Consider the following 288,358-nt stretch of genomic DNA (forward strand, 5'->3'; position numbering starts at 1 on the left):
CTCAAGTTTCTGTCATTTTTAATGCTACATTAGTACATAACATAACGATTGTTTACGCTTAACAGGAAGTTCCACCCACATCGCCCGCAAAGCATCACGGGACACAGGAATATTGTGGATAAACTAAACCCATTTATACACACCAATGTAATAATATCGACTGTCCCTTACGTTCATGTATATACACTTGTACATTGCAGGTCGCGATAGAAAGTTAAGGAAACAAACACAGCAACATGTCTGAAAATAAAGTGAAGCAACGGAGAAAAAATAGCGAAGTCTTCCTCTGGATACCGTGTTTGTTGTTTACACAAGCATCACAGGGAAATTATGTTGCTGTGGAGAAAGCTGCTTACTGACTGAGCCACATGTATACAGTTCGTAGTAAAGAGTACACTGCTTATACAGCGCATGTAAACCAGAACGCTGCTTTCTCGCAATAAACCACTTTCTGGTGTCCATGTAAACGTAGGCAGTGTCGGTATACTCAAACAAACATAGCAATGGTTTTATAGTGCTACAGAGGCACAATATTTACACTTTTCTGGGAACTCAACATACAGATGTCTTACTTGTACTTGTTGCATATTAAAGGAGAAAGTATTTTAACATTGAAAAAATGACACATCACCTTTAACTCTCAATCCATTTTGGTCAGGGTGAACCTTTTGTCTCAGTTTTGTGGTCACAGCACAGTTCTCTGTGTGTGTTCATATCTTTGAGCATTATGTAGACTCACAGTGGGGTTTTATGGGGTCTTAAAATGAGCAATATGGAAAGATTCCCTGTTATGGAAATGTTACACTAGAGAGAGATTAAAAGAAAGACATATCTGTCAGCATTATGAGGTTGTTGTGAGTTTGCCATGAAAGTATCTGCCTTATCAGAGCTTCACAATCCCGCAGATCTCATATAAAGCTGTCACTGTGTGCTCATGTTGGCTAAATCTTATAGTTTGAGCTCAGGTTATTTTTAGAGCTCTTATTATTTATTTACTCAGGGAACGGCAGCGAGCCAGAGTCACTTGACCCGAATTACTCTGTGCAATGACTTCCTTACGACACATCAAATTAAGCTGACATTAGCGTATCATATTTGTTAGGTTTTTTTTTAAACAGATGTTTAATGTAAGAGTGTAATGGATTTGTGCTGTGAAATAGTGGAGAGAGAATAAAAGGAGGATAGAGATAAAAGATGGAATGAGTGCTTTAATGCTGCCAGAGAGACGAAAATGGCTAATATTTAACACAGCGCAATCTGTTTGAAAAACAACCCTACATATAGAGTGTGTGTGTGTGTGTGTGTGTGTGTGTGTGAAGTGGTATCTCTGGTACCAGGGCTATCATTTAGCAGCACCCCTCTGTCCACAAAACCCCCTTCTTACACGCACACGCACACAAATACACACACACACGAACTTGTATATATGGTTTACAAGGACCCTCCATAGACATAATTATTTTTACCCTGTACAGATTTACTGTTCTATTCCCCAACTGTAACTTTACCCCTAAACCTAAGCATCACTGAAACCTTGTGGCATTTTTACATTTTCAAAAATATTGTTTAGTATGTTTTTGAGCCATTTGAATTACAGGGACACTAGGTAAGTCCTCATAAACCACCTTAATAGCATAACACCCTCGTAACTACTAGTTCATACACACACACACACACACACACATGCACAAACAGATATTTGCCAAATGGAGGTGAAAGGTTATGAGGCCCTCCCCGCTCTCAGTGTTTCATAATAGTGGACTCTTTTCAAGCAGTGTGTGTGTGTGTGTGTGTGTGTGTGTGTCACACGGTAGGATGTTATTTATTGGTCATGCTTTAAATCTCATGGAGCCTGCTTGCACTCTCAGTTACTCCCATTGATCTTATTTAGTTCCATACTGACCACGTCTCAGTGTTCGTGCATGTACATTATGAGTGTGTGTGAGAATTTGAGTGTTTGAAGAGAGCGAATCCCATTTTGCTAGGCCACAATTTCATTAACAGAGAGGCCTGGGGCAGGCACACTTATTCAGCATGATTTGACAGACAGTAGTTGGAAAAAAAAAAAAAAATCTGTTGTCAAGAGTTGTTTTAAAAGATTTTGTATTGTAGAGAAGAATCCTGGTGGTGCATGTGAATGGATATAGTGTTAAACTTTTTGTACTGAAATACTGCATCAGCTATATTAAAGGAATGTCTTGCTGTTCAATACAAGTTAAGCTCTATCAGCAGCATCTGTAATATACTGCTGAACAGAATTTGGCACCAATAGGCTGAAAGTTTTGCTGCTGAAATCGGTCTGTGCTTACTTAAATTCTAATTACTGCCCCCAGTGGCCGAAGGTGGAAGGGTGTTTGAACGTATGGGCACTAGTGAGCTCCATGCTTGACATATTGGTGCCAGAAGTGGGTTATATCTTCAGTTGCAAATGATGTAATAAAGTCAACAGGAATAAATATTTCTTACACCCTAACCCAAACCCCAACCCTAAACCTAACCTTCAATGGAGTAATTTTTATTTTATTTTAGAGTGAAAATGCAACCTCTTAATTGCGTTCACCATTGTATGTATGAATGCAGATACTTCCAAATCCATATTTCTGAGGTTGCTTGTGCAACATGCTATCAGTAGCGCTAGAGGGAGTGTGTCCAAAGACGAGAATCCATTGGTCATTGAATAATGTCTCTAATACCCTTTCTTTTCTTTATCAAAAACAACAAAAAATAAACTATAAAATTTAATTCTAATCACATATAGCACAGATGCGACAATAAAGCAGTGCGATTCCACTCTCGTGTATATGCACTCAACCAAAACACGTCGCTGAACTGCAGCTATTCTTAAAGAGACAGTACCATTTTAGCACTTGTTCTTCAAATCAGTGTAAATACTTGTAAATAGTAGGCTAAAAATTATGAATGTTAACAATAAACATGTTACAAAAAATACTATCACTGAGCACATTATTAGCAACGCCTGTACACCTACTTATTCATGCAATTATCTAGTCAGCCAGTCGTGTGGCAGCAGTGCAATGTGTAAATGCACGCAGATATGGGTCAGGAGCTTCAGCTAATGTTCACATCAACCATCAGAATGGGGAAAAATTTTTATCTCAGTGATTTAGACCGTGGCATGATTGTTGGTGCCAGACGGGCTGGTTTGAGTATTTCTGTAACTGCTGATCTCCTGGGATCTTCACACACAACAGTCTCTAGAGTTTACTCTGAATGGTGCCAAAAACATCCAGTGAGCGGCAGTTCTGTGGACGGAAACGCCTTGTTGATGAGAGAGGTCAACGGAGAATGGCCAGACTGGTTCGAGCTGACAGAAAGGCTACGGTAACTCAGATAACCACTCTGTACAATTGTAGTGAGCAGAATATCATCTCAGAATGCACAGCACGTCGAATCTTGAGGCGGATGGGCTACAAAAGCAGAAGACCACATCTGGCACTTTATTAGGACCATTGTGTTCCTAAAAATGCTGCTTTTTTACCCCTTGGCATTGCCTTGCCCCATAGACTTGCATTTTTGGTGCATTACTGTAAATTCTATTTTTGTTTTTACAAACTGAAGGATGAGTCAAAATTATTTTCTGTGGTAATCAACAGCATGTTACAGATGCTGTTGATAGAACTTAGAAACTCAACATCCTTTAGGCTCAGCATTATCAGATAGATAATCTAAACACAGCTTGCATTAATTGTATATGTTTCATGTACAATTCTCTCTATATATACATTAATTAACAGATCAGAGGATGAGAGTTTGTGCAAGTGTAGTAACGCTGGACATATACAAATAATAATGTGTCCCAAATCTTTAGGATAACTGTGGTTGAACATAAAAAGCTCACTTGCATGCATGTGCACACAAGCTGACACACTCACATGTAAATTTAAAAATCATGGTTGTCATTCCCCTCAAAGCCCTGTGTTGCAATAGTCTTCTCTAGTGTCTCTAACTATGTAATCAGGGAAAAGGTCATGTCTGCAGTATATCAGCAATATATGGAAAATGTCATGGGTCTTTCTAGTTTAACACTGTAATGTTAAGGAATATTGATCCAGAACTGCCTTGCTCTCATTTCCATTTCCTGATTTCTCTCTTTCCCCCCCTCTCTTTTATTTTCATATACAGATACTCTCGCTCACAAGCTGAGACAAACAGCAGGTAGGCATTTGCATGTGCGGGCTCTACGGCTAATTGAACACGTCTGTTGAACACAAATGGTTTATATACTGTCACAGTTAACCACTTGTATAGAACAAATACTGTATGCAAGCAAGGAGCGGAAAAACACATATGAATAGTTGACATTAAATACTATTGGAAAGTTCCCGCTGTGTGACAATATATACTCATCTAAAACAGAATTTTATAATTATTATGCATGCAGTTTTAATAGCCTGAAAGTCTATCAGTTATTATTAGAGTTTATCAGTTAAGAGCAGTTGTATATAATCCACTGATGCAAACTCTGCAACAGCAGCTGCTGTGTTCTGTTACATACATGTGCACCCTCTGAGAGGGAGAAAGAGAGAGAATTCTCTGCACACTTATCACAAAACACATACTGCCATGTTAAATTTTCTCATAGATTTGAGAGTAGCCTGGAGCTACATGAGACTCACATCTCTGTCCACAGAGAAACACTGATTACTGCTTCCTCTGTATGAACCGAGGAATTCATTAACAGCACCTCCTAATCTCTGTCATATAAATGGTAGGTGTGTGTGTTGAATTCATTTCCACTAGTTAATGGATTTTTCTGGTGTACATCTGAGTATGTTCTGCTATGTTGGTCCTGTAAGGACTGAAACCTTGAAGACAACATGTAATTAAAATAGACCCGTACTTTCTTAAGAAATATCCCTGGCCTTAATGTTTGCAGTTCATGAATGTCTGTTATTTTTCACATACATTTAAGTATGTTTAGACATTGAAACGTACAATATTTATGTACTGACAGCATCTAAAATGTAAATCTCTTTACATATTAACAAATGTAGTGATGTGCAAACATCCTCATATTAAATTAATGGATTTAATAGCTTGATTTTATTGTATTTACAATCAGTGTTGGGTAAGTTACTCAAAGTAATCCACCACAAATAACTAATTACTTCTATAAAAAAGCAATCCGATTACTTTACTGCTTACGTAATCAAAAAAGTATTCACATCACTAATTACTTTACTTTCGGAAACACTCCATTTCCTCGTTTCATACACTCAGCACCATGCGTTTCTCCCTTACAATGGCTCGTTAGGGGGTGCATGTCCATCATCTCTCACAGAAACACAGATGCACATATGAAAATAATTCGTGTTTTAAATGTTTTACATAACAGTATTTTGGAAATATGAATAACCTGCACTTACAAGTAATGGTAACACGTTACAATAAGTTTCCATTTGTTAACATAAGTTAATGCATTAGGTATCATGAACTAACAATGAACAATATATTTTTATAGCATTTATTAATCTTTGTTAATGTTAGTTTAGGAAAATAAACATTTTCATTGTTAGTTCATGTTAGTTCGTGCATTAACTAATGTTAACATATACAACTTTTGATTTTAAAAATGTATTACTATAAATTGAAATTAACATTAACCAAGATTAATAAATGCTGTTAAAGTATTGTTCATTGATAGTTTACAAATGCAACCTTACTGTAAAGTTTTTACCAAAGTAATTAACTTAATTGGGTCAGTAAATAAGATCTGATTACAAGAATTTAAAATGTAACGTTACACTACTTGTTGACTAAATTACTGTAATTACTTTGTAGTTACTGTATCAGATTACACCCAACACAGTTTATAATCAATAAGATTAACTAAATATGTTTGATGCCATCACATTTATCTGAGAATTTGATGCATTTACCTAATTTCACATTATAATGATTTAATTCTGTCCTTAGTGATTTTTGGTGCTGCAATCAACTCATTTCAAAGGATTCCATCACTTTAAACATAACGAAACGTAAACAATTTTAAATGAATGAAAATTCTGTCATTATTGAATAATTGCTAAATCATTCCTATTACATGCCTATTAAGTGGTTATGATTAGGGTGAGGTAAGTAGCTCAAAAATATCTCTATAATAGTAATAGTAAAAATATAAATATACAAATACATTTATAATATACATTATACACATGTAAAAACATTTACATTTTAGATGCTGTCATTACATTGTGCCTTTCAGCCTCTCTCCAAACGCACAAAAATATGTGTAAATGTTATGCACAAATACCTATGAACAATAATGAGATCAGGCTTATTTTAAATTAAAAAACAAATTGGATAATCTGTCCTGATCAAAATGTAATAACATTCTCTGCCTCTGAAATAACTTTCTGCCGACTTAACTATTGCCATGTGAGTGTAGAAAAATAGAATTAATCAATAATGTCATAGTCTCCTTTTTACAATCCAATCAAATCCCGATGAATAAAATCAAGTTCTACCCTACTTCATTTCTAATTATTCTATTTTACTCTGAAATTCTTGATAATAAAGAAGTTAAATGTGTTACAAATGCTTTTCGTTATAGACACCTTGTAGCAGCAGTACAAACAAATGGATTCATTTCAGATTTTTTTACTCTGAATAGGGTCACTCTGCAGGGTTGTCCTCTTTCCCATTATTGTTCTGTCTTGGCCTGGAACCATTAGCAGCCGCGATAAGAAAGGAGGATGATTTCCCAGGAGTGGTGGCGGGAGGTGTGGCGCGTAAGCTTTTGCTTTACGTAGATGATATTTTATTATTTGTCTCTGAACCTACTAGATCTATGCCTTGCCTCCACAGAATTATTAATTCCTTTTCCAAGTTCTCAGGATACAAAGTCAGTTGGTCTAAATCCGAAGCTTTGGCTCTGATAGCGTACTGCCCATTATCGGCTTTCCAGCCGGGCGCCTTCCAGTGACCCAAACAGGGTATTAAGTATTTGGGGATTTTATTCCCAGCAAATTTTGTCTGATTTAGTTAGTGTTAATTTTGACACTTTAATAAAAAGGTTTTCGAGTGATGTTGACAGTTGGGCTTCATTACATATATCGATGATTGGGAAGGTTAATGTTATTAAAATGAATTGTATTCCAAAATGTAACTACCTGCTACAATCTCTCCCTGTAGATGTCCCCCTCTCTTATTTCAAGCAATTTAATAGCATAGCGAAGTCCTTCATTTGGAATGGTAAGCGTCCCAGACTGCATTTCAATAAGTTACATAGGCCGAGAGACAAAGGTGGGCTAGGCCTACCCAAGATTTTGTTTTATTACTATGCGTTCAGTCTCAGACATTTGGCTCATTGGTCACTTCCACCTGAGAGAGCCCCTCCCTGGTTTGTTATTGAACAGGCAGTTCTTGCCCCTATTTCACCATTACAAATCATCTCTATCTCTACACCCCGTTATTTCGCATTTACACTCGGTATGGACTAAAGGGTCCAGATTGTTTAAATTGGACACTTATTTAAATGTACATAAGGCAGAACCCAAGACTACGTATTGGCAAGTCCCCTTTCTGTTGGCCAGAGTGGATTGTGAAGGGGGTTGCTACACTCGGTGACCTATATGAAAGTGGAGTGTTGAAATCGTTTGAAAACTTGGTCCAACATTTTGGGATCCCCAGACCTCAATTTTATAGGTATTTACAACTGCGCCACCTGCTTTGTACTATTTTTGGGAGTAGCACACACCCCCCTAAGGAGGCAGATACTCTGGGAGAGGTGATTACTGCTTTTGGAAAAGGTCATGAGGCATCAGTGTATTACTCCCTGTTAATTCAGAGTCTGAGGGATGGAGCCTTAACTTCTCTCAAGAGAGTTTGGGAGAAAGATTTCAACTTGGCATTAGAGGATGGAGTGTGGGCTAAGATTCTTAAAAACATCAAGTCTGCATCTAGAGATGTAAGGATGCGTTTTATACAGTTCAAAATTTTGCATAGATTTTATTGGACCCCCTCTAGACTGTATAGGCTTGGTCTTAAAGACACACCCACCTGCTGGAGATGCCAATTGGAGGATGGAGACATGGCCCATGTTTTTTGGTGGTGTGTCGAGATCCAGAAATTCTGGTCGAAGGTTCAGAATTTTGTGTGCAACATGGTTGGCACTCGGGTTTCGTTTTGCCCCAGACTTTGTGTTCTGGGCGATGGGGCGGTCATCGATGTGGGGGATGGCCATATAGAGAACTGGGTTCTGGCCTGTTTGATGATCGCCAGGCAGGTTATTTTGAGGGGTTTGAGGTCAGCTGGTGCGCCCCCATATCCAGAGTGGTGCACGGAGGTGGGGAAGGTGGCAGCTTATGAGGTGGTGTCATCGGGAAGACGGGGTGGCTTGGATATGTTTATACGGAAATGGGGCAGGTATTTGGAGTTTTTGGAGGGCTCTCGGGTGGGGTGTGGAGAGTAGTGTAATATAGTTAGTATGATTATTATGTGTGTATATGTATGTATGTATGTATGTTTGTATATGTATGTGTGTATATATATATATATATATATATATATATATATATATATATATATATATATAAATAAATAAATTTATTTATGTTTGACCACAGGGTTGTTTTTTGGGGGGGCAGGGTTGGGGAGGGGGAGGGGGGGGGTTGTGGGGTTTAAATGTTGATTTTATATATATATATATATGTATGTATATGTTTTGCATTTCATTGTTATTGTATGATTTAATAAAAAAAAATTAATTACAAAAAAACAAAAAACAAATGCTTTTCATTGTCTTAAACAAACAAGAGGAAACTAGGCTTGATTACCTAGATTACCTTTATCTCTCACTTTTTATGTAGTATAAGGGCAATCGAACAGACTAGTAACTAATTAACTGAATCAAATTAACAGAGCTCACAAAATTAAGGCCAATAACCCCAAAAAAACGTAGACAGGTCAGTGTTTACTACACTTGTTTTGGGGCCAATTCCCTGGTCAATTGAAGCAGGGCCCCGGGCCCACACTGGCCCTATACACAGGGTTACATAAAGAGACAGAGGCCACTGAACCCCAATGAACTTGATCTTATCTACCATTCTTGAGTTGAAAGTTTGTGCTCAAGCTGTCTGAATGTTCCCGGCTGTTTGATTAGGTTATTGGTTGTAATCTGGGATTACAGCATGAGGAAGTGTAATCGGCTTCAAATCATGATCATGCCTAGACTGCAGATGGTTAGATTTATAGTAAAAAAGAGTTATATTTTGGTCTGTTCTCACTCAAAACTGACTGCATCGCATCAGAAGACATAGAGTTTTATGGATTACTTTTACGATGCTTTTATATGCTTTTTGGAGCTTGGAAGTGTTAGTCCCTATTGATTTGCATTGTATGGATATATTTACATCATATCTCCATTAAAATATCTTCATTTGTGTTCCGCGAAAGCAAGAAAGTCATATGAGCTTGAGATGGCATAAGGGTGAGTAAATGATTGGAGAATTGTGATTTTTGGGTGAACTATTCCTTTAATGGCTTTCCCTCTGTTGCATGACATGAGAAAACTAGATTTTTACAACTTCCCACCACAATACTAGGGTGCGGTTTGTTCATATCCCTAACCCTAAGTATAAGCAATAGTAATAGTGATGCTTGCTTTAGTTTAGTTAATTTATGAACATTTTCAAATATAAACACATTCAGACGCTTTTAAATGCTGTTTATTGCCTCTCAGCACTAACCTCAATTTCCTCTTTCTCTCTTATACGCACATGTATGCTTGTCCTTCATGCTAAAGAATATATCTTTATTTCCTTCTAAAAGACACAAATCTCTGAGTGTGGTTTGGAGATTTTTTGGAAGGCACATGTTCACTTGAGAGAACTGCCAAGCCGAGTTATGTGAGGTTTCCCTTTCATTCGTCTGATCCTGATGCTTTGATCTGAGCTCGTCATCCTCACTGCTATTTTTTACTGTTCTGGAAAGCCCATTTCAAAGTGTGTGTGTGTGTGTGTTTATACATACTTAACTATAGTTTAGGGGAAAATTGTACAGAAAATTGAGCTAAATCTAACCAAAATTACTTTTGAGAGCATTCAGGGATGTCCTTAATTAAAAAAAAAAAAAAAAAGAAAGAATTATATATATATATATATATATATATATATATATATATATATATATATATATATATATATATATATATATATATATATATATATATATATATATATATATATATTCAGTACTTTGCAAAAGTTTTAGGCACATAAGATGTTTCACAAAAGCATTTGTCTTAAGATGGTTATTTATATCTTCAGCTTTAGTGTGTCAATAGGAAATATAAATGTTAGACTCCCAAACATTACTTTTGCAAATAGAAATGATTAGAATAGAAGAACAAGGAGCCCTGCAACAGATGTCATGACCCCCACAAAGCCCCCCACTGAACATCATGTCAGTCTGATATTACATAAAGAGACAGAAGCAATTGAGACAGCCTAAATAGATAGAAGAACTGTGGTGAATTCTCCAAGAAGCTTTGAACATCCTATCTGCCAACACCCAAGAAAAACTGTGTCCAGGTGTACCTAGGAGAATTGGTGCTGTTTTAAAGGCAAAGGTGGTCACACTGAATATGATTAAGCTTTTTATGTTTACTGGACTTTGTATGACATTAAGTGATAAATGAAAACTATTTATTTCATTATTTTTGAAGACATCCTTACTATGCAACATGTTTCACATACAGTATATATATATATATATATATATATATATATATATATATATATATATATACTCACTACCAGTCAAAAGTTTTGAAACACTTGACTGAAATGTTTCTCATGATCTTAAAAATCTTTTGATCTGAAGGCGTATGCTTAAATGTTTGAAATTAGTTTTGTAGACAAAAATATAATTATGCCACCGTATTAATTTATTTCATTATAAAATAACCTACCCTAACCCTAACCTAAAAATGTAATAAAAAAATAAAAAACATTTTGAAATTGATGACTTGGACCAAATAATAAAGAATAGCACCCAATAAGAGCCCAACATAGATGGGAACTCCTTCAATACTGTTTAAAAAGCATCCCAGATGAGAAAATGTCAAGAGTACATGTCTGCAAATTCTAGGCAAAGGGTGACTACTTTGAAGATGCTAAAATATAACACAGTTTTGATTTATTTTGGATTTTGTTTAGTCACAACATAATTCCCATAGTTCCATTTATGTTATTCCATAGTTTTGATGACTTAACTATTATTCTAAAATGTGAAGAAAATCAATTATAATAAAGAATGTGTAAGTGTTTCAAAACTTTTGACTGGTAGTGTATATAGATTAAATAAATAAAATACCTTTTTCTTTTTTACTTCTAAAAATCCAAACCCTGCTAAAAACTGGACAGCCAGAAAATGGCTTAAAGGGATAGTTCACCCAAAAATGAAAATTCTCTCATCATTTACTCACCTTCATGGCATCCCAGATATGTGACTTTCTTTTTTCTGCAGAACACAAAAAAGATTTTTAGAAGAATATTTCATCTTTGTAGGTCCATACAATGCAAAAGAATGGGTACCAAAAATTTAAAGCTACTAAAAAAGCACAAAGGCAGCATACATTTTTCAATTTTTATTTTTTATTTTTTGAGTATACATAACTTACAGTAATTTTACTTAAGCTGATTGAAAATGAAGTATTCAACTTCGCTATATTTATTTTTCCACCACAATTACAAAGTTAAAAAATGAAAAATAAAAATGACATAACATCCCTGATTTGTTCGGCAAGTTATAAGCGCTAAATATGCTTCCAAGCTTCCAAACTGAAACGTGCATCTTCGCAGCACGACGGAAGCCTGCAGGGCACAACACAGCGCAGGATAGCGCGAGTCATCCAGGATGCACTCCAAAGCAACCAGAGCATAAAATGTATACAATCCATTTGAATTCTACAGATAATGCTGTACTTTAAAGTCAATCTTACTTGAGTCATATTATTTCTCAGTACTTCTTTTTGTACTTGTAAGTGAATTATTTATTCAGTAGAAATACTTTTAATTAAGATTTTCAGTACTCTTTCCACCACTGTTCCAGTGTTTAAATCCATATCTTCAGAAGTGATATGATAGGTGTGAGTGAGAAAGGGATCAATATTTAAGTCCTTTTTTACTATAAATTTTCCTCCCTGCACAGTAGGTGGTGATATGCACGAAGAATGCAAATTGCCAAAAACAAAAGAAGAAGAATGTGAAAGTGGGGACTGATAGTAAAAAAAGGACTTAAATATTGATCTGTTTCTCACCCACACTTATGTCACTTCTGAAGATATAGATTTAAATACTGGAGTCTTATGGATTACTTTTTTGCTGCCTTTATGTGATTTTTGGACCTTCAAAATTTGGTACCCATTCACTTCACTATGGACCTTCAGAGCTGAGAAATTCTTTTAAAAATCTTTGTCTGTGTTCTGCAGAAGAAAGAAAGTCATACACATCTGGGATGGCATGATGTTGAGTAAATCAAAGAGAATTTAGATTTTTGGGTGAAATATCCTTTTAAACCAGCTGTTTGCTGGGTTCAGCTGGTCTCCTGGCTTCAAAAAGTGCCAATAACCCCTCTTAAGACAGCAAACAGACCAGCTAAGACCATCAACCAGCTGAGGCTGGTTAAAGCCATTTTTAAGCAGGGAAAAGTTTAGGGATAGGGTTAGGGTGTGGGTTAGGGTTAAACTGTCATAATTATTTTGGCTTGTCAAAGCCAACATACTGTTCTTCTATAGATATTTTTTTTAAATCCCTAAACCTAGACCAAAATTTCTGAACTGAAACTCGTCCTAGAGCTTTCAAGCTACATCCACCAAACTCAGCCTTCAGACCTTCAGACAGTTCTGACTCAGGTTGCTTTTTTATGACTTTTCTAACTGATCAGAACGATATGTGCAATTCTGAGAGTTTGTATGATTTTGTAGATGAGTTTCCGATAGAGAGAGAGAGAGGACACGTGGGTGATAAACTACTTGAGTAATGTCTGCTCCTGTCAGCCTGTGATGACTCTTATAGAGGACGGAGAGAGAAGAGACAGCGGAAATGGAGGAGGAGGTACGCTGATGGCTGGGGTCATCAGTCGCACATCTGTAGATCGTACAAATTGATCTTCAGTCATTTTCATTTCAACTATCTGAAACATAATATCCATTTTAAAACCTGACCTAAGTTTTATGGTGGTTGCACACATGAGCAGATCTGATTTACACAGACTTAAACAAGAAAACAGCCTCTTATGTCAAACATAAACCCAGTTCCTTCTGATTGTGTGTGTGTGTGTGTGTGTGTGTACGGGTTTGGGTGGTTTACGAGGAAATTTTTTTAGGTTACAAACTGGTAATTACAAGGGTATTATGCTATAAATGTGGTTTATGAGGACATTTCTAGTGTCCCCATAATTCAAATCTCTCAAAAAATGTAAAAATGCAGAAAGTTTTTTGTGAGGGTTAGGGGTAGGGTTAGGGTTAGGGGATAGAATCTATAATTCGTACAGTATAAAAATCATTATGTCTATGGAGAGTCCTCTTAAGGATAGCCGCACCAATGTGTGTGTGTGTGTGTGTGAGTGTGTGAGAGAGAGGTTGTGTGTGCTCTGAGAGAGACTCATTAATCTACACTGGCATTATTAGGGTTGAATGGGGTCTGACTATGATTGATACCGAGAGAGCTGTTTCTAGGGCAAAGGTTCCTTTCACCGTGTTAATCACTGCTGACCTCTAGCCCTCTTTGTGTGTGTCTGCCTACATCTGTGTGTGTGCGTGTCTGTGAGTTTTGCTGCTGACCTATAACCCCTGCAAGGAAACACAGGAGCATATTATGCACACTAGCCAACAAACATTAAAGGGCAAGAAATAGAATGAATGAAAGAGAAAACTGTGTGTGTGTGTGTGTGTGAGTGTGTTTGCTGAGACAAGTTATGCAGGAAAAGCAGGCGAGGACAGAGATGAGAGGAGTCTTTTCGTATTTCTATGTCCCTTTTTCAAGCGCTGAAGTCCTTTGGGGATGGAAATCTATTTACTGGAGGAGAACTTTCACAGTTTTATAAATGTCTCTGAAAGCCAACTGCAGTTACCCGCAACCACATATGTAGACAAGTCTATATAAACAGTACACGTTCATTCAATCACACAAACAAACAGTACATACAAACATTTTTGTTACTTTTTTTTCACATTTGAACACATATTGTGTTCCGGTCAAAAAAACATTTTATTATTTTTTTTTTCTGAAAACTGTAGTTTATTTAATCTAGTTGCAATAAAATTCCATGACTTTGTTCACACATGGCATCTGAACACACACCATTTTTTTTTTTAGATAATTTTCATTATCAATTTTGAAAATTATACAATTTTATTTGTATTATTTCACTTTGTTACACCTGCTGTGTTCATGGTCTAGTGATTGGAAATGAATGGATTAGATTCCAAAATACAGAAAGGAGCATCCCAATCCTTTAGATGAGCACATATGTAGATGTGTGTTTGCACACACAAAGTCCTCGGACATGTACACACACACACACACACACACAATGTGTGTTGAGCACCCTATTGTGGATCGTCTTTCCATGTACACTCTTTGAGGAATATTTCACTGCAGTTTGGCCTCTGAGTGAAACAGATTTGCTCATTGCATTTTAATCCAACAATATATAACACATATCTATCTCATCTTTATGTTTTACCAACTCTTAATATAATTGTTGTGATAACAAATTAGCAAATTATGAGAACAAAACAGTTCTAATTTGTCAGCCAATTAAAAAGCATTATTTAAGAATTTGTAGGATCAGCTATATGCATTGTAATGTCCAGATTCTAAGTTTTTAAATGACACCTTCGTTAGCACAAAGAAACACAACACTTGGGTTAAGGAAATGTAAGTGATGCTTACATTTTATATTTTCTACATTCTGTATGTATATGATCTGTTTATGCTGTAATGTGAAGCACTTTGGCCAAAATGTGTTGTTTTAAATGTGCTATAGAAATAAAACTGATTTATTGATTGATTGATTGCCTGTGCAAAGTTGCCACCACAATGCTAGGATGTTGTTGGTGTTTGCCAGGGCTTTGCTGTGTGGTTGCTAAGGTGTTATGGGTGGCTTTATGAAATTTATGCTGCGTTAATGTAGTGCCGGAATTACTGTAATTACGAGATGACAATTCAGAAGATCTGCTCACGTGATGTGCACGTCCTCGGACTGAGAAATGATTCATTTCTATGGCAATGCTCATAATGCCAAAACAGATCCATGTGCCCTTTTGTTGTTGGTGACAGTAATATTTAATCACTACATTAATTAATTCACCTGTTTTTGCTAAATTGATTAGATATAAAAAACCGCTCCAGTTAATTCTGAATTCTACGTACGAATACATGAACAGTTTTTACAGTCGGAATCTCGTTATTACAGTAATTCTGACATGATGTGAATGCACCATTACTATGCAGTTGCTAGGGTGCTCTGGGTTTCTAGGTGGTTGCTCACTGGGCCATGTTCCTATATAAAGTTCGAGTCCTTGCTTCAATGTAAGTATTTAGGATTTTTCATCTGTTTTATCGTCCAACAGGCAAAAAACCGCAAGCCTAATCGTTAGAAATGTAATAGCATACCATATGATTTAAGTTATCATAAATGTCTGTAGTACAAATGGTGCAGGATGAGTTATTTGTTAAGTTTAATACTTAGGGTTAGGGGTTTGTTTAAATCCCTTATTCTAAGTATAAGCATTTGTAATAGTTATGCTTGCCTTAGCAAGTTTGCCTTAATACATGTTTATGTAGTTCATATGGAATATAGGGAAAAGGTGTGGCCTTCATTCTGACCGGAATGGTATGAAAACCCCCATGGCTAAGAACTATCTTGGGGTAGAGGAGGGAATCGGCCAAAATTCATAGTGGTGAAATATACAATATACATTCATCAAGAGACAATTTTTTTTTTTTGCTGATCTTCATTTGCTTCTCTCTCCCTCTTCACTGCTGTGTTCAAGATGACTCAGTCTATCTGTAGAGGACAAAAGTGCATTCTATCCGCCTGAGACTGTACAATACTTGGCTGTGCTACGAGTGCTGGAATGCCTGAGATCACATTACAGCCTTTGAACACTGGCTGACCTATCAGTTCTTGTTTCTCTAAACTGTCCATCACTGTTTGATTTACCTTACAAAATAGTACTGTGATGGTACAGTGATAATACCATGGTATTTTGATATAAACATTCATAGTGAATGATTACAATATTCATGTAGTGGTAGTTTGCTGTTGTATCACATTGATGTATCCCTCCTGTTATATTCCGGTCATTTTTGACCAGTCAAAGAGTTAAAAACATTGAAAAACAAATCAGCCTTGTATTTGGTCAAAATGCCTTTTGAATTCTCAACAACAATGAAAAAACAAATTACATTACATTTTACGATACTTGCTTATATAATAAACTTGTTTTTATAATAAACTTGTTTATTGTGCAATGTCAAAGTGTTTTGGGTGGTTACACATGCATTGCTAGAGTGTTTCTAGGTGCTTGCTATGTTATACTAAATGGTTGCAAGATGGTTGCTCTATGATATCCTGATCCCTAGATGTGTGGGGGGACCTTTTCAATGGAAGTCTGTGGTATTTTTCACAAATTTTCATCCACCAGGCCATACGTTTCTTTTCTGAAGTTTTTTAATGAAAAAATATGATTCTGTTTTTTTTTTGTTTTTTTTACACATACAATTTGGAAAGTATTCGAATTATATTCAAATGAAGAGTTTACTTCATATCTACTGTAAAAGAGTAGTACCACCATTAATATATAGGTGGCGCTCTGTCTAGATAAAATGCTATTTTTAACTCCTGGGACCCCCATGTGACTGCTGTGTGCATTTTCCATTTCCCTTTTTGATTTGTAACTAGTTGCACCTAATAAACAAGCAAAAAAAAAAAGAAAATGTCCATATGTGGACATCAAAACGACATAGTGAAATTTTAAATAAAACCAAGCTATAGAAAGTCTTTTTTCATCAAATTGTTTATGTTTCCAGGAGTGTTGGTTTATTCATGTTTTTAAGACATTACAGACATTACAGCTGATTTTCTGTAAAGCTGAATAAATAATTCAGTAATGTCCAGCATACTCCAATCATTGCCAACCAAAATAAAATGTAGCATTATAAAACTCTGAATCTATGTACTGATTACCATTGTCCCATGTCTGCCAAACATGTAGAGTGGTCCAAACATCATCGGCAGTCTGAAACTGAACTTTTGGTTGGATTTTAGGATTTAATGCATTTGGCTGCATAGAAAGCTATAGGATTCTCCCTTGCTCCCTTGCTCCCTATTTAGTGAATGACTCCAGTGTGCTGTCTGTCTGCACTGGTCTCAGAACAGTTTGATATGCACCTTATTTTCATCTTAAATCCATATATAACCACCTAAAGCAAAATTTTTCAGCTTTTGGATGAATACATTTATTCTCAATGTGAAAATGCATAGTAAATATATAAAAATGCATTTACTAATGTTAATTATTAGAATCATATTGTAAAGTGATAACAAAATAAAATATAACAAAATGTATATTAAAATGAAGCGAAATGACCCACAGATGTGTTAATGTTGAACGTTATTCAAAATAACTAACATGTTTTTTCTACTTTTGAGAAAATGCGATGCCAATTTCCACATATACAACATCATGTTTATCAGCACGCTAATGCGCGAAAATGAACTGATTTTTTAAAGCGGCATGTAAAAGGAAACTAGAGACTCTACTCTTTACAACCAAACAGGTTTCAATGAAAAAAACGTAGACATTTCTTACCAGAGGCACTTTTGTTGGTGCTGCGTCCATAGGAGCGCTTCATGGAAATCAGCGGCATGCTGTTGTGTCACGTGACTCAGTTCGGCAGAAGTTTAACCCTTAAATGACAGTCTAGAGTCTTGTGAACAGTATTCAGTTGGTTTTTATTCATTTAAATTATGTGTTGCTTATAACGAAGCAAAAATACAACATCCACGCATGTGGACGCGGGTCGCACAAGGTTAAAAAAAACCTCATGTTTAGTGTGAAAAACATGTCTATGTCAATGTTCCTGTTCATAATCAAAAGGGAGGTGCTGTATATAATATTTGTCATCAGTTACTCACCCTCATTTCTTTCCAAACCAAAATATTTTCTTTCTTCTGTGGAACACAAAAAATGGAATTTTGTAGAATCTTCAGAGTGCACTTTCCCCCTACAAGTGTACAGTTACTAGGAGCTGTTACACTACAAACAATTACAAAAAAGCACCATAAAAGTAGTCCAAACGACTTACATTCCAAGTCTTCTGAAGCCATATGTGGAAGTGGGGGCGTGTTTGTGTGTCGGCTTGTGAATTGAGAGTGAGATCGGGAGATGAGAACAGTAAGGATCATCACCTGTCAATGATTGTCTCTAACAGCTGTCTGTCATTGCAGTGAGAGTTTGAGACGGATTAAAAGGCGAGCCAGACGGCAGAGAGGGAAGAGAGAGTTTCACACACCCCGAGACTGTGCCGTTGACAAGGAACATTATATAGTTTTTTTATTTATAGTTATCCTGTAGTGACCCTGACTATTCAATTCCGGGGACAAAGGCATAGTGTCGAGGTGGCGGTTAGTCCTCGCCTCACCCATCCGCTAATCTTGGGAACTAATTGTCCAGCGTTTACCACTTTATTGAGGGAAATTTGTGTGGATAGGTCCTGTAACAAAGCGCTTTGTTGTGTGGTTTGTGATGCGCTGGCTAGGGAGGCAGGGCCATGGCCGTCTATGTCAGCTCCATGCAAGATGACGTAAGGGAGGGGAAGTCTCGGCTTCCCCAGCCCTTAGAGGATTCCCTGCAGGAGATTTCCCTTTGGAGCAGATGCGAGACGAAACCCTTAGGCACGTCTTTGACCAAGCGAAACTAATTGATGGTGAACATTTTCAGCGAGACATTGCTCTCTCATATCCATACTTTTCTATTATAAATGACCGGTTGTATCGAGTGACGCAGGATGCTAAGACAAAAGAATATACAACCCAGATGTTGATACTGAAGAGCCATCGGGAAATGTTATTCCAGACGGCTCATCGCAATCCGATGGCGGGTCACTTAGGGCAGGAAAAGACACTGAACCATCTAATGGCCCGTTCTATATGTTCACAGATGGTGTTCGGCATGCTGTGAATGTGTTGGTTCTGGTGGACTACGCAACGTGATATCCGGAAGCGGTGCCTCTACGCAACATTTCAGCTTGTAGTGTTGCGGAAGCACTCTTCAGAATCATCTCCCGAATGGGGATTCCGAAAGAAATCCTTACTGATCAAGGCACTACTTTCATGTCACATACACTACGCAAGCTGTATGAATTATTGGGTATTAAATTGATAGGAACAAGTGTGTACCACCCGCAAATGGACGGCTTGGTCGAACGGTTTAATCAAATCCTCAAAAACATGACTCGTAAATTCGTAAAACCTTCACAAACTGTTACACCATATGATAGATTTGAGTGAGGAACAAACCAAAAAAAGTAATTATGCGTAAATTCATAGTTGACGCATTGTGCCAGTTTTGATGCCAAATGCCACAGGTTCTCCTGTGTCTCATGAGCAAACATGACTTGTCAACTTCAAAACATGCAAAAATGTAATTGAGATTAAAGCTACGGCAGAGGAGAAGATTATCAGTGAGTAAAGACTTCATTATTTCAGTCTATTTCTTGTCTGCACAAAGTTATCATGTAGCTTCAGATGGAATATATTGGAATATAGCACACAAGCTATATAGACTACTTTAATTATCCTTTTATTTATTAAAAAACAAATATTTGGTCATATTTGAAACCCGACAGCCCCAGTTCCCATTATGGAAAAGTGCACTCTGGACATTTTGTAATATCTCTTTATTTAGCTCCTCAAAAGAAATTCATCCGTGTTTGATGAGGGTGAGTAAATAATGAAGAATTTTACTTTCTGGGTGAGCTATTCCTTACAATATGTATCTTTACTGCAATAAACTGCAATGAAAAGTTTTAGAATGTGTCAAAGATTACACTACTACTTTGCCTGCTTCATCGACTACGTCTCTGCCTTGTGTTTTGGATTTTTCTGCTGAGTTTATTAAACTTCTTGCATTTGGATTCTACCTTCACCTCCATGTCGAGTCCATTGACAGAATACTTCACCACCAATGAATCCAGCGGACGTTCTCAGCTCCAGGCTGCCTTCGCTTATCAGAGCGAACTTCTCAAAGGTTACCAAGAGCAACTGAACAACCTAAGAGCTGCAAATGAGAGCCTCACCCTCTACATCTGCTCTCTTCCATCCACTCAAGCTACACCGGTAAGATTAGCTCTTCCTGATAAGTTTGAGAAGTTCTGGATCCACCAGAGAAATGTAAGGGATTTCTACATCAATGTAGAATATTTTTCTCCAATCAACCAGAGCCATTCATCCAGGATTGAAAGAAATGCGCATTTATGATGACATTGCTTACCGGAAAAGCTTTAGACTGGGTCTCTGCTCTTTAGGAGAACTTCATCGAGAACTTCATTCGATTACTTCGTTTCACAGATCCATGAAGTGTTTGAATACCCAGAGGGAGGTAAAGATGTTTCTGTTCAGCTGCTTCATTTACGACAGGGTTCATGTTCTGCAGCTGACTTCACTATACACTTCAGGACATTAGCGGCTCAAAGTGGATGGAACGATATCGCTCTCAAGACTGTTTTCAGAGAGAGACTGAACCACAATCTGCAGGCTGAACTCTCATGCAAGGGTGAGGATTCAACTCTCACAGAATTTATTTTGTTGGCTGTAAAGATTGATAATTTACTGCGTAATTCACCACGTTCAAAGATTAGCCCCAAGTCACAACCATCAGTGCATAGTCAAGTCTATGCATGCCCCGAAGCACCTGAACCTATGCAGATCACCTGTGCTAGAGTTTCTACTGAAGAACGCGATCGTCATCATAATGAGGGACTATGTTACTACTGTGGTGAAAGGAGTCATCAAAATTCTGCATGCCCTAACAAAGGCAAGAAATATCGCAGTTCAAGAGCAAAAGGGAGTACCAAGAATATTTAATCTCCCATACACCACAGTTTTTCTCTTCCCATTGAACTCTCATTTGATGATAAACTTAAAAGTGTTTCTGCATTAGTCAACTCAGGGGCTGCTGTCAATTTGATTCATCAAGATCTTGTGCATGAGCTCCATTTCCCAATAGTACCTTGCATACCCGCCATTAACATTACTGCTGTGGATAATGCACCCATTGGCACAGGCATCACTCACCAAACCATTCCAGTGACACTACGAATTGGATTTTCACACAGAAACAATATCTCTTTATGTTATCAACTCACCCAAGCATATTCTCATCCTGGGTCATCCATGGCTGGCTGTCCACGATCCCATCATCTCCTGGAACCAGGGTGAGCTAAAACAATGTTGAAATTCAAATTGTCTTCATGTCACAGTAACCATGCCATTTTTTACCACCAGCATCAAAAGTCCAGAGATTCAAGCTCAAATCAAAATTCCAAAATACTCAGTGTTTTCTGAAGTTTTTTGTAAAATCAAGGCAACTCGACTACCTCCTCATCGTCCATGGGACTGAGTTACTGCCCAACATGGCACCTCCCAGGAGCAAAGCCTATCCGTTATCAAGACCTGAAACCATGGCCATGGAAACATATGTCGAGGAGGCTCTAGCTTCAGGTTTCATTCATCCTTCCACCTCACCAGCTGCAGCAGGCTTTTTCTTCATTGAGAAAAAAGATGGAGGGCTCTGTCCATGTATTAATTACCGAGGTTTGAACACAGTAACAATCAAATACAGGTACCCACTCCCTCTTGTTCCATCTGCGCTAGAAAAACTACGTGAATCACGCATCTACACTAAGCTTGATTTGAGAAGTGCTTACAATCTCATTCGTATTAGAGAAGGAGACGAGTGGAAAACCACATTCATCACCACTAGGGGGCACTATGAGTACCAGGTGATGCCTTATGGCCTGGCCAATGCACCAGCTGTGTTCCAATCATTCATCAACGAAATCTTCAGAGACCTCCTCAACAAGTGTGTCATAGCCTACATCGACGACATACTCATTTACTCCCAAGATAAAGCACAATATATCAAAGATGTCAAGATGGTCCTCTCATGCCTTCAGAAGCACCAACTCTATGTGAAAGCAGAGAAATGTGAGTTCCACACTACCCATATGACATTCTTGGGGTATATCATCAGTCATAAAGGTGTTGACCTTGGATAATTCCAAGATCCAGGCAGTTACAGAATGGCCAAGACCCAATACTGTTAAGGAGTTACAATGTTTTCTTGGTTTTGCTAACTTCTACAGAAGGTTTATCCGCAACTACAGTCTCATCTCTGTCCCTTTAATGTCACTGCTGAAAGGCAAACCATCCAAATTAACATGGAGTGATTGTGCTCAAAAGGCTTTTGAAGCCCTCAAGACAAGTTTCACGACCACCCCCATTCTCAAGCACCCCGAACCTAACCAGCTGTTTATAGTGGAAGTTGATGCATCAGACTGTGACATCGGGGCAGTTCTCTCTCAACGCCACAGTAACCTTGGAAAACATTATTCTTGTGTCTTCTCACATAAACTGAACTCAGCTGAAAGGAACCATGATGTTGGAAACAAGGTGTTACTCTCCTTGAAGGCTGCATTAGAAGAGTGGCGCCACAGGCTTGAAGGTTCTGTCCATCCATTTCAAGTAATCACCGAACATAAAAACCTCGAATACATCAAGGGAGCAAAATGACTCAACCCACGACAAGCCCGATGTTCACTCTTCTTTACAAGGTTCCAATTCACAGTCACCCACCGCCCTGGCAGTAAGAACAGCAAAACTGATGCTCTTTTCCGTCGTCAAAATCCTCCTCACAACATTCCTCAAAATGAACAAACAGAACCTGCACCACCAGAATGCCCCCCAACAAAACAGTATGTACCACGCACTCTACACCAAAGAACGATCCAATGGATCCATACCTCCCTCAGCACTGGACACCCTGGCATCCAAAGGACTATAAGCTTGGTACATAAATCATTCTGGTGGCCTTCACTCATTAATGATTTCACTGCATATGTTAAGGCATGTCAAGTTTGTGCACAGTCGAAAACCCCCAGAGAATTGCCAGCCGGCCTTCTACAACCACTGCCTATCCCTCAGAGACCCTGGTCCCACCTGTCCGTCGACTTCATCACTGATCTGCCAAACTCCAATGGGTATACCACCACATTTGTTATCATAGATCGTTTCTCAAAGTCATGTAGATTAATCCCCATGAAAGATCTACCCACTGCCATGGAGACCGCTAACACTCTTCTCCACCAAGTTTTCAGGATCTATGGCCTGCCAGAACACATTGTGTCTGATAGGGGACCCCAGTTCACCTCCAGAGTCTGACAGGCCTTCTGCAAGCAGCTAGACATCAATGTCAGCTTCACGTCTGGATATCATCCTCAAACAAAAGGGCATGTGGAGAGGCTGAACCAAGAGATAGGCAGATATATCAGATTGTACTGCAGTCGTGAGCAGAAGTGGAGCGACTTCCTCCCATGGGCGGAATATGCTCAGAACTCCCTCACTCACTCCTCTACTGGACCCACTCCCCTCCAATGTGTGCTGGGCTACCAACCTCCAATGTTCCCTTGGTCAGCTGAACCCTCTATGGTGCCAGCGGTGAATGATTGGATCAGGCGGAGCGAGCAAGTGTGGGACAGCGCGCACGTCAGACTGCAGCGGGCCATCCGGGCCCAACGGATCCAAGCTGATCGACGGAGGCCCCCACACCAACTACCAGCCCGGTCAGAGGGTCTGGTTGTCCACACGGGACCTCAAGTTGTGGCTACCCTGCAGGAAGCTCAGCCCCAGGTATGTTGGTCCGTTCAGAATTATTAGACAGATCAATCCTGTAACATACCGATTGGAGCTTCCTGCTAACTACTGCATCTCTCCCTCCTTTCATGTGTCGTTGCTGAAACCGGTCCACCCAGCATCTGGCCCTGGAACCGCGGATCCTGTGCCTCCTCCTCCATTGGAGATCAATGGATCACCTGCGTACATGGTCAAGGAAATCATGGACTCTCGTCGTCAAGGGGGCCAGATGCAGTACCTAGTAGACTGGGAAGGCTACGGTCTGGAGGAGAGATCATGGGTAGCCGCCAAAAACATACTGGATCCATCCTTGATCCATGACTTCCACCAAGGGCACCCAGAAGGAGAACACCAGGAGTTGTTCATGGGGGGGGGTTCTGTAACGAATGAGACTGGTATCCATTCAGCTGACCGCCAGAGGGAGCCCTCTCCCGAATACTAGCCATGAACTGTTTCTTCTATGTTTACTTCCTGTTTGCACTGTATAAATAGCCATGCCTTTCCATAGATACTTTGCGAAATATTGCCAGTTATTTCACTGCCTTACCGAGCATTTTTCCATTGTCTGTTTCATTGCCTTCTTGTTATGACCATTGTGCCTGTTTTATTGGATTAACGATTGTTGGATTACTGCTTTGTTTGCCTGGTTGGACTGATTACTTGTCACTACTACTTTGCCTGCTTCATCGACTATGTCTCTGCCTTGTGTTTTGGATTTGTCTGCTGAGTTTATCAAACTTCCTGCATTTGGATTCTACCTTTGCCTCCATGTCAAGTCCCTCACATCATCAGGATGGCTCAGAATAGACGCTGCCTCTCCCACACATAAGAGTGCACATGCACACATTCATCCTTATTTATGGATCACTCACTCTGTCACATTATCACATAAACCAATGAGTTAATTAAGCCTCACTCACAGTTTCTCTTTCTCCCTTTTTTCTCCCTCTCTTTACTCTCTTTCTTTTGTTCTCTCTTTTGCTCCTGGGGCTCAGTGAAGGCGACTTTATCTCTGTATTCAGCACTTTTCTGAGTAGCTCTGCTTACATGTGCAATTAATGCTGTGCCTTTCGGAGGGAAGGGGAAGATTTCTGCTGAAACACACCAGCCACTCTATCGGCCTGTATCATTTATCACCACAGATACCAGCATACACTGAGAGCACTGACAGAAAGAAAAATACACAATTAACACCTGATAACCTTGAAGTTCTATATCTAGAGCGGATGTTTTCACATACTCACTGAGACTCTTTCAATGTAAGAAAAATAAATGCTAATAAAAGACATTTTGTCCAGCCTGATCATGACTGAGGTTAGATGATTTTCATATATATAAAACTCAGCAAAAATAAGAAACGTCCCTTTTTCAGGACACTGTATTTTAAAGATAATTTTGTAAAAATCCAAATAACTTTACAGATCTTTATTTTAAAGGGTTTAAACAATGTTTTCCATGCTTGTTCAATGAACCATAAACAATTAATGAACATGCACCTGTGGAACGGTCTTTAAGACACTAACAGCTTACAGATGGTAGGCAATTAAGGTCACAGTTATAAAAACTTAGGACACTAAAGAGACCTTTCTACTGACTCTGAAAAACACCAAAAGAAAGATGCCCACGGTCCCTGCTCATCTGTGTGAACGTGCCTCAGGCACACTGCATGGAGGCATGAGGACTACAGATGTGGCCAGGGCAATAAATTGCAATGTCCGTACTGTGAGACGCCTAAGACAGCACTACAGGGAGACAGGAAGGACAGCTGATCATCCTCACAGTGGCAGACCACGTGTAATAACAACTGCACAGGATCGGTACATCCGAATATCACATCGGGATAGGTACAGGATGGCAACAACAACTGCCCAAGTTACACCAGGAATGCACAATCCCTCCATCAGTGCTCAGACTGTCCGCAATAGGCTGAGAGAGGCTGGACTGAGGGCTTGTAGGCCTGTTGTAAGGCAGGTCCTTACCAGACATCACCGGCAACAACGTCACCTATGGGCACAAACCCACCTTCGCTGGACCAGACAGGACTGGCAAAAAGTGCTCTTCACTGAGGAGTTGGGGTTTTGTCTCACCAGGGGTGATGGTCGGACTCGTGTTTATCATCGAAGGAATGAGCATTACACTGAGGCCTGTACTCTGGAGTGGGATCGATTTGGAGGTGGACCATCATGGTCTGGGGTGGTGTGTCACAGCATCATCGGACTGAGTTTGTCATTGCAGGCAATATCATTGCAGGAAGACATCCTCCTCCCTCATGTGGTACCCTTCCTGCAGGCTCACCCTAACTTGACCCTCCAGCATGACAATGCCACCAGCCATACTGCTCGTTCTGTGCATGATTTCCTGCAAGACAGGAATGTCAGTGTTCTGCCGTGGCCAGTGAAGAGCCCGTATCTCAATCCCATTGAGCACGTCTGGGGACCTGTTGGATCAGAGGGTGAGGGCTAGGGCCGTTCCTCCCAGAAATGTCTGGGAACTTGCAAGTGCCTTGGTGGAAGAGTGGGGTAAAATCTCACAGCAAGAATGGTCAAATCTGGTGCAGTCCATGAGGAGGAGATGCACTGCAGTACTTAATACAGCTGGTGGCCACACAAGATACTGACTGTTACTTTTGATTCTAACTAAAGTTTTGTTGAGACAACAAAAAACTATTGAAAAAACGTTTGATTTAAGGAATGTAGACTTGACCTGTTTTGTTAAATTAACATAAATATAATTAAACGTCATTTTTAAACACTCTTGCTCCATATCTGCATTCTTTACGCGAAGTACACAGTACAATGTTTGCCTTTTAAAGCATCAGCTAATTACAAAGCAATCACAGTATGTGAAAATCTAGGAGGAAGGCACATGCTGAAGACCTCAATACTTGACAAACACAACTCAGTAATGGTGACAATCAACAAACATCATGAATTAAAAAGATGAGCTCTGAACATCATCACACAGCTATTAACTAACAGTGATGACAACAACAGCACAGATTCAAAGAGTAGTTTGTGTTTGTATTTAGATTCAAAGTAATTTACATTTCTCAGTATCAAGGCTTTTGCGATAATGATGCAGAGTTAACTGACACCCATTTTAGTTGATTGAATGAATGTTTATGAGTTGATTTGGCAAATACGCCCCTCCCTAATTTATCTTTAATCTGTTTGAGAGATTTGAATTGTAGATGCTTACATGTCAATGTAATGACTCCCCTGCCCTTACTTGAGCCAGCACTAAAGAAAATATGTCCACCCCATATCTTCCCAAATTTTTCAGCTTCCTGCGAGGAAAGATGTGTTCCTCGAAGTAACACTATATCACATTTCTTACGCTTAAGAAAATAAATAACCTTCCTTCTTTTTATGGGGTGCCCCAACCCATTCACATTCCATGTGGAGAAAGATAACCCACTCATATTAACATTTGACATTTTGATATAATACACAAAATAAATTGTGTCAAAAACAAGATTATACAGACCACATTCCAACATTAGTGCAACAATCAAACCCTGAACTCCCTCCCGAACCAAACAAACAGAAAAAAGAAAAACATGCGCATTAACCCCACACGTGACAGTGCCAACCGGTGTCAGTCCCTCTAAACTCAAAAGGTCCATGTACGCCTACGAGAGCCCCAGCAACAACTATGCCATCGGATTGCTAAAAAAAAAAAAATTGTTAGGCAAAATTACATAACAGAACATCCTTTGTAAAACAAACCCTAGCCACTAGGCAGAATAAACACAAAGAATGTGTAGATTCATTCACAGAACTGTCTTGAAGATGTGTTCCGCCACAAAACAAATTCCAACCGATAAAGAGCCGATCAGTTTCCTCGGACGGACAAACAAGTGTTCAGTGAGCCGGCTGTTTATGAGTGCAGCAGATGACATAATCATTCCAATGTCCTGCAAAAATACTCCAGAAAACAAACTCCAGCCAACAGGAGGCATAAGCACAAGGGACGAACAGATTCATCCTCAACTGTCCCGAAGCAGTGTTATTCAAAACAAACTCCAGCTGCTAGGCGGAACCAGCACAAAAAGAAACAAAACAGGCGTCCCGGTTCCTCGGATAGTCAAGAGTCAAATTCACTCGGAGGCCGCATAAAACAATACAACATGACTTACTCAGTCCATCAACTTTATAAAAGACATCCTTTGTGTAGGCATGTAGATATTTTGCAGCCATCCCCAGCATCCACTCTCAATCTGGCCGGGAACCCCAGTGCAAAAGCGATCCTCCATCAATGCAAAAGTTTCTTGAAGGAGAAGTGTTATTCCACAAAACAAACTCCAGCCGCTAGGCAGAACCAACAGAAACAGAAACAAAAATGGCACCCAGCTTCATCAGACAGTCGAGTGTATGTTCAGCGAGTCAATCCACTCACATGAGAAACACCAAATGGCTTACTCACTCCAATGTATTTATGAATGACAGTGCTTGCTTGGGACACGTAAATACTTTTCGGCCATCCTTCGTATCTATTCTCAGTTTGGCCGGAAACACCAGTGCAAAAGTGATCCTCTGCAATTGCGAGAGCCTCCACACTCCCCGAATCTATTGCGCCCCCCCCTCCAAACTCGCAAAGTCCAGGAATAAGAAAACACCGTTATTCCTCCAAGAAAGCCCCCCCCCCCTGCTCCCCGCCCCGCACAATGCAAGACCCCCACCGGACGACCCCAGAAACCCGGCCAGAACCGATCAGGACCCATCCCCCCCAGCAGATCCGCGAGCCAGGAGCCCGCCCGCCCACCCAACCCCCAGCCCACGGCCCGCCACGCTGAGCAGGGAAGAGCCCGCCCAGGAACCCCACCACATCTCTGCCCCACCACATCTCTGACAATCAGTTTCTTTGCCAAGCTGTGATCCAGGCGTGAGTGAACTCCCCCTTGCCGATTTATATAGGTTATCACCGTTGTGTTGTCTGTCCTGATCAACACATGGTGATTTCTGAGAAAAAATACAAAATGTCTGAGAGCTAGAAACACTGCCAGCAACTCCAGAAAATGTATGTGCTTTTCTCTCAGTCCGGGAGTCCAAACACCTCTCACTGTTCTGCCCTCGAACACAGCGCTTCAGCTTGTGAGAGAAGCATCCGTCGCCACTAATTTTCTAATTAAATTTGGACCCAATGGACACCCTGTCCTAAGAAAAGACGTGGCTCTCCAATGACGGAGAGCGTTCATGCATTCTGACGTGATGATCACTCTGCGACTGAGACGGCGCTGACGGCCCGAGCGCAGTGGCGCTGTCCAGTTCTGAAATTTCCTCATTTGCAACAAGCCCAGAGGAATCACCGCCACTGTTATTTGGTAAATACCAGAGGTGCTAGAGAAAGACCGAAAGGAATTTTCACATCTTTGTAGGCTCTGTCTTGATAAGCGAACCTGAGATAATCAGTCTGCGTGACGAATAGAATGAGACAAAGTTCTGAGCGTGAGCATTTTGAACTTGTACTTTCTGAGAGGTTTACTGAGGATCTGTAAATCTAGAATTGGATGGATACCTCTTCTTCTTTGGAATGACAAAATACTGTGAATAAAAACCTGATGGCGTTCTTCCAACGGTATCGTTTTTATCACTCCCTTGCTCAGTAAAGAGGATATTTCTTCCTCTAAAATCAGAGCCGACTCCCCATGTGCTGCTGACATTAACATTCCATTGAAAAGAGGTGGTTTTATGGCAAATTGAAGCCTGTAACCCCTTTCTACTGTATTCAGAACCCAAGGATGAACTGTGCATGCGAGCCAGCACTCCATCTGAACAGCAAGAGGACCCTGACCCCCTTCGCTCACTAGTGATGCGACAATGCCCACTAGTGGCGAAGAGAGGGAATGTGGCTCTGAACTGGGAGTCATATTCATGTTTTTTGGTTTTATTTTTGTCTGTTTTTCTTTTCACACAACTCTGTGCCCTCAGCATTCTGCAGAACATTTGCAGGGGGCAACTGGGGAATGTGTGTTATCGCCCCACACACACTTGGGAATGAAACTGAACTATCTGTTTTGAACACAGGAAAATGTCCAACTTCCAGCATCTGTCTCCGTTTCCCCGTGGAAGGGAAATAGTCGCTGATCACATGAGGGGCCTGGACAGAGAAACCCATGGTGCTGTCTCCATGCCCCTCCTCGAGGCAAACAAATTCCTCAGGTCGGCCATCTCTTCTTATGCCCCTGGGGGTTAGAAGGGCGGTGTCTCGCAGTGGCTGCTGCAAAAGACGGTTTTGGCTTTGAATGGCCCAGCTTGGGTTGCTGTGCTGCGATTCCCGATTGCTGGAGTGGTGTAGGGTGGGGAGGATGTAAATCAGGCTGTCCTCCCTTTCCAGAGGGCCTGAAACTGGTCCTACTTGGCTGATAAGGATGAGCCAGCGGCTTTCGTGTGAGACATTCCTCAAACGCCTCTCCCTCCTTTCTCCTCAGGTTGCACTGCTGGCGCATAGCTGTAACGGTGGTGGACATCCCCATGTCCCCCATCCCCTGGAAGTCGAGCCTCAAGAACCCTTTGACTGGCACTCTGTGAGAAAAAGGCTTATCCCAATATTGCCTCATTTCCGCCACACAGGCCAGGATGGCTGGGAGGAACTGCTTCACTGGAGGGAGGCGAGACATGAGCCTCTTGCCATTGTACAAGTCCCTTTCAGCTCCCATACCCACTGGCTGTGACGGGCAGATGATCGAGAGCTTAGCTGTGGCCCTGCAACAAACCTCAAACAAATCCAACTCGGACTGAACTGGAGATGGAGAACGCTCCTACTGCATGCTTGGCGGCCGGGACTGATCCATGGACAAAATGGCATCTTCTTCGTCATCCTTTTCCTTTTCGAGGATATCAGACAAAACTTCATCCTCATCGTCATCTTCCTCTCATGCCAATATGTCCTCGAACAGCAGAGGAAGGACTGGCGACACATTGCCCATCATTTCGCCCCATGACGGCCACGGCCTGCAGATGCTCAGCTGACTCTTCTCTGACCTGAGAAGTGAGACAATGGTCCTTTTTGTCCGCTACTGCAACCCTCAACCTTCTCTCCCGAACCTTGGTCAAGAAGGATGAACAATGGGGGCAACCCTCTGGGCTGGACAACGTGGCCCGAGCATGTTTAGCCCCCAGGCACGAGATGCAATGTGGATGAGAATCTTTGCAGAGATCCACGCACCGCATGCACATAAGCGGGGAGGCAGCCATTCCCACCTGAACTCTCCAACTCTTTGGTTTCCATACTTCTGAGGTAAGTCCACCACCACGTGAAAACTTACACAGAAAATACAAGGAGCCATGAATAACTCTCTTATTTTCCTTCTATTTGAAGCATGGTGAGCGCCGCAAAAAGTCGGAAAAACACTGAAAGTGCCGAGAGTACAATAGCAGAGATAAACTCGCCACGATGCGTTAGTTCACTCTGCTATATACAAATAATTGCCACTCCAGAAGTTCGCAAAAAAATATTTATTGCTTTGGACGTTACCAGTGGCTTTGTTATCAAACCGTTTAAAAAAAAATCCTAGACTTCCATGGGGACGAGGGATGTGGAACTCCTTAAAAGCTGAAGTTATTGGTCTGTCAATCTTGACAGACGTTGTGTCATTGGTGCTTCCACAATTGGTCATGCCTGGGGTGTTCCCTTAGTGAGATACTGAACGAGTGTTAGAAAGAGAATCTATAAAAATAACAGAGATCTGTAAGAAAATATAAACAAACCATGTATTTTCTTAATCATCTATTTATTCATGACATCTCTCCTCAGTCTAACCATTATTATTATGCTTTACCTGGAGTATATAAGGATAAAATCCTTGAAGCCGTTAAGTGACGCAAAGCAGAGCTCATGTAGTTAGAACGATCCAGGTACAAATTGTGTCGTCTTCTGCATTTGGACATCACCATAAGCACAATGGATAATGAATATCTGATCTGCACCATAATCAACGCTTAAAGAATGTATGAAATGCACAAAGCTGTAAAGTTTTCCATGTTGTTGTGCCTGTTGTGTAGCCGGGGTTGGGAGGGTTACTTTTGAAATGTATTCCACTACAGATTACAGAATACATGCTGTAAAATGTAATTTGTAACGTATCCCGTTAGATTACTCAGGGTCAGTAACGTATTCGAAATACTTTGGATTACTTCTTCAGCACTGGTAAATTTTTTCACTTGTTTTGACAGTAGGCTACAGTAAGACAAAATACACATGTTAAAAATACATTCTCTGAAAAACCTAAATATCTTATGCAGTGTAGTTTCTAAAACAAGATAAATCAAATTGATCTTGTTTTAAGGATTTTTTTTTATATTTTTACATGAAAACAATAAAAAAAAAATAATATTAAGAATACGATTTTTGCCCTAATATCAAAGGTCTTACTAGAAAAAGAAATTATGATCCAACATGAATTTTCTTGATAAAAAAATATGATCTTGCCTGGTAACGTGCATGTAAAATGGCTAGAAATAGCATTTTGGCCTAGCATAAAGCTGACAATTTACACAAGGTATATTTCTATTTCTTCTGCTCCAAACTTACTTCAAACTTACTTCTGTCACGGATCCTTCTGACCCACCTACCAATTTCACTGAACACTCTCACTTTCCTGAGTACTGATCACCCACACCTGCCTCCAATCACTGCATCAATCAACCCCTCTATATAAACCTCACTCTCCTTCCATTCTGTGTCTGGTCTCAACTTCGTGTACAGACTCACTTATCTGTATCTCCAGCGTTAAATGCCATCATGATACCTCTCCTCTCCAGCGACTCTTCTACTCCAAACGTTTCCTCTCCAGCGACTCCAGTGTCCATCTCCTCAACGCAAGCTTCGTTGTTGCAAACCCTCCACCTCAAGGAAAGTCGCCATCTCTACCAGCATTAGTCTTCATTGCGTAAATGAACACAACTGCAACCCAGTTCAGCATTAGTCTTCATCACGTAAACTATCACCACTGCAACCCAGTACAGTCACATCAACACTTACCTGCTGTCTTTGTGTGTGTGTCAATAAATACCTGCTTGGGTTCAAACATCATCCTCGAGAAGACCAGACCGACAAGAATCATGAACCCAGCAGGTCCGGATCCCATCCAGGAGCTGGTTGACACACTACGGCGTGCACTCACTCAACCCGCTAATCCCTCTGCTTCACCCACTCCCAGCACTTCCGCAATTTCTTCACCGGTCTACTCCGCCAGTCCCGTGGTCAATCCAGCGCCCTTCTCAGGATCGGAGGAGGACTGCGGTGGTTTCCTACTCCAATGTTCGCTCACACTTGAGATGCAGCCGCATCGATTCCCCACTGAGCTGGTCGAAGTTGGCCTACATCACCTCCTTGCTGTCTGGAAGAGCACTTCAATGAGCCAATTCACTCTGGAAACAGAAAAGTCCAGTAATACAGTCTCTTGATAGCTTCATTCAGCACTTTAAGGAGGTGTTTGGAAGTTCTGAGGGTGACACATCAGCTGCTGAACAGCTTCTCAAACTTTGTCAAGGTCAGTCCTCTATTAATGACTATGCTCTAAAGTTCCATACACTGGCAGCATCTAGTGGCTGGAATAAGTCCACTCTACTGACCACTTATCACCATGGACTCGATCCCAAGCTGCGGCTGCATCTCACATCATACGACAACACCATGGGGCTGGAGCGCTTCATTCAATTCTCCATCAGAGTAGCCAACTGGATGAAGAGCTGCCTCAGTGAATTACCCACCTTGCAGTCTCTGCCTTTCCCTTCACTGAGGTCCCCTCTCCAGAACCTAGCAGCGAGCCCATGCAGATGGATGCTTTTCGTCTTTCCACTGTAGAGCGCTAACGCCGGCTGAGCCAGGGTCTGTGCCTGTACTGTGGTGGTATGGGACACGTAATCTCTGCGTGTCCCACTCGAACTCCCCATCCTCAGGTGAGCCACCTGACCACAACTATGGTCAGTAACTTCTCCTTTAGTAACCTGTGTAACGCTTGCAACTCCTGATATCTCTCTTTCAGTGTCCTCAAGACTCGACTGAGGCTCAGCCAGCAGTTTCATCTCGGATGCGCTCTGTCACCAACTCCAGCTTCAAAAACAGCCCTGCGAACACAAGCTTCAAATCCACTCCATAATTGCCAAACCTTTAGGAAGAGGATTTATTCGTCACTGCGTGGGTCCTGTAAAACTCCAAGTGGGATGGCTGCATAATGAAGACATCACTCTACTGGTTCTGGAGAATTCCACCTCAGACATCGTATTAGGGTGTGCCTGGCTTATACAACATTCTCCAGTCATCTCCTGGGTTTCCAGCGATGTCCTGAAATGGGGGCCTCGGTGTTTTCCCTGCCTGCTTCCCAAACCGACTCACTCAGACCCTGCATGCCCATCAGAAACTCTTCCCCTCTCAAAGTCAACACTACCACCATTGAGAGCCCTGCCAGTACAACCCCTCTGTAGATCCCTTCCTGTTATTCACACTTCCAGGATGTCTTCTGCCCTTTACGTGCCTCATAACTACCACCTCATCGACCATGGGACTGTGCGATAGACCTCCTCCCTGGTGAGCCAGTGCCCCGTGGCAAAGTCTACCCACTTTCCATTCCTGAGCAGAAGGCCATGGAGGATTATATCAAGGAGGCTCTCATCCAAGGTTACATCTGACCTTCCACTTCCCCTGCTGCTTCGAGTTTCTTCTTCATGGCTAAGAATTACGGAGGCCTATGCCCTTGTATTGATTACCGCTCCCTCAACAGGATTACGGTTAAATTCCGGTATCCATTTCCCCTCATTCCAGCTGCCTTGGAACTGTTGAGAGGAGCCACTGTTTTCACCAAGCTGGACCTTTGCAGTGCTTACAACCTCATTCGAATACGGAGGGGAGACGAGTGTAAGACAGCCTTCGTGACTCCTACAGGCCACTACGAGTACCAGGTGATGCCGTATGGCCTGGTCAACGCCCCCTCCGTGTTCCAAGGCTTCATGAATGAGGTGTTCTGTGAGTATCTCCAATGATTCGTCCTCGTCTACATTGTGACATACTGGTGTACTCTCGGAACATGACCAACCATCGTCATCATGTAGCGCTCGTGTTGGAAAAGCTGAGGGAATACCACCTGTACCTCAAGGCTGAGAAGTGTTCTTTCCACCAGACACCCTAGGATTTGCCAACTTCTACCGCCGCTTCATCATGTACTACAGTACCCTCACATCCCTGCTGACCTCTCTTCTCCGATCCAAACCCAAATCTCTCTCCTGGACCTCCGAAGCTTCACACGCCTTCCAACTCCTGAAGGATGCCTTCACCTCCGCTCCACTCCTTGTACACCCTGATCTGAATAAACTATTCATCGTTGAGGTAGACACCTCCACCAGTGGCGTAGGAGCAGTCTTGTCTCAGCAGCAGGGGAAACCACAGCTACTTCATCCATGTGCCTTCTTCTCCAAGAAACACTCCCTGACAGAGCAGAACTATGACATCAGGAACTGAGAGCTGTTGGCAATTAAACTGGCCTTGGAGGAGTGGCGGCATTGGCTGGAGGGAGTGCAACATCCATTCCTGGTGCTCACAGACCACAAGAACCTCGAGTATCTCAGAGAGGCCCATCGCTTAAACCCCCGCCAGGCGAGATGGGCCCTCTTCTTCACTCGCTTTAACTTTACCATCTCCTATCGTCCAGGTGACCAGAATGTGCTATATCCAGAACACCACGACAACTATCGGCTAACTCCTTCCGTTGCCCATTCCTCGCCAACCCTGGTCACATCTAGGGGTCGACTATATCACTGACCTTCCTCCCTCTGAGGGTTATACCTGCGTGCTGGTAGCTATAGACCGTTTCTCCGAAGCCTGCAAACTGATCCCCCTCAAGGGTCTGCCCACCGCTCTGGAGACCGCAGAGTACCTCTTCAACCACGTGTTTCGGAACTATGAGATCCCTGAAGACATAGTTTCTGACCGTGGTCCCCAATTCATCTCCAGAGTCTGGAGAGCCTTTTTCTCTCTCTTGGGAGTGTCCATCCGCCTCTCATCTGGTTACCACCCACAGAGTAATGGTCAGACAGAGAGGAAGATTCAGGAGGTAAGCTGTTTCCTTAGAACCTTCTGTCATCGCCGCCAGAACCGCTGGAGTCGCTTCCTGTCCTGGGCCGAGTATGCACAGAACTCCCTTTGTCAACACTTCACCAACCTCACACCCTTCCAGTGCATACTCGGTTACCAACCACCTCTCTTCCCCTGGTCCGGCGAACCACCTGACATCCCAGCAGTTGACCATTGGTTCAGAGAAAGCGAGAGGGTCTGGGACTTAGCTCACCACCACCTACAACGGGCGGTGTGCGCCAGAGATTCCACTCCGATGCCCAAAGATCTTCTCCTACTAACCTGGGCAGAAGGTGTGGCTCTCCACAAGGGACATCAGGCTGCATCTCCCCTGCAAAAAGCTAAGTCCCCGTTACATTGGTCCCTTCACAATCACCAGACAGATCAACCCAGTCACTTACCAGCTCCAACTTCCTCCTCAATAATCGCATACATCGCACCTTCCACGTCTCACTGTTAAAACCTTACCACCCCCTCTCTCAACTCACTCCTCAGAACCTGAACCTGTTGACGACCCCCCCCCCCCAGACGCTTGTCTTGGAGGACGGACCAGTCTACGCAGTCCAAGACATTCTAGACTCCCGATGCCACAGGGGTCGTCTCGAATACTTCATAGATCGGAAGGTTATGGTCCAGAAGAGAGGATATCATCTTGGATTCCTCAAGATGATATCCTGGACCCGACCCTACTCTAACTTCCACGACGCACATCCTGATCGTCCAGCTCTGCATGGACAGGGTCAGCCACGGCGTCGGGAAGCACGTCCCTCTGGAGCGGTCCGTGGGGGGGTAATGTCACGGATCCTTCTGACCCACCTACCAATTTCACTCAACCCTCTCACTCTCCTGAGTATTGATCACCCACACCTGCCTCCAATCATTGCATCAATCAACCCCTCTATATAAATCTCACTCCCCTTCCATTCTGTGTCTGGTCTCAACTTCGTGTACAGACTCACTTACCTGTATCTCCAACGTTAAATGCCATCATGATTCCTCTCCAGCGACTCTTCTACTCCAAACGTTTCCTCTCCAGTGTCCATCTCCTCAGCGCAAGCAAAATGCACTTTGGATCGCATCATTTATATGTTATAAATGTTTTCCATCTGAAAGGACTAAATATTAAATGAAACAAATGACAATAAAATGCAAAGTAATCTCTTCAGTAATCAAAATACTTTTGGAATGTAACTGTATTTTAAATACCAATGATTTAAATTGTAACTGTAGTGGAATAGTTACTTATATTTTGTATTTTAAAAATGTATTCCCTTTACATGTATTTCGTTACTCCCCAAACCTGTGTGTAGCTTCATCCATTCGCAACTATGAAGCAAAAGGTCAACCGGAAAACATCTACGTCACATTCTTCATCTATTCGATTACACCTAGTGTCACGTATACTTGGACAGAGAGATGAAGACTGTAGCTCGACAATGCAAAAACCCATGGTAGCTCGATTATAACACTGTAAACGTACTCATTGTGAGAACTTTTAGCGAATACAATTAAAAGTATGTTCCATTAACATTATTTTAACAATGTTTGTCCTTAAATCTTACATAACATTAGCCAAAGTGTTTGGAATGTTCCTTGTTAGGTGGGAAGATATACCTCAGTTTGGCTAAATTTAAGGCAGCATGTATCCTTATCCAGATTTCACACAAAATTCCACACAAATTTTAAACTTATCAAAGCATAACACCATTAGCTTAGAAACATGCTAACAACAAACTCCTTGTTCATTGGAGTCAACAGTGAGCTAATAAAGTCTCGTGCTGTTCTTGAGTGGTTGGACAATAAATAGTCGATCATTATTTGTGTGGTACACTTGACTGACTGTTAAAGGAGCTGCCATGAAGAGCTCATGAGGGTCCATTTAATTTAGTATGATGTAGAAGGTAGACATTGAGGTTGCTTACTAGGTTTTGGTCTACACAGTGAGATATGAAATGCGAAACTCGTTCCAATTAATATCAATGAAGCTGGCAATAACAAAAACAAATAGTGCCAAATTAAAGTCAAAAATATTATTTAACATCATACATTAGGTTGCACAAACAAAACTAATCTTAGTGTTTATATAAAGTAGAAATAGTTCCTTACTTGCAGGTTACAGTGTACAATGGTTTTGCCATCTGATACCATCACTGTACCATGGTGTCATGTGTATTTTGTTGATTCATGTCTTTTATTTTGAAATGTTTAGTTCCTGTTTCCCTTGTCATGTGATTTCTGTTTTCCCTCCATGTTCATGTGTCATGTTTTCATTGGTTTATTGTTTAATTAGCTTGTTATGAGTTCTGTTTGTTCATTGGTTTATGTTCTCCCATGTCTTGTATTTAAGCCCTCATGTTTGCTTTGTCTAGTGGTCAAGTATTGAATGTGATTGTAGACGTTTATGTTAAGCCACGTTTATGTTAAGCCACGTTTATGTTAAGCCACGTTTATGTTAAGCCACGTTTATGTTAAGCCATGTTTAAACCAAATCAAGTCAGTTCATGTTTATGTTTAGTTTAGTTCATGTGTAGTTAGGGTTTTGGATTTCACGATTATTTAATAAATTGCACTTGGGTTCTCACTTCATCGTCATCATCATTGCCAGCAGCCAGCACATGTTACACATGGTTCTGCCACAATACTATTTTGTAAGGGGTGGGAGTGTAGAGGGATTTAATGTCACTGGCATTGGTTTGAGTTTGTTCGAGGTATATCTGTCTAGCAACATCAGAGCATATAAACAGCTTGAGCTTTCTCTCCTCTCTCTATTCCTCTCTTTTGTCCTGCATGGGGATAATGTGTGGGCCCTCTGCACTGACTCATACAACATTCACATCCAGAAAACAACAGCCCACCGTCATAGAAAGAAGGATGATGGTTGTGAAGACAAGAAAAAAAAAAAAAGGCATGAAAATGAATGTTGTGTGGAACAGTAAATGATCCAAAAGATATCTCTCTCTTTTCTCTCTCTCTCTCTCTCTTTCTCTCTGTCCCATTCTTTCCTCCAGACCTCCCACACATGAGTCCCTGCCGTTCGCTTCTTTTGCAGATGCAGATTCTTTGAAAGCATTTTGAGGTGTTTTATTTTTCCTCTCATCGTCCTGTATCTCTTTTCATCTCTCTGCCAGCTCACAGCTCTTTGTATAACCTGAACAGCACTACATACACTTCATTTTATGCCACATAATTACCCACAGCATGAGCAAAGTCAAGGGAAGTTGGCTCAAGCATTTGAAATAATGGTCAATACTGGCTGAAGACTCATTTGATTAAAGAGACTGACAAGTACCGAAGTGAGAAGCCAAGTAAAGCAATTAGCAAATTGGAATTTCTGGAAATATGGTGGTTTGATTTGATAATCACTATAAAAGTGAATTGATGTTAAAGTTTTCTTTCTTGGATGACCTTGAATCTTTCCACGGATGTTTGAAATTGGTTTCTGTATGGTGTGGGGTTTCAGAAGAGTCAGACAGGAACACTGTACACTCATTTAAGCCAAAGTGCAGTGGTTAGAATAGAAAATATTTTTCTTGCGTACCTGCTGTTTACAACATATAGTGGTTTCAAAAAGTATTTGGACATCTAAGACACTTACAAATGTGCCAATGCCATTGGATTACATAACAAAATATTAAAGATAGCACAGTCACGCTTTTCAATCAAAATATTTCACAATATAAACATTACTAGGTTTTTTAAATTATAAAACAATACATTTACTGTTCAGAATTTGGACAATTTGGACACCTGGATGTCAAAAGCATGAATTAAAAATGAACCTTGGGAAATGTTGGTCAAAAGTAACTGCAGAAATAGTTAAGAAAAGTTATGGTAATTCTAAATAATAATAATTAAAAAAAAGGTCTAGCATCATATGTTTGTATCTAATACAATGAGATTCATACATTTTGAGGTGTGGCTTAAAGGGATCCTGAGGAATCAGATTTTTCTTGATCTTTTGACATATAAGAGATCATTGTACCATACAAACATACTGAAGTTTCAGAACTTAAAACTTTCTCCTCACTGCAAAAAGAGCATTAGCTGAAACCAGGCTGCAAAACAACTCGTTCTCTACTTCCTCCACATTGTGATGTCACACTGTGATAGACATTTGCATCTGACCGCTGCCATAACAACACATCAACGCCTAATTTACCTCATCACTTCTGTAGCCCGCCCCGTGGTGGTGAGCCGTGAGATGGCAAGAAGAAACAGCAGGTCAGTCAAGAGTAGAGAACAAATCATAACAGTGGGCATTTACTTTCAAGTCTTAAAGGAGAAGCAGTAACAAAACCGAGCGTTTCTCTCTGAGCATCAGAATGAGGGTGGAAAATAATAATGTTTTACAAATATATGACTGTTTTCTGTTCAAAAAGCTTTACTAATATTATTAGTGAACCTCAAGGAACATATTAAAATAATTTAAAAAAGCATATCATGACCCCTTTAATACTTTTTGCGGCCAGTGTATTACATGTTTCAAATATAATTTAGCCAGAATTTTTATTTATTTATTTTTAATTTGCCCGTGTGTAGCAGGCCTCTATCTAATTTATAAAGGCGATTTCTTGCAACATTTGAGTGTGCTATGTATTTTTAGTGCTTATCAGAGTATCTTGCTTTTAGCTTAGCAACACAGGCTAACGACAAACTCTTTTGGAATTAATGCTGCATTCCGATTCACAGGGTCCCTACGCAGTGTTCACTGCTCCTACTCACTGAGCATTGGATATCTGTTGACGTTTACTTCACTTTACAAAATTCGTTCATTTGGAATACCCTGCAACGCCATCATACACTGCTAATGGGTTGCAAGTAAGATGACATAATAGGCCTATACTTGTGTAAATGCATATAAATGTACTATAAATAACCTTACATCCACACACACACACACATATATATATATATATATATATATATATATATATATATATATATATATATATATATATATATATAAACGTATATGTTATATCCACATGTATTCATATACAAATTAATTGTTATATATTTAAATTAATATTTTGTTTTCCAGAATTATAAACCATAAGTTAAATTACTGTTTCTGTTTAATATATACATAAATAGCTATTTTATAATATCTGTGTCTTCTTAACTGTTATATAACCAATTGTTATGATAATGGATGTAACGGTCGCATCTTGTGCGCTTTGTTTTTAGCTTGTGCTGAATTTAAACGCCAGCGTCTCAAACTTATTTTGTTTATTTTATTTTAGCCAAATTACATCAGTACTCTTATGGTTTGCAATGACTGGTAGCTAAATGTCCCTCTACACTTTTGACTAAGTGATGTATTGATGTACACTTATTCCTTATGCCATTAGAAGTGCCCTTCCAACTGAACAAGAACACTCTCTTCGGAATGGAATCTCACTTAAGATGGCTGAATACTGTGTGAAGTCCATTTAGGAGGCCAATATCAGTCGTTTGGGATGCACCTCAACTGTGCAGTTTCATGAGAGGTTGGCCCATGGTGATCATGCAAGTAAAGCAGGTTCAAGTTTGACCTATCTCTGATGTATCCTGATCTAATTCCCCCCTTTCTCCCCAATAATTTCCTGTCACTTTCCATTGTTTCTGTCTAATAAAGAGAAGCCAAAAAAGGTTAATCTTTAGTCAAAGATCTAATGTGCAAAAAATTAATCAACCTACTGAGCTGAGAAATGTGGATTTGTAGCTGTTTAATAAAGGTGAATGGAGAGAGAATAGAGAGGAGCAACTGGTGTGAGTTTGAACTGATTCTCCTATTACAACCCTCCATAAGCATGGTAATTATAACTGATATAGGTCTTTGTCTAGCAGCCTGAGGCTCTGTTATTAATATCTCCTGACAACATACACATGCTGGAGAAGAGCCAAGCAAATAGAGGTAGAGGCAACAAGAGAAATAGAAGCTCTATGTTAAGTCATCCGCCTTTGCTCTGGATATGTGTTTATGAGAAAAAGAGAGAGAACAAGAGAGATTATAACAAATGAGAGAAACCCAAGACCACTGGAGTACAGTGCTAGGTTGTGATGAATAATGTCACTGCTGAGACGTGTAGGTCTGGAGCACACACACCCACACACACTCATTCATTCCAAATGGTTCTAAATGTGCCATATTGTGCTTGAGTCTGTGTGTCTGGTGCTTCAGAGAAATCCTCCTGCTTTCTCTACAGTCAGACTGAGATTTGAGGCTGGAAAGTATTAGAGAAAGATGAAATACCTTCCCATGAGTGGGAGACACAGGAAGTCATTAACCCTCAATGCGCTGGCCTGGGAAAGCTTTTACAGCCACTTTGCTGGGTTGTGGGTGCTGTCATAAATATCTGTGAGCAACATGATATTAGTACCATGGAAAAAGATGTCTGGGCATGTATGTTTGAAATTGGGTGGGTCGGGGCTGTTGAAACGATCTGAAAAGTGATGGGGATGCATTATAAACCTACAGCTTGGCTCATGAATATATAAATTAGGTAAAGTAACATTCTCCCAGTAGTCCAGACTGATTTGGCATGTTAGTGGGCATGGATTAAAGTGCGGCTACACTACACTTTTTTGCATTATGCTGTGTTTGGTTAACTTTCAGCAGGCGAATTAGAATGACGAGAAGATGTGTGACCAACAGAAGATCAAAATGTCACACAGTGACCTCTTGGCTCAGTGCAAAGAATACAAACTGTATTACAATGTTTTGTGTCTTTATTGTTGCAGGAAAGTGTGTAGATAGTGTATTTATACATTTTGAATTTAATATTATTTGTTTTTTGTGATTCATTTGCCGCATTTCCTTTATCGTGCTAAATGAGGGCGTGCTAGAGCGTGCCAAGGCCAGTTGCGTTCCCACTGTCATTTCCGGAGCTACCTCATGCCTCCTCGGGGCTTCCTCAGCCCTCCGATTACCCTTGGACCAAAGAAGGCCAATTGGGGATTGAGGTGGGATCAGTATCAAAGGCGGAGTTTTGCTGGGTCAGGTCTCGCTCTGGGTCGGTGTGAGATGTTGGCACCAGGCTGGCATATTAAGGGCGGGTTTTAGGGCAATGCTGCCGGGCTATTGGCCCGATGGTGGGAATGCAGATCGAACTTGGTCTTCATGGCTTGAGGTCGGAGGCAAACTAGGCTTTGTGTATGCAGTTATTTTGGACACCACAACGTCATTTTTAGGGCTTCTGGTTTTAATAAACAATAGTCGCATTTCCACTATCAGGCTGATCAGTTGATAGTCCTGGCTTGCACTGGCCCAACAGTGGAAATGCGGCTATTGTTTATTAAAACCAGAAGCCCTAAAAAATGACATCATATCCTGTTCGTTGTGGTGTCCAAAATAATTGTGCATACACAAAGCCTAGTTTCACTTTGCTTACAGCTTATGCGTTCATTTAGTCCATTGCTAATGCAACCATTTTGCAAAGTCTTCTGGGCGTCGTTTCCAAAGAATCCATCTTATGATTCATCTTCATTTTCTGGCCTGTTTCCCAAAGCCATAGAAACTTAAGTAGAACTTGAAAATGCTCATAGATTTACGAGTACTCTGGATTAATTGTAAAGTGCTAAGAGCATCGAAAGGCGACAGAATTATGTAGTCTCCTGCAGGACAATCGCAAAATTACATGCAATACAATTTAAATACCTATAGTACTTTATGCTGAGACTTTAATATCAGGATAACTGTTTATTTATTTTTATTTTCCCCGACAAGGCTAATAATAATTATAAATAAATGCATAAAATAGATAATAGTAATAGATAAATTAGTAAACAAATAAAGTTATAAAGTGGTAAAAAGGTAGTGGAATGATTGTTGCAGACAACTTTATGAATTAAAATCAGAGAGAGAAGTTAAAAAAAAAGTAAAAACATGCCAGCTGACGTTTGACTGCACCATGTTAGCATTGCTGTCACCATTCACTTTTGGCAGTAAAGAGCAGACCTTTGCTTGTTTAGTGAATGTCTCTAAAGCGCAGCTTCCACACGTCTCCTTATTTTGCACTCCACCATACAGGAAACAGGATGAACCTTGTTATTTTTAATTAATGCTTGTCATAGGCAGGATCATACTCAGACTCACAAGGGAACTGTTGAAAATTAAATATTACAAATGCACACCTGATGAACGAAGCAACGATTATGTAAATGAAATAGATCGTTCTGCACAAAATGATTGCCAAACTTTATAATTATGTAGGCAATTAGGTTGAATATTTAAGAAAATATCTTTAAATATTTCCAATGAGGTCAATTACAAATGTCTATAAAGTTACGCACAAATTTAATGAAGTTACAATGACGAGCAGCACTACACGGTCACATTTCAGCTCTTCACACATGGACAGTGACTCTCTTAAGTAGCACTTAAACGCGCCTTTGCGCATTCTTGAAAAGTGCAATTTTGAAACATTCATAAAATCTCTCGTAGAAAACATTTTTAACCACTAAGATCAATCGTTATTGGGAAACGAGACCTTGCTTAATCTTAAAGGAATAGTTCACCCAAAAATTACAATTTGACAATATACTCACCATCATGTCATTCCAAACCCATATGTCATTAGTTTTTCCTTGTAACACAAAAGGAGAATATCGAAGAATCTTCACACAGCTGTTTTTTAAACAGTTTCTTTTCAAAGTGACCACTTCTATTGAGTGTCATTACTGTGTGATTACTATGAACTGCCTTTGTATAGAAAACTGTGTGAAGTCCTCCTTGTGTGGTCCACAGAAAAAATAGCAGCATACAGGTTTGGAATGACATGAGGGTGAGTAAATAATGATATCATTTTTATTTTTGGGTGAATGCTGTAATCTTGATATTTTTCACAGTGACCACATTGCTTTTCCTTCACACCACGGCCAAGCCAAATGAAACTTTTATATATAATGATAATTTCTCCAAAGAGTAATGGGGATAAATATAGACATTTCTTTAATGTCGGTGGGACATTTTCCCCCCAGTTATAATGGTTGCTACGCCCCTGGTGATAGAAAGAGACGAGGAAGAAAGAGAGAGAGAGAGAGAGAGAGAGAGAGGTGGATAGATAAGTCTGCTGTGTGCTGGGACACAATCAGAATAAATCAAGCTAAAGGCCTGGGCCTCAGCCATCTAAAGCACGGTCATTTCATTAGCCTTATTTATGGCCCACCAGCCCCCCAGATGACCCTCTTTCTCTCCCTCCACCCTTTAATACTCACCATCCCTCTCTCTCCTGCTTTCATCCTCCCACAAAATCTTGGCAATCTCTTCTATCTCTTCTCCTCCATCCTTGAACTTGGATCTTTATGTTGTTCCCTTGCATATCCACCCACTGTGGAACTCCACATTCATTGCAAGTAAACTGACAGAGCGGTGTAAATAATTGCGCTGGATTCTTGCGGCTGATGACACCCTGAGATATTTTATCCAGCTCTGGGAGAATGTATGCAGCTTATGTATGAGATCCATGAATGATGCACTCTGGTAGCCACATAAATATTTATGATACATTCTGCGAATCGTGCCTTGATATTCTGGGGAGATTTACCTCCCTGCCTGCTGCATTTTTAAACTCGCAAGATCTTCTGTGATCCCAAATGTTAAAGCAGTGTCCTTATTTTCCCCTTCTGTACTCCACGATATCTGCTGATCCCTCCAGAGAAAAAGGGAGCAGGAGAGCATTTTAATGTGCTCTCTTTGATGAATATGGGTTTTCCAATCTAAAGGCTGTCTGTCTTCGCTTCTGCGTGTTTGATGCCAGGTTCCTGCTAGGAAGACAAACTGGCACAAACCTATTTTCTCTTTGACTGTGAACTCAGAGATAGCTTGTGGAAATATCAGCTCTTACATGGCAGAGTGGTTTGAAAATGTTCTAAAGAAAATGTGAGTATGTGCTTTCCTGTGAAAAACTCACCACCACGATGATAGGGTGTTTTAGGTCATCGTTAGGCACTTGGGAGTTCTGGGTGATTGCTTACTGGCCCAAGTCAAAATGGCTCATCCTATAGTCTCTATATTCTGGTCCCGACTTATGGTTTATTTTTCTTCCTCTTTTTATCATCTTCCAGGCCAAAACTGCTGCTTGGCCTAAGTCAAAAGACGTGCTGAAGTTTAATGCTCAGGTTTAGGGGTTTGTTCAAATCCCTAACCTTAACTTTTTTTTAGGTTATAAACTGGTAATTAAAAGGGTATTATGCTATAAATGTGGTTTATGAGGACGTTTCTAATGTCCCCGTAATACAAATCACTTAAAAAACACACTAAATGATGTTTTATTGAAAATGTAAAAATGCAGAAGGTTTTTTGTGAGGGTTAGGTTTAGGGGTAGGGTTAGGGGATAGAATCTATAGTTTGTACAGTATAAAACTCATTATGTCTATGGAGAGTCCTCATAATGATAGCTGCACCAACATGTGTGTGTGTGTGTGTGTATGTGTGTGTGTGTGTGTGTGTGTGTGAGAGAGAGAGAGAGAGAGAGAGGATTTCAGCAGCACTGCAGACTGCTGTAAAGAGAGTGTGCTGTGTCTACCAGGTGGTGCTCAGTACCAAAAGACTCTTTTCTGAGATTGCTGAACATAATAGTTTCATACAGAGAAAAAAGGATTGGCCGTAGTCCAGAGGAAGGCAGGCACTGAAATATAGGCTGGAATGTCAAGTATGCATGCGGTCAATAGGGCCATCTGTGTATGCCTACCAAAGTACCAAAGAAAGAGGGGGAAAGAGAAAAAGAAGTATGAACCACACTGAAGGCCCTGGACACTAAAGTGGTTTGAGTTTATTCTATTATATGTAAAGCTATGTTGTATATTTTGTGCAATGAGTAATATGTGAAAATTATGTGACTGTGGCAACATTTTTGCAAAGTAACATTATACGGTTCATTACATGTATCGTAGCAGTTCCGAGGTGAAATGTCCTGAAATGTCTTTCGAGTTTAAAATCAACAAAACCTTTCTCCCTACACTAAACCTTATACCTAAACCAAACCAATGGTGTCATGAAAAGCAAATGTGAGATTAAAAATACAATTATTGAAGCAACCATATCAATTTTGACTCACATGCTTTACAGGAAATGTGCAACGCAATATCAGTTGAGCTACTGCGCAACTTGATCACACTCAAACTTAAATGTATCACCAGTGTTTTGATGTCATAAGATAGCATTGTGTGAAGAACAGGACAAAAAGTGTTTATGAAAATCTGCAGTTTTACTCATTTGTGTGAAAGTGTATAAAATTAATTGTTGTTGTAGTGCCTCTAGCATTTATTTCACCAGGAAAATGCTGTGAAACGTGCAATGAGCCACGTAAAAATCATTTTGAAAAATTTTTAGAATAGTAACATGATTCCATAACATGACAACATAACAAGGTTTAAGGTCTTAGCTATACTTTCTGGACAAAATTGTCTCCAGAAGTAACATAAATTGGACAAAACCTCGCTTTGGGGACATTTGGGGATGTGGAAAAATTATTAATACATTTTAGAGGTAGACGGATATATCGGTTTTACCGATTAATCGGTGCCAATATCAGAGTTCCTCTGATAATTACGTTTTTTAAATTTAAGCGAAGGCATGCAAAGAACAGTGCAACAATATGGAAACGTTTCTCATCAGCAAATACATTGCGTCTCCAACTTCATATATTGTAAATAATAATAATAATAATAATATAGGCTATAAAAAGCTTAATTTGGTAAATAGTAGAGCTGTCAGAATAAATTGTTGTTAATCTCGATTAACTCATTTACCGTTAATACAGCATAAACCAGCATAAACACTGGTTGGAATGGCGGAATCTTTGTATTGTGTCTGCCCGGATTCATTAAACTAAATCACACTTCACAACACACACACAATAGAGCTTCTGTGATAAAATGATGGAGAAAGGACCTCTCTGATGTTCAAAACAAGTCCAGATGGGACTATTTTTAGCCTATGTAAGGCGCAATTTAATTATCACAGAAGCATGTCCAGTCTTCATTATCACAGAAACGCAGAATGAAATTTGTGATTAATTGCAAATAACTATGAAGAATTATGTGATTAATCGCAATTAAAAAATTGTATCGACTAACAGCACTAGTAAATATTAAATATAGAGCATTGTAACAGATCCACGTCTCTAACGTTTCAAAATAAGAGTCCCTGGTGTGTTTCAGGCTTGTTAAGTTTTAAGAGTCCCACGTTACGCACGATAGTCTTTTTTTCTGATTTTTAACTACATTTGGGATTTTAGACATTTTGGACTCTGGCCTCTATGTCTGTGCCGACTAAGAAAATGTTGTAACATTCTATTAATCGATTTTTAAAAACTATCAGCCGATTAATCGGTTATCGGCCTTTCCCACCATCTTAGTTATCAGTATCTGCAAAATCCAGTATTGGTCGACCTCTAATACATTTAAATGTTATTCTAATAAAAAATTTTAAATAAAAAAATCTCTTAGTGGTAAGTTTAGGGTTTGGGTTGTCCTCAGTTAGATATAGCTAAGTAAACGTGTGTGTGTGGGTCAGGAATTGCCTACAATGTGGGGACCAAATATCCACACAAAAATAGTAAAATCTGAAATCACCTACATTGACCAGCCAACGATTCCCACAACCATTCTAAATACTGTTTTAATTAAAACCTAATCTTAGGTTTAGGGGTAGGGGTATGAGGGGATAGAAAATATCTTTGATCTGTATATAAACAATATGAGTCAATGGAAAGTCCCGACCATGATAGAAAAACAAATGTGTGTGTGTGTGTGTGTGTGTGTGTGTGTGTGTGTGTGTGTCTGAACAGTATATGGACACTGCAGACCCTGAAGCCAGACCCTATAGAGGGAGAAACATTGAAGAGCTGATGATGTATCTCTACCATTACTCAACAACCCCCCAAAGACATTCTGCTGTAGATATCCTGTGTGTGTGTGTGTGTGTGTGTGTGTGGTGGGCTGGAGGATATGAGATTAACATAAAAAGGCCACTGCACATCCTCACTTTTATTGATGTGCTCTTGTTGTCTTTCACACAAATACATTTTCCATTCGTTCCTGCCTACTTAGAGCAAATGTCACCTGCTCCTCATATCCTCTATTCTTTCATTCTTTCTCTCTCTTTCCCTCTCAGCTGGGGAGAGATCATTCTCTGGAATGTTCCCCCCTGTTTTCTGGTTGCGGTAATGAATGCCAGCCTTGGTACGGTGAAATATGTCTAGACCTAAAAAAGTATACACCTCTCTCTCTCTATCTCTGAAAGAAAATTTGCGATACAATTATAATGATGCTATATATATAAACTACACGCTGTACCAAGTATGTCTCCTCGTTTTTATTATCAGCTCTCAGATCTCTTCCTATTACTTTTTTTGTTGGCTAATTATGTAATGACTCAAATGGGCTAATTTTTCACCCTTTTGGCTGGTGGCTTCATTTCCGCAGATAAGAAGTTACAAAATGCAAGTGTGTGTGTGCTGGAAGACTTTGAGAAATCTGTGTGGTGAGTGTCTGGAATGTAGATGATGTCCGAGGAATCCAGCATGTGGAATTGTTATCACAGATGTGGCTCTGTGAAGTAACCATCAGTCTTAGCGTATCTAAATACAAGCGCCGTTTTCTTTCTTTCTTTCTTGTCAGCTAAATTCATTTGTCACTTTTTGTGCCACGGTAATGTCTTCAGCTGTATCAACAGGGAGAGCTGCTTTGGGCCCCCTCCATCACTGCCTTTCCCCCTTTTTTCTACTCGCTGCCTCTGTTGATGTTGCTCATCATTAATTTGTGCTCGCCTAATGGGTCTCTTCTAGATAACCACCAATTTAAAAGCTTTGAAATCAATAGCTTGTAGCTGAATCTCCTTAGATAATACTTTGATGCTGGCTAACATATGAATGTGTGTGTGCAGCTGAACAGATTTCCTCCCAAAAGCCTGAAAGAACAAAAGACCAGTAAGGCACTGTGGTGAGAAGGCACTTCAATTGCTTTGCTTCCACCGAATCTTTCCACCACAATCTAGCTCAAGGTGATTTTTTTAATGTTAAAATGCTCCAATCCCAGTGTAGTATGCAGAGACAACTGTTAGTAAGCCATTTGTACTGTAGGTTGATTTCTCTGAAAAGTGTAAACCGTCAGTCCATTTAAATGCACTTTAAAAGTTCAATTTCAGTTGGACTACAACAATAATTTGTATTTTTAAAATGTCATATAAACGCTTTAGTCTGATTGAAATCATACACAATCAGACTAACAGGCCTAGTTAATGCAAGATGTAGCATATACGTTAATCGGACCACAATTGACCTTGCCGTTGAGTGCATGCTCCAAAATACAGGTGACGCACGATGTGTATTTAACCCGGTATTTTTCTCATTCAAATGTTCGATTATGCATTGTGTCATGTACACTTGGACAGAGAGATGAAGACTGTAGCTCGACTATGCTAGATTAACTGCACATGTAAATGTACTAACTGTGGCTCTGTGGAAATATCAAATAATAATAATTAATAATAATATTTATTATTTTAATTTATTAAGAATATATAATTTACGTTTTATACTTCCCAATGTGTAAATGTATTTATTTATAATTTGTATTTCCTTGTTTATTTTATTTCCATATTTATTTTTGCAGGTTTTGTCGTCCTCATTGATTTACCCAGTTGCTTGTCAAAACTCAACTAAAAAAAAAAACACACACACACACTCTCTTTCACACACACTTGCACATGGGCAACTGTAACTGCTTTAACTTTATCACAGTGCTGAGTAATTGGCCATTGTGGAGATTAAGGGAGAGATAATGGCGTGACATTTCAGGCTCTGGGCAACTTTGATAAAATAAACAACCTTCTTTCCTCTTTAGTGGCGGGTGACCCAGGAGAGAAAGAGAGAGAGAGAGAGAGAGGAAGGGATGTGGTAAAGCAATATGGATGGGTGGAATACCGGAGGGATAGAGAGATTGAAAAGGCCGCAGAACAGAAAGAAAAACAGAGCAAAAGAAAAACAAACCCTTCTGACATCATGGAGTAATTTGGAAACTGAATGTAGGTCAAGCCCAACCTGATGTTAATGTTACTGTATTACCCATAGGACACTTTTCCAGTCAGGTAAACAATATTTTAAGAGATGATAGCTGGCGGTTGCCAAGTCATAAAATAGTAATAAATACAGATGTCATAGAAATTTCCTCAAAACATCAAACAGCATGCTATCAACATCATTCTAGAGTTAATCACCACCAGTTTCTTCATTTGAATCTATCACTCTCTCTTTCACTCCCTCTTTCTCATTGTGAAAGAGCATGAGAACATCAAATCTTCGAGGCAATGTGAAAAATGACTGACTCACGATTATGAATGTCAATTCAGAAATTGTTTTTTTAATGCCAGCTCTCTGAAGGTTACCCTGACACACATCTATTGTAAATGTCAACATGTGTATATCTGTAGACTTAGACACACATGCACACGAGATTATCACAACAGAGCAAAGATATGATGTTGCTCTGTGTCAGAGAATCATCCTGTGAGATCACCGCTGAGGCTTGTGTTGTTTTACTTTAAAGCAGTAACACATGTAATGTGTATAGGCAAAGCTATGTATGCTTACAATAAAAACCACTGAGTACACAATGGATTGCATTTTTCAAGAAGCTGACCACACAAACAACATGCCTTTTGCAGGTCACGTCATTTACACAGAGGTATAGAACCGATACTCTGTTGACATATAAGTCTTCTCTAGAAGACTGTGTGTATAAGAGGTTGATTAATTCTGGAACGTCACAGATGCGTGGCTGTCAGTGCCTGGCTGTGGGTGACTGAGCCACAGAGAAAATTATTCAGATCATTAGAGAAGCTACAGGTGAGGCCACAGTGTGATCACCCTGACACTATTTTTCAGTGTTAAAAAACTGTATCCACAGCTTGTGTCTCCACAGGCTTCAAATAGCCCAGATGTGGAGTGCCTGAAGAGACACAGCACAGGGGGTTCACCACATAAGTGTTTGTAAGAGCCATTTGTGAATAATGTGTGTGTGTGTGTGTGTGTGTGTGTGTATGTGTGTGTGTGATCTAGTAACATCACTGTAATGAAATTTCAGTTGGATAAGAGAAATGGTGAACATTTGTGAGGCCATGTTAAACTATTTTTGGTCATTATATAAACTCATGTTTGTGGTCTAAATAAATAAAAGTCTCAAATACATAGTTTTGGTCATTCAGAATCCCTGTGTTTACAATCTTTATTGCACCATATCTGCAAAAGTTCAACATACAGAAAGCCTATCTATCTATCTATCTGTCTATCTATTCATCTGTCTGCCCATCTATCTAGCAGATGAAAATAATGAAAATAGGTTGTTTAGCTACAGCTGAAGTCAGAAGTTTACATACACTTAGGTTGAAGTCATTAAAAATAATTTTTTTAACCTCTCCACAGATTTCATTTTAGCAAACTATAGTTTTGGCAAGTCATTTAGGACATCTACTTTATGCATGACATGAATAATTTTTCCAACAATTGTTTCAGACAGACTGTTTCACTTTTAATTGACTATATCACAATTCCAGTGGGTCAGAAGTTTACATACACTAAGTTAACTGTGCCTTTAAGCAATAGGCAATTAGCTTCTGATAGGCCAATTTCCAAATGCTTGAAGGTATCACATTCATCTGTACAAACAATAGTATGCAAGAATAAACACAATGGGACCACGCAGCCATCATACCGCTCAGGAAGGAGACACATTCTGTCTCCTAGAGATGAACGTTGTTTGGTGCGAAAAGTGCAAATCAATCCCAGAACAACAGCAAAGGACCTTGTGAAGATGCTGGAAGAAACAGGTAGACAAGTATCTATATCCACAGTAAAAATGAGTCCTATATCGACATAACCTGAAAGGCTGCTCAGCAAGGAAGAAGCCATTTCTCCAAAACCACCATATAAAAGCCAAATTACAGTTTGCAAGTGCACATGGGGACAAAGATCTAACTTTATGGAGAAATGTCCTCTGGTCTGATGAAACACAAATTTAACAGTTTGGCCATAATGACCATCATTATGTTTGGAGGAAAAAGGGTGAGGCTTGGAAGCAGAAGAACACCATCCCAACCGTGAAGCATGGGGGTGGCAGCATCATGTTGTGGGGGTGCTTTGCTGCAGGAGGGACTGGTGCACTTCACAAAATAGATGGCATCATGAGGAAGGAAAATTATGTGGATATATTGAAGCAACATCTCAAAACATCAGCCATTAAGTAAAAGCTCGGTCACAAATGGTTCTTCCAAATGGACAATGACCCCAAGCATCCCTCCAAAGTTGTGGCAAAATGGCTTAAGGACAACAAAGTCGAGGTACTGGAGGGACCATCACAAAGCCCTGACCTCAATCCGATAGAAAATTTGTGAGCAGAACTGAAAAAGCATTTGCAAGCAAGGAGGCCTACAAACCTGACTCAGTTACACCAGTTCTGTCTGGAGGAATGAGCCAAAATTCCAGCTACTGATTGTAAGAAGCTTGTGGAAGGCTACCCAAAACATTTGACCCAAGTTAAACAATTTAAAGGCAATGCTACCAAATACTAACAAAGTGTATGTAAACTTCTGACCCACTGGGAATGTGATGAATTAAATAAAAAGTTGAAAGAAATCATTCTCTCTACTATTATTCTGGAATTTTACATTCTTAAAATAAAGTAGTGATCCTAAATGACCTAAGACAGGGAATGTTTTCTACGATTAAATGTCAGGAATTGAGAAAAACTGAGTTTAAATGTATTTAGCTAAGGCGTATGTAAACTCCTGACTTCAGCTGTACATAGTTCCTACTTGCTGCTTCTAACACTTCTACTTTTACTCCATTTTGCTCTCTATATAACATTTTATGACATTTGTCCACGTCTGTTGGTGCCATCTAAAATTTCTGTCTGCTAGAAAATAATATTCATATGAAAAACATGCAATAAATCACTATATTGTTTTGATCATTTGATTGAGTATATCATTATATTTTCTTGACATCTTGTAATCAGATATGTGATTTGTAGTGATTTATATACAGTAGCATCGGGACCTATTTACAAATAGTGCACTGGCCCTTTAAGAGCTGAGAAATTGCATTTGACGTCCAGCGGTCTCTTACTTAGCCTGCAGCAGCAGCAGTCAGTTAGTCAGTCACACACACGAGCTGAAGTTGTCTCGACAGTCTTACAGTCGCTTGGTGTATTTACATCCACCGTTGCGAGAGAAAAAAATATAGAGAGAATGGGCACGAATTGCTCTTCTCGAATCACAGCCGGTTGGAGATAAGAGGTAGAAAACGCGAATAAAACAGACGAGGAGCGCGAGAAGGCCGAACCTCACGCGACAGGCGCGCGGCGCTGAAGTGGAATCCGGACTGAATACACCGCCATAGCTAACCGTACATGAGGATTAGTAATTTCTTCATTTCTCACTCCTCAGAAACTACAAAGACGTCCGGTAGCGACAGACCTTCACCTTCCGTGGAAAGGTGAGTTAAAACATGACCGTTTGCTTGATTTGTTTCCTGGAGCGGTTGTCGAGGTAACGGGGTCTGTCGTTAGTTAACGGCCGTCGAGTCTCTGCTGGCCACAGATTCAATGAGTGTTGCTCGCACAAGGCGGAAATCAATCTCTCCGTGAAGAGACTGGCCAGCTAGTTAGCATAGCTAGCAACATTTGTGAGGTAACATTACATGAAATTGGGTTGCGTTTTGAGTTTACGCATTTAGCTTTGTGTTGAAGGGGCATATTTAGCGTCTTATATGTTGGTGTGCACAGCACGTTTTCGCCCCTTGAGAGGGTTTCTCTGGTCGGCCGTGGAGCTAGCTGAGTTAGCGCAGATTTATGTGGTTGTTATTCATCTGTGTAACAATGCAGCAGTTATAGTTTCTCATTTCCATATGGTTTCTCTTTGAAGAAGACGACAAAGAATGTAAAATTAAGGTGAAATTACAGTCGACCCAAGACGGATATAATAAACCAAAACAAATAACTAAACAAAAGCATTATGATTTAATGAAGTGTAATTTTTTCTATGTTAACCAAACTCTTTAAAGAGATCAGCCGATTTGTAAAGGTTCTTATAATGATTTTTAAAGGACTTATTTGGTTGTTATTGTATTGAATGGTTTGTTATCGCTAGAAGCTGAGAATGAAGTGTTTTTGTCGTGTTAGTCATCATCAGTAGTATTAAAGGTGTTTGACAAATTCTTGGTCAACGCCTCAGAGGGAATTATTACTCGTACTGCAAACCGGTCTTACTTTAGAAATAGCCCGCTTAATATCATGCTTGTACTAATGGTGTTTCAGACATCATTGTATTGGTAGTCAATTGTTGTTCTAGTGAAACATCAATAGGTAGATTTGACAGAGAAGTGTGTTTTGACAAGACATTGTGAGCCCATATTTGGAGAATGAGCGCTTGATGTGACGTACTGAAATGAGAGCACTTCACATCTGTTTATACAGCGGTTTTGTTCCACCCTCCGCTACTCAAGGTTGCATTGTGTTCATATATGTGCAGCAGAGACTCTGGTTTCCTTCATTACACTGTAAATATCACTTGCTGTGTTTCGGAAAGTGTTGACAAGTCTTATGTAAACGCTATGGGCAAACTCCATAATTTGTGGACCTTCCCTCCCCCATCACAAACACCTTCAAAGCCTACTGGTGAGGTTGGGACTACACTCACTCTCTTGCCATGTCTCGGATGTTGTTATTAAGGGTCAATAAATCATAGTGGATACCAAATGCTTGTCAACAGCTGTTGATTTGCACATGAAAGGCAGTGGAAATGTAAAAATGGAGGCCACGCAGCTTAAGTCTATTAGTGTAATTGGACATGGACCAGGGAAGGACTTCATTCTCTTGGGCAGAATTCTTTCCCATTGTACATTTCGAAAAGAACAAAGCCCAGTGTCATGAGTGGACCAGCGAGATGCCTGAACCCAAAACAGAACTGGCCTCAGACAACCTCTTTGCTCTGCAGGGCTGCCAGGACTCATGGCCAAGAAAACAACAGATCTGAACTACAGTTCCACCCCTCTGCGTTGTGTATTGAGGAAAGATATTCTACCTTGCTCCATGCATATTAACTAAGAAATGAGCTTGTCTTTTAAGTATTGTCACATGAAATGTGGAAGCAGATCCCACCACTTTATCTCTGTCTGTTTTCAAAATGCAGTGCACAAACTTCAGTACATGGTCCACAGCAGTTGTGCAGCTGCAAGCTTTATTACAACACTCAGGTCAGATGCTTTGTTTCTCCTCATATGAACTGCAGAACACGCTCTAATTGAATTCGGGGACCAGATAAGAGGTGTTCTTAGTTTTCAAGGTGCTCTGTCGTGACTTCTTCATTTTGATGAATGAGCAGCTGGAGTAGAACATCTGAAGAAATTAACCTTATGCAAAGTAATGCTGTTTGAACAACCGTGGCTTTCTTGGCTCCTCTCATAGCACTGGGACGCACTGTATTGTCTGTGGGGGCCAGTAAGCTGGGTCGGCCATATGTTAATGGTGAGATTTGCAGCAGGACAGACAGTAGAATGTGAAGACCATTGTATTTGCAATCAGTTTATATGGATTCTGTCATAGAGGTCGACTGCTATGTGCTATTATTCCTTAAAGGTCTTCATTGTCATCGTTAGCCGTGTCCGTGTAAACAGTATTTGTATATTAGGTAATTGTTTGTGTTGATAATTGTATTGAGTTTAGTCTTAATAATCTTACTAAACTTAGTATAATGGCATTTCTGACCTGTTTTAAATGCACTAATTATGCCATAGCTACAGTTACATTGCATTTAACAACGTTGACATTTATTTTGCTCAAACTTTTCCATGGACTGTTTTAACACATGGCTACAGAGCAGTGTGTCCCGCCTGTTGGACGTCTGTTAGAAGGTGAAAGTGTTGCGAAATTGAGGACTTCTACAATAAATATTTGTACACGTCAATACACATTAAGCGAGTAAAAGTTTCCTTTTGGTTCGTTCCAAGTATTTTGTGTCCAAAGATGAGATGCACACACTTCATTTTAATTTAATTTTTTTAATGTATTTTCTGTTATTTACAGTCAGTTGGTGATGAAGTAAAAAATAAACATGAATTCTAATCATACATTGCATGGATGAGGGAAAAACCACCATGCAACTGTTTCGTTAATGTGCGCTGCGCTCATTCAACCGTAAACATTTGCTGCCGGAGCTGCCGGATCTCTTAAAGAGACAGTACCATTGTAGCGCTTGTTATACATATCAGTTTAAACTCTATGTAAATTGTACAAGTGCATATAAACAAACATGTAACAAAATGTAGTAATGTAGAAAGTGTAATAAATGTGTAAATATAAATATTTAAAGGGGCAATCATACATTATGAATTATTTTAACTTCAACAAACACTAAATATTGAAGAATTTGACAAATAGGCTCTTGCAGCATGCATGCAGGGGTTTTTACATGGTACTTTTGATATAGTAGCATTTTTATAATACAGTTATTAAATATGTGGAATTCTATTCATTATTGGGTTCAAACCTTGTGTATTTTTTGCTAAAAATGTGTATGACATTTTTAAACAGTGACAACAGCTTGTATCATTACTATAAATGCAATTTCATATAACATATACATTTATAGAATGGGAAATTTGTAAAAAAAAAAAAAAAAAAGGCTAAATTGTTATTGAAATGATACAAAGTTAAATATTAAATAAAATGTACAATCTTGCATACTATATTGCGTGGAGTCATATATATGAATACTTTATGTGAAGATGCCCCCTTCTTGGTTTGCTTAATGTCTTTTTCAGTTGCATTACGCTTACATGTCATCAAAAGTCTTGTGAGGAAAAACTAAAATTTACTAGCCAATTGTGATTCTTTCTCCAACTTGTCTGTGGAGGGTTGAAATATTAAAATAATTACACATTTATTACACTTACAACATTACACATTTATTTTATGCATAATTTGTACAATTTACAAATATAATTATGTTGAGTTTACATTGATTATGTAGAACAAGCGTTAAATAGAACTGTCTCTTTAAGAGTACCGACAGTTCAACAAGTGATTGTTTATGGTTGAATGAGCACATTGTAAATTAACGAGAGAAGTTGCACAGTTGTTTTTACTTCATCCGTGCAATGTGTTATTAGAATTAATGTTTCTTTTTACTTTTTGATCAACAACTGACTGTAAATAACAGATATGATATTAAAAGAGACATTATGAAAAAGAATGGAGTGCGTGAATCTCATCTTTGGACACACATCGCACGGAACGAGTCAAAGCAAACTTTACTCGCGTAATGTTTATTAATTTGCTTGTACAAATATTTCTTATACAAGTTCTCAAATTCAAATCTACAAGCTCTCTAGTTTGCAACACTTTTTACTTTCTAACTGATGCTGTAAATAAGGTAAATTTCCTTCAGAGTGCGCGCTCATCATGAGACACTACATGCAGTGAAAGAATCTCCATGCTAAAGGTCTTCTACGCCACTACACAACGTTCTCACTGGCGTGTGAAATCGGAATATTTACTAGCCAGTGGCTAATAACAGGCATTTTTAGACGCATAGCGTAAAATTTAGTCACATATATGAGTGATTTACTCGCAGTGTAGTGGGTTTTTAACTATTTTTAATATTCCTTCACTGTTTTCATGGACCATTTTGCAGGTCTTTTGGGTTGGTGAATAGCACTGTTGGAAGCCGTGAAACAAGTGTTGTCCTTTCACCCATATTTGTGTTCAGTTCTGCTGCCAAAAGGTCACTGCCATCAGCAGCAGTTGTATCACATAAGGCACAGTTAGATAAGGCAGAATTACTGGAGATTCCCCAGTGGTGGCGTGGTCCGCATGACGTCACTGGCAGTGCTGCGTGTTTAATGTTGACTCTAGTGTGTTTGTTTGTCTCAGTGAGGCAATAATACTCCATATCTGTTGTAGATAGCTCCATATCTGGAGGGTAGTTTATGCAGAATGTCAGTCATGTATATAGTCCTAAAGCATTTTTACTTTTAATCCTTTGGCAGAGTATTGGAAAGCTCTGAAAGTTAAGTTCAACTTTTTGGACATGAAAATGTGCAATATTGTGTTTACATTTTTTTTTTTTTTTTTTTTTTTTTTTTTTTAGTTTGTTAGAGGCTGAAAAACAAGCTTGTTTTTTGGCCATGTAAGGTATGTTTTTAAACCATTAAACTAAATGGCACATTGATAGCTAGTAGGGCTGATAAGTGAAATTTGTTGTGTTACTAAATGTTACTGAAATGATCTTAAAATATGACTTCATTCTATCAAAATTGAGCCTGACTGATCCCATTAGCCTAAGGCAGAGTTTTGGACTTACTCCCGTGGCTTATGTCCTTCACTAGTGTTGTTAACATGTTCCCTTGGCCAAGTGTTTGATTGCTAAAAAAGGCCAGGGTAAATGCGCTGCAAATGTCATTTGAACTATTTGACTAATGGCCACATGCCGAAGGTTGTGGGGCCCTTGTTTTTGTCTTCGAGGTATATGTGTGTGTGTGTTAGTAGGTGGTGTTCTGAATCATTTAAATACATTTTAAGAAGGTCAATTGAATTTAAATGTTTGATGGATTGTTATCAACTAACTGCAGAGGCAGATTGGGTCTTTTACAAGAGATCATTAATCTTTGTATGGCCCTGTTTCTGAGGGGTAGAAGCAAGAGTAACACTTCTGAGTGCCCCATTAAATTCAGTAACTACAGTGTCTAGAGGTCCTGACAAGCTGTCAACCACTCCCCGCAGCCCCTCACAGGGATTGGGTTAACAGCCACGACTCAACTCACCTCTCCTCTACTATCTACAATCAGTTCCTCTTTTCTTTGTTACACAATGGTGACTTGCAACACATAACATCAGCTAAAAATAACACCAAAGTCTTTCAGAGTTTTACTCGTGATTATGACCCACTTATGCTAAGATAACGTATGCATGCCAGTTAAGAGAAGAAAATGAAATGAAATAAGATCATTCTGCCTTTATGGCAGAACTCCAACCAAGCCCTGCTGTCAGGTTTACTCTAGTTGACTGGATTGTAGTTTATTTTTATCACATGAATTCATCAAATTCACATCAGCAGAATTTTGTATTTCCTGATAAGTAAAATAGAACTGTCACAACATCCTTTTACTAACAGCTTTATTTGCTTCTGATGTGTTATGCATACTGGTGTCACCAGTAAAGAAAATGCTCTTGCATGCTACAACAAATGTGCCTCCAAGCAATGTGTAGTTTTCAGAGTTCTGGTAAATTACCTCATACAGTCCAGTCTAAATTGGGCCAGTTTTAGCTCTTTGTTTCATGATACAAGTTCTGCTTGTGATCTCTACCTCAGGTTGTTATCTTCATCTCTGATGTTAAAGATAAATAAGCTCTCTAAGGAGGTGAAGTATGTAAAGCAGCTGTAATCAGGGGTGGGTAAAAATATAAATTTTCCAATGCATCGCAGTCTAAATTTGAACAATCTTGATATCGAATCTTAATGTGCAGCCCTCTACAATGAGAGGACATCACTTGAATTTGCAATCAAATTTCACGCTATGCGGCTAAAATGTATATATTTGGCAACTGGCTGGTAAATCTTTACATTTCAGTTACCAGTGATTGTATAGTATATTGGTGAAGTATTTAGCAGCACGATCCTTTCACTAAAAAGAGTAAAAGTAGTTCTGTGTGTGTCCAAAGACAAGATCCACGCAACCCATTTGTCATTGAATAATGTCTCTTTCTGTTCTCTACAGTCATTATCGATCAAATACAAAAAAAAAATAAAAATAAACCTTTAATTCTAATCACTCTTAGGACAGATGAGATAAAGCCTCTCGTTAACATGCGCTCATCTACAGACACTATTTACAGAAATGTTTTCTTAAAGAGACAGTGCCAGTTTTTTAGCAGGTGTTCAACAATTCAATGTAAATACTTGCAAATATGACAAATTATGCAATTAAACAAACATGAAACAAAATAATTTAAATGCAATATAATATCGTGTTTATTGATTGAACACATGGATTTATTCATTTTAAAGCTGCACTACGTAACTTTGTGCTGTCTAGCGAAATCTGAGGTTGAAACGTAAAATTGCAAGCAATTTGTGCAAGAAAACATTGCTTGAGTCGTGTTTCGGCACTGCCCTTCTGGCGGATGGATCTCATGATTTGAGCTTACCTGGACATCGCTTGTGTGTGATCATGACTGGGAGATATTCAGAGCCAGAGTCATAACGTGCTATTTTCATGTTTAAATGATGTTATACAATTAAACATTTATAATTTAAGTATTACTTGCTTTGATGAAGAAAAAAAAAACACTCTTATTTACATATTTTAAATTAATTAATTAATTAATTAATTTCTGGCACTACACTCAAAGCGCTTTTACATAGAGAATGGGGATTCTCCTCAACCACCAGTTATCAGTATATTTTAATATGATTATTCAAGTGTTTTATCTACTATTAATATTTGTATTGTACTACACCTAAAAATCGAAGAGGTAAAACTTGTGATATGGCTGAAACGAGTTCAATGTAAGACTTTATTATTTTAATACATTGTATAGCCTCAGTTGATAATGCAAGTGAAATGTAATACTTTATTAAACAAAAATAATATGCTTGAATATGCAATATAACTTTTACAAGAAGTCAATTTCAGATGTCATACATAAACATGTCACAGTAACTTCCCCCAACAACTTGGATACATCGCAGTCGGTTAACACACGAGTAATGTTCGATTTATACAAGCATGACAAGCAATATTACCTTCAACAACCCTACCAGAAAACATATCCATTATAAGCATTATAGCAGGTTAACAACTTTGCCAAACGGATAACAGATAAACATCAATCCAGATTACTGTGATGCTGTCCTGAACTTTGTGAGTGTGACTGACTGCAATTAACATAGTTTCTCCAGTCGAAACATGAGACAGCCGGTATTTCTTTCCTGTGTTTACGGACATGATATAATGATGCAAGGATAAATGACATTTTGTGTCAAATCTGACCCGACAGCTCAAAACATATCATTTTTATAGGCTTACCGTAGTGAATCGGGGTAAGGCAAGGACATTGTTTTGAACACTGATTGTTTATGTACTCAGTCAATAATGGCGATTAGTTCATTTTTAACCAAAAAAATACATAGTGCAGCTTTAAAAAGCTACAATGTGACCAAAATGAAGGAAAACTGATAAAATATAATTAGTAAAATTAATATTTTCTTAATGAACGCAGTTAGAAGGTCCCCTGTATAATTAACATTATTAGCTGGGAGATTATAACTGAAGTATACCCATATGAATCGTTATCGAATTGGAATCTGAATCGAATTGAAAGCATGTCAATCAGAATCAGATTGAATCAGAAAATCTGTATCAATACCCAGCCCTAGCTGTAATGTACTGTAACTATACTTTATAGGTGCCATGTACTTCTGTTTGGCTACATACTCAGCAGCTCTGCACTTCTATTGCCATCAGCAGTGGTGTCAAGTGCTGGCAATTGTGGCAGTCTGTGCAACATGATCACACGGGAAGTCAGCATGCTGTTTCCGGAAGTTCAGTACCCTAGGACCGGCAACAGTATGCCGACTCACTGACATGCCATGTCTCCCATCGGACATTTTTGGAACGGCTCAACAACAATTACTTTCCCTCGTGGCACGACTGTTAGTGCGTTGCGTCAGTTGCATGGGAGACCACAGTTCAGTCCCCATTCAAACAAGGTAATCACGTTTGTATAAATATTCATGAGGTTGCATTTTTATCACTAACATTGCATTTTGTCTCTAATGGTTATGGTTAGATTTGGGTTTTGTTTGGGGGGGTAGATTAAATAAAATACACATTTCTCTTCACTGTTTTACACCCTGTTCAGCTGAAAACAATTCTTTTTACAACTGGCTTCTGGCGACCTCTCCTGGATATAAGTGAATGTCACACTTGTTTGTATGCTCTGAAACACTTACCGCTTTAGCCTCTGGAGGCAGTGTTTTAAAATTCGGTCAGCGTATACTGATGTCGGCTAAAGAAAAATAAGCACACACTTGCCAAATTTTATGTGAGATCAGGTTGGTCTACCTGCTACCTCTGACATTTTTAGGAATCTGGAGAGCTGCCAGAGAGACAGACTAAAAGTGTAGGTGTGTGAGTCTGTATATGTTCATTTTAGTGCATGTGACAGTGAATGTCAAGTTCAGTATGTGTTTAGAAGGTGATTGTGGTGTTGAAAGGGGGATATGACTGTATTGAGCCTCTATGTATTTATGTATTCTTCTGAGCAAACTTCAGAGTGGCGTAAAAAAAAAAAAAAAGAAATTGACAGAAGATGTAGTAGATAAGGCTGTGAGTATTGAAGAACAACAGAAACAGAACAGGTCAACAGTCACGACTGTCTTTCAACACTGATAGTTAAATTGAATGAGCAGTTTGGCTCTGCGGAAAATATCGATTTTGTAATGCATCTTATCAGAGGTCTCTGCAGTGCCTGTGTTTTGCGTCTTCTGTTAGGTCTCAATTCAGCAGTTCAGTAGTTATGAATCATTGTGTCAGATTAGTCCCTCTATGCAAGGCCTTTATCTCATACTTAATGGCAGCAATTCTCTAAAAGGGATTTTAGGTAATTTCTGGAATGTTGAATAGCTAGAATTACTCATCAAAACTGACCATGCCAAACAAAGCCCCAGAATATATTGAATGCATTTGCAAACATGTTTACACGTTTAGAAGGAATAAATCAGTAAATGCACTTTTCACTTTTGTCCTAATAATAGGGTTTTCATTGTCAGTGATTTTTCAAAAATCTGTTTACTTCTATCTTTATCAGCTATTTCAAACAGAGAAGGGTGATGAAACTGACAGTTCAACCACTGTTAGTGGGGATTTGTTGCTTTTAGTGGTCGACCGATATATCTACACAGTTGATATACTTAATTTTTTTGTGTGTGTGTGGATTTTCTCCCCTTTTCTCCCTAATTTGGCATGCCCAATTTCCAATGTGCTCTGATTCGTTTTGAGTCAGTCAGCCCACGCAACTTATCACGTGGCTTGCTGAGCGCGTTACTGCGGAAACATAGCGCATGTGGAGGCTCATGCTATTCACTGTGGCATCCATGCACAACTTACCACGCGCCCCAACCGAGAGCGAGAACCACCTTATAGCGACCACGAGGACCGATCCTAGCAACCGGGCCAATTGGTTGCTTAAGAAGCCTGGCTGGAGACACTCAGCACACACTGGATTCTAACTCGCGATTCCAGGGGTGGTAGTCAGCGTCTTTGCTTGCTGAGCTACCCAGGCACCTCTATATTTGGTATTTTCAGCTGAGAAACTTTTCCAGTTTGGCCAAATAGTTTAGCAAGCTGCGATGGTACCACGAATCACTCATTTGAATGTGAAGGAGTCGTGTGAGGCATGTAAATGACCGATCACATTTCATTTTGTTGTGCCGTGCCATCGTGTTACAACAATAATATACCGGCGTGCAACGCGGCCTCATTTAAACAATACCACTGGCTAAGGAGATGCGTTCAAGCTTGTGATGTTTTGTTCCTGCTTTCATTCTCCTGTCTCCCCAACAGTTCCCTATAACTTTTTAACTGTCTTGTCTAATGACAAAAAGGCAAATAGTACTAAAATTTAAATCATTTTCCCTCCAGAAGTATGTGGATTGGATTTCTTTCAAAGGTTTAATTTACAAACCTTGCGTAAAACCAGCGATTTCTTCATGTGAACGTAAATCTTCCTCTGAAACATGTATTATATCAGTTTGGATCACAACGGTGTCCTTCTGACTCACGAATTCCGTGTTACAGTCAGTCTGTGATGAAAGCAGGTGGTGATCCGGTCCGTGTAAACTGGAAGCGGTCAGTTGTTGCTGCTGGATCCGCACAAGAGCAACTTTAAAGTCAAAGTGCTTCAAATGTGCTATATGTAGGCTAAATGGCAGCTATTAATGTCATAAATTGAAATTTCGATATGACTTGTGATTATAAAACTGCTAGGGCTGCTATTTAATTCAATGAATAAATATCTTGTATGTGCTACTTGCTGCGCTTGCTGTATGTGTGCAGATCTGTTCTCTGTAGTGTGTTACACACACTCTGAGCATGCATGAAGCTCATGATAGTGTTTTAAAAGCGGTTCTATACTAAAAAACACACAAATTCCCTCTCATGCTCAAGAGTTAACAGACTTGCTTGAGTTTAGGTCAGTGTGCCAAAATGCATTGAGCGTGTTATAAATACAGTGCTCTAGATTCACTAATTGCGCATTTGTGTAATTCCAAATATGCTTTGCCGCAAGAAGTTACTATCCAAATCGAATATAACACCAGGTTTTTGTGGATCAAAGAATGAATGAGAGCATTTCACTGCTTCAGTGGCCATTGTCTACTCAGTTAGGGATGTTAATGATTGTCATTAATAATTTGATCGATTAAGCTTATTGACCGTCGATTAATTAATTTCAGGACAAATGTGTTCAGTAATCATGACAGCAGACATTGATAAGGCTGTCTATACAGTCCCCAGCCGCTAGAGGGCATTTGGCGGTGCATGTCATGTCTTCAACCGTTCTTCCGTGAACCGGAGATCTCCTTGTTTCATCCCAACCTACTATTACGTCAGTGATTGCCAGGAAACATATTCAGCTGACATCTCACAATCACCGGAGAAGCGGTATGTTATGTACTGTGTTTACACAGCATGTTATTATTTCAGTTAAAGAGGCCCTATTATGCTTTTTGGGATTTTACCTTTCCTTTAGTGTGTAACATAGCTGTTTGTGCATGTAAAAGGTCTGCAAAGTTACAACGCACAAAGTCCACACAAAAAGGAGTTATTCTCTCCCACAGACAACACTGCTCAAGAACTACACGAAACGGCTGGTTTGTAGTCCAGCCATTTCTTCCGCAAAGTATCTACGTCACTATGTAACACATTTGCATAAAGCCCACCTAATGGCTACTTTGGCCCGCCCTCAAACAAAGGTAGTTATAGCCGAGGCCTGGATGAGTTGGGTTAGTGTTGTTGCCTTGTCGAGAAGACGCTGTTTTCTTCACTGCAAAAGCAAAACCTCTTTGTTTGGACTTCCAAAGGCAGACGAATTGAAGAATCAGTGGTTAAAATTTATTTTTACCAATATTCCTCAGCAGTACAACCACAACCAATGCCGGATTTTCAAGACGTTACTCCTGAAAGATGGTGCAGTTCCCACTTTGTTGGGACATCTGGCACTTCAGGATCACAACCTGTAAGTATGCTTGATGATTGTAGATTTATCTGCTACCCAGGGTTCAAATGCGGAGTTTTGTGTTGTAGCTACGGTGTACACCCAGTGCACAGTTGTAGACCTCTACTAACCTGCTAGCTAATGTTATTGTGTTGAAATAGTTTTGCTAATCAGCTGTGGGCCCACTTTTACCAACAATTGTGTAGAATTATGCAGATTGTTTGTCGTTCTTACTATCATGAATAGTGATCAAGTGTAGAGATGGATTTATTTTTACAAACGGTAATTTTACATCCGCAATCCACGGTAGTGCTTGGCTAACTTGCTATGTAATGTTTTTGTCTTGGTAAGGGTTTACTATTCTGCTGTGGGCTGGCTTTTACCTAAAACTGTGTAACAAAAGAGTCTTATATAATTATATAATTACAAGCTGTAATGTTACGGCCACTTTCCACGGTAGTCCACGGCTAACTTGCTCACTAACTGGGAGTAAGCCTCTGTTCTCCGTTCTTATCTTGGGCTAAAAAAGTTCGGCTACACCCATTCCAGCAAAAGACACTAGCTTTGTTAGGTTCACAGTAATCAACAGTGTACTTGTAAGAAAGCTACAAATTTAAAACTTAACACTGTGAAACGTCCTGCTCAAGTCGTGCTTGCGAAGGTGGTTCGGGTCGATCAGCTTGTTCTTCCAAACTTTCATTATCGGACTCGGACTGTTACGGCAAAAACCGACAGCACTGTTACAGTAGTGTTTACATCTGCTCAGGAAGCCTGAAACTCGGTTATGGTAAGGGGCGTTACATTTCCGACACACACTCTATGTGGTTGACCAATCACAACAGACTAGGCCAGCTGACCAATCAGAGCAGACTGGGCTTTTCGGAAAGGGGGGTTTTAAAGAGAAAGGAGGTAAATCAGAAGAAGCCTTTATTTTTGTCACACATTATACATTTGCACATATACAGTGAAATTCTTTTTTTCGCACAATTTATTTTTAACATTAAAGCATGTAAACCTATTCCAGTAGACCCCCAGAATAAAATCATGAACCTGTAAATTAGCATAATATGTGCTCTTTAATTTCCATTAAAAAAATTAATCCAAAGGTCCGAAATATTGCACGATCTACAATGTGATGTTTTAATAAACTCAAACATGTATACAAGTTACATATCTTCAGTTATTTTTAACAGTAATTCATTAACAGTAATTAAACAATTCACAAATCTGTACTAAACAGCCTAAATGTATTAAAATACATTGAACTATGAATATTTTAAGAGGAAAACGCCAATACTTGCATTTCTTAAGTTTATTAATTTATATTATATATAAACAGTAGGCTATAAGCACATTATTTGGAGTCCTCCATGTGCATTTTGCGATATTAACATTAACGATTAATCGATTAATTGATTGTTAATTTCCACGATGATTGATTATGAAAATATCTGAAAATTGACATCCCTAGTAGCAGTTTAATCTGGTTTCTTCATTTCCTTACATTTATTCACCTGCTTTCTCTGCAGCATAATCACTTTGAAGCAGTTGTCTGAATAGTGTATTGGTGATGACTTTCTCTCTTTCTCTTCCTCAGTGTTTTGTACTCACTGGCTCATTATGAAATGGGCAACTGCTTATGAAAAAGGATGTGAGGGGCAGACAGATTTCGAGTGACAGAGCATTACAGCAGTTACAGCATCTGTGTGTGTGTGTGTGTCTGTAGGGATTAGTGAAATTGGCATTTGTGTGTCAAGATGGAATGAATACAGGTTGCACATTCCTACTATCAGACACTTCACAAGGAAGATTTTTTTTATTTTATTTTTTTTATCCACTATGGTGCGTCTTAATACCATGTGTAAACAGGGTCTCTGTCACTTTCTATACCTATACTGATGCATTGTTTTCTTTACAGGCCTGTAGGATGTCCATAGTGGCCCATCAAAACTATAAGCTGGCTGCTGCATTTCTCTTGGGTTTTATATAGAGTGTGTCTTTACTGTCTTCCCTTACAATCACCATATGCTTGTTCTTAAGGTCAAATACACTTCTCAATCCTAATGTCATTCAGCAAGCATTGTTTCTATGACTTGGCATTGTCTGCTGATGATTTGTACGAGGACACTAGAAGACCATTTGAAATGCTAAATTAGCTGTTTCTGATGCATTTGTAACCATTGCAACACTGTTAATTTGGCGTGTTTCATATAGTAGTTGGTCCAATGATGAGATAGCAGTGTGTAGAATGGACTGAATGAGTATCTGTGTGTGGGTATTTAAGTTTTTGGCTGCATGATAAAGTAGTGACTCATGTGGACAAGTCTCCAAGACTTGATTGGAAGAGGAGCTGTGCTTTCTATCACTATCTGTTTATCTAAAATCAGCAGAAGCAATCAATAGCAATTCCTCTGCACAGCAGTCTACAAAGAGAGATGGGATACTGGGGAAATACGTAAGTGTTTTTGGTTGGAAGAGCTTTGTGGAATGTCATACGGCCCAGAAGTGTCTGTGTTAGATTGTAAATGGATGTCAGCACTCTTCAGAGCATTGTTGTTGATGTCAAGCATTGATGATGTCATAGAAACAGTATGCTGGAGGCCTGTTTGGGTGCACCTATATAAACAGCACAAGAGGAAAAGACACTACCACTGAGCTCTTTCTCTCTCACCATGAGTTAATGATCTCACATCTTTATCTTTTGATCTCTTCTCAAGTCTTTCCATTACATTCATCTACTTTAACCCTTTAAGTTCTGAGGGTGTTTTTAAAGATTTTCTGTTTCAGTGGCATACCCAAATGAAAGGCTTATAACTAAAAAACAAAACAAACAAAAAACAAAAAAAACAAGGAGGGTCAAGGGTTTGGTGTCATTGTAAAGAAAACTTTTTACATTTTTTAAAGATATAGATTATGATACATTTTGGGACTCTCAAAATAACTTCACAAAAAAACTTGAACCAGAAATGTACTTTTTTTTTCCTGATTTTACATTATATAAAGTATCTCTGGGTGTAAATAAGGTGCCTCTGAAAAACTGCTTTTGGTTGGTTCCCAGTCATGTCAACTGTAACCGAGTGTACAAAATTGTCTCCAAGTGACCAAAAGCCTCTCCAAACAAAGAAAACATTATTGTAAATAAGAACTAATTACACATGCAAACTAGGGATGTGCAAGACTAGTCGACTAAACGGTTCTGATGCTGCTAGTCGACACTGGAATTACTAGTCGGTTAATATTTCCCCCCATTAAACTGATCATCATTTTTACACATTTACGTTTAGCTTTATATTTTTACAGAGGCTGCACTTAAATTACTGTCATATCTTACATATTTGAAATAGAATTAATAATACAATATTATTTTAAAAAGAGGATATCTGGAGCAGATACAGAGTTTAATTTCACCTCAGGCTGCGCGTGCGTCTTCCCTCTCTCACTCGCGGCGCGCGCAGGAAAATATCCTCTCTCTAGACAAGGAAACTCAGCAAAGTAGTTATGAAATCACTTCGGTGGTGCGGGAATCGGCTTTCCAAATGTTTGAAAGTCCCTAAGGATGTTTTCACATTTGAGTCTTCTTTACATCTGCGCATGCTTGTACGTTATTTTTATGCTGAGCGGGCTTTTTCAAGCGCAGGATAATCGCCGCAGGTGAGTCAAGTCCCGTCTTTCACTGGACCATGTCGACGGGTTAATTGTACTCATCAAAAATTTATGCTTTTGAGTAAGTAGCCTAGAAAATGACTGTTTTAGACTAGATATGCCATCTTTGATTCTGTGTGCACATCATGTTTAGAGTACATTAGGTTTATTGTAGGCTACATCACAGGCCTAATTTTTCTATCCTATAGCTACTTTTTTTATAATTTTATTTTTTTTAACACGTAACTGTTTTTGGTTAACGTTCTTTACCGAACAGCTGTCATATTAGATCGATGGTTAATGCACGACTGCACGTCGTGAAATACGCTTGACCTTTCAGCGCATTTTTTTTCTCTCTCATAGATTTGTTTTAGACTACCTGTTAATTATTTTCAACAATGTCCTGACTGTTTTAAGTAAGTAACATTTACTTGGTGATTTCCATTTAGAACAGGCTTTTAATGGTTGCTTTATTGATCCTGCACTATTCATTCAATTGTTTTCAATAAATATGTCTATTAAATATTCGCATATGTTGATTCAGTGAATGCGTGCCATGTTCTATATTTAATGTACAATGATCATAATGCAAGGCGAGCACGTCGCAGATAAATGCCCCTTTTCAGTGGAATTTAGCATCGGATTTGGAATAGATTAAGTATTTTAAATGGGTCGCATAAATTTTTTTTTAAAACTGTTTTCTGAAGGTTGGTTTCCGTTTAGACTAGTCGGTTACAAAACTTCCATTTAAACGACAGTCAAAATAGTCGTAGCGCACATCCCTAATGCAAACACAAAAATGACTAAAGGTTTGCATAGCATGCAGACATGATTTTAGTAATAAGATTTCAAAGAATGAGTTTCATTCTGTGCCATTTAATTCATTGAGTCTGTATCATGTAGTTGGCGCCATCTCCTGGTGGCCATATGTAACAGTTGCCAATCTCATGTCTCTCTGCCCAAATATGGATGACTTTTCGCACCGTTCTGAACCCAGTCCGACTGTTTTAGTGTTCTATGACGCTACATCATTTCCAATGATGTCATCTGATCCAGGAAAGCTAACGTGTTTTTAGCCAGATTGCAAGATGCCAGATAGCCAGCTGCTGTGTGCACATTGTGATTTGTGTCAATTATCTAATGATCTATGCATCCAACTACCTTGTGTGTGTGGGCTCGTTTGAAATATAATCACCTCCTCTAAGTAATGGTATGTGATATTTTATGTTCTGTTTATTTTTTGTAAAGTTATAACTCCAAGACCTGGAATATGAGCAACACCTGTTCACTTGAATGTTAAAGACAAATACTTTGCTATTACTAGCTATATTTTTGTCTGTGAGTAAAACAAATGGCTGGTTGAAATCTACTCTTTGAAAGTTTTCCAACAACATATGACACATGGCTATTTGATGAGTTTGATATTTTTACTGATTACAGTAGAGGGCAAAAGTTTTCATAAATGATCAAAATGGAACACTTTTGATTTGGCTGCAAATTTTAATGCACTTGTTTTGGTCATAATGCCTACATGTATTGTAAAGTATTGCTTCTAGTGTTTTCCCTAGGATTTTTTTCAGCTGTTGTGAAATGTGCTGTTGTGCACGCATCCACAAGCCCACAACGCCAGACCCATATTTACGCATGTTGGTCGAAGAATAGATTAAAACAGGGTGTCAAACACAGTTTCAGCCTGGGCCACATCAGGGTTTATTTGTGCCCTCAAAGGGCCTGTTGAAAATGTGGCACCAGCACCTACTTTGGTAGCACCCATGTAAATAATATTACATGTTATGTGCATTGAAATGCACATTTGACAGTGCAGCATTGATTTTGAGGTTGGGATGAAAATTCTGGTATTAACAACAGTAGTATTTGTGGAAAAAATGAACACCTAATTTCATATGGCTAAATTGAAATATTCTGACAGTGTGACTAAGTTGGGTCTTCTTTACAGATTCTTTTCATCAGGCTCCTACTAATTAAACTACAGCCATGTCTTGGAGTTTCTGAAGGCAAACAAAACAATTTAGATTTTTCAACAATCAGAGAGCATTACAAGAGTACAGATTTTACACAGATGGAAAACTGATAGTTTGGTCCAAAATTATGAAAATGCACCATAGTTCTTCCATAGTATCCATAGTTTTAATAATTATATTTGTAATAGTTCATGGTAACCATGTAAAACCATGCATGGCTCCACATTACCATGGTTCGTAACTATGGGTTCTATATAAAGAACTATGGCATTTTTGTAATGAAAAAACAGCAGTCTAAATACATTTAGAAAGTTTTTCTACCACAACTACCATAGTTAGTACAGTACAGTTAGTGTTGCTACAGTAAATCCATGGTACATTTTTGTAAGCCTTGTGATCTGTGAATTGAAAAACCTTCTAATTTATGTTTTCTTTGTCAGTGCCATTTAGAATGTGGGGGCTGTTTGTTTTAAACTATAGTTTCATCAACGAGACACAAGAGTTTTGCAACAGACAATTCTGTACCGTATTCAGACTAGGGATGGGCATTTTGGTCATTTTGTCTACTCGAGTACTCGGACTAATTACTTTGTCTACTCGTCGTACTTGAGGGGCAATGACATGTACATAACTGTATATATAATAACATGTTTGACAAACGTCTTTGGCTTCTGCATTGCATCTTGTGTTCCAGTGTATCGTCTATTCATTATTATAGGCTGTTATAAAATAATCTGTTACAAAACGTACAAAAGATTGCATAACCAAAATATAGTGCATCATAGTTTGTCATTATGTGAAGATTCGGCCAAACTCGATGAAAGAATGTGCACAACACGCGTCTCTGTCTGTTCTTCCTTCAGGTTACCGTAGTAATCTTAGTAAGCATGCACCAGTTTTTTTAGTGACTGTCTGAACCGTCTATTTTCAAATCGCTGTTGGCTTAACAGGAGACGCCATAACCATCACGTTTTTAAGATGCGTGTTAAGTTAAGCATTCTGTTCCATTTAGCTGCGCCCTGTCTAGCTTTTTGAAACACTCACAGTGCGTTGAGTCCACTGCCACACGCCTGGTGTGTGTGTGTGTCTCCCCAAGTGTTCGCTCCTGTGGGGAAGCCGCAATGCTCCGTATTGTTGTTCCTGTGATGATTCAAGAAGCATTCCATTCAACTCAGAGAGTCGGAATTTCCACCTTTCAACTGGGGAAAGTGCAACGGAATGACGCATTATGTCGGACTTATAACTTGGAAAATCCTGCAGAAATCTTTAACTCCCATTTCGTCAAGATGCACGTGTGTGTTACGTCACGCAAATGGCACCCAGGCAGGGAGGTTTACAGTCAGTGACAAACATTCACTTTTATTGAATAATATCCATTGAGTCAAAGTTCTTACATTAAATGATAATAAAACGTGTTTAGCAAATGTTTTGTAGAGACAGGTGTTCAAAACACGGTTAATTACCCTCTCTTTTGATTATCGTAACGATAGCATTGCAGCATCATATATCAGTTTGGTTGCTATGAGACATCTCTGACAATCAATGTACCCCTGAAAATCACAACATAATCTCAAAATAAAAAATAAGCTTCCTCTTTGACTCGTGTGTTTAGTTATCAGGTAATTGTCACTGAATGTTCAATTAAGTGAGAAGTCACATCATGCTTGATCACCGTTAACACGTCTGAGTACCCGAGTACTCGTGCCCATCCATAATTCAGATGGCTTTCGCAATCCCCGCCGTGCATCTCACTGGTTCACAAGAGCATTTAAAATAGTGTTGATAATTGACCCATGTAGCACTGTTTCATTCCGCTTTTGAAGTGAGCAAAACTATCTAAAACATACATATGACAGGGGAAGTCTAATTTATATTCATGAGGAAAGCACTAACTGATTGTTCAGTGAAACGTTGCGATCCCCTGCCATCCTACGTTTCTGAAATGAGCTTGCGGGCCACTTAATGAAGCAAGTATGATACGTGTTGTTATGCTGTGATGTCACTAAGTGCGTATATTTGTGTGTGTATGTGGTGTGGTCTCTTTCGCAGTGTACAAAGCGCACAGCTGACTGGGGCTGGCAAGCATTATGTCATGTTAAGAATATTAAATTAACCTTCGAGTCCCAGGGCGTGCTGAGTGACTCCAGTCAGGCTTCATAAGCAACCAATTGGCCCAGTTGCTAGGGTGGGTAGAGTCAAGTTGGGTAAACCTCCTTGTGGTCGCTATAATGTGGTTCTCGCTCTCGGTGGAACACGCGATGAGTTGTGCGTGGATGCAGCGGAGAATAGCGTGAGCCTCCACACGCGCTAGGTCTCCACGTTAACGTGCTCAACAAGCCACGTGATAAGATGCATGGATTGACTGTCTCAGATGCAGAGGCAACTGAGATTCGTCCTCTGCCACCTGGATTGAGGAGTCATTACGCCACCACGAGGACTTAGAGTGCATTGGGAATTGGGCATGTCAGATTCGGGAGTCACTCAGCACACCCTGGGATTCGAACTAGCAAACCCCAGGGGTGGTATTGTATTGTTATAATGTATTGTTAATCACCGTAGTAATTACAGAAGGGCACATGATGACAAAGTTCATCAATAGCGGTCCAGGAGCAATGACCAGTAAACATGTAGAGACAGTGCTCAGTAGGGCTGCTCGATTATGGCTAGATTATTTTGGTCAATATTGAGATCATGATTATTTAACATGATTACTCATTGACTTTGAAAACATCATGCATTTATTGAACTTAAAATATATATTTAACAGTGGATTTCCTTGAACTTGAAATGTAAACTGCACTGGGTAGGGTAGGATGCTATTGTCATATGATAATTGTTTGATGTTATGTATGGTAGTCAAATAGAGAAAAGCCTCCTTCGCCACCATTTACAGCACGGGTGCTCAAACTTCTATGGAATGGGATCTACATTTTCATCATGTTATTGCAGCAAGATCTACCATGTACAATAAAGGCTATACATTATCACAATACCAAAATGTCAGTAGTCGGCAGTGAAATTTGATGATTCTCAATACCAGCTTCAATACCACAACAAATAATAACACTAATTAATATGTTAATTATGGAAGTATGGTTTCAAGTTGTTAAGTAATTATTCAAGACTAGTAAACAGTCAGTAATAAAATAACAATAAAAAATGCATTGCTTTTTAAACAGCTTTAAAAGTTTTTAACAGCAGTAGGCTATCAAGTATTCACGTAAACATTCAGCATGAAATGCAACATAAAACTACTTCTAGTCTTCACTGTATGATTATAATACATTAATACTTTTTAAAGCTACTAAAGTTACCCAGTCAAGAGCAGTGAGTGTTTTCTCATTTTCCTGTTATGGTTGTTTGATTACTATAATACACACTAGACAGCAGCAGGTCTATTAGCTTACATTTATTTATTTTAATACAAATCTGCTTTTTATCCGCTGTTTACGTTCACTTTAGACATCACTCTCTGTGTTTACATGAATACCTCACCAAGATTTTTGAAATGTATTTGACCATTCAGGCATGCATTAGCGTGAGCATTTTCTGAACATGTGTGCAGGGCCCCAGCTGTTACTAGATCGCTAGCGAATTATAAAATTACATGCTCTGGATTACTTTCAACAGCAGAATAAGAATATGAACTTTCTAATAAGTGACACAGGCCTAGGCTATCACAAATATAGCCGATTATGTTTTTTGTTATTGACATTTTAATCAGTCTGCTTGTCCGGTCGGGTAAGTAAAATTCTCTTTCACTTGCCCCTTCAAAAATCCACTTGTCCCGGACAAACGTTAATGTCGAGCCCTTATTAAATATTGAGAATTCAACATTCTCAGATACAAAATTTTTTAATAACTAAAGTAAAAAAAATGTACATTGTTTTTAAGGAGTTTTAGATATTATTTAGGAAAACAAGCCAAAAAAGACTAATCAACAACGTATTTTGTTCCAGTGTATAATGGACTAAGACTACACTCTCTCACCTTTGTTCACTTAGATCGATCTTTAACTCACAAAAAACAAACGTTCTCTTAATAGAGCTGCGTATCGCAAATTTTCTTCATGATAAGATCCACACAGTGAACGTGACGCATATATTATGATTCACTACATCGCGAGTCATCACGTTATAATCTAGCTGAAGCAAACGCGCATGAGTGACAAGTGTGCGTCAGCCGAGAGAAGATTTAATCTCTTCCCCGGTCACTTCACGCAACTCGGACGCGGCGCTGACCGCACAGAGAAATGCCAGTTTCGGCGTTTATTTTCATAACCCACATCCTTATTATTTGAACTTTAATAAAGGATGCTTTAAAGATATAACGCTGGGTGTTTCATTGCGAAACGGAATGCGGCACAATAATCGTTTTATCTCGATTATCTTGTTTTCATAATTGTTGGAAGCCAAAATCGTAATTGAAAATACAATTTTATTAATTGCCCAGCCCTAATGCTCGGTGTCACTTACACAAACACTTAACACCATCAGGGTAACACATGTGAAATTAAAATTATGCAATAAACATTAACTAAACTACATCAAATATAACACAGAACACCCCAAAGTACATACAGTCAGAAGTTTACATACACTTTAAACAAATACATTTAAACTCAATTCCTGACATTTAATCGTAGAAAGCATTCCCTGTCTTAGGTCAGTTAGGATCACTACTTTATTTTAAGAATGTGAAATGTCAGAATAATAGTAGAGAGAATTATTTATTTCAGCTTTTATTTCTTTCATCACATTCCCAGAGGGTCAGAAGTTTACATACACTTTAAATTGTTTAACTTGGGTCAAATGTTTTGGGTAGCCTTCCACAAGCTTCTCACAATAAGTTGCTGGAATTTTGGCCCATTCCTCCAGACAGAAATGGTGTAACTGAGTCAGGTTTGTAGACCTCCTTGCTCGCACACGCTTTTTCAGTTCAGCCCACAATTTTTCTATCGGATTGAGGTCAGGGCTTTGTGATGGCCACTACAATACCTTGACTTTGTTGTCCTTAAGCCATTTTGCCACAACTTTGGAGGGATGCTTGGGGTCATTGTCCATTTGGAAGACTCATTTGCGACCAAGCTTTAACTTCCTGGCTGACGTTTTGAGATGTTGCTTCAATATATCCACATCATTTTCCTTCCTCATGATGCCATCTATTTTGTGAAGTGCACCAGTCTCTCCTGCAGCAAAGCACCCCCACAACATGATGCTGCCACCCCCATGCTTCACGGTTGGGATGGTGCTCTTCGGCTTGCAAGCCTCACCCTTTTTCCTCCAAACATAACAATGGTCATTATGGCCAAATAGTTGAATTTTTGTTTTATCAGACCAGAGGACATTTCTCCAAAAAGTTAGATCTTTGTCCCTATGTGCACTTGCAAACTATAGTCTGGCTTTTTAATGGCAGTTTTGGAGAAGTGGCTTTTTCCTTGCTGAGCAGCCTTTCAGGTTATGTCGACATAGGACTCGTTTTACTGTGGATATAGATACTTGTCTACCTGTTTCCTCCAACATCTTCACCTTTGCTGTTGTTCTGGGATTGATTTGCACTTTTCGCCCCAAACTACGTTCATATCTAGGAGACAGAATGTGTCTCCTTCCTGAGCGGTATGATGGCTGCGTGGTCCCATGGTGTTTATACTTGCATACTATTGTTTGTACGGTTGAACGTGGTACCTTCAGATGTTTGGAAATTGCTCCTGAGGTCTTGGCTGATTTCTTGTGATTTTCCCATGATGTCAAGCAAAGAGGCACTGAGTTTGAAGGTAGGCCTTAAAATACATCCATTGATACACCTCCAGTTGACTCCAATTAGCATATAAGAAGCTAATTGCCTAAAGACTGGACATAATTTTCTGGAATTTTTCAAGCTGCTTAAAGGCACAGTTAACTTAGTGTATGTAAACTTCTGACCCACTGGAATTGTGATATAGTCAATTAAAAGTGAAACAATCTGTCTGTAAACAATTGTTGGAAAAATTACTCATGTCATGCACAAAGTAGATGTCCTAAAATACTTGCCAAAATTATAGTTTGCTTATATGAAATCTGTGGAATGGTTAAAATGAGTTTTAATGACTTCAACTGTAACTGACATAAAAAATAAGAAGAAACATAACTATTCCCATAAATGATAATTAAATGTAATGGGTCACGCAGGGAATTATGGGTACGCCCATTTACTTTAACTGTTAATTATACGTTTAAATCATACTTTTACATCTAAAAATTTAATTTTTACAACATTTTACTGTAAAAACTATTGTCTTTTTAAATATAAGACTATTTTTTTAATGTATATTTTACATTTATTACTTGTTAACCAATTTAAGTTTTTTTTACTGTAGCATTTTTACAGTCTTTTACCGTTAAAATTACGGACATTTTTTTTTACAGTGTACCTATTCTGTGTTGGTCAAGACTGTAGTTATTAATATTTTGACAATTATTTTTTTGCTGCCATCTGTGCTTAAAAAGGTTAACTGCATCTTTTTCACTCTCTCTCTTCTTTCCCTATCATTTGTCTTTGATCTGAACACAGTCTGATGGCTTTGAAATCAAGCACTGAAGTTAAGCTCTGTCTTTCTCACTGTGCTCTACCTTTATCCATCAGCTCTAACTGAGCTCTCCAGCGGGAAGGAACACACTATTCCCTCCCCTGTTGCCTTTAGACAACAACACTTCACTACATTTCTCTCATGGATCTGTGCTACCTCCACCTTAGCTCCAGACATCACACTGAGAGGCTGACTGATGTGGAGACCGTGAAGCAGTGTTGTCCTTTCCAATTTAACATGCTTTGGGGGAAAATCAATGGTGACCAGTGGAGTCTGGTCGAGCTGATTTTGCACAAGGCCCCTGTTTGATGTAGTCTAAGATACAATGAATGGCAAATAGAGGAAGAGAAAATGGAGTCAGAGTTCACAGACATACACACATACTCCGCAAGCATCAAGCAGAAGCTGAGAGAGAATAAAAGGAAGAGATTGTGAGCTCTTGAGAGTTACCCTCGGCAACCATGACCCTTGGTTTCATTTCTGGACAAAAAAAAAAAAAAAATTGTCTGCCTTGGAGACCAGAGCACTTAAAGTGAATAACTCATTTAAGTCCTACTGATCTTGCCAATTCCAAAGCCTTCTCTCCCCAGCCTCTCCCTAATATCATATCATATCATATCATATCATATATCACTACTGGAACGTCAGTATCCTCGCCTGTGTAGTCTCTTGCTTCAGACTGCGGAGGATGTGAGTGCTTGTCTCTGGAGGAAATTCCAGACTGCTAAGAAGAGGCGTGCAGGTTATTGATGGTGGAATCTCATTTTCTGCTCGGCCGCTGCTGAAAAATGGCTGTCTGAAGCAGCTTTGGCAGACAAAGGGTAGCTCTGCCGGCAGCCAGTGGGATTGTGTTTGTGGTTTGTAGTGGCTTTGAGTGCTAGACTGCTGGTGTTCCCCTGCTTACAGTGTGTGTGTGTGTGTGTGTCTGTTTTTGTGCGAGGAAATAGGTGATGTTTATCTAGGGCTGAACGATTAATCAAAATAAAATCAAAATCACAATAGGATTTAGTGTGATTATCAAACCACAAAGGCTGCAATTTAATTAAATAAATAGTCTGCACACGCTGCTCGCTAAGCTTTCTGTATGTGCGCAGCTCTGTTCTCTGTAGTGTTATACATAATCAAAGCATGCGTGACGCTAATGAGCTCAGTTCATTAAATTTAAGGCCACAGCATAAACACGTCATATGAGCAACACCTGTTCACATGAAACATAAATGTCAAAGACATATACTTGTCTATTACTCGCTCTATTTGTGTCTGTGAGTAAAACAATTAGGTTGGTTGTATTCTACTCTTTGAGAGCTTTCCAACAACAAATGACACATGGCTATTTGATGAGTTTGATATTTTTACTGATTACAATATTATGTACGGTGCAAAATTTTTCATAAATTATCAAAACGGAACACTTCTGATTTGTCTGCAAATTAGACTTGCCACGATGTCATAATTTTTATACTGGTGCGGTACCGCATTCAAAACCGGTAATACCGTTGGTTGGACACTCAGTGGTGCTATTGTGTAATTTTCGTTGCTCAACTGCCTACACAACAAAACAAGGCAGCTTGATTTCAAACTTGGAATTTTATTTATTATTTATTTTTATTAAATTAAATTGAAACTGAACAAATAAAGTGTAATCAGATTAAACTGTGTGTTGTTCAACATACCTCAACCAACACGCCACACAGCAAACATAGGCTATGTACAAAACGAACATGCCAAACAATAAATATGTACAGTAGTCATGTAATTTTTTTTGTCAAGAATGAGCATGTCCACGTTTTCAGGCTTGAGCAGTGATCTCTTGGGGGGGAGGGGGTCACTTCATTCTGCACCATTTCAGACTTGGAGCTTGTTGTGCAAACGCGCAAATATTTTTTGCCACGTTTGCCAGCAGTGGGTAACACGGCTCGTTGGCTTTCCACGTTCATTCTGTTTATGGTCTAGACGCCAAACGCGCCCCTGAGCTAAAACAACGCAAGACACAGTAAGCAGAATAAAGGTGTATTGAATTGCATTTTGAAGTACTTTTTTTAATTGACAAGATGTCAGCTGTCAAAGAGGTCCAACTAGAACAATATTACAATGGAAAACAATTGAAAAACAGCACTGACGGATGCAAGTATGTCAATTAAAGTAACGCCTTCTGTAAGTGGGTGTACACAGTAATTTTGATATGTCAATGAAGAACATCTTGCTTTTTTTTTTCATTTAGGTTTATTTATGAGTCACAAACCTGTTAGGCGACTTTATGTATGCAATTCTATTTGTTTGGCTATTGATATAGGAACTGTTGTCATTAAGTAAGTTTCTTTCACAATTTTTACCCATTTTACCAGTATAAAATTTCACACCCGTATCATCCTATGTTCCGAGTATAACTGGTAACATCATATACCATGGCAAGCCTACTGCAAATTTCAAAGCACATGTTCAGTTTTGGTCATAATGCCTGCATGCATTGTAAAGTAGAGCTTCTCTCAAACAATAACGATTTTGTGTCGGTCAAGACTGTAGTTATTAATACTTGGACAAAAATTTTTTTCTTGCTGGCCCGCTGGCATGCATCCCAGCTTAAAGGGTTCATTTTTGGTAAAAAGGAAACAAACTTTTTTTTTAATTTTTTTTTTTATGTTAATAATCGTATCGCAGTTCAAATCGCAATATTTTTCAAAATTATCGCAATTCGATTTTTTTGTCCAAATCGTTCAGCTCTGTTTATCACCCACACTCATTCACATGATGCTTCCCTCTCTATCGTTACTGATTTAGATGTGTGTATGACTGTTTGCTGTGTTTGGGTTGAGCAGCTTTTGATCCACATATAAGATTGTTCGTGTATGTGTTGTATTTATGATGTGTTTGTGGGCTGTGTGACCACTCACTCCACACATTCTTCTCACACATTTTGTTTGTGTTTATTGCTCTTGTTTGATTGTGATTGGTTCTCTCAAAAAAGTAAAAATGGAGTGTTTCAGTAATCTGCAGGTGTTGTCACACACTTCTGTTTTTACAGCGCTCCCAATGCTGAGGGGTGTGTGTGCGCGCGCGTGTATACTCAAGAATCTAACACCACTCTTCTAGGTTGTCTAATCTGCATCCTGTGTCACTGCTACCACGAAATGTGTACACCCTGCCCTACTAGCACCGATGCATGGAAGCAGCTTGAGGTTCATTATGTGACCTTGATCAAAACAGTTGTGGTATCGCTCTCTCTCACACACTCATACAAACACACACACACACAGACACACACAGAAAGACGCTGAGTGTGAGTGATAGAGACTCGTTTAGATTAGGATTAATTTAGATTACCCAACACTTTATTGGCAAGTCACTCACTATGCCATTACGCAACACAAATGCTTTTCTGTGTGTTGTGCTGAAAATGGAATAGGTGTTGACATACAGGTGGGTGGGGGTTGGATCAGTGTTCTTATTTGTTTGGGAGGTGTGGGATGGGTATAATGTATTTAAAAGAGAAGTGGAAATACTGTATAAGGATGTTGGTTTTAAAGGCACTAGTGTGCTTGTAACAGCAGGTGATGGTGGGGTTTGCTGTGGTTTGGACTGTGTAGTTTTAAAAATCAGGACAGCATGTGTGAATGCCACAGTTTTTCAGGGTATACGTGTGTTGGCTGTGGTCTTTTTTATAAACCTTGAGAACCACTACTTAGTTTTTTGGCTTTTCTCCATTTGGCATCCATTCAAAAACTCCTTTGATATAAATTATCATGTTGTTTATCAGCAGTGTCGCAAGGCAGACGGATGATGATTAAGAAAATTACAATAACTACAAAATCCACCCTGTTGTTGGTGTAGTAACTGTGTAGTTACAGCCTTTGTATGGCAGTAATGTCATCATAAAATATGATAAACACTGACTTTATTAACAAAGTAGCCCTTTACAGTGCATCCGGAAAGTATTCACAGTGCTTTACTTTTTCCACATTTTGTTATGTTACAGCCTTATTCCAAAATGGATTAAATTCATTATTTTCCTCAAAATTCTACAAACAATACCCCATAATGACAACGTGAAAGAAGTTTGTTTGAAATCTTTGCAAATTTATTAAAAATAAAAAACGAAAAAAATCACACGTACATAAGTATTCACAGCCTTTGACATGACACTCAAAATTGAGCTCAGGTGCATCCTGTTTCCACTGATCATCCTTGAGATGTTTCTACAACTTGATTGGAGTCCACCTGTGGTAAATTCAGTTGATTGGACATGATTTGGAAAGGCACACACCTGTCTATACAAGGTCCCACAGTTAACAGTGCATGTCAGAGCACAAACCAAGCCATGAAGTCCAAGTAATTGTCTGTAGACCTCCGAGACAGGATTGAATCAAGGCACAGATCTGGGGAAGGGTACAGAAACATTTCTGCAGCATTGAAGGTCCCAATGAGCACAGTGGTCTCCATCATCCGTAAATGGAAGAAGTTTGGAACCACCAGGACTCTTCCTAGAGCTGGCCGCCTGGCCAAACTGAGCGATCGGGGGAGAAGGGCCTTAGTCAGGGAGGTGACCAAGAACCTGATGGTCACTCTGACAGAGCTCCAGCATTTCTCTGTGGAGAGAGGAGAACCTTCCAGAAGAACAACCATCTCTGCAGCACTCCACCAATCAGGCCTGTATGGTAGAGTGGCCAGACGGAAGCCACTCCTCAGTAAAAGGCACACGACAGCCCACCTGGAGTTTGCCAAAAGGCACCTGAAGGACTCTCAGACCATGAAAAACAAAGATTGATCTCTTTGGCCTGAATGGCAAGCGTCAAGTCTGGAGGAAACCAGGCACCGCTCATCACCTGGCCAATACCATCCCTACAGTGAAGCATGGTGGTGGCAGCATCATGCTGTGGGGATGTTTTTCAGCGGCAGGAACTGGGAGACTAGTCAGGATCGAGGGGAAGATGAATGCAGCAATGTACAGAGACATCCTTGATGAAAACCTGCTCCAGAGCGCTCTGGACCTCAGACTGGGGCGAAGGTTCATCTTCCAACAGGACAACGACCCCAAGCACACAGCCAAGATAACAAAGGAGTGGCTATGGGACAACTCTGTGAATGTCCTTGAGTGGCCCAGCCAGAGCCCAGACTTTAACCCAATTGAGCATCTCTGGAGAGATCTGAAAATGGCTGTGCACCGACGCTCCCCATCCAACCTGATGGAGCTTGAGAGGTCCTGCAAAGAAGAATGGGAGAAACTGTCCAAAAATAGGTGTGCCAAGCTTGAAGCATCATACTCAAAGACTTGAGGCTGTAATTGGTGCCAAAGGTGCTTCAACAAAGTATTGAGCAAAGGCTGTGAATACTTATGTACATGTGATTTTTTTATTTATTTATTTATTTATTTATTTATTATTTTTTGTAGTTTTTTTTTTTGTTTTTTTTGATAAATTTGCAAAGATTTCAAACAAACTTCTTTCATGTTGTCATTATGGGGTATTGTTTGTAGAATTTTGAGGAAAATAATGAATTTAATCCATTTTGGAATAAGGCTGTAACATAACAAAATGTGGAAAAAGTGAAGCGCTGTGAATAATTTCCGGATGCACTGTATATGAACAAGCTGTGAGCAATACATGGAATATTCATAACATTAATAAAACACTCAATACTATTAAATTAAATACGTTAAATTAAAATAATCAACTGATTATATTCAAATAATTATGTTTAAAGCATTGTTAATTATTTTTATTTAATGGTATTAAATTATTAATTATAATTACCTGCATCGATGCATTGATTTTTTTTTTCTCTCTCCCACACCTAATGATGTTTTGCTTTAAAGGTGGTTATGATAAGCATTTATCACTGTAAATATAATTTTGTCCAGATGCAGATCTGTAAATATGAATTAAAGTGCAATAATAAAACACTAGCTGGAATGTGTACAGTAAACATAGCTTTGACTGTGTGTGAAGAGGGGGAAGGTATTTTTATTCATAGCCCGTTGCAGAGGTCAGACAGCTGCCCTGCACCATGACCCCAAATAACCTACAGGGGCCACTGGCTGAAAGAACAATGGGGAGATCAGATTAGAGAGGAAAGAGGGGTGGCGGGCGATCTGGGGGTGGTACAGATGAGAACTGAAAGAGACTCTGAAAAGGAGAAACACGCACGCACACGGGCAGGTCTTTGCTGGTTTGCCCACAGTAGGCGAAAGAGCCTTGTGTATTTGCAGTCACTTGAGTTCATGTAAGCAGTCAAGATATTAAAAGCTTTGTTTGTGAACACAGATGAAGGTGAAGGTGCATCCAAACAGATGTCATGTGCCATTCCTTCTGCTCAACATGTGACTGTGTGCAAACACATACACAGGATTCTTGTCTAAAGGCCTATTTACACTAACAGCAACACATACACTACCCGGTCAAAGGTTTTGAAACACTTACTCATTCTTTATTATAATTTTAGAATAATAAAGTCATCAAAACTATGGAATAACATAAACGGAACTATGGGAATTATGTTGTGACTAAACAAAATCCTAAATAAATCAAAACTGTGTTATATTTTAGCATCTTCAAAGTAGTCACCCTTTGCCTAGAATTTGCAGACATGTACTCTTGACATTTTCTCATCTGGGATGCTTTTTAAACAGTATTGAAGGAGTTCCCATCTATGTTGGGCACTTATTGGGTGCTATTCTTTATTATTTGGTCCAAGTCATCAATTTCAAAAACATTTGTTTTTTTTTTACTATTAAATTTCAGTTTTATAATGAAATAAATTAATATGGTGGCACAATTATTTTTTTGTCTACAAAACTCATTTCAAACATTTAAGCATACGCCTCCAAAGATTTTTAAGATCATGAGAAACATTTCAGTCAAGTGTTTCAAAACTTTTGACTGGTAGTGTATATTGATACTAAAAATGCTGATTCCAGATACATGACCAAAAAGATTATATGTTATTAGTAGGCAAGTGTTTCATAGCACTTGAACCCTTGTGTAGTTCATTTGTGCTAACACCTTTTATGTTCACTAAGATTGTTAATGCAACTCTCATATTGCATATATTATCCCAAGATATTGCATTCAATCTTTTTGTCAACTTATTTTTTAGTAATTATGATAGGTTTTGTGAACATATATATAATTATGTAATACATTATTAACCACTGGACTTTACTAGGGATGGCACCGATCCGAAACCTGGATCGGTATCGGCTCCGATACTGACGTTTTTAGACGGATCGGGTATCGGTCTGATGAGCCCAATGCAAATCCGATACTGTGTGTTAGTCATGTTCGATGCTGTCAAGCTCCAAAAATGACATAAAAGAACCATTAAAAACACCATTAAAGTTCATATGACTCATGCATTTTATTCAAAGCCACTTGAAGATGTGCGATAGCTCTGAATCACACATAATAAGTAAATATATAATATGCACGTGCAACACCAGCGCGTTATTAAATGGCGCTGCTCTGACACACTCGTGGCTATTTTTAGCCTTCACATGGTGCGCAATATTTGAGCGCTGCTCAGAACATCTCAGATGTAGATGCTCAATTGTTTGGTTCACTGATATGCATTTTTGAACAGCACCGGAGGTGCATTTTACCAGAATTTGAATAAGAAGCGAATTAAACTACTTTGAACTTGCCTACAAACAGACACTTACAGGACTTCCTGGAGAGTTTAGAATGTCAAAATAAAAGTGTGAGGTTTTAAAAAGTGCACGATTTAAATATATTACTGTTGTATTTAACATTCTAAAAGTCAATAATAATAATAATAATAATAATAATAATAATAATATATTATTATTATTATTATTATTATTATTATTATTTGTTTACAAATTATAACAATATTTAAGTTGAATGGGTTCCAAAAAATAACTGTGTGAATGAAAAGTGAACTGATATCTTACAACTAAATAGAACAAAAAGTAGATCCGAATCCTTTAAAATCCAGACCCAAAATTTAAAAATAAATAGCAAAAAAAACAAAAACTACCTTCTTTTCTACTGAACACTTAGACTGGAATTACTGTTAATTTTGGTGCTACATTATCCAGTAGACTAGTTAAGAGTAAAGTTTTTTTTATTTTTTGAATAAGCTATACATTTATATTGAAATGATGTGTAGTTAGAGGTTTGTGTTTCTTTACATATTACAGAGTACCCCCAATTAGTTCCACACAATAATGTAAAGATATTCTAAACTGATTATGCCAAAAAAAAACAACAACACTGGAATCGGATCGGGATCATCCGATACTGAGATTTCAGATATCGGAATCGGGTCGGAAGAGAAAAAAATTGGTATCGGTGCATCCCTAGACTTTACAATGCATATAGCTGATCATACCAATTCTTAAATAATGCTTTTAAATTTGCTGACAAGTTAGAACTGTTTTGCTCTCCATAATTTGCAAATTTGTTATCTCGACAATTAAATTCAGAGTTGGTTCAAATATTTAAAAACATGACATAGCAATGTGTTGTATATCGTTGGAAAGTTCTCAATTAGTAAAATGCAATGAGCAAATCTGTTTCACTCAGAGGCCAAACTGCAGTTAGTATTGCTGTATGAAATGCCCACCGACACACACAAATATAATAAACAGGAGTGATTTTATGTCACAATTTTCCTTATTGCTTCCTGAAACATACACTGTATGGCCAAAAGTTTGTGGACACCCCCTTCTAATTAACGAATTTGGTTACTCCATTAAATCCAGTAAAGAAAAATCTTAATGTTTCTTTATGTAATGCTTGGGCTTTGTGTGCTTCCAAATTTGTGGCCACTGTATGGGGATAGCCCTTTTCTGTTCCAGCATGACAGTGCTCCTGTGAACAAAGTGAGGTCCATAAAGAAATGGTTTACTGTGTCTGGCGTGGGAGATATTGACTGGCCTGCACAAAGCCCAGACCTGAACCCCACTGATCACTTTTGGGGTGAACTGGAACAGCAACTGTAAGTCAGGCCCCATCGACAAACATCAGTTCCTGACCTCACTGATAGCCTTTTGTCTGAATGAGAGCAAATCCCTGCAGCCATGTTACAACATACAGTATAGTGGAAAGCCTTCCCAAAAGAGTTGAAGCTGTTATTACAGCAAAGGGGGAAATTGATGCCTAAGGTTTTGAAATCAAATGTTCGTCAAGCACATATGGTGTCCACAAACTTTTGGCCATATAGTGTACATATAACTTAGACAATGACATATCGTAACTTACAGCAGACTTTCCCGATTCAACTGAGCCCAAACACAACATATGAGTAAATCTTGAAAAATTCTTCAAGAGTGTATATGGAAAGACGATGCACAAAAGGCCGCTCAACACATATTGTGTGTTTGTGTGTGTGTGTGTGTGTGTGTGCGCATGTCTGAGGACTTTGTGTTTGCAAACACACATCCACATGTGTGCTCCTCTAAAGGATTGGGATGCTCCTGAACACTTAATATTTCTGTATTTTGTAGTCTAATCCATTCATTTGCAATGGCTGGTCATTTTTGACCAGCAGCACAACAGGTGTTAGAAAGTAATCTATAACCAATCAATTTTTACGATTACAATTTTTTTTTTTTTTTTTCAAGATACCATATGTGAACAAAGTCAATGAATTTTATTCCAATTGGATTAAGTAAAAAAAAACTTTGTTATAAAATTTTTTGTCTCGGTCAGATGACCGGAACACAATATAAGGGTTACAATTTCCATATTTTCTGATTGAAATCGTACAAATTACTTTTTTTGCGAAGTTGTACTAACAGACCTAAATAACTTAGCTCCACTTTGTGTGACATAACACGTTAATCGAACCACACACATTGTGTGCAAGCTCCGAAAGATAGGTGATGCTTGACATAATATTCTTAAATAAATGGACGAACAAAAACACATGTAACCAGTCCTGCTTTACCCCCTCTGAGCGGGATTCGATCCGGGGTCTCCGGCATGGGAGGTGGACGCGCTAACAAGGAGGCTAAAGGCTACAGCTTCTAGTGTCAGTCGCTAGTGTGCCTCTTGAGGCCAGGGGAGTGAGATTTACACACTGCACCTTCCAGCTGGCTACCGTTACACAAGCAAGGAATGGCAAACTTTTTAAAAAAGTTGCCAAAAAGCTAGAGAAGGAATGCATTGCTTTGAGTTAAAAATAGAATAGCCCATAATGGTACTAAATAGTGCCCGACTGATTTATCGGCCGATATTAGCCTTTCACCGATATAACGGTATCAGCGTTTATGTTTACCGATATGTGCAGATATGAAAACTTTTTTCAGAACATATAATGCAGAACACAATGCTTGAATTGGTGTCATAACGTAGTTTGTCCAGCAGAGCATGCTCCGAATCCATTGTTTACAGAGCTGAGCTGACGGTGGCTCTGCAGATAGGGCGGAGTTAAGCGGTGTCTTCTCGGTAAGTTGCTAACTAGTTTGAAATACATACTGAAAAGTTAATAAACAACGATTCCATCGTTTTCCCTTTTCAATATAACTAATATAACGTTAACCCTGTCCCTGACAACCATGTCACTCATGTTTATCACATCTGTTTGCTGTTAGCCAACTATAGTTTGTCTGTGCAGTCAGTAACATAGCAGATTAAAAGGTAAGCATGAGAGCATCTTTTTGCAGCTCAGCAGACAACAGTGCGGTGGTGGATTGTGCCTGTTGAGTGTTGATTTCACGCTACGTTGTTACCTAGTTGGTGAGACACAATGCTGGTCCATATTTTGCTCTCTGTGACAATGAGCTTATAGCTAACTAGCTAATCACGTAGCTACTTTCATTGCTTGTCAGCTGATTGGAAGATAATGTGTAAACATGTATTCACCAAACTGTTTTGTTCAGGATTCACAGTTTGGTACCCCCTTCAACTGAACTATTCCAGTTGTTGCATTTACAAAATGTAATATTTAAAAGTTTCCCCTGAACTTGTAAAGCAGAATACGGTGTAACACCGCTGCCGCTGTTATCTCTTGATTCGACAGGTGTAAATGCTTCTTGTTTTACAACCTGCCCCTAATTGACTGGCAGTAATAAAATAGTCAGCATTTGACTGATACTAAACATATAGTACTGATGTTTATTTAGCTATTTATTTTATTTGTATTTATTCTTTATTTTAATGGTCAGCATTTGACATATTTAACAGTACTGATTTTTATTTAGCTATTTATTTTATTTTTTATTTATTCTTTATTTTAATGGCCAGCCATTGACTGATACTAATCATACAGTACTGATTTTTATTTAGCTATTTATTTTATTTTTATTTATTCTTTATTTTAATGGTCAGCCATTGACATACTAAACACACAGTATTGATTTTTATTTAGCTATTTTTTATTTTATTTATTCTTTATTTTAATGGTCAGCAATTGACTGATACTATACAGTATTGATGTTTATTAAGCTATTTATTGTATTTTTATTTATTCTTTATTTTCTCAGTGTTCATTTCTAGAATTTGTTGAAAATGAATAATAATAATGTCAAATATTCTTTGATAAAAATATTTGTTTAAGAAAGCAGCCTTCTGAGTACCTTTGCATAGTCATATCGGTGCAAAATTGGCGCACAATCCACATAGAAAAGGTCTGTTTTCATTCCAGCTCAGAAATTAACTATATCGGTGTAAGGGGGTTTAGAGGAAAGGAGGCGGCGAGAACCGGCTTGACAACTTAAATAATAATTTATTAACCAAAAACCCAACCAAAAACACAACTGAAAACACAGCACAGCTGTCTGTAATTCTCTCTCTCTCGAACTGTCGTCCCCGGCCGCCTTTATCCCTCGCGCTCCCCATCAGGCTGATTGGGGACCGGGTGTGTCTCATTCCAGCCCGGCCCCGCCCTCCTCAGCTCTACACTCCTCCCGGCGTTGCCTCAGGCCGGGGAGCCCCCGGCATGACGTACATCCCCCCCCATCCTTCCTCTCCGGGAGGGGGGCGTGCCTTATGCCCCGACTGCCGGCGGGTCCTCCCCGCCTTCCTCGACCTGGGAGGAGAAAAAACAACACAAAATGGCGAGGGAAAGGCCAACACGGAGCGGCGGAGAGAGAGAGAGGAGAGAGAGAAAAAGAAACTCACCGGTTCTCTGATGCGCCGTCGCGTGGTCCTCGATCACTACTCCACCCTCTCAGGCGGACTGCAGCCGCTCCTCCCCGGGCGGACCGGAGTCAGACCTCCGACCCCCAGCGGACAGAACGCCCCTCCGCGTTCCCGGCGTCCCGTGGAGACTCTCCTCCGCCCCTGGCAGCGGCCCTACCACTCCAGGCGGTCGGGGAGCCACTTCCCTCCTCCCCCCGCGGACGGCGGTCTTTTCTCGACCCCTCCGCGTTCCCGGGGGACGGCAGGGCACTCCTCCGCCCCCGGCAGCGGCTCCCTCGCTCCAGGCGGTCGTGGAGTCCCGTCCCCACTCGCCTCGCGGACGGCGGCCGTTCCCCGCGTCCGGGTAGTCGGGCTACTCCGTCCCCCGTTGGACGGCAGCGGCGCTCCCCTGGGTGGACGGCAGTGTCGAGGACTCTGCGACGGGAATCCCTCCTCCTTCCCGGGTCTCGGCACCAGTGTAAGGGGGTTTAGAGGAAAGGAGGAGGCGAGAACCGGCTTGACAACTTAAATAATAATTTATTAACCAAAAATCCAACCAAAAACACACAACTAAAAACACAGCACAGCTGTCTGTAATTCTCTCTCTCTCGAACTGTCGTCCCCGGCCGCCTTTATCCCTCGCGCTCCCCATCAGGCTGATTGGGGACCGGGTGTGTCTCATTCCAGCCCGGCCCCGCCCTCCTCAGCTCTACAATCGGCCACCATATCGGTAACTGGTGAATTTTCCCCCTCTAAAATCGGTATCGGTCTCAAAAATCCCATAGCGGACTGGCTCTAGTACTGAACAATTAGGACTGATCATTAAAATTCAGTGTGCCGTGTTACTGGAGTCTTGTGTGCATGTGATGCAGCTGGCTAGAACCTTGCTGATCCAGTTGACTGAACGGATGAATAAGAAGAATCCAAATTAGCCCTGAAGGGTTGCTTTATTTGGAAATAGATTATTTGCTGCTCACTGAACGATCATTGCAGAGAGAGGGGAAGAAGTGCTGTGTATGTACCTGAAATTAGATTGTAGCCATTAGAATGTTGTCAGTCTACATGTGGTGGCGCTAATAACAAAAAAAACATGCTTCAACATGAGTGTCAGATAGGGCTGCAACTAACGATTATTTTGATAATCGATTAATCTATCGATTATTAGAATGATTATTCGGCGATTATTGCAACAATTAATCATTAGCTCTTAACCGATTATTCAGCTTGTGCCCCGACTTAAAAGGTTGTAGTAAATGTGCTTGCTTACAATAAAGAGGACAAAAACATCTTTTAAAAATTCCTTTAAATGACATTCACTGAATTAAAGGGGAAAAAATACTTTTTATTAAGTTTATTCAGTAAAGAAATTCACTGCAAAAAATCCTATTGTTATCAAGTGTTTTTGTCTTAAAATAAGATACATTTACTTGAGAAGCAACATATAAGATATTTAGACTTGCTTTAAGAGAATGTATCTTAAATATAAGTGTATTTTTTCACTTGGTTATACTTCTGCGAGTGCAGTAAAGACAAAATATACTTATATTCAAGATCTATTCTCTAAAAGCAAGTCTAAATATCTTATATGCTGCTTCTCATGTGAATGCATCTTTTTTAAAGGATTTTTAGATATTTTAAAATATTAGTCTTTTTAATATTATATTCAACATTCTCGGACAACAATTTTTTTTTCTTCAGTATAGCTGCTAAAGAAAATGTACAGTGTTTTAAAGGGATTTTTAGATACTTGTATAGCTAAAACAAAAACAAATCAAAAACGTATTTTGTTGCAGTGTATAATGGGGGAAGACTACCTCTCTCACCTTTCTGTTCACTTCAATCCATCTTTAACTCACAAAAAAAAAAAAACCTCTCTCGTATTAAAGCTGCGTATTGCCAATTTCCTTCACGATAAGAAATACACAGTGACATATATATTATGATTCAATAAGTTTTGGAGTTTGTAGTTATTTATATGATCTGCTTCCATATTATTTGAACTTTAATAAAGCTATAATGCATTAAATATAACCGCATTTAAGATGTAACGCCGGGGTGTTTCCTTTAAAGACACTCGACACACAAGTTTTGCTTCAGCTCCACTTATTCTACAACAAGAGTGCTTCTGTATTGACTCATTTTGTATTTTTGCATTACAGTTTCCTAATACTTTGCTATCTACATCACCTGAAGCTGTTTGGAAAGTTTAGAGTGCGTCTGAACTGTGAGCTGTGTTTTCTTCCTCTCTTCAGTCAGTCGTGAGCTGAAGTGCTGCTCTCGCACGTCATCATTAGAGTTTAATGTGATCTCATGTTACATTAAATGAGATCAAATGGCTATTCGGCAATGAATTTTTGTTGACAATTTTTTTTAGCCCTAGTGTCAGATTCAAAATAAAACCATACTGAACAGTCAAGCTTAAACTCTGAAGAAGGGAAATTATGGGTGATAATGACAGTGCCGATTGAAGTGGCATTTGGTGCAGTAGGATTATGGGAGATGTTGCGTAACCATTGGTGATGCAGATGGATGGGAACACACACACAGCCACCACACCTCATGCTGTCTCTGACATTACAGGGCCAGCAGGAGGGACCTGATCATGGCTCATCAGCTAATGCTTTTCTTTCCACAGATAATGTCAGGCCTCAAATATTACATCCATCATGTATGAGTCATTCTCACACAGCCAGAAGAACTGGGCTCTGCATTTGTGAGTTTGTGAGAATGACAAGATGTCAAACCTAAAATGTGTGTGGTATAGAAATACACATCGTTGTTAATGGTAAAGCAATTAGACACTGGTTCTTTCCAGTTCTTTCAAGCCGTGTGTGTGTTTATCACCAGAATGAGAGGCAGAAAAATGTAAGAGAGATGTAGCATGAAGGAGGTAAAGTGAAATCGCACAAAAGCCAGCCACTCCTAGAAGAAAGAGTTGGGAGTGAGCATGACAGAGTGCTGTGATTGAAAGAGGGAGGGAGGGAGGGAGAGAGAGAGAGAGAGAGAGAGAGAGAGAGAGAGGGGGGTAAGTGAGTTCATTCTTGCTGTTGGCATGCAGCCAAGAGCTTGCCTGTGGGTGTCTGTATCAGTGCCAGGGCATGTGTTTCCCCTTCTGTCTGAAGCCCCCCCCCCCCCCCCTCTCTCTCTCTCTCTGACACACTCTTACATGGAGACATCTCCTCTTTTCTCTCTCATTCCAATTGCTTCCCAAGTCTTTGCAACTAATATTTGTCTCTTCCTCTGTTCCTTTTTTTTTTATACACTCTTCTGCTGTCTCTGTCTCCTGTTTCACACTCAATACAGCAGTTGTAGTTTTTCATATAACTAGATGATGCCAAAGAAGGGTGGTACGTTAGTTTCAACGGTCGGTTTGTACTGTGCCACTAGATTATTCAAACAGGATGTGTGGATACGAACCAAACAATGTCTGTGTTGGTAAATGAGTCCTATCTCTTCCAATCCTTGGGAGCCCCTTGTCTAAAGCCTTTTAAAGGGCCCATAATTACACACATAATGAAAAGATGATCAGCTCATTATGTGGTTTTATCGAAAGTTCAGTCTGATGAATGTTTCAGTATGATGTTTAGCAAGGCTTAGTCAGCACATCCTCTCAGAGTTCACTGTATGTGCCTTGTCTTGATTAACCTTTTTTGGTAGTGGCATTGGGTCAGTGATTTGGTGTTTCTCAATTCTAGGAACACTGAGAATGGACTTGCATTCTCGTAGAGACCTGTCTTGCCAGGCTACCTTTAAAGAACGAACTCAGAAGGACAGGAGGGCGTAAAACGCATCTTTGCAAGAATTGAGGTGTTCTGCGATCTTCCTGTTGTGCAGTTAACCGTCGCAGTACATTTGAAGCCAGTGAGAGATTTACTGGCATCACACACCAGTTACATTATTATTATCATCACATCAGTGAGGTTTTGCTGGAGTATTGACGTTAAAAGTATAAAGTCTGTTAACAATCGTTTCCTTCATGTGTTTATTACTTTATTAAAATGAAACCAACAAAACGACAAATGATGACAGTGTATAATGACTCTCAGGAGCCGTCAGACTTTGGCGAGCTTACAGCGGGAAACTCATGAATTAAAATCCAACAATAAATGTCCTTTGTGTGCCACTGTAGTACTGGGTTCTTGCCCACAAGTCACCATTCGATGCATCCTCGATAATCTGCCTGATCAAGAACACATGTGGGTATTTTTATGCATTCTCAGTACTTGCGTTTTTGAGTATTGGAATTGAACTTCGGCAGTGGATGATGAAGTTGAACGAGTCTATGAGAACGTAAGAACACAAAAGAACGAAACATTGATAAACAGCCAATAACAGACCGGGTTCTCTGCAAGCCCCTCATGGCCTGTTCACACCAATTACATTTTTACAGTGCAGTTGTTTGTTTTGAACAAGCTTTTTAACGGGAACCATGGATTCAACATTCTGAAGGTTTTTTTACGGAGATTGGTCAGATTTGTTTTCTTCGTACTGCAATAATGACTGACCAATGAATTCAGAGCTTTTTGTCATTTGAGTCGCTGCAGCTGCTCAATTGAGCATGTTGGTAGCGCTAATCAACTGGCAAACACTGCTATTGGATGTGCAGCTGATGCACACCCTCGAAAATTATATAAATAGTTGCAGTTTATGAACTGCAAACTTTAACCCGGTCTGTTTTAAAAGTCTTCTTAAAATTTTTTTTTTTTTTTTTTTTTTTTTTGTCTCAATATACATCATTTAATATGTATGTCACTGTGTCTTTTATATTCTCATGGCATTAAAATTAACAGCAAGGTTCGGCAATTGGTTTGCACTAAGCTCGTAGTAAAATATCCCATAAAAAGACTCTTTATATGCAATATTTTACTGTAGACATACAAATTGCAGAACCACACTGCTATTTTTATTGCAAGAGCAATATAACAAAGTATTGCAATAATTTAAATAAAGACCATGAGCCAGTATATTATTTTTAATATTATGCATCCATTTTTTTTTTTATAGTGTAGCCTACTGTGATTGCCTTTTAGGCTTTCATAATGAACATATTACTGTAAACATTTGTCCTGTTTGTGGCTGGACACATACAAATTATTGTCAGTGGTGATCAACATTGTGCCCACACATGCGGTACATAAATGTTAGGTTAAAAAAACTTGGAATATTCTTTTAAGAAGTTGCCTCTTTACAGGAGTACGGGAAGACTTGTATACGTTTTCTATGCGAGATGTGTGACTGATTTGTCAATGCATGTGTGTTCATGTGTATGTGTGAGTCTACACTGGGCCTGTCAAAAGCCTTCAGAATGACAAAGACTTTTTGTTTCTTCTCAGAGCTCCAAACATTCCAGCATGATTGAATCTCCTCCCCCACCACACACACACACAGCACAGTAAAACACAGCCGAGTGATCTACTCTTTCTGTGTAAATCACTCTGTGACAGACAGGAAGGAAGGAGGAAGATAGCATGCCTCTCTTTTTGTAGTAAAATGGTTGTGGTGAATGCACTTTAGGTTCCTCGTTTTTATGTTTTTAATGCTGCTTGTAATATTTGTAATGTATCTGAGAACACTTGATGAACTTGTTTTAAATGTATGCATACAGAATGGACACACCTAATCAACTACTGTGACAGACTCTTCTCTCATCATGATGAGGTGGCCTATGTTTGTGTATGAGAGAGAGAGGCCGTGGGGGGACTTGAGAAAGGCAGTGGTTTTTAAGTCCGCATTGAGCAGTAGGGTCAGTCTCGTGACACACATAAACCACACGGGGAAAGCACCATTCAGAGAAGCGTTTGTTTATATTTTTGTTTGTTAGTGTGATTGTGGTTACAGATAAACTAAAAGTAGCAGCATTCAGTGTAAAAGCATGTTCTTTTAATTAAGATTTAGCCTAGTCAAAGCAAACTAATAGAATTACCTTTATAATGTTTGGTATTCAATAACGTTTTATAATCCGATTCCATTGGAAGCACATTGGTTAATGATTAGCCAGCTCTAAGGTTGCAGATACAGTGAGATGTTTGGGTGACCAGACCTATTTTATTACCACCGGTTTACTTTTATCACCACGTTGCTTAAGAAATTTTACTTCAGAGGGGCTGTCCCTGTAATTGGTATTTATATTCTAAATAGTGATGATCTTTACATGTTAGAAGAGGTCCAGATTAGGGCTGCAACTAATGATTATTTTGATAATCGATTAATCGAACGATTATTAGAACAATTATTGCAACGATAAATCGTTAGCTCTCAACCGATTATTCAGCTTGTGCCCCGACTTAAAAGGTTGTATTAAACATGCTTACTAAAAATAAAGAGGAAAGAAATCTTCTTTTAAAAATACCTCTAAATGACATTCACTGAATTAAAGGGGAAAAAATACTTTTTAAGTTTATTCAGTAAAGAAATTCACTGCAAAAAATCCTATTGTTATCAAGTGTTTTTATCTTGTTTTCCATTTAAAATTGTCCAAAAATCCTTAAAACAAGATTCATTTACTCAAGAAGCAACATATAAGATATTTAGACTTGCTTTAAGAGAATGTATCTTAAATATAAGTGTATTTTTTTCACTTGGTTATACTTCTGCGAGTGCAGTAAAGACAAAATATACTTATATTCAAGATCTATTCTCTACAAGCAAGTCTAAATATCTTATATGCTGCTTCTCATGTGAATGCATCTTTTTTAAAGGATTTTTAGATATTTTAAAATATTAGTCTTTTTAATATTATATTCAACATTCTCGGACAACAATTTTTTCTTCAGCAGTATAGCTGCTAAAGAAAATGTTCATTGTTTTGAAGGAGTTTTAGATATTTATATTGGAAAACATGTTGAAACAAAAACAAAGCAAAAACATATTTTGTTGCAGTGTATAATGGGGTGAAGACTACCTCTCTCACCTTTCTGTTCACTTCAATCCATCTTTAACTCACAAAAAAAGAGAGAAAAACTCTCTCATATTAATAAAGCTGCTTATTGGCAATTTTCTTCACTATAAGAAATGCACAGTGACACATATATTATGATTCAATAAGCTGCGAGCCATCACATTATAATCGTGCTGTAAGTATGTGCTTGAGGGATGAGCGTCCCCGCGACAGTGTGCCTCAGTCGGGTGCAGTTTCAATCTCTCCCCCTTAGATCGGGACATTCATGCAACTCATAGAAAAGGCACTGACCGCACAGAGAAATGCCAGTTTCGGAGTTTGTAGTTATTTACATGATCTGCTTCCGTATTATTTGAACATTAATAAAGCTGTAATGCATTAAATATAACTGCATTTTAGATGTAACGGCAGGGTGTTTCCTTTAAAGAGCTCCGGCCCTGCTTTTTTCACAACGAGATTGCTTCTGTATTTACTTGTTTTGTATTTTTGAATTATAATTCCCTCATACTTTGCGATCTACACCTGAAGTTGTTTGAAAATTTACAGTGCATCTGGACTATGAGCTGTGTAATTCTTTCTCTCCTCAGTCAGGCGTGAACTGCAGTGCTGCTCTCGCACGTCATCTTTAGAGTTTATTGTGATCTCGTTACGTTAAATGACATCAAATGACTATTCGACAATGTAAATTTTTGTCGACAGTCTTTTATTGTCGAAGTTGTCGATAACGTCAATTAAACGTTTCAACCCTAGGTCCCATTCAGTTGGTATTCTTGCACTTCTCGTGACTGTGATATATTACACTTTCTCGCACTTGGAACATCCACATGCTCTGCGTGTAAGACAAGCTCGAGGAAGTGTAATTGAGCTTCAGATCATGATTGAGCCAAGGACACTTCTGAGAATTTACAGTGAAAAAGGAGTTGCATTTTGGTCTGTTCTCACCCAAAACCAATTGTATAGCCTTAGAAGAAAGTCAAACGAGTTTGAGATGGCTTAAGGGTAAGTAAATGATGAGAAAATTATTATTTTTGCTTGAACTTTCCTTTAAGCTCCTTACTGTGCTGCAATAGCACCATCATGCCACAAGTAACTATGCAAGCTCGATTTTGTGCATTGTTGTGTTCCAAAATCTTCTGGCCGAAAATTTGTAACATAACGCAGGAACGTTGGTGCAAGGGGCGCTAGAGCAGAAACGACTGTCGTTGTGGAGCAACATTTTTAAGAGTAAGTTAAAATCAATATATATAGAGAAGCCTGGCAAAATAACTACTCCATTTTTCAAACTTTTGGAGGTAACTTTTATCACCCCCTTGAATTCTTGGGTACATTACTGCCACAGTAACACAAGAACACACGTTAAGTATGTTCAGCCGGACTGTGCCTTGTCAATGTGTTGGCCAAGCATTTACTTACTTGCCTAAAGTATGTACAGTTCAAGTCAGAAGTTTACATATACTTAGGTTGAAGTCATTAAAACTCATTTTTTAACCACTCCACAGATTTAATATTAGCAAACTATAGTTTTAGCAAGTATTTTAGGACATCTGCTTTGTGCATGACACAAGTAATTTTTCCAACAATTGTTTACAGACAGATAGTTTCACTTTTAATTGACTATATCACAATTCCAGTGGGTCAGAAGTTACACTAAGTTAACTGTGCCTTTAAGCAGCTTGGAAAATTCAAGAAAATGATGTCAAGCCTTTAGACAACTAGCCAGTTAGCTCCTGATAGGAGGTACAGGTGCATCTCAATAAATTAGAATGTCGTGGAAAAGTTCATTTATTTCAGTAATTCAACTCAAATTGTGAAACTCGTGTATTAAATAAATTCAGTGCACACAGACTGAAGTAGTTTAAGTCTTTGGTTCTTTTAATTGTGATGATTTTGGCTCACATTTAACAAAAACCCACCAATTCACTATCTCAAAAAATTTGAATACATCATAAGACCAATAAAAAAAAAACATTTTTAGTGAATTGTTGGCCTTCAGGAAAGTATGTTCATTTACTGTATATGTACTCAGTACTTGGTAGGGGCTCCTTTTGCTTTAATTACTGCCTCAATTCGGCGTGGCGTGGAGGTGATCAGTTTGTGGCACTGCTGAGGTGGTATGGAAGCCCAGGTTTCTTTGAGAGTGGCCTTCAGCTCATCTGCATTTTTTGGTCTCTTGTTTCTCATTTTCCTCTTGACAATACCCCATAGATTCTCTATGGGGTTCAGGTCTGGTGAGTTTGCTGGCCAGTCAAGCACACCAACACCATGGTCATTTAACCAACTTTTGGTGCTTTGGCAGTGTGGGCAAGTGCCAAATCCTGCTGGAAAATGAAATCAGCATCTTTAAAAAGCTGGTCAGCAGAAGGAAGCATGAAGTGCTCCAAAATTTCTTGGTAAACGGGTGCAGTGACTTTAGTTTTCAAAAAACACAATGGACCAACACCAGCAGATGACATTGCACCCCAAATCATCACAGACTGTGGAAACTTAACACTGGACTTCAAGCAACTTGGGCTATGAACTTCTCCACCCTTCCTCCAGACTCTAGGACCTTGGTTTCCAAATGAAATACAAAACTTGCTCTCATCTGAAAAGAGGACTTTGGACCACTGGGCAACAGTCCAGTTCTTCTTCTCCTTAGCCCAGGTAAGATGCCTCTGACGTTGTCTGTGGTTCAGGAGTGGCTTAACAAGAGGAATACAACAACTGTAGCCAAATTCCTTGACACGTCAGTGTGTGGTGGCTCTTGATGCCTTGACCCCAGCCTCAGTCCATTCCTTGTGAAGTTCACCCAAATTCTTGAATCGATTTTGCTTGACAGTCATAAGGCTGCGGTTCTCTCGGTTGGTTGTGCATCTTTTTCTTCCACACTTTTTCCTTCCACTCAACTTTCTGTTAACATGCTTGGATACAGCACTCTGTGAACAGCCAGCTTCTTTGGCAATGAATGTTTGTGGCTTACCCTCCTTGTGAAGGGTGTCAATGATTGTCTTCTGGACAACTGTCAGATCAGCAGTCTTCCCCATGAATGTGTAGCCTAGTGAACCAAACTGAAAGACCTTTTTGAAGGCTCAGGAAACCTTTGCAGGTGTTTTGAGCTGATTAGCTGATTGGCATGTCACCATATTCTAATTTTTGAGATAGTGAATTGGTGGGTTTTTGTTAAATGTGAGCCAGAATCATCACAATTAAAAGAACCAAAGACTTAAACTACTTCAGTCTATGTGCATTGAATTTATTTAATACACGAGTTTCACAATTTGAGTTGAATTACTGAAATAAATGAACTTTTCCACGACATTCTAATTTATTGAGATGCACCTGTATACTGAATTGGAGGTGTACCTGTGGATGTATTTTAAGGCCTACCTTCAAACTTCATGCCTCTTTGCTTGACATCATGGGAAACTCAAAAGAAATCAGACAAAAAAATTTGTGGACCTTCACAAGGAGCAATTTCGAAATGCCTGAAGGTACCACATTCATCTGTATAAACAATAGTATGCAAGTATAAACGCCATGGGACCACGCAGCCATCATACTGCTCAGGAAGGAGATGCATTCTGTCTCCTAGAGATGAACTAATTTGGTGCTAAAAGTGCAAATCAATCCCAGAACAACAGCAAAGGACCTTGTGAAGATGCTGGAGTAAACAGGTGGACAAGTATCTATATCCACAGTAAAACGAGTCCTATATCGACATAACCTGAAAGGCTGCTCAGCAAGGAAGAAGCCACTGCTCCAAAACCGCCATAAAAATCCAGACTACAGTTTACAAGTGCACATAGGGACAAAGATCTTACTTTTTGTGGAAATGTCCTCTGGTCTGATGAAACAAAAATTGAACTGTTTGGCCATAATGACCCATCGTTATGTTTGGAGATAAAGAGTGAGGCTTGCAAGCAGAAGAACACCATTCCAACCATGAAACATGGGGGTGGCAGCATCATGTTGTGGGGGTGCTTTGCTGCAGGAGGGACTGGTGCACTTCACAAAATAGATGGCATTATGAGGAAGGAAATAAATTCTGAAATAAATAATTCTCTCTGCTATTATTCTGACATTTCCAACTGACCCAAGACAGGTAATGTTTTCTACGATTAAATGTCAGAAATGGTGAAAAACTGAGTTTAAATATATTTGGCTAAAGTGTATGTAAACTTCTGACTTCAACTGTATCTGGCTTATATCTGAACAAAACAAATCACACTACTTTGCTTCAATTCTCAAAGTAACCCTACTGGAAACATCTGTTTTTGCTAAGGCTGTCAAATTTAAATTCGAAATTCAAATATTTGAAAAATGTAACTGTGTATTTTAATTTTGGATGTGTGCCAAGCACTGACTTAGACTTCAGAAAGATCACGTTCTTTCTTGTGCCAAAAAAGTGAGTCGCAGTGGAATGAATATTACAGAACACAGGTTTCTCAAGACACGTTTGACAAGGCAAATAAAAAATGTTGTGCTCCTGCGCGAGACGCTAAAAGAAAAATAGCCAGACGTGTCCCAGTAGTCAAAGATGTCCATCTAGCACATGGTTACATTTGAAAATCCATTGATATACAGTGGGGATGGTGGAAAACACTTTTTGATATGAATGGCCACTTCGGTTAAGGTCTTTGGCCAGTATACACAATGTGTTTTAAAATGTTGTCAAGTTGAAAGGTGTTCAGTTTTTAAAAGCGCATTTCGGGATCCCTGCTCAGATAGATGCTGTTACCGCTGCGAGGTACAGTATGAGCCGCAAATGCAGTATTAATATTGTACATATGGCACCGGTATACCATGCACGAGTGGTCGACCAATATATTGCACAGGCCGATAAATCTGCTGATATTCTGACTTTTTTTTATTATCGCATCGGCTGATACATTTTCCTGATTGGCCTATTTGTTTCTTGAGGGAGCCGAAAATTGCCTGTTTGCATGTGAAGTGACTGAGACATGTCACGATTCGTTTTGTTGTTATATGCCATCATGTTTATCGGTGTGCAACGCAGTCTCATTTAAATGGTCCGCATATCAGAGCAGCGGCAGACGTGTTTGAGCTCATAAAGTTAAAGTGCTCGCCTGTTTCATTCTCCCTCTCTCTCCTCAACAGTTCCTTGTAACTTTTAACTGTCGTGTCTAATGATAAAAAGGCAAATATCAATAAAACATCTATTATATACAGTTTGCAAATATGCAGATATCTCGTTTAAACGGATGTAATTCACGAACCTCACGAAAATCCAGTATTTTCTAACCGTCAAGTGCTTATTTAATATCTTCTTCTGAAGCCTGAATTCTATTAGCCAGAATCAAAACTTCAGGAATCGTTACGGTCATTCCGTGACAATCCAAGTAGGCGATCCAGGCCATTTAAACTGTCAGGAGATTGCTGCTTGTGCTGGATCCGCACGAGCGTATGAGTGCAACTTCAAAGTAAAAGCGCTTCACGTATGCTATAAGTAAATGTCTTATTCACTATGTACGATATTTACAATTGGTTTGATTCTGTCTTTTTTTTTTTTTTTTTTTTTTTTAGAAAATGTGATTGCTAATGTGGACATGCCATCCATGGTTGCTGGACTACTGTGTGTACAGTTATTTCCTTCTTTCTATTATATTAACAATTTCATGTGCAAATAAATTAATAAAATTTGATGATTAAACAGAAATCAGAAGAAACTGCCATTTAAAATAGTATTATTTTTTTGATTATTTTTTACAAAGTTTTGTGTGAAATTGAGTAAAAATAGTGCTAAATAAGAGTTTAAGATTTTTTTTAATTTTTTTTAGCAATTTTATGTTTATGTTATTTACTATATTCAATTGTGTGATATATCATCATTGAATTGGCCTATCGGCCACCCTGCTCTCTGGATATCGGCATCTGCCATTAAAAAAACCCCATATTGGTCGACCACTATGTGCAGCACTAAGTAATCTATCGATAATTGTCTATTGTTCTTTTTTTCCTTTAACTTTTTTACTTAAGATTTGAGAATATGAACTGTACAGTGGTGGTTTGTGTGATTGTGTTTATGTATGTGTGCTTATGCGCGTCTCATTCAAAGACGCTTGTTACAGTGCTCTTATGCGTCAGTTCCACTTAATAGCTTATGAACACAACAAGTTGGGAATAGGTAACATCATACAGATCGAATAGTCATAACATTAGAAAATTCTTGTAAAATACAACAAGCCATCTCGAGTCACTCTGAAAATTGTGTTAAGATCAAGATCAATGAACCGTGTTTGGTTGTTTTGGACTTATTTTAATTGCGGGACTTCTTGTTGCTACGAGTATGGAGTAGTCACATGCCTCCCGCACTCCCACAATTTTTGGGCCAAGTTTGTATTTTTAACCCAATAATACACTTGCACGCTAGTTTGTTGAATGGCTATTTATTTTATAGCTAGTCTTAAATGAGAATATGACTTCTAAATCTTAACATTCCAAGAACGACGACTTGCACGCTAGTGATAGCAAAGCAGGTGCTCTGACAGTATTGCTTGAAGAGCACAGAGAAGCCCTATCATACTATTGAAGCAAGATTGGATACGTTACACACAACGGTGATGGACCATGAACAACGGCTCCTTTCAATCGAGTCAAATACAGAAACAGCTAGCCATAATTTAGAAGCCCTAGAAATGAACAATGCTAGGCTAAAGGCCAAAGTCTGAGGTCTTCGGCAAGAGGCTGCTGGCTTCACCACCCGAACTGGACCGAGTGCACCGAGCCCTCACAGCAAAGCCGAAGTCGTGTGAGAAGCCCAGATCTGTAGTGGTCCGTTTTCATAAGTTCCAGGTTAAAGAATTGGTGACCTGTGAGTCCTGCAAACTAAGAGGGAAGCTCCAATACCAAGGCAATCCCATTTACATCCACAAAGACTAAATGCGTGCCGAATACCAAGAAGTAATGAAAGAGCTCTACCAGTTTGGTTTGCGACGACACATTATTTGGCTAAATGAAAATAGTGGATGTTACTGGTATGTTATAACTCGAGCCAGTGATCTGCGTTATATGCATTATGTTTCTGTTCGTGAATAAATGTTTAGATTAAACTTTTTCTTTTATTTATGATGTTTACTGGGTTTTTGCTTTAATCAGCAGACATTTTACTTTGTTCCTCGTTTTATAGTTGGACTGGACCGCACTTATTTTAATAGCAATGCTGTGCTGCAAGTATCGATGTGCAATTCCCCACATTCTGTTTGTTTCATTAAGTAATAAGCACAAATGATCGCCCCCAAGTAACATACATATATGTTTTTGTCGCGTTTTCACTTAATGCCTCATGAAACATAAACAGAATATGGGAAATGGCATTTTGTTAACAGCGCATGATTCTGAATTAAAACCAGCCCCAAAACAACGTAACACAGTGCAGAGATGTTGAAATAATCCACACAGAGCGACATCAGCTTGGCTTTCACCTGATCTCACTCACACAGGCACGCTGTGTGTGTGCACGTGCACTGTCGATTGGGGCTGCCCGAGTATCTGCTTGAATGAAAGACTTCGCAGGCAGTAAGAGATTCTCTGCCACAAGCAAATAAATCGTAACAAATTATTGCAGAAAATATATGCGATAATTCCATTATCGGCACAATGATTATATTAAGATTTTCCTGGTTATCGGCCAATACTATATCGGTTGCCGATATATCGTGCATCCCTAGTTATGTTGTATAGCTGGGTTGGCTGGAACAACAAGAAGTTCGGTCTTTGCTAGATTGAGTTGGAGCTAGTGTTTTTGCATCCAGCACGAGATATCTACCAAGCAGGCTGAGATCCGTGCAGCTACCATAGGATGGTCAGCCTGGAATGAGAGGTAGAGTTGTGTGTCATCGGCATAGCAATGATGGGAAAAGCCATGTGCCTGATCCGAATGATGTCATGTATATGGAGAAGAGGAGGGGCCCAAGCACTGAACACTGAGGTACCCCGGTAGCTAGTCTGTGTAACTTGGACACTGCTCTCCTCCAAGGCACCTTGAATGACCTACCTGTGAGGTAAGACAGTGGAGTGCTGTTCATGTGATGCCCATTGTCGAGAGGCTCATTAATCGTGTTAAAAGCAGCAGAGGATTTAGATGCCGCTCTTGCCAGCCACAGAGCTTCGGTGACAGACTGAAAGGCAGTCTCAGTTGAGTGTCTGCTTTCAAAGCCAGGCTTGTTGCTGTCTAGCAGGTAGTTCTGTTGGAGAAAAGAGGAGATCTGGTCGAACCTCAAGTGTTTTTGCGATGGGGAGGAGAGAGACCGGTCTGTAATTTTCTAAGAGTGCAGAGATAATGTGGGGATTTCTTAAGCAGTGGAGTTATTGCAGCCTGCTTAAATGTAGTGGGAAAGATACTAGAGAGGAGAGAAGTATTAATAATGTGTGCGAGTGCAGGTAGGATAGAATAAGAAATGGCCTGGAGGAGCTTTTTAGAGCTTGGAAATTTGGTCACCATTCACTTGCATTTTATGAACAATCAAACATCATGACCCCGTTTCCACCTAGTATTATGATGCATCTTGTGTGAAACGATCACATGTGGTCAGGTGAAACGCATCACCTGGTCACTTAAAAGGTCAGGACACCCACCTAGTTGAGCCCAATTTTCACACCTCAGACTGAGAAATGACTTGAGAATTGGGCGGGAAAATATGTAAATATGTGGGCTGGCATTCTGCGTGGAAAGAGGGAAAACGGGAGGGGTTTAAGACCTACTTCCAAAAACACACACAACAGAGTTGGCTGCTGAACAAAGACATTATGAGTGGAGATGAAAACAAAAGGTTTTGGGCTGTATATTAATCATGGGACAAAAGTGTGAAGAGTTAAGGCGATAGAACAGTTTGCAAATCTGTAAAAAGATTTGAATATTTTGTTCAAACTTTTAAGAATGAAGGGAGAACAGCACTCAGAGCAGACACTACCATCAAAACCAGCACTGATTTAAGACTTAAAATTCATATTTATTCTTACAAGGAGTGTTTCAGTTTAATACAAGTTAAACTCTATTGACAGTATTTGTGGCATAATGTAGGATATCTGGTAGTATATATGTACACGGTCTGGGTTAAAGTGGCAGCAAACCTCCATCATTATGTAGGGAAATTTATAATGGAATTAGTCACGTTCAACAACCATTATAAGATAAATGACAAATAGTTTGATTATTTGTCTGAATAAAATTCTCCACCATTAAAATCGTAATACAATGTCTCGTTATATCCGCTCACAATTTCTATAGCTTCAATAAGGAAATTATGATGAATTCACTTTTTTGGAGTAATATTATTCTCAAAAAAATTTCACAAATATTTTAGGTAGAGCTTTAGGGCCCGATCTTTGAAAAATCAAGTGACAAGATTATCAAAATATATCACAGTCAAAATATTTTAGAATACAAACAAGACTTTATTGCTAATCTAAACATAAAAACTAATCTAACACATACAAACATGAAACAGGTTGTGAGTAAAGTGAACAGAGTAACTTGAATGGAAATGATCTATACAGAGAAAAACTTTATGGACAATGCCTTAAGAACCATTGATACTTCTACCACCTCTGGAGTTCACCCCAGGGCATGCTGAGTGACTCCAGCCAGGTCTCCTAAGCAACCAAATTGGCCCTAGGGAGGGTAGAGTCACATGGGGTAACCTCCTCGTGGTCGCTATAATGTGGTTCGTTCTCAGTGGGGCGCGTGATGAGTTGAGCGTGGATGGCGTGAAGCCTCCACACAAGCTATGTCTCTGTGGCAACGCGCTCAACAAGCCACATGATAAGATGCGCAGTTTGACGGTCTCAGACGCGGAGGCAACTGGGATTCGTCCTCCGCCACCCAAATTGAGACGAATCACAACGCGACCACAAGGACTTAAAAGCGCATTGGGAATTGGGCATTCCAAATTGGGTGAAAAAAGGGGAAAATCCCCCCCCCCCCCCAAAAAAAAAGAACCATTGATACTTAATTCGATCTAACTAGATTTGCAGTCGGGTAGCTCGAATAAAGAGACCACCAGTATTTTCAGCAAAGTCTGGAGATGTACTTGCGTTTTCTTACATTGCTTGGTTCTTTGGGTCTTTGTTGAAAGTCCTGTTGTTCCATTGATGTTTTGGACCTCTGTTAAGATCGTGAATGTCTGTTGCTGGGATGATGAGGCAGGGCTTTGAAGCGAGGCCTTCTGCATGGAGGACTCGCGAGTCCCCGGCTTCCTCTGAAATTAGCGTCCGAGCCTTCTTGGACTTCTACATGGTATGGAACTTGAGGGGTGCAAGCCACGAGGGCCGGAACGCGGAGGATGAGGAGCTGAAGAGGAAGTGTAGCGTGGAGCAAGAGAAGAACTGAACTCAAGGGGGTTGCCCAGGCTGGTCTTTTAACCCATTTGGTTTGTTCACACCCCAAAGAGGTTCTAAGCCAATCAGAGGCGGCTTTTCAGAGGGACATGGTCAACAGTGTCCTCCCCTAATATATGGCCTTTTTTTCAAGGTTTGTCAGTTTCCTGCTCAAAAACTGAACTGTGAGAACTGTGAAAACTGAGAGTTCTAGGCACTTTAGCAGATTATGTGTAGGATAAAATTACAGTAATTTAAGTTTTGCGATTTGCGAAAGTTCCTAAATTAAGATGAGATGTCCTGAGATACACTTGTTTACACTTGAAAAGTTCATTTTATATCAAAGGACAAATGGAGTGTGTCTTAACTTTTCCTGGGGTTTCCAGGGAGTGTGCTCTCTGGACAAGTCTCTTTTGTTCGTTTTATATGCCAGATGTGGTTCATCTCATTTAGCTGGGCCATGTCAGACTTTAGGGTGCTATTTTGTCAGTTTCTTAGTTTTATGGATTTGAGGAATTCCAGGGTTAAAAGGTTGGGTTTTCCTGGATTCAAGTAATTTTGCATAGCAATTGTTCGTTCTTCTGCACCTAATATACTACAATGTTGATTTGCCACAGAAAATTATTTTCACTCATCCCTCTTTTTCTAAAAAAAATAAATAACAAAATTGCATGCAGTAATATGGCACATAAACAGGTCCAATACACAAAACATATACACACAGATTTTTTTAAAAGTATAGACACAGTACTTAAGCATAATACGTTTCAACATTATTCCTGGTCTGTGTAAAGTTATCCAGTCATGATGACACAACACCGGTAAACAATAGGGATAAATCCTGGAAACTTGATGTAAAGTAGATCAAAGATAGGGTTGACATGACTCAGTTCTTGGTTTTCATCATTGTCTTCTGTTTTTTACAAGCCAATGTGTTGTCCTGTTTATGATCAGACGCACGGCGAGAAGACTCGATCAGCACCATCTAAACAGAGCAGCCTCCCCAAATACACCTGGAATATATTGCTGCCTCGCACGATAGCGGTCAACAAACAAACAAACAAACAAACAAACATGCTCGCTTCAGTGCAGTTATGGAGTGTCCTGTGTTCCATTCTGACTTGTGATTTCAGTCTTATGTCCATTATCCGACACACGGAGAATAAGCAATGGAATCAGCGCTCGTAGCTCTTCCCCATAAATGCCATGTTTGCAGACAGACTATCACAACTGCAGCCAAGAAATGCTTACGGTGGTCCGATTATGGACTGCGGTGTGTTTTGTGGAGTGATTTCAATCTTATGGTGTTTAGTGTAAAAGTCTGCTCTCATTTATGTTCCCTGAGTGCTGTTGAAGTCTCGCGCATGCAGAACAGTAGCGTCGATGTCATGAGTTTGAATTCTCCTCATGAGCGCTCCTCATGAATACTGTGGAGAAATGCTCAGAATATACTGATGCAAATGCGTGAGTTTACGCATATACCTCATTTTTGTGATGCTGCTTCAATGTTTCTTTTGAAACCAGAAGGATGAAATGGCTCAATAAAACAAAACAAAAAACAAAACAAAAAATAAATAACCACTTTACCCTTTACAGTAAACATGAGTGCTATCATTGTTTTCAGTGATGTGCGTACTGTACATATCTGTTCACATCACAAAAAATGCGTCTCCTGTCACCACTTGTGTTTGGATTTGTAGGGGAGGGTCTCTGTTTTATGGAGACATACATCAATCACTATGTCAGTATGTTACTGCATAATAATAAAGCACAACAAAGTCAGAAAAGTGCAAAACCAGTGCTCTGTTTCTCCCAGATGTGGTTGAAATGTAATCTAAGCACAAATGCAACAAGTCAAGCAGAATTATCCATTATTCTACTGTATTACCTGTATTTAAGGAGCTTCAGGTGTTCGTGCTTGTAATCTGTGTTGATATCAGACACACTAAAGTAGATCTGTGAAGCTCTCATATTTGTCTATGCATCCGCTTTTTTAAAATTTGCCAATCGGACGGTTATTTCCTTTTAAAACCGCTCGTAAACGGCCAAGCGGCAGGTTTTGGCAATGATTTCTCTCTCTCATTATCTCTTACTCTTTCTAGTTCTCATTGTCTCTGACTTTCTCTGAAAAGATCAAACTCTCAGTTGCCCTTCTTGCCGTTCCCTAGAGCTCTTCAGTGATTTATTTATTTTTTTATTTTTATTTTTTTTCATATCCCTATGGTTTTCCTAACTACAGCTGCCTGTAATAATAAAATGGCAATGTTTAACAAAAGAAATGGTTCTCAAAGAATGTTGTGGTTTTATGTTCCCTTTTGCAATTATTTACAGTTTTTTTTTTTCTCTCTCATTCCTTCCAGGTCGTTGACTACCAGGACTCAACACACCATGATGCTCAGCATCTGTGCCAGGACCACACCCACTTCTTGTGTGTAGAGGAAGTTGCATTGTCAGCATGTCCACACATCCTCAGCCAGTGCCTCAGGGTCGGAGGGCTGTGGACCCCCGTCACCTTTCCAGTCCTGCCACCCTTTCTCTGCAGCTGAGAACCCACACGGTACTGCTTCAATTTGGTCCATCAAAGCACTTTATTTATGGCAGTGTTTCTTACAGAATTCAGCTTTTATTATTTATATAGTTTATAATTTAATATATTTATATATTATATATTAGTAGCATTTTAATTTATTTAATTTAACATATAACAAAACATTTATTGCAAAAGTTTATCTGTAGCTAGCTATACATGTCACATTGAACAACACTGATTCAGTGAGTTCTTTCAGTCAAGGATTCATCAGACTGTGCACTTTGTGATAGGGCCCACTTTTCCCTCATTATTTTTTGGAACTCAGTCAACTTGAATATTATATACTGTATATATCATATTAATATAATACTGAATAATAATAACATCAATAATTATTAATAATACAAATAATTAATATTATTATTGTACAAGTAATATTTCTCTAATAACTTGACTTGTACACGGCATTGCTATGGGATCTGGTTAAATCTGGATAGACAGATGCTCTCATCTCCTCCTGTCCACAAAAACCTGGTGTCATAAGGTTGTTATAAATTTGCATAATAACTTGTAGTGGCCAATGAAAGTGAATTTTGAGCGCTGTAAATATAACACACTCGACGCACGTTACCGAATCGAACACAACACTGTTATTCTGTGCACAAGATGAAATTTGTGAAGCGAGCACAGAACCGTGTGCTCAAAACAGATTTGCGTACGAGCAGCGCGTGCTGACTGTTTGATTAAATGACAGCCATTTGCAGTTTAATTTTCACATCATATCTTGATTTAGATTTTATTTAGATCAGTCATCGCTACACAATGAGGCCCTCACATTCATTTCAGACTGCAAGCTCACAAATTGGGTATCATTCTTTTGCCATAGTGCTGGAGATTCAGTATAATTCAGCTCCAGAACTAAAAAGCTGTGCAGGATACACTGATTTATGGACTGTGTAACCTGTGAGCTAACAAACCAACCATCTACAAATGCTTTGTGTTATACTAGTACTACTATTATACACACCACATCCATACCAACATCTGTTAATTATGCACTTACTCGAGATATACATAAAGATGTGATCGTTGACGGTCAGGTCAGAATTTGACAACAAGGGATTATCTTGCTTTACTGGAGGTCATGACCCGTTAATCACATGAGATTTCACCCTCAACCATCTTCATCCACCAGAGATTACTGTCTGCAATTATTAACCACATTAAAGATGTAGAGCAGTGGTACTCAGGAGCCAAGTAGACAAATTTGTTAATGCTGAAATATTTTTTTAAAAACCTAGTTACATTTTTCTCACAAAATCTAGCCTAAACTAGTCACTACTTACAACTTAAAGAGTTCAAGGCCTAAGATTTAGAATAATTCTGATTGGATAGTCAGCACCTAGAGTAGGAGTATGCCAAAGTGATATGAATTGTTGAAACTTGTTAAAGAACTATTTTGTGTAAAAAGTGAGACTTTTGGAGTTGCCACTAAAGAACTGCAAGATATCCGTGAACTGTTGGTTGAGTACCAAGGTTTATGAGCATTAGTTGGTGGGATACATTTCTTGGTTTTCATATCATAAAGACCATTATTAAATTTGGAAAACATCTGTATTTATTCCAAGATAGTATCATTGGCTCCTGTTTCAGCTAGTCACATTCTTCAAACAGTATAAGTTTCTCCATGGATGTTACACTGTATTTTATATCTGTGATGTCATGTTAATTTCAGGATGTTGGTGGACTAGTGGACTACCACTCTCAGATCGGGACTCGGGACTACAGTTCCCATCTGTCTCATGGACACCTGACCCATCCTCACCGCCGCAGACCATCCCTTCTCTCTGAATTTCAGCCAGGCAACGAAAGGTACAGAACAAACATATTGTGGCTACCAGATTTGTCTTGCACTTCTTGCTTATCAAATCCTGTCCACACATATGTCCTTCAGACTAGTTGCCCATTCTGGCCACAGTGTATTGATGTGCTTTTCAAAACTGTGGCAGAAGGTTGTTACAACAAGGACCAACATTTTTTGGCACTACTCCTCTAATTTAAGATGCTGCTTTAGAAGAATTTATTAGGGTTGGATGTCCAGTCCTGTTTTATCACAGTTCTGTTTAACTTGTCAGTTTTACTTTGCTTGTATTAGCTTTAGGAGATGACTGCACCAGGCTACTGCTCTTATGTAATGCTTATGCAATGACATTTGCCACTCTAGAATGTCGCACTCAATATGAGAGGATGAAATCACTTCCAAAGTGGTACTCCAGTGGGAATACCTGAATGGTATCTCAGGGATGGAGAGTAGCTATCCATCAGGAGGGTAGCCATATTAGTTGTCTGGATATTTAGTTCTTAACCTTAAAGTAATCATGTAATGTTATTCCCAACCCATTTTAATTCCATAATCTGACCTGATTTCTCAGTGAAACAGGATATTCAGCATTCAAGAGGATTTTCGATGTTTTTTTTTTTTTTTTTTACAGAACATGCCTCGATGAATCATGCACAATAAGACCAGGAATGTGCATTAAAGTAACATTCAGCCTTTCAATTGCTCTAAACTGTCATCAAGACTATAATCGGACAAATCACACCAATCACCTGTGCATTTAAGTGTCCTGATTGGTTTACCTTTGCATTCCATGGTCCAATCAGCAACCCATCCACTGCACCACCCTCATTATAATTGTCAATACATAATTTACTTGTGCTTGATTACAAATATTTTACTTTTCATGTCATGTATGCTGTGATTCTTCTTGCCATAGAAGAAGCACGGTGTTTAATAAAAGCGGAGAGTGGGTGTGCTGTGATGTGTGTGCTGTACGGGTGCTGAGCTGTACAATCAGAGCATGGTACAGTAGAGTGGGCTATTCTCACAGGGGATGGACTAACGTCCCCTGAGATACAAACAAATCGCCTAGACTTATATTGAAGTAGGGACCCGGGCCAAACCTAGGGACTATAAAGTACGGAAATCTTCTTAACCTCAGTAGGTGGTTTGTGTGCCACACTGAGGGTGGTGCAACTTTTATAGTTAAGTGTACCTCGTTTTCATCAAATGTGGCTGGATCAATAGTAATTAGGGCTGTCAATGTAATGCGTTGATTCAGTGTGATTAATTATATAATAAAATAATGTGTTAAGAAAATTAACACAATCATGTCCCCAGACTGTAATAAGGAAGATTCCAGAACAATTCAAGCTTGAAGTACCACCTATATTCTCCAGGGGGCAGTAAGTGAAACTTCAGCTAGATAGGCAATGCGCAGTTTATATAGAGAACAAATCAACCCTTCAGCAGACAGCACAACACAAGGACACGTTCTTGCGTTCAAAACACAGTTTGGAGCGCAAATCCGAACTTAACGATCTCAAGACGTGTTTTTCGAAGTATTAAACTACATTTAACTTGACACAGCGACCAAAAAATTGTATATGTATGACGCGACGCAACCAAAGTGAAACGCTCCAAAACCTGATGCAGGTGTTCAGTGCTGTTAAAAAGTATTTGCCCCCCATCCTGATTTTTTCCCTTTTTTTATATCTCCTACTAAATTGTTAAAAAAAAATTCAAACAAAATCTAACATAAAACAAAGGCAATCTGAGTAAAAACAAAATACAGTTTTTAAATTATGATGTTATTTATTGAAGCAAAAAAAGTGATCCAATATCAACTGGGCCTCTGTCAAAAAGGATTTGCCCCTTAGTTACTATATCCCCAAATCTATGAAACTACATTCATAATTGGGTTCAGTTGGATTAGACACACCTAGGCCTGATTACTTGCCAGCCCTGTTCAGTCAAATCAGCTTGAAGTTGGCTAAAAGGTCTCACCCTTTAGCACACTATGCCAAGGTCAAAAGAAATTCCAGAAATGATGAGGAAAAAGGTGATTGAAATACATCAGTCTGGGAAGGGTTACAAAGCTATTTCAAAGGCTCTGGGACTCCAAAGAACCACAGTGAGAGCCATTATCTCCAAATGGAGAAAACTTGGCACAGTAGTGAACCTTCCCAGAAGTTGCCAACCTTCCAGAATTGCTCCAAGAGCACAACGTCACAAAAAAGCCAAGGACATCATCTGAGGAATCAGTCTGCAAGTTGAAGCTCAAGCACAACTGGATTATGCAGCAAGACAATGATTCAAAGCATAGGAGTAAATCCACCTCTGAATGGCTCAAAAGAAGCAAAATTAAAGTTTTGGAGTGGCCTAGTCAAAGTCCTGACTTGAACCCGATTGAGATGCTGTGGCAGTTCATGCTAGAAAACCCTCCAGTGTGATTTAACTAAAGCAGTACTGCAAAGAACAGTGGGCCAAAATTCCACCAAAGCATTGTGAAAGACTGATTATCGAATTATTACAGTTATCGGAAGCATTTGGTTGCAGTTGTTGCTGCTAAAGCTGGCACAGCCAGCTATTAAGTTTAAGGTGGCAGTTAGTTTTTCACATGGGTGATACATGGATAACTTTTTTGCTTCAATTAAAAAAAAGAAAAAAAATAATATATATATATTTGAAAACTGTATTTTGTGTTTGCTCAGGTTGCCTTCGTTTTATGGTATATCTCTTTTGAAGATCTAAAACAATTTAGTATGTAAAATACACAAAAATAGGAAAAATCAGGATAATACTTTTTCACAGCACTGTACATTGACATGTCATTTGACAAGCCCTCATAATAAATCCCAGAATGATTGTATGATAATGATAATTCAATTACAAAATGGGTTGCTTTGAACTGTAGGCCAATGACTGGCTTATATTCAGTAATATGCAAATAAACAATATTGAATTCTAAAGACATTTTTTGTATTGTCGGATCAACTCCTCTGCCACAATAATGTAATGCATTTTAATTATCTGAATACAATTTAATAAATTATATATATGTATATATATATTTATATTTATATATATATATATATATATATATATATATATATATATATATATATATATATATATAATATTATTATTATTATTATTATAATTATTATTATTATTTATTTTTATTAGGGGTGTAAAAAATATTGTATCGTATTATTTTTTTCACTTGTTTATTCTTCTGCCAGTGCAGTAAATTCAAAATATAATTGTATTCAAGATCTATTCTCTGAAAGCAAGTCAGATTATATGCTGCTTCTGGTAAATATTTCTTGTTTTAAGGATTTTTATATACTTTAAAATATTTAAATATTTATTATATTCAGTATTCTCAGATGACACATTTTAACAAGTATTTTGCTGCAGTGTATAATGGGGTGAAGACTACCTCTCTCACCTTTTTGTTCACATTGATCCATCTTTAACTCTCAAAAAACTAAATCTCTCTTCTAAGTAGAGCTGCATATCACAGATTTGCTTCACGATAAGATACACACCGCAACACATGTATTATGATTCTCTACGTGGTGAGCCATCACGTTATAATCTCGCTGCAGCAAGTGCACACGATGGACGAGCATCCCCATGCCAGAGTGTGCAGTCTCAATCTCTCCCCCTTCATGCGACTCAGAAGCAGTGCTGACAGCACAGAGAAATGCCAGTTTCGGAGTTTATACTTATTTATATAACCTGATTCCTTATAATTTGAACCTTATTAATAAAGGATGCATTAAAGGTATAAAGGTGGAGTGTTTCCTTTAAAGGTGCTCTGACATGCAAGTTTTGCTTCAGCGGAGCGGTAGCTTCAGCTCCACTTATTCTACAATGAGAGTGCTTCTGTAGTTACTTATTTTGTATTTTTGCATTATAATTCCCTAATACTTTGCGATCTACATCACCTGAAGCTATTTGGAAAGTTTAGAGTGCATCTGGACTAGGGGTGTAACGGTTCTTGGTAAAAAAAAATTACTAAATTTTCTGTCTGGAGGAATGGGCCAAAATTCCAGCAACTTACTGTGAGAAGCTTGTGGAAGGCTACCCAAAACATTTGACATTTGAAGTTAAACAATTTAAAGGCAATGCTACCAAATAATAACAAAGTGTATGTAAACTTCTGACCCTCTGGGAATGTGATGAAAGAAATAAAATCTGAAATAAATAATTCTCTCTACTATTCTTCTGACATTTCACATTCTTAAAATAAAGTTGTGATCCTAACTGACCTAAGACAGGCAATGTTTTCTATAGGGATGCACCGCTTCGATACTGAGGTTTTTAAATGGATCGGGTATTGGTCCAACGAGCCCGATCCAAATCCGATACTGTGTGTTAATCATGTTCGTTACTGTCAAGCTCAAAAAAATGACATAAAAGAACCATAAAAACACAATTAAAGTAGTTCATATGACTCGTGCATTTTATTCAAAGCCACTTGAAGATGTGCGATAGCTCTGTGAATCACAAAAGGCTATGTTTAATAAGTAAATATATAATATATAAGAATGTCAAAATAAAAGTGTGAGGTTTTAAAAGTTAAAGGTGCACGATTGAGATACATTACTATATATTACTATTATAATATATTATTATTATTACTATCATTTGTTTACAAATTATAACAATATTTAAGTTGAATGGGTTCCAAAAAATAACTGTGTGAATGAAAAGTGAACTGATATCATACAACTAAATTGAACAAAAAAGAGATCTGAAAACCTTTAAAGTCCAGATACAAGTTGAGAACATTTTGCAAAAAAGGCTTCTTTTCTACTGATGACTTATACTGGATTTACTGTTAATTTTGCTGCTACATTATCCAGTATACTAGTTAACAATAACGTTTTTCTTAAGCTATACATTTACATTACCGGTCAAAAGTTTTGAAACACTTATTATATTATTATAAATTTTTTTCTTCACATTTAGAATAATAGTAAAGTCATCAATACTATGGAATAACATAAATGGAACTATGGGAATTATGTTGTGACTAAATAAAATCCAAAATAAATCAAAACTGTGTTATATTTTAGCATCTTCAAAGTAGTCACCCTTTGCCTAGAATTTGCAGACATGTACTCTTGACATTTTCTCATCTGGGATGCTTTTTAAACAGTATTGAAGGAGTTCCCATCTATGTTGGGCACTTATTGGGTGCTATTCTTTATTATTTGGTCCAAGTCATCAATTTCAAAAACTTTTTTTATTTTTTATTAAATTTTAGTTTTATAATGAAATAAATTAATATGGTGGCACAATTATTTTTTTGTCTACAAAACTAATTTCAAACATTTAAGCATACGCCTTCGGATCAAAAGATTTTTAAGATCAAAAGAAACATTTCAGTCAAGTGTTTCAAAACTTTTGACCGGTAGTGTATATTGAAATAATGTGTAGTTAGAGGTTTGTGTTTCTTTACATATTAAAGAGTACACCCAATTAGTTCCACACAATAATGTAAAGACATTCTAAACTGATTATGCAAAAAAACAACACTGATATCGGATCAGGATCGGTATCGGCCGATACTGAGATTTCCGATATCGGAATCGGATCGGAAGAGAAAAAGTGGTATCAGTGCATCCCTAGTTTTCTACAATTAAATGTCAGAAATTGTGAAAAACTGTTCAAATGTATTTGGCTAAGGTGTATGTAAACCTCTGACATCAACTGTATGTGGAATAGAGTTTGAAATGCATTTTATGTTGATTCATGTAGCGTCATAGTGTAGGTAATAAGTAAAAATTTATTAATTAGAGAAATTGATTTTTTAGTTAAAGACCGAAAATTAACCATGGTTTTACTATAGGAATATTGTAGTAAGCATGACTGCTGTCACCATGGTTTTCTTTTGATACAATTAACCATGGTTTTACAACAGTAATACTGTAGTTTCCATATAGTAACCATGATTATACTATATATTGTAAAAAACTAATTGTGGTTACTATGTTTTTACTACAAATACAATAGTTAAACTATGGTTACTTTAAAACAACGATTTTTATTCAGGGCAAACCTGTTGAAGTGTTTGTTACCAAATAGAGTATTCTTTCTTTGGATTTGGCAGTAAAAATTATTTTTTTTGTACATTGCAAATACCGAACTGTACCGAAACCTTGACCCTACAAACCGAACCGTGAGAAATTTGAACCGTTACACCTCTAATCTGGACTGTGAGCTGGGTTTTCTTCCTCTCCTCAGTCAGGCATGAGCTGTGGTGCTCCTCTCGCGTGCCATCATTAGTTTAATATCTGATCTCATGATGCGTTAAATGAGGTCAAACTACTATTCGATGATGGAAATTTTTGTCGGCATTTTTTTTATTGTTGACTGTCAATAACTTCGACTAATCGTTTCAGCCCTGAACAGTACTGTGGAACAGTCTCCTCCCATGAGAGGCGGCGCTGAGCACTCGCAGGAAAATAGAGCAACACACTTCCAGTACATAGGCAAGATAATTGATGGCAAACGGCAAGTAGATTATACTGTAGCAGTACAGTTTGTCGAATTTTCCAAACAATGGTGTCATGTCCTGGTGCTACAGTACATCAATTTTGTTTTATTTATGTTGACATCACCATGCAAATTGGTGGATTTGAGTGGCAGAAACAGCAGCAGTAAGTTTAACAGCCACCTATCCCAGCTGACACTGAGCGTGACCTGCACAGCAAGACGCTCATAAGTTATGAGTCATAATTATCAAAAAACAGCTTATTCAAAAAACCAACAACATAAGAAACCCGTGATTACATGAACTTGCTAACTTGGCATGCAAATGTTGGCTAAATTTATCTAGCACGCTGCAGACTTATAATTATCTGCTTTTGTCCTCAAAATGTAAACAGCTCTGAGAACACTTGTGCACATGTTATAAGCTGGTAATAACAACGGTAAAGTTAACATGCAAAGTGAAACAGGGAAGAGGGCAAAAAAAATTACGTGTGCTGAACGATTTATGCTTAAGCCGCTAAAGAATATTGGATTATATCGTAAAACCAGAGGTCAGGTTCCTATCTAGTGTTTTTTTTTTTTTTTTTTTTTTTTTTTTTTTACCACTAAATAACATTGAAAGGAGTTTTTTCCTTGCTACAGTCACTTCATCTTGTTCATAGGGGGCTTTCAAACAACAAGGCATGATTTTCTATAAATCTGCTTTGAAACTATGTGTATTGTGAAAAGTGCTATACAAATATAAATGACTAGAGTGTAGACAAACTTGCTAACTTGGCATGCAAATGTTGGCTAACTTTATCTAGCACACTGCAGATTTGTTGGACACATTCAATGGATAAAACACAAGAAAAAGAAACTTACCTGTTGACCAACATGTTGGCTTGTACTCGCTGTGTCCCCAGGATAAATTGATGGAAAACGCATTGGGCTTCAATATAAGTTTAGTGGCAAAACCAATTTGATTTTGGGTAAAATTTTCAAAACAGTTCTCTGGAAAATGACTACTGCAAACCCGAGTTTTCTCTGGGACATTACGATTTTTCCAAAGAAACTGCACTCATTTAGTTCGGATTTTCAGATCCTTTGGTAATACGTGAAGGCTCACCATTTGTCCTTTTGCAACTTTGCATCCGAAAACAGAACATGTCTTGCAAAATGCTGAAATGTATCTACTAGGGCTGAAACATTTAGTCGTTTTTGACAACGTCGACAATAAAAAAAAAAGTTTGACAAAAATGTTCGTTGTCGAATAATCGTTTGATCTCATTTAACGTAACATGAGGTCATATGAAACACCAAAGATGATGTGCGAGAGCAGCTCTGCAGTTTGTGCCTAACTGATGAGAGGAAGAATTACACAGCTCACAGTCCAGACGCACTCTAAACTTTCTAAACAGCTTCAGGTGATGTAGATCACAAAGTATTAGGGACTTACAATGTAAAAATACAAATTAAGTAAATACAGAAGCACTCTCGTTGTGGAATAAGTGGAGCTGCCGCTCCGCTGAATAAAAACTTTCGTGTCGAGCGTCTTTAAAGGAAACACCCCGGCGTTACATCTTAAATGCAGTTATATTTAATGCATTACAGCTTTATTAAAGTTCAAGTAATATGGAAGCAGATCATATAAATAACTACAAACTCATTTGGCATTTCTCTGTGCAGTCAGCACCTCTACTATGAGTTGCATGAATGTCCCGATCCAAGGGGGAGAGATTGAAACTGCACCCGGCTGAGGCACACTCTGTCGCAGGGATGCTCGTCTCTCGAGCATGCATGCTTAATGCAGCTAGATTATAACGTGATGGCTCGCGACTTATTGAATCATAATATACATGTCATTGTGTATTTCTTACCGTGAAGGAAATTGGCAATACGCAGCTTTATTAATGAGAGTTTTTTTTATTTTTTTATTTTTTTTGTGAGTTAAAGATGGATTGAAGTGAACAGAAAGGTGAGAGAGGTAGTCTTCCCCCATTATACACTGCAACAAAATATGTTTTTGATTTGTTTTTGTTTTAGCTATATAAATATCTAAAAATCCCTTTAAAACATTGTAAATTTTTTTTAGCAGCTATACTGCAGAAAAAAAAATTATCTGAGAATGTTGAATATAATATTAAAAATACTAATATTTTAAAATATCTAAAATCCTTTAAAAAAAAAAAAAGATGCATTCACATGAGAAGCAGCATATAAGATATTTAGACTTGCTTGTAGAGAATAGATCTTGAATATAAGTATATTTTGTCTTTACTGCACTCGCAGAAGTATAACCAAGTGAAAAAATACACTTATATTTAAGATACATTCTCTTAAAGCAAGTCTAAATATCTTATATGTTGCTTCTCAAGTAAATGTATCTTATTTTAAGACAACAATAGGATTTTTTGCAGTGAATTTCTTTACTGAACTTTACTATTTAAAGTTTTTTTTTTTTCTTTTCTTTAATTCAGTGAATGTCATTTTTAAAAGATGATGTCCGCTTTATTGTCAGTAAGCATGTTTAATACAACCTTTTAAGTCGGGGCACAAGCTGAACAATCGGTTAAGAGCTAATGATTAATCGTTGCAGTAATTGCTGAATAGTCGAATAATCGTAAGATTAATCGATTATCAAAATGATCGTTAGCTGCAGCCCTAGTAGCTACACCTGTCTTCTTCTGATACCCTTTGCTTTGCCGTAGCATATGCTATTAATATGGAAAGTCCGACCTCGCAAGTTGATGGGATTGGTTCCTTAAGTTAGTGACCTATGAAACCCTGGCTGTCTGAATCCGTGTTTTTGAGATTGTCTTTGGTATATTGCAGTTCCAAGGTGAAAATGTTCAGCCATGGCGTTGACTGCTGATTTCACTCATGGTATGTCTTCTAGCATATAAAAAACGCCATATGGACATGTAAACAAGGTTAAAAAAATTTGATTTTCAATGGATGGGGTCTTTAAAAAGACATTTATGTCGAATCCTTGAATAAGTTTGAGCGAAACATTTGTGGGTGCTCGTATCATATCGTGAAGCTATGCATCGTATCGTATCGTGAAATTTGTGTATCTTTACATGCCTTATATATATATACAGTATATATTATATGTAATTATTTAAATATAACTATTTTTAATTATTTGAACATTATATATTGAATTATTGTTATTTGAGGGGCTTTCTCAGCAAATATTTATACATGCAATTAATTCAGTTAATTAATCAGCACACCATGTAATTAATTTGTTTAAACAAATGTTATCGATTGACAGCCCTAATAGTAATTCCCTCTTTTGGTCTAGTTTTGTGTGTGTTGGCTGTGTAATCTTATGGCGGTCTTTGGTATTTTAAAAAACATGAGCCTTTAGTGTTAATGTGTAATGACATATAGTGTGTCATAGTGATGGGGAAAAGTGTTTTCCTGTGTTATCACCTTTTATACTATCTAGAGAGACTGACAGATACTAAGGGATTGTGAGAGATCAAAGCAAGATTGATGTAGAGAAAGTGGGTTGGTAACTGCATGTAAAATAGAGGAGGGTGAAGAGAAAGATTGGCAGCAGTACAAGGGCAAATTTCCTCTACAATAGCTCAAACACTATCAGCACGCATGATCTGTCCTCAATTCAGAATGAAGTCAGGGGCAAGTTAAAACCTGCACTGATCTCTCTCTCTCTCTCTCTCTCTCTCTCTCTCTCTCTCTCTCTCTCTCTCTCTCTCTCTCTCTCTCTCTCTCTCTTGTTGTGTGTGACTCCTCTGTGTATGACAAATCCTGCCTGCAGAGCAGATTATCTTGCCCACTCACAGAAAGAGAGTGAGAGAGCTTGGATGAAAGCTACAGTCTGATGATGTGATTTACAGTACGTATGTGCCAAACATCTATGGAAATTGGGGGACTTGGTTAGAGAGTGTGGTCAACCGTTTCTATGCATTATTACCCTCCTGGCTTCATACAGATTGCATTTTGTAAATACATGTGTTGCCTTTGCTCTGGTTTAGATCAGTTCCACTAGTGAACGCACCAGTGAAGAGACACAAACAAACTGACACATTCCTCTACAAAGACAAAACACACCAGCATTTAGCGTCTTATGCACAAATCATAAGAACAGTCGACCTGAAACTGTCATTAAATCAGCATGATATAGGGCACAATTGGACTGACAGTTGAATAGTGTTGTCAAAAGTACCAGTGCTTCGGTACCAAGTTGATACTAAAATAAAAAAGATGTAACGATACCAGTGTTTTTGCAGTACCGGTAGTACTGAGCACCAACTCTATCCGGTACCAGCGCGCAATATGGCACACGACAGCTTTAAAATGCTCATTTTGAGTGCGTGCTGTTACTCCTTACACTATTAATCAAATTAAAATTGTGACATGTCCTAGTGTGATTTTATTAAAATACTGAAGGCTGCAGTCTTACTGTGGAAGAGCTGCGTACTTTAAATCCGACCGCTCATCCACTAGAACTCCACAGATATTGAGAATCATTCAAGTTGTATGAGATGACAGAGCACTTATCTATTGTGAAGCATGCAGCACATGTAAAATATATATTTATATAATTAAAATCACAGCGTTTGCACTTTAATCTCAGCTCAGCTTTATTTATATCACATTTAAAGTGTTGACCAATGTGCTTCACAGTAATACAATTTAAAACAACATTTCAAAATGACCACATTCACAAACACCAGTAGTCCAAAATACAAACACTCCAAAACTGTGTCCTACATTTCATTTATCAGACTTAAAGGATAGTGTAAAGAGATGAGATTTCAGACGTGACTTAAGTCTTCAATGATCACACTGCGCCGTGACGCAAACCGTTCATCCAGAAAGTGAAGCATCCGGCAAAATACACATCATAATAAAAGCATGATTCATAATAAAAGCTAGATGCCTGAAATTGAAGAAATTAAAAATATATTACAACTGTATAGTAAAATGTAATATTTACTCTAATAATAATAATAATAATAATAATTATATCACAAGCAAGACAGCTGTTGAATAAACGTTTGACAAGAAAATGCAATGATATGTTGAAAAATCAAAATTTTTACTTGTTAGAAGTTAGAAGACTATTTTGATGATTAAATTAAACTTTAAAAAATGTTCTAGAAAGTTCTGGAAAATAATAATAATTTAACTATAATTATTAAAATAATTATTAAATAATTAAAAATAACTAAACTGGTGTGTTCAATAGCACATTATAATATTAGCATATTTTTGCTGTGGTATCAAAATTGGTATCGAGAACCATGAAATGTCACTGGTATCGCTAATGACTACTGAAATTTTGGTACCTTGACAACACTACAATTGTATACAAAACCTTCATAAGCCCTAATTCTTAATTAATCTTATTGTATGTAGGTGGATGTACAAGTTGTCTGAGGGGCATTCAAACATAACCAGGGCTCCAGAATGCAATTGGATTTTTGCAAACATGGCAAAATAAAGTATTTGCGATGATAATTTAAAATGAAGTCACCATTAGTAACACCAAAACATTATTTTGGAACGATATGTGGCATCAGTCATTCAGAGCCTTAAACATGAAACACAAGCAGAACAAATCTGTGTATACATTCACTGGGCACTTTATTAGGAACACATGTACACTTATTCATGCGATTATCTAATCAGCCAATCGTGTGGCAGCAGTGTAATGCATAAAATCATGCAGATATGGGTCAGGAGCGTAAGTTAATGTTCACATCAACCATCAGAATGGGGAAAAATATGATCTCAGTGATTTGGACCGTGGAATGATTGTTGGTGCCAGTCGGGCTGGTTTGAGTATTTCTGTAACTGCTGATCTCCTGGGATTTTCATGCACAACAGTCTCTAGAATTTACTCAGAGTGGTGCCAAAAACAAAACACATCCAGTGAGCGGCAGTTCTGTGGACAGAAATGTCTTGTTGATGAGAGAGGTCAATGGAGAATGGCCAGACTGGTTCGAGCTGACAGAAAGGCTACGGTAACTCAGATAACCACTCTGTACAATTGTGGTGAGAAGAATATCATCTCAGAATGCACAACACGTCTATCCTTGAGGCGGATGGGCTATAACAGCAGAAGACCTCATCTGGCACTTTATTAGGGCTCGACAATAAGGACTGCCCGATGGCCTGGAGCCAGTGTGAGAGAGATTCGGTCCAGTTGCTAGAACTTTCTCTTGCCCGATCAAACCAGTGCTGGATTTCTAACGTTAGTGCAAGCAGACAATAAACGAGAGAGCACAAAAATTATACAGAGTGAACAAAGCCTTCTAACCAAGCACTCTGAGATGAGCGAGCACGATTATATTTAGCTCGCAAAGACGCACGGGTGCATAATATACTGGACGCTCCATGGTACAGTCGCGTGAATGCACAAGAGTGTGTGGACACAGATTGTGCTCTCCTACAACTGTCCTCGGTCTTTACCAAGTGTCTTAGCAGTATCCATTACCAATGTGTAGAAAATTGCAGGGAAAAAGAAACCACTTAATACATTTCGGTGTGGGATTGCATGTCTTGCACAACATTTTAATTATCCCTGCACATTCCATGTTCACAGTGCGTGCAATTCCCAAATTTTTCGTTTTAACATATTGGTGAAAATGAGTAATCCACACATTTGAACACAATAAATCCACAGTGTCTTTCTACTGGACTGGAAATTAATCTCTCTCTGTGCAGCGTAGACACTGTTTAGCGTGCATGCACACTCTTAAATGGACATAGCGCTACTATTGTTCCCACAGTAAAAAAAAAATAAAAAGGCGCATTTCTTATTTCGCCTTTAGAGATGAAGCACTGAATAAAATGTAATAAAAAAAATTTAAAACCCCGGTTATGCACATGGCTGGAAATCTGCCTACTGTGTATTACATGTACAACCGATTTAGTAGCATGGTCTCCTCTCTCATGGATTCATGTTTATTACATTAAGCAAACAATCAAATCTTTAACTCGGTCATTAAATCTTAGATTGGTTGTGAAAATACTACACATGACCCAAAAGTTGACAGCATAACTAAACGGGTGTCCGAAAACCCATAATTTGCTCAACAGAACTCTTCTGTTGGAAGGATGTGTGAGGTTAATATGATGTATTTATGAATTTATATTTGTAAAGTGCTTATAAGGGGTTAAATCATATCTTGCAAATTATAATTGTGATACAATTTTGGGGAGAATTGTCTTAAAAACGTAATATATATATATATATATATATATATATATATATATATATATATATATAGCTAGCTTCGGACACATTTTTTAAAGCCATGATGGTAAAAATAGCTATTTTTCATTTTAGTTTTGGGGGCCAGTGAATATTTTGGCAGGGCCAGTAAAAATCTGAACCACTGGCATGACCGGGACAGTAGGAAAAATCCTTAGTGTTGAGCCCTGATAGTGTTCCTAAAAAAAGTGGTCAGTAAGTGTATATATCGTTCATGAATCAATTTTTACCTAAATTGTCACATCGAATTAGTGGGACAGTTTACATAAGAATGGTTTTACAATTTTCACACAATTTTCTGCTCGTGTTTCATGAATAAGGCCCGAAGAGTGCCTTCCTTTACATTCTTTCTCCATGGCACACTGTTGGTAAACAGGTAGCAAGCTACACACTTGCTGTGAAGCTACACTCTGGAACACAATCTAAATCTGCAAGCAGTGAGGCCATATCCACACTTACATTTTTGTATGAAAACTGATTTTGCTACATTTACACCTCATCCACACTGGAATAGTGTTTTCCTCCACTGAATTATGTCAAGCAGAATTATGTTATTCTAGTGTATTACCAGTATTAAAGGAGCTTCAGGCCTTCATGCTTCTCATGTGTATTGATATCAGACACACTAATGAAGATCCGTGAAGCTCTCGTGCATCCACCTTTTTTAAATGTTCCGATCAGTCGGTTATTTCCTTTTAAAGCCGCTCATAAACGGCCAAGTTTAAACTTGTTTTAGCGCAGCGGTTGATTGACAGGTGAGGGGTGGTGCTTCACTACAGTCAGGACGCATACAGGATGGATTAGCGTTTACACCTCAAATGTGATTTGGTCACAAGTGTTTTTGACCACATTTGGATGTGGTTCTTGTGATCACAAAACGTTTTAGACCTCGTTTAGACCTGTATTTAGGGCTGACCACTTGTGATTGGATCACCCAAAACGCATCTTAATACCAGGTGGAAACGGGGTCTGAATGGAGTGAGTGAGTCCGTAATTTGTTAGCAAAAAAGAGCATTTAGCTCCTAAATGTTAGTGGTTCCAAAGTATTTTTTAGTCTGATAATTAGGTCAGACAGAAAAAGAAATGTTTTTAATAATCACATGCATGCAACCCTCCAGCACACACACACACAATTAAATTGCTAAGAGGCTGAACAGTCTTCTCTCATCGCTCATATGACATCAGCTGACTGTGTCGAGTCTTTACTTGTGTGTGGCAACAGCGATCCTATAACAAACATTTCAGTTCCTGAATGATGGTCTGTACCAACACGAGGAACTCTGAAAGACAGGAAACCAACAAAGTCAAAATCGTGGCAATGTCAGAAACAAAGCCCATTAGCAGGATGTAATGATAAGTGTAGACTGATAGATCGGTCAATGCTGATAAACTCGATGGCTGATAACTGAGCTTGCCTAGCCAGTTACATTTTATTTGCTGTCACAAAATTGTATTATATAAATATATGCAGTCTTATGTGCTATTTGCTGAGTAATGTTTTCTGATGTCTTTAAGCAAAATACGATCTGATACGGATTAACCTCCATTTGAATCATCTTTGCCAGAACTTTTAATGGCAAAGATGATTAATCCATATCTAATTCAATGATACTATTAATTTGACAAATAGAGTACAGATAGTTAAAGTTAATCAGGCATATTCAACTTCCATTGTTATTTATTCAGGAGCACCTCAGGGTTGTGTGAGCTCACCTTTACTCGTCACACTTTACACAGATGATTGCAAAACTGATATTCCAAATACATACATATTGAAGTTTTCAGATGATACTATGTTGTTGTCTTTATTAGGCACTGAAGATGATCCTAGTATTCATCAATATTGTACAGATAGATTAGTGGAGTGGTGTGAAAAGAATTCACTTATTATAAATCCAAAGAAAACACATGAAATAATTTTTGGTCTTCCAGTGAACTTGTATCCTCCACCAGTTACTATTCGTATTTCTCCTATAAATATTTGGGTATCTATGTGGACGCTGCTTTATCCTGGAGTGCACATATAGATTATATTTGTAGTAAGGTACAACAATGCGTTTATTTTGTTAGGAGACTAAGGTCGTTTGGAGCAAACAAACAGATCCTATTATTGTTTTTTCAATCTATAATACAGAGTGTTGTGCAGTATGGAATCAGTGCATGGTACAGTTGTCTCTCTGTTCAACTTAAAGCTTGACTGGTTAGACTGCTACGTATTTGTTCAAAGATTGTGGGTCAAATGCTTGAGGCACGTTTTCAAGCTGCGTGTATTAAAAGAATGTTGTGTCTGGCAGGCAGAATTACGTCCGACCCCTCTCATATTTTATTTGAAGAATATAAGCTTTTGCCATCAAATAGAAGATTTAGAGTCCCACAGGCTCGATTGAACAGACTGCAGAACTCTTTTGTTCACCAGTCTGTCAAACTGTTAAATCAGAGTTTGGGTTCTAAGTAGGCCTCACTGTTCCTATGTGGACTAAGCACTGAAGGAAGTGATTAAATTGATGCACCGCAGCCAGTTATTTGTAATGTCTGACGTAATATATGTTGGTGTATTTTTTTCTGTTGTTTGGTTAAATGTGTAAATGTTGTGTAAATGTTATTGATTTGAAACAGTGTACGTCTTGGGATGCAAGACAAATTTCGGAAGAAACTGTGATAATAAATCACATAATAAATAATAAAAGTGAAATCAAATCAAATCTTTCTAAGCTTTTGAAGGTAACCTTCGCATGCCATTATAATGTCTCTCCTCTCTGTTTTTAGTGTCTGTGTGTTGTGGCACTGGTACACATGCATGCACGGCAGCGTTTGTTTGTATTAATCACGCTCTGTGGTCGGGTCTGTGTGGACTGTTTATTTAAGTTGGGCAGACTGTATGTAATGAATATGAGGCACCAGTTCTTGTTCTCCATGGAGTACAGTACACACATTTAGACACACCCACACACAAGTACTCCAGAAGATGTGTGAGTAAATCCGCTCTATCTCTCCCTCTCTCTTATGTGCAGCAGTCAGCATTTTGTGCTTGTTGAGTTTAGTGTGAGCGCGCGCAATGAGGGAGCACTTTGTCGGATAGTTACTGAACTTAAGATGTTACAGATGTATAAACTTTTCTAAACCTGTTCATTCGATTTGCAAATGGCATTATACTTCATCTCCATTAGCGAGCGATGGGATAAAACTGTCGCTTCTTTTAATAATTAACAAAGCTGTTAACATTGCAAGTGTGACTAGGCCTGTCACGATAATTACGTTATCGACTTATCGTACAAAATATGGACATGACCTCGATAATTTTTGCTGACCTCGATATTGCCCATTGTGTTTACATGCGTGTTTGTTTACATTAGGATGAATGTCACCAACATTTTAGCCAGTCGCTCTGCTTCTGTCCTCTTGTCTGCTTTCTGTGTCGGAGGCGGGGCTCAGGCAGCTCCTCCACGCGCACACACACACAGAGCGGACAGCAACAGGTGAAGATTACATGTTACTCGAGGCTAATAGGTGTTTTAATAGGCATTTTTCCCGACGACTGCATAATTCCTGCCAGAAAGTTTGGAAGTATAAGTCCAAATGGACTTGGTTTCGCATTCCACATTCGACTTTGTTTAAAAAACAGCGGCAATGAAAAGTGGCAATACATACCCACGATATCATCGCGATGATTTTGCTGAAGGTATAAAGTTCAACAGCATCGTGTATATCGCGATCATTTTAATAAGCCTTTTATTTGGCCATTAAGTTTCATATAGTGCATCAGTAGACTAATTTCACGGGACAATATATCGTCCAACAAAAGTAGTTATCGTGACAGGCCTAAGTGTGACGTTGATCATATTTTGGCACTCCATCATTAGTCATAATGCAGCACATTTGACAAAAAAAGGTAGAAATACCAAAAATGATTTGTGTACCATCTGCATGGTGAAGAGAGACACTTAAATACTTGTTACATCTCTCATCTCCATCTCTCCATCCATGGTCGGAAATGAACGGGGGCTCTAGGCAAAAATGCCCCCTAAATGAAAAATATGGGGGCAAAAAATGCAAAAGAGTTCTTATTGTTTTATTAATAACATTTGATATCCTATAGGCCTACTTCCAAATACATACATTGCGATCTTCATTGGAATTTTCGCTGAACATTGTTTTGTGTCATCCGTTGTGCAGAGTCAATGGCGGATGCTCGCCCCATAAATGCGCACAAACGGGCACTCGCTTCTCACACTCCGCAGCAGATCGTTGTCGTGCTAAATCACGTGACCCTTTGGTCCTTCTGTTCAAAATATTCTGTCCTAGTAAGTAACACTGTCACTCCTTGTGCTATGGCCAACTTCCCTGCCCATCGGTTCATCTCCCTTATGCATCTGTCTGTCTGAAAAGCCTCCTCAACAGCTAGAAGCCAAAAGTGCAGGAGGGATGAATGTTTTTTATTTATTAAGTTAATCAGGTCTGAGAGAACACAAAAGATAATGTAACCAAATGCTACAATGAAGTTAATAATAATATTAGCAAAAATAATATATGGATAAATAGCCTTGATGTGAAATAAAGCATTATTAATGATACATTAATAATTTTACATTAACCACTTTTAGTGTATGAATCAATTTTCTGACTAATTTTCATTGTGAAATGTTTCTTTTTGCATTGTTTTATTCAATTGGCATGGAGTTGCTAAGTTTTTTCTTTTTTAAGCTCCTCATTCCAAATCTGGAGAAATGCTGTCATCTCCTCCTCTGTGTAGGTGCATTAGTTTTGTAGGCTATGTTAATTTAATAGCCAAAATGTTTGGAAATATGTGAATGAGAAAAAAAAAGTTTTGTTTCAGTAACAATGCACATTATGCAATGTACAGATCATGCAATTTTGTAATTATTGAAACATGCCATTTTTCAAATTGAATTAATTGTTTAAATTCTAACATAAAAGGATGACAGGGCCATTTTATAAGGTTAGAATAGAAAGTGTACAAATCCCCACCATATGAGTCGTATAAGGGGGAATTCCCCCTCATTTTCAGAAATGAATTTCATGCCCTGCTCCTTTCATAACATATACATTCTCGCTACAGTTGAAAACATTTGTTTTCTGTTCTGAGAGTCTTATTGACCTGATTTTACCTCTGATTTTGTTTTACCGGTAATTTGCTCATGCAAAACATGTGCGGATATTGTTCACACATTGAAAACAAGTATGGTATTTCAACATGAAACAATGGTTGACATAGATATTTCTATTTCTACTTCTAATACTACTACTACTAATAATAATACATTATTTTTGTGTTTTAATAGAAATGAGCGTCACATCGTTGACCCATAAAAATAGTCACTATCAATTGTAAAAAAAAAACACACAAAAAAACCAATATTGGTCAATCTCTAGTGTCACTAATGTATAATGAGCATTGCATAGTCCACACTGTGTTTGATATGTAGGGAAACTGTACTGAGGGTGTGTAGTTGTCTGAGGATTTAGAGGTATTGAGTGCATATGTGTGTCTGTGTGTCTACATGTGTCTGATCCCTGGCTTTGCCACAGGAAGGGAGAGTCTATTTGATTGTGAAACAGGGTGTGTATACATGTGTGTACTTGTGGCTTTAGTGTGTGTGAGGTGTGCTGTGGCAGTTAGGGGTTATTGAGTGCATGTGCGTGTATGTGTTTGCTCCTAATCTGTCTTGAGCTACAAGAAGGAGGTGTGTGTGTGGCCTTGAACCACCTGATCATACAAAGTACAGTAGCTCAGCTAGCCCCATTCAGGCCTCAGTCAAAGCACACACAAATTCCTTGCCCCCTTAGTCACCAAGTCACAGAGGTAACTTTAGTCTGTGAGGAAGTACTGCCACCAGATCCCACAAATTATTATTGTTGTTCTGTAGGATCAGAACAAAGCATTGACAAATGAATGTACAACAACAATGTCCATTCCCACAAACTGGACCCATCCATGTTTTACTATAAAACTAGACAGGAAGGATAGACATGAGGTTGAATCAAAGCGAGAACGAGAGGTGATGTATTTGTGTGATTTATGAATGTGTGTTGATGTGAATAATGTATTAGTGTGAGGATCAAGCACCTCTCATATATCACACCCTTTGTCCACCGCCGTCTTTGCGAGCATCAAGGTCAGTTTATTCCCCACACTTGTGTGAAATGACTCACTCTCGTACCAAGCACCACACCACAGTGTTGCCACTGCTGCACGCAAACATTCCCATGGTTACGCTCTTCTGTCATCTGGGCAGCCTGTGCTTAGCTGTTGATTTGTGAAATAATTGTCGAGGTCATGACCTGCCTTGTCTGCTCTTGTGTTCATGTGGACAGCTATTACAGGCGTTTATAATGACAAGGCGTGCCATTTAACCCATCCTATACATGTGTTGCGGTTGTGTATGTTAATATTTTTTGTTGTTATTCTCAGAGAATTTTGTGTTTGAATGCCTATGAAGATTCACAGCCATTCAAGTCTTGCTATTGTTAGTTGTAGACTTTATTTGGGAATGCCCCTTTTTCTCTTTTGTTATTTATTTATTTATTTTTTTCATTTGTTTGAATAAATGCTATGCGAGTTATTTCAAATCAGCATGAAACCAAAATTAACCCTGTTTGCTTTCTTAGTACACATTCTTGGTCTTATTGTGCAAGATTCATTAGTATGTTCTTTCAAAGGGAAAGAAAAACATCTTTCATTGAAATGGCTTTGCTTTTTGGCAGATGAAAAATAGGCCTTGTGGGTGGGGAAAATGTCATCTAGTAGCCATATAGCTATTTAGTAGGGATGCACTGATGTATCGGCCAGCGATATTTATTAACCAATTATTGACCAAATTAAAACCATCTGCAAATTGGTGAAAAAAAAGCATGAAAGCGACGATATGAAAAACTGATGGTTTATTTATAATGAATTATCACACTTTGTAAAATTCTAATGTACAATCCAGAAATAATGATGTAGAAGGGTTGGCACTCCTAAGAACATGCAATATTTAATTTATAATCATTCTCGTTCTTGCATGAATGAGGAAAAACTGTCGTTACAGACGTGACAGTTGTCAAAGCAGCACTTACCTACAGGTAAAACCATCCAAAATGCTTTGAAACCAGCAAACTTTGACTTCTTAGACATTGGAATGGTATCCCTTAAGGCTGCACGATTGATTGCATTAAGATTGAAATTGCAGAATGGTCTTGCGTGATTTCTAAAGTTCAGCAATTCCATTAACTCTTCAGTTATCATTGTGTAAGCCAGTGTTTCCCAACCATGAAAGATTGTCAGGTGTGCGGTGGAAAATGATCAAATTCCACAAAATAAATAAATGCATGAAAAAAAATTCAGGGATCCAAACTCCTCACCTTTCGGAGAAATTCACCGTTTTGAAACCATAATCGGTCACTTTTGTGATTGTGAAGAGCAATGATTAATGTGCAAACGTGACTGATATTTATACGTGTTAAGGGTCTTTCACATGACTCGCGTCAGTGCTGCAGAATACATTGAAGTCTATGAAGTGACGCCACTTTACACCAAAGTGTTTTTCACACACATGTTTTTACTTCACCAATAATCTCTTTGAGAGTTCTAAGCAACAAGAAAAACTGCTCAAATTTGTGAAGAAACATTGAATGTCTATAATTTCTTTTAATTAAATATTACCTTATCGTTTTGAGTGGTGGTGGTGTAGTGGGCTAAAGCACATAACTGGTAATCAGAAGGTTGTTGGTTCCATCCCCACAGCCATCACTATTGTGTCCTTGAGTAAGGCACTTAACTCCAGGCTGCTCCAGGGGGACTGTCCTTGTAATAAGTGCACTATGTAAGTCGCTTTGGATAAAAGTGTCTGCCAAATGCATAAATGTAAATGTTTACAAATATCAGAGATCCCAGTTATTGAACTAATTTTAATTCACCAAGAAAACGCTTAGACCTAAACATAAACGAGTCCTTTTATTACTTTCTTCTATCAAAGCAACTGCAAGCTTTTTTCTCTCTTCCAAATACATGTTTTCAATGTTTATTGTGCACACCTCCCACTTTTTTACGTGGCAAACTCATAAAATCGCCCCTCTGTGATGCTTTCTGCAACTCTTGTCATGTGGAGGGCAATGCAGCGCTTGACACTGGCGTTGAACGAAGCGTTGACGCCTCGACTCAACTCATGTGAAATGCGCTTTACAATGACGACAGGACATTATTGAAACTCAAAATTATTATTATTTGTCTATTATTGTGGTCTTTTCTGATAAAAGCCATGCTCAGCAGTTTAAATAGGCTACTGTAGGAAAATGTTAAGGTAGATCTGCTTTGTGTTTATAATTCTTATGCTGAAGTCAGTAGATTTGTAGCCATGCAAGTTTGAATAAAGGAGAAGGTAAGGACCTTATTGAAACTCACTATTATTGGACTATTATTGTCTTTTTGGATGAAAACTAATGCTCAAACTGAAGGAAGACTATAGATCTGCTTTGTTCTTTTAATGCTTAAACACTATTAAGTCTCTTGGTAGATTTCGGTCATGAATGACTCAAAATGATTCACTAACTCACTCATAGCACATAAGATGCTCATTTGTCCCCATACCTAGTGACATTTCCAGAAGGGGTCACTGAACTAATCCGTTAATAAAATTGAACAAATTTGTGAAACAGAAGCAAGCCTCACCAAAATACTCTTTATTTTGCAGCTAATTCTGCACAATTGTAAACTTGAATAAACTTGAATCACTAAACTAGCTGGAATTGATGCTTTTAGCTTATTCTTTAAAAACAAATCCCCAGAAAAAATGTTTGTGGACCAGTGACTGTCTTACCTTTTTCACCCCTCATGAGTTTGCATCCCTGTAATTTGTTGTGGCATTGCAAGAACAAATCTACAAATTAGAAAAGAAGCAAATGTTTTGTTTTTCATTACCCATTTAGCGCTCTTCCCACCTGTGACCTCACACAGCGCAGCCTACCTATGTTATTTTTTTTTTTTTTTTTTTTTTTTTTTTTGCATAGCCGAATTTCAAACATTACATGTAAACACGCTACTAAGATGGAGAGAAAACATGGAAAAGTTCTTGAAAAGGAAAAATGTTGACGACGGCTATGTGTGATAGTTGTGTGCCATAGAATTGTTTAGTTGTAAAAAGAGTGCTGTGGCAGAAAAAAGGTTGGGAAACACTGGTGTAAGCAAATGGCACCCTCTAGCAGTGTGTATGGCATTATCCATTATCCATTATACCACAATAGACATTTTGTTCCTTTAGTAACTTTTTATTTTTCCATGATGTGGTTCACATTTCCGTGGAATTGCTCAACATATTTATAATATGAATTTATGATTTTCTATTATATACAGTACAAACATGTAAAATGTAAGTTCTGTTTTTTTGAACTGCAAAAACAGAAGTGCAAAAATGTTTTAGAAGTTAAAAAAAATATTTGATGTTATTAAAAAATTATGCTGCTTGGTAAAACTGTCAGAAAAATGTAAATAATTTCAGATTTCACTTCAAGCTTTGGTAATATAATTATGATGCCATATGTAAGACTGATTGAATGTAAGCGTCTGCCATATGCGTAAACATAAATGGAAGTAATCCTCCACAGTCAACTGCAAACTTGCATTCAGGTCTGGTTCTATTACCATTATTGAATGGTCACTTTTAGAGCCTTATGTTTAATTTTTTAAATATCCTCTTTCACTTCAAAACACAGTACATTATGGAGGTGGAAATAGTTGCAAAGTATGTTTCTTGTTGGCTTAAACACTAGCTGCATTTTTTTGTGTATTGTCAGTATATATTAAGTATTCTGTTTCTATTTTAGACCTTTTTTTTTGTTTGTATAGTATTTCACTTCCTTAATAACAGCATTGGAATATGAAGCGTCATGCATTACTGGAATCATAATCACCCATCTGAGGCAGTTCAAATGTTAAATGTCAACTCCAGTCTGTGTGAAAAGACTAAATGCTTAACCTTTTCATCCTAACATTCTTTATGATTAGGCTAATGTCTGTACCTTACCCATAATTCATCTCTAACTGCTCTTTTCTCCCCCCTACAGAGGTCAAGATCCTCATATCCGTTATGAACACATTTTCCTGCAAGGCCCCAACAGCCAATCAGAGATGGAGTACTCTGAGATGAAGCGCCCTCGCTTGGAAATCGGGGCGGAGTCTCTTCTTCGTCATTCTACACACCGTCAGCCTCTCACTGTGGGCGGAGCTGAGGAAATGGTAAAGGTCAGCATTCTAATTTGCAGATGGTCGTTATTCAAAGATAAAAATCACATTGAATGTTTGGATATTTTTTTATAAACAAAGGCAAAGATACTGATATTAGCAGTGTAATTTATGCAAACAGACGTTATTTACTATATTTTACTATAGTCTATATTTTCCTTGTCTCCAGTACTGTTAAACATGGTAGTATCATGTTTGGATGGCAATAAGCTTATGGAAATTATATGCAGATGGGGTCATACATAATTAAACAGGAGTTGTAAGCTCCTTAAATGTTTTTTTTTTTTAAATTTAATAATAAAAAACAAAATGTTTTTTATAAAGCTTTTGCATGTACACAATCTTTTGCTTGCTGGGATTTATAAAGTACACTTTGCATAGGTTCTGCCGTATGCATGGTTTTATTCATCAGAAAACTTATTTTGTGTGTACGCACTAATTTAAAATGAAATATACACCAAGGTCCCTGTTGTTTTCGTTTAGTTGACGCAGATCCGCTGTTATTGCGATGTCTTGTGGTATAAATAGCTTTAACGTTCACTCTGGCAAACGAAGAGCTTTAACTGGCTCTGAATCCTCAGGCTTGTGTGTTATGATAGTGGGATTTGGCTAGAAAGAATGCGGCATGGTTTACATGGATTAATTGTACTGTAGAGAAGAGCGATAATAAGTCTGTTCAGCAGATTATCACTTAGTCCATATTTATTGGCCTCGTAAATCAGTCTATCTGTTTCCGTTGGCCGGAGTTTTCATCACAACGGCCTGCACTGCCATTTACCACTGCACATTACTGCTGGGAGCAGGGGTGTGTTTAGATACTGTTTGGATTGTAAGTGGATTATAGATTCTGAATTTTGTCAGGTATACCACAACCTCTTGACTTTACAGCTGTGACTTTATTTGTTAGGTTTTTTGTGTGTGTGTGTGTGTGTGTGTGTTAGAGAGACGGGGAGGGAATGAGAAAGGGAATTGATGTGTGTGTGGTGTAACGGTAAATGTCATAGGCAGATGTTTGGAATAACTCATGTGTCTCTGCAACTTCTTATGAACTATTTTCTAGGCCAGAGGCTCTGTGAAGGCTGTGTGTGTAGGTGTATATGCACCCTCTCTGTAACAACATGCTGCTGCCTCACACTATGACAGATCCATTTCTGTTACTTTTACAACTGTAGGTGCCACTAGACCTTATCAGGTTTTGCCAAGTGTGCATCACATAGCCAACATTTAAAGTGTTTCTTGACAGCTGGAGAGACTCGCTATTCTCTTCCTCACTGGAACTGCGGGACACGGGAGATGAGTCAAACCATATGGGAATAGACACAATGTTATTGGCAAAAGATATCTTGATATTTGTAACCATGTCTATGATTTTTTAGCAACAGTGTTTGGGTTAAGTAAGGCCTGTTGTTAATCGGAGCAGAGCGTATTCGGAGCATGTTTTTTTGTTTTTTTGTCCATATTGACAGGATAGAGTATTCACACTGGGAATGTGAGCAGAGCGTTGCCGCATAGCAAGAGCATCCCAGATGCAACAGTGAGACAAGAGTTTCTATGCTGAATTATTTTTGCTACGCATAGTGAACTGAACACATCAGAAAATACAGCGAAAATGCACTACAAACCTGTTTATCCACATTATCTTTTGCAGTATAGCCTTTTATAAAGCGAAATGAAATATTGGAGTGAACTACTCACCTATTGTTTGAAACAAGACATCTGTTGGTCTTGAGGCAGGGCTTGATAGACAGTTTCAGCATTTTTTTCCCCAACACTTTGGCGTTTGTGTTCCTTTCCGTTTAGCTTAATCACCATTTCCTCTCCTCATAGGGCTGAAGGATTAATAGAAATAAAATCAAAATTAGCCCGATTAGGGTTGGGCTCGAGTACTCTGAAAAGACAGCAAGGATCGATCTTAAAAATGTTCAGCCAGCCACGACAAAAATGATGTTGAGCGCTTATTAATATAATTATATTAACCTAAAGGAAGAGCAGAAAAAGCCACTTTCTGAGCGTTCTTTCATTGAGTTGGCCAGCGAGTGTTCACATAATGACAAATTGAAGAATTGTACTTTGATAATGTCCATTTTTTTTACTTTTTGTAACAGACTATGTAGGCCTGTCATGATTATTAAATAATTGTCTGATCGTGGTTATTTGATTTGTTGTGCACTTTAAATTATACATTTTACAATCCAAATTAGGGAATGAACGGCACATTTGAGTGTCTCGTTCAATTGAACTCTGATCGTCTCTGCACCGTGGACTCGCATGAAGATTAGTGGCTTCTACATCAGGCTTGAAGCGCTGTAATGCACATGCCATCTATGGAGGTTCGTGCCAAACTCCTGCAAAAATGTAAACAAGGACTTTAGTGAATGCAAAGGGCTCCAGTTTCACTCTAATTTAATGATTGTGTAATGGCAAATGTTATTTGTTGTTGTGGGTTCATACCACAGGGGTTGGGAATTGGCTGGTTAGCAGGTCCCTTTTAGCACCTGCTGGTAGATGCTGGAAATACACCACCCAAGGCATTTTCTCCATAGACAGCCATTCAAAAGTAGCCGTGTTTTATGACGAAATAAAAAAAATTCCAAGAACCATTTCAATTTAAATTATTTCATTACATTATAGCACATCGTCATCCTGCGATGGATTGTTTTTGAAGGGCTCTTAAATGTGTGAAATTTATTTATATTTTTTCCCTATCTTTTCCCATTGATGAGTGATCAGTCACGTGATCAGTCCCGGAACTGAGCGCCCATGAACAAAGATGGCATCCTCCATTTCGCTAGCTTTCTGAGAACCCTGTGCTAGCTGTGCACAATCATAGAGATGAATGGGGATTCTAACGGATAGCTCTCTCCAGGTATTTTATAGCTCCGTGGTTCATGCACGCAGTGTTAATGACACGCAGTGACACAGAGGAGCCCTGTGTCATGCCCGCTTACTCTCTTTCTAAGGAGATGATGATAGAATGAAGAAACACAGAATCTCTTCATGTGAAATAAGGGCTCATGGGTTTCATTGCAGAGCCTTAAAGTAACATGTGAAAGTTAAGAGTTTTGGACAAATATTTTACTATTGCATACAATACAATACAATACATTACAATACACTGCCTGGCCAAAAAAAAGTCGCTGTTTGGATTTAAATAAGCAGCTACTTAACAGCCTATGATTGGGTCATTATTGCAGTGATTAATATGTTTCAGCTGGCAACAATTCTTGTAACCCTAACAGATGCAGTGTGTAGCTTCTCATTTCTTAAACAACCATGTCGGAAGATGTATCCCTTGGCCGTGGAATAGATGTTACTGTGTTTCAGAAAGGGCAAATTATTGGCTTGCATCAAGCAAAGAAAACAACTAAGGAGAAAACAACTGCTGAAATCATTGGAAGTAGGTTAAGAACTGTCCAACGCATTATTAAAACTTTGAAAAATAGTGGTGAACCGTCAGCTACGCAGAAGAAATGTGGTCGGAAAAAAATTCTTGAATGATCCTGATCGGAGATCACTAAGGGCCAATTTACACTTGGCCACTTCATGCGTTTTTACTGATCGGATAGCTATCAGATTGAAAAAGCTCATTCCATTTACACTTGGCCACATCAATGTGTCTCCACTAAGCAAATATAAATCCAATTCTCAATTCCTGCGCTATAAACAAATAAAACAGAGTTCACTTCCATGATTATGCTAATTCCAGGCAGTGAATTTAAAATATGTGCTTTATTATTTGATTCCATGTGAATTTGCCCAGCGCTTGTGTATCTGTGTATGGGCGTGCTGTGTTTATTTTTTCCCTCTGGGCTTCCCGTAGTTAAGACATGTCAAGCGCATCAGCTGCGCTCATGTCAGTGTTTAGTTTCAGTTTCATCAGCGATCTGCATCAAATAAATTAGGAAAAAAGTTCTGTCTCTCCTACAACATGCATTCGTCTTTTTCTTTATTATTTACTGCGTGACAAAAGCCCTATGCAAATATTCGGTGACAGTTATTTTTCGCATGTTTTCCTATGCTGACGTAGCGCTGTTTGGGTGGGCTAAAATTTACATATGTGGCTTGAATAGCCTGATGTATTTAGACTTGACCAGTTTCGTCTGGAATGTGCCTCAAACCACCTCCTGAAGTGGTTTGAGTGATCGGATTGCAATCAGTCTCGAATGCGTTTTGGAGGGCATTTACACATGGTCTTTTCATGATCGGATAGCTATCCGATCAGTGAAAATGCATTAAGTGGCCAAGTGTAAGAAGGCCCTAAAACGCTTGAAGTCACATCATAAAAATTCGACAGTAGAACTCACAGCTATGTTTAATAGCATTTCTACACACACAATGCGACAAAAACTTTGGGACTAGGATAGGGACTAAACAGCTGTATGGCCACAAGAAAACCACTTGTTAGTGAGGCTAATCAGAAAAAAATGACTTCAGTTTGCTAGGGAGCATAGATTGGACTGTGGAGCAATGGAAAAAGGTCATGTAGTCTGATTAGTCCAGACTTATCCTATTCCAAAATGATAGGCACGTCAGGGTAAGAAGGGAAGCGCATGTAGCGATGCACCTGTCATGCATAGTGCCCACTATATGAGCCTCTGGAGGTAGTGTTATGATCTGGGGTTGCTTCAATTGATCAGGTCACGGCTCAGCAACAACATGCGGCAATAAAATTAAGTCAGCTAAATTTTTGGGTTTGGTACGATACCAGCACTGGTACCTCGATATCGATACTTAGGCAACAAATAGCCTCAGATTACTTATGAAATCACACAGAAAAGAACTTAATTAAAAGAACTGCATAAAGTCATGCAGTTGCAAATTCTGCATTTTCCATTAAAATTTTTCTGGATTCCATGTTTTATATTTTAATGAAATAGTATAACCAAAAACACTGTTTAATCAAATGAATACATAAAGCTTTTATCAAAAAAAAACAAAAAAACATTTTTTGGTCAAAATGCTGCACAACAGAGCTTCACAGTATAAGTGGAAACATTAATGAAAATAAATTGCTTACCTGTGGCACAAGGCTGCTACAGCTGAATCTCAGTGTGCTGATATTCAGTACACCTGTTTTTGTTACATTGCTTACAATAATAACTGTAAATATAGCTGCAAGCACCGATGATGGGCCCAAGTACAACTGGTCCATTTCCACCCGGAGGCTTTCGGAAAACAATGCAAGGTGGACACAAATGTTTGGCATTTGACATTTTTCTAAACAATTATGAAGCAATTTGGATAAATATAAAAGGACTATTTTAAAGTCTGTTGTAAGAGCCACACTTCCTGTTGCCAGGTGGTGGCGCTATGACCGTGACCCAAAATAGTCAAATCCATGTGATTAGCCCCCAAGACCAAACATACATCTACATTTTTTTCTAAATAACACATTGCACACAGAAGATAGGCAACACTTCCTGTTTCCCATTTTTCACCATTAATTTAATGCCTCGCCATGGCGCAACCATTCGATATATCAACTTAGCATATATAAATATTACCTTTTTATGTTGATAACGAGGGTTACTGTCATGTATATGTGTGAAAAAGGTAATATTTTCCAGAAGCTCTGTCTGCGGTTGCTTTCTGGTCACTCTCTCCCTCTCTCTGATGCTCTGGTGTGCCTTTTAAGCCTCCCTCCACCATCACTGTAATGAGAGACAGGTGTTAGAGACAATTATGAGCCAGGTGACGAGCCTTACCGCTCTCCCTCTCCCGCAGACCGACACATGACCATGCCCCCCCATGCCACATTAAGAAAATGAATAAATAAACTGCATCACTTTCTCAGCAGAGTTATAACATAAGAGCCTCCAAACATGAGATGTACATGTTTGCATTTTTAGATTATGCATGGTTAGTAATTTTTAAGTCACTGAAATAAGGCCATGAAACACATAGTAGATTTTGTAGACTCCAGTTTTCGCTCACAAAATTAACTTTTGTGGGACAATTTTTGTGTTAGAAAGGCCGTATCGGATCACGCTCTTCTTCTGAGGTAAATTCACAGCGTGTCTTCTTCCAAAAACGATAATGAGCTCAAACAGGAAAGACTGTACCTCTTGTTGGTTTCAATTTAAATTGGTTAATTTAAAAGTAGGGCTGCCCCCTGATAGTCGACCAAAGGTTAGTCGATGAGAAGAGTCTTGGTCGACCAAGTTTTGATTGGTCGGTTGGTCGCAGAAAAAACTCCACATAAAAACGGCGAACACTAGCGCTGTTTGGACACTAGGTGGAACTATGGGGTAATTTTCGTTAAGCAGGGTTAGGGTTAAGCCTATTCAATAAAGCAAGACACCTTGATTTCAAACTTTCAACTTATTTATTTTAACTAAAAATTCAAATGAAACTGAAAAAAAATAAAAAAAATAAGTGCAATTAAAATGTGTGTTGTTCAACTTTTTGAAAGATGGTTTTACAACAGTTGTCATCATCTCTCTGGCAAAGAACCTACTTCATCTGTGCATTCTCTACCCGTCAGGTATTTCGTTAAATACATCATTTCTGTGAATAAATTCATTTTGTTCCCTCCTTCACGATATACAGGTGCATCTCAATAAATTAGAATGTCGTGGAAAAGTTCATTTATTTCAGTAATTCAACTCAAATTGTGAAACTCGTGTATTAAATAAATTCAATGCACACAGACTGAAGTAGTTTAAGTCTTTGGTTCTTTTAATTGTGATGATTTTGGCTCACATTTAACAAAAACCCACCAATTCACTATCTCAAAAAATTAGAATATGGTGACATGCCAATCAGCTAATCAACTCAAAACACCTGCAAAGGTTTCCTGAGCCTTCAAAATGGTCTCTCAGTTTGGTTCACTAGGCTACACAATCATGGGGAAGACTGCTGATCTGACAGTTGTCCAGAAGACAATCATTGACACCCTTCACAAGGAGGGTAAGCCACAAACATTCATTGCCAAAGAAGCTGGCTGTTCACAGAGTGCTGTATCCAAGCATGTTAACAGAAAGTTGAGTGGAAGGAAAAAGTGTGGAAGAAAAAGATGCACAACCAACTGAGAGAACCGCAGCCTTATGATTGTCAAGCAAAATCGATTCAAGAATTTGGGTGAACTTCACAAGGAATGGACTGAGGCTGGGGTCAAGGCATCAAGAGCCACCACACACAGACATGTCAAGGAATTTGGCTACAGTTGTTGTATTCCTCTTGTTAAGCCACTCCTGAACCACAGACAATGTCAGAGGCGTCTTACCTGGGCTAAGGAGAAGAAGAACTGGACTGTTGCCCAGTGGTCCAAAGTCCTCTTTTCAGATGAGAGCAAGTTTTGTATTTCATTTGGAAACCAAGGTCCTAGAGTCTGGAGGAAGGGTGGAGAAGCTCATAGCCCAAGTTGCTTGAAGTCCAGTGTTAAGTTTCCACAGTCTGTGATGATTTGGGGTGCAATGTCATCTGCTGGTGTTGGTCCATTGTGTTTTTTGAAAACCAAAGTCACTGCACCCGTTTACCAAGAAATTTTGGAGCACTTCATGCTTCCTTTTGCTGAAAGATGCTGATTTCATTTTCCAGCAGGATTTGGCACTTGCCCACACTGCCAAAAGCACCAAAAGTTGGTTAAATGACCATGGTGTTGGTGTGCTTGACTGGCCAGCAAACTCACCAGACCTGAACCCCATAGAGAATCTATGGGGTATTGTCAAGAGGAAAATGAGAAACAAGAGACCAAAAATTGCAGATGAGCTGAAGGCCACTCTCAAAGAAACCTGGGCTTCCATACCACCTCAGCAGTGCCACAAACTGATCACCTCCATGCCACGCCGAATTGAGGCAGTAATTAAAGCAAAAGGAGCCCCTACCAAGTATTGAGTACATATACAGTAAATGAACATACTTTCCAGAAGGCCAACAATTCACTAAAAATGTTTTTTTTATTGGTCTTATGATGTATTCTAATTTTTTGAGATAGTGAATTGGTGGGTTTTTGTTAAATGTGAGCCAAAATCATCACAATTAAAAGAACCAAAGACTTAAACTACTTCAGTCTGTGTGCACTGAATTTATTTAATACACGAGTTTCACAATTTGAGTTGAATTACTGAAATAAATGAACTTTTCCACGACATTCTAATTTATTGAGATGCACCTGTATATATATATATATATCGGAAACCCCCGGGCTGAGGGATCGGTGAGTGTTCTTGCTTTAGTGATTTTGCATTGAAAATTTAATTTATTTAAAAAACTAAAAACTTAAATCAAATACATTTCTAAATTCTAATTGCACTCCAAATGAAATGAAAAAGCAATTAAAATAAAGAAGTGATAATAATAAAGAATAATATATATATATATATATATATACCTTTCCATTTACCGTCAGGCAAGTATCCATCTAAACATGCAGGCAGAAAATTACTTACACAAATAAAGACATAAAAACAATAATAAATGTAAAAAATAATAATTATAATGATGATAATAATCACTGAAATATAAATCACGGTTCGAGGTGAATGTGTTTTTGTATTATTTTATGTTTTAATCACAGATGTATAGGCTGCAGAGTTGTGGTCACAATGAACTACTCTGTGGAAATAAAGTGAACTGAACTCAAAACACCTCCTGAGCTGAGATGTCTGAGGTCATTTGCAGCACTCAGACGATACCGTTCATGCAAAAAAACAAAACAATCGGAAGACAGAAACAAAGAGTGAGAACCTTTCACATGCGTGTGTTCCACGAGACTGCACACCTCCGTATCAGCGTGTCATACATGCGCATAGACGGTTTTTCTGTCATCTGTTCTTAATAATATAAAGTGTGTTTCTTCAAGCATGTGTCTACAGACAAATTATTTGTAATATTAATTTGATAATAATAATAATAGCCTAATAATAATAATAATTTAATACATTAATGGGAAAACAAGCCAAATATCACCTTGACATCGTCAAAGGCATCAGCTGTTGGCGATCACTCTGACCATTGTCGATCCCCGAGGTAGTCTGTCGGCACAACCCTAATGTGTATTTCTCTCTATAATTTAACAAAATATACAGACAGTCTCTTTGCTGGTTATTCTGACACATTCAGAAACATTCCCACTTTTGTCGGTGTCGCTGCGGCTCGTTTCGTGCACGCGCTTGTAAACTTTATATTTTAAAGGCTCATTATTACGGTTTAGTATTCCTCTGTAATGTAAAACAGTGTTAGCAATGTTACTTATAACATTCTTTCTCAGCCCTGGAACGCAAACCATTTTCAGATGCCCCCCAAAATATATATAAGTAATTAAATTAATATCATAAACATGCGACTAGTCGACTAATGGCTTAAATGAACTCCTACTAGTTGACTAGGAAAATCTTTGGTCGGGGCAGCCCTATTTATAAGTAGACAATTCAAGTTTTCTATAGACATATTTCTCATGTCTGCGAGGCAAGTATACGCTGAGTTTCGGTTCATTTTCGTGACGCACTCCAGACAGAAGTTCACGGAGACTGAGACGGCAGAAAGTGCAACCTGTATGATTTCTTTATTGTACAAAACCACAACGTTTTGCTGTTATTGTGAGTGTACACAAATAAAAGTAAACCCTTTATAGTTTTGAATGATGTCTTACTCTTATCTGAATGACCAAAAATGACGGAGTATTTCTTTCTGCTGTTATCAGGGAAAAAGTCAGGTGATCACGCCGGCGCCTCCCGTGACCACAGAGGATTGACTATGTTATGATATCAATATAAAAAAAAAACAACTCAAACAGGAGCAATTCAAATATTGGGGGCATTTCCGACCCTGCACGACACTATTTTGAGCCAGTGCCTGATTAGCTTGCTTGTTGTTAACCTGTTGGTTAACAGCTTAATGGAGGGCTATTGCCCAAGTTCTGCTGGCTCTGTGGAGATTTTTTTCACAGCAGTGGCAAACATGTCAAAGTTTAGAGCAAACTCTATCCTTACCTGGCTGTCACAAATGAAGGCTGGTCAGGTAGACTTTGATGTTGTGTGGAGGCTGTGACGAATGTCAAAGAGGGGGAGGGGCAGGGGCTTGTGTGTTCTCGCAGAATTACAACTTAAATGCAGATGTGGGACACACGTTTACTTGAGAATTGATGCCATGGGCCAAATTTAAATAAAAACTAAAATATAAATTAAAAAATAAGAAATGCCTTGCAAAAAGGGCACTTATCTAGTGAAAGAGTGCGGGTGCTTGAGCACCACTTGGGGGTCTATCTGTGCACGTTACTGCCTGCCTGAGTTTCGTCGACAGTCGGAGGCGGCACGAAATTTGACGGAGGCGGCCACCTCATAATTCTCTATGCAGGAAAAACCCTGTGTATATATACACACACAAGTATGTTTTTTTTAATGTGGACACTAGAAATGTCCTCAAACCACATTTATAGCACAATACCCTTGTAATTACCAGTTTGTAACCTAAAAAAATGTCAAACAAACAAAGCACTCAAAATATGATCAAAACATCACTGCATTTGATATTAGTTCAGCAAGTGTGACATCATTTGTTTATTATTTTTGAGGTTTCAAGAGTGTTCCGTATTGAAAAGAGTATTGTAATTGTGTGTATTTTGAAAATAAGTTATTTCAGGCATACACACTTATTCATGATCTATTAATTGTTCTTGATGTACATATACTCATGAATTTAGGTACACACACAATTTTCAGAAGAATAATCATGCCTGGCTCCCTCTGTGTGTTTATTTGTGGGTCAGTGTCTGTGTGTGTTTAAACAGCACTTCATAGAGGGATAAGTAGGCTATAACGTGACACCTTTGAACAGTCTACACACCTTTAGCCCACATACACACACCACACCACACCACACCACACCTTTGTCCCACATTAACCCCGCGAAAGGAGTTACAATCAATCTGTGTGTGTGTGTGTGTGTGTTGGCACCTGCATCTGTTTGTGCAAAGGTTACTGCTATACATATCCATGTCTTAGCACTCAGGTTGTGTTTATATAAAGCAGTTTGGGGTTTTAATGCTCACTGACACACTTTACTGTTTCTTGGTGGTTCTTGTTACTGAGACTTGGCAGGATCAGAGTGCTCGTCCTTGAAAGTAATTATGTAGGTTTAACAAGGCACTTTTCATTCAAGACCCATTGTGTGTGTGTGTGTGTGTGTGTGTGTGTGTGTGTGTGTGTGTGTGTGTGTGTGTGTGTGTGTGTGTGTGTGTGTGAGTGAGAGAGAGAGTCTGTGTATAAAGCTTTGAGTCCTAAAGTGACTCCTCCTGTGAAATCCTCTTTCAAGTGTTAAATCCTGCCCTAAGTTTGGAATGTCTCTCTCTCTCTCTCTCTCTTTCAATTTTTCAATTTTCAATTGCTTTATTGGCATGACTGTATGTTACAATGTTGCCAAAGCACTAGTTATAATCAAATCAAACAGACTAGAAACGTGTATAACATTAATCAACAGATTTAAACCCTGGATATTTAGAACACAGTAATTAACAAACAAATAAACAAATCCATTGTATGTAAATATTTGAAATCACATGTAACTGATACACAGTAATATACAGTGTATATATAATGAAATAATATATGAACTAATGTATACATTTAAGTGAAAAAGTTTGGTTTAGTGGCTCAGAATTTTTTGGCAGGTTATGGCAGAGTGAGACATATTTAGCAGCTGCAGGGGCCATGTGTTCTTTCTCTCCTAATATGATTTGAATTTGTTCAATTTCAGGCAGTTCACATATTCCAGGTAAAGATTCACTGCATGTTGTCAAGAATGTGTTTCTAATTAATTGATATTTTCCACAGTGGAGGAGATAGTGCATCTCTGTTTCAACCTCTCCATTCTGGCAGTGAACACATGTCCTGTTTTCTCTGGGGAGCCAAGACTTTTTAAGTCTCCCTTTTTCTATGGGAGAAAGTTTTCTCTGTTTTACATCTCTGATGGTGGGCAGATAAACTGGAAATTCATATTTTCTTTTTAGACCTCTATAGCGTTCTAATTTGTGTTGTGATTTAGTTTCATTCTCCCAATGTTCCAAATAGGTATTTTTATTGTGCTTTATGATTTGGCCGAATTTGATATGTTTTGTTTCAGGAGTACTGGTCTGTAACTGGTTTGAGCTGTTGAGTTTCAGGACCAGCTGGCTGAGAGGACTGCTTTTTGGGTTCAGCTCTTGGTCTAAAAATGCTTCATGGTGGAGTGTTTGATGGGGGCTTGATTGAAGGTGTTTCCAAAATTTTATAGATCTCTTTTGAATGTGTAAAATGAATGGGTATCTGTCTAGTTTGGCTCGGCATGCATTATTTGGCATTTTCTTTTGGTCTCAACAGGGTGTTTATCCCATTTAGTGAAGTCGTGACTACAGAGGGGTCCCCAGATCTCACTTCCATACAGGGCGACGGGTAAAATGACACTGTCATATATTTTGTTCCGGGTTTTGATTGTGATTTCTATGTTATGAAATTTTCTTTTAATGGCATAGAATGTTCTCCTTGCTTTCTCCTTCAGTGTGTTAACAGCCAGACCAAAGCCACCTGACGTGCTCATTTTTAGTCCAAGATAGTTGTAATTTAGTGTGTGTTCTAAGGTGGTGTTGCCTAGTGTGAAAATATATTTGCTATCTTGAAGTCTGGCTTTCTTTTGAAAAATCATCATTTTGGTTTTAATAGGATTGACTGCCAGGGCCCAGTTGTGGCAGTACTGCTGGAGCAGATCTAGGTGCTGCTGTAGACCTTCAGCTGTGGGTGACAGCAGCACCAGATCATCTGCATACAGGAGAAACTTCTTCTATGTTGTTTAGGGTGAGGCCAGGAGCTGCAGATTGTTCCAGTGTTGTTGCCAATTCATTGATATAAATGTTAAAAAGAGTGGGACTTAAACTGCAGCCCTGTCTCACCCCACGTCCCTGAGTGAAGTATTCAGTTCTTTTGTTGCCAAGTTTTATAGCACACTTATTGTTCAAATAAATTGATTTAATGATATCATACACTTTACCACCTACACCAGTTTGGAGACTATTTAGTATAGTCCTTCATGCCAAATGGAGTCGAATGCCTTTTTTATTTAAATCAACAAAACATGCACAAATGTTAGATTTCTGTGTTTGGTGAACATGCTTGTCAATCAGAGTGTGTAGCGTATAGATATGATCTGTTGTGCAGAAGTTGTGCGGTTTTTACACAGGACATTGTGCTCTATAAGGAAGGCCTGTATTCGGGTTTTTAGAATACAGCAGAAGACCTTCCCCAGGTTACTGCTGACACAGGTGCCCCGGAAATTGTTTGGGTCAGATTTCTCTCCGCTCTTATAAATAGGGGATATTAGTCCCTTGTTCCAGATTTCATGAAAGTGGCCAGTTGGTAAAGAAGCAATTTGTGGTCAGGTGAGCTGTTTTTGAGCATTTCTGTTCTAATTAAGTCAGGGCCACATGCTTTGCTATTTGTTTTTTTTTTTTTTTTTTTTTTTTTTTGAAGTGTATTTGTCAGTTCTTTTAGTGTGAGGTTGTAATCTAGAGGGTTCTGGCTGTCTTTGATTGCTGATTCTAGTGTTTCAAGCTTGCTCATGGTCAATAATTGTTAGGGTGATAGACTAGTTGATGGGAGTTCTTTGTAAAGAGTTTTAAAATGATCTTTACAGATATTGCCATTTGATATAGGTATGTCCTGATTTTTAGTTGCATTTAAATTATTCCATTTCTTCCAGAAGACATTTGTATTAATGGACTCTTCAATGTCACTTAAAGTTTGATTGTAATATAGTTTCTTTTGTTGTTAAGCGTTCTTTTATATGTCTTAAGTGTTTCATTGTATTTCTCTCTTAATTCAGAGTTGTGAGGTTGATTGTGTTTAAGGTTGGAAAGATGTCTCTCTCTCTCTCTCTCTCTCTCTCTCTCTCTCACACACACACACACACACACACACACACACACACACACACACACACACACACACACACACACTTTTTCACTCGCACTCTCACCTTTGGTTACTATCTATAACAGTCCACTCAGTCCATGCCTTTGTCCCAGAGGGCTGCTCTCTTCGTTAAGTGATCTATAAGGAGCAGAGAGAAGGAGAGAGTGTTGGAATAGCAGGCGCTCCCCTTACATAAAATTCTCTTCATGTGAGAGAATGAACCCGAAGGCACTGAGCTCTTTACCACACTTTAAACTAACCGATTTTCTACTAGTGTCAGCTACTGATCTGCTGTGTGCCACCAGTTTATTATAAGACATGAAGGCTAAACAATCCCCAGGCTGTACTATGTTGTAACCATCTTTTAAACATTTGTTTGTTTTTTCATCGTTTTAAACTCATTTTGTATCTTTGTCCAAGAACCCAAAATGTCAAAACTTTGAAATGCAGAATAACATTAATTAGTGATGCTTGCTAAGGGAAGCATCACTACTACCATTGCTCACACTTCAACCCTCTACGGACATGTTGGATAAAGTATCGGCATTGGCTAGAAAATTTTTGTTTTCATTTGCAAATGAAAACAACACACTTCCTCACTGCGGGTGCTCACACTAAACTCAACAAGCGCACAATGCGCTGCTGACAGCTGTAGGTGAGAGGGGGAGAGAAAGACACGATAGAGCTTCTGGAATTACAGTTTGATACAAAAACAAGATTATTGATTATATTTGTTCACCTGTATGGATTGATTTACTAATTCTCAGTTACGTTTAAAAGAGAATAAAAGTGTGCAGGGATTCCCCACGTTAAAAACGTGGATCTTCCGAGAATTATTAAAATTGTGCGCAATTCCCCGCAATCCTGCGCCGAATTTCAGGCCCTGCTCTAACAGACTGGAATGACAGACTGGAGTACAACGGAATTACACTTAATGCCGGACTTCTAACTTGGAAACTTGTGCGGAAATCTTCAACTCCCAGATGTTGTTGTGTGTTACGTCATGCAAACATTTCGGCACCCAGGGCAGGGAGGTTTACAGTCAGTGACAAACGTTCACTTTTATTGAATAATATCCATTAATGAGTCAAAGTATCTTACATTAAATGATAATAAAACGTGTTTAGCAAATGTTTTGTAGAGACAGGTGTTCAAAACATGGTTAATTACCCTCATTTTTGATTATCGTAATGATAGCATTGCAGCGTCGTATCAGTTTGGTTGCTATGAGACATCTCTGACAATCAGTGTATCCCTCAAAATCACAACGTAATCTCAAAATTAAAAATAAGCTCCCTCTTTGACACGTGTGTTTAGTTATCAGGTAATTGTCACTGAATTTTGAATTAAGTGAGAAGTCACATCACGCATGATCACCATCAATCATCGTTTTCATGATAGATCTTTGATATGTCACAGACATATTTTAGTCACATAGTGCAAAATTTAGTCACGAATGCGAGTGATTTACTAGCAGTGTAGAGGACTGTACTTGGAACAAACCCCTAACACAGTTTTTGGCTTATTTTGGATGTGTTGCCTGCAGAAAGAATATGGCATGATGTTGAACAAATATGTATTCAATGTAACAACATTAATAATTGCAATAAAAATTTCAAGGGAAATAATCAACAATTACATTACATAAGTGTCCTAATCATGCAGTCCTACATCAAATTTACTATTTTTAGAGTTTATCAGAGTAAAAATGACAAAACCTTACTATGCATTATTGAATGAGTATCATAACGTATGTGTGCAGGATCACGGTGGCAGCAGCAGTTCCATTGGGAAGATTGAGCCCATCTCTCCCGTGAGTCCAGTGCCAATGGACACCGATCTGGACCTGGTTCCCACTCGCTTCTCAAAAGAGGAGCTGATCCAGAACATGGACCGTGTTGACCGGGAGATCACCATGGTGGAACAGCAGATCTGCAAACTGCGTAAAAAACAGGTAATCTTAACAAATTAGATGTTTTCCTGGTAAAAAATAAGATGTAATTCTATTTTGACAAGGAACCAGCTTATTTTCTGCTAAAAATGAACACTCTGCAATGCAAAGCATTTGTACATAATTGCAGCAGTGCATAATCATGATGACTGATAATCAATGCATGTAAATCATTAAAGTCTGTTGAGCAATAAAATCGCCAACTCTCATTGAAAATGAATGACTTCTGGTTGCTTTGTTGCTGCAAAATCACTGTACACAATAAGCAACACTTTTGGCTAAACTTTTAATTTACAAGAAAAAGATTAGATTCTTAGTATAGCTTTCAGAGCTGCAATTAGTAGACACTTTTCATCCAAAGTGCAGTTAGTTATGTAACCTGGACACTTTTCAATTTCATAGTAGTTAAATGTGTGTGAAGAACCGAGTTGTGATTATCGTGTGGTTATAGGCTCAGCAGGCCACACGTCTACAAACACACTTCATCTGTTTTCTCACTCTTCTCATGCTGTCTCTCTTCTTCCTTGTACTTTCTCTCAATCTCTTTTTTCTTTCTTTTCTTGGCTTGTGCTATTACTCTTTGGTCTGCTTAAAGCATTAATACCGCAATATAACAGTTGGTCACTTTTCTTCAGTGGTATAATTTCGTCAAGTATATTAATGTCTTTTAGCACACATGTGACTAGGGATGTAATGGTATCACAGTTTCAAGGTATACCACGGTTTTAAAAAGAGACGGTTATCAAACCGTTGACATTTATAATTCACGGGAATACTTGGATTTTTTTTTTGTTTAAAATCGAAGGAATAAAAGTTTCCATTGTAAATATCAGTTAAATTAAGAGAGAATTGGCTACATTTACACAGCATCATATAAACTTGATCAAATACATTTCTAACTTTCTACATCCTCCTGTTTCACTAAACCATCACTTAGATTTAAAAGCCACATGCACAACAGAGAGAGAAATGTCAAAGCCTGAACCTTTATTTTCCCCCGCCAAGCAGCTGAAGTCTGGGGTGTGGGAATAATTTGGTTATTTAAAAGACTCGCAAGGCAGCATCAGTGATGGTTTGCCAATCAGTAAACTTTGTCGAAAAAGTGTTGGCTCAGGCAGGGAACACTTCAAACCTTAAGTTCCACATCTGTGATCATCCCAAGGATTTTGCGGAGATGAATGTATGTGAAAACACTGTATATAATCTAATAAATTATAAACCCCTTTTCATAACACTCATAGATATACAAGATTTCTATGACTACCTGTATTTTCCTGAATATAAGTCAAGTTTTTTTTCAACATCTGAAAGGTCCTGCGATTTATAGTCCGAAGCGACTTATGTACATAATTTATACGTAATTAATGTCGGCCGTTCAAACACACACACCTAAGCACATATGCTTACACTCAGACAGATGAAAACATCAGTCATAGAGACGGACGGTAGAAGCGTTTTAAAGTGGCCAATTCAGAATATTTTGCCTTTACAAAAATACTTTATGCAACCAGTTTAATATTCTGTCCATCATAACATTATTTTTCTAACAAATTCTACGTTTCATCACACTCGTAGGAAAACATTGTCAGTGAACTGGATGACTAATGCACAGAACAGGGGGTACAATTTTCAGAAATATCCACAGATAGACAGTCTCTAACGTTAATGTATGAATAGAATACAATAGGCATACTGTTTTAGTCACGGACTAAAAGCTGTTTATTTGTATACAGCATGGAGTTACAAAGCACAGAAATCTGTATTTCCTGAGGTAATTTAATCTTCATAATGGAGCGCGTCTTATTTTTAAGTGGATGAAGGGAAGTTTGGACTGTAGCGGCTGCTCCCGGGTGCTAGTGCCGGCGATTACAATCTCTGTCATTGCGATTTATACAGAGATGCAACTTATGTGTTTTTTTTGTTTTCTCTGAGCAACGCAATTTTGACCAGGTGCTACTTATATTCAGGTGCGACTTTATTTCTGGAAAAACGGTATATCATAAATAAATATTAAACTGCTAATCATTTTAGCAAGGCACTTTAATACTGTGATACCATAATACCACGGTATTTTTGGTGAAGGTTATCTTACCGTGAATATTTACACCCCTAGTCCAGACCAGTTATATTATAAAGCTGTTTTTTTTTAGGTTACTGTAGAATTCGTTCTCTGATTTTTCTATTCATACTTATTGGGGCCATTGCAGAAAATGTATAAGCAGACCCCATCTTTTTGTAAAACAGCCCCCCCACCCATTCTCTTGAGGTTTTGGTCCATGTCCAAACCGCTGCTCAATAAATCGATACCACCTGCGCTTTGTGGGCTAGTCCATTGTGGGAGCGAAGGGATGTTGGAGCATTGAATAGGGAGTGAAATGGGGAGAATTGTATACGTACAGTCGCGCTACCAAGAAAAATGAACCTCTCCTCATCTGCCCCTCAACCCCATACTAATTTCTTCTGAAAGATTTGGCATCTTTGTTCAGTGAGGTAACACGCCCTGCCATCGCTCTTCTCTTCCCTCAAGTTTCCTCCAAGCTTTAAAACATCTGGGACAATTAAATGGTGTGGCAAACTTTAACGTAAAGAGAGGGAGTGATGGAGAGAAGTGAGAATATCAGATTACCCAATGTTTGTCTGTCTGTGAGGGCAGCAGGATGGCTCGTTTATTTTCTTTAACTCCACACACACACACACACACACACACACACACACACACACACACACACACACACACACACACACAGTGTCTTGATAATACTGTTTGGTAAAAGGAGGCGCCTTTTAGGACGTTGTAGGGGTTAAGGCCTCTTCTGTGTTTAGAGAGAGAGATTTAGAATAGAGTTTGTGTTTGCATCTGTATGTAAGCTGTGAAATTATTGTTGATCATTAATCTTGGACTATATAGTTATCTTGTTTACTCTGAGCTAAATTATTAGTACTCTTCAGCAAATCAGAGACCTTGTCTGCCATTAGCAATGCTTCTGATGTGGGGATACAACCCTATATGGACGCATTGGAGAAAGAATCGCCATTGGCTAGTAAATTTTAGTTTTTACTCACCAGACTTTTGACGACATATAAGTGTAATGCAACTGAAAAAGATATAAAGCAAACTGGGAAGGGGGCATCTTCATATATTTATTTACTATTTACTTACTACATTACATTTTGTTTCATGTTTGTTTATATTCAAGATTTGTACAATTTACATGCATTTACATTGAGCTTACATTTATATGTATACACCGATCAGACACATTAAATCCACCTGCCTAATATTGTGTAGGTCCCCCTCGTGCTGCAAAAACAGCACCAACCCTATTTTTTCTCACTACAATTGTACAGAGCGGTTATCTGATTTACCGTAGACTTTGTCAGTTCGAACCAGTCTGGCCATCCTCTGTTGACCTCTGTCAATAACATAGCTTTTCCATCCGCAGAACTGCTGCTCACTGGATGTTTTTTGTTTTTGGCACCATTCTGAGTAAATTCTAAAGACTGTTGTGTGTGAAAATCCCAGGAGATCAGCAGTTACAGAAATACTCAAACCAGCCCGTCTGGCACAAACAATCATTCATGCGATTATCTAATCAGCCAATCGTGTGGCTGCAGTGCATAAAATCATGCAGATATGGATCAGGACCTTCAGTTAATGTTCACATCAACCATCAGAATGGGGAAAAAATGTGTCCACTGTTTTTTTTACTTTAAGCCCTAAAATACGTGAATTTAAGAAAAAAATTTTTTTTATGTATATATATTTTTGACTTGGTTAATAGATCTGGACAAAATGATCCATACATTTTCATTCAGTGTTTTTATTTGTGGGCTTATATCCCCATTGTTTATTTCTGGCATTCAGATGGATGGGTGGTCAGGTTCATGTTCATGTTCTGTATTTCTTTTTATAGCAACAGCTGGAGGAAGAGGCTGCGAAACCCCAGGAGCCAGAGCGCACCATCTCCCCTCCACCCAGTGAAGCTAAACACCGCAGCCTTGTCCAGATCATCTATGATGAAAACAGGGTGAGAAAAAAAGTGCACTCACTATACACATACTAGGGGTTGCACGACTACTGATTTTTAATAGCCGACTAGTCGAGTCAATTAGTCGAGTCGAATTGGACTAGTTATGGCTTCATTCCACCCCCAATCCACTGCAAACCTGATGGACAGCAATGGGGATGCATTCTGTCATATCAGTGGACTCCAGCTTGAACGAAAATACAGCATCCAAGTCAGATGACCCAACACACAAAGTTGACAATTGGGAGGAATTCTTTCAGGTGATCAGACTCCTGCTTGAAGTGCTTTTCTAACTGTATCGTGTTTTTGAAAGAGCAAAGCAGCCAGGATCCAGGTCAGCAGTATTTTGGTTATATTTGAAGACCAATTTGCACATATTGCAGGCTACTGTAGCATTTGTGTCATCTTTATCAGAGTATCCTATGGAATGTTCTGAACATTATCAGTGTTGATACAATGCTATGCGCATGTGCAATACAGATACAGAGAATGCGTAAGATTGTTGTTGATACTTGATGCATTGCGTTGTTGAGCAGAGCGACACAATGAATAAACACCGGTTCTGAAGTGCATTCTGTGTGCACGTCTTTTAATGTAAGTCTGAGAGAACATCACAGCCTATGTTTGAGCAACTGCACCTTTTCAGTGCAGAACCACCGGCTTCACACACGCTGTATTTCAAATCACGTGGTGAATGACTAGTCAACTACATTAGTTGTTGACTAAGCTGTGCAACCCCTAATACATACTGATTCTAAAATATGTAGTCATACCTTCTTACATGACACATGTACATGTATTGTACACATATATTTAAGACCATATATTTAAGACCATTGTTTAGAGTTGATAGTTTGTGAGGTTTATGGTGGAAAAGAAGCAGGTAAGCTGAACAGCTGTGTCAGATCTAAATGAGAGAACAAGCTGTTAAATGCTTAATGAGGTGCTGCAGTCGATTGACAGTGAACTCAACCCCCACCACCATATGAATCACAGCTGGTTGTGCTGAATCATGCCATATAACTCATTTGCACCCCCAATCAGAGGCGCTGCTCTTACTCTAGAGACTCTCACTGACAGAGCCATGGGCTGCATCCAAATTTGTATACTTCTACAGCGGATTCATAATACTTTGTTTGTGATAGGAAAGTGTATACATTTCATTATGTATATAAAGACTGTGCACCAGAATTGGGACCAACTTCCACTTTATAAAATTGCATCTTGATAATTCACTTTAAAATTCATTATTTCTGAACCTTTCAGATTCATACAATCAAAGTTTACTATGGCAACTTCTGTCACATTCTTCGCCACTTTTCTACACTACAACTGAAAAAGTAAAAAAAGAAACATTACAGACTCTTATTCTATAGAGCAAGTAGTTGTGATGCACCTTTTGAAAATCTACTGAAAATTATACTACACCAACAAGGCTCTTTTGGAATACTATTTTTAAAGCATTATGATGCTGGTTGCACTACTCCTATTCTCGAATACTTTACAATATGAATAGTTTGTAAATTGGAGTGTAGCCATGAAGACTCACTGCAGTGTATATACTGCAGCACTGATGTGTGATTTAGGGCTAGAGGTTATGATGTGTGGTACTAGAAGTCCCTCTAGTGGGGAGAGACTGAGAGGATTAATTAAAGCAACCTCCAGCCATTTGGCCTCTTTTTATTCTTTGTCACTCCCCATTCATCCCTCTCTCTATTCTCACTTTGAATTGCAGTAGTGCATTATATGTACACATATAGCAACACAGACACAGCCCCACTTATTCACAGCAGCATTATAACAAATCTATGCATGTTCAAGAAAACCATCCCCAATATTTACACTCAATTTGGATTACTGTAATCAAATTAGACCCATGGAAATCAAAGGGACCTATATTTTTATTTCGTTCGGGTCACTGAATTACTACAGAGCAAGCAGAAAGACTCATTCTCGTGTTTGCATGCAGGGGGTATTGATCCATGCATTTTTTGGCTCACTGATGGTGAAACTTTGCACACACACTAACAGTTATTGCCTGTAAGCCCTAAATGTGGCACCAAGGTGGATGTCTTCTCATATTTCAGGCTTGTGCAGCAACAGTATCTGCATCACATCACTGCTATTTAAAAACACTCCTCCCTCCTCGTTTAGCCAGCTTTGCGAGTTTGTGAATGAGTTTCGTTATCATAATTTTATGATGCGTTTTTGGTGATCCTTTTGATATGGGACGAAGGCTATTGGACAGCTGTAAAGGGGTCCAAACTGTTTTGAGATTTGTCCACTTCAAACACATCCAGAGGTGTTTGTTTTATTTCAGTGGAGGGCAAAAGGAAATGTTGGGCAAGGTTGTGTAGTGTGCGCTTGGCTTTTGGGTTATTAGCTTTCGTCTTGATTTACAAGACCAGATTCAGCTTTGCAGAGCATTTCTTGTAATTTCATCTGCCTTTTACCATATTCTGTGTATCTGTTCATTTCTGTATGTTAATTTTCTCTGTCAGATGGTTCTGGCTTCAGTCCTGCTGTGATCTTTTAATCACACCCGCCATCTCTTAATCCATTAAGGCCTCCTCTCTAGCAGCGATATTGCAAAGAACACTCACACCTTTCTGCTCTCTTCCAGAAAGCACTAGATGGTCTCTGAAATCCATAGACTAGATAGAATAAAGAAACTGGTGGTATAATGCTGGTACACTGTGGGAGACGAAATTGGCATCTAAAAGGGTTCATCTTCTGTTAATGGCCAATCACCATGGGTGAATTGTGTTGTAAAGTGGTTGGAGAGTGGGGGAGGTGGTGTGCACAATTTATGCATTTATTGTGGATCAAACTTTAAAAACTGCATCATTGAACATGAAATACAAAATCCGAAATATTCGTATTTCGAAATATTCGAAATATTTCGAAATACGAAATACAAAAAAAATACCTTAACTTTTTGCATTGGTTTGACATTTCTGTCTGTTGTTGCACCCAACATCTTATACATCAGTAACATGTACATGTCAACGACTAAAGAATATTCCATGTTGTCAGATTCTGTTAATATGGCTAAACTCCAATATTTAACATGATTAAATATCACTAAACAGCTTGACAATAATTAAAGAGTTCAGTCCTACCTCTGCTGAAAGCTTTTCAATTGTCAGATGCTTGTCATTTTTTTAGACAGGAAAAAAGCAACATTGTCTGGTTTTTAAAAGGAGCTCACTTGTGTTATGTTTCCATCTGCACTGAATAGATGTCTAGAACGTGGTGTCATCAACGAAAGTGCTGATCCCCAGTAAACATAAGCGCTTTTTGAATCACCTATTTTCAAACACAGACACACACACACACACACACACACACACTGGCGGCCAAAGGTTTGGAATAATGTACAGATTTTGCACTAGATAGAAATTGGTACTTTTATTCACCAAAGTGGCATTCAACTGATCACAATGTATAGTCAGGACATTAATAACGTGAAAAATTACTATTACAATTTGAAAAAACTTAAACTACTTCCAAGAGTTCTCATCAAAAAATCCTCCACATGCAGCAATGACAGCTTTGCAGATTGTTGGCATTCTAGCTGTCAGTTTGTCCAGATACGCAGGTGACATTTCACCCCATACTTCATGTAGCACTTGCCATAGATGTTGCTGTCTTGTCGGGCATTTCTTACACAACTTACAGTGTAGCTGATCCCACAAAAGCTCAATGGGGTGAAGATCCATAACACTCTTTTCCAATTATCTGTTGTCCAGTGTCTGTGTTTGCCCACTCTAAGCCCACTTTTTTATTTCTGTTTCAAAAGTGTCTTTTTCTTTGCAATTCTTCCCATAAGGTCTGCACCCCTGAGTCTTCTCTTTACTGTTGTACATGAAACTGGTGTTGAGCGGGTATAATTCAATGAAGCTGTCAGATGAGGACATGTGAGGCGTCTATTTCTCAAACTAGAGGCTCTGATGTACTTATCCTCTTGTTTAGTTGTACATCTGGCCTTCCACATCTCTTTCTGTCCTTGTTAGAGCCAGTTGTCCTTTGTCTTTGAAGACTGTAGTGTACATCTTTGTATGAGATCTTCAGTTTTTGGAAATTTCAAGCATTGTGTAGCCTTCATTCCTCAAAACAATGATTGACTGACAAGTTTCTAGAGAAAGCTGTATCTTTTTTTTTATTTATTTATTTATTTTTATTTTTGACCTAATATTGACCTTAAGACATGCCAGTCTATTGCATACTGTGGCAATTCAAAAACAAACACAAAGACAATATTAAGATTCATTTAATGAACCAAGTAGCTTTCAGCTGTGTTTGATATAATGGCAAGTGATTTTCTAGTACCAAATTAGCAATTTAGCTGGATTACTCAAGGATAAGGTGTTGGAGTGATGACTGCTGGAAATGGGGCCTGTGTAGATTTTATCAAAAATTATCTTTTTCAAATAGTGATGGTGCTGTTTTTTACATCAGTAAAGTCCTGACTATACTTTGTGATCAGTTGAATGCCACTTTGGTTAAAGTATCAATTTCCTTCCGAAACAGCTAAATCTGTTATATATACAGTATATTAGATTAATCAGCTATCAACAGCATAAATATAATATTACAGCTTACATCTGCAATGAAACATATGCACAATGAAACTTGAACAGCTGAACTTGTAGAGAGATTATTGTGAGGATTGCCCCGTGTGAGCTGCATGTCATGAGATGAAAGCGCTAAACCCCGGTATACTGAAGTGCTTTTTAATTATCTACAGTTGAAGTCAGAAGTTTACATACACTTAGGTTGAAGTCATTAAAACTCATTTTTTTAACCACTCCACAGATTTCATATTAGCAAACTATAATTTTGGCAAGTATTTTAGGACATCTACTTTGTGCATGACACGAGTTATTTTTCCAACAGTTGTTTACAGACAGATTGTTTCACTTTTAATTGACTATATCACAAATCCAGTGGGTCAGAAGTTTACATACACTAAGTTAACTGTGCCTTTAAGCAGCTTGGAAAATTCCAGAAAATGATGTCAAGCCTTTAGGCAATTAGCCAATTAGCTTCTTATAGTCTAATTGGCTAATTGGAGTCAATTGGAGGTGTACCTGTGGATGTATTTTAAGGCCTACCTTCAAACTCAGTGCCTCTTTGTTTGACATCATGGGAAAATCAAAAGAAATCAGCCAAGACCTCAGAGAAGATAAATTGTGGACCTCCACAAGTCTGGTTCATCCTTGGGAGCAATTTCCAAACGCCTGAAGGTACCACGTTCATCTGTACAAACAATAGTACACAAGTATAAACGCCATGGGAACATGCAGCCATCATACTGCTCAGGACAGAGACGCATTCTCCTAGAGATGAACGTAGTTTGTTGTGAAAAGTGCAAATCAATCCCAGAACAACAGCAAAAGGTATTGTGAAGATGCTGCAGGAAACAGGTAGACAAGTATCTATATCCACAGTAAAAACGAGTCCTATATCGACATAACCTGACAGGTTGCTCAGCAAGGAAGAAGCCACTGCTCCATAACCGCCATAAAAAAGTCTACAATTTGCAAGTGCACATGGGGACAAAGATCTTATTTTTGGGGGAAATGTCCTCTGGTCTGATGAAACAAAGATTGAACTGTTTGGCCATAATGACCTTCGTAATGTTATGAGGAAAAAAGGGTGAGACTTGCAAGCCGAAGGACACCATCCCAACCTTGAAGCATGGGGGTGTCAGCATCATGTTGTAGGGGTGCTTTGCTGCAGGAGGAACTGGTGCACTTCACAAAATAGATGGCATCATAGAAGATTATGTGGAAATATTGAAGCAACATCTCAGTTCTGTCTGGAGGAATGGGCCAGAATTCCAGTGAGAAGCTTGTGGAATGCTACCCAAAATGTTTGACCCAAGTTAAACAATTTAATGGTAATGCTACCAAATACGAACAAAGTGTATGTAAACTTCTGACCCACTGGGAATGTGATGAAAGAAATAAAAGCTTAAATAAATAATTCTCTCTACTATTATTCGGACATTTCACATTCTTAAAATAAAGTAGTGATCCTAACTGACCTAAGACAAGGAATGTTTTCAACGATTAAATGTCAGGAATTGTGAAAAAACTGAGTTTAAATGTATTTGGCTAAGGTGTATTTAAACTTCTGTCTTCAACTGTATATTCAAACGCATCAAATACTATATATAAGCTTAATTAGCTATATCAACAACATAAATATAATATAACTTAGGCCACGGCCACACTAATACATTTTCAGTTGATAACACATGTTTTTCTCTATGTTTTGACCTACCATCCACACCGAGACAGCGTTTTTGACAGCATAAACTGAGCTTTTCAAAAAAGCTCTCCCAAGTGTATAAAAAACGGCATTGTAGTGTTGACAGATAAAACGGAGATATCTGAAACCATGACGTATTTGTTACGTTCAACCCTAAACAATCAAGATGGCGGCCCATGTTTTACCACTGTTATTGTGCCTGTTACTAACTAAGATGGCTTTTTAAAAGATTAATGTTACTTTGTACAACCTTTACATTGCAGGCGACTTGAAGTTTACTCAGAATTGCTGTCCAGTGATGGAACACGATAATGATTGCATTTCAAACCGTTCATGGAACAGCGTGCACAGTAAGGGGATTTAAGAGTTTTCATGGGTTTTAGTGTGGACGAGCAACTTTTGGAAAATCCTTGAAAACAGCAGTGTGAACGGAGAGCGTTTTGAAAGTGAAAATGCTGTTTACAAATGTATCCGGATTAATTTGGACGTAGCCTTAAATCTGCAGTAAAGCAAATGCACAACATAGCCCTTTCTTTCATGTTGTTTTTTGATGTTATCGCAAATAAACAATCCTGTTTGGTGTTTGTGAAGGAATTTTGGGATCGTAGCTTCAGTCAGGGACAAACGGACATGTAATTGATACACCTAATCTGTGATCAGTCATGTTGTTAGGTGTGCGCTTGGCTTGAGTTGCACACTAAATGCGTATTTCATGTTATGAATAAGCTGTTGTCATAACAATGTGCTAGAACTCTCTAAAAAACTGAAAATTAAATCATCTCTAAGATGAAGAATCCACATCACAGTTACTAAGAATCTAATACTAAACTCATAAATTAATTTCAAGTTTTCGCAAGTTTTTTTTATGTAAGTTGATATATTTACATCATGTGCATATCCACCGGTGGAGCTGTTATCACGGTGATGCTAGCAGCCCTACAGAGTGGTAATATGTTAATGTGGTCATGATTATGATGTCACTACTGTGACAATTTCAAAATGACCCATTTTGCAGCTTTGTCTGTTTTGTGTTTAATGATATGTCCACATAAAAGTGATAGTTTATACATTTCATCAAATAAATCTGGTGATCAAGTCTACATTTACATTTATATTCTAGTCTACATGTACATTTATACAGTTTATTATATTTTGCAAATAATTGCCAACTGGCTGGACATTATCCAGCGTATTACACAGCTACTCACCAAATAAATGAATAAAAGAACATGAAATATTTATTTGAGTTTAAATTGTTTTATTATGTGATAAGAAATCACAGATAAGACATGAAACTAGCACAGCTATGTAGGAAGTTGGTTGTCTTGGAAAACGGTCAATTATATAGATCCATTTATTGTACACAAATATTTGACTGGAGAAAGCTGTGACATTGTCCAGTTAATTGGAAGCATTAATTGGCAGTAGAAAGTCTTATGCACCCGTCTCAAAATAATAGGATAAAATAATAAGAAAGAGTGCTTTGATCTGCAAGTGTGCTTGGAAGGAAAAGTGTAAGCCTGTTCTTCCAGCTCCCTGTTTGCTTAAATTTGATCCTATGTCCCTTTAAGTTCTCCATTGTTTCTCTCTGCTTTTGGAGAGAAGGGCAGTACAGAATGAAAACAAGTTTTCCTTCCATTTTTTTTTTGTTTTTTTGTTGTTGGATTACTTCCACAGATTACTTACTCTTTCTCTCTTTCACAAAGAGAGGAGAGAGAGGTAGATGGCACAGGGCACTGTCTTCTGTTGTGGGCTCTATTAATAGTACATCCTTTATACACTCAGTTGGCGCGTGTGCGCTAGAGAGCGTTTAAGATGTGTTGCCATGGTGATGTTCTGCTGACATGTGTGGTGTTTGTGTGTTTTGAACAGAAAAAAGCAGAGGAAGCGCACCGGATCCTGGAGGGACTGGGACCCAGAGTAGAGCTGGTGAGTCCACATTTATCTTTCATTCTGAATATCCTGTTATTTCATTGTCGGCTTCTTTCCTTCTATTTTTCTTTCTTTCTCTGTCTTTCTCTCTCTTTCACCATTTGCTTTCAGATAAAACATGTATTAATTATCTGTTTAACTTATATACTTTCAAATTAGTGTAGTTTTTAATGAGAGATGGGGTCAGGTGTCACATCAGTCAAGTCAGACTATGTCTGTAGTTTTTCATTTAGTCAAATCCTGTTACAATGTTTAACAAGCTGAACTCCTACTATCTTTTTTTGTTTTTTTCAATACATTTTTTTTTTAGCAATCTCATTTTAAAATGATCCCATTTTGCTGCTCTGACTTTTATTAAGTGTGTTTAAGTCATACTGTCATACAAGTCTACTGCTGTAACATAATAAATATGAACTCTTTCAGCCAGTCTAGTGTGTATGATTACACTACTACCTATTTGTTTACAACACGGCTGTTGACCACAGAACCGAATGGCACAGCGCCACTCAACATCCATTAGATTAAAAACAAAACAGAGGAAGTGACCGCTAGTGTCTCTATCTCCCTGATCGAAATGAATGAACAGTACTAGCGATACCACAAGCCCTTCAGAGCGAAGAATAAATCATTTTCTATCAGAAGTGTGATGATGGGTGTGGTATCAGAGAGGAGATTCTTCTATTTCTGGTTTCTTAGTGTGATCAGGCATGTGTTTAGCTGAAAAATAGGGAGATGGAAAAGAAGTTCTCCTAGAACTGGGATAACTCGATGTGACCGCTGTGTTTGTGAGAAACTGAACTCTACCTCTTTCATCTCTCACTATTACTTCTGTCTGCCCCACAGCCTTTGTACAACCAGCCGTCTGATACCAAACAGTACCATGAGAACATCAAGATGTGAGTATGCCTCTCTTTAGAAGATGAGAACAGACCAAAATTTTTCACTGTAAATCTTGCCATTGCAGTCCCAAAGCATGATCACGATTTCTAGCTCAATTACACTTCTTAGTGCAGGGCTCTTCAATTACTTTCTTGCAGAAGCCGTATTATCCAAATTAAAGCTTGACGGGGCCAAAAAATTTTTTTCCGTATTTATATTAGCTAGCACTATCAATGTAAGTAACATTGAAATAAAAATAGTCAGGGGTTATATTCAATCAACATTTAAGGTCTGGCCATAAATTCCTTAAGATTGGGCTAAAGATCAAACATGACTTCATAACCTTAACTAATAAATAGGTATCAACTTTGAAAATAAAAACATGATGATAATTTAATCATATCAGGGCAATTGTTCTCAAACTATAAAAATTAAGATTAAAAACTACATTTAGATCTACACATACACATATCTTTGACAGTATCAACTCACATAAGAAAACAATGGCCATCTAATATAGAACTGTATTTTATGCAAAATTAAATGTAAAACTGAAAAATATATTCCTCCCATTCTGTGTGGGGGAAAGATTAGTCTTTCCTTGTCTTGCAAACATTGTGCATTTGGACACAGGACCCAGATATTTATGCAGATAATTATTGGTATATGAAGAACAAACTGATTTGATGATTTTTGGGATTGAGAATGCTAACTCTCAACTGAATATAGAACCAAACACAGTCAGGATATACTGTACAAATCTATACAGGTTTAGTGGCGCTTCACATTATTACTTTATATGAGTACTACAAACCCTGAACAGAAGACACATGCCCGTTTAACACGTAGCATTGAGAACAAAACCATAATTACGTATATAACTGTGGTTCTGTGAATTCTGGATGACCACCAGAGGCGGCACTAAGCACTAGTGGATAATCGCAGTGCCAGTCAGATAGGTTGAGAAAATATAACAAAGTCACGTCGTAACGCAGATCGAGCTGCAAGGATATAAAACGCAGCAGCTCGGTTCCCAGCCTCGGAATGCTTTCTCACGCATTCTGAATGACAAGGAACTCTGGCGGTCATCCGGAATTCACAGAACCACAGTTACATATGTAACTAGCATGCTGTTTCATTCCTCCTGACTGCCAGAGGTGGTGCTAAGCACTTGTGGATGACACAGTCATGAGGAATGTCACCCATCTGAAAGCATCAAGGTCACTCCAGAAGAACTTCAGTGTTCACAGCATGGGAAGCAGCCACATTAACCTTTTAGAACCGTGCAAAGGTGCATGGAGAAGACCAGGTAACAGCTGCACAGACATCTGCCAAGGAAACTCCCCGAAAAGCCGCTCAAGACGAAGAGACAGCCCTGGTTGAATGGCAAGTAACACCCTCTAGTAAGGGTTGTTGAGCCTTATCATGTTCCAATTTTATCACCTCCACAATCCAGCATGACAGTATTTGTTTGGACAAAGGTGCACCACACCACCATGACAGACAAATAACTGATCCGTATGCCAGATTGAAGTGGTAGAATTTACATAAAACCTTAAAGTGCGTACAGGACAAAGGAGATGAGCCCTCACATCAGTATCGGATTGAGATGAGGGCAGCTGAAAAGCAGCCAGATTAATGGACTGATTCACAAATTGCAGCAAAAGGACTTTTGGAAGAAAGGTTGGATTAGGACGAAGAATGACCCCTGAATCCTCTGGCAACCAGCGCAAGCACAACTCACTCACAGACAGCGCATGGAGCTCACCAACACGTTGAGTGGAAGCAACAGCCAGCAGAAACGCTGCTTTCAAAGACATCCACTTAAGATCTGCACCACCCAATGGTTCGAATGGTTGTGCACTAAGGAATTCAAGCACAAGTGGCTTGAATTCCCACACAGGAAAAGAGTTCACACGAACCGGCTTTAAACATCTTGCTCCCTTCAGAAAACAAGGCTATGAGACCCCAAAGAGGAACCACCAACTGGGGCATGATGTGCAGATATGGCAGCGACATACACCTTTAAAGTAAAAGCAGCTTTGTTGTCGTCCAATAGATGTTGCAAGAAGCTCAAGACCTTCGGCACAGTACAGTGGACAGGATCAAATCCCTGATCCCCACACCATGAAGAGAATATTCTCCAATGAGCAGCATAAAGCTGTCGCTTTGAAGTAGCTCTGGCATTATCAATAGTATGGACTACTGCTGTCTCACAATCCGCTGATAGTGGTTTGGCCCAGTGGCCAAACACAAAACTGATGACGAACCTGATCCAGTTGCCAAACTCGCCTGTTCATCTGGGAGAGGAGATGCCTCCTGGTGGGAAGCTGCCACGGTTCACCCTCTAGCAGACTCAGAAGTAGAGGAAACCATGGCTTGGCCAGCCACCGAGGTGCCACTGGAAGTACTCTGTACTGGCATAGGGATATTCTGTTTAATGTCTCCCACAGCAGTGGAAAAGGAGGGAACGCATACGGCCACTCATGAGCCAGCGCGTCCTGTCCCAATGGGCTGGACTTCTTGGTCCTCATAAATTACCAACGGCAATGTGTGGTCATGTCTGATGCAAACAAATTCACCTCTGCCTCGCAGAACCGCTGCCAGATCAACTGCACAACATCTGGGTGAAGCCTTCATTCCCCCGGTTGCAGCAGATCCCTGGATAGAGCATCCGCCACCTGATTGTTCGATCCTGGGAGATGAATTGCTCTCAATGACCATTAAGAGACCATATAAGGATCCTGCGAGTTATCTGTAAACAGTCAAGAGACCTGGTGCCACCCTGATGATTCAGATGAAAAACTGTTGATGTGTTGTCTGATCGGACAAGCACATAACAGCCTACAAGGACTGGTAAGAAATGTTGTAGCAGTAGATACACTGCCTTCGGCTCGAGAATGTTGATATGTTCCAAGGCCTCTGGCGACCAACGACCACCAATTCCCCTCTGGTTCCATGTTGCCCCCCATCCCGTAAGTGAAGCATCGGTTGTGATTACTTCCCGACGAGAAGGAACAACCCCCTGGGACACCCTAGCTATCAAAAACGGCAACCGATTCCAAGGTTTCAGCACGCAGACACTAGAAGGAGAGACAAAAATCGTACAATGACGATGTCTTGCCAGGTTCAACTGTAAACTGTTGTTGCACCTCTGTAGGGGCTGAGGTAGAGCAAACCTAATGGAACCACTGAGGTGGCAGCCACCAGCATCCCCATTAGCTGTAGAAGGACACCATAAGGTTTGCCTTACTCAGAATCGAGTGAGTAGATGACAGATACTGTCTGTCCGAGCATGTGACAATGTGGCAGACATCGCAAGAGAATCCAGTGTCATTCCGATAAAGGTTATGGACTGCACCATAAGCAGGTAGAGGCCAAGCTTCTGAATGTGCTCTAGCAATATCCTGGTGTTGTGTACAGCATGCAGTCTCGTTCGGGCATAAAGCATCCAATCGTCTAAATAGGGCAGAGTCCTCATGCCCTTGGACCAAAGAGGAGACAGGGCTGCACTCATGCATTTTGTAAAAACACGAGGAGCCATAGACAGACCAGATGGTAGGACTTCAAACTGAAAAACGTGATCCTGGAAGCTGAATTGTAGAAACTTCCTGTGGTGGGGAAAATAAGCGTCTTTTAAATCTACACTCATGAACCAGTCTCCTTTCATCACAGACCGAAGAACATCGGCAGTGTGCAACATGCGAAAAGGAAGTGACTTTAGGAACACATTTAGACGTCGCAAGTCCAGAACTGGACGAAAACCACCATCCTTCTTCGGAACGAGGAAATACGTTGAGTAAAAACCGTCCCTCTGACTGAGGGAAGAACTTTTTCTATAGCTCCATTCTCCAACAGTGAAAAAATTTCAGAGAAAGAGCCATTGAACGGTTATATCCTCAACAACTGTCAGAAGAATTCCTGAAAACTTGGAGGCCGGAGTTGGAACTGCAAAGCATATCCCCTGCTCAATGTTGCCAGAACCCAGGGGTCTGACACTGAAGTTCTCCAATAGTTTAGATGTTTCAGAGAGAAACAACTGACTGCCATCCCAAGCACTTCAGGGTTTGTGGCTTCTGCCTTTAGCACCTGCGGGGGGACGCTGACGTGGTCCCTCCTGAGGCTGACAGTGAAATGGCTGACGGCGAAATGGCTGACGGCCCTGGGCCTCCTTATCACCCCGAGGACGTTGCGGGACCTGAGGTTGGGAAGCAGTGTGGTGATGAAATCGCTGCTCTGGTATCGGGTAGCAATGATGAGCTGGAGCTGGCGGCATCCTAAAAGTAGGTGCCTATGGGACTTGAGTCAGCTGACGGGAAGCTTCCGACAGCTTCATTCTCTTCTCGAATACCTCAGAGATATTGGGGCCAAACAGATGTCCTGGTACAATTGGCAGTTCCCTCAGGGTCTTTTTACAGTCTTCAGGCAGCCTCACCTGAGCAAGCCATACCTGGCACTGGGCTGTTAGAAGGGTTGCTGAGAGTGAACCCAGCTCACGAGTCACATGACCCATGGCCAACAAAGCCGTCTGTAGAAACTGAGACACAGAAGAGTCTACATTTGATGACTTAACATTGTGTTGCATGCAAGAAGCAGCTGGCAGATAGTATTCTCTGCTCGAGTTATATAGGCTACTGACTCATATGCCTTCTTTAATAGAGTCAGTATGTCCACACTCTGCGCTTAGACACCATACATTGCCTCGTAATGCTTCATCAGGTGATACCACCAAAGCTGCCACCGGCTGTTCAATCTCTGGAGCCCGCCCCACCCCTATGGAATCGGCCTCAGCCACTGAAGCTAGGGTATGGGCCATCTTCGATCTCCTCCTAGGAACATTGGAACCTGTTAGAGCACTCAAACTCTGACACGAAGTCCTTACACGGTGGCATGGTAAACATGTTTGTATCTGAGGATTGCCTGAAAAACACATTGGCCTGAGCAGATTGAACAGGTGTTTTGTCCAGGCCCAAATGTGCCAACGTGATCTGTAGTACTGACAAAGTATCATCCAAAGAGGATGGGCCCATCCCTGATGAATGAACAGAACCCCTGCTTGAGCCACCTGCAACAGACAGGCTGGAGAAAACCTCCTGAGAGGGAGTATGCATAGCGGCATCAACCAATTCTTCATCATGAAAATGCGAATTGGAGGCACTCATGGAAAGAGCATCCAAATCAATATTATGTGAAGTTTGGAAATCACCCTTGTCCAAGAGTGTGTTCCCACTGGGCGTGGCCGATACTGGGGGTTGGCATTTCTGATGGGAGATTAACTGGAGATAAGCAAAGATTAGAGACAGTCTTCAACAGTAAATGCTCAGAATTGTCAGTTTGCGGCACAGGTTTCTTTTTTGCTGGCGGAGCGCCAGCTGCTGCCGATGTATGGCGTTTCTAAGTGTGCCACGGGACTGAATCATGTTGTGCGAGGCTAACAGATGAACAAGGATCCAACTCAGCGAGGCGAAGTTGCCTCTCTGACATCGGCAGCATACTACATTTGCAAACACGGATCCGTCAAAGCCTTAAATGCTTAATTCCTAAACACGATGGGCAGCGATCGTGTCCATCATCGGGAATAAGCATATTCAATATAAACAGTTTGTGCCAGGTGCTAAAAGACACAGGATCAGGATAAGATTAGATTAATGGTCGGTGACCTCTGCGGTGAGAGAGACAAAATTCGGAGGCCAGGAATTAATCCACATAGAGTGAAAGAGTTAAAGCTGATTACTATTGTGACCCGCATGGCTGAATGACTCGCATACAAACACACACTTGCATTAAGCTTTTCTCTCTTCCACAACTTCTGATATATGCTACTGGTCTATGTTTCTTGATTCATCATTGATACAGTGTCTCTTACAGAATGTTATCTGTTATTTTTAATCTGTGGTTGTAAGTGGACTTTAAATATATATTTTTAGAATTAGATTTTTTTTAGCACAGGTTGGATGTAGTTAAGAGTCTGTGTTGTTATGAAGCTCACTGATCTGTACTTGCACACATAAACACAAATGGACAGAGAATTATCTTGATGTGTTCATGCAAATATGGATTAGACGCATCACAGCTGAAGGTTAGAGGTGCATTTTAATAAACTTTTTCTCTCCTCTTTACAGAAATCAGGCAATGAGGAAGAAGCTCATTCTTTATTTCAAAAGAAGAAACCATGCTCGGAAACAGTGGGTAAGTAATGGCATATAAACAGCAAGACTGTTGACTTCAGTGTTGGGGCTCCCTGCACATGAATGTTGTGTGCATTAGTTTTTCAATTCTAAGGTCGACCGATATATCGGTTTTATATTGTTATCGGCAAAAATCAATGGCGATAGTTGCTTTCTTTTTTAAATTATTATTATTCCGTGTTCCTCTATGGCCAAAACCCTTTATTTGGTGAATATTTAGGCTACAGTTTATGGACTTATTTATGATTATTAATGCGAAATGTTATAAAAAGACATTACAATTGACAAGCGATCGCTGAGAATCTACTACTGATGAATGAATATCTACTGTATGTTAATTATTACTCATACAGTGTTTATTAGCCCATTTGACAATGTTTACTTTATATTGATTCTATTGTAATACATTATAGATGATTTTAAGAGTGCATGTTTTAGATGTACTTGTTCAAAACCTAGTGAGCAGCCAATCTAGACAACACTTTTTGCATCATGAGTGTGTTTGAACTCTTAAATGCACCTATGTCACTCCCCCCCCCCCCAATAAAAAGCTAACTAGGTAGGTAGACTTGCAGCAATTTTTGTCACCTCATCTGGCGTTCTGACATAGGATTGTGTGTGTGTTCAGGAACAGAAATTCTGCCAGCGCTATGACCAGCTAATGGAGGCCTGGGAGAAGAAAGTCGAGCGCATTGAGAATAACCCACGCCGCAGAGCCAAAGAGAGCAAAGTGCGAGAGTACTACGAAAAGCAGTTTCCTGAGATCCGTAAACAGAGAGAGATGCAAGAGCGCATGCAGAAGTGAGTTGAGAGTCAATGCCATATTGAGCCTTAGAGACTATGACTGAAATTGAATATTTATATAATCATGTGTGTGGTTTTATAAGCTTGTGCTATTTGAAGTATTTTGTGTGTGTGTTTCACTACAGTAGAGTAGCTCAGCGAGGAGGAGGTCTGGCCTCAGCAGCCCGTAGTGAGCATGAGGTTTCTGAGATCATCGATGGTATCTCGGAGCAAGAGGTACGAGTGTTACTAAGACACACGCACACACAACAGACAAGCATACTCTTAAATATTCTAGACAGACACACACAAAGTGACTTCACAACTCAGGTCTGTTGCACAACCAATGAGGTTTTGTGGCTGATGCGCTTCCTAAACACAGACACAAGATTCAGTGACCACATATTTTCTGACTGTTATGCCTTCACTTTTCTCTTATGTTACAGTTTGGTGTCTTGGTTTTGCTTTACAAATAGTTTAATTTCATATTTGTTTCTCTCTCTGCAGAACTCCGAGAAGCAGATGCGTCAGTTAGCCGTGATTCCTCCCATGCTGTTTGATGCTGAGCAGCAGAGGATAAAGTTCATCAACATGAACGGGCTTATGGACGATCCCATGAAGGTCTACAAAGAAAGACAGGTCATGAACATGTGGAGCGAACAGGAGAAAGACACTTTCCGTGAGAAGTATGTTCTGCTCTCTGTGTGAAGGAAAGAGGGGTTATGAAATCTGTATTGCATCATGTCATCATGTAGCTCAGAATCTCTGCCCTGGATTTCATGAACTCAGCAGTTTGTTTGTGTGTGGTTGTGTTTGATAGTTAGGTTGTGGTTCAGCGGTATGTAAAAAAGTGTACAGCTGAAGCCTACAGCTCTGTGCAGTCACTGAAGTGAGCTTTCAACCCTCACAGACAAACTGAAATAAAGAAGCAGTTCAGCTAGCACTCAGAGGTTGCGCTACAGTAATCATTATCTGTCCCTTTGATGGACTAGACCAGTGGTTCCCAATCTTTTTTTAAATTCTGCAACCCTGTATAATGTGTCTCTTTCCGCAGCACCCCAAAAAATAAATAAATAAATATAAAATAAATTAATAACTATTGAAAACTCTCTTCTATTTAAAAAGTTAATATTATTATTAACAAATTAAATTAAAACAAGCTAGCCTTCAAGTGTTTCTTAACCTCTGGGGTCTGAGGGTGTTTTGGGCCCTGGAGAAGTTCTGACATGCCTTGACATTTGTGCTTTTTTCAGTTGCTTAAAAACATATTAATGGCTAAAGTCTGATAACACTGTATTCAGCACAAATTGGGTTACAATAATATATGAACAACATGTATGTACATGTTTGTATTTTTGAGAAAATAACGTTTATGCGTGGTTTTTGAAAAAACAAAAAATTTTAGTCACAGAAATAAGGCCATATATCACATACTAAACATTTGTTCACAAGACTTTTGAGAACTGGATCTTGTAGCCTAGAGTTTTTGCTACAAAAATGATGTGAAAACCATCCTGATCACTCACTCATACAAAACAATACAGTCATTTAACTTTTGTAAGACACTTTGTGTTAGAAAGGCCATATGCGAGGAGGCGTGGATGATCATGAATATTGATGTGATTCACACCCGAGGAGACAAAGACCCCTCCCCTGAGAGAGAATGAATGTGAGGAGACTTAATGATTGAATGTATTGTTTGTAGCTTAAGTTAAAAGAAGTAATCTGACTATACATTTTCTTTACATAAAGACTTAAAAACTTTAGACCTACACTACCATTTAAAAGTTTTAGATCTGTAAGATTTTTTTAAATGTTTTTAAAAGAAGTCTCTTCTGCTCACCAAGGCTGCATTTATTTGATCCAAAATACAGCAAAAACAGTGATATTGTGAAATATTTTTACAATTTAAAATTCCTATTTGAATATATTGTAAAATGCAATTTATTCCTGTGATCAAAGCTGAATTTTCAGCATCATTACTGCAGTCTTCAGTGTCACATCATCCTTCAGAAATCATTCTAATATGCTGATTTTCTAATATGGGCATATTTACAGCACATTTTACACATTTACACCCAAACAGATATTTACAAGCTTCGTTGATGATAATGAGGCAGCATAAACACTAGTTAAAATATAATCTAAACGTTCATATTATTTTTATATCATATTACATATCATATTTATATCATACCGCATACAATTTAAATACCTGCTTTAGCCAAAACAACATTTAAATGTAACTAAAACTTGCCTATTAGGACATATTTCACATTTCAATACTCTGAATCCTGGCTGGCAAGTCTGGAAATGGTCCAACTAGTAAAATATGTACATGTTTATATAAAACAGCATGTCAACTAATGTAAGTAAAACTAAATGACTTACTCATCCGAAATTGTATCCTCAGCTGGATCAAGTTGCTCTTCAAAATGCAAACGTTCCTCGTCGGATTCGCGCTCTTCGTCACTATCCAAGAGCTTCCTCACCTGTGTAGCATGCCATCTTCCAAACATGCAGAAAAGTGAATGAATCTGATGATGAAACTTGATGTTTTTTAAGGCATTGTTGTGGGGGCGTTTACCATTTGCATTGATCGCCTTAGCACATTACCGTATGAATGGCACGCTCTGTTGGTGGGTGGGATCACATTAGGGATAATTAGCTGAGCCAGGAGAAACTGTACATCGCTTTGTTTCATACAGATTACATTGCAGGAGAGTATTTGTTTTAAATTTGAATTGTTTTATTTAAAAGTAGACATTTTAAGCATTCTTTAGACAAATGTTCCATGTTTGTGTGATAAGAATTCGCGGAGTTTCAGTTAATTTTTCTGACGTGTTTCAGAAAGATGCTCGTGGAGGCAGAGACGGCACGTCCGTCGACCCCAGAGGGTTAAGTAAACATTGCTTCAGTATTTTAAAGTAATTATTCAAGAGCCAGTAATAAAATAGAGAACAGATTCGAACTTTTTCCAGGAACAGCAGCAAATAAATATTCAAAAATCGTAATGTAAAAACATAAAAAATGTAATCTAATGCAAAATAAAGAAAAAAACTTTACTGTGTGGTTATTAAATATACATTAATACTGACTCGATGCACTTCGTGTTCGAGTGAGAAGTCAAACGCTTTTCTTTTTCTTGTCAATGTTGCTGTTTGATTAAAATTAACGATAGGCCTATAACAGACAGCAGCAGGTCTATTAGGCTGCATTTACACATCGCACAGATTTAAGATACAAGATTTTTGTCCTGTTTGCTTACACTTATATAATACATTAGCGATTGTTACCTTAATATGATGTCAAGATGGTGCAGATTTTTGTCCCGTCTGCTTACACTGTCATATTACATTAAAGGAATATTCCAAGTTCAGTACAAGTTAAGCTCAGTCGAGAGTGGATAGTAAAACGATTTAGCATTAACATCATCCGTATGACTCCAGTGGTTAAATGAATGTCTTATAAAGAGATACGATTGCTTTTGGTGTGAAAAAGATCAATATTTAAGTATTTTTTTAACTATAAATAATCTCTTCCGTTAAGCAGCAGTATGCACATTCACGAGAGTGCTGAGGTCACGCGGTCTCTAGTGTGACGTATTGGTGTTGGCATGTTCACGTGAGAAGTGACGCATACGCGACACACCCGGAAGTGCAGCGCTGTTTACAACTGAGTAGGAGGAACGCTGTACAGACCGAATGCCGTAAACAAATTGAATCAAATTTAAACAAAGATATCAGAAGATTTTGATTTAAGAGGAAAAGAGGAGATACAAGTTTTTGCACAGCCATATTTATTTGAACCTGAGTACTCTGCCCAGGAGCACAGGGAGATGGAGGAGACTGGACCAACTGCAGCACAACAAAAAGCCTCAGAGAGACAGAGCTCAGGAGATGTGGTGGTGCACATGTAGGCAATGCCAACTGAGGTAGAGAGTGTCTGCTGCAACTAATGGAACGTTGTCATGCCATCGCTGGAAAGACCGCGTGACCTCATCCCTCTCGTGAAAGCGCATACTGCTGCTTACTGGACGTGATGATTTATAGTTAAAAAGTACTTGAATATGGATCTTTTTCACACCAAAAGTGATCGTATCGCTTTATAAAACATTAATTTAAACACTGGAGTCGTATGGATGCCGTTAATGCTGATTGTCTGTGCTTTTTGGAGCATCAAAAATCATGTTACCATCCACTTGTATTATAAGGACCTACTGAGCTGAGATATTTTTCTTCAGATGTGTTCTGCTGAACAAAAGAAGTCAAACACATCTGGGATGGCATGAGAGCGAGTAACATCGGTGGCTACTAAAATATTACATTTTAAGGTGCTGAAAGCATTTTTAGCCGTTCTAGAATTTCCACAAGCTGAGAGGTTGAATAAACCACACCCCCTCTTTCCAAAACACAGCACTCCAAAGATAACAAAGGAGCTTTATTGAGAGCAACATCGAGCAGAAGCATTTGTCAAAAACAACAGAAGCATAATAGCACCCTCAACTGACAACTGTTATGAACAGCATGGCAGAAAAATGGCATCAAGCCTCAATATGCTGCAACGACAATACTATGAGAACACGCAAAATGATTGACAGGCAGAAAGCGTCAGAGGCCGCGGCACATGGAAACATTTTGGTTTGCTGTTTACAGAGTCTAGTGCTGTCACAGAGACTGGTGAGATATCTCATGACTCTTATTTCATTAATATCTTACAGGGAATAGGAAATGATTGTCCATGAAAAAATCGCTTACAGCACCATTAAGCAGAGATTCTGCTGCACACTTGGCCAGTTGTGGCAGCACCCAGTTTGGGAACCACTGGACTAGACCATGCTCTATTTTTATTCATTGTCATTTCTTGTAGTCTGGTGAGAAAATAATTTTTGAATTGTCCATGAATGTTTTCAACATTTGGTAATTGATGGAAAATTTTTGGTTAACACAACCTGTGTTTTTACCTCCATACAGAGTTTGAAGCCAATTTCATACTTTAATATCATGGTCTTAACATGATTTCGCATTTGATTCTGGCTTATGGTGTAGCTGTGTGTGATTCTCTGTTTTGGTTTGAAACTTCTTTTCAGTACTTTTTAAAATAAATTACTGGGGTTAACACTGTACAGTAAGGTTTTATTCATTAACATTCATTTACTTTATTAGTTAATGTGAACTAACAATTAACAATGCTTTTACAGCACTTATTAATCTTGGTAATTGTTAATTTCATCCATACTAATACATTTCTAACATTTCAGTTGTGTACGTTAATATTGGTTAAATGCATTTTGAATTAAGATCAGCTAACAATGAACAATAGTATATTTAGAAAATTAACATTACCCAAAATGAATAAATAAGGCTGGGTATTGATACAATTTTTTCGTTTCGATTCCGATTCACAAGCTTTCGATTCAATATCGATTCATATGGGTATATTTGAGTTATAATGTCCCTTTTGCTTACATATAATATTCATTATCTCCCAGCTAATGCTGTTAATTATACAGGGGACCTTGTAACTAGGTACAATATGAAAATATTAATTTTACAAATAATATTTTATTAGTTTTTCATCATTGTGTTCACATTTGGGCTTTTTAAAAATAAACAAATCCATATATTCAGTCAATAAATATGATATTATATTGCATATTATATTTTGTTACATGTTTGTTTAATTGCCTCATTTGTACTATTTACAGGTATTTACATTGATTCAGGTCACAGAGGTCGACAGGAAAAGAAAGAGAGAGAGAGATCTTGTATAGTCTAGTAAAAGTTGTTAAAAGTGCAAACCTGCATCAGCTTCAAGTATTAAAAGAGTTAACAGAAAAATGCAGTATTTGAAGATTGATCTATATCACAGTTCTTCCTCCTCCTCACTGCAGGTTTATCCAGCACCCAAAAAACTTTGGCCTGATAGCCTCCTTTCTGGAGAGAAAGGTACACCTGCATCTTTATTAATACCGTCATCTTCCACTCATTGTTTGCAGTGCAGTCTCTGTGGACTCCATGAATATGATCAGAGTATATGAGCGGAACGAGCAAAGTTGAAGTATTTTGTGTTTATCTACCTACAGACGGTGGCTGAGTGTGTCCTGTTTTACTACCTGACAAAGAAGAATGAGAACTACAAGAACATTGTCAGAAGAAACTACCGCCGCAGAGGCAGGAGTCAGGTGAGCATGAAACTCCATCTCCTAGCTTGTACTTTGACTCATCTTTTATTCTTTAATACTCTTCTTAAATTTCTACTTGATATCTCTAGACTTCCAACCATAAAGTGTTCTGATTATCCGATGCTGTGGAGATGCATTTGTTTGGCATGTATATGATTATCAACAGAGAAGAATTATTTAGGGACTATTACACACCTGTTTCTACATGATAAAAATGTTGGAAATGTGACTCATTGATAACTTTTATTTGCTAAAAAATTGTTTATCATTAACCGTTCACATCTCCCTTGTTGCTCCCATTGTTGGTGACATTGTACACCAGCATCTTGGGCTACCTCAGATTTGTAGACTTCTACATACATTTCAAGTGGTATTCTTTTGCAGCTTTCCAAATGGAAAGGCTGCAAGTTAAATCAGGGTTCATACAAATCTGGAAATATCAGGGAATTTAACAGTTTCAGACCTGGAAAAGTCATGGAAATTAACAAAATTCTATAAATTCATAAAGGTTTTTCTTGTTGTGCGTGTCTCTAAAGTTTAATTTGCTAGAAATTGCTCTTTGTGAGTGCTTAAAAAATCCTTATCCAGAATCTGTATGTGTCCTAATCACTAACAACTGGAAAAGTCATGGAAAAATCACATTCCTGTTGAATGGAACTCAGCATCCATAAGCACAGCAATCACCAAGGATTTTGTCCCCCTAGTCTTTACCTCATAATTGTAGTGTTTTATATTGCCGGTTTGAATTCAGTTTTCTGTTTAATGAGTGTGGGTGTTATTACTAATAAATCAGTGTGATTTTAATGAGTCTATCACAGAAGCACACCTCAAAGTGAGCTCGAACCATGTGACGCAATTAACCAGCTCTCTGACCTGTTGGAAGTCCATCATGTTTCTCTCCTGGTCTCTGCTCATCTAGCTGCCTCCTTTACTCACACACTCATTAGTTTCTGTGTGTGTGAGACAAGGGCACTGTTGCTTCGTGAATGTATGAAATGTTTGTTTTTATGGCTTAAATAGAACAGAGACATTTGATATTGTTAAAGAGGTTTGTGTTTCTGTTTGTGTGTGTTGCCTGCAATAATAGCAGGCTGAATAAAAGCTGATAGAATAATGAGTCCACAACCCAAACACATTTGTTTTACTGGCCTTCTGCTGCCGGAGCAGTTCTCCAGTCATTAAATATCGCCTGATCTTAATGGGCTCGTATTAAAACGCTCTCAGCCAATGCCAGAAGATAGAAAGAGAGAGATACAGTGGGATGAGTCTGATGGTGAGAGAGAGAACAAGAACAAAAGAGAGACAGATAAACAGAAAGGAACTTACTGTATGGTTGAGTACATTTGTATATGTGTGTTTAACTGTGCACGATTTAACTGTGAGTGTGTACATGCAGCTCTGTACTGAGGGGTGTGTGCGCATGTGAGGTTATTTGAGGTGCTGTCTCTAAAGCTGAAGAGCTCAGAGGCAGAATCAGGGCACAGAGATGTCAAGATATCTCGTTTCTGTACCCTTTGACTCCATCGATCTTCTCTCTGTCCTCAGATTATCTCTGTTTTCTCCATTTGGAGATAATGGCTCTCACTGTGGTTCTTTGGAGTCCCAGAGCCTTTGAAATAGCTTTGTAACCCTTCCCAGACTGATGTATTTCAGTCACCTTTTTTCTCTTCATTTCTGGAATTTCTTTCAACCTTGGCATATTGTGCTACTGACCTTTTGGCCAACTTCATGCTGCTGAAAAAGTTATATTTAGGTGTTGATTTGATTGAACAGGGCTGGCAGTAATCAGGCCTGGGTGTGTCTAGTCCAGCTGAACCCCATTATGAATGCAGATTTTGTAACTAAGGGGGCAAAATACTTTTTCACACAGGCCCAGTTGGTATTGGCTAACTTTTGCTTCAATAAATAACATTATCATTTAAAAACTTTATTTTGTGTTTACTCAGATTGCCTTTGTTTTATGTTAGATTTTATGAGTTTTTGAAACAATTTAGTGTGAGATATACACAAAAACAGAAGAAATCAGCAAATACTTTTTCACAGTACTGTATGCAACTTTTTTTTATGTAAAAATACGTTTTAATATAGTTGTAAATAAACAAACTGGGATAAGTAAGCCATCTGTGGGTTTACCTCCCCCAAAAGTGTAAACACTGAGCCTCCCAGGCACTATCAAAACATTGATATTTATATTTTAAGCGGCCGACTCAACCCCACCCATCCCTTTCTAGCTCAACCTATAGCGCGAGTTTGGGGAATGGCTACTTGTTCAACAAGGGGAATAAGAACATCCATGGCAGACGTGTACACAGGAAATTAAATTTAGCTTAGCCAAAATACGAAGACTTGCTTAAAGACACAAAGACAGAGAACAGATGTTAACCAGGGTAAACATTGGCATTGCATTTGAAAGGTGCAGGACACACACACACCACCACAAATGCTGAGATCGCTCTGGCAAATGAGAGTGCCAATAACGAGATCGCCGTGCAAGTTGCTAATACACCGCTGGAGTTGAATGCAGGCAAGATGGAGGAAAAGTAAATTTCGCAATCGATTTCACTGTTCTGTATCATTTGTCTGTAACCACATACATGGATATAATATAAAATGTTGTGTGGAAAACTGTGTCAGAAATTGTCAGCATTCTATGCAAGTTTGATTCAAACATTGATAAATCGTTCATCTCCTTAATGATATAATGCCTTGAGAACTGCTGGGGACGAGATGTGGGCATGGCAAGCAACACAACAAAGTTGAAAAGTTTAAGTTTATGCAAATGATGAGCAACATTCGGGAATGACTACCAATGGGACTGAAGTCAGTGGAGCTTATGTCATCCATCTCCTGTGAGATACTGGAGTAGAGTGCAGACAGAGAAGTTAAATTACTTTGATCGATTTCACAGTTTTATATGGTTTGTCTGTAACCACATACGTGTTTTTAATTTAAAAAAAAGATGCATGGAAAACGGGTAAGAAATTGACAGCATTCAGAGAGAGTTTGATTCATGCATTGAGAGATTGTTCATTTAGTTAATTATGTGATGCATTGAGCACTGCTGCATGTTATATAAAAACACACTCCCCCTGCCAAATGTTCATTTTTAGATACAAAAGACTTGATTCCTTGTCAAATAAAAATTATATCTTAGTTTTACTGGCAGTACATCTCATCTGTGATCAGATTTTCAAAAGATACGGTCAGTTGTGCAGTCTACCAGTAATGTAGTGACAGCAGTAAGAATGCCCACTAGCATCATGTGGCACAGGGACTAGCGACATCAAGCGACAATGTTGCTGTACCTTTTGATTGACTGTGATTGTCAGGTTGTGCAGCAGTTTCGCATTTAGTGTGAACAGACAAATGTATTTGTTGCTGGCAAATTGTCGTGTCGTGCCTGGTTGGGACACAGTGTAAAAAGAAAGGAAGTGTTATATAAAGATTGATGTTTGTGATGTAATGCTCATCTACTGTGTTTTGTTTGACTGTGTTTACAGAATAACCAACAGGCACAGCAACAGGTGAACCGCAATAACCAGGAGGAGAAAGAGGACAAGGAAAAAGAGAAAGAGAAAGAGGCAGACCGTGAGGAGGAAAAAACAGAGGGAGACGACAAGGAGGACGGCATGAAGTGAGTATATTGCTGTTTTTTATTCACCTTTTCTCTCCCTCTCATTTCACATCCATTTTTCTGCTGGTTTTTTTCCCTGCAGTCTCTTTCGTCACATCTTTGCGGCTCTTTTTGTCTGTGATTCAGCTTAAATGGAGGAGGCACAGTTATATAACCGACAGGTGGAAAAGGCATTCATTCTGCTGACTTGCCATTCAATGTTGGTGTTAAAGTCCTCAGATTCAGTGCTCTTTCCAGCCGTATGGATCTTGCAGATTCTGGGCTAGAACTGTCCAAACTCAATGTTATAGTTTCCTGGAAAAATGGCTTTATACAGATGCAGATTCTCTATGCGATGGAGAGCCTTTGAATTGGTGAATCACAGAATTTTACTGTGTTCCATGGACTGACTTATTGTTTTACTCACTATTTTGCAGTATTTATTGGGGTTTAATTGTGCAAAAATTTTTATCTGTCATATTTATTGTATTCATTGGTGTTGTTTTTAACTCTCATTTTAAAGAGCACCTATTATGGTTTTTAAACATGCCTAATTTTGTTTTCAAGGTCTCATACAATAGATTTACATGCATCCAAGGTCAAAAAACACTTTAATTTGCTCATAATTTAAATTGCAGCATTACATTTATTTCCCAGTGTCAAAAAACGACTCGTTCAATGATCCGTTCTAAAGGATTCATTCTAAACTCCTCCTTTCAGAGAGCCTACTCTGCTCTGATTGGTCAGATGTCCCAGTCTGTTGTGATTGGTCTACTGCTAAGTGTAGTGTTTGAGGGTGGGTCAAAGCTGTTCGTGAGCAGCCAATGAAGACCAGAGGTGGGTTTTTTGTTACCAAATTACGTAGGTTAGTACGGGAAGTAATCGTGCGTTCCATTATTTTCCAAGTTCCGAGACTGGAACTGACCAATGGAACGCCCCCGATGTTGGAATTCCTACTCTGAAAGTTGGACGAACTCAGAGGACCCCGAGTTCAGAAAGCAAGATGGCTGCGAAGAGCCTCGACTGTAGTATGCTTTGGGTTTAAAGTTTTTTTTTTTTTTTTTTTTTTTTTTTTTTTTTTTTTAGCACTTTTGTCTTTTTTGTGTCCAATTTAGTAAGTCGTATACACAGTACTGTATTACCGTTGCCTATAGGCATGTTGCTACAATCCTGTTATGCGTGAATTACCGTGTAATGTGTTGTTTATAAACTGGAACAGCTAAAATTGGCTAGGTCGCTGCTACTAACAACAGCAATGGTCGCTGCTGCTACAAGAACAATGGTCAATATTGCTACAACAACACTGCCTAACATTACAAACCGTAAAACCATTTACACACAAACCCCGTTAGGCAAATTTATATTGCAAATATACGTTTGTACTTCCATAGGCATTGCCCTTTGTGTTTACACCACTGGTTCGATTAAAACGTGGTTAACATGTTTTGATACAATCAAATATGCGGAAACATTAACATACCTTCTCCGCTTTGTCATCTTCCTCGAGGTCTCTTAGGTGAAGGGCATACTTATTTTGTAGCTCTCTGTACTCCAAAAGAGCTAGTGCAACAATTACTTTCCTGGAGGCGTCCATCTTTTTTTTTGACTTGTGTTGTGTGTAATGGAACACATCCAACTCGGATTTCTTGTTTTTTTTTAACAGATATGACGTCGATCCGAGTCCTGAACTCCGACTTACAAAACAAATGGAATGCAGCATAAGTCTAGAATTACTAACGACTCGTTTCAGATGTTCAGAATCGGTTCTTTCATTTGGGAGTCAGTAACTCCATTTGTCTTGCACTTTGATTTTTGAAACTTTGCAGACTTTTTTACATTCACAAACAGCTATATAACATGAATATATACATGAAAGTGAATATTTGAAAAACCATAATAGGTGCTCTTTAACTCACTCATGTATTTATTCAAAGATTTTGTATTTAAGAATGGGGAGGTGAGGGTTAAATTTTATTTAAAATAATGGTTTGATCCAATTAGCAAAGGTGGGAAAATTTGTGTATTTAAACCAGCCGCCACTAGGGGAGAAGAAAAAAGATGGACGACGAGTGTTTAGAGCACATGGACAAGGTTGCTAGCGCTGCTTGAGCGCAATTTACTCCGGCCTCTATAGTTGAGGGAGGGGAGTTGGTACTGTTTTAATACCTAAAACAGGTCTAGCTTTTAGCCTTTTTTAAAATTTTTTTGAATTTTTTTTTATTTTTTTATGTAACCTTGGTTTTATGTTTGCTTTTAAACACTTATTTATTTGCACATTTTGCACCTCTGATGGATTAAACGTCTTTTTGGAACGCCATTCCTCCTCTCTGGTATGATCCTCTTGTGACTGCTCCGCTCCCTATCACACTTTTTTCAACCTAATTTTGGGAACTGTTAGCTGCTGAACACTTGTGCATTCACAGGTGCACACTATATAAAGTGCAGGTAACATAGTGTATTCATATAAACTAGACCATTGCAGTCAGCAGTACTGTAAGGTGTGATTAGAGCACATTAGCACTAACCTGAATACACAGCCCTGATTGTACAACCCAGAATGCCAGCTATACATTAAATGAGTACATTTAGCAGAGTCTGTGCGTTCTCAGACCCTTCCCCCATGATTCTCAACCTGCGGACACAGCTGGTGTGCCTATATTTAGTATCTCTCTTTGCAAGATGGATAATGCACAGGTAAGATAAATGAGGGTCTGTTACTTACTGACTGCGTTTACATGGACACCAGAAAGCGCCTTAATGCTAGAAAGTGGTTTATTGCGAGAAAGTGGTGTTCTTGTTTGCATGCTCTGTATAAGTGGCCTATTCTTTACTCAGATTCCCCCGATGTACGAGTGCATATATTTTACATTGATGTGTATAAATGTGTATAGTTTATAGTTTATTTGCATTTCCCACTGTACTCCCAGAAATGTTGAATTCTTAACTTTGTGTTGGCTTGTTGGTGGGCTCTATTCTATGAACTTGTAAGAACACCGCTTATGCATTTACATGGCCACATAATGGCAATGGTGTGTGAAACCGATTTCTCTTAACCCCTTAAATGGTTTAAGGAAATCAGCATTCTTTTTTTTACATGACGTTTCAGAATGCCGCTTTCTGAAAAACCCCTGGAATAAACAGTTTTCTTAAGTGCATGTAAATATGGCCACTTTCACTTTGTTGTACGTTTGAAGGGGAATGCACTTGCCAGTGAGCAAAAATTGCATGGTATTTGCACATATATACAGTATGTGTGCACGTGTGGTGAACCACCTTTATTTACTTCTCTGTTTATTATTTGCAACTTAGAAATATTTTTGTAATTGGGATGCTTTGATACAGAAATGTTGACCTATAACCATAGTGATAATTGTTTTTACATTATGGCCGAAAACACCAAAATGACAGTGTTAGAAATCTATAGCCCTTTTTTGCCTGTTTTGGTTTTTATTTATTTTAGTTTGAAACAACGTTCTCACCACATTCTAGAATTATACATACAAATACAATCAAGCATCAAAACAATACAATGTAGAAAAGATACGTAGCTGTTTAGTAGGCTAATTGTGAAACCACCCTAAAAAAATTAATAAAACTGAATATACAGGTGCATCTCAATAAATTAGAATGTCGTGGAAAAGTTCATTTATTTCAGTAATTCAACTCAAATTGTGAAACTCGTGTATTAAATAAATTCAATGCACACAGACTGAAGTAGTTTAAGTCTTTGGTTCTTTTAATTGTGATGATTTTGGCTCCCATTTAACAAAAACCCACCAATTCACTATCTCAGAAAATTAGAATACATCATAAGACCAATAAAAAAAACATTTTTAGTGAATTGTTGGCCTTCTGGAAAGTATGTTCATTTACTGTATATGTACTCAGTACTTGGTAGGGGCTCCTTTTGCTTTAATTACTGCCTCAATTCGGCGTGGCATGGAGGTGATCAGTTTGTGGCACTGCTGAGGTGGTATGGAAGCCCAGGTTTCTTTGACAGTGGCCTTCAGCTCATCTGCATTTTTTGGTCCAGTTCTTCTTCTCCTTAGCCCAGGTAAGCCGCCTCTGACATTGTCTGTGGTTCAGGAGTGGCTTAACAAGAGGAATATGACAACTGTAGCCAAATTCCTTGACACGTCTGTGTGTGGTGGCTCTTGATGCCTCAGTCCATTCCTTGTGAAGTTCACCCAAATTCTTGAATCGATTTTGCTTGACAATCATAAGGCTGCGGTTCTCTTGGTTGTGCATCTTTTTCTTCCACACTTTTTCCTTCCACTCAACTTTCTGTTAACATGCTTGGATACAGCACTCTGTGAACAGCCAGCTTCTTTGGCAATGAATGTTTGTGGCTTACCCTCCTTGTGAAGGGTGTCAATGATTGTCTTCTGGACAACTGTCAGATCAGCAGTCTTCCCCATGATTGTGTAGCCTAGTGAACCAAACTGAGAGACCATTTTGAAGGCTCAAGAAACCTTTGCAGGTGTTTTGAGTTGATTAGCTGATTGGCATGTCACCATATTCTAATTTGTTGAGATAGTGAATTGGTGGGTTTTTGTTAAATGTGAGCCAAAATCATCACAATTAAAAGAACCAAAGACTTAAACTACTTCAGTCTATGTGCATTGAATTTATTTAATACACGAGTTTCACAATTTGAGTTGAATTACTGAAATAAATGAACTTTTCCATGACATTCTAATTTATTGAGATGCACATGTACTGTTGAAGTGAGGGGGGAAAATGACAGATTTGATCTTGTTTCCATATCGACTTAATCAGACCGAAACTGATAATAAAACCCTGATAAAATTATAAAATTATTTTTTTCCTCTTTTCTCTGTATTTGTAGAGATGACACCTCTGGTGAGGATGGGGAGGAAAAAGAGCCTACTCTAGCCGTTAAAGGACGACGCACCGCCAACAGCCGCGGACACCGGAAAGGAAGAGTCACTCGCTCTATGACCAACGAGCAGGAAGAGAACACTTCACCTCTCAGCAGTGAGCTTGGTTAGTAAACACACAAACACAAACTGCAGATTAACTGTGCATGAACTTTTAATGTTTAACATTATTCCACTCTTAATTTTATAGCTTCACTTTATAACTTGTGTTGCCGAAATGATAAGAAATTCTAACTGCAATGTCAACAAAACCAGAATGATCCTAATATTTAAATGCTGATATGCTTGAGTAAAAAAATGGTGTTCCAGAGTGTTGCAATGTTCCCTGTTTTTACGATAAGGCTCTGCTATATTGAGAAGGCGTTTCAATTTTTTTCATGATGATTACAGATGATCTTAATAGCACAGTGGATCATCTTGCTAATCTTAGAGGGTGCTTGAACTTTCCTTTATTGTACTTAGTGAAAAATGTGGCTTATACCTTATTGTGAGGGCCTAGAGTGCCTCTGACAGCTCTTGGCCTTTCCCGATGGTCCTTTACAAGATCTCCTTAAGCCCTTTCTTATGTCTCTTCGCCTCGAGTGCTTTTGCATGTTCATGCTTTTAAGTACGACCTTGGGTATGAGTTCCCCACTCTGTGTTTTCTGTTGACTACTTCCTGCAATTATATTGTGCTTCTGCTTTTTAGGACTGATGTGTTGTGTGACACTTTGTGTTTTAGCAAACCTGGAGATGAATGAAAGCTCTCGCTGGACTGAGGAAGAGATGGAAACTGCAAAGAAAGGTCAGTTAGTAATTTTTTGTGTGTACTTTTTCATGACTTCGCATTTATTGTACAGACGATATGTCTACTGGTAGAAGCTATATATGCACTTACAATTAAAGTTTGTGTTTTTTTTTTTTTTTTTTTAAATGTTGAAGTTGCCGTTTGGTTGGCCAGTTGTAGACAGGAAGAGTGTTCACTGTTCAGGAAACCTTATGAAAACAGTCAATATTTTTGGTAACAGTAGAGAGTGGCACAGCAATTACACAATTCACTTTTATGCTACAAAATAACATCCATAAATGTGCTCTGGATCAGAATATAGTATCAAAGATGCTATTTACATAAAGCATCAGAGGTCCTAATGGCATTCTTTGCAACTAGTTTTGAGAGAAGTGATGTCTCATATGCATCAGGTTGTCTTCGTGTTTAATTTCAAAAGCTGTCAGAGTTAGGATATTCCCGCATCAGATTTACCAACTATGATAAGACCTGTAACACTGCCTAGCAACTCCACAACATTTTGAACTAGCACTAGAAGACATGCTGTGCCTTTGCCCTCATTTCACACACTTTATACACGTAAAAATGTGTATAAATGCATGCACTGTGTGGTTATATGACTGGCTTGTCACGGCTGAAGCTGCTTTATTGTTTTTTCAGGAATGTGTCATTTACTAATGGTTTAAAAACAAACAATCACTAAGAACTGCAATACTAGACCTCTACACATTAGTAACAGATTATATTAGTGGAATACAGAGACTAAAAGGATCTTCTCTTTTTTACATGGCAGTGTGGGACTGTAACAGACAAATAGTGTGCTAAACTGCTACTCTGTTGACCTACTTCAGACTCCATGTCACTCTGCTAAAGGCTCTCTGTTTCTCTGGCTCTAGCATTTTATATTTGATCCATCAGGCCACCTATTCAACATGACTCAGGATCTGTAACTTAATAACACTTCATTAATGATAAAGTCCCCTGAGCTAAATCAAATTTGTTGTTTACAGTTACCAGAACTTGTCCTTTCCTCCATGCCAAGAAGACAAGTATCAATTTACATATTTTAAAATCTGGATCTGTTCATATGTTTTTGAATGGGGCATATCACAGAAAAAAGAGTTTTTGTGTGCTATGTTGTGATGTACTCTAATGTTCACAATGCAAAAATGGATGTTCACAATGCATAAACAAAAATGGGTCTTAAAGAAATTGTTAGTGTTGATGTCACAACATCCATGAGTACATTAACATCTCACACCTGTTCAGCATTCAGTTGCTTGGCAGGGGGAGTTGCTGCAAAGAGGGTAGCCAATCATAACAGAGGTAATTTACATGGAAGTCTGATAGGTACAGTTGGAAAAAAAGTCTTAATTCTAACGGTTTTTCAGCCAATCAAAAGCCTACACGGCAACTTATCCCACCAAAACACTGCTGTAATTAACATTAGTGTACTTGCTTTGTCTTCCCCCTCACCCCAAATATCCTTCCGCCTTCACCCCTCTGACCGTCTGTACGTCAGCCAGTTACCCCATCTGTCCTTTATAAACCAGCTTACAGTTCTTTATGCCAATTTGTTTATCTATGGCCATTCTTAAAGAGAGAGGACAGTAAGATGTGTTAATTGCACCCAAAGTTGGAGGAATAAAGAGAGTGACTAATGCACAGTGTCCATGCTTATAAGGGGCAGTGGTAGCTCAGCGGTTAAAGGCTCTGGGTTACTGACCAGAATGTCGGGGGTTCAAGCCCCAACACCGCCAAGATGCCACTGTTGGGCCCTTGAGCAAGGCCCTTGACCCTATCTGCTGCAGGGGTGCCGTATCATGGCTGACCCTGCACCCTGACCCCAGCTTAGCTGGGATATGTGAAAACAAAGAAATTTCACTGTATATATGAAAAATGTATAATGTGTGACAATAATAAAGGCTTTCATTCTTATATGCACGTCTGTGTGTAAATGAGGGAGAGAGAGAGAGAGCTTGTACTTTGGACAAGTATATTGGTCATTCACTTGTCCGAGTAAAAAAGTTACTTGTCCAGAGAGAAAAAAAGGACATGTTTTGGTTTCATGCTCAAGTAACATGTCAGAGTTTCTGTTGTATGTTTTCTAATATTACAACATGGCCAACCTAATAGTATTTTACCTATGCAATCAACTAGATTCTCTGGGACAGAAATGTAAACCGCACTGTGTAGAGGAGGTTATTTTTGTTACATGTACACACAGTAGTCAAATAAAGCAAATCATCCATCACCATCATTTACAGCAGGGGTGCTCACACTTCTAAGGAATGAGATCTACTTTTCCATCATGTTATTGCAGCAAGATACCATGCACAATATATACATTTATCAAAACACCAAAATTTCAGTAGTCTTTAGTGAAATGCTATGATTTTTGATACCAGCTTCAATACCACAACAAATAATAGCCCAACAATATTTAATTTAATTATTAAATAATTAAGTTCTTAAGTTATTATTCAAGAGTATTAAACAGTCAGAAATAAAATAACAAAAGCAATGAATAGAAAAAAATAAAATAAACTCTATTAAAAAAAATAAAATACAAAATAATTAAGAAAACAGTGCTTTTTAACAGCTTTTTAAAAAATTAACAGTTTCAAATATTCAATTAAACATTCAGAATGAACTTGATATAAAACTACTACTGGTCTTCCCTGTATGAATAATACTTTCTTACTTTTATACTAGAGTTATCCAGTAAACTTTAAGTAAAGTTATCCAGCCAAGAGCAAGAGTGGTTTTGATGTTTTCTTGTTATTGTTTGATTAATATTAAGGATACACTAGACAGCGGCAGGTCTATTAGGTTACATTTAAATGTACAAGTCGTACATTTCAATACAAATCAGCTTTTCCCCCAATGTTTATTTTCACTTTAAACATAACTCTCTGTTTTTACATGAACATCTCACCAAGATGGGCTTTTTGGCAGAATTTTGAAATGTAATTGACAGTTTAGGAGCGAGCGTTCTCTGAGCATACAGGCATTTAAAGCGTGCCGCACACACAAGTCGCCTGTCAGTCAAACAGCACGCAGCTGTTTTGCTGCTCATCTGATCTTTTAAATCCAAACAATTTCCAAATAATTGAACCATTGTTTTTCTTTTTACTAACCAGATCTTCTTCGGCAGTGTGAACTGGCACTGTGTCTTCCATGTTGCAGGAGAACTTGAGCGAGTTGGGCCAGGTTTGCACGCAGACGCAGAGGGAATGTGGGGCGGGGTTGCGCGGAGAGTGTGAGATTGGAGAGATGCAAACATGGCATGGCTTTTCAGAAGAAATGGGTTATGTAACGCAACAAACTATATCGAAATAAACGGTATTGTCTCGTTCTATATCTCGTTTGAAAATATATAGATATTCCTTAAGTTGATATACCGCCCAGCCCAAATCAGAACTAAAGATGTCCGATTCACAAATGAATGAGTCAGTTCTTTGCAAAGAATTGCGATTCAGTCTGACTGACTCGGAATGCTCATGCGCATGATGCTGAACCATTTGGAGTGGATTTTCGCTCACTAATGTGCTAATGGAATACTCTAAAACATAAAAAACAAAGGTAACACTGTGTGCAGTGGATAATTATCTCAAATCAATGGAAACTAAACCTGCAAATGCGTCCTATCATTTGCCAGTGATGAAGTAGGTAACACGTGCAGCTTGTGAACGACTACTTTAAGTAAAGACATTTTTCAACCAAACGAATATCAGAACCCTTTGGCCCCATTTACACCTTGCATTAACATGCATTTCATATCCGGGTAGTATCTGGATATTCTTTTGCTGAATTGCATTTACACATTTTAGTCAAATAAATCTCCACTGTGATCGGATAGAGATCAAATCAAAGTTACCTGTGCAAAATGGAAACCGCTACATACATATTACATAGTCAGACACTGTGGTAACTGAAAATTCTCCATCTTTTAGCGAATCTTAAAAAAATGTATAGATAATTCAAATGCTTTCCATCATGCTATATTAATATGGTAATCATATATTGAAGGTAGTAGTAGTACCGTGGTATTTTTTTATTTTTTATTATCTTAATGCACCATGTAAATACAATAGTATATAAATACAGTATGCTAACCATATATCAAAGTACAAAGCTAATACCATTACAGGTTGCTACTGAATGTTGCGGTTCCCTGAAATCAAACCCCATTCTGCAATTCAAATATGTTTACCATTTCCTTTTCATAAGGCGCAAGCAGCCTCACAGAAACAGGTTCTGGTTGCATAGAAACAAGGAAGTAATCACATTCACAAAATCAATGATGAGAGTGATTTGGAGGTTGCTTTTTTCCCCTATAAGATAACATTTGTACTCAACTGATGGTTGGGATTTGGTTTAGGGAATATGGTTAAAAAAATATGCGTTCCTGTTGACTAATAGATCATTTACCACAAAAAATACAACTCTCTTTTGGTGCCACTTTGTGGACATTTCACCTGCAAACTGGAGCACACAAGTGCCCATACTTTCAACAAACATATCTAGAATTTTTGTATGCACAGACCAGACCAATTTCAGCTGAAGAACTTTGACCTACTGTCGCCAAATTCACAGTGAGATCAAACAAAGTGTAAATGAGTCAAATTAGTACTAGGGCAGAAATTTCTTTCTTTCTTTTTGTCTTTCTGTCTTTCGTTTTGTCTTTCTGTATTTAATTTTGTCTTTCTTTCAGTCTTTCTGTCTTTTTCTTTGTCTTTTTGTCTTTCTGTCTTTCTCCCGCTCTGTAGAATTGAGTGAGTTGTTAGATTCGGTTGTTTGAGTGGAGAGAGAAAGGAAGTGGCTGAATAGCGGCTTGGCATGAATCAGAGGATTTGGCAAGCCTCCCTGTTTCTCTCTCTCACTCACTGTTATTAAGCACTGTGTGTAGAGGTCACACTGAAGAAGAAAAGCAGGTCAGTGAGGAGGAATTGCTTTCCCTATGCTTTCTCATGATATCAACATCAAACCTCTCATCTCTCTCTTTCTCCATTTCTGCAAGGTTCTTGCTCTTATTGTGTGTTTGCTTTTGTATGTTTGTACATAGATGCCATTTGGCACAGATAATAAGCATTACAGTGAGTGCAGAAGAGAGACCGAATGATAGAAGAGATCAGATGTGGTTGTGGAGGGAGGGAGGGCATTAGGGGGGTGGAGTCACTGTATCTCAGCTTCGCTTTGCTGTTAAAGTCCAGCCAAGCGGCAGCCAGTGAAGACGACTGGGGAAAAAAAAAACGTGGCCTTGACGGAAAGAGAAGAAAAGAGAGAGAGAGGGCTGGTGAGAGACTGAAAGTGCGTGAGTGTGATAAATAGACAGAGAGGGAGAGAGAGCGAGAGAAAAGAAAAAGAGAAAGACCACTCTGTTTAGAGAGAGTCAGGGAAGTGACAGCTCAACTATCCGACAGAGGGTGGAGGAGGGTATGGGAGCAGAGCTACTTTCCCTCCCAAACACCACTCCCTTTTTCCCTCTGCTACTTGCTCTTTCTCACTCTGTGTCGGAGCTGCAATAGAACCTTCTGCATTTTCATGAAGAACATGTGGGTGACGAGAAAGGACTGATGGAAGGATAGAAAAGAGGAGAGCAGACGAGCAGGCTGCATATCATCTCCACTCAAGTCCCTGATTGGATGATCCATGGTGGGCCAAGTCAGTGCTGAAGATTTTGATTGGATGCTGCATTGGCACGTACACTTGTATTAGCAGACGCTGATTTGACGGCATCAGCATTGACTTCTATCTGATTGGAGTACTCGTACTATTGGGGAGGTATCATCATCTAGAGGCCTCCTCTACTTCTGGATTGTTTAGTGCACTAAATGCAGTGTTTTGCAATCAAAGATAAGCTTATGCTGTGGTGGATGAAACCTGGATTTCAGAAAGTTGAAGACTGTGATCAGCACTAGGCTGGATTTAATGGCCTCTATGCCATTAACGGAGTTGTGCAAGAATATAGTTTATCCTTGACTTTTGGAATTGACCTGTTATGTGTAAGAAGTACTTGTGGGTGATTTTGCATGTACAAATTCAAAACATCTTCGCATTGCAGTCTGATGCGTATTTGCTACGTTCTCCATTACATAGACTAGGATTTGCATGTATTTGTGACAAACAACTGGAAGTTTGAGAAATAAACAGAGACAGAAAATGCATATCAGAGATGGCGAGTATAATCATGAGAGAGCATACAAATCAGACTTCAAACAATTTCAAGTTTTGCTTGTTTTTATGTCACCAAGGGCATTTTCTGTTGAGCTCCATGCACTTACACTCTTCTTTTATCTCTCCATCTCTTATTCTCTTGCCTCCTTTTCTCTAACTTTCTTTTTCCCTCTCAAAGATACATTTGACTTGCAGCTTTGATGTGGAGGGCAGCTGTGCTTTAATGTGGTCACTAGCGATTTAAATCAAAGCTGCTATTCAGACTGGACAAGATAGTTTCCTAATGTTAAGCCAATAGGCGCAGAAATTGGATTTGCTGTTAAATGATCAGGGTTTCTGTAGAGTTGGCCAACGTCTGCTGAGCATTAGTATGGTGTTAAATGATTGAGAACAGTTCATGTCAGGCTGCTGCCCCACTTTCCCTCTTCAGAAGCCAAACGGTAGCATATGATTTTTGACCCTTTATTGAGGTTTTCCTTAATGACTTCACAAGGCTTGGTGGATGGGAACACTATGCTTCACTATCACAGCACACAGAATTTTTTGTTTATGCTGAAGGATATTGTCTATTAGGCTGTATAAATCTTATAAAAACTGTACCAGTCAAAGTGCTACCCTATTTTGAGAGCATGTGACTTACTGGGGCACAGAAAGGTAGGGGACAAAAAAGGTGTGCACTCAGGTTTGTCTGAGCAGTGGCTTAGTGGTTAACACGTGTTCTGACACAGGCTAGTGTTCATTTGTGTTCAACCAATATGGGCTTTTCAATTACTAATGCTGATGCCAATATCTAGACAACAGGGTGTCAAATAGCCAATATAATAAAGGAATATACATGACAAATGAGTCTTGCACATAAGTGCTGTATTCAAACATTTATTTTACACAATACTTACTCAAAATTCAAAAACACAAAAAATACTATCTATTAACAAAGTTGTTGGTAGATTTTGGAATTTACAGTAGAGGAATTAAAGATAACTGTTGGCCAATCAGGCATATTGGCATAATTGGCCAAAGCTGATATTGATAATCTCCAAAATGGACAAATATAGGGTGATTAAACAGCCCAGCCATATATTGAACTATCACTAGTGCTTATGTGGGTGACGCAAGTTTGATTGCATCTTGCGTGATTTCCTGATTATGTTCCTCAAATGTTGGGTCCTGTTGCATCATTCAAATGATGACTCTGTCTCTCATGTGTAGAAAAAACTTGGATGATAATGCTAACACTCAGATCTATTTCCTGTTTTTGTCAGGGGTCAGATGAGCATGTTCCTTCTTTTACTGTCACTCCGTAGGTCTGCTGCAGTATGGCCGAAACTGGTCCTCGATCGCCAAAATGGTGGGCTCCAAAACCGTCTCTCAGTGCAAGAACTTCTACTTCAACTACAAGAAGAGACAGAAGCTGGATGAGATCCTGCAACAGCATAAAATAAAATCGGTCAGTTTGTTTCTCAAACATATGTATTTATTTTAGAGAGACAGAGAGCCTGTTTACATTTGACAATAATATTGAATTCTTTCTGTTTATTTGTGCTTGTGTTAGGAAAGAAACAAGTTAATGTGATGTTTGTGTCTTTGTTTGTTGCAGGAGAAAGAGCGTAAAGCCAGGCGTAAAGGTAAAGCTCTTCAGAACGAGGAGGCCAGCGCTCCCTCTGCCGCAGAGGAGGAGGAGATGGAGGGATCAGGAGTCAGCGGCAATGAAGAGGAGATGCAGGACGATGGAGAGGGTATGAACATACAAACTCTCTCACTTTTTTTTTCACACACTCAAACACACAGCCACATAGTCACACAGTGAAGTATACACTCATTGAGCACTTTCTGTCAGCTCGAACCAGTCTGGACATTCTCCGTTGTCCTCTCTCATCAACAAGGCGTTTCCGTCCTCAGAACTGCCACTCACTGGATGTTTTTTGTTTTTGGCACAATTCTGAGTAGCTCTAGAGACTGTTGTGTGTGAAAATCCCAGGAGATCAGTAGTTACAGTAGTTAAATATTCAAACCAGCCCGTCTGGCACCAACAATCATGCCACGGTCCAAATCACTGAGATCACATTTTTTCCCCATTCTGATGGTTGATGTGAACATTAACTGAAGCTCCTGACCCATATCTGCATGCTTTTATGCATTGTACTGCTGCCACATGATTGGCTGATTAGATAATTGCATGATTAAGTAGGTGTAAAGGTGTTCTTAATAAAGTGCTCAGTGAGTGTATAATAAAGATTAATATCTGTTCATAGTTTGTCATTTTTGGTATATTAAAGATTAACTTTGTGTAATGTATTTAATGTTTAGACAATCTCAATGTAAACATTTGGGAAACAAGATGTTTGGTACTTATGTTGTCTAACGTAAATATAAAAAAAAAAATGTCATCATGAAACCAAACACTTCTGAGGATTTGCGGATACCAAGAAAAATTGTAGCAGCTTGAACCAAACAGTGGAGTGCATTTCTCAGAATATAAGGAACACTTGGTCGAGACTCACCTATAACTTCAGCTATGATTGAACCCTGACCTTCTTCTGTGTTCTGAGAAAGAGGTGACACTCACTGTGCAAGCATTAATTGGTTTTCCAGGAGGGTAAAGTTCACTAATTGTGTGCCCTGAATGAGTAATTAAAGTGGTTTGTTGTAAAGGAGTCACTCAAGCTTTAGCTATCTGTGGGAGGGGTGCGCAGAGGTCAGTGTGCGTCGTATTGTGGCCATAGTTTTGGAGCTGTAATGTCACAGTTTCTTCACAATGAAACTATGAAGTGAACGCTTTGTGCTCTGAGACAGGCAATCAGGTGTGGCTTGCCGATAAATGGCTTTCATAAGCTTTCATAAAGCCACATTTATCAGGTCAAAGCTTGTGAAAGAAAGCCAACAGGGGAAGTGATTGTTATGTTATGGTTATTGTGTAATTACATCCAGCTGGGAGAGTGCATTCAATGGCTGGGGTTTGTTATGCCAGTGGGAAAATGAGGCTTATCATAATCTCCTGCTGTGTATTTATTAGTTAAATTAACTTTTTTATTTACAAAAGGAAACATTAGATTTAGGTAAGGGCGATTCTTCGAATGGGGGTGTGTCCCCTAGGATGATTTTAAAGATTTATTTTTTTTAAACAATCTGGTGATTCTCATGAAACCTGTCAAGAAAATGTCCTGGTCCTATTTTACTCCAGAATCAAAAGAAACAAATAAGAAATAATATTATGCATGCAGAAAATTAGTTTTTTTTTTTTTTTTTTTTTTTTTTACATAGTAACTGTCATGAAAATAATGTTACACACATTTTTACTCAATTCTCATTACTGCAATTTAAAAAAAGATGGTCATTATAATATTCTTATTACCACAGCATGAACAAAAATTATATATAAATTATATATAATTATATATTCATTTTAATTATATATTTAAAATGACATGACATATATATTATTTTACTGATTTGTGGTTAAAGATGACCAGGGGCCACATGTTTAAAACTTTGTGTAAATGTCATCCTAAAAAATGTGTGTATGCACAAAAGGCAGATTTTGCTTATGCACAAAAGTTTTCAGATTTTCTGATTTTTTTTTAGTTTCGTTAGAACCACCCAGTCGTTCCAGGATTAAGCAATAGATTATAATAGCTGTAAACTTTGTTTAGTGTCTCTTTAATTATTTTTTTTTTAAACAACCACACTGTTTTTTTCCAGAGCAGCCTGTATTTCTCCTGAGGTTACCTGTGGGTTTTTCTTTGTATCCCGAACAATTCTTCTGGCAGTTGTGGCTGAAATCTTTCTTGGTATACCTGACCTTGGCTTGGTATCAAGATATCCCCGAATTTTCCACTTCTTAATACAGGTGCATCTCAATAAATTTGAATGTCATGGAAAAGTTCATTTATTTCAGTAATTCAACTCAAATTGTGAAACTCGTGTATTAAATAAATTCAATGCACACAGACTGAAGTAGTTTAAGTCTTTGATTCTTTTAATTGTGATGATTTTGGCTCACATTTAACAAAAACCCACCAATTCACTATCTCAACAAATTAGAATACATCATAAGATAACATTTTTGTATAAACATTTTTAGTGAATTGTTGGCCTTCTGGAAAGTTTGTTCATTTACTGTATATGTACTCAATACTTGGTAGGGGCTCCTTTTGCTTTAATTACTGCCTCAATTCGGCGTGGCATGGAGATGATCAGTTTGTGGCACTGCTGAGGTGGTATGGAAGCCCAGGTTTCTTTGACAGTGGCTTTCAGCTCATCTGCATTTTTTGGTCTCTTGTTTCTCATTTTCCTCTTGACAATACCCCATAGATTCTCTATGGGGTTCAGGTCTGGTGAGTTTGCTGGCCAGTCAAGCACACCAACACCATGGTCATTTAACCAACTTTTGGTGCTTTTGGCAGTGTGGGCAGGTGCCAATTCCTGCTGGAAAATGAAATCAGCATCTTTAAAAAGCTGGTCAGCAGAAGGAAGCATGAAGTGCTCCAAAATTACTTGGTAAATGGGTGCAGTGACTTTGGTTTTCAAAAAACACAATGGACCAGCACCAGCAGATGACATTGCACCCCAAATCATCACAGACTGTGGAAACTTAACACTGGACTTCAAGCAACTTGGGCTATGAGCTTCTCCACCCTTCCTCCAGACTCTAGCACCTTGGTTTCCAAATGAAATACAAAACTTGCTCTCATCTGAAAAGAGGACTTTGGACCACTGGGCAACAGTCCAGTTCTTCTTCTCCTTAGCCCAGGTAAGACGCCTCTGATGTTGTCTGTGGTTCAGGAGTGGCTTAACGAGGAATACAACAACTGTAGCCAAATTCCTTGACACGTCTGTGTGTGGTGGCTCTTGATGCTCTTGATGCCTCAGTCCATTCCTTGTGAAGTTCACCCAAATTCTTGAATCGATTTTGCTTGACAATCCTCATAAGGCTGCGGTTCTCTCGGTTGGTTGTGCATCTTTTTCTTCCACACTTTTTCCTTCCACTAAACTTTCTGTTAACATGTTTGGATACAGCACTCTGTGAACAGCCAGCTTCTTTGGCAATGAATGTTTGTGGCTTACCCTCCTTGTGAAGGGTGTCAATGATTGTCTTCTGGACAACTGTCAGATCAGCAGTCTACCCCATGATTGTGTAGCCTAGTGAACCAAACTGAGAGACCATTTTGAAGGTTGGAAACCTTTGCAGGTGTTTTGAGTTGATTAGCTGATTGGCATGTCACCATATTCTAATTTGTTGAGATAGTGAATTGGTGGGTTTTTGTTAAATGTGAGCCAAAATCATCACAATTAAAAGAACCAAAGACTTAAACTACTTCAGTCTGTGTGCATTGAATTTATTTAATACACGAGTTTCACAATTTGAGTTGAATTATTGAAATAAATGAACTTTTCCACAACATTCTAATTTATTGAGATGCACCTGTAAGTGATTGAACAGTACTGACTGGCATTTGCAAGGCTTTGGATATCTTTTTATATCCTTTTCCATCTTTATAAAGTTCCATTACCTTGTTACGCAGGTCTTTTGACAGTTCTTTTCTGCTCCCCATGGCTCAGTATCTAGCCTGCTCAGTGCATCCATGTGAGAGCTAACAACCTCATTGACTATTTATACATAGACACTAATTGCAATTTAAAAAGCCACAGGTGTGGGAAGTTAACCTTTAATTGCCATTTAATCCTGTGTGTGTCACCTTGTGTGTCTGTAACAAGGCCAAACATTCAAGGGTATGTAAACTTTTGATCAGGGCCATTTGGGTGATTTCTGTTACCATTATGATTTAAAAAGGAGCCAAACAACTATGTGATAATAAATGGCTTCATATGATCACTATCCTTAAAAACAGTTTTTTTGCATGATCAGTCATATTTTCAAAATCAATGCCAAAATTTCACAATTTCTGCCAGGGTATGCAAACTTTTGAGAACAACTGTATGTATGTGTATATATATATATATATATATATATATATATATATATATATATATATATATATATATATATATATATATATACACACTGGCAGCCAAAAGTTTGGAATAATGTACAGATTTTGCTCTTGTGGAAAGAAATTGGTACTTTTATTCACCAAAATGGCATTCAGCTGATCACAATATATAGTCAAGACATTAATAACGTGACAAATTACTATTACAATTTTGATTTTTTTCTTAAACTACTTCAAAGAGTTCTCATCAAAAAATCCTCCACGTGCAGCAATGACAGCTTTGCAGATCCTTGGCATTCTAGCTGTCAGTTTGTCCAGATACTCAGGTTTCATTTCACCCCACACTTCCTGTAGCACTTGCCATAGATGTGACTGTCTTGTCGGGCATTTCTCACACACCTTACAGTGTAGCTGATCCCACAAAAGCTCAGTGGGGTTAAGATCCATAACACTCTTTTCCAATTATCTATTATCCAATGTCTGTGTTTGCCCACTCTAACCTTTTCTTTTTGATTTTCTGTTTCAAAAGTGGCTTTTTCTTTGCAATTCTTCCCATAAGGCCTGCACCCCTGAGTCTTCTCTTTACTGTTGTACATGAAACTGGTGTAGAGCATGTAGAATTCAATGAAGCTGTCAGATGAGGACATGTGAGGTGTCTATTTCTCAAACTAGAGACTCTGATGTACTTATCCTCTTGTTTAGTTGTACATCTGGCCTTCCACATCTCTTTCTGTCCTTGTTAGAGCCAGTTATCCTTTGTCTTTGAAGACTGTAGTGTACACCGTTGTATGAAATCATCAGTTTTTTGGCAATTTCAAGCATTATATAGCCTTCATTCCTCAAAACAATGATTGACTGATGAGTTTCTAGAAAAAGCTGTTTCTTTTTTGCCATTTTTGACCTGATATTGACCTTAAGACATGCCAGTCTATTGCATACTGTGGCAACTCAAAAACAAACACAAAGACAATGTTAAGCTTCATTTAACGAACCAAATAGCTTTCAGCTGTGTTTGATATAATGGCAAGTGATTTTTCTTGTACCAAATTAGCAATTTAGCATGATTACTCAAGGATAAATTGTTGGAGTGTTGGATGCTGGAAATGGGACTTTTTTTCAAAAGTCAAAAATGACTTTTTTCGAATAGTGATGGTGCTGTTTTTTACATCAGTAATGTCCTGACTATACTTTGTGATCAGTTGAATGCTTTGGTGAATTAAAGTACCAATTTCCTTCCAAAACAGCAAAATGTGTACATTATTCCAAACTTTTGGCTGCCAGTATATATTTAGATATATATATTTTTTTTTTTGCAAGTTCAAAATTAATTGACTGCGAGCTAACTTTGTGTTAGCAAGTCCAAGGTTTATCAAACACATTATAACAAAACACACATGAGGGTTAATCAAGGCCATGATCAGATCTTTATTCCAGGACATGTGATGAATGTTTTAATATAGATCAAATATAGTTGAAAGAATTAAATTTTTCAAGATTTCATTTAGTCAGAAGTACCCCTTATTGAATAATCACCCATAATCTCCAGAGTGTCCTGTCCACTTATGATGTTTCCCATCGCCTCTTCCTCCAGGTGGAGCCAATAACAGCTCTGACACAGAGAGCCTCCCTTCCCCACGCTCTTCAGATGACAGCAAGGTCAAAGAGGAGGGCTCGGCATGGCCCAAAGCTGCAACCAGTGCCACTTCCTCCTCATCCTCCACCACAGACAAGGACACTGCAGCTGCTGATACGGGGCCAGAGGAGAAGCCAGCAGTGGAAGGAGGAGAGGGGGAGCAGGGAGGAGTGAAGCAGGAGGTGAAGACAGAAGCAGGGGAGGATAACAAGGAGGCAGCAGGAGAGGATAAGAAGCCTCCTGCCCTGGAGCCGGAGGAGGGCAAGAAAGAGGCCAAGAAAAAAGAGCATGCAGGAAAGAGTGGAACTCATGACAGTGACTCCAGTGCCACATGCAGTGCTGACGAGGTGGAGGAGACGGAGAGCTCGGAGAAGAACAGGTGAGTGTGTGTTCCCGTTGCTCATCTGACTCAGCATGATACTAGTTACATCAAGGTTAAGGGTTTGAATCTCAGGGAACATACAAACTAATCAAATAAATATCTTGAAGTTGTTTTGGATACAAATGTCTGCCAAATGCATAAATGTTGATTGGTTCTTTGGGTGGGGTCTTATGTGTATTGTGGTTTAGGAGGCTGGTTGGATTGGGATTGTTGATTTGTCCTGTAGGACTCTATTTTTTCCATGACAGCAAACACTGTATATGTTGGCTAAGCCAGGGGAAACATTACCCTGTGAGCTTGCCAAACAAAATGAGAGTGAGCAGCAGTGTGTGTCTGGATGGCTGTCTATATTGCATTTTACATTTTACATTTCCAAAAGACTGCAAAAGTGTATATTTGTTTATGTTAGGGTGAAGGTGATCAAGTGTGTGTGTGTGTGTGTGTGTGTGTGTGTGTGTGTGTGTGTGTATTTGTGGTTTTATGGCATTAATGGGTTGTTTACAAATGCCATATTAAGCAAGAACTGTTTCCCACTGTCTCTCTTTCTCTCCCTATGCATACAATGACATCTCCTAGGCCAAGTCTGTTGAATTTTGCCCATGATGGAGTGATCTCTTCCCCAGTTCAGAAACCCCTGGATCTCAAAAACCTCAAAAAGAGAGCAGCCTCCATACCTTCCATAGTGAGTATACCCACCTTTGCCAAAATAATACTGTACTGTACACACTGCCTTTACTTGTGTTCAATCACTTGTAGTTTTATTTTAATTAACTTGTCACGTTGACAATTGGCATATCAAATCTCTTTGATCACCCCAGCAGCCAGATTTACAGATTAGCATCTTCTCTCCATGTTGCCATGGATATTAAAGCTGTTTTAATCCCAGCCAGCTTTCCACCTCTGCTCTTTGCTATTCAAACACACTCAGAGATGAGCCGATTGAACTGAATGAACTGTGTGGCGAGAAGAGAGGTGTGGATTTAGTGTGTTTGTGAAGTAGGAAACTGATACCTATCGTGTTAAGAATGGCTCACCTTTCCCTCTCCTTGTCTACCTGTTTTTATCCTACACTTTTGGTAGCATTTTATTTTTCTTGCTCCTAAAGCAGTCATAGTTTAGTTTTACAATACTCTTTTCCAGCCTCAGGATGTTTTATTTGCTGTACCTTTATGTAAATCAGTGGTTCTCAGCTGGTTTTGCTTCAGGACCCAGAAGCAAAACATTTTACTTTGGACATCAAGTGGCGAACCACCATAGTAAAAATCATAACCTGTATTTAATGTATCCTGGTTCTGATATTCTTTTATCTTGCATAGTTTTGTTAATGGTTTTCAAGTACTCTCATTGAGCACTTTATTAGGATCACCTGCACACCTACTTATTCATGCAAATATCTAATCAGCCAATCATGTGGCAGCAGTGCAGTGCATAAAATCACGCAGATACGGGTCAGGAGCTTCAGTTAATGTTCACATGAACCATCAGAATGGGGAAAAAATGTGATCTCAGTGATTTGGACCGTGGCATGATTGTTGGTGCCAGACGGACTGGTTTGAGTATTTCTGTAACTGCTCATCTCCTGGGATTTTCGCGCACAACAGTCAAGTTTACTCAGAATGGTGCCAGGAGCAAAAAACATCCAGTGATCATCAGTTCTGCGGACGGGAATGGCTTGTTGATGAGAGAGATCAATGGAGAATGACCAAACTGATTCGAGCTGACAAAGGCTACGGTAACTCCGATAACTACTCTGTACAATTTTGGTGAGCAGAAAAGCATCTCAGAATGCACAGCATGTTGAGCCTTGAGGCGGATGGGCTATAACAGCACAACACCACTTTGGGTTCCACCTCTGTCAGAAAGCTGAGACTGCAGTGGGCACAGGATTACCAAAACTGGACAGTTGAAAACTGGAAAAACATAGCATGGTCTGATGAATCTCGATTTCTGCTGAGGCACACGGATGGTAGGGTCAGAATTTGGTGCCAACAGCATGAATCCATGGACCAAACCTGCCTTGTGTCAACAGTCCAGTCTGGTGGCGGTGGTTTAATGGTGTGGGGAATGTTTTCTTGGCTCACTTTAATGCACCATGTCAAACCAAAAGTCATCTCAAACTGGTTTCATGATAATGAGTTCACTGTTTTTCAGTATTCTTCCCAGTCACCGGATCTGAATCCAATAGAACACCTTTTGGATATGGTAGAATGGGACATTCACATCATGAATGTGCAGCTGACAAATCTGCAGAAATTGTGTGATGCAATTATGTCAACATGGACCAGAATCTCAAAGGAATATTTCCAACATCTTGTGGAATTCATGCCATGATGAATTGAGGCAGTTTTAAGAGCAAAGGGTGGCCCTGCCCAGTATTAGTATAGTGTTCCTAATAAAGTAGTAAATGCTTAGTAAGTGTATATTTTACAGGAGGAAAACTTAATAATTTGTCCCCAAGTCTTGCAGGTCCAGACTTTAAAGCACTTCATGTACTGCCCTTATATTTTTAGTGCAATGCCATATAAGCACAGGTAAGACCATGGATGGCTCCAAGAGATACATTAGTTTAGGACAAAGCAGATCATCAGCACAAGCTGGTTCCATCACACTCGCACGAAAGCTTTAATTGCACTGCAAAAATGTTGCAGTGCAGATGAGAAGCCTAAAACTGAATGTGATATTATCATTACATTACCATTGGTAGCCCTAAATTTCACTTGGGCGGCTGCTAGGGCTGCACAATTAATCGAAAAACTAATTGCGATTACGATTATGGCTGCCATGATTATGTAATCGTGAAAACTGACAATTACAGCATTCAATTTAAGTCTGCTGTTGTTGCATCAATGGTTTCTATTTACAACGTGTTTTTGCAGCGGTTGAGTACTCTAACCAATAACTAACATCCGTTGAGCATTGAAACGGCAATGGCCAATCAGAGCCGCTTGTATTAATCCTCCGTCCTATCTGTAATGACAACTGATCCTAATGTGCAAGTTTTAAACCGTCTGAATGCTCAGATGCTTGCTTTATGTTCCACCTCTGTTCGCGGTGGCACACGAAAATTAATACTGAAGAAACATCACCTGACACTTGAAAAGAAGCTGTAGACCAAGAGCGAAAAGCACTTTGGAATTATTTTGGATTCATTGCATATTGCACCACTCGCTTTGAACATAGATGAAAATAAATACACTGAAAATGAGCAACATGAGAAAACTAAAACACTCCCGTTCTAATCAAGGCACAGACGTGGTGTAAATAACTGATTTATTATGTTGATTAGACAGCTTTGTTTTTAATGAGAGCATTCGCAAGAGTGCAGAACTTTGTGTGGAGCATCATTGAGCTTGCATCGAAATGCAGGTCTCAAACAGTGTAAACCTGCAGTGAGTGACAGCAGTCATTGTAATGGGAGAGTTTGTTACGTTGCTTGATTTATGTGTACAATTTATTAAAAATTTAATAAAAGTTTTGTTTTGTCATGTTAATAAGTAGGCCAATGTGAATTTGATTTGTACAACATAGCAATAAGTTAATTCAGCTTAACTGTTCTAAGTGTGTTTTGGAGGTGTAGCCAACATAAAGAATATGGCATGAATAGAATATTTCAGGAATCACCGTCAGTGTTATCACGTCTGCTCTAATAAGACCCATTTGCCACGCAGCTGGTACTAGTAGATTTACCATTTTCACGAATTGCACAAACTCTGATCGCAAATGACAGTTTTTAATTTCCAAAGTGCAACCACTGAGGCCAAAAATGATCTAACGATGATCTTACATAAACAAGATCACCACTGAAGATCTAACGGGATGAATGGTACCCTGTCTCGCCACTTTTCCACTGCATGGTACAGCTCAACTCGACTTGACTCTGCTCGCTTTTAAAGGGTTTACTGAACGCAGTAAGTAACTTGGTCAATTTAAATTGGCTCTTAATATGTTTGAATATTGAATATGTCATATTATTTACTGTATGTAGACTAATAATTTAAGCAGTAATTTAGCAATAATTTAATTCTATACCATAGATATCCATTTAAAATAATTTTTATTTGGCCTAACATTAACAAACATTATTACAATATTTAATGCTTAAAATATGCTTAAAAGAAACTGGAGAGCAGCTCATATCCACCATTGAAATCTGCTACTCTGAAGAACCACATGGTTGGTTGCTTTGTGATGTCACGGTAATTTAATAATCGCGATTACAATATCAAGGGCAATAATCGACAATTATGATTTTTGCTATAATCGTGCAGCCCTAGCGGCCGCTGAATTTTTCAATGGAAGAACCATGGCATTGTTCTTTTCCTGCTATCCGCGACCCAGTCCAAATAGACCTGCGACCTACTTTTGGTTCACGACTCACCAATTGAAAAACACTGATGTAAATGACCTCTGTTTGTCATATGACTGTGGATTGGCTAGACCTAAGATTGGCTAACATCTTTGCATGTGAATCAGTAACAACATCCTAGTTACTGAATGTTGAATAGGCATTAATATTATGTACAAAGCCGTTGATATGTTAACATGCTAGTTATAACGTCACAGCCATGACAATATCTGACAGCTTAGCTTTATGCAGTTTCCATAAATTTTCTGGCTCCCTGAAGTGTTGCATCATTGACGTCAAACTCTTCTTCTCGTCAATATTGTTTTTCATAATATGACCCTTGTAAGTAAAATAGCCATGAATTTCTGTGTTGATATATTATAACCTCTTTTTTTGTGTGTGTATATGTTTAGGTGCCAGAAGTTTCAGTAGCATGTGGCAGTAATCGGGGTGTGCTGCTCGGGAAGCAGCAGGCCATGTCCCATGCTCTTGCGTTGTACCAGCAGCAGATTACAATGGCACATGAATCCTCGCAGGAAGCCAAACAGCAGCAGCCACAGCCAAGCAAATCTCAGCATTATCCAGGGGGCAGGGATTCCAGCAGCCCGCGGGTCAGGACTCGCAGTCCCGGTGTGTCTGACAGAGAAAGAGAGGGTAAGCTGCTCTTTCTTCAGTCCCATTCTACCGGTGTTTCCCAAGGCTTTCCAACCTCCATCGTATTACTTTATTATTTTATTCTTCCCCTCTCTATGTTGTGTCTTCTGCACTAGTAAAGTAAGTTCTGATGTGTGTGTTTGTTGGTCTGTGCACATGTGGAGAGAAGAGTGATTGCATTGTTGCCTTTTGAGTCATGTGAAGCGCTTCAACTGTAAATGTGGAAAAGTTTATGGAGGAATAAGACACAGCCACTGCTGTTTAAGGTTATGCTCAAGAACACAAACTCAGGAAAATGAAACCTACTAGTTAAGAATGAATATATATACACTATATTGCCAAAAGTATTCGCTCATCTGCCTTTAGATGCATATGAACTTAAGTGACATCCCATTCTTAATCCATAGGGTTTAATATGACGTCGGCCCACCCTTTGCAGCTATAACAGCTTCAACTCTTCTGGGAAGGCTTTCCACAAGGTTTAGGAGTGTGTTTATGGGAATTTTTGACCATTCTTCCAGAAGCGCATTTGTGAGGTCAGACACTGATATTGGACGAGAAGGCCTGGCTCACAGTCTTCACTCTAATTCATCCCAAAGGTGCTCTATCGGGTTGAGGTCAGGACTCTGTGCAGGCCAGTCAAGTTCTTCCACACCAAACTCGCTCATCCATGTCTTTATGGACCTTGCTTTGTGCACTGGTGCGCAGTCATGTTGGAACAGGAAGGGGCCATCCCCAAACTGTTCCCACAAAGTTGGGAGCATGGAATTGTCCAAAATCTCTTGGTATGCTGAAGCATTCAGAGTTCCTTTCACTGGAACTAAGGGGCCAAGCCCAGCTCCTGAAAAACAACCCCACACCATAATCCCTCCTCCACCAAACTTCACAGTTGGCACAATGCAGTCAGACAAGTACCGTTCTCCTGGCAACCGCCAAACCCAGACTCGTCCATCAGATTGCCAGATGGAGAAGCGTGATTCGTCACTCCAGAGAACGCGTCTCCACTGCTCTAGAGTCCAGTGGCGGCGTGCTTTACACCACTGCATCCGACGCTTTGCATTGCACTTGGTGATGTATGGCTTGGATGCAGCTGCTCGGCCATGGAAACCCATTCCATGAAGCTCTCTACGCACTGTTCTTGAGCTAATCTGAAGGCCACATGAACTTTGGAGGTCTGTAGCGATTGACTCTGCAGAAAGTTGGCGACCCCTGCGCACTATGCGCCTCAGCATCCGCTGACCCCGCTCTGTCATTTTACGTGGCCTACCACTTCGTGGCTGAGTTGCTGTCATTCCCAATCGCTTCCACTTTGTTATAATACCACTGACAGCTGACTGTGGAATATTTAGTAGCGAGGAAATTTCACGACTGGACTTGTTGCACAGGTGGCATCCTATCACAGTACCACGCTGGAATTCACTGAGCTCCTGAGAGCGGCCCATTCTTTCACAAATGTTTGTAGAAGCAGTCTGCATGCCAAGGTGCTTCATTTTATACACCTGTGGCCATGGAAGTGATTAGAACACCTGAATTCAATTATTTGGATGGGTGAGCGAATACTTTTGGCAATATAGTGTGTGTATATATATATATATATATATATATATATATATATATATATATATATATATATACATACATACATACATACATACATACATACATACAGCTCTGGAAATAAAATTAAGAGACCACTGCAAAATGATCAGTTTCTCTGGATTTGCTATTTATAGGTTTGTGTTTGAGCAAAATGAAGATTTTTGTTTTATTCTGTAAAGTACTGGCAAAATTTCTCCCAAATTCCAAATAAAAATACTGTCATTTAGAGCATTTATTTGCAGAAAATGACAACTGGTCAAAATAATAAAAAAAAAAAGATGCCATTTTTTCAGACCTTGAATAATGCAAAGAAAACAAGTTCATGTTCATTTTTAAACAACACAATAGTGTTTTAACTTAGGAAGAGTTCAGAAATCAATATTTCTGAGGCATAATGTATACTGTACAGTACTGTACAGTGTATGTTATTATTTGTATATTGTGTTGTGTGTAATTATGTGTATATTAGACTTTAAATTGTGTTGTGTTAATTTGATGTTTATTGTAAATTGGTATATGTCTCATCACTGTCACGACTGCTATATTGATCGGAACTGCACCCAAGAATTTCACACACCATTGCACTTGTGTATATGGCTGTGTGACAATAAATGTGATTTGATTTGATTTGATTTGATATTTAGTGGAATAACCCTGATTTTCAGTCACAGCTTTCATGCGTCTTGGCATGCTCCCTACCAGTCTTTCACATTGCTGTTGGGTGATTTATGCCACTCCGGATGCAAAAATTCAAGCAGCTTGGCTTTGTTTGATGGCTTGTGGCCATCCATCTTCCTCTTGATCACATTCCAGAGGTTTTCAATGGGGTTCAGGTCTGGAGATTGGGCTGGCCATGACAGGGTCTTGAACCGGTGGTCCTCCATCCACACTTTGATTGACCTGCCTGTGTGGTATGGAGCATTGTCCTCAGAGTTGGGGAACATTGTCAGAGCAGAAGGAAGCAAGTTTTCTTCAAGGATAAGTTAAAACATTAGTATTGTTTTGTTAAAAAATGAATATGAACTTGTTTTCTTTGCATTATTCAAGGTCTGAAAACATGGCATCTTTTTTGTTATTTTGACCAGTTGTCATTTTCTGCAAATAAATGCTCTAAATGGCAATATTTTTATTTGGAATTTGGGAGAAATGTTGTCAGTAGTTTATGGAATAAAACAAAAATGTTCATTTTGCTTAAACACATATACCTAAAATGTTAGAGAATCTGATAATTTTGCAGTGGTCTCTTAATTTTTATATATATATATATATATATATACTCACTACCGTTCAAAAGTTTTGAAACACTTGACTGAAATGTTTCTCATGATCTTAAAAATCTTTTGATCTGAAGGCGTTTTTTGCTTAAATGTTTGAAATGAGTTTTGTAGACAAAAATATAATTGTGCCACCAATGTTTTTTTTGTTTTTTTTTAAATGGATGAATTGGACCGAATAATTAAGAAAAGCAGCCAATAAGTGCCCAACATAGTTGGTTGAGAAAATGTCAAGAGTACATGTCTGCAAATTCTAGGCAAAGTGTGTCCACTTTGAAGTTGCTCAAATATAACACAGTTTTAATTTATTTTGAATTATGTTGGATTTCACAACATAATTCCCATAGTTCCATTTTTATTATTCCATAGTTGTGATGACTTTACTATTATTCTAAAATGTGAAAAAAAATAAAGAATGAGTAAGTGACCCTAAACATTTGAACGGTAGTGTATATAATTTTAATTTTTAAAAAGAAGAAACATTCATACACAGCTAACTGAATATAAAAGTACCAAATGAAATCTTATGAAATTGTCACAATTATAATAACCCTGTAGGTCTTTACTTTCTTAGCACATAGCATTAGGGATGCACTAATATCAGTGACCATATCAGTTCTCTGGAATTTCTTATTTTATTTTTGATTCTGAGTGGTCAGTTGCTGCATTCTCCATTCAAATATTTTTGTATAATGTCAGCTAAACAGTGTAATTGACTGTTGTCCCATGCAGCCTACATAGTTTCCTACATAGCTGTCTCCTCCTTACATAATAAAATAGTTTTAATACAAATCAATATTGCAAATTTATATATTTATTTGGCGAGTAGCTGTGCAAATGTACAGTATCCTGGTTATTATTGCAAAATAAACACCTTCAGGGTGATGCAATTCCTGATCACACTGTCGGGGTTAATTTTGTGATCGACTGACTGTACTTTATCCCATACATAAACTCTTGTTTATGTATATTACAGTTCTATTAAATCTTTCGACAAATTAGTATAGATTTTAAATATTGGCTTTACTTTGGAAATAAGTATCCGCTTATTAGAATGTGCCAAAAATAGAGGAAAAGCCATTTAAAAGGGAATGAAATGGATGAGGACAGAGACTGAGAAATATTTTGCTGAAAGTAGTGGTTTCACACTTTTATTACGTGCCATTTGAGTCCTCAACAGGGAAATTGCTCTTAGTTAAGTTAACTTTGGGCGCTAAACAATTAAGACACAAAACTGCTCCTTTTGAGTACATGGAGAGAGTCATGGCCCTGTGATGAGCTGCAGTATGTCTGTCCCTGCAGAGCTGGAGGGGAACGAGAGATGGCTTCAGGCTCTGCTTCATGGATTACGTAGGTTTACACACTACACAAACATACTGTTGGAGCAAACTCTAATCAAGCGTGGTGATTTCTTTGAGTGTGAATGTTTTGCAGATGTGTTTGCATGCTGCTACGCAGATTCCAGCTTACAATGTGTTGTTGATAAGCCTGATAATCTGTGTGTGTGCAAGAGAAAGAATCTGAATAACTGGGCTGTCTGTGTGTGTTTTCACACTGGAGATTGCTGCTTTTGATGCAGGAGTTGTGCTTATTGAGCTTTGTCGTTTTCACCTACGCAAAAATGGAGTAATTTAAATTGCTCTCCGGGAAGGATCTGTATAGATGGTGTCTCTTATCATATTTGTGTGTTTTTGTATGTGTCCATGTGTGCAGATAAATCTCGGGCTTACTCTCCTCTTCCGGACGGTAAAAATATTCCTGGGGCCGATGACGTTCGGGCTGTAGGTCTCGGGCGGACAGTAATGTCACCATACCAGCTCTCGCCCAGAGAAATGTCCAAAATCAGCCAAGAACATTTGCTACACTTCAACCCCTGTAAGACAGCATCTTCAGCTTCATCTGCTCTGTGCATACACTGCAAAGTTTTGGGACTGACAACCATATTTAAATGTCATTATTAATCATTAGCTCTTAACCAACTATTCAGCTTGTGCCTAGACTTAAATGGTCGTATTAAACGTGCTTACTAACAATAAAGAGGACAAAATCATTTTTTTTTTAAATATCTCTAAATTACTTTCACTGAATTACAAGGAAAAACGTTTTTTTAAAGTTTAATTCAGTAAAAAATGAACCTATTGTAATCGAGAGTTTTTGTCTTGTTTTCCATTTTAAAATGGTCTAAAAATCCTTGAAACAAGATACATTTACTTGAGATGCAACATATTAAATATATAGACTTGCTTTCAGAGAATGTATCTTCAATATAAGTGTATTTTTTCACTTGTTCATATTTCTGCCAGTGCAGTAAAGAAAATAATATACTCATATACAAGATTTATTCTCTGAAAGCAAGTCTAAATATCGTATATGTTGCTTCTCAGGTAAATGTATCTTGTTTTAAGTAGGCTATTTCTAGATATTTTAAAGTATTTAAATATTAAATATTGTATTCAACATTCTCAGATAACAAATTTTTCTTCTGCAGTATAGCTCCTAATGTAAATGTATGTTGTTTTAAAGGATTTTTGTATGTTATTTTTGGAAAACAATCCAAACAAAAACAAATCAAAAATGTATTTTTTTTCCAGTGTATAGTGGACTAAGACTATAGTCTCTCAACTTTGTTTACTTCAATCCATCTTTAACTCACAAAAACAAACTCTCTCTTCTTAATAGAGCTGTGTATCGGCGATTTTCTTCACAGTAAGAACATAGGCTACAGTATATTATGATTCAATACTTCGCAAGCCATCACGTTATAATCTAGCTGCAGCAAAAACGCAGGAGGGATGAGCATCCCCATGCCAGAGTGTGCCTCAGCCAGGTGCAGTTTCAATCGCTCCCCCTTCACGCGACTCATAGAAGCGGCGCTGACCACACAGAGAAATGCCATTTTCGGAGTTTGTTTATGACCCACTTCCTTATTTAATGTAAAAAGATGTAAGATGCATTAAAGATATAACGCAAGGTTGTTTGCTTTTAAGATGCTCTGACATGCAGGTTTTGCTTAAGTGGAATGCCAGATCCGACTCTATTTCACGATGACAGTGCTTCTGTATTTACTTATTTTGTATTTTTGCATTATAATTCCCTCATATTTTGTGATCTACAACACCTGAAGCTGTTTGGAAAGTTTAGAGTGCGTCTGGACATGAGTTTTCTTCCTCTCAGTCAGGCACGAGCTGTGGTGCTCCTCTCGTGCACCATCATTAGAGTTTCAAATGATCTCATGTTACATTAAATGAGATCAAATAACTATTCAACAACGAAAATGTTTGTCGACAATTTTTTATTGTCGATGTTGTCAGTAACGTCGACTAATCGTAACATGTTTTGTTTATGCTTGTTAAGCTGCTGCTTTTAAACAGCATCCTCTCTCTGGACCATAATTTCAGGGTTACCCCTAGACCGCAGTATGGATCTGTATACACTACTTGGTGTAAATACCTCAGTACCTAAATTTTATCTAGTTATTTCACCGATCCCTTCCCTCTATAATTTCCTGTCAAATCCCTGTCCAGAAAAGGCAGATTTTTTTTTTTTTTTTTTTTTTTTTTTTTTTTGCACATTTAGATGCAAATACTATCTTCATGTATTATAATACAATATCTTAATATGATATCTTAATATCTCTCTCTCTCTCTCTCTCTCTCTCTCTCTCAGCATTGGCTCCCACTCTGCAGTCACAGGAGAGAATGGCTGCAGTGCGGCCTCTCCAGATCCCAGAACCCCCTCCTTTAATCTCCTCCGCCAAACCTGGTGGCTCCATCACACAGGTAAGCGCAGCCAGTCCATACTTGTGCTGTTTTTGCAGAAGTATTATTACAGGATCCTTTCATCAATATTCTGTACAGTACAATCTTATAATCAAACACCCTGTCTACACCGGATATGTCCGTTGACGTGACATGTCGCAACAGTTTGAGACTGTCTACGTTGAAACGGTCGAAGTGAGCATTTAAAATTACAGATAGCACAGACCAATCAGCTGTGAGCTTGAGTAGATTTCAGCAATGGTTAAATGGGTGAATAACCTGTATCCTACTTTATTTTCAATGGAAATCTAAAGGTATAAACATTTACTTATTATATAATTATTACTATAATGTTATTGTTACTAAAATTGCGTACATACTTATGGTAATAATCAAAAGATGATTTAAAACAGTAGACCAGAGACCAGAAACACCACAAGCTGGTTTAAACTTCCTGAGACCCCGCGTCCACAAGCGTGGACATTACGTCTTGGATTTGCTATAGGCTATGCATAATTACATTTCATTTAAACCGACTGATCTCAGTTCAGGAGACACTAGGCTTAAACTTTCGATGCACCGCGTCATGTGACAAAACAACATGGCAGCGATCTCAGCTGAGTTTGTCATGGGGAGAAATGGCAACAAAACTGTATCTGCTAAGAAACCTCATTAAGTTTTTACATTAAAACCTGTTTGAGTCGATAGAGTAGAATCTCTTCTTTCATCCGATTTGCCACTTTAAAAATGTTATCGATTTATCGCAAAATGACACAGTTAAACACAATGACCACGTATGTGGACTATAGGCTCATTTTTCTTAAGATATCCTTTATTCCTGTAAAATGTTGATTTCAGAGGCTGTATACAGAGTTAGGATGAAAATAAGGTGCATTTAAAACTGTTCTGAGATCAGTGCAGACAGACAGCACACTGGAGGTTAAGTCATTCCCTAATTAGGGAGCAGGGGAGCAAGGGAGCATTCTATAGCTTTCTTATGCAGCCAAGTGCATTCAAACCTAACATCCGGTCAAAAGTTCAGTTTCAGGCTATAGATGTTTGGACCACTCAAAATGTTTGGCAGACATGTGACAATGGTAATCAGTACATAGATTCAAAAAATGTTTATGCAAATTTTTTTTTAACATAGTTGGCAGTGATTGGATGATGCTGGCCATTACTTTGAATCAGAATTATTTTTGCTAATTTCCACATGTGGACACATTTTTTGTAAAAAAATTGTTTAGCATGTTTCTTAAGGGTTACTAGTTACAAATATGAAAAAGGGAATGGAAAATGCACACAGCAGTCAAGCTCAGGTATCAGGAGGTTAATGTAGCAGTGAGAAGTTCTTAAAATATGTAACAAATAAAATTCATATTTCAGACAGACAAGATTGTTAAGTAGCTGGAGTAGCTCTGCAGCATGTCAGCAATAGAACAGGTCATCCGTCTACTGTTGGTGCAACGCAACAGACACATCCAGTGTAGACAGTATCATTGATTATGATGGGAGTGATTTGCTTTTGATGTGGCGTGATCTGCTGCTCGCGACTGGTGTAGACAGGGTGTCAGTGATAGAGCTTGGGTTTAAGGTAGAGCTGGGGTTTAAGGTAAAAGTGTTAAAGGCTTTTATGTTGTTTCATATCGCAGGGTACTCCGGTACAATTGCACAATCCATCTCATGGCTCTGAACACGGGAAAATCTCAGCGCCGGGATCACTGGCTCTGTCCTGGATGGACCAGAGGAAAATGGGTGAGAGTCATGGCTGTAAGTGATCACATATCAGCCAATTATATCATTTTCCATTTTGACCTCTTTCTCTCTCTCCTCAGGAGGGTTTCCGGTGATTAAACAAGAGCAGTTGTCTCCTCGCGGGGCCTCTTCCTCTCAGGCTGAAAATCTGTCCACACAGGACAGCGCTACGTCACGGGGTGAGTTTAGGACAAATTGCCATCATTTCTCAACTCAATTCAATCTCAGTACAAAGAGATTAAAGTGATAGTTCTCCCAAAAATCTGTCATCTTTTACTCAACCCCATGTCATTCTGAACCCATACTGTATGACTTTATTTCCTCTGTGAGACACAAAAGGAAAGCCTCAGTCACCATTAATTTTTATTGTATGGAAAAAAGATGCTGTGGTTGTGATGACTAATATTCTGCTTAACATTTCCTTTTGTGTTCCACTGAGGAAAAAATAAAACAAATGACGACAAATTTCATTTTTGGGCGAACAGTCATTTTAAATGCATAAGGATCATACATTATTAACTTTTTCACCCAGGGGCCATGCCAGCTGTTCAGGTTGGCAGCATCACAAAGGGCATCCCTGGCACACGTGTGCACCAAGAACCTCCCATATCATATCGAGGAGGTTCCATCACTCAGGTAAGAATCTCCCTCAAAATAACACTATGCAGTCTCTATGTGTCCAGTGCTCAGTTGAGTGGTTTCACATTTTGAGTTTTGTTTGCAGTAATGGGTTTTTGTTACATGATGTTCTCATTCTTGGAGTACACACAATTTGGTGAGCGTTCAGCTCATATAATTGCCTCTTCAACATGTAAATGGAACAGGCAGTGTGTGTCACAGCCATACTGTGTCACACTATGACATAACCAGTTATCAGTTGCCATAACAACAGGTACACCGTGTCCAATCCTGTTATCTCCTTTTATTAATGTGTTTGTACATGTATCATTGCAGCCTGGTGTTACTGATGACACACACACGCACACATATTTAATGTGCCAACTGACCTACTGTGACACAGATTACACGCTTAAGCTAATCAGAATGGGTGGGGGACAAGCTGGGGCATTTAATCAGACTGAAGTCAAGTCTGTACGTGTGTATGTGAGGTGGTGCAGAGATAAGCCCCATGACTGACTGTGTGTACGTGTGACATTTGGAAGATTTATTGGGAGATAAAGGGCTATTGTCAGTAACAGTTCACCTGATACAGACAGATGACATTGTCAGCTGCAGCTGTCAGACACACTGCCTCCCCGTCCCTCTTAACTAGCATGTGTGAAGCTGAAGTACTATCCAGTATGGCGATTAAAGATCAAGCCTCATTATTAGTAAGTTAACCTTTAGAGGTCAGACATGTTTCTTTCTGGTTTTTACTACACTTTTGGACACATTTGACAAACGTTTCTTATGATTTAAAAAAATCTTTTGATCTTTTGTCGTTTGCACACAGGGGCTGCTAAATCTAGCTTGCATTCTTTGATGTTTTTAGTCGGTGACAGGTCTGTGACGAGAAGTCTCAGATCTCATGACGAATGGTCTTGTAGTGTGCACACTCCTGCAACATGCCGAGAGTAGTCAGGAACTACAATGGATTTCAAACCAACTTGATATCTAGACGTCTTGTCATCAGCTGTGCGCACCGACCCCATGAGCGAGAGACCGACAATTAGCCAAAGTCGATGAAATATAGAGCGCATTTCAGCAATGTATTGTGAAAGAGGAGACAAAATATTAATATTAAAAAAAAAGTCGTAAAAAAAAAAAAAAAAAAAAGCCAGATATCACCCACATTTCCCTACCCACTGTCTTTATTGTTTTCAGCTGTTTTTCTTAATTTTGTCCTTTCCAAATAAGCGCAAAAACAGGTGTGATCCGTACTTTCGTGTTTGTTGAAAAAGAAGAGCAAGGTAGAGTAGCAGGAGACAAAAAAAATAAATAAATAGAAAATAAAATAAAACATCACCCACATCTCCCTGCTGGCTGTCCTTATTATTTTCAGCTGTTTTTCTTAATTTTTCCTTTTGCAAATTAAGTGCAATTAAGCGTATAAAATGACTATGGTGATTGGCCATCATGTTTAAGTAGTTTATGGTTTCCTTGGCTACGAATATTGCACACATTTTTACCTTATGGTATCTGTAGTTACTGTTGTTTTCTTAACTTCATTATACAGTGAACAAACACTCTCATCTCTCTCAGGGCACTCCTGCAGATGTTTTATATAAGGGAACAATTACTCGTCTAATCACTGAGGACAACCCCAGCAGAGAGAGGGGCAGAGAAGACACCTCTTCTAAAGGGCATGTAGTCTATGAGGGCCTCAGTGGACACATCCTTTCCTTTGACCGTAAGGGCACAAAAGCATGCAAATGTATATACCCTGAAATTAGATAAAGGCAAAATCTTATACTGTTCCCTGTGTTTGACAATTTGGTCATGTAGGAGGTCAGAATTCTAAGGAAGAGAGTCGTGGGGACATGGTTGGGATGAAGAGGTCCTACGATATGATGGAAGGGGTTATGTCTCGTGTTCCTTCCATTAGAGACTCAATATCTGCTGAAGGTAAGTTGGAACAAGCGTCACCTTATAGCACAACATCCACCCCTCCTACAGGAGTGAAAAGTCTTATCACAATTGACTTACTGTTGTTTAAGAAATTGGTCCAGTTGAGGCTTAATTAACTGACACCAGATTCAAATGCTTTTTTATTTTTAACTGGGTGTGGACCCTAGCATTTGTGTTGTGCCCAGACCACAAAACTGATGGGAGTAGCTCCGGTGGAAAGCTCCATGGGGGCAGTGCAGAGTGGCTTTTGTACTGTATGACATGGCAGATAATTAGTTGTCCAGTGCAATATTCATAACAAACAGGTTTACAAAACTCACATTTTCTGGTGTGCATTCCATCACCTACCCTTTCTCTCTGCCACAGGCTTGATGAGTCGAGCAATGCCTAATGAACGGGATAGTCCTCATTCACACAACATGCGCGGATCCATATCGCAAGGTCAGCATGATCACAGAGAAACACAGGCTGCATTTTTGGACTGACCTCATTTTCAAGAATTTGGCTAATTTTTGTATAAAATATTTATTCACTTCCTTTCTCTTTCTTACTCAGGTATCCCACGGGACGATTATTTGCGTAGGGAGGGCAAACAGATGAAAAGAGAAGGTTCCCCGTCACCCCGTGGGTCTGGCGTGTCCATGGACCCTCTTAAATCACGATCTCATGAGGGTATGGTGCCCACCGTCAAAGAGGGTGGACGCTCCATCCACCTGATTCCTCCTGAGGGAGTTTTGATAGGCAAGCCTAAAGAGGGCTCCATCACTCAGGTAACTTATAATTCTGACCATGAGAAGTCACAGGTGTCTTTTAGTTAAGTGCCTAATAATTAGTCTCGCACTGAATCTGCACACTTTTTCTGCATGGCGCATTAACTGAATAATAGGGATGGGTCACAATGGTCGACTTGTCATCCAACAACCGACTAGTCAACTAGTTTATCTACAGTTTTCTTATACACTTTTTTTTTAATAGGAAAAGTTGCATCTTTAAATTCATTCCCTTTAAAGCGTTGAGCTACAGCCGTACACTTTAGACTGACTTTTTTGGCAATTGCTTCATGTCTTGCACTGTTTTTGGAGCATCCCATCACAAGCGTTACATTCTTAAAATGTCATGAATCTCCCCTAGTTCAGCACAAGTCATTCACACTTCAGACTTAAAAAAAGTCTCATCAAATGGGTGAGAAAAGCTGTAGAAAAATGGGAGGGTTGTGAGTTGGAAGTGGGGGGACGGCAGGGGGTCATGCACAACAACGCACTCACAATCATTGTTGCCAAGTCCATGGTCTACTTTTAAACTGTTTCCGCCAGTTGATTATTTCGTTCCATGGATTGAAGGTTTGACATGTTGTATAAATTAGGGCTCTGCCTCTGCTCTGGATCATGTACTTGTTAAAATGCTCCGATAACACGCAACGCACCTAGGCCTACAACTATGTAGAGCTGCTGTTGTGCTCACAAATGAAGCACATACATAGAGTGTGCACAGAGACGTGGTCAGCCACTCAAGTTTATGAAGCACACTTTCCTCTCTCGTGAGTAGCTTTGAACAGTTTGCGGATCATTCAACAACAATTGGATTATTTGGATGTTTCAGTACGGTTCACAGCCACAGACTTCACAATGATTTAAAAGAGTGAGGACATCAGAGAGTGTGCTCAATATGCTTGCTTGTCCTTGGCTCTGCGTATGTACTCAATTGCTGTCTGTTCCCTCAGCATGCATATGCTTGCCAACCAAATGAAAATCATATTTACTACGCAAGTAGTGTCAGAGCAGAAACTTTAAACAGGATTACTGAAAAATGACAAATAATTGCTTATAGCCATCTTGACACGTGCTGACGTTGAATAGTTGTGATAAAGAGAAAACGTGAATAACTCAAAAGTAGCAAAAGTAACAGAAGCTCTTTTTTAAGTTTTGTAGTCTGGTCTCGAGACCATATATTTATGGTCTTGGTTTTGTCATGGACTCGTTTTGACTTGGCTTCTAGACTCAACCCTCTTTTTTTATTATTTATTTTTTTATCCCCTTTTCTCCCAATTTGGAATGCCCAATTCCCACTACTTAGTATGTCCTCGTGGTGGCACGGTTACTCACCTCAATCCGGGTGGTGGAGGACAAGTCCAAGTTGCCTCCGCATCTGAGACAGTCAATCCGCGCCTTTTATTACGTGGCTCGTTGTGCATGACACCGCGGAGACTCCGCATGTGGAGGCTCATGCTACTCTCAATTTTGGTTGCTTAGGAGACCTGGCTGGAGTCACCCAGCACGCCCTGGATTCAAACTCGTGACTCCAGGGGTGGTAGTCAGTGTCAATACTCGCTGAGCTACCCAGCCTCCCCCCCCCACTCAAAATCAACCTACTCTGGTTTCGTCCTGGACTTGGACCCATATGAGCTAGTCTCGACTAAAACACTGGCTCTTTGTTTTACATGATTATGACACTCTCATTACTCAGATACTCTCTAATCAATCACATCTTAGACTTTATGCATATACCTCACATTTTGTGATGTTGCTTCAACTTTTGTCTTCAAACTGGAAAAAAGAAATGGCTAAAGAAAATGTCAAATGAACCACTTTCCCCTAAGTATTAAACATAATAGCCACGTTACATCTATTGGGCCAAATGAGGGCGTGCTACTGTGTGTAAGGGCTAGTTGCGTTCTCACAGTCACTTCAGGGGCTTTATTGTGCCTCTTCTGGGCTTCCTCAGGGTAAATGGCCAAGCACCTTTGGCCCGCAGATTACCCTTGGGCCATAAAAGGCCAACTGGTGATTGAGGGGTCAATGTCAAATGCGGAGTTTTGCTGAGTCATATCAGAGGGTCAGCACCAAGATACTAAACTCCCAGTTTTACATATCAGCTAACCTAAACAGTTCAACAGAGAATGGAGTATCATCAGTACTAGTCAGTAGACGAAACCAGGGCTCTTCTGAATATTTGGGCTGGTGAAAATGTGCATCGTCAGATCGTAGGCATCTGCCGAAATGAAGACGTGATTATGTATATTGTCACCAAACTTGCCAAGTTGTGTATCCAGTGCACAACGGTACAGGTTTGGGAACATTTTTTACATTTGTGGGAATAGTAGCAGTGCCCAAATGAAGAACTTTCCATCGTTCGAGATCATGGACTGTGTGCTGAGACATTTTCCCGCTGTTAGTGAAGCACAAATTGGGATACCATGGCAGTTACATTCGGTGAGTTGTCAACGTTAACTTATCTTGCTAGCTAGCTAATGTTTACATACGATTTAAACTCGAATTTAAATAACATGTTATCTCAGCTTGAGCTTCACTCTTGTTTGTGAAATGGGCGGGGTGTGTGACATTAGCACCAGGGCGGTGTATTAAGGGCGGATTTTGGGCAATGCTGCGGGGCTATAGGCCCGTTGGTGGGAATGCAGATCGATTTTGGTCTCGTGGTTCGAGGGTATTAGCCCTGGTTGACCAGTTGATAGCCCTGGCTCGCACTGGCCCGATGGTGGAAAAGCAGCTAATGAGTGTTTTCAATGATGTGCAACATAACTGTTAAAATCTCAAAACATTTTGTGTTTTTGGGTTTCAAGGTGGCGTGTCATGTTTAAAATAGTCCAACTTTTAAAAACTCATCTTGATACCCCTGAATTCTGGTCTTGTTTTTGCACTCTTGTCTATTTGTTTTTAAAAGCAAGAACCTATCGTATGTGTGCAATCCCTAAGAAACGCATCCGATCAGGGTCAGATGAACCCAAAACCAGTCTAATATACAGGGCTTCCTAAAGACAGATCAGTCGACACGTCGTTCAGGCAACCTACTGACTTGTCAGTTTTGAAAATATGTAGTTCTGCACATTCCTGCTAAACACTAATACTGAATGTGAACTGTCTACAGGGCACACCTCTGAAACAGGAGCCTACAGGCTCATCCAAGCGCCATGATGTGCGCTCCATCATCGCCAGCTCCCCTCGGCCTTACCCTGGACAGCCCCCTCATCTAGAGCTCAGGCCTGAGCACAGAGGGTCTGATAGGGTCCGCTACGAGGAGGGGGGGAGCAAATCCCGACCCAGTGCTGTGGTCAGCACCCCCAGTTCTCTGTCTCGTGTCTCTCCGCTTGCGCTGGGTGGAGAGCAGAGCAGCAGAGCCCACCACAGTCCAGTGGGCTACGAGGACCACAAAAGATCTGGATACCCTCCACCCTCACACAGAGCCTCTCCGCTGTCAGGCAGAGAAAGCTCACAGCGTCCACATGAAGGTAGCACACACAATTAATAACTGGCTTCATCACAGACACCCAGAGCAGCTCAAAACTACATGATATTGTACAATACCTGACTTAACTCACATAGCTACATCAATATATACTACCAGTCTAAAGGTTGGACACATCAACTCATTCTTTATTATTACTATTTTCAACATCTAAGAATAAAATCATGGGAATGTAGTGATCCTTTACAGTAGATGAGAAGGTATTCAAGATCATGAGAGCCATAAATTCTGTCCATTTTGTCCAACTGATAGTGTAGCTAATGTGAGTGTAATGAAATTTTAAACACTGTTCCTCTTTGTGTTAGGCTCTAGTAAGGCCCAGCATCAAGAGAGAAAATCCACTCCCACCCCTCGAGAGGTTAGCTCTACCAAGTCTCCGCTGACCGTGGGTGAGCACACAGCCTCTTTGGCGTACGAGAGGATCCTGCAGGGGCTAGGAACAGAAATGTACCGCGGACAGATTCCGCTTCCATTTGACCCTGCATCTCTGTCCAGGGGCATCCCTATAGAGCCAGGTATTGCATTAATTTGCAGTTCAGCAGTTCAAATTTCTTGTGAGGCAACATGCTCTAATGAACTGTCTCTATTTGGTTTTCTGTTTTTCATCCCCACAGCAGCATATTACCTGCCCCGCCACCTGGCCCCTGCCCCTGGCTACCCTCACCCCTACCCTCACTACCTGATCAGAGGTTTCGCTGAAACAGCTGCCATGGACAACAGACGCACGCTCATGACAGACTACATCACCTCCCAGCAGATGCACCAGTGGCCTGCTGCCGCTGCCATGGCTGCCCAGAGACCTGACCTGCTCAGAAGCCTTACACCTCAAGAGCAGTCTATTAACTTAACCTACTCACCCACACCCAGAGGTAAGGGTTTCTTAAAAAGGCCACACCTAACATGTTCGTCAAGTCCACTTATAATGTTAATTAAGGTTTATTGCACCAAAAACTCATCATTCAGTTATGCCTGACCATTTTTCACCCTCTCTTTGACCCTCAGAATTAAATGGTATTTTTGCTACTATACTTTTAAGACTTCTACATGTAAATGACCTCCATTATGATTGACTAACAGCTTTTTAGACTTGCTAAGTTCAGAATAGCATACTGCTATACTCTTAATATTTCTGCCGTACATACAGTATATACGGCATATGCGTATGCAGCCTAATTTATGCTATTCCGAACATAACTGTCAAAGTATGATCAAGTTGCTGAATATATGTTGACACGTAAATGTGGGTAGTCATGTGTTAATGTGATCACTCTGACATCAATATTCTCATACACACACCCTTTAGTGGTCCTCAGCTGGGTTTTTTTATCGAAATATTTCAAAATTTGTATGCATATTTTCTACTAAAGAAAATGCAGAACATCACACGTTTCCATCAACTGTGTTATGGACATTATCTTAAGGGAGCCTACCTTGTGTCATGCAACAGCTGAACGACCTCCCTGCTTCAGGGAGAGTTGTATTCACTGTAATAGATCAGTTGTACATTGTTATTAAATGCTACCAGAAGATGTTGCAGGATAAGTCCAATAGCTCACATAATGAGGGCTCAAATGGCTATTCTCATATGCCGCCAACCTCCATATTAAAGGTTCTAGTGGATTATGAGAACCCACTTTAACGATGAGCTGTGGGTTAAGCCCTTCCAACTAACCAGGGCTATGTTTGAAGAATTGTGTGCCATGGTCTGGCCATTTTTTGGGCTAATCACATCAAGCTGTCGCACATTTATACCAACCGGTGAGCGCATTGCCATCACGCTTTACAAATAGTCATAACACGTCATCGTTTATGCGAATAAACTGTTTCCATCACCTAAATGCGCATTTTGAAATATGCAAAACATTATCCACCTCATCCTAGTGCTTAACCTTTAAAGCTAATTTTGACAGTTTATTTGCATACCAAGCATTTCCATACAGATTTTCTTATGCGCATTTTCAAAATTCTGTGCGCAGGAACGTCTGCATCTCCCATGGATCGCATTGCATACATCCAAGGAACCTCTACTGCCTTCCCCTGTGGACCCTATAACACCTCCCCCATCTCACCAGGTACAGAGCAGTACTCACTCTCGAACACACACACAATGACAGATAAAAATGACATAGTGATATACAGTATAAGCTCATTTTCTGTGCAAGTGCCATTAACTTCTTAACTGTATATGTTTCTCTCCTCTCTTAACAGTGGGAGCATCTCACATGAGCAAGATACAAGGCAATTCAGCATCCTCGGAGAGAGAAAGGGAACGGGAGAGAGAAAGAGAGAGGGATCGCGAGAGAGACAGAGAGCGAGAAAGAGAGCGAGAGAGGGACAGGGAGCGAGACCGAGAGCGAGATAAAGATCGGGACCGGGACAGAGAAAGGGACAAGTCCCTTAGTCATGGTAATGTGGAGCACGCCCCTATATGGAGACCTGGTGAGTGCACACTCCCTCATACACTGTGTGGCCAAAAGTATGTGGACACATTTTTCTATTTTGGCTTGTCCCTTTAATTCCAGTAAAGACAAATGTTAATGCTGTGGCATACAGTGACATTCTAGAGAACGTTGTGGCAACAGTTTGGGGAGGGCCCTTTTCTATTCCAACATGACAATGCCCCTTTGAACAAAGCGAAGTCCATAAAGAAATGGTTTTACTGAATCAGAATGGGAGCAAATCCCTGTTAGGGAGAACCAAATCTCTATTAATGCCAGTGGTTTTGAAATTAAATAGTCAACAAGCACAACTGAGTGTAATGTTTGGGTGTCCATGTACTCTTGGCCATATAGTGTATCTTCTTAAACCTAAAGTATAAGGTATTTCTGATAACACTTTACAACAAGGTTATATTTGTTAACATTAGTATACAATAAACAATACTTTCACAGCATTTTTTTAATATTGGTTAATGTAAATCCATCCGTAAATTTTTTTAAAATCAAAAGTTATATATGTTAACATTAGTTAATGCAACATGAACTAAAAATGAACGATTGTATTTTTATTAACTAACAGTAACAAAGATTAATAAACGCTGTAAAAATATTTATTGTTAATTGTTAGTTCATTTTACCTAATACATTAACAATAATAACGAATGGAAACTTGAATTGTAAAGTGTTACCATATTTCTAAACATGCTTCTGCTCACTTTTGTGTGTTTGTGTCTGCCCAGGAGCACCAGAACAGACAAGCAGCAGTAGCAGCTCTCGTCCCCCGTCCCATCCATACAGTCACCAATCATCCTCGCTTTCCCCCCGGCCCCAGGACAACCTTCAGCAGAGACCCAGCGTCCTCCACAACACCAGTTCAAAGAGCATGCCCAGCTCTGAGCACAACAACCCCTCTGTGCTGCGGTGAGTCTTTACCCCTCACACTACTGTCAGATGATAGATCTAATCTCTCTGTTTTTGAAATAGTGTATGCTTGTGAAGTTCCTTGTAAGAGCGCACTGTACTGGCAGTCCTTCTGTTAGCTATGCTCTGATGCGAAATCTCAAGATTATGTAAACTTGCCAGTGATTTAAACCAGGGTAGGAACTTGTAGATGAATGAATGAAGGAAATTGCAACATCAGTTTCCAGCTGAAGGAATGGAAGTCCCGACTTTCAGTTTAAAGAGCCAATTGCCTTTTTTTTATAGCATATTAGACCAGCCTGAAAAATATTTTTCTGCGTGATTTGATCGGAAGAAACAGGATTTGTGATACTATTGTTGTTAAATTTTATTACTGATTTGAAAAATGTTATTCAAGTGTATTCTTGACAGTTTCCAATTCAGGTAGATAGAATCTGTACTACTTCTAGCTAACCATGAAACGGTGTTAATCTCATCAATGAAATCACTGACGAAATTGTTCGTTGACAGGTTTTTTTTATTTTATCAACAACAACGAATACTAGACGAATAAGACTCATGACGTTAACCAAACGATTTTATTAAAGCATACTGTTGATGAAAATGTGACGAGAGAAAATAATGCTGCAAGATATAAACCGAAGAAGAAACATCTGTTTATAGAAGAAGATATTAGATATGGATTCATTTTTTCCAATAATCAAGTGCTTTGGGGATTTCCCTACTTGAGCTACATGAGTTGAATGCACAGAACACCAGCAAAATAAACTGCTTTTAAATGGTTAATAACCTTACTCAAACGCATCCTGTTTATACATGAGATTAATCGCTATATCCCCAACATATATGTAATAATACAATTTACATCTGCACTGACAATGAAGTGAATAAACAGGTGAACTTGAACTAAATTACAGTAATGTGCGTAACTTTGTGAACTTGCATTGTGAAAACACTGTCTCTGTAAAAAACAAAAACAAACAAACAAAAAAAAAAAACGCTATATGCAATGCAATATTCTAAACTGTCTAAACATGGAAAATTAATAACAGTCTCCAAAGAATGAAGAATTCAGAATACAGTAGGCTAACTTCTAAAGAGAAGCTAATACTTCAGTTTATTCTTTTTATGGTACTAATTCAGGAGCTCAGGTTTTCACAAGGTCACATTTTTTCTAAATGTTTGAATATTTGATTAAAGTTTGATCTGTTACACTTTGATGCACGTTTTTGTCATTTTGCACATTATCATCAACTAACACATTATTTTAGTTGACTAAAATTATATGACATTTTAATCAGAGTAAAACTGACTAAAATTAATGAATATCTATTTAAAGGTACAGCCTCAAAATCCATTTTCTTTTCTCTCTAAATCATTACAACTCTCCTAAAGTTTACTTCAGAGATTCCATTCTCACTCAGAGCGCACGTGCAGGTTGAGAGTGATGCGTGCTGTCATAGCAACATAGCATACGTTCTGTTTCCGTTTGTCCTACGAAGAACATCTCTTTTTTTTTAAACAAAGCTGAGTTGAGTATGCTCTGTATAACGCTGCATAATGAGACACACCCATTGACTAATTTTACATTTTAAAATTATGACAAACAAAAAAAACTGTGTAAAAAATTTATACTGCCATGAAAATAGCTGGCCAAGCATGTTACCAAGATGGCAACAGAGTGAACTGACTTGCCTTAAAGGGACTTTGGTTAAACATGTTTAATATAATGTCAGTTGCTAAATGGCTTTAATTTGTTCATCTTAACATTCTCCTTCAGGCCACCAGGCTCCTCACGCTACCAGGGCTTCAGTGGGCACCTCCAGAGGTCTGGTCTACTCGCCGAAGGTTACCCAGCTGGTACAGACCCAAACTCGAAAGACTCAAGCAGAGATGGGGGCAAAAGCCATGGGCGTGGCAGTCTCTCCAAACATCAGGACATCTCTTCCAAGTCTGACCCCAGGCTGGCCAGCCCCGGTGCAGGTGGGGCATACCCCTCTCTATACAACCAGGCTCCTGGTGGCCACCTTGGGCTGCCCCCAAGTCGAGGGCACCTCTTGTTAACCCCTGAAAGCAGCAGCGGCAGTTCCATCCCTTCCCGCGGCGGGGAGATCATCAGCAGCGCGTCAAGTAGGGAAAAGACTCAAAACAAAGTGATGTCCTTACAGGAACACGAGCTTCGAGCACTCGGTAAGACCACCATGACAGCGGCCAACTTCATAAACGCGATAATCATGCATCAAATTTCTTGTGATGCAGCGATGCCAGAGACTGGTGCGCTCGCGACCAACGGCATCTGTGATGGTAAGACGCTCTGGGACCCTTTTGGGCCGTTAACACCACCTTCCCTTCCCTCCCCTCCCCTCCCCTCCCCTACTTCCTGTTCTTTACCAATTCACCCAATGCCTCTCCATCCCTTCACCCTTCCTCTACCCCACCTGACCCTCCCAACCCCGCCCCCTTACGTCTGTGGCCTAGTGCACGCTTGTGGTGGTTGGCATTGATCAGAATCAACCCAGTTTCATAAGTCCATTATCCTTTCTGTTTAGTTAATTTTATTGATGTTTTTCTTTGAACATGCTTCTTCCTTTTGCATTACTTAAAGACCACCAAAGGTTTTCTTCCCCTTTCGAGTCACTTAACCTTCTAATGCAGACTTAATGGACCTTTTGTTAAATCAAAGTTTTGCTGGGAGATTCTGCAAATTTCAGTCCAAACGTCCACAATTTAAAATCTTGAAGCTCATTAAAAGATTTGAGCTTCTGCTCTGTCATGGCCACAGGCGTATGATTTAGTGGTCTGATAATTCGCTCTACGCCCTAACGGTCCAGAATGATGGTCTGGAGGCCGGCTTCTCTAGACCAGAGAGAGATCCTGAGGTGAACTTTAAGAATCCCTTCATTCAACAGTGATGTGGTTGCTGATTGTTTCATAACTTCCTTATCTGCTTGCCTCTTGTGTTCCCCCTTTTCTTCTTTTTACATTTGGGGAACATTTCATAGCTCTTTGTGTTTGCTTCCTATTTCATTTCCTGTTTTGGAGAAAGGGAACTCTGGCACTATGGCAGTTTGATAGCTGCATGAAGCAACCAAAGAGAGAAAAGCAAGGGATGAGTATACAGATGTGAATAACTTTCAGTTTAATAACTTCTCATAAATTGGATCGCAGGTTCCTTCAGAATTTTGTAAGCATCATGTGCAGAAAATAGGGTTTCACAAAATTGTGTGCAAGCAAAACGTTTTATACGGTTCACGTTGTGCTTGGGTGTGCTTCAAGTTCATTGGTATTCAGGATAAATAATTAGTAGAGACCCAGTAGGCCTTAGTCAGAGTAGACGTCATATTTAATTTGACACATTTACATTTACATTTATGCATTTGGCTGACGCTTTTATCCAAAGCGACTTACAGTGCCCTTATTACAGGGACAATCCCCCTGGAGCAACCTGGAGTTAAGTACCTTGCTCAAGGACACAATGGTGGTGGCTGTGGGGATTGAACCAACAACCTTCCACTTACCAGTTCAGTGCTTTAGTCCACTACACCACCACCACAGCCACCACAAATGGAATGGATGGCCAGAAGTACTGTCTGTTCAATATGTTGTACTGTCTTAACCTTGTGCGACCCCGCGTACACATGCGTGGACGTGTTTTGGCTTTGCTATATGCATTTGGTTTAATATATGGTTTAAAATCCATTTAAACCGACTGATCCTAGTTCAGAAGACTCTGGGCTGTCAGTAAAGGGTTAATCTTTTGACATACTAAGACGTGACAAAACAACATGGCACCAACCACAGCGGAGTTTGTCTTTGAGAGAAACGGCAACAAAACCACATCTAGTAAGAAACATAATTAAGTTTTTACATTGAAACCTGTTTGAGTCAAAAGATTAGCATCTCTAGTTTCATCCAATATGCCATTTTTAAAATGTTTGCGATTTACCGTGAAATGCCACGCTGCTAAACACAATGCACACTGTTGTACTACTGTGTTATTTTTCTCTAGAAATCCAATATTTACTGTGTATTATCACATTGAGAATCAATGAGTTCATTCAAAAGCTTCAAGAGGCTTTATATGAAGTAAGGATGAAAATAAGTTGCATTTTGAACTGTTCTGAGGCCAGTGTAGACAGAAAGTCATTCACTAAATAGGGAGCAAGGGAGCATCATATAGCTCTCTTTGCAGCTAAGTGCTTCACTCCTAACATCCAGTTCAGTTTCAGGCTGCAGATGATGTGTGAACCCCTCAACATGGTCGGCAGACAATGGTAATCAGTACTTGGATTCAGAATTTATGTTTAATTTTATTTGAACATGGTTGGCAGTGATTGGACGATGATGGCCATTTACTTGTATCAAAGTTAATTATGCTAAATTCTGATTTATGCTAAAATGCTACAGCACTGGCTACCACTTGCTTGTTTGATGTTTTGTTTGCACCCAGTTTTGTACTCTTAAAGAGAGAAAAAAATTATAATAATTTAATTGTGCTTTTCCCAATACACATTGTTCCAAAACAGCTTTACAGAAAATCAGCTGAAATGTCTGTAACGTCTCATAAACACGAATAACCAACACTCCTGGAAACATAATGAACTATATAAAAAAAAAAAAAAAAATCTGACTTTTCTATTGTTGGTATTATTATTATTGGAGGACATCGATTTTTAGGGAAACTATTTGCTCTAGATTATTTTTATTTATTTATTTACTTCTTTGCATGTTTTTTTTTAAATGTTTATTATGTGCTACAAGTTACAAATCAAAAAGAGAAATGGAAAATGCACACAGCAGTCACGCTCTGGTCTCAGGAGGTTAAAGACCCCATGTAATGCTTTGATGAGCAGAGACATATTGAATCTACTTCCATCCTTCATATCGTTATTTTCAGTTGTCAATTAAATTTGCATCTGCTTTAAGGTTATACCTCATAAAACTGTTCTAAAAGTATGCCTGTCCTACTCAATCGTCCTTATAAACTCTGTGGAGACATTCTGTTCAAAATCTACAGCTACAGAAGTAGGAGCATGTCTCCAGTAAAACATGGCACTTTCCTGGCATTTTTTAGAGAATCTTATGTAGGACAAACACACATTTTTCTTTTTTCTTCTTTTTATTCCATTCTGTTTTTGTGAGAAGCATTTCTGCTTAATAGGTAAATTGCTTATACTCAGCTACAGAAAGATATGTCCATGATGTTGGCTTGGTCTCTGAACACATGTGAGCAAGTCATTGAGTAATCCCAGAGCCTGTGTGTGACCACATCGCTTACACCCATCTCTGCTTTTACCTTCAGAGTAATCCAGAACTTTCTGCCACACAATACTCAACTGAACTTTCATGTCTTTTTTCCACTTGTTTGTGTGTTCGTGTGTATGTTTGTGTGCGTGTGTGTTTCCCTGTCCCCTCTCCAGCTCAACAGAAGGCACTTGAACATCATCTGTATGGGTCCGAGGGCAGACTTTCTCCAGGTCAGCAGCCACAGTCCCCTGCAGTGAAAGGCTCTCAAAGAGTGGTCACACTCGCCCAGCACATTAGCGTAAGTGTGTCTATCTGAATGTTTGTGAATATGCAGATTGTGAGATCATAGTGGATAATATAATTTTATACACACCGTATACCCAAAAGTGTGTCAACACCCGAATACTACACCCATGAGTGCTTGTTGAACTTTTAATTTCAAAACCATAAGCATTAATATGGAGTTGGCCCTCCCTTTCCTGCTATAACAACTTCCATTAATTTGGTAGATGGCTGCAGGAATTTGTATATTAAGTGTATATTTAGCTGTGATATTTAGTGAGTATTAAGTTGTCCACCGCATATGCACATCACCACATCACATCACTCTTTTTACAGGAGGTGATCACTAAAGACTACACACGACAGTCACAGCAAGGGCAAATTGGAGGTCAGCCAGCACTGCAGCCTGTCTTTGGGTACCACAACTCTCCTGTACTGGATCTCACACGCCCACCCAGCACACCCCAGGCTCAGAACCCCACAGAACCCAGTCCTAACGCACGCTACACCCCAGAGGGCTCTGCTGCTGAGAGGGAGAGAGTTAGAGACAGGTACAAATACAAACAATTCCACACTGTCTAATGCATTACCTGTTCAGTAACAAGAGTATATATAGCATTTGTTAAAATCCAGAAATGAGAATGTAAGGTTATATTGCTGTCATTGTGATGAGCTGTTACTTAAAACTAGTTATCCACTACAAATTAGTAATCATTTCTCTAAAACTGTAATCAGATTACTTTACTAATTACGTCATTGAAAAAGTAATCACATTACTAATTACTTTTAAGTTACTTTCTAAAACACTTTTCTACTCAACAAATTCATAATAATGTCTATTTTTCAGCACCTTCACAAAATCTCTCGTTACGGGGGAACAATTCATGTATTTTACATAAAGAATATATTAGAAATATGCATAACCCTAAAATGCATTTAAAGTAATTCAATTAAAAGTCAGTAACTGTTATCCGATTACAATAATTTAAAATTAATGCATTACACTACTTTTTGACAAAAAATTCATTACATTACAGTAACTAATTGCTTTGTAATTGGATTACACTCAACACTGGTGGTGAGGTTCTGCAATTATTAATTATCAAGGTCCTGTTTACTTCCATAGCTTGAACTTATGTGATGTTTATGCAATGCAGGTCTCCTCAGAGTAAGTTATCTCCAGTGAGTCTGGTGGCAGATGGTATTGAACCAGTTTCACCACCAGGGGCCATTTCAGAGCCTGAGACGCCAGGAGCCGCCTACCCCAATGAACAAGCCGAGCAAGGGTATAACAAATGAGCACATGCACAAACAAATAAAACAAATTGACATCCTATATATTCATTGCTCATTCTCTCTACTTTTCTTTCTCAGTATGGGATCTCGTTCTCCAGCCAGTAGCTCTCAGCCACCAGCCTTCTTCAGTAAACTAACCGAGAGCAACTCAGCTATTGTCAAGAGCAAGAAGGAAATGATTAAGAAAATGGTGGTTGGCACTGAGGCTGAATTCAGTGAGTTGAAGGGACTAAATCTGCTGGATTTGCAGATAAAATGGATTTGTCTGTTGATGTGTATGTTTTTGTTGCTGTCTAAAAGGTCACAAACCTGTCGTTTCCTGTCTCCTTTTTAGACCAGGGCCAACCGGGGACAGAGATTTTCAACATGCCTGCCTCTACGAATGCAGGTGAGCAGCTCCACCAGTCTTAGACAAACTGATTAACTGATTGTCCAAACTGGAAAACATTTGACAATTTAATGTCTCAAACCGTGTCTATGCACTTACAGTACTTGGCTGAGCTGTTTCAATTTTTGATGCATTGCAGAGCTTCTCCAGCCACTTTATTTCACCCATTCTTCTGAAATCAAATCGTTTTATTTACAAATATATGTGAATTGATTGCTATAAAGTTTTTCGCTATATTTTCAAATAACTTCTTACAAAGTTACATCAAAGACAGCTTATGATTTTTCTGTTCTCTGGCCAACTAATTTAAATAATCTATTTTTCATGGATTTCCATTGAAAATCAAGTCGTATATATAGTTATTTACCCATTTTACTATTTCTGGAATCTAGTATCAAGCTTACAGCTATTTGGTGTTAGTGAACATTCAGAGTTAACGTGCAATCATTGGTTGCTTCCAGTGTAGACAAGATGTCAAAAGCTTAATGAAGGACAACACTTCACACTTTTCTGTTTCTTAAACACAACCACTTTACTGTCTCTTTTAGGACCTGTGAGTGTTCGCAGTCACCCGGCCCCAGAGGCCAGCGGTAATACTATAGGTCTGGAGGCCATCATCAGGAAAGCCTTGATGGGCAAGTATGATGACCAGATGGACGATCGCTCGCCTTCCAACTCCGTTAACTCAATGAGTGTGCCAGCTCCTGCAGTGCCATCAGCTTCAGCTGATGGGCGTTCTGAAGACCCCTATTCCTTACCAGGTGCGCCAAATAAACCCTAATGAAAACACCTACTGTACCTTCGTGGCAGTGTGTGTGACAGGCTTCGCTATCCTTTTTGGGACCAAATGTGTCTATAAAGATGTTAAAACCTATATTTTCAATATAAGGACATACCTTTTCAAAAAAGACTAAATAATGTATTGTTTCACGTATCAAAAATGGCAAAACATTTCTGTAAGGGTTAGGGATATGGTCCATTTAAAGGAGAAACAATAAAAGTCAACAAGATGTCCCATAATATACACACAAAGTGATTTGCATATCACCCAAGATGTAGCATGGAATAATGGTGGTGAATAGTTGTAGATGTCAAAACAATGTTTACTTTGATATCCAAATAAAACATGGACACTTTTAGATGTCTCAATTGTTGGTCTGTTTATGTCTGATATGTATGCTTGTTCCTGTAGGTAAATCTAAAGGAAGCGGGCGCTCTAATGGCCGCAAGACTAAGTCTCCTGGTCTGTGTGGAGGAGAAAGACCTTCTTCTGTGTCCTCCGTCCACTCTGAGGGAGACAGCAACCGTCACACCCCACTCACCAACAGAGTGTGGGAGGACAGACCCTCATCAACAGGTACACCCAGCGCAGGGAAGAAACTAATTAAAAGTAGCAACACTTGCTCACTACATTTTTCAAAAGTGTTTTCCAGTTATTTTCTTCCAAAAGTAATAGTGTAATAATAGTGACAAAACAATTACATTTGTCACATTGTGTTGAACACAGCTGAGTGAGCTGAAGGAATCGTACTCACCAGCAAAAATATTCTGACACTCTTGAAAAGATTTTGAACAAAGTCAGGCCAGAATCACTTTTAGAGTTTTTATCAAAAATAGGTTTTATAAACCTTATAAAGGCTTAGTTAAATGCTGTCTAAATATTCAAAAAATATTTAGTTAAATGCTGATTAAAAATGTATAGATTTTATTTTAGTTGCATTAAGTGTATTATTGCAAGTGTGACGAGGAGGAGGGCGGGGCCGTGAGTGCGCACGGCCGGCCCCCAATCGGGCTAATCAGCCGAGGAGAGGGATAAGGCTGAGCCGGATCCGGCAGCTACGTGTGTCTCTCTCTCTCTCTCTCCTGAATTGCCGCATCTGGCTCTGCTTTATCCCTCTTCTCGTCCTCTTCGGGGCTGGGCCTCGTGCGCACTCACGGGCCCGGCCCCGCAATCCTCCTCGTCACAGTAAGTTTAATTTAATTAGTGTAAGCTATTATTGTATTAATGTTTCCAGTTGAATTTATGTTTATTATATATGACACACAGTACTGTGCAATAGTCTTAGGCACATAAGATGTTTCACAAAAGCATCTGTCTTAAGATGGTTATTTATATCTTCAGCTTTAGTGTCAATAGGAAATATAAATGTTAGACTCTCAAACATTCATTTTGTAAATAAAATAGAATAGAAGAACATGGAGCCCTGCAACAGATGGCATGACCCCCACAGAGACCCCCACTGAACATCATGTCAGCCTGAGATTACATAAAGAGACAGAAGCAATTGAGGCAGCCTAAAGAGATAGAAGAACTGTGGCGAATTTTCCAAGAAGCTTGATTTATTAAACCCCCAAAAGGGACATTATAACTGAAATATACCCAAATTAATCCATATTGAATCAAGAGCTTGTTAATCGGATCGAATTGTGAAATCTGTATCAATACCAAGCCCTATTTATACACCAATCAGTGCCATTCAGACACAAATCCATATTAACCTACTGATCTTGTTATCTGGTTCCTCTTCTCTACAGGCCCCACTCCATTCCCCTGTAATCCTCTTACCATGCAGATGCGCCTCCCCAGTGGGATGATGTCGGGACCCTCTCCATCCCCAACGCAAACAGGAGCATCAGCGCCCCCACAGGGCCAGACTCAACCCCGCACCTGGGAGGAAGAACCCAAACCTCTGCTCTGCTCTCAATATGAGACTCTGTCTGACAGCGAGTGAACACACAATCTCACACACACCTTATATGTACACTAGGATGACTGAACGTTTGCTGCTTTATGAACAGAAACTCGTTAATGTAAACAGGGATGCTTGTGAACACACACGTACTCATGTCCATACTGATACACACACTTAAAAGAACATACATCTATCTATGCGCAGTCTGGCCGTTTTTACAGCAGAAAATGATCAGACACATGCACTGTGTGATCTGATATCTCAACACACACGTCATACATGCATATACAGACAAAAACATCACACTCCTGTAATCCACCCCTAGCACACACATGCACTTAGCCAAAGTGCATTACTTGGCTCCAGACATGTGTGTTGATGTGTTGTTGTGTGTATGTTTGTGAATGTGCACACATGTATTACTGTGTGCCGTCACTCCAGGACTACTTGTAGGAAAAATCACTTTTAGTCTTTTTTTTTATTTTTTTTTATACATATATACTTAAATTCGTCTTGTCTTGCTGGCCGTGTCAAAGTTGACTCATGGACTCATCGGTTGTGTTGATGCATCTTTGGAGCATTCCTCATCAGACTGCTCAGGACACACACTCCTTTACTGTAGGACAACTGCAACGTGTGTGTGTGTGTGTGTGTGTGTGTGTGTAGCTTAATGCAAAGGCTGGATGAATCCTCTGCAGAAATATAAGAACCACACGCATATGTACACCCTCTTAGTTCTCATGTGCACAAGGTTATATGAAGCTACAGCCCTAGTTTTCTGACCTTAAAGGGATAGTTGACTCAAAAATGAAAATTCTGTCATTTACTCACTCTCATGTTGTTCCAAACCCGTATTTGGGCTTTATTTCCTTCATGGAACATAAAAGGTGATATTAGGCTGAATGACCGCCTCAGTCACCATTTACTTTCATTGCATCTTTTTTCCATACAGTGAAAGTGAATGGTGACTGAGGATAACATATGGGTTTGGAACAACATGAGAGTGAGTAATTGATGGCGAACTAATCCTTTATATCCATTTAAGATGACAAAGATTCTGTGTGCATGTGAAGAAATGAGACCATTTTTAGAAATGGTTTTGATGTGGCAGGTTAGCCTGGATCTGTGCAAAACAGTGCAGTTGAGGTTTTTAAGCAGTGGTTTAGATTCATTTTATCTTGTAACCTTCTGTCCTTATATTGCTGTTGCAGAGAGTTTACACGAAAAGCCATATCATTGGTTCACAGGGTACACATACTGTTTATTTTCATTATAACTTTAATTTTTTTAATTCTGTTTTTCCTGTTTGAAGAGCCTGTTGAGACTCAAAACTCTAGCTGACCAATAATTCAGTTTCTTTTGTTATCTCTGTGTGATAATTGATGGGAGACAATTATTTTGTTGTTGTTGAGCTCATCACTATTTTGGGTTGTTTTTATATTTACATGAACCATGTTTGCATACATTATTTTGATATTTTTGTCGTCATGTTTTATGTAACGAGTTAAGCACTTAGTCAGTTAACGATTCCTGTTGGTGTCTTTTAAAGGACACCGACTTGAATGCATTTATTTTCATTTTCTTATACAGTATTTTGTTGATTTGTTTGTGTTTGGTCACCTACCTTGCAAAGTGTTCCACTCTCTTGCGACAATCACAAGCAGAGTGTTGAGCGAGTGGATGCGTCTTTGGAGGGAAGCTGCTTTATCAGGTTTTGTCCTCCCAACCCTCTCTGAATGTCCCAACAAACCTGAAGTTTCTTACACATCTGTGGTTACAGAGAAAAAGCCATGCTGTCTGGCCAGTCCTTTGACATAACATACACTGAGAGCTGCTTTACTTTTGCTCCATGTGGTTGAAAAAAGGGTTTGGGTGCATGATCGTCATAGGTTTGTTGTCCAATGCGCTCATTTGAGGAGATATATATTTTATGTAATAGAATAAAGAGGTGACAACATGCCACGCCTCATATAATCTGCAATCCCTCACTTTGTACAGTTTTAAAAGTAATTCTAGTGTTAAGTGCCATGTATCTGACATACTTCTGAAGTTAAAACTACCAAGTGACTACGCACAACTTCTCTTTTTTTTTTTCTTTTATATTGTTTGTCATTTATTTTCTCCATGTTATGCCAGGGTTGTACAATTTGTCACACAGGCACACTGTAAAGAAGTGAAGGAGATATTTGCAATGAAAGGTAACTGTTGAAAGTTGTCTCCTCTCAAACACCCCTGTGGTGGGATTACTAATTGTTTTGCATGCATATTAATTCATATTGTTTGACTTATTTGCCACTTGATTTTACTATCTTTAACAGTTCATTCTGCAGTTCCCATTGTATTCTTCAGAACTTAACTCGGGGGATATTTTTGGAAGCAAATTAAAAGATGAAATTTCAACGGTGGGTTTTATCAAGTGGATTTTTGGGTATTTCTTTTTCTTTTTTTCTTCGATTTAGTGGTTGTGGACTGTTTTAGTGCACCTACCTAGTGTGGTTTTGTCAAATGGGGCTTTTTCTTCAGTCACTTCCATCCCAAATACACACTCATCACTCTCAACAGTACATGTTAAAACCAAAACATTTGTGGTAACATCTCAGAATGCACTGATTTTGAGATTCGTTCTCAAACATGTCACTCCAGACAGTATTGTATTTAGTGGAAAAGTCACTCTAAAATCCAGTGTTTTCTTGTATAGCAAGCCCCCTTTTCCAATATATTGACTGTTTGATTATTTCTGTCAGTTGATCTTTAACTGAGGACAGTATAGCACTTTCCTTAGATGAGGTCATTTTCTGACGTAAAAGAAAAGAGGAGGATAGAGACTGTAAAACAACGGTAATAGTAGCACCTCTTAAGAATGGCAAGGTTAAGTGGGTATTTGGGTGGCGTCAGTTTTGTACAACCATTTTGTGCATATTCCTTTTTTTATTATTAAGACCCACTGTATTATAGCAAGGAGTGTAAATAGACCTAAAAGGATGTACATATTTATGTGATTTGCTGCAAGAGTGATATTCACACTGTTGTATTTCAACATGGCCACCAGCAAGCTTTGTGGATAGCAGTGTAAAAATGAAACAAACAGAAAAAAACAGACACTGCCTTAATGTTTAAATAAAAAGCTTATTGCCATTGATTTGTTTGCTGTTGCACTGTTATTAATTTGCAATTGTTCAGTAGTTTATAGTTCACAATGTAAAGCGCTTTGAGTTTAGTGTCAGAAAAGAACTATATACATGTAACATTCATTCATAGTATTGATTTATTTGTCATTTAAATCGGTGTTTTTCAATCTGCGTTTTTGCTATTCACAAAAAATAAACAGAACATAAAATATCACATGCTATTAGAGGAGGCAATTATCTTGCAAACGAGCCTACACATAAGGTAATCAGATGCATTGATCATTAGATAATCCACACCAGGAGATGGCACCACATAAATGACACAGATCAGTGGTGCAAACTCACCGAGTCTAAAGGCCCTCATTCTGTGAAATCTAATTACTAAAATCAGGTCTGCATGCTATGCAAACATTTAGTCATTGTTGTGTTTGCATGTGTAGTTGGTTCTTATGTACAATGATTTATTTTTTATTTGGAGACATTTTTGATAAATTATTTTTGTAATGTGATAACTTTTGATTGTATCAACAAAAAAAAAATTCTGTTACAGTAGACATGATTGAGAACAAAACAAAAGCAGTTTTTTGGAGCCACCTTATCTACACTCAGATATATGTAATGTCAAATCAGAAAAATGAGAAAAAAAGTACATTTTTGGCTCCGTTTTTTTTTCTTAGTTTCAGTTTCAGAGAGTCTTTGAATTTATAATCTATATCATTAACCCTATAAAGCTGTTTGTATCAAATATGATACACAACATTTGACAACTCCTGTTCGGCATATGGTATGTAAGTTTCACATATTTATGGCACCATCTAGGGGTTATTTGTGAAAAAAGTGGTTTCATTATTTATATCCATCTATTTAAAATGGCGGCGGACTTGTGTGAAAGTGACTTTTATGTTGGGGATAAATTACAGCTTATTTTAATGAAGTAAAAATAACAGAATGATTATATTGTTACTGATATTTTAAAATGATTATTTGCTGAATATAAGCAACTTGTGTTTGGATAAATTTTGAATATTAAAAACACTACATTGAAATCCATGTATCAAATATGATACAACAAGCTTTTGGGGTATTTCTCTTATATAGCATTACACTCCATTCATGCCCACCACCAAAAATTCACAGAGCTTTGAAAATTCTGACACACATTTGATAAGATATAACTGAAGAGTGAACTAATATTTCTGTTTTTCCATATATGCAGCCTGCTCTGTCATTATAAATATCTCATTATTGTACATAACAAGCTATTATGATGTCATCTTACCATAACGTCCTGAGACCCTGTGAAAAATGTGTAAAAAAAAAAAAAAAAAAAATACATATGATAAAAATCGTTTATTGAAAAAAAAGAATATTTTATTCATATTGTATATGATGTGCTAAATTGAACTGTGATACATTTCAATCCATAATTATAGACCAAGGAGAGGAAATTGTCATGGCCAAACTCTCAATCATTTGGTATCTCTGAAAAGCCCAGGGAGTCCTCTGATAATTCCCCAAGATTTACCACTGTAGCATGTATGGGCTTAGAGAAACTTAAATAACAAATGTCCTACACAAAAATGTATTGCTGGGCCTCAGAAGGATAGTGACTTTTAAAGCCTAATGTATCAAATATGATACATAAGAAATGTTGTTTTGTTTCTTTACGATTTCTTTTTAGAGTTTGTCTAATGGTATAAAAACAGTTTAATGTAAAAAAATAAATATAAAAAAATTAAAAACAATTTCATATGTCAAGCTTTACGGGGTTAAAACCTTTGAAAAGTTTTCTTTAAAATGAGACCAAACACTTTACCCTCCTTGTTTTTTTTTGGTTTTTTTTTTCTCTCAGAGTTAGAAGTCTTTCATTTAGGGAATGCCACTGAAAGAGGAAATCTTTAAAAACAGAGCTTAAAGGGTTCATTCAAAAGATTGGTACCTGACATATAATAGTCCACCTGGAAAAATCTGGCGTTAAGTACATTTCTCAATGGCAAAATGGTGATGGGCAATGAATGGTCAGGGGTCAATAACTTCAGAATGAATATACCCATTTCTCTCCATTGGTGTTGTCCAATAAAATGCAAATAATTAACTGCATACTGTAGGTAGTGAAAATTTGAGCTGTGAGACTGTAAGTGCATTTGATTAGACTTTTTAAGTGTTTATGGAGAAAATATATTAATAGGTAGGTGTTTTGTTGTCATGTGCCTTACTGTTCTGTGAATCACAATAAAAAAAATACAAATTATGACATTACTAGAAACAAGCAGACAACCAGTCAGAGAGAGCAATGTAATCTATGTAGTGATGTCCGGTTCACGTACTGTACTAATCATTTTTGCGAGCCGGTTCTTTGTAGCTGAACTTTGCTGAAAACCCTAATAAGTTGACTATTAATTTGATTGAGTAAACTTGTTCTCTCAATTGAACTGAGTAATGGTGTCTCCAAAATGTATGTAATTACATTCAATGAAATTTGTGTTCATATAGAATGGTTAAAGTTATTTAGGTTAAGGTAACTAGATTCAAGTAGACAACTCAAATTTGCTATTTAAATATTGTTGTTAAGAATTTTAATTGAATTGATTCAATTTTATATCAAACAATAGCACAGCTCAAATAAAGATCATAACTGATTGTAGGTCAGTAATTGAATAAGCTTAATTCCCCAAATCATTTCATATATACCTGCACTTTAACTGCACATGCACAAAGAGAATTAGTCAACAGGTTCAAACTTGATCAAATCAGACACTGATCACCCGTGACATCACGTGAAACAACTATTTGCAAAAAAGCAACATAAATAATACTACAAAAGAGCTAAAACCTTTATAAATTCTTATTTAAATGCCCCCATAACCTCCCTTTAAATAAGGAAACATAATTAATTAATTCAAGCACAAAGCATTGTGGGTATTCCCCATAGCTTCAATTTTGTACTCAAAAGTTTGAGTTCGTAACACTTAAAATCTCAAGTATATGGATTTTAAGATAAATTCAATGAACTTACTTAAATATATGAGTTATGAGCCCACAAACTGACATTTCAAGTAATACTATATTAACTTGATATTTCCAGTAATGACAACTTTAGTGTTTACAGTGTAATTTGCAAATTGGATGAAATGTGTTTGAGGGTAAAATTTTAAAGTGGGTGAAATTTTGGAACAATAATGCAACATTTAACACAACCTTTTTTCCTTTACATTTAATACAACCAATAGAACTAAAACACCCTGATGTATGTTACTAATTAATATGTAACAAAACACTTATATAACTAGGCTACAACTAGGGAATATGTGAACTTGATCTTTAAATCGATTCCCTTAAAAGAACCATCCGAATGACATCCCAAAATTGAACCAAGTCATTTAACCTCATGTCTGCAATACAGGAAAATAAATTGGAATCACACCCTTGGCAATCCACTTGAAAGAGTACCTCCAGTATCACATGGACAGTATTGGCCTTGATTTCTTCCTGTAGCCACTGAGGTTGGCCAACAGGAGTGCATTGTAGGTCCCAACAGTCTGGATGATGTCCTAGCTAGACCTGAAGATCTGGGGACCACACTAAGCTCTTTTTGAACAAACATCCAGGCACCCTAATGGCTTAAGGTAAGACCTAAGCAAACTTTAAGGCTGTACATTGGTAGTGCAACGTATCTTTAGCGTGGGAAAGTGGTTGTCTCTTCATTGGACCAGGAAGGGGGTGTCAGATGTTTCTGAGGGGCACAAGGAAGAATCTAGGGAGGCAAAGGTTCTTTTGCTATCTTTAAAATACATGCCACTTGGTTTGATATTTTGCTATCTAGTGCCATGGCACTTACAGGTGCTGGTCATATAATTAGAATATCATCAAAAAGTTGATTTATTTCACTAATTCCATTCAAAAAGTGAAACTTGTATATTATATTCATCCATTACATACAGACTGATATATTTCAAATGTTTATTTCTTTTAATTTTGATGATTATAACTGACAACTAAGGAAAATCCCAAATTCAGTATCTCAGAAAATTAGAATATTGTGAAAAGGTTCAATATTGAAGACACCTGGTGCCACACTCTAATCAGCTAATTAACTCAAAACACCTGCAAAGGCCTTTAAATGGTCTCTCAGTCTAGTTCTGTACGCTACACAATCATGGGGAAGACTGCTGACTTGACAGTTGTCCAAAAGACGACCATTGACACGTTGCACAAGGAGGGCAAGACACAAAAGGTCATTGCAAAAGAGGCTGGCTGTTCACAGAGCTCTGTGTCCAAGCACATTAATAGAGAGGCGAAGGGAAGGAAAAGATGTGGTAGAAAAAGGTGTACAAGCAATAGGGATAACCGCACCCTGGAGAGGATTGTGAAACAAAACCCATTCAAAAATGTGGGGGAGAACCACTACGCACAGACGTATGCAAGACATGGGTTTCAGCTGTCGCATTCCTTGTGTCAAGCCACTCTTGAACAACAGACAGCGTCTGAAGCGTCTCACCTGGGCTAAAGACAAAAAGGACTGGACTGCTGCTGAGTGATCCAAAGTTATGTTCTCTGATGAAAGTAAATTTTGCATTTCCTTTGGAAATCAGGGTCCCAGAGTCTGGAGGAAGAGAGAAGAGGCACACAATCCACGTTGCTTGAGGTCCAGTGTAAAGTTTCCACAGTCAGTGATGGTTTGGGGTGCCATGTCATCTGCTGGTGTTGGTCCACTGTGTTTTCTGAGGTCCAAGGTCAACACAGCCGTATACCAGGAAGTTTTAGAGCACTTCATGCTTCCCGCTGCTGACCAACTTTATGGAGATGCAGATTTCATTTTCCAACAGGACTTGGCACCTGCACACAGTGCCAAAGCAACCAGTATCTGGTTTAAGGACCATGGTATCCCTGTTCTTAATTGGCCAGCAAACTCGCCTGACCTTAACCCCATAGAAAATCTATGGGGTATTGTGAAGAGCAAGATGCGATATGCCAGACCCAACAATGCAGAAGAGCTGAAGGCCACTATCAGAGCAACCTGGGCTCTCATAACACCTGAGCAGTGCCACAGACTGATCGACTCCATGCCACGCCGCATTGCTGCAGTAATTCAGGCAAAAGGAGCCCCAACTAAGTATTGAGTGCTGTACATGCTCATACTTTTCATGTTCATACTTTTCAGTTGGCCAAGATTTCTAAAAATCCTTTCTTTGTATTGGTCTTAAGTAATATTCTAATTTTCTGAGATACTGAATTTGGGATTTTCCTTAGTTGTCAGTTATAATCATCAAAATTAAAAGAAATAAACATTTGAAATATATCAGTCTGTATGTAATGGATGAATATAATATACAAGTTTCACTTTTTGAATGGAATTAGTGAAATAAATCAACTTTTTGATGATATTCTAATTATATGACCAGCACCTGTACATCAAGTGTGGCTTACGTATCCAAATACTTTTGGAGTCACTGTATTGTGAATAAAAATGTTCACCTACACATGCCTCATGATAATTTACTCTACGATGGCTTTGTAAAAAATACTTTACTCCCTTTAATGTGATACAGCCTAAATCAAGCCTGAATTTATGGATTAAAATGAGATATTCTCTGATATTTACTGCCTCCCTCAAGGTCTTCAGATTCTTGCTAGAGAACTGCAGGTCAGAGAGCTGTTTTGCCAGCACTTGTATTTTATGATAGTTTAATTGCGGAACAATATTTCATCTTAAGCTGGAAAATATTTGACCTGGTTGGAAACTGCTGTATAAGTGATAACGTACATGGAAAACAGTGACAGCTCATTCTTACCTTAATAATAGATTTCATCAAGTTCATCATAACACTAAAAGATAAACATACACATGCATTTTAAGGTTTGGTGCTTTTATTTATTCAGTTTGGATATACATTTTTTTTTTTTCTTAAATTATTTTCTCATTTGTTGCCCAAAAGAAGATCATTAACCTGGGAATTATACAAAAATGTATGCCACATATACAACAGGAAAGTATTTTACATACAATTCATCGTGTTAGGGAACGAAACAAAGATTGATCAGTTAGCAGAGAGCATTTTTACATCAAACAAATGTAATAATAGAATTTCATACACATGAAAAAATAAAAGCTCTCCCCTCATCTCCAGTTTAATAATTCTGCATGGCTTTCAACACATTGCTAAAATTCCTTATCAATAGTCCATCATTTCTCAAGTAAACCATTCCAACACATACTGTAAGGAGTGATTTATCAGACATGCCTCCCCTATAATTTCACATCTTATCAACACTTTGTGGATTTCTCATGAAATGCTAATGCTTTTTGCAGGCATTGGTTAAAGGGATAGTTCACCCAAAAATGAAAATTCTCTAATCATTTACTCACCCTCATGCCATCCCAGATGTGCATGACTTTCTTTCTTCAGCAGAACACAAAGATTTTTAGAAGAATATCTCAGCTCTGTAGATCCGTTCAATGCAAGTGAATGGTGACCAGAACTTTGAAGCTCCAAAAAGCAGATAAAGGCAGCATAAAAGTAATCCATACGACTCCAGTGGTTTATTATATGTCTTCTGAAACAATGCAATCCTTTTGGGTGAGAAAAAAACATTTCAATCCTTTTTTTTACTATATATCTCTACTTTCACTTTCAGAATGTGAAAGTGGAGATTTATAGTGAAAAGAACTTAAATATTGATCCGTTTTTCACCCACATCTATCATATCACTTCTGAAGACATGGTGGAGTCATAAAATCTTAATTTGTTTTCTGCTGAAGAAAGAAAGTCATGCACATCTGGGATGGAGTAAATGATGAGAGAATTTTCATTTTTGGGTGAACTTTCCCTTTAAGTACTCTAAACCAGCTAAACATCTATGGTATGTGTGTTTTCCAGTAATGTCGTGGAATATATGTGCATGATGTACTAGTTAACTGTATTATATTGTTTTGACAGAACCTTTTGTGTTTTACTGCCATGTAGTTCCTCTCAACGCTTCCAATATATCCATATACCATTACAGACTTAAACATACATTTTTCTTTGTCATTAAAATACAAAATATGCTGCTATTTTCATGCAACAGAGGATCCCCATCATAAAAAAAAAAAAAAAAAAACTTTTTACAAGCCAAAACGAGAGATTTTTAATGAGGTAAAAGATCTAAATTTACAATTCCACTTTCAGCTTTTAAAGAATTCAAAATGTATAGTCCAAACACAAGACAGACATAAAGTACTAACACCTCCCAATGCCTGCCTGCTTTAGTCATAATCTCCCTCTTGAAGTATCTGTGCATTATATCTCATTACTTTCTAAAAAGAAGAGCAGAAGTTAAAGCCAGTCAGAACAGAAAGTTTTCCCTCTCCTCTACACAAAAGAGATTGTGTTACACATTAAAGAGGAAATGCATTAGCTGGAGGTAACAGTTCACTTAATCAAGATTTTGGATGAAACTATTTGGCTCCAAAAACAAGAAAGAATAAAATACTCATTACTTCTCGAAACCAGAGGTTATCCAACCATACAGTCAGAAAGTATATCAGATGACTGCACATAGTCTTCAGATGTCATGAGATAAATTAACTTTGTCCCCTCCAGATGAACTATTCTGATTCATAGCGGCAACCTGACAAGAAACTTTCTCACAAAACCAGCACAAATCCCTCAAAATGTGCTCAATTGTCCCATAAAACATGCTCAACCAATCTATTCATTTCAAATACAACTTCTCTCTACGTTCTTGCATTTCCTTTAATATAAAGTCATAATCAACTGTTGCAGTCATGATATGTGAAAGTGAATAAAACGCACAGCTGTTGTAGCGCCTCTAGTGTTCATTTCACCAGGACACTGCAACGAAATGTAGAATTTTGCACATAAAAGTCAGTTTGCAAAAATGTAGTTATAGTAAGGTTCTTCTTTGAGACCAGGTTGGCTTTGTGAGTTCAGGTCATATTTTGGCCATTGAATTATTACAATGTCAAAACCCTGGGCGGCTTCTAAAACTCATTTTCTGAGGTACAAACAGAAAGGGAGGAAATATTTAAGGCAGAATCTTTGGTCCAACCTTTTAAGTGCTCTTACTCATTGATTTGCCCTTTTTCATACCAAGACATTTATAACCTTGGTAAAAAAAACATCAACAACAAAAAAACATAAGCATAAGTGCAACTCAAATAAAGTTTATATTTTCTCTGAAAATTCTCTGAAAATTTTGGGTTTAATCCCAATTTACTTTGTGCTGGCTCTCTCGTCCACAGTCTTTATCCTAAAATATAGCAATAAAATATGGCAGCATTTAATCTTAATTATAGTCAGGCATGTCCTCTTTGAGCATTTGCAAGAATTGCCAATACCCAGACAAATAATTAGGCCCGCATGGAATCTGTACAGTTTTTACATATTTCTGTACTTATTTTGGGAGAAAACCTGTAGAATTCAAATGGTAAAATTGCCTAAATAAAGCTGAGTATTACAGTTTTACTGTATTTGTAGGCAATAACCTTATCAAATTCGGCAAAATTCATACATTTTAGCTTTAAAAAGGTACCGTGCAAGGTACCAGAATTTACCTTGCTTCCCTCAATGTACTGGCAAATAATATTTGATTTGAATTAAAACACAAAAAGGGTGGGGGATGTGTAGAATTTTGTAATTGACATTTGTTCGAATTCTGTGGAATTCTGCATGTGCAGATTCCGTGCAGGCCTATGAATAAGCAAACATCAGAAACAGTTTCGGCCCAAATGATTTTCCCCCCTCCTGACTGGCTTGACTGGACATTATTCATAAAAAAACTCAGATGTACATAAATACATTACTAACACATAACACAAGTATACTGCGACATGTAAAGAAGACTGCACAGACACAACTCCACCAGATTCCCTTTGTCATGTACCAACTTCTCCGGAAGCAAGAGAACAAAATGGCCCTCACTGACTTAGTTTTCCTCTTTTATTTTCTTTGAAGTCTCTAGCCATCCATTTTTAATCAGGGTTGTAGTAGTAACAGAGCCCTGTTGCTCAAGTCCAAGCACTTTCACTGAAGCTCTAAAAAGGGAGTTTTTTAATTGTGGGAACGATAACAAACCTCTTTCAGAGGTCTTCTGTGTAAATGATACATGGACTGGCATCCTCGGTGGACTCCAGTCTGACTGTGGACACAAACCATCGTCGACCAGCTGCATTTTTGTTGCCATTGTAGTTAAGCGTGGTGCGGTATGTATTCCGGGCATGCTTGGGGAACACGATGGCCGTGCTTTGGAAGTGTAGCGGCCTGAGCCGTGGCTCAAAGTGAACCTCTGACTTGTAGCTACGCCACGTGTGGTTTTGGACCGCCACCACTGTCTCACTGAAGGACGTGGCGGTCGGGACCTGGGCACAGTACACCTGATCGCGGAAGTGTCTGTCTGAAGCATACTTCACTGCAGAGTTGAACCTGATGGGCATCAATTGACATACAGTAAATTCATCAGTCAAACAAATCATAGAATATGATGTCCCTTAGAGGACAGTAAGGGAAATAGTTTTGTGTTCTCTCACAGAAGGTTTTCCATTCCCTCCCAATAGTTTTGCATACTCTCAAATGTTAACCATGCTATTGTATAAAACCATAGTAATAAAACAGGAAAAAACATGTTTACTACAGTATTACTTCAGTTACGCCATGGTTAATTTGTGGTACAAGTGTGGTTTTTAAAATCATGGTTTTCAGCAAAAAGAAATGCCATTGCAAAAACTAACAATGGGTTCTCTAAAGTAGATTTTAAATTTAAATTCTCAAAAAAATGTTGTGGTGAGAACCATGGTTTTAAAAACCATGTACCACAAATTAACCATGGTGATTCTATAGTAAAACTAACCATGTTGTTTTTTTTTTTGGCAGAATGTTTATGATTTTTATTACCATAGTTTTGGTTGTCCTGTATTATTACATTATTATTACATTATTATATCATGGTATTTATATCAAATATATTGTAGTCAAACCATGGTAAATTCTGTGGTTATGGTTTTATTATAAATACCATAGGTCAACTATAGTGACTGTAGTAAAATCATGGTCAATTTTGGGTTTACTATGGTTTTACTAAAAATACCATAGTTCAACTATGGTAACTCTTGTAAAACCATGGTTAATTTTTGTAAGGGACGGATAAAACTATTGTGAACGAAACCCAAAATATTTTTGATATTTTTTTGAGGTAACACAAAACATATTGCGAGGGAACACCAACTATTTCAGAAAATGTATTACCTCCCTGTCCTCTTAAGAGCTCCGTAATATTGCAAGGGTAGCATGAGCATTTGTTTTAGCTTTGGATCTAGTTGCTGATGCTTTATAACATCACTTACTTGATCTCTTTTTCTGGTTTGGGGTTGACCTCAATGCTCTCTCCATAGACCACAGGGTACATGCGTGATTTGGCATCTGGAACTTGAGAGTTCAGGAGCAAGTATGGCAGCTAAACGGAGACATAAAAAAAAACATCAATTAGTGATTTAGCTAAATCTCATTATAACCAGAATATCAAAATGTCCCAAATATCAAAAACTCATGCAGTAGATTGGGACATGTTTCCTGTCTTAATATCTTTCAAAATCAGAGGTTCGTCCTTTGTAAGTTCAGTGTTTAGCAACACAGATTTTTTGCAATATCTGTGCCACAGCCTTACTTTACTTGTTTTGATGTCTTTTTGGACTTAGCTGTTTGTTTGTGTGGTAAAAATGTATATATACGTATAAGTAATATATAAGTAATAATAAAAATTATACAAAAGTTAGTTCCAGCCTCTAATTTGGACTACACAAAAAGTATTCCAAGAGTGCTGATATTTAATATAAAATTGTTTGCTAGCTGGGCGCTGCTTGGTGTTGATCCTGCTTAAGCTTCTTTGGGAACCATTTTCATTTGCAAATGAAAAATATACAAATTAACTGGCCATATTGTGTCTAAAATGTAAGTTAAATTATATCAAACAAACTTCTTATTTATAAAACTGTTGTTTAAAAGCAGTATCACACTTAAAATCATGCTGTAGTAGGCTACTGAATTTCAGCACTGTAAGCCATGCAGCACACTTGCTAGTGTGATATTTTTCACTTCATATTTTGTATGGCAGTTGAGGATTGGTGAGTCTAATTTGGGACATTTTACTTGCTATGTAATTTAACAAATATCTGTTTTAAAATTAGTGCCACATAAAAGTATAGTTCAGTCCAGCTAGTCCATTAGATTCCAATACCTTAAATAATGAGACTAAAGAATCGGACAAAACTTTGAAGTAGTGCAGTTTGTGTGCATGTGTGTCTGTCTCCCTGTTGATATATTTGGTGGTCAGACAAACGGTGACAATGCAGCAGTGTGTGGAGCCAGAGCAGTCTGTGCCTTCACCTGCTCTAGCCATCAACACACACACTCACACCACGTGCACACTCGCCACCCTCCTCTGTGCCAGCACATACATGCTCTTGTTCTCACTGTCTCTTTCTGACACCTAATAAAAATGAATTCCTTGCCAGCAGATCCTCTGCTAAGATCTGAGGTAACACAGAGAACATGGGCTCTTCCTGAGCTGAAGCGGAACATTTTTGAACTTGCACATCCAATAAATCAGGAAACCTGCTGACATGTCTACACTAAAGGATGACAGTCTGCACTGTTTTGTTTGAAGTCTTTGGATGTTAGTTCTGATTAACCAGTTTAAGTCAGAGGAACTGTGCTGTTCCATATGTAGTAACTAGATTGTATCAAAGCAGTTGTCATTTGTCAGATTTTCAACACAGATTGCATATGACACTCTGACCTGGCAAATTTTTTTAGGTGGTGGGAAATACGGATATTTTCAAGTACTGTGCTATTATAGCTCTAGATACTGTATCGATATTCTAACAACAATAACCTATATTTTTAGTTACATTTCATATATTACAAATTTTTTTTCAAACATTTCATAATTTTTTGGGGTTTGATTGAGCAACACTCAGAGACATACAACGGCACTGGGTCAACAAACATACCAGTATATTAATTATTTCTATTCAACCAAAATGGAAACTCAGAACAAACTAAGAACTTTCCTAAAACTAATTTCAAATGTAATGGAGAAGTCTGACATCCAAAAGTCTGAGAGAATCAATAAAAATTATTAGGGATGTGCCGATATGAAAATTTTTGGCCAATACCAAAAAACTATAGGCAGATACCAAAAATGAAATTTTGCCACTTAACCTATTTTGACTTCCGATCACTGTTTTACCTAGAAATACTTAACAATTTATAAAGAATTACAAAAGCTTTTTTACTGTTCTAACAACAAATAATTTCCAGTATACAATATATCATTTCCGACATCTCAGAATTCAAAGTCAGCTGGTTTCAAAGCGTTTTGAATGGTTTCCCTCATCTTGTAGCCTGAAGGTAAGTGCCGCTTTCACAAATGTCACGTCTGTTTATGCAGTTTTTTTCTGCATTAACGTGAGAAAGAGAAAGAATAAAAATGTTACATGTTCTTAGGAGTGTCAACCCTTCTACATATTGTGGCTATTAATATTTCTGGATTGTGCATTTGAATTCACAGAGTTTTACAAAGTGTGTTACTAATTAAATATAAATAAACCATCTGTTTTTTATATCTGTGTTTTCATGCTTATATCGATATGACGATTGTTTTAATTTGGTCAATAATTGGCCAATAAATATCAGTGGCCGATACATCGGTGCATCCCTAAAAATTATTATATTTAGCATTTTTTCCCCCTAACATTTCTATTTGGTATGCTTTTTTTTTTGCACTCGAGCTGGCCTGGGCTCTACAAGTTTGTGCCAAACCTGATGATCCATGTTATCTCAGCATGATTTGAGAATGTTCCATAATGTGTGCTTCAGTGGATGCAAAGAAATCTGACTTTAGTACTATAGAGTTAGCATGGACAATATTTACAATTTGCTTATTTGATTAGTGACCCAGAAAAATGGCATATTCTGAAAAATTCTTATTCATTTTATGTCATAACGTCTCTTAGTTTAAATTTTTTCAAAATGCTCTGTCTTAACTGGCTTAAATTACATTTTGAATCTCAGATTTTCAGTGTGGTCTCTGAGTTTTGGACCCCAGTGTATGTCTGTGCCATATGAGTACAAGAAAGAAAGTACAAATGTAACGGGAGTCTCTGTATCCCCTGTGTTAAATCCAGAATGGATATTGTGTCCACTGTGCTTGTTACACAATGTGCCATCACACCACCACAAACCCAGGAGACATACGGTCACACGAGAGACAGCGCTCAGTGTTCATGGAGCAGGACAGAGTGGTTGGAAGTCCAAAAGTGCAGGTGGACCAGAAAGCTCTACTGTATAAGTTAACTTCTCAATGGAAATTGAAGACTGAGCAGAGTTTATCATTACTGTGGCCACACTATATTTACAGACTGTTTGTGTCATGTGGTCCGCATATTTTTCAAGTAACCATCTCGCACTCATGCAGTTAATTTGAGGGGAGGGCAAAACACACACTGGTCATGAACAAATGCTGCACACTGTTAGATGCATGACATTTTTTATTAACTGCGACCGCTGATTGTTCATCTTTTGTTTTGTTCCTTTTTGTACAGTGGGGTCCAAACCTCTTGAGATCACATAAATCTGGGGTTTCTTTCATTTAAACCTGGTAGTAAACAGAACGTTTTAGGATTGTGATTTTTTTAAATGAAGAAAAGTAATTACTGTACATAAAATACTGGAAGACATTTTTAAGATTCTGCACAATTTCTAGGTAACTAATCAAATACGCAAATTTGTGACATTGACCATGTTAACTCCTTTTGTATGAAACATTGATTTCTTTGCATCCATTCAAGCACACAAGATGCTTTTTGGAACACTATCTAATCATGCTGGATAACATGAATCATCAGGATTTGCACAAACTTGTGGAGTACATGCCAGCTTGAGTGCATGCTGTCATTAAAGCAAAAGTGGCACACACCAAATACTAACAAATTCTGAAATTCATGAAAACTTTTCACTCGTATTTGTTATGCTGAAAATATAATTTGTGATGAAAATATGTATGAAATTATAAAAGAAGAAAAAGAGAAAAAAAATTTCAGCAGCTACCTTGAGAGAAATAAAAGAATATATTTTCACTAAAAGAGTAAGCACTGATGGAGAGCATCTTTTTAAAGATGCCTTTCCGTCTACGTGCAGTTCCTGGTTGTTCCTGGCGATTGTGGGTGGCTCATGTTCTCACTGCGAGAGCATGACCATGGCAACATTGCGACTGCGGCTTTCTTTCTTTCATAAGAGAGAAAGCCACTCCATCTGCTCCCCATCTGCTTACATGCACAAGGACGCGGCGGTTAGCGCTGGGGGCGATTTGGAGACTTTAATGGGAGCATTTCCGCCAGGTGAATCCCCACGGACCTCCCATTCCCCAGCACGCTCGTTTCCACCGGTCGAGTTCATGGGTGAGTCAGGCAGCTCACCCTAGGGTGGGCTTAATGTCTCATTCGGGCTTGTGACGAGGATGAGGTATCGATCACAGCATTGGAGGGAGCGCCCAGTCAGAGGCCGACGTGGCGCTGATGGCCATGCTTGCCCAGGCAGCTGCGAGCATTCGCGGCTGGGCGATTGGTTCCTGGGCTCAGAACGCCACTCACAGCCGCGCTCTGCCCCCGTTCCGTTCTTCCTGGAGGTGCATGAAGAACTCACGAAGTCGTGGCGGGCACCTTTTTACTGCCTGGTCCCATTTCTTGGGTTCTTCAGCTCTCACTACCCCCGATGGCGGGGCGGGCAGGGGGTACACGGAGGTTCCTTGGGTGGAGAAGGCGACTGCGGTGCACCTGTGCCTGCAAAAACGCCGCCACCTGTTGGAATTGTCCTAGGCTCCCGTCCAGGGCCTGTAAGTTCACTTCGTCCTTGACGGCTAAGGTTTACAGTGCTGCTGGACATGCCGCCTCCGCCTTGCATGCCATGGCCATCCTGCAGGCCCACCAGGCCAAGGCTCTGAAAGAGCTGCACGAGGGTAGTCCTGACCCGGGATTGATGCAGGAGCTGTGCCCAGCGACTGACATCGCAGCCTGACGCTCTCGGGCAGGCAATGTCCACTATGGTGGTCCAGGAGCACCACCAGTGGAGATGAGTGATGCCGCTTTTTTGATGCCCCCATCTCTCAAGGTGGCCTGTTCGCGACACTATCGAGGACTTTGCCCAGCAGTTCTCGGCAGTCAAGAAGCAGATGGAGGTGCATCCTGCCCTGGCGTGATTCCTCCACCGCTTACAGGCAGTCGAGATCCAGTACCCTGTCTGCTCGTCGCCGAGGGCGTCCACCTGCGGCAGCAACACCGACGGCTAGGCCTCAGTGTAGAGCCTCCTGCAGGAGTTACGCCCCCCAACCCTTCACAGCAGGGGTGCTGCGGACGCGAGACCTCTGCCTTCGCACACCCAGCGGTGACACACACATACCCACGATCAGGCGTATGTGATGCACAACGAGGACGCCCAGCCTCCTCTCCCATCGCAGACCGGTCCTATGGTGGGTACACAGAGCGAGGTAAGTGCTCTAACATTTCTCTCAGCACAGCCACGAGTTTGGGATGCAAGGCCTCTCGATGTGGCAGCTCCTGCTCCGCTCTGTCGCGAGGCCCCATCCGCAGGTATGTCAAAGGCGATTGTCCCCTTGGTTCCCCTTGCACGGTGTCTGGAGTCGTGGCTAGCCCTCCTCCAACCCGTTGCGCTGGCATCAGGACAATCCGTCTCGGCTATGCGATTCAGTTCGCCAGGCATCCGCCCATGTTCGGTGGCGTCCGTTTTGCCTCACTAGCAGGCAAGGACGCCACTGTTCTGCGTGCGGAAATCACAGTCCTTCCAGGGAAGGACACAGTAGAGCCTGTCCCTCCAGCCGAGACTTCATCATACCCCCAAAAAAAGAGGGGCGGTGGGTTGCGGCCAATCTTAGACCTGCGAGCTTTGAGTAGAGACCTGCACAAGCTCCTGTTCAAAATGCTGACACAGAAGCGCATTCTGTTATGCATCCGGCATCAATATTGGTTCACGGCAGTAGACATGAAGGACGCGTACTTTCATGTCTCTATTCCACCTCAACACAGACCGTTCCTGCCGCCTTCAGGGGTCAGGCATACCAGTACAAGGTCCTCCCCTTCGGTCTGTCCCTGTCACCTCATGTCTTTTCAGAAGTCGCAGAGGCAGCCCTTGCCCCGCTAAGGGAAGTGGGCATCCGCATCCTCAATTATCTCAATGATTGGCTGATTCTAGCTTACTCTTGAGATTTATTGTGTGCACACAGGGACCTGGTGCTCAGACACCTCAGCCGTTGGGGCTTTGGGTCAACCGGGAAAAGAAAAAGCTCACCCCAGTGCAGAGCATCTCTTTTCTCGGGACAGAGTTGGACTCAGTCACTATGACAGCGCGCCTCACGAGCGAGCGCGCTCGGTCGGTGCTGAATTGCCTGAAGTCATTTGGGGGGAAGTACAGCGGTCCCACTGAAACAATTTCAGAGGCTCCTGGGGCATATGGCGTCCTCAGCGGCGGTTATGCCGCTCGGGTTGATGCATATAAGACCGCTTCAGCACTGGCTTCAGACTCGAGTCCCGAGATGGACATGGCGCAGTGGGATGCATTGCATGGCTATCACGCCGATCTGTCGTCACACGTTCAGCCCTTGGACGGACCTTGCATTTCTACAGGCAGGGGTTCCCCTAGAACAAGCGTCCAGGCATGTCGTTGTCACAACAGATGCATCCAGGTCAGGCTGGGGCGCTGTTTGCAATGGGCATGCAGTCTTGAGCTCCTGGACAGGACCTTGACTGCATTGGCATATCAACTGCCTCGAGTTGCTGGCGGTGTTGCTGGCTCTGCTGAGGTTTTGGCCATTGATCCAGGGCAAGCACGTGTTAGTCCGGATGGACAACACGATGATGGTAACATATATAAATCGCCAAGGTGGTTTATGCTCATGTCGCATGTTGCCCGCCATCTCCTCCTTTGGAGTCAGCAGCGACTGAAGTCATTGTGGGCCATTCACATCCCAGGCGAACCCAATCACATGGGGACTCCACCCCCAGGTGGTTCAGCTGATTTGGAGTCGATTCGTGAAGTGCAGGTAGACCTGATTGCTTCCCAAGAATCCTCCTGCTGCCCGCTATGGTACTCTCTGGCCGAGACCCTGCTCGGCATGGACACGTTGGCACACAGCTGGCCCCAGGGCCTGCGCAAATATGCGTTTCCCCCAGTGAGCCTGCTTGCATAGACTCTGTGCAAAGTCAGGGTGGACGAAGAACAAGTCGTGTTGTTGGCACCGTACTGGCCCACCCAGACTTGGTTCTTGGAGCTCACGCTCCTCGCGACAGCTCCTCCCTGGCAAATTCCCCTGAGGAAGAACCTCCAGGGATGGGGCACGATTTGGCACCCGCGCCCAGACCTCTGGAACCTCCATGTCTGGCTCCTGGACAGGATGTGGGAGACCTAAGTGGGCTACCACCAGCGGTCACTCAGGCCAAAGCTTCCTCTATGAGGCAGCTGTATGACTTGAAGTGGCGTCTGTTCGCAAATTAGTGTTCTCTCTGAGGTAAAGTCCCACAGAGGTGCGCAGTCAGATCGGTGCTTTCCTTCCTGCAGGTGAGGTTGGAGGGGCGGCTGTCCCCCTCCACCTTGAAAGTGTGTACGAACAGGTAAGTATGTAGATGGTAAGTCCTTGGGGAAGCAGGACTTGGTCATCAGGTTACTTAGAGGCTCCAGGAGGTTGAATCCTCCTAGGACACGCCTCATTCCCTCATGGGATCTCTCTGTAGTCTTGCTGGGCCTATAGAGAGCCCCCATTTAAGCCCCTGGATTCAGTTGAGCTAGAAGCCCTCTCATTGAAGCCGGCCTCCTGACTGCGCTCACTTCCATCAGGGTTGGGGACCTGCAGGCGTTCTCTGTCAGTGATACATGCCTAGAGTTCGGTCTGACATACTCTCACATGATCCTGAGACCCCGGCCGGGCTATGTACCCAAAGTTCCCACTACCCCTTTTAAGGATCAAGTAGTGAACTTGAAGAGGCAGACCCAGCCTTATCGTTGCTGTGTCCAGTACGCACATTGCGTATTTAATTGGACCACACAGAGTGCTTTAGACACTCCGAGCAGCTCTTTGTCTGTTCTGGGAGACAGCGGAAGTGGAAGGCTGTCTCCAAACAGAGGATTGCCCACTGGATTGTGGATGCCATTGCTTTGGCATACCAGGCTGGGGCGCACCGTGCCCCCTGGGAGTACGAGCACACGCCACTGGGAGTGTGGCATCCTCCTGGGCTCTGGCGAACGGCATCTCTCTAACAGACATCTGTAAAGCAGCGGGCTGGGCAACACCCAATACCTTTGTGGGATTTTACAATCTTCAGGTTGAGCCAGTTTCATCCCGTGTGTTAGCAGGTACGAACAGGTAAGTATGCGGACAGCTGGCCGGGTGTACCGCTTGCACACAGCGCCTTTCCCCTCCCTGAGGGGATAACGTGCACTTTTTTTGTCCATGTGAGTTCCCAGGACCGGCGAACCTTGGATGTCTTTCTTCACCCAGCACCCTGTGGCAGGTGAATTCGGTGGAGGAATTCGATGCCAGGCCCAGTACTCGTGAAGTATGCCCTGTCAGGTCAACCCGTGTACTTGGGATAGGTGCTCCATATGTGGTGGTTCCCTGTCGGTAATCCCATATGAGGTATTTTCCACAGCACAGTTTCCCTGATGGTAAACCCGTGTCTTCCCTTGGGCAGAGTTCTGCTCTGCCACCAGTCGCTGCGCTTGTAGAGCTCTTCCCTTCCAGGTAGGAAATGTCTTGGTTACTGTTGTAACCTCCGTTCCCTGATGGAGGGAATGACATGTTGTGTCCCTCCTGCCACAACACTGAACTACCCGCTGAAATGGCCAGGACTACCTCGGCTCCTCAGCACAAACCTGAATGAGTGGATGCAAGCCGTCTCCTTTTATACCTTTATGTCGGGGGAGTGGCATGCAAATTCCACTCACCAATTCTCATTGGCCTTTTCTCAAATATCAGAGGTGTTTGGGGCTCCCAAGTTCGACCCCTAGTGTCACTACATCGACACAACGTCTCGTTCCCTCCATCAGGGAACGGAGGTTACAACAGTAACCAAGATGTTTTTCAGAGAATGTATTTTTACAACCAAGACGTTTTTCAGAGAATGAGTTTTTATAGTCAAAACAAGTGAAAATTACTGAAGAAGTAATCCAAATTATTTAGAATACATTACTGACCTTGAGTAATCTAACGGAATATGTTACATATTACATTTTACAGCATATATTCTGTAATCTGTAGTAGAATACATTTAAAAAGTAACCCTCCCAACCCTGTATATATATATATATATATATATATATATATATATATATATATATATATATATATATAATTTAAAAAAATCTTTCTTTACTGTGACTTACTGTTTCTTTAAGAGACTACAAGCTTGCAAATTGAATGAAATCCCAGATGCAGTTTATTATATATATATATATATATATATATATATATATATATATATATATATATATATATATATATAATTAAAAAAAAATCTTTCTTTACTGTGACTAAGTGGCTACAAGAGACTACAAGAGTGCCAATTGAATGAAATCCCAGATGCAGTTTATTGTGCTACTCAAATCCCAATCAATAATATCCAAAAAAAAAAAAAAAGATTTGGTACATAACACTGGACTTTTAATTATAAACAAGCCCAAAATACACATGGGACTACTATTTTGAAATGTCTGCGCTCCCAGTTTTGAACTCACTAACGATTGATTCACTGAGAAAGTGATTCGAATTCAAACTGCTAACATGAGCTCCTGCGTTCAAATGAGTTCTTGTCGGGTGATTCATTATAAAGACCCGGTACAAAAGTGTAATTTGTTCAGGAATCAGACATCATGGTTCGTGCTGTGTTTGTTGTTCTGTGCAGCCAGCGAGCTATTATCATCAACAGAAAGGGTGAAAAGTGGCACAAGACACACTGGCGCTCTAAAGATGTACTCAATAACTCACAAGATGATATCTGTTGAAGCCGCATATGAAACCAATGGCAACTAGATTTTAAATTATTGTCGCAATCATTTATTTTTGGTCGCATTTGTGACCATTTTAGTCGCAGTCTGGAGCCCAGTTATTGTTAAATTGTTTGGTTTGCTTTTTATTTCTTTTTTTTTTTTTTTGGATCAACTTTTATTTAAGCACTGGAAAAGTAAATCAATTCTGGTAACACTTTACAATAAGGTTCTATTCATTAACATTAGTAAATTTATTAGGTATCGTGAACTAAAAATGAACAATATTTTTACAGCATTTATTAATCTTGGTCATTTTTTATTTGATAAGGTATACAGTTAAAATTCTTGGTAACATTTTACAATAATGTTACATTTGATAACATTAGTTAACAAGAACTAATAATAAGCAAAACTTTTACAGCATTTACTAATCTTGGTTAGTGTTCATTTCAAAAATTTAATGTTGTTGAACAATTGTATTTTTATTAACATTAACAAAGATGAATAAATGCTGTAAACAATGTTAATTGTTTGTTCATAATTGTTTGCCTAATGCATTAACTAATGTTAACAAATGGAACCTTATTGTAAAGTGTTAGTTTATAATGCATTAGCTAATGTTGCAATTAACATTAACAAGGATTAATAAGTGCTGTAACAGTATTGTTCATATTTGTTCGTAATGGCTCATGTTAAAGGTGCAATATGTAATATTTTTTGTAATACTGTACTAAAGCATAAAATTATCATAATATGTTATCAGAGATTTAGGAAACATGCTAAGTTGAAATACTGGCTTCTCTGAAAATAATGCTACAGCCAGTGTATTCTACACTGAAATGTCCATTTCCCAATAGTATTTCGACACCACGGGTTGCCAGATTTGAAACAAGTTAGCGGGCAAACACAGCACACTGCAGCCATGAAAGCCAGCAATACATCTAGCTAACATTGACAGAGATATAAAAAATCCACATGAGCGGGTTTATAATTTGCAAACAATAAAAACATTGCAAACGTATACATTAGCTGATCAACTTACAGTGTAAGGCTCATCGCTTGCCATTGTCAGTTTGCTCATTCCTGTTGCGTGTCCTCAACCTGGCAACCCGCGTGAGCTTCGAGTCTGGGGAGGAGGGGGCGGGGGAGACAACTCTCTCCAATATTTTGAATTTGGACTGCAGTACCCATTTTAAACGCTTGATGTCAATGTTACATATTGCTCCTTAAACTAATGTAATTAACTAATGTTAGCAAATACAACATGATGATATGAGTGGAGTCTTCATAATTTTAATCATATCTTTTTTTAAGTGCTACTCATTGCTTTACATTAAGACTCCATGAAATTACTTGAAGAGTGTATGTCTTCTGTCTTCCTTTTGAGTTTGGGTGAGACATATTGAAAGGCTCGTCCAATTTATTTAAAAAATAAAAAAATTAACTACAGTATATAGGCTTTAGTTACATTACAGCCATTAATCATAATTTGCTACTTGCACATCAGTTGCAAAGGGAGGGGCATTCTCGTTCTAGGCAGCATATGATTGGATAAAAAACTGTGTATTGTAACAAGAGTCATCAATATTATTGCTCTGTTTCCCAGAAGAGAAAGACTAAATTTTGTATTTGCATTAGAGACAGACCGATATATCGGTTTTACCTATTAATTGGTGCCGATAGTTGCTTTTTGGAACTATTGGTTATCTGCACAAATCTATGCCAATAGTTGTCGATAGTTTTTTTTGTCTATTCCTCCTCGGTATTGGAAAAATTTCCACTATCGGTCGACCTCTAATTTGCATATCTGCTAAAAGGGAATTTTCTCAATATTAGAAGTATACTAGCATATAGATGACTTCAAGTAAAACACATGGATTAAATGCTACATAATTCTAATTTTGATTTCATGATTAGGGTTGCTAGTGTTTCAGCGAGGCCCTGCACCTTTGCTTCTTTAACAGAGGTCATCAGTTTCTTATGCAACTGATTGCAATAGCTCCTGTTAGGCCAACGACTCTAAAATAGATTGGCTATAGATTTGCAAGAGTTTTTTTCAAACATAGCATACAAAAACAACTCTCAAAATAGACCTGTAGCAACAAAAATAAAGGAAAAAAGTGTTGATGCAAGCAAACACATCTTTTTCTGCTAGCATACAAACTGCATATAATATATATGCTGGGAAACACCCTCGCAAGGCAAGGTTGCAATGAATGGAAACTGCAAAGTGCAGCAAACAATGATGGCTTTGTATGCCTTTTTTTTATTACTTAAGAGTCAGCATTTGGTCCTCATATATTGCATGTTTCCTGCAGGGTTGACCACATTTGTATACACTTAAGTAATAGGATTTTGTAAATGGCTTTGAATGTAGAAGAGGGATCGTGTGTTGACATTGGCATGAGAGCTTTCCAATGTGTTAAAGACATATTGCAAAAAAATCTAAAATAAAATGTATGTTGCACAAATAAAAGTCATGCTACTCCCTTCTATTTCACTGAGTGGGGAGTTTAAGCAGTTTTATTTCTGAACTTTGGAGCAGTCTTCAAACAAGTGCAAGCACGTTTCTCAAACAGACCAAAGAGGAGTTTCTGGGTGATCATTTATACGATCCAAAATGCCTTCAGATAGCTGCTCTTTGCGGCATGCTCAGGCAAAGCATTTATGTCGCACAATAGCCATGAATGCAGATCACTGTAACCTCAATGATATTAAAGGGATATTTCACCCAAAACAATGAGAATTCTGTCATTATTTACTCACCCTCATCTAGGGCTGGGCAATTTTTTTCAATTATGTGAATTTAGGTTTTGATAAGATTTTTTTATTTATTTTTTTAAATAGAGGAATTGAGGTTTTGCATAAAAATATTAGCAAATGCTTTAGTTAGATATATTGTCAATCCATCAAAGGCTGAATAGGGAAGATAATTTTTTTTATAGCACTTGGTTTGATGCCACTCCCGATCTGATCAGCTGCACATGTGTGCGTGTTCAAAATGAATGTAACAGGTTAACAGCATGGAGACTGATATAAAAGACACCAGTAATATTTCCAGTACGATTTTACAATGTGATTATAGATCAACTTTGTCCATCATGCATGTATATACCGGCTTAAGACCATAACTGGCCTCGGCGTTCTGCGCATCTTTTCTTTACAGTTACGGGCACTTCATATCAAATCATATGGTTAGTCTATAAATGGGAGAATCAAACATCCACCGTTCCTTTTATACTCTATATATAGAGATCGCTAATTATTGCTTTGATCTGTGACGTGTTTCAAGTGAACTGCATCTATAGCCAACATTTGGCAAGCGATCATTTTGACAAATTTTGCGAGTTGAATTGTAATGATAAATCTTTCATATTGCTGCGCTGTTCAGCGTGTACCACTAGAGGGCGCCACGTGCCCTGGACTCTATTTGCAGCATTTTATGATTATACATACAAACTGTTTAATATACAATGAGTATTTTGTAGATAAACTTCATCATTTCTAGATATTGATTTCAAGATAACTTTCTAGATAGACTTGGTTTTGATCAAAATGAATACCTACATTGGCTAAGAAGTATTTAGCATTTATTTCTTATTTTATACTATTATTTCTCAACATCTGGGTTTATTAGATTTAAATTTATTTTACATTTACACTATGTTGACAATTGTGTGGTGCAGTTTTCTTTGTGCATTTTTCTTGCACACCTATAATGAAAAGAACGTCATGGTTACTGGTGTAACCTCCGTTCCCTGATGGAGGGAACGAGACGTTGGTGTCGATGTAGTGACACTAGGGGTCACTCTTGGGAGCCCGAGACACCTCTGGTCTTTGATAAAAGGCCAATGAAAATTGGTGAGTGGTATTTGCATGCCACTCCCCCGCACATACGGGTATAAAAGGAGCTGGTATGCAACCACTCATTCAGGTTTTACGCTGAGGAGCCGATATAAGGTCCGGCCATTTCAGCGGGTAGTTCAGCGTTGTGGCAGGAGGGACCAACGTCTCGTTCCCTCCATCAGGGAACGGAGGTTACACCAGTAACCATGACGTTCCCTATCTGTCACTCACTCGACGTTGGTGTCGATGTAGTGACACTAGGGGTCCCTATACAAAACGCCACAAGGCTGAACTGTGTTACGTGAACTGGCGGTGTGTGGTGGGCAGACTTGCTGTGTGCCTCATAGCCAGCACACCAGGTCGACACATAACCTCCCCAAACACAGTTATGAGTGTCGAACGGCCGGGCTTAACCCAGTCGTGGCCTCTTTTCCCCTTCTCTTTTTCCACTCCCTAAAAAAAGAAGGGGGATTATCCGACTGGGCCGCCAGGTCTAGTCGGGGGGATCCCTCCCAAGGGGAGGACACCGCGGAGACCACACCTCACCCCAGAGAGGGGGGGGATATTTAAGTGGAAAAATACATCACATGGTCTTTCCAACCATGTGGAGAACCTTCAAGGTAGATCCTGCCCAATGGGGGAGGAGGTACTACAACATGGAGACTGGGGCAGAGGGGCTCTGCCTTAAGCTCGACTGACTGCAAAGGCTCAAAGGGGGCTCTCTGTAGGCCCTGAAGAACTACGGAGAGATCCCATGAGGGAACGAGGAGCGGTCTGGAGGGATTCAGCCTCCTAGCGCCTCTTAGGAACCTGATGATCAGGTCGTGCTTCCCTAAGGACTTACCGTCAACTGCGTCGTGGTGTGCTGCTATGGCAGCAACGTACACCTTCAAGGTGGAAGGGGACAGCCTCCCTTCCAACCTCTCCTGCAGGAAGGAAAGCACTGATCCGACTGCGCATCTCTGGGGGTCTTCGTGTCGAGAAGAACACCACTTAGCGAACAGACGCCACTTCAAGGCATACAGGCGCCTCGTAGAGGGGGCCCTAGCCTGAGTGATCGTGTTTACCACCACGGGTGTTAGGCCACCTAGGTCTTCCGCGTCCCGTCCAGGGACCAGACATGGAGATTCCAGAGGTCTGGGCACGGGTGCCAGAGGGTGCCCTGTCCCTGAGAAAGAAGGTCCTTCCTCAGGGGAATTTGCCAGGGGGGAGCTGTCATGAGGAGCGTGAGGTCCGAGAACCATGTCTGGGTGGGCCAGTAGGATGCTACCAGGACGACCTGCTCCTCGTCCTCCCTGACCTTGCACAGAGTCTGTGCAAGTAGGCTCACTGGGGGAAACGCGAATTTGCGAATGCCAGGGGGCCAGCTGTGTGCCAGTGCGTCTATGCCGAGGAGAGCTTCGGTGAGGGTGTACCAGAGCGGGCAGTGGGAGGATTCTTGGGAGGCGAACAGGTCCACCTGTGCCTGACCGAATTGACTCCAAATCAGCTGGACCACCTGGGGGTGGAGTTTCCACTCTCCTGCCGTGACAGCACGTCCACTGTAGCGTTGAGGTTGCCCGGGATATGAGTGGCTCGCAGCGACTTGAGGTGCTGCTGACTCCGGAGGAGGAGACGGCGGGTGAGTTGTGACATACAGCGGGAGCGCAGACCGCCTTGGCGGTTGACATATGCTACCAATGCATTGCTGTCTGTCCGAACTAGCACGTGCTTGCCCTGGATCAACGGCCGGAACCTCCGAAGGGCGAGCAGAATTGCCAGTAACTCGAGGCAGTTGATGTGCCAACGCAGCTGCGGACCCGTCCAGAGGCCGGTGGCTGCGTGCCCGTTGCAAACAGCACCCCAGCCCGTTTTGAAGGCATCTGTCATGACCACGACGCACCTGGAGACCAGTTCTAGGGGAACACCTGCTCATAGAAACGAGAGGTCGGTCCAAGGGCTGAAAAGACGGTGACAGACCGAAGTAATGGCCACGCGGTGTGTCCCGTGGCGCCATGCCCGCCTCCACGTGAGTGGGTTCCCTCGTCCCTGGGTTGCCCGTCTCAGGGGCGCTTCGAAGACCTCCGTGGGTTCTTCGGTGCCGGCTGTGAGTCGGGTGGCGTCGGCTTCCTGCGGTGGGCTCCACGCTGGGGCCGGGCCGGAGGGGCGGGCTGTGGCGGAGCCGGTGCAGTCACCGTAGGGGGATGCCCTTGGCGACGAGCAGACGGGGTGCGGGGTCTTGAGCCGCGCCGGGGCAGGATGTGCCGGATTGCCTCCGTCTGTTGCTTTACCGTTGAGAACTGCTGGGCAAAGTCCTCAACGGTGTCGCCGAATAGGCCCGCCTGGGAAATGGGGGCAGCAAGGAACCATGTCTTGTTGGCCTTGCCCATCTCTACCAGGTTGAGCCACAGTTGGCGCTCCTGGACCACTAGCGTCTGCCCGAGAGACCGCGCCGTGACCTTCGTCGCCCGGAGGGCGAGGTCGGTCACCGAGCGCAGTTCCTGCATCAAATCTGGGGCGGAACTACCCTCGTGCAGTTCTTTCAGTGCCTTGGCTTGGTGGACCTGCAGGAGAGCCATGGCGTGCAGGGCAGAGGCGGCTTGTCCAGCAGCACTGTAGGCCTTGGCCGTCAGGGACGACGTGAGCCTACAGGGCTTGGAGGGGAGCTTAGGGCGTCCACGTCAGGTGGCGGCGCTCTGCGGGCATAAGTGCACCGCGAGCGCCTTATCCACCGGGGGAATCGCCGTATAGCCCCTGGCCGCCCCGCCATCGAGGGTAGTGAGAGCGGGGGAACTGCGGAGTCGGGGTCGGGCAGTAAAAGGTGCCTCCCACGACTTCGTCAGCTCCTCATGCACCTCCGGGAAGAATGGCACTGGAGCGGGGCACGGCTGGTCTGAGCGGTGCCGCAAGCCCAGAAACCAATCATCAAGCCGCGAGGGTTCAGGGGAGAGCGGAGGGTTCCACTCTAGCCCGACGCTCGCGGCCGCCTGGGAAAGCATGTCCGTCATTTCGGCATCGGCCTGTAACTGGGCGACCGTCCCCGAAGGGGGAAGCCCAGCTGAGGCTTCTGCGTCCGACTGGACAAGCCCGCTCTCCGATGCTGCGCTCGAGAGCTCATCATCTTCGCGGGCCTCGAACAAGAAGCCAGACTCGCCGTGCGATGAGCCGGCAAACTCATCCGGAAGCCCGACTGGGGCAGACGAGCATGCTGGGGAATGGGAGGTCCACGGGGGGATACCTGGCGGAGGCGATCCCATTGAGGTCCCCAAATCGCCCCCAGCGCCAGCCGCGCTGACCTCAAACCTGTAGGTAGGAGGACCAAGGCGGGGAGCCGCTGGGGTGGCTTGCTTCCTTACGAAAGCAAGCCGCAACCGCAACGTTGCCATGGTCATGTTCTCGCAGTGAGAACATGAACCATTCATAAACGCTGCCTCCGTGTGGGTCACGCCCAGACACGAAAGACAGCAATCATGACCATCCGAAGTTGAGAGAAAACGACCGCAACCAGGAATAACACACGAACGGAAAGGCATCTTTAGAAAGACGCGTCTTTAAAAAGACGTTCCGTGTGTGCGCTCTTTTAGAGAAATATACACTTTTAGAGGGGAAAAACGCTCTTTTAGAAAATATACTCTCTAGTTTTTCTGCCGAAGCTCCCAGGGGCGTTCTCTGCAGTGCACCAGTGCAGAGGAGGGAGAAGCCACTGAAATGCGCCATCAGATCCAGCAGAGGTGAATGAACAGTGCTATTCAGCTCAATGAGCATGTCCGTTCGGCTCCGAAGAGAAAATCTGAATGAGTGGTTGCATACCAGCTCCTTTTATACCCGTATGTTCGGGGGAGTGGCATGCAAATACCACTCGCCAATTTTCATTGGCCTTTTATCAAAGACCAGAGGTGTCTCGGGCTCCCAAGAGTGACCCCTAGTATCACTACATCGACACCAACGTCGAGTGAGTGACAGATAGGGAACTTTGATTTCTCTAACCAGGTTATGTACATTTCAAAATTAAGTTAAAAGTTAAAAGTCCTTAAGTTTGAAAAAAATAGAGATTTCATTTTTTTGCCATATCGCCCAGCCTACCTTTCATGTCATTCCAAAGCTGCGTGACTCTCTTTTTACCCATGGAAAACACAAAAGATGTTAGAATATCAGTGACTGACAGCCTCAATCACAATTAACTTTCATTGTATGGAAAAAAAGACTAACTTTCTGCCTAACGTCTCTCAAAAGAGTTCCACAGAAGAAAGTCATATGGGTTTGGAACATCATGAGGGTGAGTAAATAATTACAGAATTTTAATTTTTGGGTGAACAGTTCCTTTAACAGTTGATGGAACCCTGGAATCTTCTTAGTAACAGTGTTTTTTGTTGTTGTTTTTAAATTCTTTGACACAGAGTTGGCTTGTCAACTGAGCTGTGCTTCCCGAGGGAAAACCTAATTTCCTGCCCTAGATAGAAGACGCATCTACGAAGTGTTGGAAGAGGTTTTCTTTCTATGCTAATCCAAATCTAGTATTGCGGTTACTCTTACAGACAGTAACATGAGGTTTTCATTAGGGTAAAGTAGTCCTAGTTCTATTTGAAAGGGCACGTAGGTTTGAATGTATTGTCATGTCATATGCAGACGGTGCTAGCTTAGTGGGCTATTTAACCTTTCAGAGGCAGAAATAAGACTCTAGTCTAGGTTATACCCAGTCTCAGTCTGTGCATGCAGCATTATACTGTAATGTGAACATGTGCTGTCGAGTAATACTGTACTGGTATGAAATGTGTGTGTGTGCACATGTGTGTATGTGCTTTTAAAGGTTGCTATGAGGAAGGAGGGACATAGAGATCAGTTTCAGATACCACATTCAAGTTCAGCAAACACAAGGTCAACTTGTTTACAGAAACTCTTTCTCTCTCTCTCTCTCTCTCTCTCTCTCTCTTGCCCTCCTCCTTACCATCCTCTGTTCATTAGTGAGTCTCCATAGGCACAGGCACCTGAGGCCCTTCCTATTTCAGGATTCTGTCCTATTACTTATAATTATTTGTCCCTGGCTGTATGCCTCCACATTGCCAACAGTCCGTTTTGTGTTGACGCAAACTGCATATCCACATGATCTTTTGAATTGGCTTTACCTACAATAAATGTTAAAGTATACATCTTTATGCAATGGGTACGCAACCTAATTACTGCTCGTTAAAACTAGTCATTCCGACTCAGATGAGAAGTTACAGGTAAATGCCTAGCAAAAAAAGCAAATTTACACAGCCTTTGCTGCGTTTAGAAAGTGCATGCAAATTTAAGAGTAAACTATCTACTGAGATGTATAACTTCTAATTTGTCTGTTTCATGCTGACTGCATCCATTTAGACCTCGAACATGCACAAGTGACTGTATGCACCAAAACTGTAGGGCATACTTCTGGATCAACCTTCTTTGTTGGTCCTGCCTTAACCCTAACCCAAACCCAAACCCAACCCCAACCACTAAAATCAGAGGGCACCTATTGGTCAATATGAATGTTGTTCCAGGACCAACAAAGAATGTCCTTCTTGGGTAAATATCACCTTCATTAGATTAATGCATACCAGTTTACCCTGCCGGCTCTCCTTTCTGCTGTATCCCTGCAGCTCAGTTGGTGTTGAACAGCTGCCGGACCTCGACTCAAGGATCCCTGGCGACAGAGAATAGAAGGGCGGGCTGGGACTCGGAGGAAATCCTGAATCCGGACTATCGAGTAGTCCTTCCCGGTTCTTTCCTTTCAAACTCTCATCCATAGCTTGTAAATGTAAGTGCCCCACCATTGCTGGAAGAGCGTAAAGTTAAAACCAGGCGAATTCACTCCAGGTGAGATGGTGCATATGTGAGGAATGAAGCTAAAGTTCCATATCTGTCCCACAGATTAAATCCTGGTGCTCCAACTGATGCCTGAAACATTATTACAACACAATGAGGATATTGTGTTAATTAAGAATATACATGTTAATGACATGTCAGTGATTCAAATCATAGACATCGATTCGAACGCTGAGGTCGATTCAAACGATGATTCGAACGGTAATCTTGATTCTACCGTTGTAAGGGGCTGTTCAACTTCAGACCGAACGCGTCCTGGCGCTAAAACAAAGTTAGACGCAGCGCATACATATACAATAACAGAACGCAGGTGTCTCGAGGCACGTTTTACAGGTTAACTTGGCGTCTAAAAACGCGGCACTTCTCCAAGAGACGCGACGCAACAGTCAAAGACTTGAATAATTGAAATACAGCGCAGACGGACGCATGAACGTGTTCGGTGTGAACGGCCCCTAATGCGCATACTGTATGTTGACAAAAATGTTTAGTTTTGAGGCACAGTCGAATATGTTTCCAAAAGGTGCTTAATTATACACAATATTACATAGACTGCAGTTTATTTAACTAAAAAACAAACAAACCAACAAAGTCAGTCTTTTTCTAAGATTTGTTGTATATTGAAGGGAAATTGAACCTCAACGAGTTTTTGTTACCTTAGAATTTCAGAGATCCCCAACGGTTAGCGCATAACACTTTTAGTTCAAAATATCAGGAGAGTAAAATCCACAACAAACGCGATTACTTCCACCGCAAACAGCTCGAGGAGAATATCACAAATGTCTCACAATAGTCCCTTGGTCGTTTCACGACTGAGCAGTTAAAACCAGCACCGGTTCTTCTGTCCGTCTCTTCTGGAAGCGCAGAAGTTTATCTGGCAGGAGCGGAGAGGAGCGCACACTGACCGCCAGCCTTAATGCGCCTGGAGCCAATCCAGAGCCACTGATGAGATGATGTCATTACCATCTTCAACCAGCAGGGGGAGCAGCACTCAGCGCTCCAGCAATTGCAAGTTTTGACCCATATTTTGCTAAAGCGGGGCCGAAATCATCACCCATTTGTTTGGATAGGTTATTACAGTTTTGGGAGACATTTGTGTACATCCATTCATACATTTAAAAATAATTTGAACGCATTTCCGCTGCTAAATAGTAGGAGTGAAATGTGCTTCTGTGATTTACAAAGGCATAATTGGCCTCGGCTCTTGAGAAAATGAATTGGGTTTCTGTGGTGTTGGTGTGTCACACTCATAAAAAAAAGTGGGGTGACCAGATTTTTTTTGTTGTTGTTTTTTTGGCAAAGACACAGCTTTGCTTCTCTTTAATGTAGTTCTATTAAGAACCACAAACTATACCAAAGTAGATTGAAGAACACTGAGGAAACATAATTTTCAGCTCTGAAATGCATTATTTAGTGAACGGATAAACTAGGAAAATATTTATATGGGCATAAGCAATGCAGAAGTATCTCCTGAGCACCTAAGATGTTTTGCATCATGTGTGTGTGTGTGTGTGTGTGTGTGTACAGGTTTAACCTCCATTATGGGGACCAAATGTCCCCACAAGTATAGTAAAACCTGAGATCACCTACTGGTCCCCACAAGGGAAATGGCTTAGTAAACATACTAAATGATTTTTTTGAAAATGTAAAAATGCAAAAAGGTTTCTGTGAGGGTTAGGTTTAGTGTTAGGGGATAGAAATTATCGTTAGATCTGTATAAAATCCATAGAAGTCTATGGAATGTCCCCATGATGATATAAAACAAAACATGTGTGTGTTGTGTGTGTGTGTTGTGTAAAGAAGCTCATCTCAAAGTTCTATTTCAGGCCTGGGTGGAGTATGGGTGGGCACTTCCACTCTTCTGCAAGTGGTGGGTGGCATCAGTCCCACCAAGCTCCAAAAACCAATATACAGTAGAGGTCTGACAGACATGGACATGGATCAGGTTAAAGAAAAACAAAAAGAGGAAAGAAAGATAACAGTGCTGCCAGCAAGACCGCCTTAATGTGAGGAGAGAATTTGGCACTCATTTACTGACTTGTCATTTGTTTGATACTGTGGAAGGATCTGTGAGTTAGTCACATATATCTGCTGATTCTAGGGAAAGACACAAACACAGAAACACATGCAAACATGCAAACACTTAGTCATGAAACAGATCCAGGGAGCTGATGGAGACTTTGATGGTTCAGCAGTTTTCTGGTTTTAGGCCGACAAATTGCCAGGAATCACAGCAAAGCATTTATTGTATGAATGGGATTGTGCCAAACAAAGGTGCCTTTATGGCACAGAGCGCAAGAACCGAGTGTTAGAATACACTTCCCAGAGCTTGACATTTTACAAACTATTTCTGTTACTCTTACACACACTGACAATATGAAAAGTGAAAAATTCTGAATGAAAAGTCATTATTTACTCACCCTCATGTCATTCCAAACCTGTATGCTGTTATTTTTTTTTAGTGGAACACAAAAGGAGAAATTCTGAAGAATCTTGCCGCAGCTCTTGCCACACCATCTGACAGACAGACAGACAGAAAGACAGACATATATATATCTACCGGTCAAAAGTTTTGAAACACTTGACTGAAAAGTTTCTCATGATCTTAAAAATCTTTTGATCTGAAGGCGTATACTTAAATGTTTGAAATTAGTTTTGTAGACAAAAATATAATTATGCCACCATATTAATTTATTTCATTATATAACTAAAATGTAATAAAAAAAAATTGCCTAATGCTTTTACTAATGTTAACAAATACAGCCCAATTTTGGTAACAATTTACAATAAGGTTGCATTTGTTAACATTAGTTAATGACATTAGTTAACAGGAACTAACAATGAACAATACATTTTTTTATATAAATTAATCTTAACCAAGATTAATAAATGCTGTTAAAAATATTTAGTTCATTGTTAGTTCATGATACCTAATGCATTTACTAATGTTAACAAATAAAACCTTATTAAGTGTTACCAATATTTCTCCTTTTATATTCCAAAGATATATATATTTTTTTATTATTATTATTTTTTTTTAGATCATATGGGTTTGGAAAGGCATGAGGGTAAGTAAACAATGACATAACTTTAATTTCTTGTTAAACTGTTCATTTACTAATATAGATGCAGGAGATATTAATCATCAAACATAAATATAACAGTGAATTATGAAAAATAGAGAAGAATGTGTCTAATATGACGGTGTAGCTTACAGTACTGTGCACCGCACACACACACGCACACACACACACACACACACGTGTTGGTGCAGCTATCATTATGAGGACTCTCCATAGACATAATGAGTTTTATACTGTACAAACTATAGATTCTATCCCCCTAACCCTAACCCTACCCCTAAACCTAACCCTCACAGAAAATGTTCTGCATTTTTACATTTTCAAAAAACATAGTTTAGTATGATTTATAAGCTGTTTTCCCCAATGTAGACTGATTGTCCCCACAACGTCAAAAATTTCAGGTTTTACTATCCTTGTGGGAACATTTGGTCCCCACAACTTAGGGAATACCTGGACACACACACACACACACACACACACACCTTACAACTTACTGTGTTTACATAGAGGATTCTCACTTTGACCTTGTTTTTCTGCAATGCACAAAGAACCCACTGTTTAAGAGGTCTTCCTCTCTCTTCCTTCATCCTCATACACACAAACTCGAGTATTTGTCATACATTGTACTGTCTCATTCTAATGATTCATATTCTCTGTCTGAAATGATGTGTTTGTAAATAGTTATTACCCTTTCAGACATTGTGTGGTTTTACTCACTCCCTCTCAAAACTAGACAGACATGGTTATTGTGTACTGTAGGCTATGTGCTGGTAAACACACACACACACACACACACACACACACACACACTATGTTTTTATATCTATGTGTCTATGTGGACTCTCCATAGACTTCCAGGCATTTTTTGGATTTTATACAGATCTAACGATAATTTGTATCCCCTAACCCTAACCCTACCCCTAAACCTAACCCTCACAGAAACCTTTTTTGCATTTTTACATTTCATTTTATTTTAATTTTATTTTTTTTCCTTCTTCACCCAATTTGTAATGCCCAATACCCAGTACGCTTTTTTAAGTCCTCGTGATCACGTAGTGATTCGCCTCAATCCGGGTGGCGGAGGATGAATCCCAGTTGCCTCCGCGTCTGAGAACATCAACCCGCGCATCTTATCACGTGGCTTGTTGAGCGCGTTGCCATGGAGACATAGCACATGTGCATTATTACATTTTCAAAAAAACATCGTTTAGTATGTTTAAAAAGCCATTTCCCTAGTGGGGACCGCTGGCTGGTCCCCACAATGTAGGTGAACTCAGGTTTTACTATCCTTGTGGGGACATTTGTTCCCCACAATGTAGTATAAACATGTACACACCACACACACACACACACATGATTGATATGGCATGTTAAATGGGATTTTTGAGCAACCCACAGATCAATTTCTGATTCAAGTGTTTTAGTTTTTTCACATTACATTGCTCGCTTGTAGTGTATGCAACATGGTATAAATTGGACATAGATGTTTTTATTGGCGCTTATTTCTCATATTTTCTCAATGTCATAGGGCATTTACAACTTAATTCATTGTAATGATTGATTATAAATGATGAATTATAACCAGATTCTATCTATTCTATTTTGCCCATTACACAAGTCACAGTGACTGTGTGGTAAAGGGAACGAGAAAGTTAGACGGAGTAAGCTCCAATGTAAGGTTACATCCAGTGCTCAATCTAATGCTGTCTGTTTGATGAATGGCCTTTAGAGTTTCTAAATATATCTACGGCGACCCCTTTGAGGGCACACATATACAGACTCACGGTGCAGAGCTGCATCTGGTTTCAATGTCTGGAGCCCCTCTGCAGAGATATAGGCTCTCTCTTTTCTCTTTCTTTTTACTCTGTCCTTTTTTCTTCATATACAGTATCTTTCTCCCTTTTCTTTCCCCCCAGCTCACAATGGAACACATGTCATAATTACCGTAAATTTACATTTGTTGAAAATCCACCACTTTAAAGTGCAACCACAGACATTGCTTACACTAAAGCTGGGATCCTCACTCTGTTATTTAGAGTAAACACACATAGCCTTAGGTGCTACAGCTGTGTGTGAGTGTATGCATGTCCATGAGAGCGAAGATTGCATGCTACCAAGTCATCTACACTGATCTGTAATCTGCTCGCTCACCTGTAATCCTCCTTTTCTGGCAATTACTACTTCCTGTGGCATTCACACAGCGTGTGTGCATTGTGACTTGCAGCAATGAAGATTATCACACTATTTGACTTTGTATGTGCGTGTAACTCATTGATAAAGATGTTTGCATTGGTTACTGGAAAATTCATTTGATTTCTCACTTACATTGTCCCTGAGTTCTCATCAGCCATTGTCAGAAATTAACTTGTTTTATTAAAGGTATAGTTCACCCAAAAATGAAAATTCTGGAAACACTTGCAAAGTTGTATGACTTTCTTTCTTCCATGGAACACAAAAGGAGATGTTACTATGAAGAGCTGTGTAGGCCATAATTGTTGAAAAGCCTCTTACAAACACTAGTGACATTAATACATTGATATAAACATTAGTGAAATTCATTTTAATACAGTATTGAAAAGCTTCATATAAACACTAGTGAAATTAAAATATTCATATTAAAAACTGATTCTGTAGAAGTTCATTACCAAAATTAAATTTACATGTTTGAAGCTGAAAGTGTCTCATTCACCATTTGCTTTTAGTGAATGAAAAAAAAAAAAAACAAATAAAAAAAATAAATGCAATGAAAGTGAATAGTAACTGAGGCTAACATTCTGCCAAGCATCTTCTTTTGTATTCCACACAAGAAAGAAAGTAATAAGGGTTTGGAATTATATAAGGGTATGTAAATGATGATAGATTTTTTTTTTTTCTCTGTGTGAACTATCCCTTTAAGTGTAATATGTTACCCCCTTTAATATACAGGGGCATTTTTTACCTTAACGAGGGCATATTTTGTTCTAGCCATTTAAAATGTTTTTAAAACATTTTTTGTATGTAATTGCTCATGTCTTGAACGTGTTTTCTTCCTCTTCAGTGTTTTCAAAGCTGAATTTATTTATTTCTTTATATGAAAAGTCACTTCTTATTAGCTGAACATTCACCACTCACTTCTGAGACAATGAATATAGAAATCTGACAGTTACAGGTCACTATGGTTTTAATATATGCATAGAATATTATTTAATAAATCAAATTTTAGATAATGCATAAAAAACAGGAATTCTATACGGGGCCATTTTTTACCCCACATGCTATAGGTATACTCTTTTAAAAAAAAATTATTTATTTTTTTTATTTTAATTTTTTTTTTTAATCTATTGTGTGGTTGCTACATCAAATGAAAGCATACATTTTCAGTTACCAATGCTATTGTAGAACATGATTAATTTTTCACCTTTCTATTCTATGAGCTGTCATACAACCCTTCCTTCAACATACACAACCACTTGCATTTGAATCTGGTCACAGATGTCACTTATTTATTCAGGTCAAAATAACAAGAGTGTGGCATGTCACAACACATTGCTTATTCTAAGATTTATAAGATTTTGTTAAGCTATGTAAATATGTTCATTTAAAAAATAACTAGTCAAACAAAGCTCTTGAGGTAAAGAAAAGAACAGAGAAAAAGGAACAGGTTCGTATTATTGATAACTGGAAATGCGTCAATAGCCTTTTAGAGTCACGTTTACATATGGGAGGACAGTGTGAGGAGAGGAACAAATAAACTGATGGCAAGTGTGAGTGAGGAAGAGAGAGAGAGAGAGAGAGAGAAAGAGGGAGAGAGAGAGCAAAGCCTTTCATTTACAAGTGTAGGGAGATAAGAGCAGCCTGGCTTGTTTGAGTTTCCCCCCTTTAAATCCCTTTTCAATCACATTTACTCCCTCAGATTGCCCCCACACCCACCCACCCACTCACACATACTGTAAACACATACTGTACATATACCTATCATAAAACAGTAAGTCTAAGGGTGTATAAAGGTTGTGTGATTAGTCTTATCAGTAGTGTTCTAAGCGTGCTGTTGTGTTATTCAAGCTATCACACCAGACCAAGAGCCGTTTGCATGTCGCAGTCAACATGTCAAGCAGTGACAGCAGTCTTCTGCAGAGTGACATGCTATACTCCATCTAAATAAAAATTCTGTAAATAGCATAATCTATTTATTTATTTTTTATTTTTAATAATTATTATGCATTAAGTTAGTAGAACACGATACATATACACCTATATAATAATGAACTCATATTACAGGTTACCAGGGGTGGAAAGAGTATTTAAAAATAATTCTCACGTAAAAGTACTGTTACTTCTTAAAAAATGTAGTTTGAGTAGAGTAAAAGTACCTGTCCTAAAAACTACTCAAGTAAGAGTAAAAGAGTAGCTCATTTAAAAGTACTCTAAATTTACTATAAATTCTCCTCCCTGCTCAGTCAATCTCCACTTTAACTTTCACTTTCTTCTTTTGTTTTTGGTGATTCACATTCTTCATGCATATTGCCATCTGCTGGGCAGGGAGAAGAATTTCTAGCAAAAATTGACTTAAATATTGATCTGTTTCTCACCTACACCTATCATATAACTTCTGAAGTCATGGATTTAACCACTGTCATATGGTCATATGGATTAATTTTGTGCTGCATTTATGTGTTTTTTGGAGTGTCAACATTTTGGCATCCATTCACTTATATTGTATGGACCTACAGAGCTGAAATATTCTTCTAAAGCTCTTAATTTGTGTTCTGCTGAAGAAAGAAAGTCATAGACCTCTGGGATGGCATGAGAGTAAATGATAAGAGAATTTTCATTTCTGAGTGAACTATTTCTTTAAGTAGCACATGGGGGGACACATTGTCCTCCTTTTGAGATACAATGTTCCACATTGATTTAGTTCTTGTATCTTTTAAACCCAGAAATAGTTGTGTTCTCATTCTAATGCATAATGCACAATTTTCTGAAGTTTGTGACTGGTGGAATGTTCTGCCTGAAGTATTGCTCTACAAAGGTTGATACTTTTCTATCAGGCATTAGAAAAAACTTGATAAAGGCTAAGCATAATTATAAAATATTTTATCATCTCTACTTTCCTGGTAATTTATTATTCAAATTAACACACTCTCTACATCAGGGGTCGGTATGATTAAAAAACTAACAATATTATTAAAAATGTCACTGTTTTATTCTATTACATTAATACTTTTAAAGCTACTCAAGTTATTCAGCCAAAAGTAGTGAGTGGTTTTCTCCTTTCCTTGTTATTGTTGATTGATTAATAGCCTTTTTATGACAGCCTACTAGACAGTGTTCAATTCAGTATCATGCACACTTCAAGTATTACATTTTGATGCAAATACACTTTTTGTCCCACTGTTTACATTCACTTTACACCAAACCTACTGCATTTACATTAATGCCTCACCAAGATGGGCATTGGTGGAATAATGAAGTGTATTTGACCATTTAGGCTCGTACCTGCATTAGTGCACAAACATTAGCCGCCTGTCAATCAAGCAGCACGCAACTACAAACGCCTGGAAATAAAAAAGTCAATCTTTTATATTTTATCTAGATCAACCAACCAGTGGTTGTCTTGTTATCGTGATCGATGTATTGAACACCCCTGGTCTAGATGTAGAACATAGGCTAAGCATAGAAAATTACTCAAAAGTTTATCACCGATATCGAGGACATCTCTCTTTTATTGTCTTAATCTCTCACATCAACCCAGTAATCTCAGTGATAGATTATTGACACACAGAATCTAGTAAGCAGAAATATGAAATTTACCTCGATATGTTTCTTAAAATTAGAGGCAGGATTAATGCTGATATCTGGCTTGAGCAAGTTAAACTCACATGACACAGTCAAGCAATTGGCCTTTTCACTGTGAAAAGCCCTTTTGGTTGCGGCCGTGATGTTCAGGTTTTAAAATGGTCGCAACCCAGTGGTGGACCAACAACTGGCTGATGACCTGAATGTGTTCTACTGTAGATTTGAAAGGCCCAATCTCACACCCCACACCCACTCTGACCTTCATTTCACACAAACACCAACACCTCGTGCAACCCCCCTCCAACCCCCTCCTGCTACTCAAACTACACTTAAGATCTGTGAAGAAGAGGTGTGCCATAGCTTTCGCAAACAAAAGACTAGGAAAGCTTCAGGCCCAGATGGTGTTTCACCCACGTGTCTTAGATCCTGTGCTAACCAGCTGGCCCCCATCTTCATACAGATCTTCAATAGATCACTGGAGCTGTGTGAAGTTCCATGCTGCTTCAAATGCTCAATCATCATTCCTGTCCCAAAGAAACCAAAAATTACAGGACTTAATGACTACAGACCTGTCGCCCTGACGTCTGTGGTCATGAAATCATTTGAGAGACTGGTGTTGGCCCACCTGAAGGACATCACTAGACCCTTTCTAGATCCCCTTCAATTTGCTTACTGAGCAAACAGGCCTGTGGAGGATGCAGTCAACATGGGATTGCATCATATCCTGCAACATCTTTAAAGACCAGGGACATATGCAAGGATCCTTTTTGTGGACTTCAATTCGGCTTTCAACACCATCATCCCAGCTATTCTCCGGACTAAATTAAACCAACTCTCTGTTCCCACCTCTATCTGTCAGTGGATCACCAGCTTTCTGATGGACAGGCAGCAGCTAGTGAGACAAGGGAAATTCACTTCCAGCACCTGTACAATCTGCACTGGTGCCCCCCAGGGACTACACTTCTCCATCTACACCAATGACTGCATCACCAAGGACCCCTCTGTCAAGCTCTTGAAGTTTGCAGATGACACCACTGTCATCGGCCTCATCCGAGATGACGATGAGCCTGCATACAGAAGGGAGGTTAAACAGCTGGCTGTCTGGTGCAGTCAAAACAACCTTGAGCTGAACATGCTCTAAACAGTGGAGATGATTGTGGACTTTAGGAGGAACAACCCAACACTGACCCCCCTCACCATTCTAAACAGCACTGTGGCAGCAGTGGAGTCACTCAGGTTCCTGGGCACTACCATCTCACTGGACCTGAAGTGGGAGACCCACATTGACTCCATTGTGAAAAAGGTCCAGCAGAGGTTGTTCTTCCTTCGCCAGTTGAGGAAGTTCAACCTGCCACAGGTGCTGCTGATACAGTTCTACTCAGCAGTCATTGAGTCTGTCCTCTGCACTTCAATAACTGTCTGGTTTGGTTCAGCTATGAAATCAGATATCAGAAGACTACAAAGAACAGTTCAGACTGCTGAGAAGATTATTGGTTGCCCCCTGCCCTCAAGAACTATACTTCCAGAGATAGGAAAAAGGCTGGAAAAATCAATCTGGACCCCACTCACCCTGCCCACTGCCTTTTTGAACTGTTGCCTTCTGGACGGCGCTTCAGAGCTCTGAGCACCAGAACCATCAGGCACAGGAACAGTTTTTTCCCTCAGGCTATCCATCTCATGAACAGTTAAAATTTCCCCATTGAGCAATAATTACGTGCAATACACAGTTTAGTCTTTTTATATTTATCCAACATATCCTACCTCTTCTGCCATATGTTCCCTTGTGCTGTATATAACAGATTTGTATTTAGATTTGCACTACGTATGTGTATGTGTGTATATATATATGCATATATGTTTATGTATGTATGTGTATGTATGTATGTGTATGTGTGTATATATATATATATGCATATATGTTTATGTATGTATGTGTATGTATGTATGTGTATGTGTGTGTATATATATATATATATATATATATATATATATATATATATATATATATATATATATATGTATATATTGTCTTATTGTGTATTCTATATATACTTTATTTTCTATTCAATTTTTATTTATTTATTTATTATTATTATTTATTTTTATTTTTTTATTCAATTTTTAATTATTTGTTATTATTATCTATGTCTTGTTGCTGTTCTGTATTGTTGTGCACTGGAAGCTCCTGTCACCAAGACAAATTCCTTGTATGTGTAAGCATACTTGACAATAAAGCTGATTCTGATTCTGATTCTGAAAATGTGTTTGAGGCATCCTCCACATCCATAACCAGCATGTTGCCACAACAGTTGGCACCAATCTACAGCTGCCATTCAAGTGTGTGATTTGATTTGATGGGAGTCAGGAGACTCTCCCTAGACAAACATGTTGATAGATAAAAATAAAATAAGGACAGGGAAGTAGCGAACACAAACTGTGGGAAAATAGTGCATTAAAAGTACAGTTACAGCATTTAAAATGTACTCAAGTAAAAGTATACAATTTGTAAACTACTTAAAAAAGTACAATTCCTGGGAAAAACTACTTAATTACAGTAATGTGAGTATTTGTAATTTGTTACTTTACATCCCTGCAGACTACATGGAATATTTGTACTTACATATATTTGCAAAAATCATAAAGGCGATAAAAAAAACCTTTTGAAGCCGTGGCTAGCAGTGCATGGGCGTGTCATATTGAGCATAAATGCTCTCATGTCAGCAGTGCAAGTTCAAATCTGGCTTCTAACATTTCCTAATCTTGCTCCCTGTCCCAAATGTCACACTTGCGCTTATATGGCCTTCACTCGCCTTTGTTTGTGAAGTCCACAAGACCGTAGGGTGCCCCAATTTTCATTTTATGATTCAGAAGGGTGCTCATCAGCTCCCCCTTTTGCTGTCGAGATGTGCTTTAGATGCACCCTTTTTCCTAGTCTGGTGCAGACATCAAATTGGACTACTACCTGACAGTCTATGCAGTATTATGCCATTTGGAGGAGGATCGCAAGGGCTCAGGGCGTTATTTGGGACAAACTCCATGGAATAAAGGTAGGGAATAGACAAAATAAAACAAAAAAACTGTCAAAAACGTTAAATTTTTTTCGACTAGTTTCAGCATCTAAAAATAAACACTTTAGTGTTTAGCACAAGGTGGGGAAAAGGCAAAAAAAAAAAAAAAAAAAAACTGCGTTAAACTTTCAAAAGAGTAACCAGTTTCAACATCTTAAAATAAACATTTCAGTATTTAACACAAGGTGCGTAAAAAACAAAACACAAAACAAAACAAAACAAAACAAAAACACTTTGGTATTTAACGTAAGTTAGGGAAAAGGCAAAAAAAAAAAAAAAAAACCTGTGGTAAACTTTAAAAAATGGTTATCAGTTATTCAGCATCTAAAAATAAACACTTTAGTCTTTAACACAAGGTGGGGGAAAGGCAAAACAAAACAAAAATAAAATGTGAAACACTTGAATGAAATGGACAGAAGTTTCAGCCTCCAAGGATAAACACTTTTTCTTTATACAGTCACATAAAATCTAACTCAAATTTTTGATAGAACTCACGTGCATGCTATCAGCTTCCTATGTGAGTGTTTTGTATGTCTTTGGTGGATTTGATACATCTTGTGCCTGTTTTCTCTGTTAGATTCAGTGCTGATGGACATACAGTATCTCTGCTTCTTTTAGGGCCTGTTCTCTCTAAATTAATGTAATAGCCTGAAGGAAGAGAATGACAAGTGCAGGCCACCCATGTTTACTACGGGCTCTGCTTAATCTCCCTTTGAGAGAGGAATTCCCCTGTGTGTGTGTATGAGTGACTGAGTGACTGAGTGAGTGTGTGCATTAGTGAGAGGTGGTGAGGTTAAGGTCAGGTGAACCACATTCCTGTGAGTGAGTGAAGAAAGAGGAAGGAGAGGACAGGAGGGAAGCAAACACAGAGCGGTTGAGAGACAAGACTGTTTATGTCCAGAGATAAAAAGCAGGAGCTTGTTCGTTCACTCCCATTTCAGCCCTTAAACCTGCAACAAGGTGATATTGCAATCTGTGTATTGTGTTGAAAACAGGATGTTATTACTGCAATGTCATCTTGAGGCACAAAGAATGCCACACCTATGTTTTCGTTGTTCCTTTTTAAAAAACAAATGATGAGGAACAACTGTAGTATTTTTTTTATTTTTTTACACAAGTAGGAGCTGTGGAGCTAACTTGGGTGATGCAGGTTTGAGTCCAGCCTGCAACATGTCCTTTCTCTAATAAAAAGGCAAAAGCCCAAACATGAACAGTAATGTAAAACACTAATTAAAGAATATGAACATACCCTTACATAACATTACTGTGGTGGTGCTGTAGAACACATTTTGTAGTTTGCTTTTGTAAACAGTTCATGAAAGCCCCTGTCAGTTGACTTTGTGTGGCAGTGAACTGTAAGTTCAATTTTAGAGAGGTTGTTCCTCTTGTTGAGGAACTGAACAAATGTCTCTGGGTAATTTTGCCATGTTACAACATGAAGAAAAAGCACATTTCCCACATATTCTTCCACAAAGGATGAATGTTACACTCTGCCTTGACTGTACACATTCACTGAACACTTCCCTGGGTTCATCTACATTTTAAACCCTTTCTAGATGGGCTCTAGGGCTTAAGAGTTCATTCAGGTATTTGACAAAGGATATGAAGGAAGACAGCAAAACAAGAGAGAGTGAACTGAAGTAATTTCAAATAATAATCACTAAAGGAGTGCTCACACGGACAACAATTTGCTGTAAAAAAGCAACCGGAAGTTATTCATTTTCAAGAGATGGTGAGGGCCTATTTACACTTCATGCATCTTGATCAATTGGATTGGTATCTGTTGGATATGCACATTCTGTTCACACTTGGCCACACAAATATGTATTCACAAAACGCATATAAATCCAATGCATAATGATGCTAATGCCAGGTCGGGAAATCATGATGTGACTTGTAAAAATAAAATACAAAGGAGGCGGCTAAGATTGCTTTGACGATTGTGGTACAAAAGGCAACAGTTGTTATGTGCTGCATTTTCTTTGTCATCTTTGGGCTCCCATACAGCCGTATGCTGATGGAGTTCAGTTTCAGGAGGAGTAAAGTTCATGTATGTGGCCAGAACAGCCTGATGCATTTGTACTTGGCCGAGTTGTGACTTCCATGTCTCAAACCACCTTCTGATATTTAAATAATATTTATATTTTAATAATGTGGTTACATCCTTGATTTCTCATTCTCCTCAGTCAATCTACTATGTTTGCTGAGTGGACATATCATAAACGAAAAGTTAGGCTTATTAAAAGTTAGCTGAGAGGCCCGCTGGCTGTCTGTATGCAGTGGTTAATGTTGATCTTAAGCTGTTAAAACGAATCCATAATCTGCTCTTTCCCCCTGAGGTCTAGTGATTGGGTGGAGGTTGCGGGAAGTGTTTATGTCAGTGTTCACCCGCAGGCCAAGGAAAAGACTGAGACAGAGTGAATCTAGAAAAAACGAAACCCTTTAAATGTGCAGACATGCTATTGCTCAACATCAGCAGCATCTTTGCACAAAAACAAACAGGCTGGTTAGATGGTGCTTCACACTGTAGGCAGATACAGGCTTGCACAAACCTGCAATAGAAAACAGTCTGTTAACACACACTTACACAGATACATTAAAATACATTTACAAATAAGGAAAAAGATACTTGAGGACACCTATGAGGATGGAACCTTAGGTGGCAACTGCCTATGCAGCAAGGCAACTCACTGGGTTTTGGAACAGAGGTGTAGACTCTACCCCACTTCCTAAAGTAGCATGCTTTATCCATTCCACCAAATACATTTACATTCAAACTAAATAACACTCTCAATCTTAGCTTAAGTTTAATTGTAAGTGTATTCCTTATCAAAAGCATGCAGATGCTGTATCACTGAGGCCATCGTTAATTAAAGGGTGTGTAACTGTATCGGGTGTGTGCTGCTTTTTCGGGGAAAGACTGTAGGGGACTTTCAGACAACTCCATAAACAATGTGTGCTTGCTGAGAGATCTTGCTCCTAATTTTAGTGCAGAGTTATTCTATGGTATTTTGTTTGTGTCGGGTGAGTCAGACAAGGCTTTAATGCTTCTTTAAGTCAGAGCAGTCAGACAAACACTGAATGTAGAGCAGCTGTTGTTATGTTCCCACACTCACGTGAAGCCGATTACTATATAAGGTGTAAAAACCCGAGATGTTTGGCCAAATAGAGAATTTGGCCAAACATATAGGCAAGATACAGCTTAATATGCAGAGACAACTATAAGTAAACCATATGTTGATATGTCTGAAAATTGTGAACAATGTGGCCATCAAAACTTCCTGACCAGCCACAGACAACAACCAATTGTTAGTGGTGCAGAAAATACACAGTTTAACTTTTATTTTAAACAACACAGTAGTGTACAAGTGTTTTATGCAAGGGCAGAAACAAGTTAAACAAGTCTACAAAAACTATATGAAATAAGAGCGTATGTACAGTAGATATGCTGAATATTTTCTCTTTCCATTGCAGTGGAATTGCAGTTTGCAATTGACACCATCCATTGGATGATGAGAGGTGAGATGCTAAGAGCTTACAAATCCATTTTTATATTTGTTTTTTTGAAGGTGATTATAGTTTTTGTGTGTAAAGCAGCACTTAATGGTTTATGTGATTATCCTTTTGCAACTTTGTACTTTGGCTGAGTCCAAACCAATGAATATAAATCATACTTTTCAACAGACTGCTTTAGGATTAAGCCCAGGATTTTATAAATAGCCACTGTGAGAATGAGCTGTCCACAAAACAGGCAAATCAGCTGTGATTGAAACAACAGTTTCTGAGAAGCATAAAAAAAGAAAATCTTTTAGAGCTTGTTTTGTGAAATTCAATCGGACTGTCATTTTAGAAAATTCACATGACGTTTAGTCAGCAAGGATAAAGATGTTCCTTATAATGTTTATAAAATAGGGAAACAATAAAAATACATTTATAACCTGTACATGCAGTATACAATACAACCTGTATTGGTTGCTAATTGATGAATACGATTAGTATATTCATAATCAGTATTGACCATTTACATATAGGCTACATTAATGTTAACATGAATAAATGTCCATGCTTTTTACATTTAATTAGCTGGTCCTGTAATTTTGATAAAAAAATAAAAAAATAAAAAAACATTCCTCTACGTAATATTGTCAATGGTATTGAGTCTGGTCACTGGAGAGAGTGTGTATGAGTGTGCATGCTCTTACTGTGGTAGTGTAAGTTCTTGCCACAAGCCAACCACACTGTCTGAGCCTGAGGAAAAGTCAATAGCCACTTTCAGTGGAGAGCATGAGTTTAGCCACTAAAGGATAACACCTTTAAAAAATGAAACGGACAATAGTAATATAACCATAAAAAATGTATTTAACTAGCTGAAACCAATATTGTGTCAGATGTGGATAACAAGTCATGCAAACCAGTTGTAACTCTTGGAATGTCATTTAAAGCAGTACAGGGCCAATAGCAAAACCTAGCAATGCCATGATCTTTTGAATACTAGTACCATGGTATTAACCTTCTGAGACCCAAGCATGACTGCTGTGTGCATTTTCCATTCCCCTTTTTGATTTGTAACTAGTAGCCCTTAAGAAACATGCAAAATAATAATAATACAAATAATAATAATAAAAAGAAAATTAATAAATAAATAAAATAAACCAAATAGTTTTCCAGTAACACTTTATAATAACAGAGCATGAATAATCATGAATTAATACCTGAATTAATAGTATTTTCCACATAAATTAATGATGAGTTAAGGAATGGACTAATCAGAAATTGATGAAGAGCTAACATTATCTACAACATGACTCATATAAATTCATGCTTCAATGACTGCCACCTTAATTACATGTTAGTACATGTTTGATAGTTAATGCATTAATAAACATTAGGGAATAAAATAAATCAAACAGCCTTTATAAGAAAGGATGTGAAGTACTTCAACCTTGAATTAAACATTCATATTTAATATTGTCATAATTAAAATAATTTATACTTTTAGCTGTCTGCAGTTTTGCCACAAATGTCATTGAATGATGCAGTATAATTCCGCCAGTTTTTAAATGGACATAAAAAAACGTAGAAAAACAAAAATTATAATGATCAACAATAATTTGATCTCAACCCATTTTACATTATCCTCCATCCTCATACTCACCCTACCACTCAATTTACTCGTCATCCGGACCATAGAAATAGGAAAGGTTGTCTTTATGTTGCTGGATCAATATTTGTTTTTTTATATATATATTTCTCTGTTATTAACATTTTATTATTTTATTTTATTTTATTAACCCTTCCCCCCGAACATCCCCCCCCCCCACCCGACACAAACAAGCATTACAGTGGTCTCTTACAATTATAGCAAAAAATTAGAAACAAACAAACAAAAAAAATACTTTCAAAAAGCAAGAGTGCACATACACATCAAACTAAAAATCAAAAATCAAAAATCCCTCTCCACTGCCCCTCCCCAAGAACCCTCCAAAAAATCCAAATATCCACCCCACTTCCTATAAAACAAATCCCACTTTCCTAACCTTCTGAAGATTGCCTCCTCAAATGCCGCAACCTTGCTCATCTCCCCGCACCACTCCCAAAACGAGGGTGCCCCAGCTGTCTCCCACCCACTGAGTATTATTCGCCTGGCCACCATAACTCCGGCCAGGACCATCTTTAAGACCAAGTTTATACAATCTAGAGGGGGTCCAATATAATCAATTCAAAATCTTAAATTGCATCAGACGCACCCTCGAATCTCTAGATGTAGACTTGCCGTTTTTTAGAATCTTAGCCCACACTCCCTCCTCCAATACCAAATTTAAATCTCTCTCCCATAATCTCTTGAGAGAAGTTGAAGCTCTATCTCCCCAGACTCTGAATTAACAGGGAGTAATACACTGATGCTTCATGACCTTTTCCAAAAGCAGTAATCACCACTTCTAGAGTATCTGCCCTTTTAGGGGGGTGTATGTTACTCCCAAAAATAGTACAAAGCAGGTGACACAGCTGTAAGTACCTGAAGAACTGAGATCTAGGAATCCTGAAATGTTGGACCAAATTTTCAAACGATCTCAACCCACCACTCTCATATAGGTCACCAAGTGTATTAACACCAATCTCAATCCACTCCGACCAACAGAAAGGGGACTCACCAATATGCAAGTTTGGGTTTAGCCATATGCTTGAGGCAACATTTAAATAAATGTCTGAATTAAACACTCTGGAGACTTTTGTCCATAGCGCGTGCAGATGTGAGATAATGGGGTGCGACTTAACTTCTCCAATTAGTTTAATAGGCTTTGTAATAGTAAAATAGGGGCAATAACTTTCTGTTCAATTCCAAACCAGGGAGGGGCTCTCTCAGGTGGAAGTGACCAATGAGCTAAATGTCTGAGACCGAACGCATAATAATAAAACAAAATCTTGGGTAGGCCTAGCCCACCTTTGTCAATCAGCCTATGTAACTTGTTGCAATGTAACCTGGGACGCTTTCCATTCCAAATGAAAGACTTTACTATACTATCAAATTGCTTAAAATAAGAGAGGCGGACATCTACAGGGAGAGACTGTAGTAGGTAGTTGAATTTTGGAATACAATTCATTTTAATAACATTAACCTTCCCAATCATCAATTAATGTAATGAAGCCCACCTGTCCACATCATTTGAAAACCTTTTTATTAAGGGGTCAAAATTAACTCTAACTAATTCAGACAAATTTGCTGGGAATAAAATTTCCAAATACATAATTCCCTGTTTGGGCCACAGGAAGGCGCCCGGCTGAAAAGCCGTTATTGGGCAGTACGCTGTCAAAGCCAAAGCTTTGGATTTAGACCAATTGACTTTGTATCCTGAGAACTTGGAAAAGGAATGAATAATTCTGTGGAGGCAAGGCATAGATCTAGTAGAGTCAGAGACGAATAATAAAATATCATCTGCGTAAAGCAAAAGCTTATGCGCCATACCTCCCGCAATCACCCCTGGAAAATCAAATAGCTTAATCCAACCAATAAAAGTACTCCTGAACCCAAACATTTCCAAAATCTTAAAAAGATAATCCCATTCTACCATATCAAATGCCTTTTTGGTGTCAAGTGCAATGGCAGCAACCGGAGATTGTTCATTTGCTACTGACCAGATGATATTGATGAGATGCCTAATGTTACCAGAAGAGCTACGGCCTCGAATAAACCCCACCTGATCTATATGTATAAGAGATGTCTTAACTTAATCGATTAGCCAGAATTTTTGACAACATTTTTACATCTAACTGGATCAGGGAAATTGGACGGTAACTTTTACACTCGCTTGGATCTTTGTCCTTTTTAAGAATCAGACTGATCCGGGCTTGTGCCATGGTTGGCGGGAGCTTTCCATTCTTTAATGATCCAGTATAAACTTCTAGCAAAAGTGGAGCCAGTTCTGTAGCATAAGATTTGAAAAACTCAGCTGCAAAGCCGTCAGGCCCCGGAGACTTGCCTGTAGGTAAGGCTTTAATAACCTCGCCAAGCTCCTCCAAGTTTATCTCAGAATCAAGAGAATTTTTTTGCTCAGTCGTCAGTTTAGGGAGATCTAATGGTTCCACAAAGTTTCTAATATCTTCATCAGTAGACGAAGACGTGGAACTATAGAGATCAGAATAGAATTCTTTAAAAGCATTATTAATATCAATGGCCGAGGTAAATATTTCACCACCAGCAGATTTCACTGAGGGAATGGTAGAAAAATACTCTCTCTGCTTTATATATCTAGCCAAAAGTTTTCCTTCTTTGTTCCCCGACTCAAAGTATGACTGCCTTGGCCTGAATAGCCAAAACTCCACTTTCCGTGACAAAATAGTTTTATATCTGTATTTCAATCGAGTCAATTTTCTGAGGCCATCAGATGACAAACGGCGCTTCAGCTCTGCCTCTGCATTTTTAATATTTCCTTCCAACTCCACAAGTTCTCGTGCTTTGGAGTTTTTGGTGAATGAGGCATACTGTATGAACCGACCCCTAAGAACCGCCTTAAGTGCCTTCCAAGCCATGCCCACAGAGGATACTGAGGACCAGTTGGTCTCCATATTAACATTTCTTTCAGTCTTTAACATTTGTTGGAAATCAGGATTTTGCAAAAGGGACACATATGATTTCCTTTTCTCTGTATATGGCAACACCTCTAAACTCACCAGGGCATGATATGAGACTAAGATATTTCCAATTGAGCAATCAACAACAGATGAAATGAGGGATTTGGATATATAAAAAAAATCTATTCTAGAATAAATCTTATGGACTGATGAAAAAAATGTATAGTCCCTACCAGATGGGTTCAAAAGTCTCCAAATATCCGTAAGACCAAGATTTTTACACATCCTGTGAAGCGTCAATGTTGCTCTAGGGGGTTTACACACTTTTACTTCACTGTGATCAAGGACTGAGTCCATCAAAAGATTCAAGTCTCCTCCCAATATTATATCATGAGGGGTGCCAGCAGTTTGCA

At 39.1% G+C, this 288,358-nt stretch overlaps 2 protein-coding genes across 10 annotated transcripts; one reads left to right on the top strand and one right to left on the bottom strand.

Moving 5' to 3' along the window:
- Positions 1–54,129: 54,129 nt before the first annotated feature.
- On the top strand, positions 54,130–238,449 carry LOC127414757 (nuclear receptor corepressor 2-like). Of its 7 annotated transcripts, XM_051653011.1 has the most exons (48): positions 54,130–54,491; positions 110,109–110,305; positions 112,014–112,150; positions 135,922–136,099; positions 151,742–151,933; positions 155,845–155,958; positions 164,110–164,166; positions 165,013–165,065; positions 171,171–171,237; positions 171,865–172,037; positions 172,166–172,256; positions 172,527–172,705; positions 177,913–177,967; positions 178,105–178,203; positions 181,704–181,837; positions 186,666–186,823; positions 187,439–187,501; positions 194,968–195,110; positions 195,261–195,399; positions 201,206–201,626; positions 202,206–202,311; positions 206,388–206,628; positions 210,804–210,851; positions 211,215–211,376; positions 213,168–213,280; positions 214,912–215,014; positions 215,095–215,193; positions 215,547–215,650; positions 217,217–217,364; positions 217,460–217,579; positions 217,949–218,023; positions 218,138–218,352; positions 221,465–221,825; positions 222,148–222,357; positions 222,457–222,711; positions 223,819–223,914; positions 224,051–224,281; positions 225,021–225,201; positions 226,982–227,391; positions 227,461–227,505; positions 230,622–230,746; positions 231,067–231,281; positions 231,888–232,016; positions 232,105–232,241; positions 232,361–232,414; positions 232,963–233,175; positions 233,607–233,771; positions 234,950–238,449. In XM_051653011.1, the coding sequence occupies exons 2-48, from the start codon at positions 110,204–110,206 to the stop codon at positions 235,144–235,146; spliced, it is 7,113 nt and encodes a 2,370-aa protein (XP_051508971.1). In that variant the 5' UTR covers positions 54,130–54,491; positions 110,109–110,203; the 3' UTR covers positions 235,147–238,449. The 7 variants fall into 7 exon arrangements, with proteins under 7 accessions (XP_051508971.1, XP_051508966.1, XP_051508972.1 ...); XM_051653006.1 differs by having other exon boundaries at positions 226,982–227,505; XM_051653012.1 differs by lacking the exon at positions 227,461–227,505.
- A 5,650-nt stretch (positions 238,450–244,099) lies between these two features.
- Positions 244,100–268,860, bottom strand: LOC127414780 (refilin-A-like). 3 transcript variants are annotated; one of them, XM_051653077.1, is made up of 4 exons: positions 268,738–268,860; positions 267,685–268,024; positions 248,578–248,687; positions 244,100–247,660 (listed from the first exon to the last, which is right to left on the bottom strand). In XM_051653077.1, exons 2-4 carry the CDS (start codon positions 267,898–267,900, stop codon positions 247,318–247,320), a joined length of 669 nt encoding a protein of 222 aa, XP_051509037.1. In that variant the 5' UTR covers positions 267,901–268,024; positions 268,738–268,860; the 3' UTR covers positions 244,100–247,317. The 3 variants fall into 3 exon arrangements, with proteins under 3 accessions (XP_051509037.1, XP_051509036.1, XP_051509038.1); XM_051653076.1 differs by having other exon boundaries at positions 268,606–268,854; XM_051653078.1 differs by lacking the exon at positions 268,738–268,860 and having other exon boundaries at positions 267,693–267,796.
- Positions 268,861–288,358: the final 19,498 nt, after the last annotated feature.

Source organism: Myxocyprinus asiaticus, chromosome 24 (genome assembly GCF_019703515.2).
Source record: "Myxocyprinus asiaticus isolate MX2 ecotype Aquarium Trade chromosome 24, UBuf_Myxa_2, whole genome shotgun sequence".
Lineage (NCBI taxonomy): Eukaryota > Metazoa > Chordata > Actinopteri > Cypriniformes > Catostomidae > Myxocyprinus > Myxocyprinus asiaticus.

Coding starts and splice junctions, on each gene's coding strand:
- LOC127414780 (XM_051653077.1), bottom strand. CDS start 267,900: ATGGTGGGGCACTTACATTTACAAGCTATGGATGAGAGTTTGAAAGGA. Junction 248,688..267,684: donor AGAGCCGGCAGGGTAAACTG/GTATGCATTAAT, acceptor GTCTCCGTTTAG/CTGCCATACTTGCTCCTGAA. Junction 247,661..248,577: donor AAACCAGAAAAAGAGATCAA/GTAAGTGATGTT, acceptor GATGCCCATCAG/GTTCAACTCTGCAGTGAAGT.
- LOC127414757 (XM_051653006.1), top strand. CDS start 110,204: ATGTCCACACATCCTCAGCCAGTGCCTCAGGGTCGGAGGGCTGTGGAC. Junction 215,015..215,094: donor GATGGACCAGAGGAAAATGG/GTGAGAGTCATG, acceptor CTCTCTCCTCAG/GAGGGTTTCCGGTGATTAAA. Junction 231,282..231,887: donor AGGGAGAGAGTTAGAGACAG/GTACAAATACAA, acceptor TATGCAATGCAG/GTCTCCTCAGAGTAAGTTAT.